The sequence below is a fragment of the Copadichromis virginalis genome, linkage group LG12 (genome assembly GCF_057382275.1).
Source record: "Copadichromis virginalis isolate Kocher_CV1m ecotype Utaka linkage group LG12, C_Virginalis_male_GT1.1, whole genome shotgun sequence".
NCBI lineage: Eukaryota > Metazoa > Chordata > Actinopteri > Cichliformes > Cichlidae > Copadichromis > Copadichromis virginalis.
This window is the reverse complement of record NC_140629.1, coordinates 22311963-22600320: the sequence shown is the minus strand read 5'-3', so window position 1 is coordinate 22600320 and position 288358 is coordinate 22311963. Positions and strand designations below refer to the sequence as shown.

The 288358-nt window shown below is 41.9% G+C and overlaps 11 protein-coding genes and 2 long non-coding RNA genes across 36 annotated transcripts; 7 read left to right on the top strand and 6 right to left on the bottom strand.

The window, feature by feature from the left end:
* The first annotated feature begins 27542 nt into the window (after positions 1-27542).
* On the top strand, positions 27543-28721 carry LOC146697021 (uncharacterized). The gene is made up of 2 exons (XR_014923125.1): positions 27543-27876; positions 28464-28721. It is a non-coding gene; the product is annotated as an uncharacterized LOC146697021 (long non-coding RNA).
* Positions 28722-31633: 2912 nt separating this feature from the next.
* LOC146697020 (eosinophil peroxidase-like) lies at positions 31634-37145 on the top strand. The gene is made up of 15 exons (XM_085475452.1): positions 31634-31661; positions 31775-31843; positions 32109-32193; positions 32326-32498; positions 32597-32729; positions 32874-33003; positions 33115-33321; positions 33411-33774; positions 33869-34029; positions 34114-34372; positions 34450-34620; positions 35134-35371; positions 35475-35674; positions 35836-35871; positions 36002-37145. Exons 2-15 carry the CDS (start codon positions 31777-31779, stop codon positions 36418-36420), a joined length of 2643 nt encoding a protein of 880 aa, XP_085331578.1. The 5' UTR covers positions 31634-31661; positions 31775-31776; the 3' UTR covers positions 36421-37145.
* Positions 37146-42169: 5024 nt separating this feature from the next.
* Positions 42170-70521, top strand: ebf2 (EBF transcription factor 2). 3 transcript variants are annotated; one of them, XM_085475451.1, is made up of 16 exons: positions 42170-42744; positions 44503-44659; positions 46334-46391; positions 47639-47694; positions 47819-47892; positions 49255-49323; positions 63197-63278; positions 64746-64887; positions 65918-66048; positions 67042-67168; positions 67265-67353; positions 67472-67537; positions 68062-68236; positions 68328-68510; positions 68623-68793; positions 68968-70521. In XM_085475451.1, the coding sequence occupies exons 1-16, from the start codon at positions 42611-42613 to the stop codon at positions 68997-68999; spliced, it is 1746 nt and encodes a 581-aa protein (XP_085331577.1). In that variant the 5' UTR covers positions 42170-42610; the 3' UTR covers positions 69000-70521. The 3 variants fall into 3 exon arrangements, with proteins under 3 accessions (XP_085331577.1, XP_085331576.1, XP_085331575.1); XM_085475450.1 differs by having other exon boundaries at positions 46328-46391; XM_085475449.1 differs by having other exon boundaries at positions 46328-46391; positions 68623-70521.
* Positions 70522-90531: 20010 nt separating this feature from the next.
* ank1a (ankyrin 1, erythrocytic a) lies at positions 90532-176840 on the top strand. 11 transcript variants are annotated; one of them, XM_085475442.1, is made up of 46 exons: positions 90537-90685; positions 90931-91431; positions 123555-123647; positions 140981-141082; positions 143389-143487; positions 144277-144375; positions 144641-144739; positions 144923-145108; positions 145226-145324; positions 145420-145518; positions 145625-145723; positions 146165-146362; positions 146467-146565; positions 146668-146766; positions 146863-146961; positions 147077-147274; positions 147383-147481; positions 147582-147680; positions 147788-147985; positions 148095-148193; positions 148477-148575; positions 149338-149436; positions 149513-149605; positions 149720-149792; positions 149912-149932; positions 154332-154362; positions 154640-154718; positions 155978-156093; positions 156180-156404; positions 156501-156655; positions 156750-156961; positions 158547-158751; positions 158950-159046; positions 159221-159449; positions 159553-159681; positions 159794-159913; positions 159994-160078; positions 160245-160319; positions 160582-160713; positions 160847-161002; positions 166098-166737; positions 166860-167208; positions 169146-169229; positions 169518-169670; positions 170877-170975; positions 173124-173187. In XM_085475442.1, the coding sequence occupies exons 2-45, from the start codon at positions 91306-91308 to the stop codon at positions 170946-170948; spliced, it is 6018 nt and encodes a 2005-aa protein (XP_085331568.1). In that variant the 5' UTR covers positions 90537-90685; positions 90931-91305; the 3' UTR covers positions 170949-170975; positions 173124-173187. The 11 variants fall into 11 exon arrangements, with proteins under 11 accessions (XP_085331571.1, XP_085331572.1, XP_085331568.1 ...); XM_085475441.1 differs by having other exon boundaries at positions 154332-154428; XM_085475439.1 differs by having other exon boundaries at positions 154332-154452; positions 160847-160990.
* Positions 176841-177862: 1022 nt separating this feature from the next.
* On the top strand, positions 177863-180957 carry LOC146697017 (eukaryotic translation initiation factor 4E-binding protein 1-like). The gene is made up of 4 exons (XM_085475436.1): positions 177863-178051; positions 178169-178338; positions 180429-180617; positions 180788-180957. Exons 2-4 carry the CDS (start codon positions 178203-178205, stop codon positions 180817-180819), a joined length of 357 nt encoding a protein of 118 aa, XP_085331562.1. The 5' UTR covers positions 177863-178051; positions 178169-178202; the 3' UTR covers positions 180820-180957.
* Positions 180958-184160: 3203 nt separating this feature from the next.
* On the bottom strand, positions 184161-186258 carry spaw (southpaw). The gene is made up of 3 exons (XM_085474163.1): positions 185792-186258; positions 184592-185409; positions 184161-184494 (listed from the first exon to the last, which is right to left on the bottom strand). Exons 1-3 carry the CDS (start codon positions 186057-186059, stop codon positions 184342-184344), a joined length of 1239 nt encoding a protein of 412 aa, XP_085330289.1. The 5' UTR covers positions 186060-186258; the 3' UTR covers positions 184161-184341.
* Positions 186259-186450: 192 nt separating this feature from the next.
* dguok (deoxyguanosine kinase) lies at positions 186451-190198 on the bottom strand. The gene is made up of 7 exons (XM_085475435.1): positions 189604-190198; positions 189405-189514; positions 189112-189311; positions 188865-189012; positions 188667-188782; positions 187147-187246; positions 186451-186928 (listed from the first exon to the last, which is right to left on the bottom strand). The coding sequence occupies exons 1-7, from the start codon at positions 189851-189853 to the stop codon at positions 186902-186904; spliced, it is 951 nt and encodes a 316-aa protein (XP_085331561.1). The 5' UTR covers positions 189854-190198; the 3' UTR covers positions 186451-186901.
* A 1687-nt stretch (positions 190199-191885) lies between these two features.
* On the bottom strand, positions 191886-195428 carry tcn2 (transcobalamin II). Of its 2 annotated transcripts, none has more exons than XM_085475426.1 (10): positions 195344-195428; positions 194985-195055; positions 194363-194552; positions 194092-194261; positions 193653-193805; positions 193043-193215; positions 192776-192950; positions 192506-192686; positions 192311-192429; positions 191886-192216 (listed from the first exon to the last, which is right to left on the bottom strand). In XM_085475426.1, exons 2-10 carry the CDS (start codon positions 195040-195042, stop codon positions 192155-192157), a joined length of 1281 nt encoding a protein of 426 aa, XP_085331552.1. In that variant the 5' UTR covers positions 195043-195055; positions 195344-195428; the 3' UTR covers positions 191886-192154. The 2 variants fall into 2 exon arrangements, with proteins under 2 accessions (XP_085331552.1, XP_085331553.1); XM_085475427.1 differs by having other exon boundaries at positions 194985-195052; positions 195344-195425.
* A 205-nt stretch (positions 195429-195633) lies between these two features.
* ccdc117 (coiled-coil domain containing 117) lies at positions 195634-199029 on the top strand. Of its 5 annotated transcripts, none has more exons than XM_085475429.1 (6): positions 195634-195820; positions 196236-196443; positions 196549-196635; positions 196738-197007; positions 197688-197831; positions 198182-199029. In XM_085475429.1, exons 2-6 carry the CDS (start codon positions 196301-196303, stop codon positions 198414-198416), a joined length of 879 nt encoding a protein of 292 aa, XP_085331555.1. In that variant the 5' UTR covers positions 195634-195820; positions 196236-196300; the 3' UTR covers positions 198417-199029. The 5 variants fall into 5 exon arrangements, with proteins under 5 accessions (XP_085331555.1, XP_085331554.1, XP_085331558.1 ...); XM_085475432.1 differs by having other exon boundaries at positions 195637-195767; positions 196365-196443; XM_085475431.1 differs by having other exon boundaries at positions 195637-195820; positions 196365-196443.
* Positions 199030-199297: 268 nt separating this feature from the next.
* LOC146697012 (uncharacterized) lies at positions 199298-209747 on the bottom strand. Its single transcript, XM_085475423.1, has 29 exons — positions 209683-209747; positions 209305-209381; positions 209086-209155; positions 208915-209000; positions 208757-208796; positions 208544-208666; positions 207370-207924; positions 206558-206635; positions 206344-206439; positions 206077-206178; positions 205929-205989; positions 205032-205164; positions 204831-204923; positions 204633-204745; positions 204371-204506; positions 204154-204273; positions 203653-203766; positions 203314-203544; positions 202879-202980; positions 202612-202794; positions 202440-202535; positions 202126-202355; positions 201926-202052; positions 201771-201854; positions 201479-201693; positions 201287-201313; positions 201044-201104; positions 200759-200944; positions 199298-199734 (listed from the first exon to the last, which is right to left on the bottom strand). The coding sequence occupies exons 3-29, from the start codon at positions 209150-209152 to the stop codon at positions 199702-199704; spliced, it is 3492 nt and encodes a 1163-aa protein (XP_085331549.1). The 5' UTR covers positions 209153-209155; positions 209305-209381; positions 209683-209747; the 3' UTR covers positions 199298-199701.
* A 56-nt stretch (positions 209748-209803) lies between these two features.
* LOC146697010 (uncharacterized) lies at positions 209804-279659 on the top strand. 6 transcript variants are annotated; one of them, XR_014923354.1, is made up of 5 exons: positions 209804-209868; positions 219060-219242; positions 219336-219566; positions 219743-220062; positions 230956-231005. It is a non-coding gene; the product is annotated as an uncharacterized LOC146697010 (long non-coding RNA). The 6 variants fall into 6 exon arrangements; XR_014923353.1 differs by having other exon boundaries at positions 219740-220062; XR_014923355.1 differs by lacking the exons at positions 219743-220062; positions 230956-231005 and adding an exon at positions 279354-279659.
* osbp2b (oxysterol binding protein 2b) lies at positions 212498-265560 on the bottom strand. 2 transcript variants are annotated; one of them, XM_085475424.1, is made up of 14 exons: positions 265000-265560; positions 258924-259132; positions 230876-231126; positions 224827-225025; positions 223687-223807; positions 223140-223206; positions 222551-222703; positions 222213-222458; positions 221963-222083; positions 221614-221717; positions 219828-219923; positions 219313-219497; positions 218993-219213; positions 212498-217707 (listed from the first exon to the last, which is right to left on the bottom strand). In XM_085475424.1, the coding sequence occupies exons 1-14, from the start codon at positions 265155-265157 to the stop codon at positions 217565-217567; spliced, it is 2274 nt and encodes a 757-aa protein (XP_085331550.1). In that variant the 5' UTR covers positions 265158-265560; the 3' UTR covers positions 212498-217564. The 2 variants fall into 2 exon arrangements, with proteins under 2 accessions (XP_085331550.1, XP_085331551.1); XM_085475425.1 differs by lacking the exon at positions 265000-265560 and adding an exon at positions 261271-261404.
* rasl10a (RAS-like, family 10, member A) lies at positions 268497-286147 on the bottom strand. The gene is made up of 3 exons (XM_085475434.1): positions 285118-286147; positions 274369-274493; positions 268497-270404 (listed from the first exon to the last, which is right to left on the bottom strand). The coding sequence occupies exons 1-3, from the start codon at positions 285331-285333 to the stop codon at positions 270134-270136; spliced, it is 612 nt and encodes a 203-aa protein (XP_085331560.1). The 5' UTR covers positions 285334-286147; the 3' UTR covers positions 268497-270133.
* Positions 286148-288358: the final 2211 nt, after the last annotated feature.

Sequence of the window (288358 nt, the reverse complement as noted above, 5' to 3'; positions counted from 1 at the left end):
TGAGGTGGACAGAGAGCGGCCAAATTACCAGCGATGGCAAGACAATCTTGTTCTCGTGTCATGAAGATCGACATGAACATGCAGTGTGGCTCGTTTTGAGCAAAGAAGCCGCGAGAGCACTCACGGTTGGAAACCTGTTAACAACCACATCATCACAGCTCGTTTCGGATTTGTACACGCCAAGACGACTATTGTGCAAGTCTATGCGCCGACGGACAATACGGAAGATGCTTTCAAGGACTATTTCTAAGATCAGCTGCAAGACGTGTCAAGTGTTCTCTGTCTGTGAGGTGCCCACACTTGAAAAAGACCAGACTTTGAATTTCACTCAATTTATTTTGACCAGTTTCAAGTTCATTCAGTCAATCAGGTAGTTAGCTAGTTAGATAGCTGATAGGTAGATAGGTGAAAAACCTTTAAACACAAAAAAAATAAAGAACATTTCGTTAATCATTCAGATAAATTAAATGCATTATACAGTAAAGCCATTTAACATAGACAAAAGTATTTAGTTTTAGCTAAACTATCATTTAACCCAGTTTAAGTTAGTTTTACATTCATTGGTTTTTTTAATCACAGAGCTGGGTAATGTCAAACAAACGAAGATGAAATAAACTGTGGTTCTTAAATACACAAAATGTGTCTACCTTGCTTTTTAAACTTTTTATAAACAATTACATTTTTAAAGTATACATTTTAAAGTTTTGCAAATATTTTAATAGAGACTTTAACCAAGGATTTGGGGTAGCTATTTTTAGTATTAATTAACATAAATATGTGGGAAACACTATCTACATATTCATATTCAAACTTAAACATTCGTTTTAATATCAATATAATTTTTTAAGCTTAAATGCAGTAACTATTTCCCAAAGCATAAATACATTTCCACAATTGAGCTTCCATAGTTCCCAAGCATATAAGCAGCAAATATGAGTCCAAGAGCTTACCGATAGCCCGTCTAGCTCAAAGTCTTCCTCACAGTGGAAAGTGGATTGTGCTTTGTTTGCTGTCCTCTCAGTATGTCGCACCCGGGTCAAATGACTGCTGCATGCATTTTACGGTCTACTAGGCACGCCAGCCCTTGATTGTTTTAATTCAGCTCACCTGGCGGAGCGGTGCGCACCAGGCCGCGCTTAGTTGTAGATGGCACAAGTTCTAATCAGCGGCCACGTGCAAGCAGCAGCACAGAGCAGGTAGTGGGCAAGAGGAGGAAGAGAAGAATAACAGCCACACCTACCGTATTTTCACGACCATAAGGCGCACTTAAAAGTCTTAGATTTTCTTCAAAAAGTGCGGCGCGCCCTATAGCGCGGTGCGCCCTATGTGTTGTAAGGAGGACGTAGTAGAGAACACCATGAGAACGTTAAAGGGTGAAGTGTGGGCGTTGATCGTATATACCGGGACAATCGCACATACCTGTATAAAAGAACAGGTATGTGCATTATGCAGGACATCGTTGTTTTAACAACCCTGAAAATGGCAAAGAGACACGCTTACGAAGCACAGTTTAAACTGAAGGCCATCAGCTACGCGGAGGAACATGGAAATCGAGCAGCGGCGAGAGAATTTAAGATTAACGAATCGATGGTTCGCAAATGGAGGAAGCCGGAAAACAAGCTCCGGCAGGTCAAGAAAACGCAGCTGAGTTTCCGCGGACATAAGGCGAGGTGGCTCGAGTTGGAGGAAAGACTCGAGCGGCGGATCATCGAGCAAAGAGCGAGCGGGAGAAGCGTTTCGACGGTCACCATTCGGCTAAAAGCAGTTTCACTAGCTGAAGAGATGAACATTGAACATTTCCAAGGAGGTCCGTCTTGGTGCTTTCGTTTTATGAAACGGTGCCATTTTTCCATCCGGACCAGGACTACGGTAGCGCAGCAACTTCCAGCGGATTATAAGGAAAAGCTGGCCATCTTCCGCTCCTACTGCAGCAAACACATCGGCGACAAAAACATCCAGCCCAGCCACATCACAAACATGGACGAGGTCCCGCTCACTTTTGACATCCCGGTGAGTCACACTGTGGAGAAGAAGGGGACCAGCACGGTAGCGATACGCACAACGGGGTATGAAAAGTCTTCTTTTACTGTTGTGCTTGGCTGCCATGCTAATGGACAGAAACTGCCGCCTATGGTGATTTTTAAGCGAAAGACTTTGCCTAAAGAGAAGTTTCCAGCAGAAATCATCATTAAGGCAAATGAAAAGGGCTGGATGGATGAGGAAATGATGAAAGACTGGCTGAGGGAGGTGTATGTAAGGAGACCAGGTGGTTTTTTCCACGCATCACCATCGCTGTTGATCTGTGACTCTATGCGTGCCCATCTCACAGCCGATGTGAAAAAACTTGTGAAGCAAATGAACTGTGAGCTTGCTGTCATTCCGGGAGGCCTGACAAAGGAACTCCAACCGCTGGACATCGGTGTGAACCGCCCGTTCAAAGTAAGGCTGCGAGCGGCCTGGGAGCGATGGATGACCGGTGGAGACCACAGTTTCACTAAGAGTGGAAGGCAGCGCCGGGCGAGTTACGCCACAATTTGCCAATGGATTGTAGATGCTTGGGCTAACATGTCTGCTGGCACTGTTGTTCGAGCTTTCGCAAAAGCCGGCATCGTTTCCGAGGAGCCGCACGGCACGGAAAGTGACTCTGACGGTGAAGACAGTGAACCTGGCATGTTTGATGGAGATTTAGCGCAGCTGTTCAATTCAGACACAGAGGATGAGGACTTCGATGGGTTTGATTGATGATAAAAATGTGAGTACCAAACTTTGTTTTGCTCCTGCTTTATTTTTAAATACGCACACTTGTATGCTTGTGTGTTGTTGATGATGACGATTATTGGTAATAAAAATGTGAGTACCAAACTCAGTTTTGCTCCTGCTTTATTTTTAAATATGCACACTTGTATGCTTGTGTGTTGTTGATGATGACGATTACCGGCAATAGAAATGTGAGTAAGGTACCGAATTCAGGTTTGCTCCCGCTTTATTTTTAAATACGCATACAGTACTTGTATGCGCCCTATGGTCCAGTGCGCCTTATGTGTGTGTTAAATACAGTAAGGGCACACATAACTGAGACTGCGCCTTTTAGCACAGTGCGCCTTATGGTCGTGAAAATACGGTACTAGGTCAGCGCGACACCTCCCCCTCGATCTTTGCTCAGCACTGCCTGGAAAGATCGCACTCAGGTGGGCTGGTCCCTGGCTTGATCTTCCACCGGTAAAAGGACCACAAGACGCCGGATGTCCCGATGTAAAATGGTGCCCAGCTCAGGACTTCTGGTAGCAGATTTTGGACTCTTGACTGCAATGCTGGAACTTGGAGAGACCCTCACATGCACATCTCAAATGATCCCTCTGGAATCAGGATTCACGCTGATGACTTTTGCGAGTCTGAACTGCCCCCTAAGGGCATTTTGGTCGCAGAGCCAAACTATGTCTCCAACAGCAATGTTTCTCTCTGCAGTATGCCACTTACTGCGGATGAACAGGTTTGGTCCAGCGAGTTGGCTCCAGGACCTCCAGAAGTTTTTGACCATGGTTTGTACTTCTTTCAGCCTTTTGAAAGGATAATTTGTGAAGTCGATAGTTTTGAAGTCCCAACTTTGTGTGGCTCGACCAAGCAACAGATTATTCGGCGTGATGTCGTCAATGCGATCTTCTCGGCTCTGAATTCTGGCATCAACGGGTCTCTCATTTGCAAGGTTGGTAGCTAGCTGGAGTGCTGTCAGAAACTCACTGAAGGTAAGAGCCTCTGCATTGCCAAGAGTATGAAGGGCTCTCTTGGTAACTCTGACAGCAGCTTTGGCGGCCCCATTTTGGTGAGGTGAGTCAGCGGGAAGAATCTTCTGGTCTCATTTTTGGCAGAGTATTCTTCAAGCGACTCCTTGTTTTGTTGTCTCAGGTAAGCATACATTTCTTCTATTACAGGTTTGGCGCCGACAAAGTTTGTGCCAGGATCTGACAAGATTTTTCGGGGATGGCCTCGGACAGAAGTGAACCTCTGGTAGGCAAGCAGGAAGCTCTCTGTTGATAGTGTGCTCGCTAGTTCGACATGAATGGCTCGGCTTGCCATACAGCAAAACACAACTCCCCAAACTTTCATGGTCACTCTTGACATCTTGACATCATCCCTCACGTGATAGGGTCCAAACAGGTCGACAGATGTGAATTCGAATGGTGCAGCAGGATTTGACCTCTCTTCAGGTAAGTCTCCCATTACTTGCTTACAGGTTCTTGCCTTTGCCTTCTTGCAGATGATGCACTGGTCAGCGACCTTTTGGGCAATAATTCTTCCTCTGACAACCCAAGCCTTCATTCTCATCCGCAGTAAGGTTCCTGCCACTCCGCCATGTCCCTCGCTGTGTGCTTCTCTGGCAAGGAGGGTGGATAACCAGGCTTGGTATGGTAGAAGGGGAACGGCTTTGCGGTCTTTTTTGAAGGTCTGGATTCTGCCACCACAAACTAGAAGTCCACTTGTTTGGTCTCTGTAAACGACTAGTCTGTCTGTTGTGGTGCTTGGTAAGTTGACGCCCTCTTGTGTTGCTAGACAAAGGTCTCGAAAAGCATCTCGTCTCTTGCTGACTGTGAGGACACCCGAAGATGGTACTACCTCCCACTTTTCTTGGTCTCTGGTCTTGGATCTCATGAACTTTTTGGCAACCCTCCAGACCCACGCCATGGTCCCAATCAGCCTTCTCAGGTTGCTGAATCGCCTTTTGTCGATTAGCTGTTGGGTTGCTACTCCTGCCAGAGGTCTTCTCGACTCTACGTGTGCTGAGTCCTGAGCTGCCTTGATGTGGATTCTGGTAAGGACCGCAACAAAAGTCTTTTTCTGTAGCTTTGTGACCTTTTCTCAAGCTTGGGCAGCGACTTCTCCGGCAGATTTCTTCAGCCACTCATCTTCAGGAAGTTGGAGAAACTATGGACCCGACTGCCACTCGGGGCATTTGGACTGGCCCCTCTGGTGAGAATGTCTGCAATGTTTGCTGACCCGGGAATCCACCACCAATCTTGGACATCAGTGCTACTCTGGACTTCACCAACGCGGTTTGCGAAGAAGGTCTGGAAACCGTAGCTCTCACGCTGGATTGCACCCAAGACGGTCTGGCTGTCGACGAGGTGGTACCATTTTTTGACCTGGATTCTGCAGTGTCTCTGGAAGTAGGTCTTCAGACGGGCAGCAACGACGGCGCCGCACATCTCTGCTTTAACAGGATCGCCTCTGTGGTTGAGAGGCGTCAGTTTGGCTTTGGACTGTACTAGTCACGATGTAGTACTCACGATACTCACGATGACACTATGGCTGCAGCTCCAGCAAAGGTACATCACTGCGCCATATGCATGTTCACTGCCATCAGAGAACGTGATGGCACTGGGCTCTGCACAGTGATCTGGTGGAGTCAGGGCTCTAGTGAAATGCAGTTTCTTCAGGTCAGCATACTCTTCCAGAAGCTTTATGGCATCTTCTCTGAGACCTTCAGACAAGGCTGCGTCCCATGTGTCTTCGAGGCAGTACTTTACTTTTGCTTCTTGGAAAGCTCTCCTTACCAGGATGGCACCCTTTTGTTTGACGGGAGTCACAAGACCGAGTGGGTCATATAGGCCGGAGACTTGGCTTAGCAGTTCTCGCCTGGTGAGTGGATCAGTTGTTTGCTCTCTGACTTCTTCTCTGAGCACGTCTTGACCAAGGCGCATTTTCCTCCTTTTCTTTGAGAAGTTCACTGCAACCATGACATGAAGCTTGTCATCATTGATGGTGTAGCCAAGGCCAAGGGCTTTGTTGTCATCTTCCGTCAGCTGGTTCGGCAGGATTATAGTCTTTGGCTCTGATCGAGGCAACTCTTTCTTTGACTCCTCCCTCCCACTTTGACTGGAGTAGACCCAAGGCTTCATATAGAATCCTCCAGCTCTCAGGATGTGCTCGATGTTGGCTGTTAGGCGTCTCAGATGGTCGAGGTCATTGTGTGATGTCAGGATGTCATTGACATAAGCATCTTTTTCCAGCACACGTTTCTCTTCTTTGAAGTGACTGAATGAAGGTAGGTTTGCGGTTTCTCTCATGGCGACTTGGGCTACGCAACCAGCAGGTTTGTCTCCAATGTTGACTCTTGTTATGGCATAGTCTTCTATGCCTGCATCTTCTGTGTCACGCCACAAGAATCTGTGCAAGTGGACCTCTCGATCTTCCAGCCAGACGGAGTTGTACATCTTGCAGATGTCACCAAGGGCGGCGTAGACACCAGCTCGGAACCTCAGCAGGACAGCTCTTATTGGGTTCATGACATCAGGACCTTTGATGAGGATGTCATTCAGGCTGAGGCCTCTGTACTTCTGGCTGCTGTTCCACACCAACCTCACTGGGGTAGAGACCGAGTGTGGATTTGGCGCGATGAGGTGGCTTATATACCATGCTGGCCCAGTCCAACGCTGCAGGACTTCTTTGGACAGCTTCACTGCATCTCTGCAGTTTACCATCTCATGAACTTGTGCAGCATAGGCCATCTTCCATTCAGGTTCTTTAGATAGCTTCATCTCGGTTCTGATGAATGTTGCTTCTACCGCTTTCCTGTTATTTGGCAAGGTTGCTGGATCTTCTACCCATGGGTAGTTGGCATGCCAATGTGGTTCACTGCTGTGGTCATCTCCAGTTGAACAAGTCAGGCCATTCCTCACGATCTCCATCTCCCTCTCCCTCTCTTCTGTGAACGTCATTTCTTTACCCCCTGGCTGGCAGTTCCCACAACGACACCCTCCACATCTCGGCTGGCAAGCGGCTCCGATGCTTTCCCACCTCCACCACTTCAGAAAGTCTCTGCTGCTGGTAGCTGTGGTGGATAGAGTCTCGGGGTGACCAGGATGCTGACAGGAAGCTAGGTCTTTAGTGAACTCTTGGTACTTGAATGCAGCAGCTCTCATTGATCTTGCGAAGTGAGTCTTGGAGGTGTGGGCCATCAAAGTGACTTCCTCAAAGAGGTCTGGATGCGTGCCCCCAATTGTCTTGCCAAGTGGACCGTCCCAGAGCACCAGGTCACCGATGGAGCGGATCTTTTGGGGCACCAGCTGGCCTTCTCTATGGCTGATTAGAAGCTGGATATCTCTGGGTCTGATGAGGTCTTGGAGAGACTTCAGCAATCTTGTCAAGACCATAGCAGACTAACTGGTGAGGCTTTAAGGTTCCTCTCGAGGAGTTGACACGGATCTTGAGAAGGTAGCGCTTGGTTACCACAGACACCTTCATACCTCCGACACCCTGGATGACAAGCATGATGTCTTCACTGCGAAGTTTGAGCTTACTTGCAGATTTATGGGTTATGTAGTTTGTGTCAGATGCTAGATCAATTAGTGTCCCAATTCTCTGCCCATCATTGGTGATGACATCAAGGAGCATCAGGATCACAGGGTACTCTTTTAGACCAGTCTCCTCCAGTAGACCTCTCTTTGCTGCCATGGAGTTGAAGGCTCGTGATGAGACGTTGCAGAAAGCTTCCCGACACTGCTGCGCTAGCTCTTGCGATAGTTTAGAGATGAACTCTTTATTAAATATTTTAAAAAGGAATGGACTTCATATTTAGACTTTAATGACACTCCCGGAATATCTGCTTCTGTTCTATGGGAAGCAGGGAAAGCTGTGATGAGAGGTAAAATTATTTCTTTCTCATCACACAAAAAGAAAGAAGAAAACAAAAATATTCAGGAATTAGAAAAAACCATCAAATCACTAGAAGAAGCCTACGCGTGCGACCAAGATCAGGAAACATTGAACAAAATACGCAAAACAAAACTAGAATTAAATGAAATTATTAATAAAAAAAACACAATTCCTTGTACAAAGACTTCGCTTGCAGAATTTTGAACACAGTAACAAATCAGGTCAATTTCTAGCTAACCAGTTAAAAATAAAGAAAGAAAAAACAACTATATGTGCTGCTAAAGATTTATCGGGGAACACAATGTATGACCCTGGAAGAATAAACAACATTTTTAGGGATTTCTACAAAACTTTATATTCACCACAAATAAACCCATCTAAAAATGAAATTGATTTGTTTCTTGACAACGTAACTCTTCCAAAATTAGACAGTCAAGCAATGGCACTGGATTCGCCACTGACGCTAGGTGAACTCCAGGAAGCCCTGATAAGTATGCGCAATAATAAGGCTCCAGGTCCAGACGGCTTCCCTGCAGAATTCTACAAAGAATTCTGGACAATTTTGGCACCAGTATTCCACGGAATGTAGCAGGAAATTGAGGAAAATGGCAAACTACCACCAAATATGAATTCTGCCAACATTAGTCTCCTGCTAAAACCAGGCAAAGACCCTTTATGTAGCTTGCCATCACCAGTGTGTGAATGTGTGTGTGAATGGGTGAATGACTGAATGTAGTGTGAAGCGCTTTGGGGTCTTTAAGGACTGAGTAAAGCGCTATACAAATGCAGGCCATTTACCATTTTTTACCATTTATTTCCTTCAAGCTATCGTCCAATTTCTCTTTTAAATGTAGACCTTAAAATAATCTGCAAAGCTCTCTCACAGAGATTAGAGAAAATAACCCCCCTCTTAATTCATCCTGACCAAACTGGTTTGATAAAAGGTCGGCACTCCTCAACAAACACTCGTAGATTACTTAATTTAATAGACTACTCATACAATAAAAACATCGAAACCATAATATTATCTCTAGATGCAGAAAAAGCATTTGACAGAGTTAACTGGAAATTTTTATTCGCAACTCTACACAAATTTGGTTTTGGAAACTCTTTCATAAACTGGATAAGAATATTATACAATTCCCCAACAGCTTGTATCAGAACAAATGACCAGACATCCTCCAGCTTCTGTCTCCTGAGGGGCACCAGACAGGGATGCCCACTCTCCCCTTCACTTTTTGCAATTTTTATCGAACCTCTAGCAGCAGCATTTAGACAGGCTACAACAATTAAGGGCATAAAATGTAAGAACATAGAACATAAAATCAGTCTCTATGCGGATGATGTGTTGCTTTTTCTGCAAAACACACAAACCAACCTCTCTGAGGTAATTACTCTAATAAACTGGTTTTCAAGAGTTTCAGATTATTCAATTAACTGGCCAAAATCTACAGTTCTTCCCATTAACTGCTCCTTCCATAATTCTTCCTCTGCCCCACTACAATCTGGAAATATTAAATATTTAGGTATTAGTGTTTCTCCTAAGCTTTCAGACTTAACTAAATTAAACCACATCCCACTTCTAAAGAAAGTAGAAGGCGATCTGACTAGATGGAAATCTTTACCCATATCGCTCATGGGAAGGGTCGCCACTATAAAAATGATGATCTTGCCAAAAATAAATTACTTATTTTTGATGATCCCTAACAAACCATCACAAGATTGGTTCAGATCTCTGGATTCATATATTTCCAAATTCCTTTGGAAAGATAAACCCCCACGTATCAGCCTAAAAACGCTACAAAGAACCAAGGATAGAGGAGGATTAGATCTGCCTAATTTTCACCAATACTTCTTAGCCAACAGGCTTCAGTTAATCTCAGAATGGTTAAAACATACCTTCTTAGATGAGCCCTGGCTAGATGTTGAACAGGCACTATGCAAGGATCTAGAGATTTCAGACCTACCATTTATTAGCTCAAACATCAAAAGGCATGAATGCTTTAAAAGTATCAACATCAGCTTTTCTCTGACAGCATGGTGGGAGTTTCTAAAAATAACGGAGTCTTCATTAATCCCATGCAAACGTACACCTATCTGGAATAACCCTGACATATTACAAAACAATAATATGATTAATTTCCCAGAATGGAGTTGTAAAGGAATTAAATACTTAGAACATATATTAGAGGGAACAGAATTTATTCCATTTGGCAGACTAGTTGCACAATATGGGATCAACAAGAAAAGATTTTTAGAATATCAACAAATTAAATCCATAGTAAAAAAGAAATTTAACCTCAGTCAAGTTGAATTACAAACACCACCAAGTGCGGCACATTTCCTTACTCTTAAATCCCCCAAATTATTATCTAAAATATACAGAACACTTTCTAAATTAGATGAATCAATATCCCTTCTTATTGCAAAGTGGGAAGCAGATTTATCAGTCAGCTTAGACCAAAACTTCTGGTCTCAGGTATGCTTAAAAACCTTTAAATTGATTAAAAATCCCAGTCTGCAATTAATACAATACAAAATACTACTATCCCCACTAAGTGCATGTCTTTGGAAGGTGGGAGGAAGCCGGAGTACCCGGAGGGAACCCACGCAAACACGGGGAGAACATGCAAACTCCACACAGAAAGACCCCGGCCTGATGGTGGAATTGAACTCAGGACCTTCTTGCTGTGCGGCAACAGTGCTAACCACCATGCCACCGTGCCGCCCACTTAGTGGGGATAGGTTAATTGGATAATCAAAATTGCCACTAGGTGTGAATGTGCGAGTGAATGTGAGTGTGAATGGTTGTATGTCCCTGTGTGTTGGCCCTGCGACAGACTGGCGACCTGTCCAGGGTGTACCCCGCCTCTCGCCCTATGACAGCTGGGATAGGCTCCAGCGCCCCCCGCGACCCTGAAAAGGATAAGCGGAAGCGTATGGATGGATGGATGGATGGATGGACAAAATACTACATAGAGTGCACTATACAGGTCATCGGATGTTCAAGATGGGCTTTATATCTTCCAACAACTGCTCACACTGTCAAGGCAATACACCAGACAATTACATTCACGCTCTTTGGTTCTGTCCACCAGTGCAGAAGTTTTGGCACGAGATATGTGAAGACTCGGGTGTGGGAGGAGTTCGGAGAGGCCATGGAAAAAGACTTTCGGACTGCCTCGAAGAGATTCTGGCAAACCGTCAGACATCTCAGGAGGGGAAAGCGGTGCTCTACCTGCACTGTGTATAGTGCTGGCGGAGCGCTGCTGACGTCGACTGAGAAAATTGTCAGGCGGTGGAAGGAATACTTCGAGGACCTCCTTAATCCCACTGACACGTCTTCCGAGGAGGAAGCAGAGTCTGGGGATGAGGGGAATGACCCGCCAATTTCTGGGGGCGAGGTCACTGAGGCAGTTAAACAACTCCTTGGTGGCAGAGCCCCTGGTGTTGATGAGGTCCGCCCCGAGTTCCTGAAGGCTCTGGACGTTGTAGGGGTGTCCTGGTTGACACGCCTCTGCAATGTTGCGTGGAGATCAGGGGCAGTACCTGTGGACTGGCAGACCGGGGTGGTGGTCCCCATCTTTAAGAAGGGGGACCGGAGGGTGTGTTCCAACTACAGGGGGATCACACTCCTCAGCCTCCCTGGGAAAGTCTATGCCAGGGTGCTGGAAAGGAGAGTTCGTCCGTTAGTCGAACCTCGGATACAGGAGGAACAATGCGGTTTTCGTCCTGGTCGCGGAACACTGGACCAGCTCTTTATCCTCTCCAGGATACTTGAGGGTGCATGGGAGTTTGCCCAACCAGTCTACATGTGTTTTGTGGACTTGGAGAAGGCATTCGACCGTGTCCCTCGGGGTGTCCTGTGGGAGGTGTTGCGGGAATATGGGGTGTCTGGCCCATTGCTACGGGCCATTCGATCCCTATACAACCGTTGCAAGAGCTTGGTTCGCATTGCCGGCAATAAGTCGGACTCGTTCCCGGTGGGTGATGGGCTCCGCCAGGGCTGCCCTTTGTCTCCGGTTCTGTTCATAATTTTTATGGACAGAATTTCTAGGCGCAGCCAAGTGGCGGAGGGCTTTCGCTTTGGTGGCCTCAGAATCTCATCTCTGATTTTTGCAGATGATGTGGTTCTGTTGGCTTCATCGGGTGAGGGCCTCCAGCTCGCACTGGAACGGTTCGCAGCCGAGTGTGAAGCAGCGGGAATGAGGATCAGCACCTCCAAATCTGAGGCCATGGTTCCCAGCCGGAAAAGGGTGGAGTGCCCACTCCGGGTCGGGGATGAGTTCCTGCCCCAAGTGGAGGAGTTCAAGTATCTCGGGGTCTTGTTCGCGAGTGATGGGAGAAGGGAGCCGGAGATCGACAGACGGATTGGGGCTGCAGCTGCAGTAATGCGGACGCTGCACCGGTCCGTCGTGGTGAAGAGGGAGCTGAGTGTAAAAGCGAAGCTCTCAATTTACCGGTCGATCTACGTCCCTACCCTCACCTATGGCCACGAGCTGTGGGTAGTGACCGAAAGAACGAGATCGCGGATACAAGCGGCAGAAATGAGCTTCCTCCGAAGGGTGGCTGGCCTCTCCCTTAGAGATAGGGTGAGAAGTTCGGCCATCCGGGAGGGGCTCAGAGTAGAGCAGCTGCTGCTCCACATCGAAAGGAGCCAGCTGAGGTGGTTCGGGCATCTGACAAGGATGCCCCCTGGGCGCCTCCTGGGTGAGGTGTTCCAGTCATGTCCCACCGGGAGGAGGCCCCGGGGCAGACCCAGGACACGCTGGAGAGATTATATCTCTCGGCTGGCCTGGGAACGCCTTGGTATTCCCCCGGATAAGCTGGAGGAGGTGGCTGGGGAGAGGGAGGACTGGGCCTCTTTGCTTAGGCTGCTGCCCCCGCGACCCGGCCCCGGATAAAGCGGATGAAGATGGATGGATGGATGGATATGTGAAGACTTATCAAAGTGTCTGAAATGTAAAATTCCAACCTCCCCTTTAGTATGCTTGTTGGGAAAACTGGATGAGGTCACTACAGAAACTAATACAGTCCACATGGTTTTTACTGCTCTATGCATCGCCAAGAAAACGGTCCTCATGAACTGGAAAAATAAAAATAATCTTAATTCTAGCCAATATAGAAACCTTCTAATAGATCACATTAGTCTCGATATAGCCTCTGTCACCACATTAGATCAATCCCTCTGGGCTCCTTTGATCGGCTCCATCACCTAGCGGGGGTAGGGGGTCGTGGTTTGGTCCCGCCTTAGCTACTGTGGTTGATATGGAGTTGGGACGGGCTTAGGGCGCCTGGAGGGACCCCTAGAGACGTTATCCCTGGAGGGCTTAACCCGGGGGTTGTGTTCATAAACTGGTTAGTGGCTCTGGTCGCTCTTAGAGGTTGTTCTCCTCGTGGCTGCGTGCAGCGGGGCTGGAGGATGGTCTGTACTGGTGGACGTAGGTTACTGGCCTGGTGGCCTGGCTGCCCCTGAGTGGATCCGGGGCAGGTGTGGGGGTTTGGGGTTCGGGGGTGCTTCACCTCCGTGCTGGGGCTCTGGCTGGGCCTTGGGGGCTTCGGTCCTTGTCGGTGTGTCACCGAGGTTGTGAGCGGGTGGGTGCACGGGGGCTCAGCCCTGGCGCAGGGGGCCTCTTGTGCATCGGGCTAACTGGGGGGCTCTTCAACTGGCGGGGAGGTTTTTCCATCCTTGCAGGAGTCCACTCTGCAGGTGGGAGAGAATAAACTTAACCTGGGTGTCTGTTGTCTTGTGTAGTCTGGGAGACGATTGAATGTTGGGGTGGGTACAGTTTCCTCTGCGGTGGGGTAGGGTGGGCTGCCCCGGGTCCTGTGGGGCTTGGGCCCCGGTCTGGATGGACCTGGGCTCCCTTGCCTTGGTGGGTGCCAGAGGACGGGGGTGCCTACTGGGGTCAGCAGGGGAGCTGGCCCTAGGGAGGGGCATCCTCCCCTCCCTCCTTTTCCTCCCCATCCCCGGCTACCTCCCTCTTCCCGCTCCACCACACTCACCCACACAGGTAGGGCCTTGGGGTGCGGGTGTGTCACAAGGGTGCAGGGGAGACATCCCCCCCCCGTCCCCTTCTGGCCACCTGTGCCTCAATTTTATCTCACAACTTAGACATCCGTATTACTTACACTCTCATAACACACACATATATATAGGGCCTTGAGGGTGGGCACGTTAACGGCATCCAGTGGACGGTCTGTGTACTCAAACCTACCTCTGGCGCTGGTGCCCACCTCTCAATTTTAAATCCATGTAGACATCGAGGGTTCCCGGGAGGGGCCGTGCTAACACCTGCTGCTCTCTGGCAGCAGCACCATCCTCTCCCTTGTTTTAAATGCACTTTAGAACAACACGCAGCAACACTACACATGAGCGGGAGGAGGGAGGTATGGGGTCTTCACACACCCCCGTTTTCTCTGCTAGCCATCGGGGCGGGGGGGCTGGGAGGAGATGTTAGCTGTCCGATTGGCCTCCCTGCTGCTGCGGAGCCTGGGACGGTCTGCTTGCCTCCACCCCGGGGGGAAGGGTAACATCTCTTGGGTCTGGGCTCTGTTTCCCCCTCTGGGGGCGAGGGTACCTGGACCCGGGGTATAGAGTATGTTTGGGGAGTGTGATTGTGTGTACATGTCCATTTATGTCAATCCTTACGTTGGGTGAGTGCTGAGTATGCTGCCCTCACGACACGTGACCATGTGAAGCTAGACAGCTAGCGAACAAAATAGAGGAGATCTTCCACATAAGGCTTGCTTTTCTTGCTTTTAATGAAGATCCTTTAAAGCCTTATCTCTCTCAAGGCTTCTCCTTGCTATTTCTTATTTGTAACTGAAATATACAGAAAATGAAAATAAATTGCTAGCTAATACACATCTTAATGACAAACTTACTGATTAGCCTAGCTTAACACGTGCATTACATTAGCATCGCAGTTCACTCCATGTAAACACATATAAAAGCTATCTCTGAACATATTAATACTCACAAAGACGAACGTTTCCCAAGGTACAAGCGTGTAGGGCACTCTTAGCGTGTACATGAACTCGTTCACTCTTTTAATACTGCCGAAGCACTTTTCACGGCATTAACGGAGAAAATACGTCAAAGATAGGTTAATGATTAGAGCGCTCCCTCGCTCCCATTTCCGCACATACAATTGTAGCTCTCTTCACGACAACACAGACACAGGTCGGTTCTTTGAAACGGGCGTTTAATACTTGGGCCTTCTCTCCTCAGCTTCACCATCACCAGTACGCCGATACGCCATTACGCCGTGAGAACTGGTCACGAGCGAACAGTACAAACCAATTAGCAACTTTACAGTACACATATTAAGTCCAAACACAAATAAAAAACATTTCTCAAATGACAAATACCTCGTTGGCTGCGTGTCCTGAAAAGAGGTCCTTAAGTCCTTGTATTGCCCTTTCTTTTAGTAAACTTTTAGCTTAAAATCGCTTCATGAGAGACATCTGCTCCCTCGCAGTCCATGAAAAGTCTCGTGTACTCTCGTTAAGGGTATTCTCACGAGACACTAGCTCTTACACCTTACACATGTACATTTCAAATAAAGACATTTCAACACAAACTATATATATTCATGAAATTATGTAACTTATTATAAATCAGTCATCTACACCATGAAATCCACACAGAACATTTTAACAGCATTTACAACAATACAAAGATCGCTTGTGATAACGATGTCTCACTCTGAGCAAATTACGAACCCATACATTTTAACTGTTTTAGCATGAATCACTTATAATATTTCTTAACTTTGAACTTATCTATCACTTTGCTTATGTAACTTAATCAGACTATGCACTAACTACTGACTTTTGACCAAAAGGCATAACACTGAGTGTTTGTATATGTGTGCATGAGGGTGGGAATGCATGTTTGTGTCTGTGTGTGCCTGTTTGTCTGTGTCTATATGTCAGGTCGGGCATTAGACTCCACCTCTCTGGGAACTCCCAGGTCCTCCAATGCCTATCTCCCCTCACCACACTCCCTGCCGGTGACTGATGCCCTCAGGGGTCGGTGCATTGGTGGTTCTTGGTGTCTGGGGCTGGGCACTCAGGTATGTACCGGCTCACTCCCGGTGGCTACCTGGCAGGGCCTGGCGCCTGTTGCTCGGTCAGGCCTTCCCTGGGGTGCGGGGGGCCCTTGGGCCTCTGGGCCTGCGGCTCGGTTCACTCTGGCACAGCTGGCTGCCGGCAGAGCCGGCGGGCACGCCGGTGCAGCCCCCTCTAGCTTCTGCTCGGTGGCTACTGGGTGACGCCTCGTCTGGGGATCCTCAGCCCTTCCCATGAGGGTGGCACGGATGCCCCTCCGGTGGTCCTCCTTGGGCTCTCACACTCTGGGGCCTCTGGATGCCTGGGGCCTGGATCTCCTCCATGCCTGCTTCATGCCCTGGGGGACGGGGCTATGGCTCTCTACACCCTCTAGCAGACCATTACATGGGGAAACCTTTTGAATACAAGCGCGCTGATCCACACAGGTGTGCACACGGATGTTCACTGCTCGTAGACTTAAATTACACCTCTCTTGGCTGCTACTTCAAAGCACATTGTGCGCTGTCTGTCCTGCGTGCTGCACAACAACATTGAATATTTAGTATTTACTGCTGTTTACACTTAGCTAGATTAATGCGATGGTGTTGTGTTTAGTATGTTGCTTTGGTTTTTTTTTGCTTGTTTTCTATTCTTCTTCTCTCAACAGGTGATCCAGGAGATTTTTTTTCTCCCCCCCTTTTTCACTGTCCCTCTCCCCTTCTGTTTTTCTTTTCCTTCCTCTTTCTCTCTCCTTTTCCTATCCCTCACTCATGTCTGTCCCGTCTGTAACATCTGAAAATAAAATATAATAAATAATAAAAACAAAGGTTGATCAAATGGACCAATACGGCAATGCCACAATGATCCATTTGGCCAAGTAAATCCATTGGGTATCCTTGTTGGTCTTCAGACAACAATTCTGATGGCTAAAGAACCAAATGGGACAGGCAAAAAAAAAAAAAAAGACATGAACTCTTCTTGAACCTCTGTGTACCTCCTCCCCACAGCTCTCACCAGACCAGACTTGGGCCTTTGTGATAAGGGTCGTAGCAAGGGACAAAGAAGGTAATGATGCTGGTCTTTGCACTCTGGATTTCCACACAGGTAAGTTGTCTTTCTGCAGGGTTCGTCGTGGATCTCGAGGCACCTCTTGCAGGCTCCAAGTTGCTGCTCTGCATCTTTTTTCTCCTGTAACTTTGTGTTGGTTCTAAACCGTCTGCAGATGTAGAGCTTTCTCTTGTGCTTCGGGTCCCCACAGATGATGCAGCCTGCTGGATCAGTACTGGATTTAACTGACTTGGTACGGGCGTACTTTATTGGGAACTTTGTTCTCTCCTTGGCAGGGTCGATATCTCTCAGCTGGTCTAACTGCTCGTAGATGGACTCTTGAGATTGGAGGTATGCGAGCAGCTTGTCAAACCGGTTCTGATGAGTCACAGCATTCTTTGGATCAGCAGCGTGGGTAAACCAGTCTTTCTTTAGGGACTCAGGCAGCTTGCTTTCAATAGACTTTATTACTAATAGGTTCTTTATGGCATTAGCTTTATCCAGCTCATTCAAATCATAGAGGGCCTTTTCAACTGCGTGGATAAGCTCTATAATTCTTCTAGGCTGGTTGCTACGGACAGGAGGGATAGCTTGAAGCTCCTCAATGATTTCAATGGCGATGGAGGCTTGATTTCCATAGCGGTTCTCAAGGACACTGAAGATCTCATCAGCCGAGGTGTATGTGGACAGGCGCAGATCTTTGGTCACTTTATCATCGAGGCTATCGAGAAGTTGGAATTTCTTTACTTCCATGGACCTGGTTGGTTCACCTTGCTTTTGCAGAGCCTCCCATTCCTTCTGCCATCTGTAGAACTCACGTTGGCTGCCAGTGAACTTTGGTAAAGCTGTGGCTTTCAGTTTTATGGCTGCGACCGAGGCTGCGTTGTGGACTGTGACAACTGCTTGGTCGGCATCTCTTTTAATCCTCTCTGCTTTGCTCAGGGCTGCCTTCCCTAACACCAGCTTTGGAAGGCAGGTTTCGAGCTCCATTAGTCAACGATCACAATCTCGCCTCTCAGCAGATGGAGCCCAGCGGTTCCATGTCTGGTGTACCTGCTTAGCTTTCTTCACCAGTTCTTCTAGATGGTGGAGCATAAATTCATATGCCTCCAGGGGTGTATCAGGCTGAGTGGATATGACGTTCTCACACACCATTTCTGCTGCTTTTAGAGCAAGGGTCAGTTCTTTTTCACCATATGATCTCCACAGTGTCTCTCTGATCAGGTGCTTCGCCTCCTTCAACTTCTGCTTACATTCTTTCTCCGTTTTCTCGACGTCTGCTCTCTGTTGGCCCATCAGCTCCGGTGTGCCCTCTGCTTCACACTGCGTGATGTAGGTGGCCTCAAGCTCCTCATTCACGCCAATCACTTTGGAGCCCTCTGCTGTGAGTCTCTTGAAGGAATCCTGCAGCTCCTCTACAGACATATCCATGTGGGTCCTTATTATATGGTTGGTGAGTCTGGAAAACAGTCTTTTTGCAGTGGTTCGCTCTATTTTCAGCTCTTCTAGTGACTTGGACTCAGCCATGCTGCTTTCTTGGTTATTGGTTGGACAGGCAAACGGCAAGTTGCGATTTCCTCCAGGCCCCCAGGTGGAGTCTTCTCCGTCTTTGTGGTGAGCTTTTGTGGATAGGTAGATAGGTGAAAAACCTTTAAACACAAAAAAATAAAGAACATTTCATTAATCATTCAGATAAATTAAATGCATTATACAGTAAAGCCATTTAACATAGACAAAAGTATTTAGTTTTAGCTAAACTATCATTTAACCCAGTTTAAGTTAGTTTTACATTCATTGGTTTTTTAATCACAGAGGGTAATGTCAAACAAACGAAGATGAAATAAACTGTGGTTCTTAAATACACAAAATGTGTCTGCCTTGCCTTTTATACTTTTTATAAACAATTACATTTTTAAAGTATACATTTTAAAGTTTTGCAAATATTTTAATAGAGACTTTAACCAAGGATTTGGGGTAGCTATTTTTAGTATTAATTAACATAAATATGTGGGAAACACTATCTACATATTCATATTCAAACTTAAACATTCGTTTAAATATCAATATAATTTTTTAAGCTTAAATGCAGTAACTATTTCCCAAAGCATAAATACATTTCCACAATTGAGCTTCCATAGTTCCCAAGCATATAAGCAGAAAATATGAGTCCAAGAGCTTACCGATAGCCCGTCTAGCTCAAAGTCTTCCTCACAGTGGAAAGTGGATTGTCCTTTGTTTGCTGTCCTCTCAGTATGTCGCACCCGGGTCAAATGACTGCTGCATGCATTTTAAGGTCTACTAGGCATGCCAGTCCTTGATTGCTTTAATTCAGCTCACCTGGTGGAGCGGCGCGCACCAGGCCGCGCTTAGTTGTAGATGGCACAAGGTCTAATCAGCGGCCACGCGCAAGCAGCAGCACAGAGCAGGTAGTGGGCAAGAGGAGGAAGAGAAGAGTAACAGCCACACCTACTAGGTCAGTGCGACAAGACGTCTTTAATGACATCCCGAATAGCGAACTTAAGATCTTCATCTGAGATTTCAATGCCCAGATGGGCAGTGACCGATTGGAGACAGTGGTTGGACCGCATACATCTTCAATGGGTCTCAGCGATAACGGCGAACGATTAGTATCCTTCTGCGAGCACAATGGGCTGAGCATTGGAAATACATATTTCCAGCACCGAGAGATCCACAAGAAGACATGGCGATCACCGGATGGGCGTATATTCAATGAAATTGATCTTATCTGCATCAGCCAAAAATGGAGGTCGAATTGAAAAGCGGATGTTGGATCTGACCACCACCTACTCGGAGCAGAAGTCAAACTCAAATTTTGGAACCAAAGACAGCCAAATCACAATTCACAATAGAGAAGCTCAAGGACCTGACCGTCGTCAACGCCTTCACTTTAGAGCTGCAAAATCATTTCACCCTCCTTGGAGAAATGAAAAATGTTGAAGACCTCTGTACTGGCCTAAGCGATGCCACTGTGGAGTCCGCCCAAAAGTGCCCTCGACCAATGTCTACGAGAGGAGCAAGCTGGGTTCCGAAGCGGACGATTGTGCACAGAAAAGATTTTCGGCTTAAGAAACATTATCGAACAGTGCGTTGAGCACCAGCAACAACTCACCATCAATTTCGTCGATTTGCCTTCCATAGCACCCACCACAATTCAGAGTGGCGCCGTCAAACTTCACAACATCGTCGCATGCCAAAGACTCCGACTGGCCGGTCATATGGATGACACACTGATCCTAAGAACAGCGATGCGCTGGCAACTCTTGGGTGTTAAAAGACCATGAGGATGTCCACACAACACCTGGCGAAGGTCATTCCATCAAGACCTAAAGACATCGAACATATCGTTGGAAGAAGCTGAAGCCCGGGCACAAGATCGAACCTGGTGGTGTTCGTTTGCTGCCCGATATGCCCCATAAGGCATGGGAGGATCTAAGTCTAAGTAATGGGTTTGGATTGACATTATGAATGAAATGTGTGCTGTTGGACTCAGGCCGTATTATTTACCCAGGGAATTCTCTCACGTCATCTTGGTGGCTGTTTATGTTCCCCCCTCTGCTAACCCCACAGCTGCATGTGACACTATCCACTCTGCCATAGCTCGGCTACAGACTCAGCACCCGAGTGCCTTTATTGTGATCTCGGGTGACTTCAACCATGTATCACTGGACAATACACTACCAACATTCAAACAATATGTGGACTGTCCCACCAGGGGAGAGAAAACTTTAGACTTACTGTATGCTAACGTCAAGGATGCATACAGCTCCTCCTCCCTCCCCCCACTTGGTAGGTCAGATCATAACCTGATTCACCTCACCCCCCGCTATGTGCCAATTGTGAGGAGGGAACCTGTGACCACCAGGACTGTTAGGAGGTGGTCAGAGGAGGCAATAGCGGAACTACAGGGCTGTTTCGAGGTGACCGACTGGGAAACACTCTGTGAGCCTCACGCCGAGGACATCAATGGGCTTACTGAGTGTATCACAGACTACATAACTTTCTGCACCGACTCCATTGTTCCAGCTCAGACTGTTCATTGTTACCCAAATAACAAGCCGTGGGTGACTAAGGACATCAAAGCCCTCCTCAACAACAAGAAGAGGGCTTTCAGAGGGGGCAACAAAGAGGAGGTGAGGAAGGTCCAGGTGTTACTAAAGGACAAGATCAGAGAGGCTAAGGACAATTACAGGAGGAAGCTGGAGTGGAAACTCCAGCAGAACAGCATGAGAGAGGTGTGGAGGGGCATGAAGACCATCACTGGATTCAGGCCAACCAACAGCAGGGGAGCTGAGGGAGGTGAGAATAGAGCCGACGAGTTGAATCTGTTTTTCAATAGATTCGACACCACAGTGTCTGCTCCTACCCCCACAACCTCACCTGCAGTCAGCCTGGAATCCAGAGCCACACCACTGTGCCAGCCTCTCTCTTCACATGTTGCCTCCTGTGAGATTCCTGACACCCCTCCCCCACCCATCACCTTCACTCAATACCAGGTTGAGATGCAAATGAGGAGACTTCACTCAGGCAAGTCTGCTGGACCAGACGGAGTGAGTCCCCTTGTCCTCAAGGCCTGTGCCCCCCAGCTGTGTGGAGTCTTTCATAAACTGTTTATGCTGAGTCTGAGTCTGCAGAGGGTCCCGGTGATGTGGAAGACATCATGCCTCATCCCTGTACCAAAGACGCCTCGTCCCAGTGGCCCCCAGGATTATAGGCCCGTGGCACTGACCTCCCACATCATGAAGACCCTGGAAAGGCTCATCCTGGACCAGCTGCGACCCATAGTAAGACCACATCTGGATCCCCTTCAGTTCGCTTATCAGCCTCGTCTCGGAACTGAGGACGCCATCATCTACCTGCTCAATCGTGTCTACACCCATCTGGACCAGCCGGCGAGCACTGTGAGGGTCATGTTTTTTGACTTTTCCCGTGCTTTCAACACCATCAGGCCGACCCTCCTGGGTGATAAGTTAGCAGTGATGCAGGTGGATGCTTCTCTGGTGTCCTGGATTGTTGATTACCTGACAGGAAGACCACAATATGTACGTCTCCCACAGTGTGTGTCTGACAAGGTGATTAACAACACAGGGGCACCACAGGGGACTGTCCTCTCCCCCTTCCTCTTCACCCTCTACACCACAGACTTCAGCCACTGCACAGAGACCTGCCATCTTCAGAAGTTTTCTGATGACTCTGCGGTGGTTGGATGCATCAGCAGGGATGATGAGACAGAGTACCGGGCTGTGGTCGACTCCTTTGTCTCGTGGTGTGAGCAGAATCATCTGCAGCTCAACGTGGCAAAGACCAAGGAACTGATCGTGGACTTCAGGAAGACCAGGAAACACTTGACCCCTGTTTCAATCCAGGGGGTCAGTGTTGACATTGTGGAGGACTATAAATACCTTGGAGTACACATTGACAATAAACTGGACTGGGCTAAAAACACCACAGCACTTTACAGGAAGGGCCAGAGTCGTCTCTATTTTTTGAGGCGACTGAGGTCCTTCAACATCTGCCAGAAAATGCTGAGGATATTCTATGAGTCTGTGGTGGCCAGTGCGATCCTCTATGCTGTTGCATGCTGGGGGAGCAGGCTGAGGGTCGCAGATGCCAACAGACTTAATAAACTGATCCGTAAGGCCAGCAATGTTGTGGGGATGGAGCTGGACTCCCTCAAGGTGGTGTCGGAGAGGCGGATGCTGTCCAAGATAAAGACAATGTTGGATAACACCTCCCACCCACTCCATGACATGTTGGTCAGTCACAGGAGCTCGTTCAGTGAGAGACTGAGATTACCGAAAAGCACCACTGAACGACACAGGAAATCATTCCTGCCTGTGGCCATCTCCCTGTACAATGCATCCACTTAACACACTGTTTGCTGCTACAACTACACATGTTTCTTTTCCAAATATTTATTTATAAGTGACTTATGTATGTATGTATGTATATATATGTATATATTGTACTATTCTTAGTTAGCGTATTGTCTGTCTTGTCTTAATGTTGGTTTAAAATGGAGCACTGTAACAAAAAATAATTTCCCCCAGGGATCAATAAAGTATTCTGATTCTGATTCTGATTCTGATGTGCAGTATCTGGAAGCAACCTGCCCCCTCCCCTTTCAACAGGTTGTGTGTGAGACTTCAGCAGGTTGGCGAGAGGAGGATGTTAGTAAAGCTGACATCCATTACGAACAACCCACATCACCCACTGCACGAGTATGTGAGTGGGCTGAGCAGCTCCTTTAATCAGAGACTGAAACACCCTCACTGCAGGAAGGAGCGCTTTCGCAGATCATTCATCCCAACAGCAGTTAGACTCTATAACTCCTCAATCATGATGTCATAAGTCACTGGACACTGTGAACATCCACGGTCACCACTTCATGCATAATGGACCTTCCATGTGTATGGAAATGTGCAGGTATATATGGTGCAATGATACACAAAATTCACGGTTCAGTTCGATACTTTGGTGTCACGGTTCGATATTTTTTCGATACAAAAAAAAATGTTCATGCCTTTTTAATTTGTCATTTATTAAATTTTCACGGCACATTCCGGACCACATCTTTGTGTGTTTATCATTTGTTTGAAGCCAGCTCACCTCCTGCAACCACTTTTCCGAGAATACGCGCTTCTTTTGTGGTTCGGACTTCTGACATTTCTTTGGAGGTGGAGGAACATCACAGTAATTTCTTAAAGGAGCTTCTTCGACATCTTTAAGAGTTCTAAACAAATCTCTGTCCTCCTCCTGAAAATCTTATGTACGCAAACACACGTTGCAACTTCTTATCTTGTGCGCATTTTTTATTTTGACAGCGAATGCGCACCTGCGGACCACTTATTTGCAGCCCTGGTTATTTAGCTTGTCATATTGCAGCCACAGAAATTCTTTTGTCCATGAAACCATAAAGCTGCACTTTCTTTTTGCCTTATAGTCTGATTTGTCATAACTTTTCCGTTTTGTGGTAAGCTTTTCTTTGGCTGTCACTTCTTCACCCTGACCTGTCTTATTTGGCTCAGCAGAACTAAAATATATATCCTGCTGCTTTTGCACACGCACTCACATAACGCTCAGCGATTCTCTGCGCGATCAACCTCTCACATGTTTAAGCTTGCTGCGGGAGATTTCACTTGTCATGTTTGCATAGTAAGCTAACGATTGATAAGATGATGTCAGAGGAATTGGTGCGCAAATTATCATCACTCACCAATCAGTGCTGTCGCTCTCTATACACAGTTCACGCGATTGCAAAGTGAAAGCAAAAATCAAGCGCAAATTCAAACGCGATGTCACATATTGACAGTGGCTCACCGATGCCAATAACATAATTACCCAGCTACATTTCCGAAAGAATGCAAAAGCATTGACATATATTTTTCCTTCCTACGATAGGCCGACGGGCAGGGCAGAGATATATTTTGGTAGCCCGACTGGAAAAATCGCTAGCCCCGGGACGTCGGGCTAGCAATTTTGCAAGCCCTGTATCTGATTGAGGAATCACTCATCTTTGGAAAAGAGAGTTTATTACAGAGAAATGGCTCTTTCCAAAATAAAAGCTATACTATATGCTTCTTCTGGGCTATATTCTCAGCAGCATATTAAACATATAAGGAGAATCATGTGCTAACGGCTGTCTAAATGACTCGGGTAAAGTTTGTAGCATGCGTGCTTATTGTTTTTGTCTGCTTCCACTTGTCTTTGCACTAGGATGATGTCGGCGTAAATGTGCAGTCATATTCGTTGTGTTCCCACTAATGCTGTCAGCGTAAATCTCGTTGAAATGACGTTAACGCCACAACACGGCAAATCTCTGTTAACGAGCTAGCGCGGATCGCCCCGTGCATGGGGCTGGACGGCCAACATGTTAATGAGCTAACTGCGCTAACATACTAGTTCCCACCCATGTAATTGAGCATTGCATGGCACATCCAACATACTGTTTTACTTTAGTCCATGACGCGCTTACCTTCAGGGTCATACGTCACATGAAAACCAAAATTGTTCCAAACACCAGATCTGAATGAGGGTGGGGGAGGTTCAATTTGCCATGTTGCAAGGAGAGCTTAACTTCTGTCTCGCTAGCTTGCCCTGCGCTCAGTGAATCTGCGTTCGACTACTCCTCCTAGGCTGCACTGTCGAACGCAGATCCACTGAGAGCTCAACACAGACAGCATCGTCAGAAGGAAAGTTGATAAAATAAATCAAAAATTTTGTATTGTTCGATACATATGCGTACCGAACCGAAAGCACTGTATCGAACGTTTCAATATCGATACGAGTATCGTTGCACCCCTAATGTATACATATGTATATTTAGTGTGTACATGTGTGTGTGTACATGTCTATAAAAAGGAATAGTAGTGGTACAATAGCTATATCAAGCTATATATTTTATGTCTTCCATATTTCCAACCATATTCCTAATCACATACTGTGTATGCTACCATTGTATATAGTGTATTATCTTACTTTTTTCATTGATTGTACTTATTTGTATTTTTGCATTTCCTTCTGATATCTGTACCTGAGCTGAGGTGACGCAAAAATTTCCCCTTTGTGGGATCAATAAAGTCTTATCTTATCTTATCTTATCTTATCTTATCTTATCTTATCTTATCCTTCAGAATAGAGCAGTACATTGTTGAGTTCATACCATCAATGAAATGCAGCTCCCCAACACCAGCAGCACTCATGCAGCCCCACATAAGGACACTACCACCACCATGTTTCACTGTAGACACCATACATTTCCCCTTGAAATCCTCACCTTTATGACACCATACCGTTTTGAAACCATTTGTTCCAAAAACAGTGATCTTTGTCTCATCACTCCAGAGTATAGAGTCCCAGTAGTCTTCATCTTTTTCAGCATGGGCCCTAGCAAATTCTAGGTGTGCTTTTTTGTGTATGGACTTTAGGAGAGGCTTCCTTCATGGACGATACCCATGCATGCCATTCCTCTGCAATGTGCGCCGGATGGTGTCACGGGAAACGGTCACTCCAGTTTGGCTTTCTACTGCTTTAGCTAACTGCAGTGAACTTCCATGGTGATTTTCTTCAACCCTTTTCATTAGGAGACGCTCCTGTTGAGATGTTAACTTCTGTGGACGGCCTGGACGTCTCTGTAATATGGTTGCACTTCCATCTTTCCTAAATTTTTGGATCACTTTGACTGATATGTAATGTTTTGCTGATCTTCTTGTAGCACTCACCTTTTTTGTGTAAAGAAATTATTTCCTTTCTCAGATTTTGTGATATTTCTCTTCCATGTGGAGCTATTGCTGGCAGCATGAAATGGGAAGAGCTTTTCTTTGTTAAGTAATGCCCTTTTATCGTCACCTGTCTGCTGGACACCTCTTAAATAAATCATTAGACTCACCTGTGGTTGAATGCCTGTTAATTCAAATTTTGCAGTCTTGTGTGGATTTTCTCCTACGACTATAATTGGGGTGTACTCATTTTTACAACATGGGCTTGAATGAGTTTTTAGGAAAATCATTTTTTGTGTGTGTGCAAATTAACAAATCTTTTTTTTGCAATCAGTGGCCCACATTTATGGCAGTATTTTGTATTATAGCATCTCATAGAAAATGTTGATTCTGAAAGAAAACTAAAGGTTTTCTGACAAATGTAAAGGGGTGTACTCATTTATGCTGCTGAGCACTGTATATTCCAGCTTGCTACCACACTTGAGTCTAAATAAGAACAAACTTTCACACATTAAGCAAACATAATTCTTATTCAGCAGCACGGTGGCACGGTGGTTAGCACTGTTGCCGCACAGCAAGAAGGTCCTGAGTTCAATTCCAACATCAGGCTGGGGTCTTTCTGTGTGGAGTTTGCATGTTCTCCCCGTGTTTGCGTGGGTTCTCTCCGGGTACTCCGGCTTCCTCCCACCGTCCAAAGACATGCAGCTTGTGGGGATAGGTTAATTGGATAATCCAAATTGTCACTAGGTGTGAATGTGAGTGCGAATGATTGTCTGTCCCTGTGTGTTGGCCCTGCGACAGACTGGCGACCTGTCCAGGGTGTACCCCGCCTCTCGCCCTATGACAGCTGGGATAGGCTCCAGCGCCCCCCGCGACCCTGAAAAGGACAAGCGGAAGCGAATGGATGGATGAATTCTTATTCATTTGTCTTATTTGTCACACACACACACGCCCATGTAACAATACCAAAGCGGTTACATGCCTGTGGAAGGACCAGTCAGTTCTCTATGTTGGAATGAATTCATGTTATTTTTAGCTTGAGGAAACAGAGTGCAGAAAACCCCAGTGACTCAATTTAAGTACCTAAAACTGAATGTTTTGTAAGCTTACAATAGACTAGGCAGATTGATAATGTGAGTGCCATGTATGTTTTTTTGTGGTCACAAACATCTATTTTATCCCAGTAAAAATCCAGACACAGCCAATGTAATTATTAAATGATATAATCAAACCAAGTGCACTACTTCAACCCCTTTGTTCTCCAATGTGTGCCTTTTCATTTGTGTGCCTTTCTCTTGATAGTACTATATATATCTCTTCCAGCTTTCATGAGTGGAGAGAAATGGTAATTTCACAAGTTAACCTAACTGGCACATTTTTGGACTGAGGGAAGCTGCACCTGAAGAGAACCCAAGCAAGTCATGGGTGGGTGGGTTGGGGGCCGACACAAACTCCACACAGAAAGGCACCAGACTAAATTTGATAACTAGATAACCCTAATCCCAGGACCTTCTACTGTGAAGCAATGGTGTTACCACACTTCCACACAGCAAATTCAAAAGTGTTAAATTTTTTGGTGTTAATAGTCTCCTTGCAAAAGTAGAGTTAATTTTACTCTAAGCAGAGTCACATTCTTTTAATGTAACTCTGAGGTGTAAAATGATAGTAGTTAAAATCGAGTGTTAAAAATGAGTGTTTCTCTGTCAAATCTGGAGGTGTTACAATGGAAACATTAACTCTTGACCTCTTAACTCTGAACTCCTACAGGGGCTATGACACCAACAGAGTAAATTCGCAGACTCCGCCCCCAGCACGGCTCCAATCGAAGCTGAAGTGAAGCCGTTTCAGAACATTTTGCTCTACATATTTGAGTTGTTTGCCATGCTTGGTAAGTCATGTTTTCAAAGATTGTTTCAATTGTTATTAGCTTTTACTTCTGTGGCTCTTTGGAGTTGAGACAAAGCTGTGTGAAAGGCATTAGCCACGTTGCTCACTGATAGCATAATATTCTGTTTTAGCTAGCTGAAAGGTATTGTTTGCGGGCAAATACCACAGCCTTGAAAAAAGCTTGCATGTGAATTTTCAGTCAAACGTTTGGTCAAATACACCTAAAACAATGTCTAGAATGTGAAATGTTGGTATAATGGTGCTACTTGAAGCCTGAAAACGATCGCCCATAAAAAAAAACAAAAAACGAGCAAACAGCAGTAGCTGACGTCCTGACTGGATTCTACGGTAGCATAGATCCCTCCAGAGTTTTGTGCACACGGTTTAGGTAAAAATGAAAAAGGTTGAGGTTTTACATTTAGTTCAGTATTACCTGTTGCCTGTGTCTTTGTCTTTTGGGAAAATACTTTACACAAGTAATGGCTCAAAGAGGATTCCTTTTTTTTTTTTTTACTGTGCTGCAATTGTTTACTGGATTATTTGTGCCATTAATTAGTGTCAACTAATTTTTATTCAATCTCCGCACAGGATATGCTTGTGAAGATGGAATATGGGGGAGAGCAGAAGTGCGTTGAAGTTCCACAAAGGGATGAATGAAGGACATGCATATTGTATTGAAGAAATAAGTGATGAGAATGCTGTTATTTGCATTTACCAGCTCACCTATGTCAGACCTTTTGATAAACAAAATTCTAATAAAAGTGAGAACATGTATACTGTTACATCTTTCAGAAAATGTTTTGAAATTGTGGTGCACAGTTCAGAATAAATGTTTTTCAAAAACCATTGCATCTTTTTAGTAAATGTTTATTTCCAAAAGAAATTTCTAGAAGTTCAGAACAGTAAAATTCCCGCTTTTTAGAATGAATTAGAAGATAACTCTTACGTAGTTAAACTAAAATACTCTTTGAGAGTTAATATATAAACTCTTAACACCAAGTGTTAAATTATCAACTCCAGACAGATTTGGTGTTTAACACTAAATCAGAGTTAACGTACCAACTCTCCAAAAAGAGTTAAATTAACACTCTCTGGTGTGGACCCATATAGACACTTTAATAGTGTTGAAATCAAATCCGACAGTGTTAATTTGGACATGCTGGATTTGCTGTGCACCATGCAGTGTTGGGGTCAGATGCGTAGAGCAAGCTGTTCCAGAGTTTACTTGTAGCTACAGCAAAGTTCTTTTTGTTTTAATCTGCTTCTGTATACAACCACAAGCATCTGGTCAGCTGACCTCAATGATTTTTTGAAAGCAAAAAGTTAAACGGAAAGGTAACAACTTCAAGCCAGTACAAATAAACCAGGAGGGGTAAAATGTGGTCCTGCTTGCATGTGTGGTTCAAGATACCAGCTTCAACATTTTGCAGCTATCCGAGACAGCCTAATGGTCAAATAAAAGCTGTCAAAAATAAAAAGCCTGGATGAAATTAAGGCATGGATCACTTTCTCAAAACAGCACCTGAGGATGACTAAAAGGGAAACATATCTGCTAGCAAAGAGACTTCTGACAGCAGTCGAAAGTTCAACATGGATGGATTTGTTTTGTTTTTCATGTTTGCGTGAAAGCAGTTTGCAAAGAAGCACAGGTCAAAGCAGCTTTTTCCATTAATGTGTTACATTAATAATTGTACAATACTGCCTTGCCGTTTTTGCTAATATTATTTGTCGAATATGTATGTCAAATATATAAAAAGGGATTTTTTGTGACATAAAAGTGACACAAAAAGTGACAATGATCTTTGGGAAACAAGTCATTTCTCTGCTTTCGACATAATTCTTTCGTAAATCATATTTTCTACATCCTGTTTATGAATCAAGAGAAACTTTCTTTAAACAAATTGTGAAAAGTTTTAATCGCCCGTGTTCATGCTTTGCTGTCGCCAGTGAATATTTGGACAGGTAAATTGTTGAGCAAATAAAATCAAGCAAGGCTACTGCGCACCGCACCCCAACAGCAAGGATGCAGCTATGGGTTTAAAATGAGAGCTCGGCTTGACCTTCAAAGTGCCAGCAGGGAGACTTAGTTTAAAACGATTATTAAATTCTTTACTTTATCAGGCTGTTTATCTTAATCTGTCTTAATAACCACTGGAACCAAGGCAGAACATTCGTTTTGCTTTATTTAACCATAAGTATGAAATTACTTAAGTATGAAAGTACTTAAATAAAAATGTAACCCACGTAGTTATTAAATTGTAGTTAAACAGACATATTGCTGTTTAAGACTAGGAGTTATTATTAGCCTATTAGATTTTAATCCCGTTCACTCTCACGTCGTTGTCCACGTAAACTGGAAAGTTTTAATTGCGAATGATGAATGGCGACATCTTCCTTCCCCGAGACTGAACAATAGGAGATGGCCTTACCTTGATTAGTTACAGGAATTGTTCCGAGCTGACTCAATGACACGATCTACCTGTCTGAGATGTAACCTCACCTGCAGGCAGTGGAGGAATTTCAGTACACTAAGATTAGCACAGATTCTCAAAGATGGGCGGCTTTTTTCTTTTTCTTTTTCTTTTCTTTTCTTTTCTTTTCTTTTCTTTTCTTTTCTTTTCTTTAAGATCCTGGTCGCCACATAGACAGGCGCACATTCATTTTCGAAAATTATATACTTTCCTCTATTTACAATCGCCAATTTAACTTGATAATACATGAGTTTTGCAGAAATTGTGCATCTTACTTTAGCTTATGTGGTTGCGTGGCCACGAGAAAAGTTAGTATAGGCCGATGTGTAGCAACATCAATGTACATGATGGTTTTTATTCACCGTGCACGTGTTGGATAATTACAGAATGAACATAAAAACACACAAACGCAAATTTTGCAACATGACACAATTTTCTTTTTGTTGGACATTGACTAGTAGGATAAACAATACGAATGTAAATGGAAATAAGAATATCCAATATCCTTTTAAATTCGCAAAGTAACTTAACGTATATACGGTCACTGCTTGTGTTGACTGGGAGATGTTTTAGTTTATTGCAATTCTTAGTATGCAGGAAGTTGTTTTCTTAGTTCATTGTTTGTGCGCATTGTCATTAAATCTGGAGAATGTTTGTCTGGCATCGCTTATTGCTTATCTGACACCATCGTTTGACGAGCATTGTGCAAAAAATTATCGTTGACTGAAATAAAATAAAAAGCAGACAAAATGGTTTCAAGTTTATACTTTACCTAAAGCAACATTTGGATGCTACGTGTTACACAACAGAAATCGTGCATTTTGTGCAGCGGTATGCAAATGTGATCAGCTTTTTTGGTTTGGTAAAAACAACCTGACCCAAGTGTAAGGACCGATGTGAGAGAATAAATGGTGTACACTACAATCTGTATATCCATGATAATACAACACTTATGGTGAAATGTTGTGTTCTCTCAAAAATTATTTAATGGAGACACAAACAAATGTATGAATTAAAAAAGTAAAGACACTTATTTGTGAGGTTTTTCTCCCTCGTTTTAATCAAAACGCTTTAAATTTTTGGTATTATTTTGAAAATGTTGTTCTTATTCTTTAATACCATGACTAAACAAAGGAGGAAGACCCGCCTGTAAAGGTGACGGTCAGGAAGTAAGAACGAGAAAATTCCGAGCAAAATTCCTGCCTGCAGATGTTGCATGGGATGACGCACTTGTCCACTGGCCCTATAAAACACCTGAGCAGCGCAGACTTCTGACAGCTGCTGGTGGATGCCACAGGACATCAGAATACAGAAGGTATATGTCTTGTACACACACACACATGTAACAATAGAAAAAAGGTTACATGCCTGAAGAAGAACCAGTTATATATATATATATATTACATTTTATTCTACTTTTTTCCTCAGAGATGAATCGGTTTCTCTGCCTTCTGGCTGTGGGCCTGTACCTGTGCTTGCAATGCCAGGTCAATGAAGGTGAGTACTAACTCTGTCTTCTGACAGCAGCATATAACGTTTGATGCATTCCTCACTCAAGTGAAATGATCACATGGTTCTAGCATTTGCCTTAGATATTTTCGAATTAATTTATGAGATGACAAAGAAATGTAAAAGTTTTATGCTTCTTCTTCTCTTCTGCATTTATATCTGTGTGTAACAAACATTTTCATGCAATAAGCAAAGTATCTTGCAGTCAGTGAAGCAAGGAGTGAATAAAAGCAAACATTTTCTCTTTTATCAGCACATTTGAGTCAGAGCTTCATTGAAAACACTGTGATGGCAGCAAAGGCAAAGGTGGATGCAGCCTATCGTTATTCAAGGCAACAGTGAGTCTCCAGACCTCTTAAACTACAGCTAAATCTTCAGACCCTGAACCAATGGGCACAGCAAAAATCAAAGTATTTTTCAAGGTATCCTACTTGAAACTTTAACAAATATGAATTCCTCACACATCACAGGAGCTTGGATCGCGTGAGAAGAAACGCACATTACGCTGATGTTGTGCGGCTAATGAAGCAGCCCAGAGGAGCATCCCGCATTGCTGTGCGCTCTGCTGATTACCTGGCTAATTCCTTGCAAATGATCACCGAAAGTCTTGAAAAGCGTCACAAGCGCTCCATCAATGCCACAGGTGTGTATTTAAAAATGTTCATTTAAATTTCAATTGGTAAATTTTCCATTTTACTTAAATGTTGAAGTTAATTAATTTTCATCGTCTGTCTTATTCAGATTTGATCTCTAAGGAAAATCTACAGGCCCTCATTGAACTGACAGGCTGCTCTCCACGTCGCCGCATCCCTTCTTGTAGGACAACTCAAAACTTGCACACATATCGCACTGCAAGCGGTGTGTGCAACAACATGTGAGACAATCATTTATCATTTCCAGAATAATTATTTCCCATTTTGTCCTGACAGTGATGCCTATAATTTGGGACTTGGGTGAGGTCTTTTGTTGGATGTTGTTTATCTTTATACAATATAGTGTATCTGCTTCTCTCATGTAGGAAAAACACCCGCTGGGGAGCCTCCAACACACCTTTTCTCCGCTTTCTCCCTGCTGAGTATGAGGATGGCACTTCTACACCTAAAGGCTGGACCCGTGATCAAGAAGTGAACAATCACATTCTTCCCCTGGTAAGACACTTTAGAATTTCATCTTTACTGGGCACACTGCAAAATGCTCTAAAGAAATATGTTCATGAAGCCTCTCTACACAGAATTCATTTTCTACACCCTCATACACAGGTGAGAGAAGTGTCCAACCGCATTTTGCCAACACCTACCGCTGACGTGCAGAGCGATCCACTCTACACTTTCCTGGTGACAATCTTTGCCCAGTTCACTGATCATGACCTGACCTTCACTCCTACTTCTCCTTCCATTGCTTCATTCAGTGACGGCATTGACTGTGGAAAGACTTGCACGCGCAGAGAGCCCTGCTTCCCCATTGATGTCAGTGCCACTGCATTACTCAGGGAAATACATATTTGCATTCAAATGCATGCAGAGTGAATGCTGAGTGTGTCTTGTCTTCCAAATAGATTCCTGAAAATGACCCCCGGTTCGGCAGTAATTCAGAGGATGAGTGCATTCCTTTCACCCGCTCAGCACCAGCTTGTGGCTCTGGAAACACTGGCTTCAACTTCGGTGCAAGCACAGTCCGCGAACAGATGAACACTCTCACGTCCTTCCTCGATGCAGGTGAAGTCTACGGCTCAGACGACGCCAAAGCTCACTCCCTCCGGGACCTCACCTCAGATAAGGGTCTTTTGAGGGTCAATGACATTTTTAATGATACCGGCCGTGAGTTTTTACCCTTCAGCTCTATGAGTATCAACATGTGTGCCACTCGAGCTCGCATTACGAATAACTCAAATGCGGAGGAGGTGCCTTGCTTTTTCGCTGGTGAGTACCATCAAATACACTGACTTTCAAATATCTCAAGTGCACACAGCCAACAAGACTTGTTTTTTCCGCTCTAATATCATGTAATTTTAAGGTGACGATCGCGCCACTGAGAACAACGCACTGGCCGCTCTGCACACTGTCATGTTACGTGAACACAACCGACTCGCACGTGCTCTGGCCTGTCTCAATCCACAGTGGGATGGAGAGAGACTCTATCAGGAGGCTCGCAAGATTGTGGGCGCCTATTTCCAGGTTAGTGAGGAGCTAGACTTCCTGAAGTATTTTAATTACACTCATTATTCAATTACACTGCTGAGTTTCTCTTTGGTCTTTTAGGTGATGACATTCAGAGACTTCTTACATCACATTGTTGGTCCAGACGTCATTGCAGAGCTGCTGTCCACCTACCCTGGCTACGATGAAGACGTGAATCCCGGGATCGCCAATGTATTTGGCGTAGCTGCCTTCCGTTTTGCTCACCTGATGATTCAGCCAATCATTTCCCGTCTTGATGAGCAGTACGAGCAGCACCCTGAATACCCCAGCGATCTGCTGCACAGAGACTTCTTCACACCATGGAGAATGATCTTTCAAGGTAGAGACGAAATCTTTAACTTTTTAGTTCTATCGTCGAGGATTTTCAAAACTGAAATGATTTTGTGTGTTTCTCAGGTGGTGTGGACCCTGTCATGAGAGGGCTAGTGGGTCGCCCAGCCAAACTGAACACTCAGCAGCACATGATGTCTGAGGAACTGACGGACAGGCTGTTTAAGTTCTCCTCTAGGGTGGCACTGGATCTGGGTTCACTGAACATGCAGAGAGGAAGAGACCACGGAGTCCCTGGTATTTGTTTAATCTTTATAAATATAAGTATATTCAATCTGACAAGAGAGAACTGCAGTCCTTAAATATAAACCATAAACCTACTTTTTTGATTCATTTGATTGAGTATGTTTGATAGAAATTACTTGCTACAATAATCTTTATTTTCTTTCTTTATGTTATTTTAAGGTATTTTTTTTACTTAGTTATTTAGCTAATTATATATTATTCATATTATTTGTACTTGTATTGTTAATGAAACTTTGCAATTTCATTTTTTTCTTTAAAAAATTCCCATCATTGCATGTCAGTAATCAGTGAAGGACTTTAAGCTACTCTACCTTGCATGGAAAGTACTATACAAACAGTCAAAGGAGCTTGCAAAGAAAAGCGTCTGGACTTCTTTAAGTTACAAACACATTTTGATAGATTTTTTTGACTGATTAATATAATTAAGTTTGCTTAATCATTCGAGGCCTCTGATGAACATGCATAGAAGATGAACTGTCCTAAACTGTGCTTAATCCTTTTCAGGCTACAACAAGTGGCGCAAGTTCTGTGGACTGTCGCAGCCACAAACTCTTGAGGACCTGGCTGCAGTGCTGAACAATACAGATCTGGCACAGAGGCTGCTGAATCTCTATGGCACCCCTGACAACATTGATGTGTGGCTTGGAGGAGTGTCAGAGCCATTTGTCCATGGAGGACGAGTGGGACCTCTGTTTGCCTGCTTGATCGCAACTCAGTTCCAAAAGATCCGTCAGGGAGACCGGTAAGCAGAAGGAAAACAAAGCGAACACTGTTGAGGCTCAGGGGGCTGTGTTAGCCTTACTGTTGGATTTGGTCTTTAAACTTTAAACGTTGTCCCATTTCAGACTTTGGTGGGAGAATGATGGAGTCTTCACTGAGGCTCAGAAACGGTCACTGAGGCAAACATCAATGGCTCGTATAATCTGCGACAATACCGGTATCACTGAAGTCCCTGAAAACCCCTTCCTGTTCCGGCCTCGAGGGAATGGCTACACCCAGTGCGAGAACATCCCTAAGTTCGACCTCAATCCATGGAAGGAGGGTGGTGAGTCCTTGATGTGAAATTAGACTCCAGACAGTCAGTGACATTGGATTATTTAGGAAATAATTATTTTTGCTTATCTTGCATGTCACTAATCAGTGAAGCACTTTAAGCTACTCTTAAAGGATTTTGGACATACTGATTTTTACCTTTTTTTTTTTAAGATTCAGATGAATCTTCAAGTTCAGAAGAAGATCCAGGTAAACCTCTCACTTATTGTTCTATATTATAATGTCCATGCATGTTCAAATTTATATTAAAGTATTACATGTAGCTTATATTCAAGTTTACAGGTTATTTCGTTATAATAGCACTTATGTTATTTTTCAGAAACAGAACCACCTTTTACCCCTAGACCCCCTGAAAACCAACGGAACATTGCTTTCTCAATGCGACTTGGCAGCAACTCCCCCAACGCTGGCAATCCAATCATTTTCCGTGAAGTGATCTACAATGGACAGAACGGCTACAACACTCAGAATGGGATCTTTACATGTGAGACCCCGGGTGTTTATGAGTTTGAGTTCAGCCTTACGATTTTCCAGAGGTCTGCCAATGTGGATCTGGTGCGCAACGGGAACCGGATTCTTCACTCATTCACCACAAAGCATACCGGTTACCTGATGGCCAGTGGAAGCATTTATGTTCAGCTTGAGCGTGGTGACAGGGTCTGGCTGGTTGCTCGTAACAGTGCCAATGGCATCACTAGTAACAGCTACTTCAACGGGCATCTGCTATTTGAAGTGTAGGATGTTTACTAATAGACAGCATCCTCACAACAATGCCCAGTTTTTTTTGCATGTCTTTTGTTTAACTTGCACCTTTTAAAAGGCTGCCTTTAGGTTATGATAATTCTAACTAACTATTATAATCATTTTGTAGGTTACTAAGATTAAAGTGACCCCAATCTAAATCCCTTAACCTCCTTGACCTGGCGTCCACATATGGGGACATCACATTTCGGGTTGTCTAGACCACAACACTAAATTTTGCTCTTTCAAATGAGCCATATTGCTCAAACAGGCACCATTGTTGTTTCTCATTTTGATTTTGTACTGAGGAAAAATGCTGCTGTGTTCAGACACCAAATAAAGAGTTCAATTATGACACTACAAATCTCAAATAGCAAAGAGAAATTTAAAATGAAAGAGTTGGGGTATTAGGAGGTTAAAGATAAAACAACTGAAACATGCTGTGGTTAATATGTTGCACTCTTTAAATGTTTTAAAGATTTTCATTTAATGAAGAAATATGTACAATCCATTGATACCTGTGCTTGCAAAAAGGGATGAAGAAGTTTGTTGTGAAGATTCATTTTAATCGTGAATGATTTGTTCAATCTTGTCTTTTAAATTCCTGAAGATTTATTGTTTTTCATCCTTTTCCTAAACCACATAAGAGATATTTCAAAGATCATGCATTTATTCATAAACATTTATGACTTTCAGTTCCTAATAAATGAAAATTAAAATGAGCAACTAGATGTTTTCTTTTGATCCGTCCAACTCTGAAAGTCAGAGCTGAATGCTCCATGCAGACCAGGAGATGGCGTTGTCGTAGAGGCTTTTAAATTACAGGAAACTAGGCAGACGCGCAACCACGTGGATCAAATTCACTGACTTTACTAGAATGTTGTGATTATGCTGATTCTTGAGTTATTTTAACTCAATCTGTATGAAAATAGATGATTCTTTAAAAACATAACACTTAATTTCGTTTAATGTTTCCTTTAAACAGTTTGAAAGTTTGTGATAGTTTCATTAGAACAAAGAAACAAAGCAGATTGATCTTTCAAAGATGACTAAAGCAAAAGAAAATATAATATATTCTGGCGGTATTTATCCCCGTGTTTCTGAAGAGATGAACCCAATTCAGTAGTTGGTAAATCCTTTTCAAAGCCAAGTTTCTCTTATTGTAAAAATAAATTATCTAAACTATTACAGATCATAAACGCACGCTACCATGAAGTGGTCCGCATTCAAAAAGGGGTTTTCTATTATAAGTTCATGTCAGAATTTGCAGCCTGACAACAAGTACAAAATTTCTCAAATAAAGAACTCAAATCAAATTTTAAATAGGAGGTACGTTATCGACTTAATTTACATAAAGCACTTCACCACTTTGAGACTGAGAGTTTAAAAGCATTCTTTAATCATTTGTTTTACATTTACTTATCGCAAAGGTTTGGAATAGTTCTTTTGTTTTGTTTTGTTTTGTTTTTTTGTTTGTTTTTGTTTTTTACTTTCAAAGGATGCACATTTTACACTTTAATGAGCGAAAGTAAAATAGCGTTAATGCAACACCCGTGCATTTTACACTATTAAAAATTTTCATCTCAACTGCAGATGTTTGGACACATCTGCAGTTGAGATGAAAATTTTGCAGTAATGTGTTGGGCAGATGTTAACTGCACTGATATCATGAAGCCAATTTGCAGTGAAAACCCATTTTGATCAAACAGCCTATAACAGTCATGTGGGGGGATTTATTCAGATCTTCGCGCACAAACAGACGGTCTTCTCTCTGTGTTATTGAAACTAGCTATGGACCAATCCCTGTTTTCCATTTGGCTTGCAATATTTTATTCTATATAGGGGAGACCGGGGATAGTTGTAACATTTTTGACATTTCTGTCTGTAAATTGGAGCTCGTTTAAGGTAGTGGATTCAAAATGTAATGCAAAGTATTTACATGTCTCTGCTATTAAATAGTGCAGCTATTTTCTCTGCAGCACAATTACCCATTGCATGGTATGGTCTCAAACACGAAGAGTGAAATGTTACAATTAACCCCATAGTCTGGGTTAGTTGTAACATATCCTGGGGTAAAATGTAACACAATGAAATAAGGGTACTAACAAAAGATTAACGTGTAATCTTTGTTTATTCAACACATGAATGCACTTAGAGCCATTTATGTAATTATGTGTGTGTGTGACAGAATGCAGAAATCTAGCTTTTGAACATATTCCAACCCCCCAAAAAGACAAGTTATGGAATTTTCTGCAACTGAATATTTCATTAATTTTGGTTGGTCTTCCTTGAGTTTGGCCTCATTGGCTCAGTGGGCATTATAACCTACAGCTCTTGCACCAATTTTGAACATAACAATGAAGCTGAAAAAATGTAGTTGTTCACCAGCATCGCAATTCCATTACTTTTTATCATGGCTTACCTTGGTGTGGTTTGCAAAGTGCCTCAGAAAGATGAGGAAATCTGTTTCTTGCCCCCATCCTGATTTATTTCCACTACCAGTACTTCCTACTGGTCCATCTCTGACACAGTGGTCTGCATAATGTATGTGTGGGAACACAAACAGTGGAGGAATTGTGTTGCCAATGGTATTAACCGCATATACAAATGCGACCAGTGAACCTCTCTCTGCTGATGTCGTTGCCCCAACTTGTTTAATATAAGTTAAAGTAATAGTGTGGTAAGTTGCAACATCTGCATTATTGTTACAACTAACCCAGACTGTTGCTGTTACAACTGACCCAGACTCCTATAGCCATGAACTAGCTAACATTACAGCCAACGGCTAAAACATTAGCACTAAAGACCTACACAGAATACATCCCCATAGACATACAAATAACATAATTTAAGTTTGATGAGTTTAACTGCAAAGCAGATAATGCTATTACAAATTGAAATAAAGTAGAAAAACTTACTTTTTGGCATACAAATCACTTTTTTTCATGTTAAATTGTCTGTGTTTGACAAAATGTGCTGATTTTTCACATGTGATAGCAGAACTGAATTGGGCATGCACAGGATGAGTCACATCATTTGAAACTTAGCCCTGATTGGAGAAATTGGAAGTGTTACAACTGACCCACGTTACAACTATCCCCGGTCTCCCCTACAAACATTAAACAGAACTTAATCCGAATGTTTGGGGAAACTTTAGCTGGGTGATGTGCTTAAGGAAAGAAAAGTGGCCTCAATTGCAGATGCCGACACTTCTCCCGGGGATCTGCGTCCTTTCCTAAATAAATAAACAAACATATAGCGATCGATTAGGGACGTGGAGGGTCGCATTAGCTCTGTTGTTTTCTGCACAGTGGAGAGGAGGGACAGAAACCAGCTGCAGCGTCTGCGACTCCCCCTTACGCACAAGCCACGCCCCTCCTGCCCTCCCAGGACACGGTGCCATCCGTGCAGAGTGGATTTGGTTGTCCCATGGGAGCAGGGGAATTCTGGGGAGGACGAACGGCACACGATACCCCATTGTTTGGTTTAGCAGTCACCAACCCCCCCTCTCCACACCTCTCCCCAGCTCCTCCCTAAAACGCACGGCCTGACCGTCTCAGTGGGTTAAATTGATTAGAAAGACGTTTGCGGTCTGACTAATCCCCCATTCTCGCTCCGGCTCCCTGCTTCACCGAATTACAAAAGCCACACATTTAGAAAGTCTTGCGGGTTGCGATAATCGCGGCCGAGCCTCTCACACCTGCGGGGCTGAAGAGTCGGGGCAGGCCGGACAAGTCAATACTAGACGAACTCCCAAACACACAGGTTACAGCAGGAAGATTTCGGTTAATGATCTGCATGGTCTTTTTCTTCTGTTCAATTCTCAAGGTGCACAAAAGCCTAAAACCATGAACATTAAATTATAATCGACAATACTCCTGTACAGTAATTTAAGTTATTTTCCATTTATTTGGAGGAACTTTTTTTTCTCAATTATAGTTAAAATCGGTTTTCTTAAAAGAGTCAATGATACAATACTTTTTTAAAAGTATTTTTGAGGATTCTTTATTGACTCCATGCACATGTAGAGGATTTTCACAGAAGAGCTTTGTGTCATCCTCTTATCATTTTTTTTGCCTGCATTTAAAAATTTCGAGATCCTCCCCTGCTTAACATTACACGTGGCCCATCACGATGACAAATTCTGTAGCACTTACACCAGAGGAACTATTAAAAACTTGTCATTTAAATAGTAAACAAATAGATCGTTACACGCACACACACAAGCATACAACAAAACGTCAATTCCATACAATCTACATCTTAACATTTAAAGAGCACATCCTTGTCGTTTCCTTGAGATCTACAGGAATTTTATCTTTCGCCTCTGTGTCATCATGTATAGATTTTGTCATGGTTTTAGGGTTAAGTAGAGCTGTCAGTCATTTTAGGAAAAGTGTGTGAGGGAGACGGCGACAGGGCGGAGACTCGGCAGCAGGATTCCCCAAGACTGCTTTCATAATTGGGGGAACATCTGACTTTGTCCCGCGCTGGCAGATGGTGAGCTGAGGCGCGATCCAAGGGGGGAGATTTACATTCATTGTCCAGGCGCACAAACTCCACATAGAGACAATAGTCTCGGTAAGGGGCAGAGAGCCCGCGTTGGGGGGGTAACTTTCCCTTTCATAGCCAGACGAATGGAAGCGGAAATTAATTTTATTCCCCCCCAAATGTAACCCAAAAGCATTGGACATACAACCCAAATTTGACTTTAATGAAAGTAATAACAGATCAGAAAGCACGAATGGTAAAATGAACCCATCAGCACTGTGCTTGGTTTCTTTAATATGAGCCAGTAACGAAATCATCAGATGGAGCAGCAAAGGAAACTTTGTCAGACTCTCAAAACTCGTAAGTTCATGTATTCCATTTTTTCTGCGGACTACAGAGGATGGTAATCATGTTTGTTAACAGCATTATTTGTAACGGGTCTCATGACTAGGTTGGATTTGTAGAGACAGTCTGTCGTATTGATTAAGAGAACTCATTTCGGGCACTGTCAGGCAGCGCTTCAAACGCCAATCAGAGTGCAGCGTCGTCGGCTGCTGGCGGAGATTGATGGACCAACCAGACGGCCATTGTTGCTGCTGACACTGATGCGATGCGTCCTCAGCGGAATCACCGCGTTCAAAGGAGCAGACGGTCGAGCTGCTGAATGCGTGCCTGTCGAGAGCGCACTTGTGTTAAATGTTGACTTGAATGAATAGACCAAACAGAACTGGCTGTACGGGCTTTTAAGGGCAGTATAGCTGCGCAGCATGTACAAGACAATCTGAAACCAAACGCCAGTAATTGTTTTTTAAATACACAAAAGCGCCCAGAAATTCTTAAAGTGAGCAAAGTTTTTTTCTTTTCCCCCCTAACGTAACCTTTCACGTACCTTTTAATAAAAGATTTCGATGACTACACTCCTACTTCTGCCACACACACAAAGAAAAAAAAAGTGAAATATAGTATACACACTAAATTCTTAAATTAACACCGGTTCTTCATTATAAATGTTTTATTGTGGTTTTATGTGATTTTTATCTAGGGAAACTTCTCTGTGTTTAAAAAAGTTTGCTGCTGGAGTCACAGGTTGGATGCTGAATCTGGCAGCAGACCAAACAAGGGATGCACTTTGCACCAATGAGAGCACCCATTTCAACAATCCCATATGGCATCGAGGCCCCGCCTCCACGCCCCATCCCAGCTGAGGGTCTCATTCATGCTTCAACACAGTCGTTCGCTACAAGCTTCCTGGCCCTCGGATCAACTGGTTTGATTCGATTTGGCCCTGTGACAAAGGAAGACTTTCTGCACACTCATACTTTAAAGAATATTTCGAGACTCGCTCCCGGATATCTGCGGAGCTGAACGCACAGAGCCCGTTCGGACTGACGGTGGAGATGTGCGCTTGGAGAATGCTTCACATCAGTGGAAGGATATATTTACTTTCATCATTTGAACCATAAAAGAAAGTCCTTTCGGATTTTTAATGAGACGCCCCTGAAACATCACACAGCGTCGGTTACTTCTTTCCCCCTACAAAGCTCTGTAAATGCTCAGTTCGTTTGTGGCGCTTTGGAGGAGCGCAGCGCGTTGAAGTGGACCTTTTCTTGTGTGCCAAAGTGCTTTAGCTGCCTAGCTCAGTGTTTTTTTCAACTGCTTCAAGAAAGTGTTACCAGCCGATCGGAGCAGGGTGTAAATGTTTGGAATCCAGGAACATCTGATTCGTGAAGTGAGCGGATTAAAAGAAAGAGGTCTTGGAGAGGAGATGGATCCAGTCCGGTCGTGGGTGCGCAATGTTGGGGTTGTGGATGCGAACGTCGCAGCGCAAAGGTACAGAACAAACTCAGCTGATCTGCTGACTTTAGGTTCTCACCATCCTCTCATCTGATACGCCCATGCTTGTTTGACTGCTCATGATGGAGACATTATTATTATTATTATTATTATTATTATTATTATTATTATTTTAAGGTCGAACATTAGAAGAGGCAACCTTTGAGAAAAGAGCTGCAAACTACTTGTTGCAAAATATGACACCAGTCCCCTATAAAACTCACTGCCCCCAAACTCGTAAAAACTTCCTTAAAAGTGACGAAAAAAATAACAACAAACATTTTTCATAATGCTTGAAATGATAATGAAACTTGCCCCAAATGCAAAACAGCTAACAATTATTTATTTGTACATAAAGGCAAGAGGCATTTAATAACGTCATTAGTTTTCGTTCACAGGAGCGGAGATCACTGTTAAAGCTGTTTGTGACTAAAACGAAATACATATTTTTCCCAGAGCAGCTTTAGCTTCAGCTTAAAGGCAACTTCATCGTCACCTGCCACAAACTTTACAGCTCTGATTTTTTTAAAAACAGAAATGACAGATTTTCCAGTGTTGGCTCTTTCTTCTACTTACCGTAGATGTTCAGTCAGCTTCTGCACACATGTATATATATATAAATATATTTACAACACACAAACCGTATTGTACTTCAATGTTGAAGAAACAGTCATGAAGAAAGCAGAATCATTTTCAAGATGAAAAGTTGGCAACATGCTAAACAGCGCAGCGCGCATATTTTAATAGAGCAAATAGAAAACAGTTATCAGGATTATTTATTCATTTTTTAAAGTATTTTAGTGATTTTTTAAGCAGATGGCTGTTTGTTTTTTAATCGACACTTATTTTGTTCAACTAGAAACAAAAACTGAAGTTGTCAAGACAAAATCTAAAGTGCACTCGAGTGTGATTTGAGGTCTTTTTCAGACAAAAGTAAAATTACAGAAAAATTTAACAAACAGTCAAACCTGCTCTGAACCAGCCCGCAGATTCATAACAGTCTCTTTTTTTTATTAAGATGAATTCAAACAAGCGTTTCACGTGTCCAAATCTTTAATCCGCGTTAATTAAACACTCAGTGTCCTAATGTATATTTTAACTATGATGCTCCGCCATCGACACAATTTTCACTTAAACAAGACGTCGACACTTTTCAATTTTCAAGTTAAAAGAAAAGAAAAAAAGTTTGAGTAAGTTTGGCTCATAATGACGTTTTTTCTGTATTTTTTTCTAGTCCATATTTGGTTCTCCTTGAAGGGTCAAATGTATGCAAAATTATCCATCAGTTTAGTTATTTTATTTGTTTGGCTTATGCTAATAATCTACAATTAATGTATGGATCAAAGAAAGACTTTGAAGAAAAAAAATGCACGATGATAAATATGCTTTTAATATTTTAATGTTTTAATTAATTAAAGCTATAGTAAATGTAATCTATTTTAATTTAACTTTCAAGATTTATTGCAAATAGAGAAAAGTGTTTTAGTTTAGTTTGTTAGCATGCTTGCTGTGTTTCTTTGTCCATATTATTATTATTATTATTATTATTATTATTATTATTATTACTGTTGTTGTTGTTAATAATAATAATAATAATAATAATAATAATAATAATAGAAAGCTTGTTAATTGTCATTTAATAAAAGGAAAACAAGTATTTCTATTTGATGCTATAAATGTGTTTAATTAAATAAAGTATGATAATATTCAGTGTGATAAGCGTGAGCTGACTGTCTCTTCCGGTTGTGTCCTAAGTGGAGTGGCCCTGTCGAGAGCTCATTTCGAGAAGCAGCCGCCCTCAAATCTCCGCAAGTCCAACTTCTTCCACTTTGTCCTGGCGCTCTACGACAGACACGGCCAACCTGTGGAAGTGGAGAGGACTGCGTTTGTGGACTTTGTGGAGCACGAAAAGGTGTGTGACTGTTACCGAACGCTTAGAGATGTTAATTCTACATCGAGTTTTAATATTTAACGTGTTTAATCAAAATCGCACGACATTAGAGATTATCCACATGTATTTGTAATATACAGTATTTCAGCCAGGTGCTCAGCTTAATTTCCCCCATCCTTGGTAAAGCCAAGCATATCGAACAGCTGACGGCTACATGTTTACACAAGCTTTACCCCCAATGAGCTGATGATGTAGGATTGAAAAAGAATATCTAATGACTAATTAGCAGCTTGCCTCATTAGGAGGACATCACTACTTTTTTAAAATGCAAATTATGCTCGCTCCTGTTAAGTTATACAGTGAACTAATCATCAAAGTCTCCTTTTCCTTCATGCCTCTCTCCCATACTCTAAATACTGCTGTATGGGGTGGGGGGATTCCTCAAGTTGGACAACACCAAAATAAAGAAGGGTGCAGCATGGAGAGAAAGACAGAAAGAGTTTGAGATATGCCTGGAGTAAAGCCTTATGCCCAGTGTTAATGGATGTTTTTGCCTTGTGGTGAGGGGGCACAAATCTCCTGAACTTCTGGCAACCACTGCACTCTGTGGAAAAGACAAGGGGAGTCTATCCTAACAACTAAAGTTCTAGCATACTTTTGGGTTTTTGGAGCTTCGAAGTGAGGCAGGCAGCAATCCTGATGCCGGGGCCGAAGCTGTTGGCGTGCTCCCCTTTGTGCCACACAGACCATAGACTAATATGACGGCAGTGGAGAGGTTCATTTTCTGCATGGTTACCCTGGCATCTGTTTTTGCTTTGTAATTGCGCAGAGGTAGAGTGATGCTATGGTGAAGTAAACGTCCCTCTGTGTATATTTACAAAAGTTATGAAGCTGGGCATCCATCTATCTCCAGGTGTGTTCTCATATTAAGTTTGGAGCTTTTTCATCTTATCTTCATGCATCTTAATTTCCACCCCGTTTCCTCTCCTCTCCTTGCAACTGTCTCCATTTCCCAGTTTCTCCACTCCCCCAACCTTCTTGTTCTCTCGCCTCCTTTCTCGCGCTCATCTCTGCGATGCCAGCCTCCTGGGTTATTGGACCAGAGAGCATTCCTCTGAGACCACTTAGAAAGACCAGTGGAGGTAGAGAAAGAGAAAGGAAGAGGGAGAACACAGAAGAGGGGGGGGGAAGAAGGAAGAAGTGAGAGGCTAGCGGAGAGTGTAGGGCAGGGGGGTGTAAGGAGGGATAGCAGAAAGGAAGTTTTTCTGTCAAGGTCGACTGCTGCTCAGTCTCACACGCAGTACTTTCCACTCGCTGGAACACACTTTGCCCTCACACACACAAGTGCATATAGCCATGCCTGCTACCTCACTGCAGCGAGGACCACTGCATTTGATCCGAGGGGTTTTTTAGGCATTTGTATCAGAGATGACAGTTCAACCTCTACAAAGAATATCCGACTCAAGGTTAAGTGCTCAGCTTATGAGCACAACACAGGGTCCCAAATGAGCTTTGAGCCTACAACTCTCTGATCTCGATGCTGCTCCATGGGAAGGGCGAGGTGCAGGATTAGGCAAGACTCACTGTGCTTAACCCTGTTTACTGATGCCCAGCTGTGCTTATCTGTACCCCAGCGAGCCTAACTGTATTCTCTGCGTTTGTCTGTACGCCTGCCTCTCTATTTGCAAGGAGCAGACGGGAGAAAAGACCAACAACGGTACTCACTACAAGCTGCAGCTTCTCTACAGCAATGGTGAGTAGGTTCAAAGATGAGCAAAAATTGGACAAACCTGACACAGCTCTGCTCTTGACTTACCCATTAATTTCCCCTCTAGCTCTTATCACTAGATTTATACAATTTACTGTTCAGCTTTTCAAGCTGTTACTTATGGACCCATGTATAGGGAAATGAGGTGCACGCTGCCTCCCCATCCCAACACCTCCTCAGCTCCTCGATTCCTCTTTCCACTTCCCCCATGGTGCTTCCACAGCAGATCAGGGGGGATACACAGAAATTTGGTTCCCATGAGCCACTGCTGCCCCAAGTCTGTCGCAGTGGCACCCATGGGAGAGAAGATAAAAGACGCGTTCCAGAGCAACCCGCTGATACACACGCATACATACAAGTACACTAAAAGCACTTCCTCTCATCCCCTTCCCCCAAGCGTTATCAAAGGCATCTCAATCGAGACTTTGATGAAAGGAGCACATTTTAAAGGCAATACTTTCCAAACACTCCATGAAAAAATTCACAGGCAGCGTGGTCTCCTCTGAGGGAGTAGTTCAGTGCGTGTTGTCTCCTTCTCCTGAGGCAAAGTTTTAAAGAGACACACCTGATTACATGCAAGTAAGAAGAAATGTTTTAAAAAAGAAACAACCCGTTTGTTTCTTCATTTAAACTCTTTAATAAGCCGATCAGCTCCCGTTCGAACGCAGCAGAATGTCTCCTGCCAGTCATAGCTTCACACAGGAACAACCATAAAAGGAACAGCTTGACAAGCCGTGAGATTCTGGTTATAAATTGTGGCCTTAGAGTCGAATATGAGTAATAATCATCAAACATCAAATAACTCAATCCTCTCAGAAACCATCAGAGAGGAAATTTGAACTGCATGCCAATCTTGTTCCTCCATGTTGGCTGGACAGAGTTCAATGCTTTTTTTTCTTAGAGCCTATCCAGATACTGTGGAAAAAAAATTCTATCATAAATCTTTCCATCTTATTTTGAGAATCCACAGAGATTTATCGCTGAGTGGTTAGGAGAGGTAAGAGAGTTTAAGCGCTTAATGTGACAGATCGGTTATGTTTTGCAATTAATTTAAAATGAGCATCTCTTCTTTGGAGGTTTCCAGCACAATAGAAATGTCTCTTTCAAGCTTCAGTAGCCTCTACCCGCAGCTTACATCCAACTAAAGAATGACAATTATTTCAGTGTAACAGAATTGTTCTCATGCTTGAAACACTTTATAAAAAGTGACATCTTCTTTTTTTTTCCTGCAGGGGTTCGCACTGAGCAGGATCTTTATGCACGACTTATCGACTCCGTCACTAAACAGGTTGTTAAACTTTCCTAAAGTTTTCCCTTGAATGGGATTCCTCTTAGAGTTTTAAGAAACAGCAGTTAATTTACTTTTACATGAAACTCAGTCTGACCCTTTGCCCCTTGCTTCTTCCTCTCAGCCCATATCGTATGAGGGACAAAACAAGAATCCAGAAATGTGTCGAGTTCTGCTCACACACGAGGTTATGTGCAGGTGAGTGTCACACACACACACACACACACACACACACACACACACACACACACACACACACACACACACACACACACACACACACACACTAACCTGCACCTACAAATGTCAAGTACTTGTATCCATTACACTCTTTCACTTTGTTTTGTCTCAGTCAGCTTTAAATGGGTTTTGTGGTGATGCTTGGGGCTGTACTTTTTAAAAAATTACCCTGTTATTGAACTGTAAGTCTAGGTTGTCCATCATCATCCTTGTTACAGTTGTAACACACCGCTGCTGTCTGCTGTGAGGCAGCATGTCCCTGGTTAAGCTCCCGTTCCGTCTTGGAGCGCTCCACTCTCTCGGGCCTGTGGTTTTTGCAGTCAGAAATCAACTGACAGCAGCAAACACTTTAGGGGATCAATCTGCTTTTGGCTCATGGAAATAAAAATTATGTTTAGACATGCATGAACTTCATCGGCACTGGATGACAAGTGCGGTGGTGCAGCCAGTGCCAAAGAGCAACTTCGGAAGCAGAGCGAGTTTAAGAAGGCTGGTCGTGGCTTAGGTAGCTGTTTTTTTTTGTGGATGTAGAAGAACTTTAAGAGTGTCTGGAAGTGGGCCTTGACCTATAGGATGTGAGGGCCACAGGAAGAAGGCTAGGGGGACTGGAATATCAGGAGGAGGGCTGAAGCAGAGTGAGCTTTGCCATTGTGTAGCCAGCAGATGCCCGAATGTGACTCACAGCTGGCTAATAACAGAGCCGAAGAGGCAGAGGGCAAGCGTCACAGCTGGGGAGTGAGGCCGTCTGACAGGGGGGCGGAGGGGGGGGCAGGGCAGGGCCAAGCTGGGACACGAGAGGGGTAAGGCGAGGTGTAGGGGTGGCAGATGGTTAGGGGTGGGGGCACTTTTGTTATGCAGTGAAGGGGAGTTGGGGGCTTTGGGAGGGGTTGTTGAGGGGGACTGGTCGGCCAGCAGGCTCCTCGGACAAGACCGCTGACGAATGGTAGGATGTTATGGGACGGTGTGCGTGCGCAGTAAAGCTGCGTGGGGGTTGAGTTTGATTTCAAAATCAATGTGACAGATTGCCTAGCTGGCTTTTCACTTTTTCAATGGTCCCTCACTGTTTGTAGGGTGTGTTGTTGTACCTTTTCTTCCTCTTTTCTTCTTTTGTCCATTCTTCCCCACCCCTCCCATGCTGCTTTTGTGTGTTCCTGGATCACGGCCCACTGTGGGGCAGAGCAGCCGGGGTCTATGGATGTGGATGGGTCAGAGAAAAATGGTGGCTCCTCCTGTTTAATTTGTTGTTGTTGATGGGTTTTTTTTTTTTTTCCCACTACGCTAACTTTTTCCACTTTCCTGTTTCTTTAACCGCCCACTCAGTCGCTGCTGTGAGAAGAAAAGTTGTGGCAATCGAAATGAGACGCCGTCCGATCCAGTCATCATTGACAGGTAATAAAATCCAAGCATGTCCCACACAGTGTCCATCACCTCAAACCATCACCTATCTATACTATCTAAACTCTCACAACAGTCCCCTCTGCACCAACTGTAGAAGAAGCTTACACATGCTCTCTGTTCATTTAAGACATAATACCTAACTGTGCGTGTATGCATCACATGTCAATCTTGTTCTTCTTCTCCATGGGAAGTATGTTCATTGTTTCTCCGGGGCAATTTACACCACATCACTGCAAACAGGCGGTAACATCCAGTGAAAAGCGCCCGTGTCTGTCTCCCATGTGTCTTTCTGTCTGCGGCTTTCTGTTTATCGGCTGATCTATCTTCCAGCTTGCTGGGATCTGTTTCACTTTGGTCACTCATTTGCACCTGAGACCTGACAAAAGCACAGATTTACTTTTATCAGAAGCATGTGGATCATTCACACCACCAGACGGGCTCACATATGTACTTAATGTTCACCCCGAGGGCCAGTTATCAGGCTTAAAGGGAGATGACCACCCCTGTAATCAGCGTGTGTGAGAGTCTTCACGTCTAAAGGGCTTTTGGAGGTCCCACACTGTCTGCCTGGCATTAACCAGCGTGATTGATACTCATAAGCAGACCGTATGTGAAATACCTACTGTGTGATGTCATGGGGCAACCTTCATCACCTCTCTCTCCCTCACTCCCTCCGTTGCCCTCTCCTTCCTTCTCTCCTTCCCTGCAATTGTCTGTCTAGAAAGCACTCACTTCACATATATCAAGGACCCTTTTCTTTCCCCTCCTCAGTTCAAGCCGGCTGGCTGTTGACAGTGTGTCTCAGAGGATCTCAGATGAAGATAGTTTTCATATAACGGAAAAATCGGGTTGTTGTTGTATGAATTTTCCCAGAATACCTTGGAGCAGCTGCTTTTCCCATTTACTCTAGAACATTATTCTCACAATCGCTCCCTCCGCACCCTTTTTATACTTCCTCCTAACATGGCTAAACTGCTTTGAAATTTGCTTTTTAAGTAGATTGGTGATTTTCTGGTGAGGAAAAACAACACAAAAACAGTCTATATTTCTTTGTGGCTTTCTGTGTGTGTGTGTGTGCAGGCTGATGTGCAGCTCTGAGGATTGATTTAAATTAAATCATTGACCTACTGTACTCTCTAATCACACTGGCCATATCCTGTCCTGATGGGGGCTTCTCCCTCTCGACTAGCCTACAAAATCCCCTCCTCAGGGACCCACCTATTAGAAGCCAGTTAATTTCTGCTAAGCTGGTGGAATACTGCTTTGCCCAATCAGAGGTGTCCTTACTTTTCTCCATATGCTCAATGTATGTATGCTCAACTAGGAGGAAGTTTATAACACATATGCATCGTTTGCATGCACGCAAACGAATGTATATTTTCATGCTTGTGGGGATGTTTATTTATGTATGTATATGGATCTATGTACGATTGTCTGTGTGTCTCTTTGACCCCTACACTGACCTTTTCCCCTAGTCCTTGCTTGGGTCTTAAATTATTCATGTGTGTGTGTGTGTCTGAAGCCTATGCGCATTTGTGTATGTGTGTGCACTTCTGTGTGTGTGTGTGGAGGAGACAGTCAGTTTCTGTGGCTCCAGTAATCAGCCTCCTGCTCCCAGCCCTAACACCTGTTCTCCAATTAACATGCAGCGTGCTGGGGCCCACTCCCTTCCACCACCACTGCTTTCTACCCTTTTCCTTCCTTCTTTTCTCCTTCTCCTCGCACCCTCAGTGCATTGCTCCCTTTCCACCTGCCCCAGTTTGTATCTGTGCTTCTGCACACCCCTCTCGCCCTTTTGCTCTCACATGCTTACTATTTTAACTCCCTATTGCTTAATTCCCGTGCTCCTCTTTCTTTTCTCCGTCACATTACCATCTCCTTCACCAACACCCCCCTCCACCCTCCCTTTAGCCTGTCTAATTTTGCCATAATTAGGCAGTGTCATTAGGACACCTACCCAAGCACAAGGGAGTTTGCAATTCCCCAAACGGCCCAAACCCCCTCTTTTCTAATCTCCTTTCCATATTGTTTCAGTTTTCTCTCCCCCTTCTCCTGCTGCTGCTGCTACTGCTGCTACTGCTGCAGCTCCCTCCACCTTCCCTTCTTTCTAATCCTGATCTGAGTGAAAGGGGAGAGAGAGGAGATCACAGCTGATCCACTGGGAGGGGTGAAAGGACAGAGGGTGGAGGGATGAAGAGGGCAAGGGCAGGAGTTGACAAAGAGATGACTCGAGTTGCTTTTGGGGGCGAATTATCTAACGCCCCAGTGCCTGCTGTGTCTGCTAGTTTTGCAGCTGCATAGGTGAACTGTTATACTCGCAGTCCTAATGTGACATCTCTGTTTGCAGGATGTCACTTATCCTTGACTGATGGCCTGACTTGTTTTCTGATTGGTTAGATGAGTGGATTGTTCAATAGGAAGTTGGATCAATGCCTCTGGGCTCATTACTATAAATGTAATTCTTCAAGCTCATGCAATCAATGTATTTATTACATTACATTTCTTTTCTTTCATTTCGCTTGTTTTAATAAACATGCGAGAATGAATCTTTTTTCAGAAACTGGTGGTTGATTATTTTGACAGGTCATTTTTAAGGTCATTTATTAAGCAAAACAGAAAATTATTGAGTGCTTTCAGGTCAAAATTCAAATACTGGTATTTCTTTTATTTTTATTTCTTTATTTTTGGATGATTGCTTTCACTGTTTGAAATTTAGCTCATTCTCAATCTCAACCCAGGCAGATCTGTTAATGGTGGTATTATTGCAAAACTGATCTCTGACCTCAGAGAAACTATATTGGTTCTGGGCCTCAGTCTTTATGAGCGAGCTGTGGGGTTTACAATGGAGACAAGCAGATGTCAGTATTAGTATTAGGCTGTGTGGGTTGAATGGGATTTGTTGGGGGGGCAGCTCTGGGTGTGTGCTTTTATATTTGGCTAAGAAGCTGAGATCAATAGTTGGTCATATAGAGTGTGTAGAGGGATCCATTGTAAGGCAGGAGTCTTGTGAGGGGCACTGGGGTGATCAATGGTAAGCACTATCTCACTAATTGATCGTGTTTCCAAGAGGGCCCTTTTTTAACAAGCCGGTGCTCAGAGAAAAGACGAATAATCAATAGGAATTTTCCAATGTTGTCAATATGCCTGTTCCCTCCCCCACACTGAAAATGAGCTCACAAGGACTGTTACATACTTGTGCACACTTTCATCAGCAGCAGCTTAAACCCAGATTTTTTGTTTTTCAGAAGGATGCATTTAGAGTTTATTTTATTCTTTTATTTATTAAAACTATAGTATATGAGTCTCGAGAAATGACTTTATTTGAGCTTAGCTCCGAGAACGATCCATTATTCTTAATCTTAGGTTGTGGGTTGTATTGATCTGTTTGTAGTCTTGGTTCTAGTTGTGTGCATGTACCACAGGTTTGTTTTCATTGAGTGCGTGCAGGGTTTCCTTTCTGATCAATATACAGAAAATTGGTTTAGTTTCATCTCAATTACAAATTTCCTCAGGTCAATGTGCATTATTGCAGTTATTAGTGAGCAGTTCTTAATGCTGGTATAAATCTTATGTCACATTTCTCTATATATCTCGCTTCTGCGGTGCTTGTGAGCTGTTAAACTCTGTCATTTTTATTGTTTTTTATGGCTCGACGCTGTCTGGAAAGTTTGACAATAAACTATTCAAATATCTGTTGCTGTATGTAAATACCTGCTCCCTGCCATTGTGGTGTATTAGACAGACAGTGTGACCATCTGTTTTGATGTTAGTCTTTCCACCTGCGTGTGCCTGCCTGTCATATTTTCTTTAAAAACCCATGATGATGCAGACTACTTCCCTCTGTGCTTCCTGCAGGGCTTTGCTGCCTACCTGATTTCACAGCAGGTCACATAAAGTTACTCCTTGTCCTACTAATGATGGGGAATATTGGCCTCCTCATTCTTCAACCGAAAAGAAAATAGAAACTACAAGTCTTTGGGAAAAGAACATTAAACTATCAGCCAAAGAATAAATGCAGCAACATTTTTTGGACTGTGTCAGAGGTCGAATTCCTTCCCTTTCCCAGATGCATACTCAAATTCTACCGCCAACTCGCCCCGTTAGGTCGTCATATACACGCTTGAGAGTTTTATGTGTGAGACAACAATGTCATTTTAGGAAACCGTTTCTCATGCATCCAGTATTAGATTTGCCTTTTACTGTACTTAATTAAAACTCATAATTCACTCTGTGTACACTTGTATGCTGTCTTTACCTTTTTCCTCTCATATTATTTTAGGATGAGTTTTTTGAGGTTTGGTCCAAAGCTGGAAATGGTGCACGTAGTGTCTGAACCCACACGCTTTGGAAAGCACAACTCAGTTTCACATTTTTATTGTGAAGTCACAGATCTTTTTGCCAAGAAATTATTGAAGTCCAGTCAAATATCTCAAAGTGTGTTCATACGCGCCATCCTGAACCCGAGCAATCAGCGCTAAGATCATAATATCATAGCTACATGGCTTCAAAGTTGGATCTCTCAGTTACTTTTATTTGATCCTTTGACTGGAAAAGAGTTGAAGATGATGGTGGTGAAGTTGTTGCAAACTGAGACAAATACACCTTCACATACTCTGAGTGCAGCTGTAGCTGGCTGAGGTGTTTAAGCTGTCAGTTTCTATGACAGTAAGTGGCAGTCCAGCTACAGGTGAGCCTCAAAATCTAACATTTTCAATGTGTGCAGACTTGGCTTTAAAGCTGCTGTTGAATACACTAAAGAAACTGAACATGTCATAGAGAAGCATGTGTGCGCTCTTAGTTACGGATACAGCAGCCATTATTATCTTTGCATAAATTACCTGTCTGTCACACATGCATGTTCAGAGACAAAGTCTGCCCCCCTCAGTCCGCTGTCACAGGACTCTCCCTGGTGAGCTGGTACTGTCCAGTCCCTCCAGACCCTCTGTCAGCAAGCCCCTCATGCAGGGGTCCAGGCAGCGTGGCGACAGAGCCCTGAGGCTCTAGTGCACAACGCCTCACACAGCAGAGCGGCACGCAGGCTGGACCACTGAGCAGCTGGCACAGGACTGTGGGGATGGCTCCTCCCTTGGGGCAATGCAAGCAGGAGAATGACACAAAGACAGACAGGGAGAGACGATGCAATGTCTAGAATATCAAATTCTCTGACAGGCACCGCATCAAACAGTAAGAGCCACACTCAGAGTTAAGACCGCTGAAAATGAGTTCAGGGACCTTTGGTAAGTCTCAAGCTCTCTACATTTTGGTGTCATGTGACCTGGAAATACCCGGGACTCCAGCATGCACAGGAAGTGTATAATGAGTGGAAGGTTATGGGCCGAGTTTGTGTTTGGTCACCTTTGCTCTGATACGGCCAGCATTTGGCTGTTGTGGCTTGAACTCTGCCACAAGAAGTAGGCCTGGTTTGTTTTCTTTGAGAGCCTACACAGGGGGCAGTAGGAAACAGACAGCAACGGAGAGATGTTGTGACAGGAAATGGGATCGGACTACCAATGGATGAACTGTGGGGGGGGGGGATATTTATGAATGTGAATTTCGAGGAGGGGTGGGATGCTGGGGAAAACCCTCCCATTTGTCTAGCCACTAATAAGGTTCACCTTTGGTTGAGCAGTGAAGGGATTAAGCAGGGACGCTTAAAGGATCACAAGTGGGCAAATTACAGTGATTTAGCAGCACTTCAGATCATGAGCAAGCGAACAAGCATTCCTGCACTGGACTTTCATAAGAATCTAGAATCTTTTGTGTGTGTTTGTGTGTGTGTTGGGGGGGTTGCTGGAGTCAAAGGCCAGTTAGCAGTGGTATTTAGTAACAGGGGCTGTTTTCTTTGGCTGGACACTGCTGCTGGGGGTGACTGGGTTTGGTTGTGGTTAAAGGCTTAAATTTCACTAATGACTTAACAATGCCCCCTGGTGCTAAGCCGGCCCCACAGGCCACCTTGTTTTTTTGTTTGTCTATTTATCTGGGATCTGGAAAGACTCTTATTTTTCTTAGGAGTTAGATTTCTCTGAAATCCCTGACGCTCACTTTTTGAAAGCATTTCCAAACACTAATATTTACACTTCTGCAGAATTTTAAAAAAAAAATAAAACATTTGATTAAGTATCACAGGCAAAAGTTATACTTCCTGCGGTCCATGAAGGAAACAGACAGGCAAAGACGCTGTGTATAGACACAGTTCTTATACAATAGCTTTTCATTCGTAAGAACTTCAGTACATTTATCAAAGCTGCTTGAAAAAAATCAAGCATGGAGTAGCATGGAGCATATGAGTGCAGGATTGCTGCAGAGAACCTTCCCACTGAAGGCAAGTCCATGGTGTGTTTCCATCTTAATAAGAAAATCTTTGGTGTGACCGTTATTAGCCATTCTCAAGCAAATTTAATGTGTAGAGCACAATGTAGATACTGCACATTATCTTTAATAATAATCTTTAATAATTTGTTAACTGTCACAATTTGCTGTCTTTGTGCTATTTCAGATGTTACATCATATCCGATAGTCATGGCTATACCCAGGTTATGTTCCCCTTGAGATTTAGTTTGATTTAGTTAAGTTTTTTCTTATGTTTTTTTTTGCTGACCTCATGATTGATTTTAGTTACAAATAAGAAAATAACCCACACTTTCTATTGACCGTGTGCAATACACAATTTTTTTTAACTGTCTTGCAACAAACAGCGAGCAAAGAACCAAAATGGGCTTAAAAGTATAGAGAGTGAGCTAAAAGCCTGAAGTTTCTGAAGCGTTTTCACGAGATCTCATGAGAACTCGGTGGCTTGTCTGATGTGGGGATGATTGCTGGATCGAACATAACATTAACAAATAAAAGTCTGACAGGAAATGTGAATTAAAAATGGAAAAAGCAGTTTAACAATTGTCACTGCAATCTTTTGGATACATGCAGCAGGGTGTGGGATGGTCCTGATGAATCTGTCAGGGCTGAGGGCAAGGGGTGATGTGACTGCTGACAGGCTCCCAGCAGGCATGCTGAGAGCCCCAACAGTCTGCATGCCCTCCCTAAAGCCTCCACCCTCCTGGCCCCCCAACCACTCTGCTCCCCTTCTCCTCTCGCAGTCCACGGCTCCCACACATTTGTTGTGTATTAGCCATGGACAGTAAATTACAGCACCTTGAAACCTCTGAGTGATTCCATTCCCATCTCTTCGCACGTTCCTCCTCTCTCCCTTCAGCACCATTATCCAGCTCACTTTCTCTGCGTCTGTCTATCTTCCTCATTTTCTCTCCTTTTGATCTGTTTTCCTTCTCCTGTCTGTCATAGTCGTCCTGGCTTTTCGACTCCCTCAACCCTGTCAGATTTCTCTCCCCTGTCTGTCTTTCTCTCACTTCTGCTATACTTCTCATCCTCCTTTCTCCATTGTGTCACGCTACACAGCGTTCCCTCCCAAACACATCCCCTCCGCTCCCCCTTTACTTTCTTACAAACAGGTCCCTGTTGTCTAGGCTTCACAGGTTTCTCAGCAGTTTCTCTCTCTCTCGTGCTGCTTCCCATCCCGCTCTCTCGCCCTCTTCTTCCCTCTCCCTCTTTACACCCCCCCCCCCCCACCCTCCCTTCTCTCTCTTTCTGGAAACAGATGTTGTTTGTCAGATCTTATCATTACTGGCTAATTAAGAAGACATCTCTTCTCCTTCTGTTGTTGCTTCTCTTTCCTCTCCTCGCCCTCTCAGTGGCATCCATCCCAGCTTCATTGTTCTTTTGGGCCAAGCTTTATACACGTTATTGGTAAATCTTATTAGCTGCTGATTGATTGAAAGGGTATTGAAAAGGTAAGATTAGATTTTGGTGCGTCGTGGATGACCTTCTGGCATATTTGAAATCTATTCAGTTGAAGAAGGTGCTACGTGTCTCCATCTGACAGTTGTGAGAGTATATTTTGAATCCTCGTCCCTCAGGACACGCCAAGCATGCTGGGAGAGGTCAGGCCACTGATGGGACTTCTATTCCCTGTCCTGGTTGTGAATTCATGCTCTCTAGACTCTGAATATCTATCCATATCTATCTATTTGGCAGGCTGACCGCAGTCCCATGTGGATGGTCTCTATGCTATGCTTTTGGCTAAGCTCGAGAGACTAACACATTAATTCATTTTAAATTGTTGAAATGCACATTTAGCAGCTGGTGAGAGGTTATGCAGTAAAACACTTTTTACACCCAAGAGAAACCTCTCAAGTGCCTCTTGAGTACCCTTCCCATCATTCCACTTTCCTCCTCGCAGCCCTCTTAAGCTCCCAGCTCCAGAATGCCACAGTCACTTTTTCAGTGGCAAGCCTAAAGGTTTTACAGCGCTACCCAGCTCTATAAATCAGCACCAGTGGTTAAAATGTTTGGCTTTGTCACAGTTCTCAAGTTTAGAGGCGGGGTAGGTCTGGGCTGGGGTTGCAGGGGTGAAGCCAGCCCGGGAGGCAACGGAGAGGAGGCCAAAAGGGACACAGCCAATCCACCAGTCAAATTTATAAAGAGCTGAGTTCATCCATGTGCTCGCTGTCTGCTTTAAGGTGTATCTGATGAAAGTTAGCATGTTCCTTTTTGAAGCCCAACTTCTTAGTCCTGCATTTTGTCTTCACACAAACAGCCAAAAGAAGAAGCCTGAATAAAATCTGTGTTTTATAGCAGCAAAATAATTCTAGTGATGTGTAATTACCTGAGGTAGGGATAAGAACGGATAAATAAAACACACAGCATTAAGTTGATGTGTGGTATATTCACACTGTTTTATTTTACATGAGTAAGTTGGCCAATGGAGGATAATCTTCCCAGCTCACACAGGATAAATACTGCTGTCAAATGAGATCAGGGTCCTACAGTGACAATCCATTTAGTAGATAAAGCCTTCAGCTGTATTTAACTTGTGGAAACAGATGAGGGTCAAGCTTTATTTTTTTTTAATGATGATGATGACGACTGCATATATGTTTAAAAAGCATCCCGAAAAAAAGAAAATGAAAGAGATGCTCAAGCTGTAGGGAATTTGTGTGGCATTTGCTGGTGAAAGGGCAGTGAAGGTGATGCCACAGATATCCCTGTATGTTTTTAGGAGGAGGAGGGGAGCGGACTGGGGACGACTGGTGTGAAAGGTCCTGTGGTGGTATGCGACAGAGGGGGTATCAGTTCGTGGAGGGTTTTCTGTGCCCCATTAGCAATGTCAGAGGTCAGGTGCCCCGGGTGTTAACCCTGGTGACCAGTCTAGCTCCCAGTCTGCCAGGGGACCCTGGTCCAGGGGTATTTATTACTCTTCCCCACTGACACATACACATCTACTATGCTCATGAAGGAAAACAAAGCTCCCCCAGCCATTTCTCAGCCAAAATATATGTCCTAATTGGATGCATGTCCATACAGTGATGCATGATGACCCATCCGTAGATTTTTGTCTTACAGTGAAAAATTGTTACATCCTCCCTAATTTATCCAAATCTTCATTCCTAGCCATGAGCTGCAGCGTGTTTTGGCCCATTTCACGCGTGTTTTATTAAAAATCAGCTAGCATGCTTAAATTTTTTGGCATTTGTTTTTTAGGCATCACTTTTTCTAATGTGGATAATTCTGCATGATTGATTGTGCACACATGGCTGCTTTCAAGTCAGTATTTGTCTTTGTGTGTGCATGTGTACGTGTGTGTTGTTTTATGGCCTGTGTGTGTGTGAGACATACACATGCATGCGTGCATGTATCTTAGCCTGCTGTACGAGTTAGTGTTCTCAGTGTGTGAGTGTGGCAGAGGAAGGCCCTCAGCATGTCAGTATGTTTTAATGCTTCACATCTGGTTTCCTAATTTTCCTCCCCTCCTCCCCACCCGCCTTTCAGCTCCCCTCCACCACGATGTCAGGACACTGTTTTGTTTTTTCAGGGTGGCGGTGGGGAGGTGATGGAGGGGATGTCTGATGAGTGATGGCCCTGCATACAGGACGTCGACATTCTTCCTCTCTTCCTCCGCGTCCGCCTCTTCATCTTTTTTGCATTTTGCAGCCTTTTTTAGTTTGAATATTAGGGATTACAGACTGGGTCAAAAATTACATTTATTAAGATGATGAAGAAGAGCGTCTCTTTTTCCGTCTCCACTTTTCGCCTCTCACCAAGCAGCAGGGATCCCACTTTTGCTGAGCAAAAATGATGACAGTCACCCCCTCCCCATAGTTTGCTTTAAGTTTTCTCCTCTCGTATATTTGGATTAAAGCATAAATTTGTCACTTTTGCTGCACTGACCCAAAATTAGAAAACTAAAGCCAACCCCAGGAAAGTGAGAGTCGGAGTGTTTTCTGTGCTCCTGGCTAATTTGAACTCTTCATTAAAGCCACCCTTGAATCAGATTGCTTGAAGAGCCACTGCAACCAGTAAAAGTTCATTTACAGCGAGCATAGTGGGTGATGTGTTTTACGACTATGTGAAAAGGCAGTTTATGTCAACAGTGATTAGTGCTGATGAATGCCTATGAAAATTTTTGTTAAGTCCTTTGGTGCTTAGGTGCTCACTGGATGATTAAGGCCATGTGTAAAGCAGGGCAATGCTTACATGTGTAACAGATGCTAAAATCGACTGAGGAATGTGAAACCAAGCATAGTAAAGAATGAAACGTGTTAAAAAAAACTGTTACTCTTTTATTGTTTTTAGTGTCACGACTTGGAGTTTGGTCACTGATCTAGTTTTAGCAAAGCAAGTTGTCACTCCTGGGATGCCCACCTCATGCTGCGAGGTCTGTGTTTAGTCTTGGGAACTGACGCAGATGTAGACAAAGGGACTGGAGGCCTTGACAGAGATTTAGAAGTGAAGACAGAAAAGAAAAAAACACACTCCCTGTGGCGCTCTAGTGTAAAATGATCCCAAAGTTTAAGACTTGGTTCTATGTTTTGTTTGTGTTTCCTGTTTTAAGCGTGTCTGTGGAGGGAAGACGCTGCAGAAGATAAAACTTGATTCTCATAGCTGACTGCAGCATGCTGTAGGGTGAAATTTGCCACTAATGTGGAACAGCAATCTTAATCTAAGAAGTTTTATTTTTAAAATACATTTTTACAAGATTACCAATAATGCTTTATCTTATAGTCTGCAGTTCTTCTTCAATTGTCAGTCGTTAAAACAAATATTTATTGAGGCAGACAGTTTAAAAATTGTTTCATACCTCCCATTAGTTTTATTTGCACTGTGTTACCCACTTGACAGTGTTTTAATAAAAACAGGATCTCTCTTTTCCACCTGCTTTATGGAGCAGTATAATCTGTGGATGTGTAACAAGGCAGCTATTAAATATAAACACGATAACTCTGGTGGAGTTCTTTGAAAATAGCCTTTCTCTGCAATTTCCCTGTGACATGAGGATCACCTCCAATTCTTAGCGTGTTCTCTTCGTCTCTTCTGTGTGCACGGGGAGGTGTGTGGGTGTATTACATTACCAAAACAAAAACAAACAACAGCAATATTAAACTTTTGCAACCACAATAGAGGAGGGGATAAAAACAGAGGGTCCTCGACTTCTTATTAATTATGCAAGATTAGTCTAATTATAATTCAGCAAATGAATGTGTGGCAGAAGGTGCGAGGCGACGGGGCTGGGAGATTTGCATGTTAAGTGGGCAGGGGGAAGCGGCTAATGCATGCTAATATATGCGTCAATGTCTCGCTTTAATTTCAGCATTTGCAGCTGTGTGCGTCCGAACTGGGGGGGGTGAAAAGTTGACTCAATGGGTTTTTGGGAGGGGAGCAGAGGGGTGTGTGTCAGTGTATTAGAGTGTGCATGTATGCATGCATGCGGATGTGTGGTTGTGAGCGTGCATGTGTGAGGCATCCGGTGTCATACAAACAAGGAATGATGAGAAGAAGTCAACAAACAAGGTCAAGAACCCTCAGAAAGTGCACAAAGCCTGAGATCGGTGTAGACAGCCTTTGAATTAGGTTGTGATTTTGGTATCTGATGCATCACTACAGCAGAAATTTATCATGTCAGTCAGTCAAGTGAGTGATTACGACTGGATTGTGTGAGGAAACCAGTGTTATCAAACCACAGGCATACAATGGACCTGCTTACTGAACCAGAAATGTGATTCCTGTGATGTAATGGTTAATGCATAAGGCTTCTATATTCCTTTAAATGAGTCACAGTGTAAGAAGCATTGGCCCGGACATAATCAATATGTGTTCTGTATCACCTTCAGTAGACACAGTAAAATGAAACGGGACACTTTTGATTATTGTCCACTTGTAGAGTCCAGAACCAGACTTTAAAACTCTGCCTGTGCAGGATTTTAACATACATGTACTGCTGCATGTATGTTAAAATCCTGCAGATGTGCCCTTTTACATGTTTCCACCCCAAACTGAGCGTAGCTTTGAGTTTGGAGGCCTAAGATCTAAGTGATAAATTGCAATCGCCCTCTGCCAACAACAATATTGATTGTCCTCTGACGAAATAGCTCAAATCAAGAAATATTGGACACACTGTTGGAACGGAGTTAGAAGCCAGGTCCTGTTCGCAAGGGAGGAAGTTGGAGCGAGTGATGGAAGAATAGCGAGTAAAAACTGACAGAATGAGGGAGAGATTAGTATTCGATGGGAGGATTCAGGGCCATGGGGCCAATATGAAGTTCCTCTCCAAACAACCGCTCTACATTAAGATGACTTATACTTGCAGAAAACACAGTGTGGGTGGGATTGGAGCTACCCATGAAGCCCCCCCCCCAAACTAAACCCCCCCCCAAAAGAAATACGTTGCATCCTTGTGCAACATTTTTCTCTGCTTTGCTATTCTTTGTTTTATTGGAGTGCTAATGGGTGTGTTTCTCACAGACACGGCAGAGATGTGGCAGATGTGTTTACTGTGAAGTGAAGAAGCGTAATTACATCACAATCCTGCATCAGCGCAAAGCTCATTCCTATTTTATTGTATTTTAACACATGTCCTCTCTTTAAGTCCTCCACCTCCTGAGCCCTGTCTGCACCTGTCCTCTTTATATACTTTCCTGCCTCTCACCTCGCCAAGTCTCTCTCCTGGCTCCGCGCTGGGTTTCAGTGATGGAATGTGTTCTTGTTGTTTCCTTTTCTTTCCCACCGCTGTCTTTGCCTCAGCATGGGGACTTTGGGATTGCGGCAGAGCTGCGTTGCCATGGCAGCGGGCTATGTTGCCGAACTGCGTACACCTGGGATTTGGAGTCTCTCTCCACAGTCTCCCTCTCTCCTATTTATTCCACCTTTCTCTCAGGTTTCCTTTGGTGCAGCAGAGGCTATCAGCACCTCTTTCTCTCTCTCTCTCTCACCTACTCTGTGTCTGCACAGTCTATCACACCCAGAAGTAGACTCACATACGTAATGAGACACATATACTTGAAAACAAAATTCATGTCCATACTAGTGCCTGTGCCTCTATCGCTACCTTCCATCTTCCCACCTCCTCGTTTCACTTTCTCTATAGTTGTCTGTACTTCATTTCCCTCTCCATTCCCATGTGGGGGTTCAAATACGGCATTGTGGGATACCACGGTCCCTTGAGTCTCCTGGCATACATCACTGTCTCCAGTGTACTTTGAAACACCGTGGCTGTTTCACTGGACTGTGCTTCAAAATCTCATTACTTGATTTAAAGTGTAATAACATTGACTTTATTATTAAACTAAACAGCTGGGATTGAAGACAGAACAGTAATCAGATGTGTACAGAGCAGAGACGCACACATCCGCACAACCTTACACACACAAGACCTGTCTCGGAAAAATAATTAGCGTCTTCTTAGACTGCCAGTTTGTTACAGGGTAGCAAATAATCACAAACGTGATCAAGATTCTTTTGTGTGATGCTTTTTTTGTTGCTAATATACAAACATGTGTCCTTGTATTTACCTTTGCAGGTTTTTCTTGAAGTTTTTCCTGAAATGTAACCAGAATTGTCTGAAGACAGCAGGAAACCCAAGGGATATGAGGAGATTTCAGGTACAAGTACACGGAGGGAAACCAGCAAGTGTGTGAGTGTGTGCTTGCATGGAAGTGGGGAACGTGGCACTAAAAAACAAAAGGTTTTGGATTAATGAGAATGTCACCTCGTGTCTTCTAATTTAGATAGAGGATTTTGTTTTTGAATTTTCTTGTCACACTTTTACCTTAAACTCCTCCTTTGGAGAGGTTATGCAGAGAAAAACACAAAGGTGGGAGTTAAAGGTGAAAGTTAAAAATCAATAAGAAGACAGCAAGACAGAAAGACAAGTGAAAGGAGTTGGATATGTGGAGGGGGGCTTGGTCGTGGGGGTGCTGGAGTGCAGGAAATAGGTTGAGGTGTTTCAGGAAGTTGTCAAGAATTGAGTGATTGGCTCCAGATGGAGGAGGTCATGCTCCGTGACCCAGGAAGTGGTCACTTGGGACGCTCCCGCCTCACTTCCTCTGCCGTCTTTCAGCAGCAGCGGCCTCTGTCTGGCATTCTCCTCCTCCCAGCAAACCCCCTGTCCCTTCCCTGTCTTCGTCCTGCTGTCTTGCACCATTTTTGCTTTATCCCCTGCGAGGTGACACACGCTGAGAAGTTATGAGCACGCAGGCACTTGGAGACTGTCATCTCCGGGTTAAAAGGTGATCGGAGCTGGACAGGAGTCTGACGCTAGATCGATAATTTACAGTTATTTTCCTATAGCTGCCCCTCTTTTTCCACCACCTATGGATCATATGCCTTTTCTCCTTTTTTTCCCTCCTCGTGTTCCCTCACCTGTAAAATTACTGCCATGTGTTTATTTCAAAGGGAGTAAAAAGATTGATCTTTTCTGACATATCTAAAAAAAAATAAACAAAAAAATAAAAATAAAAACATTATGGTTTATTCAAATTCTTTTCTCATTGATCTTCTCCCTTTAACTGTCAAAAAATGTTCATAAACATGCGGAAACTCAGTTTTGCGCTCAGGATTAGCATCAACACTCATAATTTTTCCAAAGAGAAAAGTGTCTTCTCATTAATTATTTGTATGTCATCCTCATGATGTGGGAAGGGACACACACATGCTGAGACCAGAAAATCAAATTAGGGTCACAATATATCATCCACTACCTTAACTGCTGGCTAAAATGGGAGATTTGGTCCATATGTTTGCTGTCATTGAAGGATCACGAGGAGACAACGATGAGCCTGCTGCATGCTCTATGAATCAAAAAGTTAGTGCAGGAGAGGCCATATGGAGACCTGATGGGGGAGTGGAGGCTTGCGGGAACAGTGTCATCCCCAGAATGCAGACATATTATGGAGATCCTGGGGATGTCACATTACCTATTAAGAAATATGACTATCACCTGTACACTAAAACAAATCGTTGCTCAGGGATTTTACTGTCGTAACCTGAGATTGTGACTCGCAGCATGCTGTCTAAGTGGGTCATAGACGCTCATGTATCTTCCTCATGGCTCTTTTCCTCTCTTTCAGGTGGTCCTGTGCAGCACTGTGAGTGTAGACGGTCACGTCCTAGCCGTGTCTGACAACATGTTTGTCCACAACAACTCAAAACATGGCAGAAGAGCTCGAAGACTGGAGCCAGGCGAGTCTGTCGAGAATACGATGGAATATGGTAAGACAATTACGCCATCGCGTCACACTTCATTTACCGTACCTTTTTTTTCTGTGTTACATGTCTGCTGCATCACTCACAAGAAGCATAAGACACACTCATCCACAGAACATAAGGGAACAGCAGGTACTCGAGTTGCATAACGTCCGATCATAATCACCGTGGTATATCAAACATAACTGCTGAGGTCATTAACTGAACTAATTAAAGCATTTATTCCATACTTGTCAATGTGTCCTAAAATATTCAACTCAAGATAATGCTGTCATCTCTAATAAACAATGTGCTATGTGGGTGACCAAGGCTTAGGTGATTAAGTGAAATTACTCCTCCCAGAGCTGGTGGTTTGATATCTTACTGCTCCATATGCGAGACTATCAAAACCCAGTCTGTTTCACAGGGCAGGCAAGCACCTTGTGTTGCAGCTACGGTGCTGTTAGTCTCTAAACAGTGAAGGAGAAACACACTTCAAAATGCTTTGTAGAACCACAAAGTGAAAATGCGTATATAAGTGGAGACCATCTTATTGTAAGCCTGAGAACAAAGTTTACAGTTGTAGACCTGGAAACGGATCTCCATCTTCAACATCACATCTCAACTAAGAACAACTTATTTATCTGAACAGTGGTCAAAGGTAACCAAGAACATTTACTCCGGTTCTGTGCATAAATACATTTCATAACGTATTTATTTTTTAATAGAGATTTGTTTTTATCTCTTTCATTTAACGTCCATTGCTTGAGCTGCTGTGTCTGCTGACCTACACTGTATATCTTTCCAATGTGCTCTTCGAGTTCATTGTGGATAAAAATCACATCGTAAACAAAATTAAGTTGAAATATTCAGGCACTAATGCTTTTAGCTTTTGTAACTTTATCTTAGAACTTGTTTTGCACAATCCTGAACTACAGAGCATCTTTAAAACAGTCTTCATCAGATCTCCACTTCCGTTGCACATCTTCTTTTCTCAACTGCTGAACATCCTGTATTGAAACCGCTGAAGTGAATCTTGCTTTGCTCTTCTGTTTAGCTACCCCATGTATCAAAGCCATCAGTCCGAGTGAGGGCTGGACCACCGGTGGTGCAATGGTCATAGTCATTGGGGAGAACTTTTTTGACGGGCTACAAGTGGTGTTTGGAAGCATGCTCGTATGGAGCGAGGTAAGAGCATCTTCATAACATCACACTAATGGTGGTAGATATTTAAAAATGAAAACTTATGCTTTATCACATTATTTCAGTTACTCAGGTGCAGCCTACACAAAATTAGATTGTGTACTGAAAATTAGACTGTGCACTGTAGAAGTAGCCTGAACATTTACAGGACACGGTGGTGAGGATATTTCTTTAAATGCCAGTGGCAGCTGTCATAGCATGACAAATGTCACCAGGGTGTCACAGAGTTAACCTCTTAAGCCCCAAGCCTAACTGATCTCCTGCCTTTTGCCCCCGTATCAGGGGGCGTTGGGGCTTAAGAGGTTAAGCTAATGATAGTAGTCCACTTTTTGATGGCTTGAAATTTGCCACTTGTGTGTCTTTTCCTGGCCAAATGCCAGTTTCACTTTGAAAACTGAACTAAAAAATAGTCCAGCTACACTTGACTTGAGCTCCAGACCATGAGTAAAAGTCATGTGCATGGCTCGTGACCAGGACTTCTGGCCTTGTATGTAGTTTCAAACAAGCTTATGCAGGTTGTTTCCAACCTTGAACTGATTTTTTTTACACACCATGGTCTGGGTCTACAGCTCTGGAGCCTTTAGTTGGGTTTTTTGGCTGTTACCATGCTCTTGATTTTTGAAATCCAGATATCACAAGCAAGTGAGTAGTCATTCCCTAAAGCATACTCTGAAACTAGCAATAGTGACCACAGATGCACAAGGAACCTTATTATTGACCTCATCAATGAAGGAAGAATTAAAGTTGCTTCCTAGGCCTCTGTTCAGCTGGATCGTTCTCCTGAACATCCCCCGCTGGTCATTACAAAGAAGAACGATTCAAATTCTTCTTCACTGACATAATATGTCTCTGTCAATCTTTATATATAGTCTTTTTTTTTTTTTACAAGGAGCAGAAATAAATAACCAATGTTTAGCTGGAGTCCTCATGTTGAATTTCTTATCATTTTGTGACACAGTTTCTGTGTTTGTTCCCCAGCTGATCACACCACACGCTATCCGTGTCCAGACACCTCCGAGACACATTCCCGGGGTTGTGGAAGTCACACTGTCTTATAAATCTAAGCAATTCTGCAAAGGAGCACCCGGGCGCTTTATCTACACAGGTATGTAGACACATCATTGTGCTCTATTTGTCCATGTTATCCACAAGAATTTTAAACTGAGACTGATTTTGACTTACTTTGTCCTTCCTTTTTTAGCTCTTAATGAACCAACCATAGATTATGGCTTTCAGCGTCTTCAGAAGGTTATTCCTCGGCACCCTGGTGACCCAGAGAAACTAGCTAAGGTGAGAGAAAGCTACATATATGACCTTACTATATTACGATTATCTTTCAAACCACAGTGCACATGTCATAAAGAGGTTATTGTATTCAATTTGGTTTTTGTTCTTTTGTTTTTTGCAGGAGATCCTCCTGAAAAGAGCAGCAGATCTTGTGGAAGCTTTGTATGGAAATCCACACAGTAATCAGGTTTGGTGGAAATTTTCTTTACATATTGTATTGAAGCCCAGAATAATGTACACATGTGACTGTGATTTTGTATTTTTTACATATTAACAATTAGCATTGATTTATAGACTGAATTTCTAATGTAAATGACTGATGGTTTCCAACATTTCATTATAACGACTGCATCTTCCAAAGCTAAAAGATTAAAAAACATTGCAAAAAAGTACAATTTTAGATTGTGGATGTCAAGTGGCTGTTCAGCTGCTGATTCTCAGTTTGCACATGAAATGAAAACTCATGAAGGCACCAGTATGAGTCAGAAAACTGTCAGCTGCACGGTTGGTACACCGTATGAAACTTGTAGCTAATGGGCTAATTGGGTGTAGCGGAGACATTCACAGTTTTAGACATTAATTAGATATTAGATATTGTGTTTACTGCCAAGCTAAAGATATATTAATTAACAGCAATAACATGTTGGCCAAACTGCATTATATGTCTGTGAGCCTGACCCATTGCTCTCTATTTTATTTGCCCTCCTGTAGGACATGCTACTGAAACGAGCGGCTGACATTGCCGAGGCGCTCTACAGTGTTCCCCGTCCTCACAGTCAGCTGCAGGCACTGCCCAGCTCACCAGCCCACGGCAGTGTCATGGGCCTGGGCTCCTATCCCTCTCAGTTGGGTGTGAGCATCGGAGAGCCAGGACAGAGCAGCCAGGGTGAGCAAACTGAGCCTTAAGTCATCCTTCACGTTTGATTTTGAAGCTAATAAAGCTCAAATGTAACCCAACTTTTCCACGGCCCCTCCAGGTTACATTCGCAACTCGAGCAGTTTGTCTCCAAGGGGTTACCCGTCAGCCTCAACTCCCCAGCAGTCAACCTATGGCACTAGTGGAGGGATGACTGGAGGCTATGGGACAGTTCCCATGACTAGTCTAGGTGTTCCTGGATCTCCTGGTTTTAACAGTGCCTCCCCCACTGGCTCTCCCTACAGTAAGATCTTAAAAACTTTCTAAATATCTTCAAGTGTTCATTAATGAACTTAACAAAGCAGATGTGTTATGACTTTCAGGCTTAAAGTTGACTGTTGCTCTCTGTTCCACAGTAATGCCCTCTAGCCCCACTATACCAGGAAGCTCCAGCTCCTCATCTTCTCTCTTGCCTTTCTCCTCCTTCCCGTCTGCTGCTAAACAGAAGAGTGCTTTTGCTCCCGTCCTCAGGCCCCAAGGCTCTCCCTCCCCTGCCTGCCCCGCCTCAGGGGGGAACAGCTTCAGAGGTAGTCATCCAACTCACTATCTGACCCCCCTGTCTGAACTTATGAATGCAGTCTAACCCCTTGTACTAACTCGAAAGCTTTGACTGAACAAGACAGAAAACAGTTGCTGGATGTAGAATAATGCAAGAGCTGACTGAGTCGAATCATAGATTTTGTATATTTTTTTCTCTCCAGCAATGACGGGCCTGGTTGTTCCCCCGATGTAGCAAAGCACCCCCAATCTACCCCAGACCACTGCTTCACTTAGCCCCTCTTTTGGCACTACGAGGGCAGGGAGAATGGAAAATTGATCACTAGCGACCATGTACTGTATATCTTCCCTCCCCAACCCCGTATGCTCGCCTTTTCTTAGTCCCTTTTTCATCCGTCTGGATGAACAGCACGGGGTATGAAAATGTCCAAAGACCAGCTATCCACTGCAGACACGGAGGAGAATAATCCACCCACAACCACAGAGACCATCCTTAGCAAGCAGCACTAGACTGGACCACATTCGGCTGTGTACGTGTGTGTGTGTAATGAAGCCTCGGAAAAGAAACAGATGAAGACTGCTTTGAATTTCACCTCAAGCTTCAAAAGCATCTGTGTTGACTTCTGACCAACCATCACATGCAGTATTCACCTTTTTTCCTCAACACCTGCGCAAAACCATGGCCAGAGTTTTACAGGACGCACAACGAGAGCACTGAACACTGATGGACGACAGACAACTCAGATAAAAAGTTGCAGCTCTAAAAAGCAGGGTGCTATTCTGTCTGCGTATGGACACGTTAAACGGCATGTGTGTAAACCGTCTGTGAGTTAGTGAGAGGTTTTTTTGTAGTAGACTTTTTGAAGACAATTTACATTCCAGAAAAACAAACCCTTTATTTTTTGTTCTGATCGTTACGGTTTTTCAAGGGAGAGCTCTTTGTCTCAAGGGTTATTACTAAAGGAATTCATATATTGATTTATTTAAAAACAAGCAATTTAACTTATTATTGTTAGTTTAGGTAATAATATAAACGTGTTTTTATACAGTGATACTTTTTCCAGCTGTTACTGACATGAATTTATCTCAGCGGTTACTAATGAATTTGATGAATGATCAGCATAGAAGATGAATTCGTTTTTTGTTTTTTTTAAGTAAACATCCCCAGTTTGCAGGATCTTGCATAATGATATATATGTTGCAGAAGGTGATTCTCCTTGTGTAAAGGAAATGTTAGTTAGCCTTATCCCTTTTTAATTTCACTTTAAATGCATGCTCTCTTACACCGATGCCCTGGTACTTTTTCACTTCACATTACAAATTTAAATATATACGACTGTGACTTTTACATTTTACACATCCATGTTAAATGTCTCAGCCCTGTACAGGTCTCTAGTCACTATGCAGTACGGTAAATAAAAGCACAAATGCTCAAAAAGAAAGAAAAGAAGCGGGCGTATTAGATGTTCACTGACCCTCATCATTCTGTTTTTACTTGTACTTCCTTACTTACATTTTTTTCAGTATGACACAAACTGCATTCTCAGGACTCGAAAAACAAAGAACACAAAGAACAGATGACTCTTGCAAAATTGTTTTTAGAGTTTGGTTAATTTTATTTATTTAAAAATTATTAGCAATTTAATATTATGTTTTTGAAGCCATCTTTCTTTGAAATGATACAAAAAATAGTTGCAAATGTGATTTGTATATCTCAAGGTGTAATTATATTTTGTGCTCCAAATAAAATGGATACTGAAAAAAAAAAAAGGTGTGATGTTGATACAAGCTGCTTTGTTTCTTGCCCTGCGTTAAATTGTAAACTGTCTTGGCATTCATTTTCACACACACTGGATTATCAGACAGTTTACTGGACATTAAGATTTTACCACAGTGCTCCACAACTCAAGGTTGTGCTGAATCTATTTTTGACTGCGCCCGTCACCTGTGTGCCCGTGCAGCTTGTTACACTGTTTTGTATACATAGCTGATGAGCCGCAGCATCTTAATTGTGATGCGAGCGTTAAAGACTGAGTAGAGCATGTCAAGATAAACAACACCCCCCTCTCTCCATCTCTCTTCTCTCCAATAAGCCTGCTTTTCTCTGAGGACCAAGCCTCTGGGGGCCCAAGTGAGAACCACATGAGTCTCCCTCCAATGAGGCCTCCTCCTCTCTGTCTCTTTCTCTCTCTTAAAACATACATACAAGCGTTTGCCTCACTGTCTTGTTTTTCAGCCTCTGCGTGGTACCGCTGTATTTCTACTTTCCTTCTCCCCTTTCTTTTGCTCCCTCAAATGGCCCTTCTCTGTTAATGTAATTAGCACTGGTAAAGAAGGGCAGTTAATTACCCACTCTATTTTGATCGGGTAATTAATGTTATGCCAGGAAACAGCAACTGTTTCATTAACATAGCCCTCAAAGCAGTGAGGGGGTAGGGTAGCACCCGGCGCATGCATGTCTGCATGTGCCGTGTGTGTTTGTACTGAGCACATATGGTCGAACTGCGTTTCAAAAACTCTGTTCGGTGACAGTGAGCGACACGCCGACTTCAAACATCTGACACTGACCTCAGCAGCGAGTCGATGTTTCTGCAAGTCACCATGCAGTCTTTGTCACCATCAAGTAGCACTTGCAGCTGCCTCTTCCTCATCATCGCTCCCTGTTGCTGTCTCTCCTTTGATATGCTGTTAATTTGACAAGTTAAAGTCAGCTTTGTTGCCAGCACCTCAGCATTCATCTTGCTGAGTGCTCCTTCTGTCCAGTGGTGCAGGAGCCATATGCTGCTCTTCCACGAGACTGTTATGTTGTTGCTGCTGCTGATGCGAGTGCGGCAGCACCATTTACTGTTTCCTGATCACAATTTGGATAAAGACAGGATGAGATGCCACCTGCCACCAAGTCATTCCACATTACACTCAGAGCACAGCTGCAAATGAGCATAACTGCTAGAGGGCAACTGCGTCATCTTTTATTATAGATACTGCTGTTTTAGTTAAAGTACTGTCACCCTCACAAAAGAGTGAGCACAAAATGCACCCTTGCCTTCTTCCCTCTCAAGGGATGTGTTTGTGTTTATATACCCAATTAGCCCTCTGGCCACAGCGTGGCCATGCATTAGGGCTGACATTAGCCCCAGGTCTATGTGTGCATGTGTGTAAAATATACACCCCTTTCTCATATAAGGCATAATTTCATGGGTGTGCGTGCCTTATTAGGCAGGCTGAGGCAGCGCTTGACAGGGGTGGCCCACTGTTTTGTCAAATAGATGGGTAGATTGGCTTCCACACACCCAGTCAGTGTCCTTTGCCTTTGGCCCATCAGTAAAACCAGCATTGTTGCCCATTAGACCACTGGACCCCGATTCCTTTTTCCAAAATGAATCCCCCACCCCTTCTGCCATTCCCTTGGGTGTCAGTAGAGTGGGGTGGCAGATGGGACCGACACAGAGCTGCCCCATGAGACCAACCCCCCCCCCCCCCCCCAACAAAATACACACACGTGTGCATTCACATATAGGTACACACATAAATGCATGCACACACACACACACACACACACACACACACACACACACACACACACACACACACACACACACGCTCAGACGTACACACATGCACAAATTCATAAGAACAACACACACACTGTGCACAGACACACACAGAGCACAGCAGTGCTACACTGCTCCCCTGCCCCCAGACACAAACCTCATCTGCCAGCCTGCTGCTTTTGTCCAGACCACAGGAGTTTATGCTGTGAACACAGAGTGACGTCTCTGTCCCTGCCTCTCAATCTGTGCTCTGTCTACCTGTGTGTGTGTTTGTGAGGGAGAGAGAAAGAGAAACAGCTTTTTGGGATGAGAGCTGTAGCTAAAATGACATTTCCAAGACAATTTTCAATTCAAAAGTGATTACATGTCCCTCCTGTCATGCTGACACTGAGCTCCTGGTCCTGATTTAAGAAAATATTCAGTTTTGAATACATTTTAAAGGTCATCGGTCATTTTCATCTCATTGCTTTTGAGTCCATGTAGAACTTCTGTATGTGCTGCTTTTAATCAAACCCTGACTAATGGAAACATTTACATCAAACACACCAACAACGCTGTTGTTGGTGTGTTTGATGTTCTGTTATTGAATTTTGATACCAGTGTCCCAACCTGGTTGTCCCACAGACTGTATCTTCAGGTAATTAAAGCAGGGAAGTTTTACTGCAGACTGTTGAGCAAATATAAACTAACTAAAGCAGCTATTGCTACAATAAAACGTGGTTTCTTTCTTTTTTTCTTACTGTACATTGTTCCGTGTTGTTGGGGATGGTCCGCGTTTGATGGTCGGACTCTGTTTTATGTAACGATCCCTCGTCTCCTCTGGGTGCGTTATTGACAATTAGCCAGATTAGAAGAGTGGGGATGTAATTTGGACCAAACGTATGTATTGGCTGCTTTTGCGCGCCTGTGTGAGGTGAGAAGGCCCCACGCTGGTGATTAATTACCGCCAGGCCCGTGTGACAGAGCTGGGAGCTCTCCCGGTGCTGTCTACAGCCGACATGCAGGGAAATCCAGCCTGGCTAATTGACCCGGCTTCTGTAAGGCCATCCATCAACCGTGGCCCGAGTGGCCCCGTAAGAAACACATTATTCAGAGGTAAGTTAGTTAACCAACTAGCGCTCCACCGTTCATTAATGGTATTAGGTCCTCTCCTGTCTGTCTCAGCAAACCAGCGCGTCGTGCGCTACAACACTGGAGGCATGCGCAATCAAAGCTAAGCTAGTGTAAAATGTTATTTTGTGTGGTCGTTGTTGTTTTAATAGATTGTCCCCCGAAAACTTATACAAGTACAGAAGCTGAGGTTTGTAGACCCAAAGGAAACAGCAGAACACGCCAGTTTTTAGCATTTGTTCCAGTGTTTTATCATCTAAGTTGCTAATTTGATGAAAAAACCCAAAGCAGCTTCACCGCACTTTTATGATTTATTTAGTTTACTTATATTCTAGTACTTCTAACTTCTTAGAAAAAAAATGAATGCAATCAAACAGTACTATATGAATGAATATTATTATTATTGTTGTATAATAATATAAAAAACACACACAGGTGTAATAGCGTCCAGAGGAGTGTCTGGGTTGTGTGGTTATACCTTATACACAAAAATGGAGAACCACGAGGTCTCCGTTCTTCAGACCTGGCCTGGGCCCACATGTGCTTTCACTTGACCTCTTCCTGCCTCCCACCCCATGCAGCAGACCCCCAGATATCTCACATGAAGAGAAGATATATGGAGACATATTTTAAAGTCAGCGAGCAGTGCGGGCGTTTGGATGTAAGCGGGAGAGATGATTTCTCATCCCCAGAAGGTGACTTTTCATACTGGAATCTTTCCCCAAATATCCGGTCTCCTCCCTCCCTGTGAGGTTTGCTGCTAAAGCAGAGAGTAAATGCAGCTGGGTCACATCTAGATGTCACGGTGAAGTTATAGTTGAGTATGTATACGTCTACGAAAGGGTGAAGGCATCAGAGTCTGTGAGCTTTGGGATTTATTGGAGCAGCGTGTAGACTTTGAATAAAAAATATGTACATATATTTGGTGATTTGAAGACTGGAGAGTGCTCATCAGCACCATTCATGATCATCTTCATTTATGCAAACTGTGGCTCATAAACTGTGAGTGTGAGGTAGCCCCATAGCACCACCTACCTGTGAGAGAACAGGGCTGGAGTTCCTCTTCCTTTGCCTCCTTTGCTCTTCTTTTTGCTAGTTAGTCTACAGCTACAGCTGCTTTGAGCTACAGTTCAAAGCAGCAAATGTATTTAGTTAAAGTTTTACTCTTTTTTTCTTTTTTTAGTAGTTTCATTTGTGCTCAAATTTCTACCTGTGTAAATTCTATCAGTGTTGTAGCAGTGGCTTCTCATCAGTAGCAACACTATCACAACCGCCCCACAACCATTTTCTGTATTTTGGTGTCCTCTGTTTACCAGCATGCATAAATATGCAGAAGGATATCTAATCAAATAAATCCATTCATTAGGTGAGCTGCTGGTATTTCTGCTTTTGCATTAATTACATAGTCATTACCATATCAATTAGAGAAATCAGAGATCATGTAATTAAGGTTTAACCAAAAGCACCTGCTGCCTCTGAGCTGTGGTGTGTGTGTGTGTGTGTGTGTGTTTCCTTCACTCCTAATCTAATCTCTGGCCTTTGACAGGACTCCCCCTCATCAATCCTGAGCTGTCGGAATCCAGCTTCTGTTTTTTTTATTTATTTTGTTTTGTTTTTGTTTATAGGGGTGTGCGGTGGCTGTGGCGGCGGTGTTTGGAGGGGGCGTCATGCAAAATGTTTTCATGGCGATAAAATTGATTGGCATGGACGCCTGATTAGAAAAGAATAATGGGAGACAGGTGGGAGGAGGCGGGCTGTACATCGAAAAGAACAGATTGGGACAAAGTGAGGACTAGCTGGGTGTCACGAGCATTGTCTATTTTGGCTCTAGTTACATCTTGTAAAAGATATCCAGTAATTACTCTCTAACGTTCCACAGAGGCTCTTCCTGTATTCTGAGGTGTTGGGGGTTTTAAATAGTAGCAGCAGATGTTGTTTTGTTTGGCTTTAATGTGACTCAAACTAGAAGGATATGTCCACTATTTGTTACAGCAACAGATTCATTTCAACAAGTTCAAGAGGCAAGCGAGCTCCGACTACAGAGAGAGCATGCAAGCAGGGACTGTTTTTATAGTGTTAGTTCACCACCTGTGAGCAATAAGATGGATGGAGCTGTGAAGAGGATGGAGTGGGTCCACAGAAGGCATGTGTAGAAGGCATGTGTAAGGAAAACAAAAATACACATAGGTAAAGCGATAGGGTACACGATGAGATGAGAAATGACAGGAGTGGAAAAATAAGAGGAAGGGAATTGGACTCCGGGGGACCGGTCTCTACTGCTGGGGCAACACCAGCCTCCGGCCCTCCTCCTTCTTTGCATTTCCTGTTCTATTTCCTTCCTTCTGTTAATACTCCCTCTTTACCCCTCCAGCGTCTCCAGTCCGGTCAGTCAAACTCTGTTAACTGAACCAGTGAGAGGGAAAAGCCAGTTCAATAAATATGTTCAAGTTGATGATCAAATGAGCCGATGAAATATTCATTGTAGCTAGATTTCTTCTTCTCCTTCTAGAAATATCTGTGGTTAGATTATTTTTTTTATTGCTGATGTTGTTTTGATGACACATTTGTAATAAAAATCTATGGGCACAAACATAAAGTTACAGTTATGTTCATAGGTTTTTGGAGAGCAACTGATTTAAAATCTGGTGTGGCGATGTACAGGCAAAAATACAAAAATATGTCATATTGTAAAATCTTATGGACCTGTCAGTGGCAGGCATAGGCAGTTATAAAACATTTCTGTGGTTTAGTTTTATTTTGTACAATATCACTAGTAAACGATACAGGACGTTATCACAGATATGATAAAGATTAGTGTAGATAAAATGTAAATAATTGATCTTAAGCTGGTTTAAAGTAGGGGTGGGCGATATAGTTATAAAAATATCTCACAATAGTTCAGAGATGTTTCTGAACACTATTTTTTTTAGTTACTTCATCTTGCAAGGAGCAAAATTTAATAGTGCAAACAAAATGAATGGTGTTTTCCATCCTTCTCCTCCAATGAGTTCCTGTCATTGATGAGAGATTGTCTAATTCTAAATGTGAGACTGTTGAAACAAGGTACTGTAACTTCTGCATGTTTGTCTGTTTCATGCTTTGTCTCTCCAAAGCGTGAAATGGACACACATGCAGAAACAGTGGACCGGCGTGTGCATTACACGCTTTGCCGTGACATCAGGTTGCAAATATTCTCTCTTAACCTTTAAGTAAAAATAGAACTTATTAACTCTCAAAATAACAATAACTAATCTTGTAACTCCTCAGAAGTCTGCACAATATTTTTCATAATAACACTGAAAATTATTCTCTACATGTATCTTAAACCAGGCTTTTTAACCAGCTGCTTAAAGCCCTCATTTACCACCATGTAACCACATCAGTAATTTCCATCCACCGTTTGCTCCTCATGTCGTATGGAGTGCAGCTAGCAAGTGTTCCAGCAATGTTTGGTTGCGTCATTTATTTACTTTTGGTATACAATCACCAGCTGCTAGTATCTCCTCCTTTTTAGCCCAGTTGTACTCAATGCAGCAAACTGCAATGAGTAAGTTTGCAGTTTTTTCTAGCTTTAATGGAAACAATTTTCCTGTGTATTTTGCAAATTGTTGTGTTTTGTTTGAGTTTGTTGATGTAGTGCCCTTGTTACTAAATTGTCAGAGGCTGAAATGCAGCTCTTGCTGTCAAACATGTCTGGGTTTGTTTCGTTGTTGTGCAGGCAAGGAAATATAATTGCGTGCTGTAGCTATATCATTGATATTATCTTACTGGCACTTTCATGTCATGTAAAAAATTATGGTGGTGGTATTGTGAATGATATGATAGTGTGGGCAAGCTGATTGCCACCCCATGCTAGCAGAAACTAAAACAGTGGCTGATCTTGTGGCCAAGATTTGAAGGCAAGAAATCAAAATTTCATCCTCTGAACTAAAGAGGAGAGGGACCACCTGGATTGTTATTACTGCTCAGTTCAAAAGCCTGCATGTCTGATCACATGGGGGTGCATTAATACCTATGCAATTGACAGGTAGCACATCTCAAAATCCTGAAAGGTACATCGTTTTTACAACAACATATACTCCCATTCAGATGTGTTTTTGAGGGAAGAACTTGTATATTTCAGCAAAGCAATGCGAAATTGCATACTGCATCAATTACAACAGCAGGGATTTAGACAAGAGTGCTGAACTGATCTGCCTGCCAACAGGTTCAATCTGATCGATCATGAAATGAAAAATACAGCAAAGCTGACAAAAGACTGTTGAGAAGTTAGAATCCATATCAGACAAGAATGGGACAACATTCCTCTCACAACAGTCCAGCAGCTGGTCTCTGCAATTCCCAGATGTTTACAGACTTGTTAAAGGCAGAGTGGTAAACATGACCCTGTGCAAACTTTTTTGGAATTGGTGTTGCGTTACATAAATTGTAGATCCTAATACTAGCAGAAGGCTTTTGTTCGATTACACAGCTGATAGCCTGCCCCTGATCATAACATTGGTGTTTCAGTCAGAAGTTCAGACAGCATCACTCAACAATCTTAACCATAGCTTTGTTATATATACTGCTCATCTGCCACTAGATGGCAGAAGTAAGCCATTCAGCAGTTGTAACTGTGATTTAAAGTATCACACAAGCCTGCCAACTGTCTTTTATGTTCCCAGTGTTTATTCAGTAGACAAGACCTATGTGAAAAATGCTCCAATCAGTCTTTTGAAAAATACACAGTGGTACAATTCTTTAGTCTTTCTGTAGAGCTGTTCTTCTGATGTTTTAAAGACAGAGAGCCTAATTCCTAAGAAAGTTTGTTTGTTCAGTGTTCTTCTGAAGTCTTTTCCTCAAATTCTGTGTCAGGCAGTGCCAGGGAAGTCACATTAATCACTGCACTAGCTTGTTAAATGATGTGAAAGTGGATGTCTCTGTACATAAACATAATGACGATAGAGGAAGACTCTGAAAATGCTACAAAACAGTGAAAACAGGGGCAGAAATCCCAAAGCTACCAGCTCCTGTGGTTGGTGCATAGTGCACTACAGAGGCCCGTGGATTGGTTTTTGCGTGTAAGGAAGAAACAGAGCATGGTTGTGCTAAAAAACGTCTTTTTGCTGGAAACTAGAAGGAAAGAAGTTCCTGCAGAAGTTCCTGCAGCCTTTAACGTCTGCTCAGAAGCTCAAGTGTCTGCCAAACAAACACCAAACAAAATAGAGACATAAAAGACTATTTTAAGTGTCTTTTAAAACAAGTATTAAAAAAAAATCTTCTGAATTTATCCACATGGACCATGTGTATTGATATAGTGCGCTTTCCTGTGCACGAGCGCCCCCTGTTGCTGATTGTTGCATTTCAGGGCGCTGAATACAGAACAGTCAGAGAGTAACTTTGACAAAAAGTTTATTGGAAAAGTTTGTTATTAGACTTGAATCCCTTATTAAATATACCATGGAAGACAAAACAGTGTCACTCTTCTTCTGTTGTACCACTTTTCCCACAGCTGCTGTTGTTTGTTCAGTCAGACCTTCACTAAAATAACCCACAAAAACTAAGAAAGTCTCTGTAAGCTATTTTTCGCAATACAATTCTAAATTTCCCCCCTGCATAATAAAATGCTAGCGAACATAATGTAATTGTTTTAATCACCAGACGAGGCCAAACAGCTGGGAACAGCACAGTATTGTGTTGCCTGCACGCTGCTGAGCTCACAGCACACAACAGTGGTGGTTCTCAGTCAGCACAAGCTGTGTATTCCCATTCGGTGAGACTGTGATATTCACTTCCCAGTGTGAAACTCTACGACTGCTCTGAACTGCTGTTCTCACCACCGAGCTGGTGACACGGCTATGTCAGTGTCACTCGTGGCGTATTTACACTGATCCCTGGTCTGCATACTTCCCTCAAATGCTGAGCCAAGTCCGATGAGCCCTTTAGATGAGGTGGCAGGATGCCCGAGCAACAGCACAGTGTGGACATGAAGCCTACCCTCGCTTTGTTGCCTGCCATATGGCTCTCCAAATCAGTGCTGTTTCTGCTGGTACAGATCCAGTAGAGAGGAGAGAAAAGGAGAGACACATTGTGTGTGTTTGTGTGTGTGAGAGAGAGATTTTTCAAAGCAAAGTTTCAGATTTCTGAATTAACTGGATGAAACTACAACGTGCAGAAGATGGACTACAAATCACACATCTTACTTCGCCACACTATACTGGCCTTACCTTATATGTATTTGCAGGACTTCCCTTTCAAGAGAAGGACATTCAAATGAATCACACAAATGCAATTTATCAGCACAATTTACTAAGTTTCATACTGAAAAAAAAGAGGCTGTTGCAGTTGTGATAGTTGCTTTTAGGGGTGTTTATTTGCAATCAGATGAGGAGATGTTGTCAGAATGAGTGCAACTGACTTGGATTCCTCATGTTGAGTGTTCCCAGACTCACTTGTTTCTGTTCCTCAGCAATTTGGAGATTATGTATCGGAATTTCAGGAGCAGGACCACGCCTCCAAACACGCTCCTTCCGGTTGTCATCTATATAGGTTCCTCCAGTTCTGCAAGCTGGTCATTCTCGTTTACGTGCCCCACCCTCCATCCCTCCCTCCTTGTTCTCAATTCTTTAACTTCTTCATTTGTATTTAGTACATGGGGATCTGCCAGGCTCGGGAGCCATTGCCAATCCCTTCCCCTTCCCCAAACCACAGCTCAATTCATGTCAAAGCGTTCACTTTTACCTTCTGAAACGCTGTCAAACCTAAAATGAGGATGTGGGCCCAGCTATTGAAACTGGGATTTTGATGAAACAGAGCAGATATGAACTTAGCTAGATGTCTTTTTTTCAGCAGTGTGCACAAAGCAAGCGACTTCTCTCTATTGAATCTAAGACTCTAGTGTTACCCATCAGACCAGGCGACATTTTTTCAGTCTTCTGTGGTCCAGTTTTAGTGAGCTTTAGTGAACTGTAGCCTCAGTTTCCTGGTCTTAGCTGACAGGAGTTACACCTGGTGTGGTCTTCTGCTGCTGTAGTCCATCTGCTTCAATGTTTACAGTTTTTTCTGAATGCTTAAACCCTAACTGTGATTTCTGTAGCACAATCTCTAAAACTATTCAGACTTATAGCAAAACCACTCACTGAGTTTGCAAAACTAAAAGCACAAAAACTGCTTTGCACTCAGTTTGCAATTTTGTAACACACACTTTGCAAAACTGTAGGCACAATTCACTGCACAACACTCAATTACCAAATTTCCAACACACTCCTAGCAAAAGTATACACATGTATGGCTATCATTAACACTAATTTGCCAACTGTCTGGCACACTTTCACATGTGACAACTTTTTTAGATAATTCGTTCACTTTGCAATCTGCCTAAGCACTATAATACAGGTAAGCTGTGTGTGCGGAGTACAATGGAGGGAGCAGAAAGAGTGAGAAGAAGAGGAGGCCGAGGAAGAGGACGTGGAGGTGAAGAAGTAGGATGAAGAGGACGACAAGGACAAGGAGGAGCAAGAGGAAGACGAGGAGGGGGGAGAGGAAAATGAGGAGGGGGGAGAGGAAGGGTAGGAAGAGTAAGAAATAGAATTGCTGATGACATCAGAGCTACAATAGTGGACCATGTAATCAACCGTGGAATGACCCTGAGGGTAGCTGGCCAACGGGTCCAGCCTAACTCGAGCCGCTACACTGTAGCAAGTACCATAAGGACATCTTGAAATGAGAATCGGTTAGCACAGTCACTTCGCACAAAGATTTGTAGCACTGCCATATGCCAATGAGAAACACACCAATACCATTGATGTAAAAATACTGAAATTGTTACTTTACAGAATTGCTAGATGACCAGATGCTGGGGCAGAGGAAGCATGTTCACTGCAGACCAAGTAACCCATATAGTCATTATGGCGATTGCAAATAATCCTATACTTGGAAATAAACACTTGTGTTTGTTTTGATGTGTTTGAATAAACACCAGTACTTGAAGTTTGGATCCCTCTATGCTTATGGATCTATGACAGAAGTATGAGCTCAAACTGACATAGCCTACCTTGTGCACAGAGAAAGCAAAAGCCAGATGTGTTTTGTATTCAGTGTGCAGTTGGCGCATTGTGTGCTTAGTAGATGATGGCTTGTGTGTACTGTTTGATACGGAAACACCACTTTTACGAAGGTGTGAAGAGTTAGTCTAGCTGTGTTTGCTTTTGCAAGAGAACTACAATGTTTTGATTATTGGGTGACAGGTTTTCTTATTTGTGTGAAGAGTTTTGCAAAATTAGCCAATAGTTACAAAAAATGTGCTTAAGCAATCAGAAAAAACTGTAATGTGTTGTGATCTCAGAGATGTTCTGATACTGTTACTGTTTCCTTTCTATCAGCTCAAAGCAATTTCTCCTCTGACCTCTAGCATCAACAAGCCATTTTTACTCAAAGATCTGCCACTCACAGGATATTTGTTTTTACTGAGAATGAGCCAAGATTGTTGTATTGGAGAATCTCTTAAACCACCTTTCTTCCCCATTTGACCTTCAGCAGCTCGTCTTGACTGTGTCTACATGCCGACATGTATTGAGCTACTGTCTTGTGATTGGCTGATTAGATATTTGCTCTTACAAGCAGTTGATAAGGTGTACCTAACAGCATGAGTGTATATCAGTTCAATGAACAAATTTTCTGATTCATTTCAGTCTTTCTTTGACACCTTAGGCTGTGCTGGTGTCGCACATCACTTGATTTATTGTATGTTGTAACCCTGCTCACCTCACTTGAAAATGTAGACTTGCTTATAAAGACACGCAGAACTTCAGTGTTTAAACAGCAATACCTGAATTTTGTTTTACTCATACAGTTAGAGGGACAAGGTGTTCTTCGTTATGTGCTGCATTTCAGGAGAATATGATGGAAATGACAACAAAGCAACTTCAATAAAGAAAGGAAAACATTTAATAACCGAGTGAGGCAGATGAAAGGTTTTCTTCATGTTTTCAGTTATTTGAAACTCACAAAAACATCGAGATGTGCCCGTTGATGAATGCCTCTCCACTGAAACCCAAATGATTACTAGTCAAAAGAGCAACTGAAATAAAAGTTAATAAGTTGCTATTTAAAGGTTATTGAGATAAAAAGGAGAATACTTAAGAGGAAGAAGACTCCCATAAGAATGCACTTTGGCTTCCTTTCATTTTCATTACTCACATTCACACAAACAGACGAAAAAAGAAAAATGTTTTATATTGTAGAGAATATTTACCAGTCAAAAGCAACGTGTGCTCATGCATTTGAAATCAGTTGAAAGTGTTACTTCAGTGAAATTGTCAGCGTGATGTTAACCAATATTCTAGTTTGGATCTATCTGCATGCATGGAAGTGTATATGTTGGAATGAGTGTGTGACTGTTGCTTATGTGTCTGTATGCTGGAAGGCGTGTACTTATCTTTAAAGCTAGAACAAAAACAAGGAGGAGAGAGAAAATATCACTCCAGTTCTCAGCTCCAAGTAAAATGCTGAGCTGAATTTAAAGTATTAGTGACGGTTTATGCATCGTTACATGACCTGAGTTCTAAAAATATATTTGGGATGTTTAATGGATACAGACCCAGTAGGACGTTAAGGTCATGTAGTAGTGCACAGATCTGAAACTAAACAGGGTAATAAGGCATTTAGCTGCTATGCTGCCCACAGCTGGAACCACCTCTACAACAACTCAACTACTTTTTTAAAAAAGAAGCTAAAAACAGCTTGATTCACAAGTGGTTTAAACTAAACAGATAGCTGTACCGGGAAATATAAGAATATTTTCATTTTTGTTCTTTTTATTGTTGTTGCTGTTACTACTACTCGTATTATTTCTGCCTTTATTACCTCATTTATTTTTGGTTTTAATTTTATCTTGTAAAGCAAGTGTTTGAAAGGTGCTATATAAATAAACTGGCTTTGCTTTAATGTGTTCCTTTTATTCAAACTGTAAAGCATTTTTTATCATTGTTATTACATTTAGATAGAATTCAACCTGCTCATTTGGTCTTGTGATTATATCTGAAAGATGTCTTCTCCCATCAGTGCAGTGCTGACCCGTGCAGTCCCATGTTGTGGCTCTGACTTGTCTGTGTACTGCAGTGCAGTGTTGAGCTTCCTCACACTATTGTAAAAGTCTCCTACGGGGGGCACTATGAGCCGTGGTGTAGTTTTATGGATTACTCCCATTTCTGCCATACTTGATATCTCTGCCTCAGCAGTGGTTCCACTGTTGTTTCTTTAAAATTTCAGTCAAATTCATTCTTTTCAATATTATTATATTAAAGTATGTTGTTTTTAAATCCCCCTCATGATAAAAAAAATGCACAGCAGGTTTGTAACAGGGTCTTACATCTTTGTCTACTGCAGTGCTACTTACTCATCAATAGAGGGTGCTGTTTAACTTCTATATATGTTGCCTTTTCAATTCACTACCAGCCGTAAGCTGTTTCACGTGGCTAAAAGGACAGCATTATGATCCTTTGATCTGCTTGAAATCACAAAATGGTCCTCAGTATTCACCCATATTGTTTTAGCACAAGCACAGCAGCTGTTTGGTTCATCTCCTCATCTTATTTTGGCTGAAAGTGACTAACGCTGCTGCTAAAATAACTCCACAGTCGATGGTGCAGAGGATGGCACAGGCTCGCAGAATACTGTTTCTCACTGTAGGCTGTGGACCGCTGCCAGCAAACACACTGGAGACTCTCCGTATTAGAACTGTTGAGGTGGATTCAACACGAGCAGCATATTGAAAACCAGCAGCACAGTTAGCTGTATCTGTACATGAGCTGCTGTTGCTATCAATGACCCTGAATATGACTGATGCAAAGCAATAAACAACATTATTAGCTTCCCTGTCATTGCTGCCATGTTTGATCTGATGAAGCCTTTGTTTGAAAAACGGCTCTGTGACTTGTCCCAGTTGAGAGAGACTAAATTAGAGCAGGAAATTAGAATTTTGTCCCAAGAGTTTCACCTGTAGCATGACTGTAGAAATTAGTGTAGCGCTGTGTCTCTGAAGCATGAGTGGGAAGAAAGCTCAGTCTGAGGACTGTCTTCTCACTTTTTAATTGTACCTTTTGACCTGCCATATAGTTTCACCTGCTTCCAGCAAATAATTAGGGGTCAAGTTTTAAGTTCAGAAATGTCACATGTCCAAAATACTTGACTGACTTCCTGCGTTGCATAGCAAGGTTATATACAGTATGCTTCCATGTGTTGAATAGGCTCTCTCTTCTGTCTCTTTTCACTGTAGTGAGTTTGTGTGTATGTGCCTCTGCCGGGTCCCGTACACTGTTTTTAGAGGAGCAGTGGAGCGGGTAATGTGCTGGCGGGTGCTGGCCGTCACACTGAAGGGAGCTTGGGCAGTAGCTGTGTGTTTCTTTCTATCCCTAGGTCCACACAACCTGTCCCTTTGTGTCTTAGGCAGGACCACCCCCGGGGGCAGTCCTTATTCACTGGGTGCACTCAGAAGCACAAAAAATGCCTTTTCAAAAAAAAGCCTTATTCTTGTGTTTTTACACTCTTCAGGCATATTAATACAGAGCATATTAACGAAAAAATATGACTTACATTCGTGCACGTTTGGAAGTGGTCCATCATGTTTGTAGAGCATGGCATTACAGCTGGTATACTAAAGTTTGATTGTTTTTGTGAAACAGTTGCTTGGTGTCAAATTCCCATGTTCCTCAGTTATTTTAACCACCTTTTCCTGCCTTCTATATACACTCAGGAAAAATGGTTCGAGCATGTCAAAATTCCATGGCTATGTGGCAAAGATCATAAAATATGACTTGCCGTAGAAGGAAGGTTCTATGAATCCCATTCCCCGATCCTCTGAGTCTCCCGAACAGAATCTCCTAACCGTTAGGAGATTCTGTTCTAAAGGTTCCTTCTAAAGGTTCCTTTAGATGTGTCCTCGAACCAACACAGCTGATTTAAATTGCTAAATTAGCTCCTCAACATGTCCTGAAGTTCTCCAGAGGCCTGGTAACGAACTAATCATGTGATTCAGGTGTGTTGACCCAAGGTGAGATCTAAAACCTGCAGGGACACCGGCCCTCGTGGACTGAGATTGCCCACCCCTGTCCTAACGCCACCAAGCAACAAATACTCAGAAATCTGCTGGGCCGTCCTAGTCACAGGAAGAAACACAGAAATCTTCAGTGACCAAACTGAAACAGACTTATGGAGAGGTGAGGTGAAGACTACCGCAGTTAGATAACGCTCAGATAAAGGCTGAAGGTCAGACCCCAGCTTAAATGGCAGACAGCTGATTGCCAGACAATCTGCAGGTTCGTCCAGGAGGACCATGACAGTGACAGGCTCCGAGCGAACAGCAGAACTCCTTCCACATGTGAGAAGTAAACTATGGACCCCGATCAGAAACTATCACCAGGATCCCATGAAGCCGAAACATGTGGTCTGTGATGAGTTGGGCTGTCTCCAAACAGAAGCTTGGGAAGGGTAATGAAGTGTGCTGCTTTAGAGAATCGTTCTACAGTGTTTAAAATGACTGTGTTACCTGCAGCTGGTGGAAGGCCAATGATGAAGATCAGGGAGCCATGAGGCCAGAGACATCCAGGTGTGGGTAGTGGTTGAAAGAGTCTAACAGGAGAGCTAACAACTTTTCAGCCAAAGGAATGAGCAGCTAGTTAGCAGGACCGCTGCCAGGGTTCATCCTGCTGGGTGTTCTGGAACAGGGACTCACTCTGCCAGGTAAGTTAACCAACTATACAGGAATGCCCTAAGTGGGTGTTAGACCGAATTTTCCACTCATCGCCTTCTTGGATCCGTACCAGATGATAGACATTCTGAAGATCCAACTTGTTGAACACAGTAGCTCCCTGTAATAACACAAAGGGAGAGTTGAGAAATGGCAAAGGGCATTTATTTTTTTAGCAGTGATGTCATCAAGTCCTCAAAAATCAATGTACATAGAGTTTTGTCCTTTACTTCAAAGGAAGGCCCTGCCCCAAAAGAGAGGATGATGGACGGATAATGCCAGTGAGCTAGTGATGGGAAGCTTCAGGTTTGAAAAGACTAACCTACTTGTTAGAAGTGGTGTTCCTGGGAAAAAAATCTATGGCGTAGTTGTACAACTGATGAGGTGAAGAGATGGTCTTTGCGGAATACCTTTGCAAGATATGGTAAGCAAAGGCACCACAGAAAGGTCAGGCGGCTCGGGTAGTTTTCTGGCGGGGCCGTAGAAGGAAAAGCAGACTTGAAACAAAACTGGTGACAAGACAGACACTATCCCATGATGGCATTATTTTCCCAGTCAATTTGGGGGTTATGTTTGCTGAGCCATGGGTGTCCAAGGATGAGTGGATTATTAGGTGCTTCAGAAATGTATAGCTGAATGTGTTCGTTATGGTTACCAGACAAGATGATTTACAGGGAGTATGCGATGACTGATATCTGGGCGACAGGTGCCATCAAGGGAGGAAACATGAAGAGGTTCAGGTAATGCTTAAGGGGGAGGCTGAGTTCTGCAGCCAGAGCCCCATCCTGGAAGCTTTGCTCAAGCATGGAGTTAATAAGAGCCTGCAGGGGGCGTGAAAGAGACTGGAAGGAGAGCTTAGCAAAGACAAGCAAATCAAGTAGGGATGAATTATTTTCAGTTTTGCCCACCAGTATCCATACTGTCACTGCCGGGGGCTCTTTTTTGGCCGACAAAGATGCATGTTAATTAAATGGGTCACTAGGGGCACTCACCTGCATCTCAGGCATTCTAGCAAGGAGAGATCGGTACAACAGAGCTGCATCGGTTATTCTCCATGGTCAATCCAAGTTTGGGGTCCCAGGCTCTTCCGGGGCAGGTCCTTTGGAGCCGGAAGCACTGCATCATAGGGATGCACAGGCGCGTCCAGAAGAGGATCCCACCCCTGTAAAGTAGGTCAACGCACCTACACACAGAGCAGAAATCACAAATACAGAGAGAGAGACAAGGAAAACAAAGGGTAAAGAGAGAAATGGCGGAGATGCATAGGAGGACTCGAGGACCATGACAAATACTGCATAACTAATCAGGAATTATAGTAAATTTTTCTACACAGTTCCCTATTTTTTTTTTAAATCTAACTGGACACTATATAACAGTGTTTATTTAAAGTTGTAGATTTAACCCTTAAGAATCCTGCCTGTCTTCAGTTATTTGTTTTTTTTGGTGTTTCTGTATTGAGTTTTTGATGCACGAAGTGAAACAAGTAGGGTCATACCAGCTAATAGACCCCGAGCATTGTTAATAATTCACTTCTTTACCTTTAAAACTCACAGCGTGCTGTCGCAGTATGCTTCAGGCCGTTGTCCATCTGCACTGTGAGGTGCCATGCAATTACTTTACTGCATATGGCTGAATCCGAGGAATGTACATTTCACAATCCATCTGACTGCTTTTGTCTTGTGTCACATAATCAATAAACACCAGTGACCCAGCGCCATTGGAAACAATACATACCCATACATCACACTGCCTCCTAAAGGTGATGTAGTATTAGTAGTTCAAATAATAAAGAGATCCAAGCCTTTTCTTTATTTTTCTCTACCTAACATTCCAGTACAGGTTCAACCGTTTGGATAGATGTTGTGAAGAGGTTCCTTCAATCTTCCGCCAAAATGTACAGAACTGTTGATGCAGCCCCTCATAATGCCCCACCTATCTGACAGTTTTCTTTGTGTTTGTGTGGCCAAGAAATCTCCTGTTTGAGCTCTTTTGCTGCATATTTGTGGGTTCAACAGCTTCCAAATGGAAATGCCACACTTTGAAACAACTACAGACCTTTCTAAATTTATGAAGAAATATTTAAGAAACGGCTCCCATTTGGCCATGAAACAGCTTTCGAAAGAATTGTGCAATTATCCAAAAATAGGAAAATGTGGATAAATGGTTACGATTAATTAGTGATTATTGTAATATTTTTCATAGAATCCTTAAAGTCTGCACCTTATACCCATATTCATCATATTTGTCAACTCGAAAGTGTGTTTGTATACAGCTGAAACCACAAAATCATTTGTGTTGAAAAATGCAATTCCCAGCCAAAAAAAAAAGTCTCACACTCTCATATTTCACTGGGTCGCCTTTAGCTTTGATGACAGCAAGCATTCACTTTGGCATTGTTTCAGTGAGCTTATTCTATGTCACTGCATTTATTTCCATCCAGAGTTGCATTAATTTGTCACCAAGATCTTGTGTTGATGATGTAGAGTTGGACCACTGCGTGAACTCTTCCAAAGGCTCTCAGTGGGTTTAAGGTCTGGAGACTGTTGATAAACGATGTCTTACACTCCCTGCACCGCTCTTTCACAATTTGAGTCAAGTGAATTCTGACATCATCATCTTTGAACATGCCCATGCAATCAGGGAACAAAGCGTGATCATTCTGATTAGTCAGGTAGTCAGGTGACCCCATTTTTTGGCACATAACGTTGCTGTACCTTTGACTAGCTGAAGCAACCTCAGATCATAAACCTGCCGTGATTGGTTGATTATCTTATAACCATAAGTACCTATATTACTTTCTAAAGCAGGCCGTGTTTATTTAGATTGATCTGTTTGCTGTCGGTTTCTACTGATTTAAGCATAAAGCAGTTACATGTGTCCTGTGAAACTGCACTCTGTCAGAACCTTTTGTCTAATATGAAACACTGTTTGTTAATCAGGAAGATTTTCCATATTTCATGGGTATGGGATGCCCTCTTGTACACAGGTTTTGACTAGGCACTGCATTGAATGGTAATACAACTATAACTGGTCACAGTAGGTGTGTTGAAGTCCAATGTAAAACTGCCCATCCATTCACTCGACAAGTGATTAACAATACCAGTCTGGCTGCCCAAGCAAAAAAAACCCCCTCCTTATTATCAGGGCAGTCAGTCCTGCTGGTGACTCATTCAGACACATTCCCCAGGGGTTCAGTATTGTGATGGATCTCTTGTCACAAAGCTGTCAGCCTGTCTGTGTTTGTGTTTGTTTCATAGCTAGGGCACACGAGCAAGTGATTTGTTTAGTAGCATTGCAGACAGAGGAGAATATCACCACTCCTATTCATTAGCATGCTGCAGTGTGGAGAGAGAGCAAGCTGCTATCAGATCAGGGAAAGCCATGGCTGGAGAGCAGAGAAAAACATAGTTATGGATAAATCTTAGCAAGTGCAGAGATGTGGACTGGGGGCAGCCAAAATGCCTCACAAATTGGTGTTATTTTCAAAGATAATCAGTGTATACAAGTCACTCCTTAAATAAGAAGCTGATAAGAAATGTAAAAATAGGAAATATGATTAAAGAAGTGTGCAATCATATCTTGGCTGTTTTATGTGTTTTGTAATGACTTGTTTTGAAATAACTAATGACGGATAATAAAATAAGCCAAAAATTAAGAGCTGGCTGCAAAAAAACAAACAAAAAAACACCATTCACCAGCTGTCCCTCTCCTGTGTGTGTGTGTGTGTGTGTGTGTGTGTGGGGGGGGGGGGGCACTGAAGCACATGTGGTGGCATGTGTGTGCTGTGTTTGTGTGTCTACAATGTCAGTGTGAACTGTATGTGTGATGTATAGCAAGCTGGGCAAAGAGAGATGTTAAATGATCGTTTCTGCCTGCGTCAGCAGTTTTGTGGGGTGGAGGAAAGATGAGGGGGAGAGAGAGAGAGAGGGAGAGGAGAAACCAAGAGAGGAAGAGGGAGAGAGCAATATCAGTAAACAGGTGCCAGCTCCATGCTCGCTCTCACAGTGTACATGAGAAGCTGTTTTTACTACAGTAAATATAGTGCCCTTTGTCTTTTATTGTATGCAAAACTGTGAGAGGAGATTCAAGGAGAGGGAATCAGGAACTCACAATAGCCAGTCAAGCAATGATGGGGAATTTAGACATTTAATGCTCCCAGCATCATTCTTACATACAAAAGCATACTGCACCAACATCCTTGCTTGGGTACCAATTCTGTCTGCTGCAGCGCCTGAACAGTGGAGAGGGAGGAGGGAGCAGAGAGAGAGAGAGAGAGAGAGAGAGAGGGAGAGAGAGAAAGGGAGAGAGAGGTAAACAAGTAAGAGGCAGCTTTTCCCTCATGCATGTTTTAGTTTTTTTGTTTTTTCTTTTCTCTGGTTTCGTGGACTGTGTGTATGTTTATGAGTGATGGTGTGATTGGCTGTGGGGACGACGGGTTCGCTGTGCAACCTGGTGATCCTACACAGATGGATACGCAGCAGGACCAGGAGATACTGAGAAATTAAATGCTGGAAAAGGAAACGAAATCAATGCAATGTGAGGAGGAAGAGCTGACTTTGATTTAAAGCAGCTCAAGCTATTTCTTAACTGACTGTCAGTTCATCCCTTTTTAATCTTTGTTGACGCGCACATGTTAGTGTGTGTGTGTGTGTCAGGGTGGGTGGGTCGAAGCAGTTTCACAATGCATTAAAGCAGTGAACAGAAGAGAGATGTAGGGAAGGAAAACAACTGAAAAAGAAGGAAAAGCTGTTTGTTTGCTGTTATCCTTTTCTTCTCCACAGAAACGAATGGAGACCAGAAAGGAGGAGAGCAGAGGAATTGAACGGAAGAAGTGAGAGAGCAGGAGAGTGCAAGCATCAAAGCAGGAGGGAGAGAGAGAGAGGGAGGGAGAGCGAAAGAGAGCTGCGCTGCAGTAGCATCCCACAGCAGACGGATGAGGACTGCCGGTGTGTTTGTGTGTGTGTGACTGCACTGCTGAAGAGGAGGAGGAGGCAGAGGGTGAGCACGCTCGCACACTTTGCAGGGCCATAGAGGAGCACACAGCGGCAGCGCTAGTGTTGGCCCACGCCAGGTAAAGTGCCAGTGCCGTCGACCCGCAAACCACTGCTGTAAGATCTGGACACGCCAACGCCACCGAGACCCCGACTACCAACGCCATGGCACAAGCGGCCAAACATCTTCGTAAGAACAAGGATTTAGAAGCTCTAGCAGAGCAGGAGCGCAAAGAGAAGGAGGAGGAGAGGGCCAAAAAGAGGAGTCGGTCACGGGATAAAAAGCGCAAGGTACTGGGATATTCACAGGTGGGGTAGTCAGGGGTGGGGTGGGGCGATGGGGTTGGCGTGAGGAGGGGAGGTGTAGCCTGGAGAAGGGGGCAGGAAGGTTGAGACGCCCCCCTCACTTCTTCTTGTTCTTCTGTCATGCTATGGTCAGGGGTGCTGGGGCACACATGGAAACCTGGTGATGAGCGTGTTTCTACTGTGTGTACACAGTCTCCCTGCACACATGTATGTCCTGTGCATACAGACACGGGGAAACGTTATAACACACTGCATGCTTTCCTACTCCTCTGGACTGCTTTATACCTGCTTTATTGACTGTCCTGTCTGAGCCGTCTGATAAGGCAGAGTAGTACTCTATCTCTCACTGTGTGACAGTCCCTCTTCACATTTCTGTCTTGTGCTCCGTCTCTTCTTTTTTCTTTCGTTTTTTTTACACTGCAGTAAGGTATTAGTGAGCAAAAATCTGACTAAAGTGCTGATCTTCCATGAGGACCATAACCTGCCTGTTTTTCCAAAAGCATGTTCTTGTTTTCTGTCCATTATTTTCTCTGTGTGGCACTGTAATTACTGCAGAGCAGTACTTGCAGGCTTCTGACTGAGAAGTACCAGGCAGAGCTGGCAAGGTTCGTTGTAAACAATAAATCTTTGCTCCGCCAGTCACCGACTGCAGAGAAATATCATCCAGTCTACTTTATGCCTCTGGTTGCTTGTCGCCTTTTGCTCAAACTCATTAATGCAAATGAGTCATCCGCAGATTGTGTATTGATGGCAAATTGGTCCTCGGTAACCGAGTCCAGCCGCCCTGTGAGCCAGCTCTGTGCCAGGCTGGCTGTAAACCAATCTGATGCTGATGCAGTAGAGACAGGAACACAGTACAGCTTCCACTCTCCCACAGAAGGAAGACAGGACTGTAAGGCTGATATACGGATCCGATTTTTCTTTCTTTTTTTTGTGTGTTCTATACAGGTAGGGTGACAAGGTTATTAGGTGTATTTGAGAAAAAGACACAGAGGAAAACAGAGAGAGCTTTAGGTGAATGGAAGGTGGTATGACTCAGATACACCTGGGTGGTTTTCTGTCAGCAGGGGCTCGCTATTTAACTGTTTTTGTTGGAGAGTCAGACTCGTTGCACAGACACACACGGCACCGCGTAGCCTGCAGTGACTGATGCAAAGGAATGACTCTGGAGTTAAAGTTTCATCACATTCTTCACCTGTTTAACTCATCAAGACCCGATACAGCACAGGGCTACATGTGTATATTTACACAGCCTTTGTACTTAATAGCTACACACGGACATTACAACCAGAGGGTGAATGCCAGTGCACAGATGCCTTTGTGCATGTTTAGTATGTGTATGTGTGTGAGTGAGTGCAGCGTATGCATGTCTGGAAGGATGAGGTTTAAGAAGAGAGAGCCTGCAGCTCTAACCGTTGGACGAAACATGGACGAGATGTCTGACGGTGCTAATGCAGAATAACTTTGACTGAAAGAGTGTAGTTTCAGAGGATCCCATATCACTTACGTAACCATGCAGCTTAAGTCTTTCAAATAAGCTTCCTCACTCCTTTCCACCTCCCCTCTCAATCTCTCTTCCTTTTTTAAACACCGGCTTATAGCATTCCTGGTTTCTGGAACAGATGTTAACACTGGGGAAATTCTCTTCTCCCTTCATCTTCCTTTGTTTCCTTTCTGATGCGTGTAGCTACCTCTTCAGTTTCTGCACTCTGTAATACAGTGAGTGTTATTCCTTATCCCACTTTGTAGCTAACAAAGAAACCAGCCAACACCTGTTCTTTTTTTGGTGGCTCAGGAGTGCTTCTATCCTTGCTTTGTACAGAAGGTCAACTCTTTGTGGCAGGACTGCATTTTTTATTTCTGAACATTTAACACTCATGAATGATCATCATATTTTTCCGGCTGCCTTTAAGCAAGAGTTTGGGGGCAATTTAATCAAACATTTGTTTGTATGAAAACTCACTCTTAGCTTCTTTGATTAAGGAGTGATTCAGTTTATGGTGTAAAGGATCATTTATTGTTCCTTGGGTATTTTTACTTTAATAGACGGAGTACAAAGCTCTGAAAGGGAGGCAATGTTCACTGCTCTTTGGGTACATTTTGAGTCTACTGAGTATAATTGCATCAGTTTTTAGCAACATTTATTTATTTGTCTTTAAAAACATAACTGTTATATTTATCTTCCGTGTTGGTTCAATTTTTAGATGTTTTGGGTGGTTTGACGTACGTTGACCTTAATGATTGTTCCCACTGTGTCCCAGTGAGGACACAATGATCTGTCCTCGTCATTAAAGGGTGAAAGTGCATTTTTAACTGGCTTCTCAGTGTAGTGGCATTATGCAGAACTGGTCAGTTGCTGAGCAGTTTATAATGTTGTCCTCAAATTACTTTTATTGATGAGTTTGCTCCTCTTGAAAAATGAGCATTGTCAGGATGTGAACAAAGCCCCATTGTCCCAGTCAGCACCTCTTTTCACCTCATTCAATGTGTGCGTTTGTATCTACATTTATACCTGCTTTAATGTGAAGTGGCTGAACTGGTGACAGTGGCCCTGAAGTATGAAATAGTGGTTTGTTGCATTGCTTGGACACCAGACAGTGCATTTAGTGTGGGCTGTTTACATTTCTAGAGTTTAAGGACTGCTCCAAGTTCACTGAAAAAAAAACATTGGAAATTTAGTGTATATCTAAATGGGTATTAAAGATAAAACGTCCTTTTATTTATTCATTTATAGTTATTAGCCTTATTTTCCCTTGCATGGAAAATATATTTTCAGCTTAATTGTAGTAGCAGATGAGTAAAAGCTTTTTCCTGTAAATGCAATTTTTGTTTTTATCTTTTCATTTTAGTATCTCTGCTTTAACAGCATCCTGATCAAAAACAGTCTTAAGTGCTCAAAGATTGAATCAGTTTTGATATTGCACTTTTGATATTAATTATCATAAAGTATTCTTGCATTTATGAGAAGATTAAAAATGTAACATCTACTGTAATTGTAGTTTCCTAACAAAAAGATCAACTAAGCGAATTGAAGTTGGACTTTTTCTGATAATTTGTTGATTTACTTAGTAATTTTCGACGTTATGGGATCACTTATTAATTCTCAAATGGTTAATGTACCCACTGGATCCATTCAGGATGATTTTTAGAGCTGTAACCCTGTGCATTGAAATCCATTTTCCTTGTTCCTCGTTGCCTTTAAGCACTGTTAGTTATTATGAGTCACTTCACTTATTTAGTTTATTGTCATAGAAGTCAAATCAAAACTTCAAAATTTACCTTTGCATACCAGGAACGGAAAGAAAAATTACAACAGAAGTCAGCTTCTTAATGTCTGAATCAACATTTACTGGGAGTAACTGTTTATCACATCACTGATTGTAAATCTCTATAAATTAGAGAAATATCTAAGCTATCATTGCTTAACTGGACATTTATAGATCAAGTAAGGTGCCAAGCGTATGCGCTGGCTATCAGATGTCTTTGTTTAAACCAACAGTTCAAAACCCCAAGTTGTATTTATTTCTGACATAAAACAAGAAAAAACACTTTCTATTGTAGCAGCTCATCAGCCGTCCTAGGACTAAAATTCTGCAGCGTAGAGTTCTTCAAAATGCAGCACTTGTGCAGCTGATATGGCTGCCTGGGAGTATTGCAGTGTTGAAAGTGCTACCTCGGTGCCCCATGTTCATGCTACAATTTTTGTGTAAAACAGAAAAGGCAGCAGTAGATCAGCATTCCAGCCCTGTCTCTGTCTGCCCTCCAAAATCCCTTACCCTCCCCACCTGAAGAGAAAGCAGAGCCCTTGATGGGGTTTATGTGTGGCAGACGTGCAGAGGCAGAGGTGCTGCAGAAGCAACTAAGCCCATCAGTACCAGGTCTAGCACCTGTTTGCTGATCATCCCTGTGTGCCTTTACCACAGCTGCTGTGATCAAAGTGAAGTTATTGTGATAAACCGAAATGTACTTATTCTGAAGCAGACAACTTATTGCTTTCATGTCAGATGTTTGAAGCTAGAAAATCAAAGTCAGAGTAAAAGAACCTGATTGTGTGACTGTCATAGCCTGGTACACCTATTGGTGAACGTATCCCAAATGGTCCACTTTAAAATCTTAAACTTTGTGTATCTTTTTTCCTACCTGACAGTCAAAGTGTTGGACAACCAGAGTTGGTGTTTAATAACCACCTGAAGTCTCTGGTTACCACCTCAAGGCAAAGACAAGAGTTAAACACTAAGGATAGCACAAAAACTGTTATTTATTGACTAATTTCTGCAAGGCACTTTGTAAACTTTTGTTGTGTTTTCCTGTAGATGTAATTCTGTCACTTTTCTTCCACCTGCAATTAGTATGGCCATCCTCCTCTGACCTCTCTAATCAACAAGCCATTTTAGCCCAGTGTTTGAGAAGGCTAAGGAGATGAGCAGTTTAAAAAATACTCCAATATTTTAAATCCAGAAACTAATTTAAAATCCTACTCCTCAGATATAAGATCTTGAATAATCAGGCCCATTCTTACCTTAAAGACCTCCTAGTACTACCCCAATAGAGCTCTTCTCTGCTGGTTTTATTCCAAAACAGAATGGGAGGGAGAGCCTTCAGCCTTAAAGCCCCTCTTCTGTGGAACCAGCTCCCAGTTTGGAGTCTAAATACTTCAAGATTAGGTTTAAAACCTTCCTTTTTGGCAAAGCTGAAAGTTACGGCTGGATCAGGTGACCCTTAATCCTTCCTTAGTTGCAATAATAACACTGCAATAAGTGTAAAAGGCTGGAGGATTCCCATAATGCACTGAGTGTGTCTTCTTCACTCACCTTTTTCACTCACCATGTGTTTACATACCTATAATCTGCATTTAATCATTAGTTTTTATTAATCTCTGGCTCTCTTCAATAGCGAGTCTTATGTCCTTTCTTCCTCCTGTCATACCCAACCGGTCGCGACAGGGAACTGCTTTATGGTATCATTGTATTAGACCATGAAACTCAAATTTCAGGCATGTCTGTATGTGTGTTAATCCAGTATAATACGTGTGTGTGTGTGTGTGTGTGTGTGTGTGTGTGTGTGTGTGTGCGGGTCTGCGGCCCGGGTGGCCCTGTGGAACCCCTCAGACAGATGACTCAGCAGGCCGAGTCTGAGGCACTCAGTCATGTTGATGGAGCCTTGGAATGAGCCTGACTGAGTCCAGCTCTCAGCTATACAGCAAGTACTGCTGGGGCAGGGTGGCCAGGAGCCGCAACCTACTTTCCTTTAATTAAAGCAGGAATGGGGCACGTGATGCCAATTCACCAAGTAATGCCTTCTGCTTCCCCCTTTCTCCCCCTTTAACATGATGAAATTTATTTATGACCTAGCAGAGACTAAGTGACTCTTAAAGCAAATACCCAAGCACACTCTTTCAGGTTCATTAGAGAGGAAAGCTCCCCTACACAAAAAAGATGGCATCCATTCTTTGTTAAAATAGAAAAAAATAATTGAGTGAACACGAGTAAAATAGCATCAAGCATCCAGCAGGCACTCATCCCTGCAGGAGTTCGGCTTCCCTCAAACTCCAAAGCCCGTGGATATTTTTAAATTGTTGATGAGGGATCAAGATTTCTCACCGTGTTGCCAGCTTCAACCTCACTGCCGTGATTCATTCTTTCATTTGGGTAAAAAAAAAAAAAGGATGACACAATCATCTGCACCTGCTGTAAGAAACAAAAGCTTGATGCATGTTTTTGATAATCACCATAAGCCTGGGAGGCAGAGACCATTTATTGGTGTGTTGCCTGGCTGATGATTGTAAATGAAGCTGAGCTGACACGTAGGACTGCAGTGCTTTCAGAAAAGCATTTGTCTCCAACAGAGGTGTGTGTAAACCTCCAAAATTACGAGCAGCAGCATCTCTGTGTGCTTATGCTCCCTCTGCACATGAAGTGATGTGTCATATTGAGAGGGGCTTCCTTAGATTTTCCTCTCAGCCCCCCCCCCCCATCTTCTCTCTATCACCCTCCTTGGCCGATTGCGCTAATCTCTTCTCTCAATTGTTATTCTGATAGTGCAGCCGTTACGTAACTGCCTGAAACAGGAATTGAGAGATCGGGGTTATTGAAATGGATCCTCATCATTCCCAAATAAGAGCGAGAGAGAGAAAGAATGAGGTGATACCCTCGGAGAGGAATGTGATAGTCATTGCTGGACAGCTTGTTGTGGAAAAGGGAAAGGCTCTTTCCCTTTAAGCTCCTTCTTGCTGATGAGGGAGAGGAGAGAGGAAAGGACAGGGGGTGGGATAGGGAGCTTAGTGCGGTTTCATGTCCAGGTACTCGGATTCCTGCCTTTATATCCTCAGACTCTGCAGCATCTCATACAGTGAGATGTATGAGAGCCTCTGCAATGTGCAGCCTATCATTTACAATATTGATTTGTTTTACTTTGTCGAGTAGAAAAAGATTTTATTCGTCCTGCATGTTTGAGTTTTACAAAACTAGCCATGTGTAATTTAATTTAATGCAGTTTAATGCATCTTCATCTGTTTTGTAAATGAAGTTTGCAGTTCATGTTCACATGAGGACAGTAATTACTGACTTTTTCTCTAGTGGCAATCTGATGTTTATAGTTTTTATTTAAGAGTAGGCCTATATATACTGATGGAATTTATTTTGGTGTAAACTTCAGTTAAGTATGCAACTTACTCTTGTTAGCAGTGCTAGCATGCTTTAATACCAAACTAACATGGCCAATGTTGTAAACATCATACAGCGTTAGCATCAGCATCTTAGATTGTCATTGTAAGCATGCAGTTTTTAGACTTTAGCTAAAAGATGTGTGTTTGTCTGTTTATGGTAAACATGTCAAATTGCTTTGTGTGTGTGGGAAGCACCATATGTGTCTGTGACTGTTTGTGAATGTTTGGTGTGAAGATGAGTGATAAAACTGAAGGAATATAGCCAAGGGTTAGAGCTGGAGAAAAGGATAGTGAAAGCAAAAAAGGAGTGAAATATCAGAGGACTGTGGGTGACCCCAGGGTGACTCTGCACCTTTTTCCTCTGGATTGGATGGCTGGTGTCTTATTTACCCAATTGATATGATGATTCTTGTTTTTTTTTCTGTCGACCGGAGGGAAGAGAAATAATTCAATTCAAAACACAGAGGTACACTAGGTCATTACAGCGGCATAGCTTCCCAGCTATAATTCTCTGTTCCCGTTCTCTGAGTGCGGACAATAGAGAATGTCTGGTTCATTTAATAAGATGAGCAGGAGAAGATTGAGTTCTGAACTTTGGGTTCTGAATTTTCTGACTGGATTAAACCTGCAGGTGGTATAAAATGTAGTATGGTAAAAAAAGCCCAACAAGGGCTCAAGGTTTTCTTTTAGTAAGTGTTCTTTTGGAGTTAGATATGAAGATGGTACAAGACCAGGCCTTGGCTGGTGTCTCAGAGTATCGCCATATGCTCCCTTATGACAAATCTTACTGAGTGGAGTGCAGATTTCTTGAGTCATCTGATCCTCGTGTGTCATTGTAGCATCATGGACCTGTTATTAAAAGCTTAGCCATTCGTAACCCTCTTCATCTGAATCCCCTGGAGGGAAAGTGGTGTCACTTTGATTTGTTGCTCTTTAATTCTCACCCCACCCAGCATGCACAGTTTTGCTCTCCTCTCCAGGAGAATGGACACTGATCAATCTGAGAGCAAAACGTGACACACGGCACAGCCATAATAACCTTCATTCAGACTTACTTAGGTACTGTACTTTTTTTCTTTGCTGAGTCTGTAACAGTTCTTTTATAATTCTTATGTTTATATGGATGATCTCATATGTAGAGTGAGAGACAAATGCAGACACTCAGGAGGGATGACGGGATGAACAGAAAGCAAGTTGTTTGTTTGGCTGATGTAATAGTCAAACAAACAAAGGTAAATTCTCAGAAATGCTGGAGTAATGCAGGAAAACACAGAGGAGGGGGAAACAGACTCTGTGACGAGACTGAGAGGAAAGACGGGACGATTTATACACAAGGGTAATCAGGGAAGTGGAACTATCCAGGGGAATGAGACACAGATGAGGGTAATCACACAGGTGACTGCAATCCATTACAAGGAGACAAGATGGGAAATAAAGGGGAATGCAAGAAACAAATAACTTCAAACTAAAAGAGGAAGTAAATAAGGAAACACAGACTCGTGAGTAACGTAAATTAAGCAGAAAGACACAGGAGGAAGACACAGAGGGAAACACACAAAGCACTAAAAATCTCCACACATGGAAACAGTAACTAGGACTCAAGTATAACCTATCAGTAAATACAACTACAGACAAACAAAACCTAAAGAAACCAGAGAGTACCGAAAAGAAAAGAAACTTCTTCAAATACTCAAAAACTCAGTGTTAAAGCACAGACAATCCATTTGGCCATGGTGTTATTTCTTTTCACTAATCAGTCTCACACTTGTGTACAAGGTACAAATGTGTTGATGCTAAAATGCTAGCGCCACAGTTTTACACTGAAAGGGAAGTGTTTTTGTTTGATCAGACACGAGCATTTGGATCGCAAAGCAAACTCCGTTTTGGATTTAGCTCCACGTTTCTTGTATCCAAAACTGGTATTAAAAGCTCTTATTATTATAGCCCACATTTTCCTGATATTCATAAACTGACTGGTAAAAGTTTGAGAATAAGAATATTTTTGACCTTTGAAACAGCAAATATTTTTACTTCCATTCGAGTACAGTGATTACTCTGGGTAATTTACAAGCCTGTAAAATATTGATCGGAGCTACCAAAGAAACAAATTTTTAAAAAATTCTAACATAAGGTCAATTTAACACCCTGGAGTTTTTTTGGTTTATAACACAATCATCCTTGGATGATAAAAAATTGAAAACATCTGTTTACATTTAAGCATTGTAAACAGATGTTTACACTTCCACTTAAGCATCTCAATCTACTAGGGAAGATTATTTCATGTGATTAAAAGCTCTAAAAGAACTAAGTTAACGTTTGTGATGAAATATTTATGCATTTTTCTCTAAGGGAATATTTCTTTGGTAAGCACTAGCTCTAATCATCGCCACTCACAGTAGAGTTACGGTGTCAGTACAACACATGTTAATGGTGTGAAATGGTGCAGAAACCGCCGACGTTTACATACCTAAATGCTGGCAAACACAAACAAATGTATCCAATTAGATATCCACACTGCATTCAGTCATTTTAACATCCCCCCCCTTTTTTTAAACTTATTTTAAAACAGACAAAGCTAAAATACCTTCTTGATGTGTTTAGATATATTCATTGAAAATAATCCTCATATAATCATAATCCTATTTTTATTAATGGTCTTTATGATACTTCTGTAACTTACAGACACCTGTAACTAAATGATTTTAATGCACATAGTTAAGAAAGAAAGAAATCTCTCACAATCACACTTGATTGTCTGTGACAGATTGAAGACAGGATTGTATTGAAAGGTAGTCCTCTGTTATTTGCAAATAAGAGATAAATAGGAATCATCGGTCTTTCTATTGCTGCCCAGCCAAACTGATTAATCAGGCAAGACAGGAAACCAAAACCAAGGGTCATGATCTGCGCATACCCTTTGTGGAGATGGGAGACCCTTATAGAATCATCAGGGCACGTAGAGTGGACAAAAGGACGCTATTGCTAACAAAATGGCACATGACACGCTGGTGGGAGCCTGCAGACATCTGTGTGTTGAGGAAACCTGGCACCAAACATCACTTCATCAATACGATCCCTGCTTCCAAGCACAGCAGTGGCAGCATCGCGTTGTGGGGATGCTTTTCTGCGACAGGGGTCAGGAGACTAGTGAGGACAGAAGGAAAAATATACATAAATCCTTATTGGCGATCTTTTTGTGAAGAGGTAGGTATGTCAGACAGCTGTGAAGGTTTATATTCAACAAGACAATGACCACAAGTAAAACACATATGGAGTGGTTTACGCCCGGCATCACTTCCTGAGAGACTGAAAAATGTCTGTACACCGACACCAGTGCTCAACCCCTACAAGCATGAGCAGTTCAAGGTGAATGACGCAAACTTGAAACAGAAGAGTGCAAGCTTGTATGATCATTCCCAAGAAAAACAGTCATAGCTGCCAAGGCTACTTTAGCAATGACTTTAGTGAAGAGTCTGATTAGTAGAAAAAATGTGATATTATTTTATTATTTTCCTATAAATGTGCAAAATATTCTTAAAATAACTTTTGCTTGTCATTGTCTAGTTTTCAAATGCACTATTTTCATGTAAACACACGTCACAGTCATATTACAGTCACCCATAGTACCGTGGCAGGTTTGGGCAGCTATGGTAGTGATCCTATTAAATGTTGACTTGAATTCATATTTGGCCATATTTGTGTGATTTCATTATTTACTTAGAACTGATTTTTTATTTTTTATTTTTTAATGTCTATGTGTTTAATTGTTTTCTTGCTCGTGTGTCTCTTTACGAGGCCATGTGTTCATTGAACAGAGGCACGTGGGTTGTCTTGTGGAGCAGGATTTACAGGCTAGCTGGGAGGATAGCGGTGTCACCCGGCCTCTAATTGGCTGACCCCAGAGATTTTTCTTGAGTAAATGCAGAGCAAGGTGTCCACCCCCTTTCTCTTCTTCGTCCCTGCTAGAGTAAATTCCTCCATCCATCCCATTACCATTTCCCCCTTTTTAGTGCAGACCACTACCCCTACCCTCTTCCCCGCTCTCTGCCACAGTTGCTTGCAGCATTTTGCAACACTGCAAGATCATGGATTCGATTCCTAACAGCTCCCTCTCTTCTCTCTCAGTTTCTGAGATTGCGCTAAACTCTATAGATCCACATTAAGAGAAAGAGAGAGAGAGTGAAGCGAGGGAGATTAAGTGAGCAACAGTGAGAGGAAGGAGGGAGGGATGGAGTCACTTTTACTGTAACGACAGCCTGGTGTTTTCTGTCAGCAGGAAAACGGAAGTGTGGTGTGTGTAGACGGGGAATAATCGACTCCCACAACACACATTTGTAAAACTTTAGATCTTATATGTTATATTGTTTAAGCTGCCTTTAACCCATCCTCAAAAGTACACTGTTAATTACGGCTTGGGCTGAGGAGGAGGGCGGTGAGTCCTTGGACACTTTACTGGTATCAGCTCAGGGTGAAGGAGAATCTGCATGTGTGCAGCATCCTTACAAGGTCAGCAGCACCTCGTACTTGATCACATGTAAGCACACATGTTTGTAGACTCGAGACACACACACACACACACACACACACACACACACACACACACACACACACACACACACGTCTACTGTCAGCCAGCCCTTAGTCAGCACAGTGCTCTGTAATGGAGTTGGACGTCGCCACCTAGTGTTAATGTAGAGACTTTCTAATCATGATAGAAAAGATGATATCTCATTCACTTTGTGTTCCTCAGATAATTTCTGGATTCCCACTTCTACAGCTCACTTCTTCTTAATAAATCATGATTTTAAAAATGCCCGTATCCATAAGAGTCTTTTTCAAGAATCCTTTTCAAGCTATTTGTGAATAAAGTCCTTAAAATGAAAGTAAAGCTAAACTTCTGCTCTCAGTGATAGTTTGATCTGCCTTCTCTTGATCGCTCTGCTACTCTGGGTGTGTGTGTGTGTGTGTGTGTGTGTGTGTGGGGGGGGGGGGGGGGGGCATGATCCTGACCCTGCTGAACGGCAACAGCTGGCCCAGTGACGGATCTAATTATGTCTGTCAGAAACACAGAAACGCAGTCCTCTAAATGTTGCCTGCACAGTAACATTACATGCTCTTAGCCACACATCCATAGCAGAGTGCCATTACAACTACATGCAGCACTGAAAATCTGGTTTGTTCACCGGCATGCAAAGAGCCTGACAGATCCATAAAGAACTCTTGCTCATTTTTATTGATGGCTGGAGTTAGATACAGACGACGCTACATTCATCGTGTCCCCATCTCCTTTTCTGCTCTTTTTTTAGTCTACTCATAGACTGCCTCACTTCTGCAGCCACTATTCTTTTCATCCTTTCCTCCCTTACAGAGTCTTAACCAATATAGTGTAGCCTTAAGCAGTGCAGGACAGTTAGTGTGGTGGTAATGGAGAAAATGTTTGTCAGAGCATAGAGCACTTTGAATTTGGCTTCAGCACTTCCTTAGGCACAGACCTTTAATTGCTACATATTGGTGAAAGGCTTGAGAAAGTATGAGAGTGAGCATGTTGTATATTCTTTCCAATTGTAGAGCGTGTGGCAGATAGTCATGGAATAAAAAGCTCACGGAGCTCATGTCTGTATCTACTGAACACATATGACTGACATCTTTGGTAAATGTTTGTAATGGTTAAGATGGGTATACAAAGTCTGGTGTTACTGCTGTAAGCGCTTTAACTCGTGAGCTTTAGATAAACAATATAAAAACTTTGTATAGAGCTGCCTTTCCATGGGAGCAGTTCTCCTCAGAGATCAAATGATTCACTCATAAGCTGATGGACAAAATGAATCTAAGACAATTTCATGACTTAATCGAATGAGCCAGCTGTACAGTTCAGTCTTCTACTATAAACCTAATATATAAAGTTTATTCAGAATATTTAAAAGAACAAAATGTAATTCATATTTGTTAGGGAAAAGGGTGATATTGTATATGTAATCAAATTTTATACTTGAAAGGGAAGAGCTATAAACTTGTATAGGTCTACGTCTTCCTCTCTATTAGTAAATGACAACAGTCATTTACTGAGTCGTTCCTTTCAAACAACCTGTCCCACATGTGCATTCATACCTGTGTACATGCTTAGAATTTATATATGCAAACATGCATTCACTTACACAGATACATATTTACCTAGAGTTGCTCAAACATGCACTCACTTACATAGTGCAAAACCCCATGTTCAACAGACAGATACATACAGAGACAGTACTGTGCAAAAGTCTTGAGCCACTACAGTTCCAAGAAGCCAGACTTTCTTGTGATCTGTCGAAGCCGTACTGAACAATAATTCTCCAGGCTTTCCGAACGTCCCTCAAAGGGCATTCAGGGGAATGGTTTTTTTGTTCATTTGTTAAACCAATTAAGACTCTCCTATGAATCATTCAAGCATTAAAAAACCCCCACCTAACTCAAGGGGATAAACTGGTGTTGTGTCTGCACATAGCAGACAGCTTGGCAAAGAACCAAAGGTTACTTAGTGCCAGTGTTACTACCAGCTTGTCACAAAACACATCAATTGTTCTCTTTAATCAAATGTTTGAATCTACAATAAATGCCAAAATAAGTTCTACATTAGAGTATTTTTGATTCCCAAATAGAGTTATTAGTGGTAAATTTGGCATGGTGTAAAAAAACTGATATTACTGAGGCTAAGCCAGCTGGTTGAATAAACCAGATATCTGACTTCACTTTAGTGTCTGAGATTGTGTAGGTAGTGTTTAGTACATTAAACGAGACTCAGCATTTATTATTTTTATTTATTGACTGTGAAATTTTTTAAACTGTCAGTTTAAAATGCAAAATGCATCGATGTCCCTCTCATGTTATCCTTCATCTCTCGTGTTTGTCCTTGCTCAGGAAGCTGAAGGTTATCATAAAAAAACTTCCCTCACAGACTTGCTGTTCTCCCATCATTCACCAGTTTTCCTGCCCCACATCCCGCACCGTCACTTCATCCCAGTCAGTTCTGCATTTTGCTGAGTCGATGAAACTGAATCTATCGCAACACTTACTCCCTTGTTTTCACTGCTCCATTTCCCCCATCACCCTTTTCTCCGATCTTTCATTTTTCTCAGTATTCTTCAAACCTTTTCTATCTCGATAACTTATTTATATTTAACAGGATTCCTGTTTTCTCTCATGCGTCACATCGAGCTGAATATTAATGTGCCAGACTGCACGATATAGTAAACCTCACAGCATGCAGCTGGGCTAAACCAGTTAAATTCTCAACTTGAGCTTTAAGTGTGTACTTTCACTTATTTGAACCAAATGTCCAAATATGAACTAGATTCAGTATTTCCTCTGTGTGCTTATTTTCGGGATTCGCATGCTAGTTTTTTTTACACGCTTGTAACATCCTTGAACTTCAGCCCTGCTGTTGTGTAATGTGCTCAGAATACCTCACTACTTAGCAGAGGTGTATGCGTGAGTGTGAAAATCTCCTCGGTGTGCAGCAAGCAGTTCTGCTGAGTGAAAATCCTTTCTGTGTGGCTTAAACTGTTTTAATCCCAAATAACTCTGTAATGTTAGGCACAGTTTGGGATTTTTTGTTTGTTTGTTTGTTGTGGGCTGACAGCACTGGTGTCATATTTATCTGTTTTAAGTTTTGTTTTTCTAAACTTTAGTAAACCTGATGAAAATATATATTGTCCACAGCAAAGTTATTTATTGTAAAACTGAAGCGTATTGAACCACTGGAAGATTAAAACTGTCAACCAAATTCAGCTTCTTTACCTATATACACTAGAACTGATGTGGGTGCAACAATAACCGACTGTATGGCTGCAAGTAAGGATGAATATATGCGCTGCCACCAAAGATGCGGCTCAGCACAGCAATTTAGACATCTGTAGTAAGATTAATGAGAAATATTCTTAGTTGCATTTTCAGATGGTGCTGCATGGATGAGTCTGAGAACAATAGAAGTTGGAGGGAGATGTGTACTGAAATGAATGTGGTGTCACAACTGAGATGCGGCGCTATAAATCTGGCGAGCCATCCAGATGTTTGTCCTTGATTGCCTGAAGAAACTGCATCTAATGCGCGTGTGTGATTTGGATTATCAGGATTGACGTATTTCATTCCTTGAGGATGGATTAATAGCGGGGATGAGCTGGTCTTAGCTCCCTCTGCTGGTCAGAGCGAGGTCAGAGCTCGTTTACATTCAGCTTCACTATGACTTGGTCGGGATCTAAAGCAGTCTGACAGCACAGCGTGATGCAGTCACTCGCTCTCAGCCGGGTCAGAGATCATCTTCGAAATGCGGCGAGAGGACAGGAAGTGTGAAGGACTCGCACTTCCTTCACAAGGAATCGATTGCATTGTGTTGTGTTGCGTAGGATGCCTGGAGGACTCCATCTTTATCCGACACACACGGTGTCACACATTGCCCCAGATACCAGCAGAGCGTGCAGTACACACACAAGCTGTGTTCACACCCGCCTCTCCCTCTGATCCAGTGCAGCAATTCAACGCTGTTCTGCAATACTGTTACGCAGAGTCATCAATTATTCATTAAAGATTTCTGCACTCGTTCAGTCATGGGCTTGATAGACAGGAAGATGGAAGGGTAAAGAAGTTAAAAATTCATATAATTTCCCCAAAACCTCAGCAAAATGGAATATTTAGTGAGTTGTTCTGTAAAACTTTTTAAATGGAATGAAGACTGATTCTAATACGTATAAATGACTTTAAATCAGTGGCTATTTTGACAGTATATGATCTAAATGATGTGACTTATTTGTCATATGGTGCAAAAGTTGCCTCACTGTTAGTAAATCATCGCTATTTCTCTGCAACTCAACCCATGGCTTAATCTTTTCTGCATATACAACTTGGGTGCATCCTATAAATAACCACAGTATATTATTTAGGACAGAGTGGTGATGGCTTTTTGTAAGTAAAGGTTCTCCTCTGGGTTGTTTCTTGTTTTAAATACAGAATTAAAAAATGTCTTTGAGCACATAGTTAAGGACAGCAGGGCTTTGAAGGTTCATTTGCTCTTAGGACAACCTAACAGAAATAGAAGGACGGTATTTAAGGGAACATCCATGGATTGGTACCCAGTGTGCCCTTCTAGATGTTCTGCAGACCTCATGAATATGGACATGTGTGACTGATTGATAGTGAGGGAAGTGCCAGGCAGTGAAAGAGACTATCAGAGCAAGGAGCAGATTTAGACATTTTGTTGAGGGATACTGCCAGGGAGGTGAGCGGAGGATACAGGTGTATGGAGCCGGAGCAGGAAGACACAAATAAGCACTGACGGCCTGAGAGTTTTTTGAATGTCTACCTGCTTGGATGAGCATTTGTAATTGCTGTCCAAGAAGCCGTATTTCACTGCAGAGCTTAAAACAGTGAGTCTAATGGTGTGTGCGCTTACTGTCAAAGTGGAGACAGATTAGTGGAGGCAGGTCTGGCACTGTGTGGTCCACAGCACTGCGGGGTCATGAATGATTTAATGGGAGGAGAGGTAAGTTTCGTCCTTTGCCTCTGCAGATGCATACAGGCATTTATGATCCGGAGAGATGCTGACGGATATATAGACCTCCTTATTTAATCTGTTGATATTGGCATGCGCCTGCTGCGGCATTTAAATGATGTTCAGTTGCTACTAAGAAGCTTTACATCATCACCATCAATTGTCTGACGCTTGCTGACCCATGCTTTCATGTCGATCACTCCAAATTCTCGTGCTGCCATCTGTAAATCGAAACTGAAATCGTTGACCAATTTTGGTGAGCCTGTGTGAATTTTAGCTTCACTTTCACTTTGTTCTTAATGGACGGAAATTGCACCTGTTATTTTGGTGCTTGGTTTGAACTTCAGCAGGTGTCGTCGACCACGTATGCATGTAGCTGCCATGTGATTGTCTGATTGTGTATTTGTGCAAACAGCCATTTGAATAAAGTGTCCGCCGAGTGTTTAATATAATTCAGTAAAGGATGCTTGTTTTGATTGCCACAGATTTATCTGCACTGAAGCAAGTAAGAAGGAATAATACCAACTCATCACAGTTGGTATTAGTTTTTGGTGATGAATCAGTTTATTGTTGTTATAACTGGTTTAAGTTTCATAAATTTTTGTTCAATGATAATTTGATAATTCAAAGACATATCAGTTATCTGAGCAAAAAACAAAAACACAGAGTGAATGTACCCATTTTCTCAAATCGTGCGTTATGAGGCGTCATTACATAGTTTGACCAGCAGAGCGCTGACAGTACGCTACTCCTATTTACACCTTATTCAAATAATCTGTATGTATACAGTATACAGATCAGTGTTATCAAAATCATATTAATTCATGGCCAACACAGAACTCAAAGTGATCTCAAGTCTCTACATTTTTAGCTCATTTGGCTGAAGGAGTGATGAAGACTAAGAATCACCATTTCTTCCAGGGTATTGGTCAGATTTGAGTGAAACTTGCGCACAGGTCGAGGTCAGTGACAGGTCTGTGAAGTCTGATGGATTGTAAACCAGACGAGCTACTACAGAAGTCTAGTTCTGGTTTGATTTCTCTTAGTGTAAAGAAGTCCATCCTGGATATGTTCACAATGACGTTTCAATTTATAAATTGGATCAAGAACACATATTTTTCAATTAGTTAATGTACGAGGGGTTTTTCTTTTCTATGTCTTAGTATTTTAAGTTTTGATTCTATTTAAGGTTGATTTGTTTTTATTTTACTTCACTGATTTGATTATTGTTATTTTTATTACTCTTGTTTTTATGACACTATATTTTGGTTTTTGCCTTCAGGTTATTATCATTATTGCCTCCTCAGTGCTTTTATTTGGGTTCTCTTGTTATTTCCTGTTTTACTTCATAATTAGTGGCTTCGTGTGTCTTACTTTGAGCTTCCCTCCTTGTGATTGTCTTGATTATGTTAACCTGCTGCTTCCAGCATTATCCTCTACTAATTCACACAAACACCAAACTGTGACACTTCAACCTGAACGCTCTATTTATTTACATTTTCATCCTGTCTAAGGTTATCACTATTTAAAGGTATTGTGTTTGAGCCTGCTAAGAAGAGTGCAGTCAAAGTTGTTGCACAGTGTTGGGAGCTTTTGTTATTCTACCCAGTTTAAAAGCTCTGCAATAAAAGAACAGTTTGATATTTTAAATCTCGATATTTCCTGTGAATTTTAATCTGTTAGCACTGCTGTGTGTTATCTTCACTGAGCGGGACACTCCTGTGATGTTGCTCTGTCGTACCATGTCTTAGATATTTCCAACAGAAGCTCGCAGCTTTTTTCAGAGCACGCTGTTTCCTTTCTCATTTTGAATTACAGAACTAATTGCTGATTTGCCAGTTCACTTACTTTGATCCAAAATATTTGTACCTGGTATCCCACCTCTCACTGATGATAATTTTTTTTCAGAGTATTTTCCCACACATTGTGTTTCCCAGTGAAAACACGCCGCCTCTGTAGGGCCAACAGTATATCACCTTTTCGCTGTTTTTCTCCCTCTTGACCCCTCTTATCGTGTACAGCTTCACTTACAATGTGCACTCTCATCACATCCAAAAACCTACTGCTCTCTCCCCTCTCCTTTGTACTTTTCCCCCTGTTTCTTCGCAGCTCTCCAGTTTCTAAGATGCTCAAATCTTTTTTTACTCTCTGCTGCTTTTCTTTCTCTTTAGCCCTTGAACTGACCCCAGCCTTTCCATGTGCGCCTCTTTATACGTCTTCAGTGTGGACAACCCCCTTAAGCCACACTTACCCAAAAAATCCCAACTCAAGTGCTCTCTTCCTGTTTCAGTGGGTCCTGCTGAGGGTTAGGGACTTCTTTGTGGTCGGTATGTGTCTCCTTTAAAAGGGGAAAACATGTTTTGTGAGAACAGAAATGTATTTTTCTTCTCAGGCCACAGGTGTGCATTAGTGGAGAGAGCTTATTGTATGTGTGTTTTCATCTTCAAATAGTGTGAGGGGGAAGTTAATTTAGATACTGAGTGACAGGGGTTTGTGAGTTCACTGTCGGTGTGACACAAAGGGATCTGTAGAAACGGTGATATTCATTTAGATGAACTATTTGATCCCCCAAAAAGGATCGTCACGGGTTTGTTGAAGTCATTTTTTACTTTGAGGTCCATATTGGCCTGTTTCATTTCTCAAGGCCACCATGTAAAGGATCTGCACGTAGATGATGTCCAAAAACCGAGAAGACGGTACTGCAGAGAAAAAAAAAAGGCTCATAAGATGCAGAGTTTGCTGGAACTTCAGACTCTTCAGACTGCTAATCTGACAGCTTAAAATGGATGCGCCTCATTTTAGTGGAAGTATAAACTTCTTCAAAAGAGCTCTGTCAGCCAATTAGTTTATTGTCACCTCGTTTTTCACCATTAGGTTTATTAAACTACTTTTGGAGCCGATTCACACCTGCAGCCAACATCATGCATCATTTCTGGCTGTTATAAAATGATTCAGACTTGTTTTTTTCTTTTCTTTTCCTTTTTCCAGTTTCTTTTCTTCCAGGTGCAACTGCGGTATCATCATTGCTCTATTTTATAAGCATCAATCATGTGTAACAAGTAAATTGTATTTTGAAATCATATTTGCATTTTGTAGGCAACCCACCAAATCAAGTGATATATTAGTCTTATAACTATTCGATTCTGCATAACTTTAAAGCAAAGACTATTTTTTTATAACCCGCTGTTACTCCGATGAGGTATTTTTCATTTTCCGGTTATTTCTGTTTTGTTTGCGCTTGTCAGCCAGGAAGAACATTTTTCCCGCCGCATTTTGTGAAACATGTTGTGGAGCTGAACAATGTGCGATGAATAATCTTTGAAGTCTGGGTGTGGAATTGGATTTGTTTTGGATTATTTTTTTTTAGATAACACTTTTGCAGAGGACTTGTATCTTGTCAGAGTAGTGAACTGACAAAAGAAATCCCAAAATGAAGGTTTTCCCAGACATGCTTGTTAGATGTTCTAGCAAGAAAAAAAAGGGAAAAATTGTCAATCGTCAGTCCAATAACCAACGATAGGCGATACATTCGAGCAGGTGACTTTTGATGGGCGGAGCAATGTAATTGTGCACGGACTGCTTTGCGCATTTAGACTCTATACGTTTTGTTTGGAGGGAATATTTTATCTTCTTTGTTTGTTTCAGGATTAATTACTTTTTGGATTATTCATTTATTCATTTATTTATTTATTTACTTATTTATATACTTATTTGAGATTGCACAAAAGACCTAACTTTACGTCTGAGATTTTTTTATGTTCGCTGGAAGAGACATTTGGATTTTTAACTTGCTTTTTGTTTTATTTTGTATTTGTTGTGTGGTCAAGTGTGTAAGACAGACAAACACTGGATCGGCCTGTAAGCACAGTTCTCTTTGATTCCCTCCCCACCATTATGGTTTTTTTTTAAAAATTTAAATACATTTTTTTTCTGAACATGGGCGACTACCTTTCTTTCCGTCTGTCATGAGTTTGAGCAAATGAATCGCTACATTTGGGCGCCATCTGGGGAGGGTGCATTTGCTCACAGCTGGAAGAGCGCTATTATTTTTTCCGTTGGCTGCTTCTCTGAGCTTCACCCAACATTTTTAGCAAACGTACTCATGGGCAAATAAATACATCCATACATTCGCTTCCACTTATCCTTTTCAGGTTTGCAGGGGATGCTGGAGCCTATGACAGCTGTCATTGGGCGAGAGGCGGGGTACACCCTGGGCAGGTTGTCAGTCTGTCGCAGGGCCAACACACAGTGACCGACAACCATTCGTGCTCACATTCACTCCCGCATTCACACCTATACAATTTAGATTGATCAATTAGCCTATCCCCACTAACTGCATGTCTTTGGACATGTAATAGAAATGCATGTATTATAAATACATAATTAAATAAATTGCCCTTGTGAAAATGATCAGTGAAAGCCTATCATCAATAGTCAATATATTCGTCCAATCGCCCGACCTTACATAGCATCCCTGAGTTTATGATGCTGCTATTACAGCCAGAAAGTGGCAGTGTGTTAACGTCACTGTACAACAAATGAAAAAGAACAAACACAAATGCATATAACCTTTTCTTTGCATGAATCTGAACCATGTTTCTCACTTTGTAAGAGTCATTTTTACTACATGTTTATTCTCAGATGAAACAACATCATCATTCGTCCGTCTATGGTTCAGTTTTGGGAATCATAGCACGACCATTTTGACCAGGAGATGATGTTCTTGGGTATTGAGTATAATAATTTATTAAAGGCACTCTGAAGGTAAATTGTCAGAAGTAACTCAGTGTTACTGCTGACCTTTAGGGGGTGTACCCTGCCTTTCGCCCTGTGACAGATGGAACAGCCTCCAGTCCCCCTGCCCGCAACCTGGAACTGGGAAAGTGGATGAAAAATGCTTCTCAATACTGAGCATTTGATACATGTTGTGTCAGTATACCTAACACTTTTCAGTTGTAGCTGTTCATCAAACAATACCAAAATGTCATCTCAGTCCTTTTTTTTTTTTTTTTTTTTTTTTTTTTTAGCGTTTCCTGATAATTCAGACTTACTGTAAAGATTAATCACTTGATATAAGCAGATTACTCCATTACAGAAACCAGCTGTTCTTCTCAGGGTTGGTTCTCCAAAAAAAAGGACTCCCTTATTCATCTCTTTGATGCATCTGCTTTTATCTGTTATGTTAGTAGTAGTTATGACATCTTCTGTCTCTATAGGTCTACTCATCCAAGGTAAAAGTTGTCCTCTGGGATGTCACCTCCTGTTCTCCCTCATCTTTCTTTCTGCACTTTAGTGAATGTCATTCCCACTAAGAATCCAGAGAGAGAAAAAGAGAGGATGAGGGGAAAGAAAAGGGAAGGGGCTTAGGGATACAAGACGGAAATATCAGAGAGAAGAGATGGAGGACAAGAATTGAAAAGAGGGTATGGTGATATCACTGTCTGTGCCAATGGAGAGACTAGGAAAGCTCCATGAAAGCGGTTTGACTGTCCAACAACTGAGCCCCACACTGCTGATAAGGGATGATGAATAGAATAGTGATGATGGTGGGGGTGCCAGTGGGTTGCTATTTTTAGATGCATTCAGCTTGCTCGCTGTGTGTGACTGCATGTGAGCAATTAGACGTTTCTTTACGAGGACGCTGATTTACACGCAGGTAATCTGTGCAGGCTCGTGCGTGGCTGCAGCACTGTTAAGTTGAATGTGAAGGTATGAGAGTGTGCCTGTGTTTCTCACATGGGTGTGGATTTAAGCCACGTGCCGTTTGTGCTGACTACAGAGTCAGGGAAGAACTGCAGTGAGGAGCTCAACGTGCCCTCTTCATGAACGGCTTTGCAACAGCTCATCGGTGTGTGTGTGTGTGTGTGTGTCAATACTGCAGATAGATATGTGAAAAAAGACTGCAGAAAGAGTGTAAGAGTGATGCACCGTAAAAGGCAAGAAATCAAAGAGAGGTGTACATGCAGTACAATTGTGGTCCTTATACAGTGAGTCAGAGTACATTTTATTTAAAAAAAAAATACAGACTTGCGGTACATGGACTTGTACAACTGCTTAAATTACTTAAATGACAGTTGACTTGATATTTGTGATGCTGAAACTACCACTAAAATGAACCAGTCACTCCCCAAAGTACCGACTGTTTGTTGTGTTACTTGCTATGTTCAGTTTTACATGTTTTGAATGTAAAACTCTTTTTATTCTCTTTGCCACAGAAAACAAACAAAATAGTCATGATTTATTCAAATTAGTTTCAAAAACAGATTGCCACCCTTTGATCTGTTTTTCATCTTCACCAGCTGATCAGTAAAGCAATCCAATGACGTCTTTCAAACACATACCTCCTGCCGATTCAGTTACGAGCTGCTCTTTTGCATACCTTTGTTGTTATCTTCTATTAATCTGTCTCGATTTCCTCTAAAGAATTTGGCTGCATGCGAATCCCCAAAAATCTTTATTGCCCATCATTTCAAACCCATCATATATCGCCTAATATTGTGCACTTAGACTCTTTCACATGGGCAGAGGTCTACTAGAAGTAATAAACGCACTAGCTTTCTGTGGCTGTCACAGCTGTGGCATCGCCCTGAGCTGCAGAAATGTGGGCCATTTTTTGGGTGATTTTGTTGTGTCCTCCTCTCAGACTCTTTTACAGCTTGATGATATTTCTAATGTAACATTGTGCGTTTTCATCATGACTCCCTGTGTGTTCATATCCTTGCTCTCACACATGCAGAGAAGCACAGAAACCTTTACCAGTGGCAGCAGTACTGCAGCCTCACAGACATAAAGCAGGAGTTGGCACATGGAGGAGTCTCTCTAAAGTCAGACTGGTAACAGCAGGAGGGACAACTTTTGTCTCACCTCAGTACGTCTACAGAATATTTCTCTCCTTTCCTTTTCAAAATAGTGTTTCTACACTCAATAGACACTTTATTAGGTACGCCTTTCAAGTACCTTTTATATCAATATTATTGTGCACGATATGATATGGTACAGCCCTAATGGACACGGGCAGCAGTTATACTCAGGTAGGCTGAGTATAAAAATCTGAAAAATCCCAGTAAATCAGTAGCTTGTGAAATACTCAGACCAGCTTATCTGTCACCAACAACCATCGCCACATTCAGAGTCACTTCAATCACTTTTCTTCCCCATTCTGATGCTTATTTTTGACTTTGATTTTCATCTTGAACAGGTAATTATATGTCTTTTTAAATCTATATTAAATTGTTAACAAGAAAGCTAGTTACCAGCTTTGTGGGAATCCAATCAGTGAGTAAAAGTACACAGTTGATGATAAAGCTGTCAGGAAGAGTATTTGTGATAATTCACTGCTATATTTTTTATCTTATGAATGAACCATACAGACAAACACAACAATGCAAATGGCGAAAGCTTTCCGTCAAACTTGTAGGTGTCACATTAAAGCTTTCTGAATGTAATTTTCTTTCCCTGTCACAGTTTCTGATGTGAGAGCTCGGTTTGTATGCTTTTCTTTCTTAGAAAGTTTGGAAGACAAATCAGTTTTTCTGTGGGGTTTGACAGACTTAATGCTTTGTCTCTCACCCTCATAGCTCACTGGCTGCAGTTTTTGTCCGTTTTCCCTCCTGAGAATATTACCCTTCAGATTCAATTTCCCCAGTGTGAATCTAATCAAGGATGCTCACAATAAAGTTTCATCTTAAGAGCACTGCGGCGGCCATCTATGTCAGCTTTTTGCCTGCACTCGTATTATATGAACAGTCTCAGGAGTGTTGAAAATTCCAGATGCCAGGATTTACTTTAGGTGCATTTAAGTTGTGTTTGGTAAAAGACAGAGCTACAGCATGTCTGCATGAAACCTTTGTGGCTCCTGAGGGAGATGTGTGATATCTGGTCATTTACCTCAAGTGATGATTTCCTGGAGTCAGGCTTAGATGTGCAGAGCAAAACAGGTGCAGTTCTCTTTAATAATGATGAGTCTGAATGTTTGGAACACTTAAAAAAGTTCCTCAAAACTGTGGGTTCAAAACATATTAAATATTCTATTTGTGCAGTGACCATATGTGTGTTTACATGCATGGATTTACTTTGTCTGTGTAGTCTATGCGTGCGTGCTGAAACAAAAAAATACAGTCGTGAGATGGAGAAAGGGCGACTTGCTACAGCTAAGGGGTTTAACAAGCGTTACATGTAGCAGCGATAGAGAGAGCATCCGTCTCTCTGTCCCAGGAGGAAGCCACAGAAGGTGATAGTGCAGGTGTGACAAATGAGCGCCAAATCCTCCTGCTCTGTTTGGATAACTGCTGAGCACAGGTGTACACACGTAAAATATATGCACACATGAATAAGAACATGCACACATACTCTTAGAAAATGCAGCCTAGTATTTCTTCCTGTACCAGCGTGTGAGAGCAAAATGTGTCATTTTTGCATATTAAACTTTCATTAAGTTAGTTTTTCCTCTGTTTTGCTTCAAGCATATTATAGAGCTCTTTTGCCGCTAAATGAATCTCTGCATTCACCAGCTAGTTGGTAATATTTTCTCTTTGTTAGCATGCCACTGGTTTTACAGCTTCTCCTTTGCACAGGGATATACAGCTTTATGCGGGGATATCTTTGCCTGAAAGCACCTCATAATGTGAGTAGCTGCTCTTGTAACCACGTGAAAAATTGCTGACACAGATAAATCCAGAGTTATGCGTCTCAGTGCTGAAAAACGTAGCAGGATTTTTTTTTGTCTTTTTCTTTGCTTTTTACAGCAATTTTTAACTTTACACCGACCACCTGTATTTATCATATTTCTTTTTTATCGTCTATCATTTCTTTTGCTTTGCGTTGCCTCCAGACTTTTCTATTAAAATGCATCATTTGACCACGTTTGATGAATAATGTTTGATTATAAGCTGAAAGCTTCAAAGCAGACAATGACCTCAGGCTTTTCAGTAACGAAAAAAAAAATCCAATCTTATTGGCATTCAGTTAGAGACTGTTAGATGCTCCATGTGACTAGACCATCGCTGAACTGTGATGCATTCTGTCCGGCATTGTGACGGCTGTGCCCTGGACCTAGATCTATTGTCCATGCTGATGTCTGTGGTACAGCTGCAGCTCCCGTTGGTTTAGTCTTGGCATCGCTTTTTGGCTACACTTATTAAAGCATATAACATTCATGGTACACTTGGCAGCGGCGTTCGCTGGAGTGGTAGGTGGTTCTGTTGAAGTGTTGACGTGAGCCTGGGTAATCCACCGGCTGCTCCGCTATGCATGTGCATGGCTCTGGGCTGGCCCCATACAAAAGAGCAGACCTGAAAAGCATCATAATGAGGCACAGGCTGGAAGAAAAGGCATGTCTCTTTCCATTTCTGTGAGCGAAAAGAAAAGAGCAACATAAAAGAATAGAAGACAAGAAAGAAAGATGAAAATAAGCCCCTCAAATCCAGGATTTTGGCTGCGCTGTCTCTTTGAATTTATCTTTTTTTTCCATGCATGTTTTCTATTATGGTAATGAAATGTTGGATATAAAGAATATGTGATGGACGAGCAACGGCTTTCAGTGAGAAGAGGAAGGGGAGGGGTATGTCATGTCATTGATAAAACCCATAATCTCATTTAAAATAGCTTCCCTTACCCTCCCATTATTCAATTTTGTGTCTTCTTTGTTTTTATACCTTCTTACTTTAACAGAACTTAAAATATTACAGTATTCATTACCACTGCTGCACCATTATAATTATTTACATTAGAAATGGCGCTGTCACACGTACGAGTGCTCAAAAGGTTGTTTCTTGTTACAACAGAAGCTTCTACTAACCGCCTCAACAATCCCCAGAGAAAAAAGAAAATTAGGAAATAAAACAGAAGATCAGAAGATGGTGCACTTTGTTTCTTCTGCAGAGGACATCAAAGCAGTCTGGAGTCTGTGTGCTGTGATCTTTCTTTCTTAATCTTTTGTAATCTTTTTGCTTTGATGACCTCTGACCTCCATAGGGACAGAAGCAGACGGGAGGAGAGGAGGATTTGAGAAGGTGTGGACAGAAAGGGAGACCTTCTTAGTGTGTAATGCAATCCAGTGCAATTAAATGTGACAGTGAAGGCTAGGTCAAACCAGGAAAACACAGCTACAGCACATGGGTAGCTGGGGACCTTTGCTTAAACATGCAATAAAGCCTTTTTTTAACACTTGGGTTGCACACAACACTGATATAATTTCACCTTATGAGGTCGATAATCAGTCACAATCATAAACCTCTGCTTTTTTAAAAATCCAACAGCATTACTGATTCCTGAGCTGTGTTTGTGTCTGTCTTACTCTCCAGTATTTGCGCTTCTTTCATCTTTGTGAAATCTGAATGTGTGAGTTAAAAGTTGAAATGGGGGCTAAAGGATTTAGAGAGTGACTTTGATCATGCTCACACACCAGTGCGCACCAAACACAGACAGAATATGAACCCAGATGGAGCGCTAGATAGAAAGTGAGGATAGAGGTGAGAGGTGGAGGGGACTGCACCAACCTTTCCTTTCATCCCACCTGGCAGTTCCACCTGTGTCCCTCCAGAAAGTGCCTCTCTTCTGCTGATGGAGCTCAGGCTAGTTGCTGCTGGGCACAGAGCTGGCAGTTCCCTGCGATGCATTATTAATCAGGCTGAGATCTGCAGCACTCTCCTGTTCCTCCTCTCTCGCTCTTTCTCGATGGACTTTTTACTCTCTTACTCTGGAAGACTCCTCTTCTATATCTGCACTCATTTATGCTTGCTAACATGTAAAACCTCTTGCCCGGCTCTTTCAAGCAGCAATGTTTTATTTATTTGTTTGGAGGGGATTATAAGATTGTCCTTTTTTATATAGAGCAGCAAAAAAAATCTGTAATGACAGCATTGCATCACTTGAGGATTAAGTTGTTTTGTAAGGACAGCGCAACATATATATGTAGTCAAGTTAAAGTTTATTTGTATAGCACATTTTAAACAGCTTCAGGTGACCAAACTGGTGTCCATGCGATATAAAATATACTATATGTATTACAGCCACTAACAACATTAATTATACATGAAACCTGGATCTGGGAATATTCAAGAGCAGCTGGTTCTAGATAACAAGGGATTTGCGAGTGTGAGCTCTGAGACCATAAGTAAAATAATAATTGGATCATTTTATGACATTGTTAAGCATGCCTTTCCCTCTTTAATAGGAACACAGACAAATTGGTGATATGGCTGATTGATTTTAAAGGAGCATATTTGCATTGATTCATGTGGCCACTGTATGTAAAATTTTTGTATTTTATCAGCCAGCCTTACTGGAAATAGCTGCAGAAAAAAAGTGATTCTAAATCTGCTTAACCTTTTCAGTGCATTTTCTAAGGTTTCCTGTTTGTTTGTTCCCACTTCTCTACTCTCCGTTGAGCTCCACACACCAATTTCTCCTCTTTAATCACCTGTGTTGTTTATCACATCTCATGTCCCCTATGCTTTCCTGCTGTGGTCGTTTAGATCGTGTTGAAACCAGAATCGGAGACCAGATAAATCAGGTGTCTTACGGTATTCCTAGTAGCGCTCTGCCATCCGCCACCTCAATGAAAATGTGCTCTTGTTATAACTTTGCTTGATTGTTTGAATTATTTAGTAGAGATCCATTTAGTTTAGATACTGTGTCAGCCTTTCACAAGGAACTCTTGGCCTACTTTGACCTGTGACATTAAGAGCTTGATTACTTGACATTTATTCTGTACTCGGGGATAATGGGCAGGAAGGTGGACGATCAAGAGAGAAGCCGCTGCACTTCAGGACCAAAACAAACGGGAACAATGAGTAGCTCTTTTGAGAAAGGTACTTGCTTCCTAATGAGTCGGTAATTTTCTCATATGGACTATTTTCACAAAGAGATACTGAAGCTGTGCAGATTCACTGAGCACCAGAGAGCAGCTCTTTATGTGTAGCATGCTTATTAAATTGGAGCAAAGCTTTGTGCACACCACTTCTCTGCTGAGTGAACACAAGCTCAGTCAGTTATATAGCATTTCAAATATGCTAATAATGAGACTGGCTGCTTATGTTTGACCTTGACTTGATTTTGATTTCATTATTTTTTTTAAATCGGGGAATCTGAGAAAATGCCGTTATAGTACAAGCAACCTGTTTTTTTTCTTTACGAGTATAATGATTAATTTGCTTCTGTTTTTGTTTCCAAGCTTTAGTACACAAGCCATTGAGATCATGAAGTTAAAGAAAAGTTCATCTTTGAACTTTGAGTTAAATGTTTCTTCGGTTTTCTTTATTTTGAGACTTTCATCATTAAGACTCATTGTGAAGTCACAGTTACCAAGATGTGAGTGAAAAAAAATTGAACATGGGCAATAAACAGCACGTTTTTGTATCGTCTTGTACTAAAAAGTGCAAGAAGAATTCATGCTTTATTATCACTGTGACTTCACAATTCAGGTTTTTGGGCTAAACTCAAGAATTTATCTGCAGATTGTGAGAAAATTTAAGTGATTTCATTTGATTCAAAGGTTTAAATCTCAACCTCCTGTCGCTAGGGAAAACCTGAGATGGAGAACGTTTACCTTCAGAGTGATAGTTGTTCTTAAAATGTTTCAGAACACACAGCTTTTACCGTGAAGGTAAGCTGTCTCAGTTTCCAATCTGTGCTGTGCTCTTCACAGTTTTCACTACCAGTTAGCAAGTGGTATGCAAATGTTTGCAGACAAGTTGGCGTCTTTCATAGAAACTACAGCCAATGAAAGCAAACAGCCAAAGCAATCACAAGGAGGTTTTAGGTGCAGCGCCACATACCACTTTTCCACTGGTTTCACCTAACAACTGGTCAGCGGATATTAACTTTCCCCTAGCAACCGGTGGTTACCATGGTGTCTCTGATCGGTCACCAGTAGGCTTGCGTGACTGATGCCTTAACTGGTTGGTGAAGCAAAAAACAGTGACAGTGCAGTTCACTTAAGCAGTCATCCGACTGCATAAACAGTTGACATTTTTTTATGAATTGTTGTATATTTAAAACCTCTTCCAGCCTGTGTGGGAAAGTAACTGGAAGTGCAGTGGACCAATCTGTGATTGATTGTAATCATCTGCATCATGTAAGTCCATGAACAGCTGACTAGCCATCGTTTAGCAGATGTAGTCTATATCTTTGTCTTGTTCATTTAATGGTGTCATTTTGTCATCTGACTGTAAGACGTTGTACCTCAGTAACCTACAGTTACAAATCACCTTTGGTAACAAACAAAACAATCATAAAGGGAATTTTGAATTATGTTTGCGGTGTCTGTGGATTTAACGAGTAGATTCACGGTTTCCATACTTATCTTCTCTTTAATACAACGCTTTCTTGGACTCACAGTCCTTTTCCTTTGGCTGTGGTCATAAATTGTATGATCAGTGCTGCCTCGCCAGCTGACACTGTGGAGGACAATCTGCAAATGTGGAAGGGTAACAGTCTCCAGAACGACTCTGCTCCGGTACTCTTTATCATATAGAAAGCAAATAAATATCTACTTTCTCTTTCATGACTCAAATCGGTTGTCTTCTTTTGGTCTTGGAGTTTGATGTAAAGCATGCTAAATCCCGAGAGGCTGCTAGTTAGTTGTTCAGAGACTATGAGTGTTGTTCCTTTATTGCTCTAATCTTCAGCGTAACGGTTTGAGCTCCCTCTGCGTGTCTGTTCACTGTCCCGTGGCTCCCAGAGGCTCCACAGCAAGTGGCCTGTTATACTTACTTATCAGTACCTCTCTCCCCCCTCTGCCTCAGTCTGTCTACCCTACTCCTCCTCTTCTTCCCCCTCAACTCCTTCAACTCCCCTCTCGCTGTCATCACTAGCCGTCTGCTACTTAATCCAATTATTCTTCTAAGCTGACACGCTCAGTAACTCACCACAAACTCTTGACGCCCCTGTGCATCAAATCCACACATGCACACTCACACAGACATTAACACATATGCAAGCAATCTCCTCCACACCTGCTTTCCCATGTACGGCCTGAGACCAAGCCCCGATACGGCAGTTATATTTTATAGCTGGCTCCCGCAAAGCGAAAATTACAGTGCCTTCTGGCTGCCTTTTTCTGCTAGTTTTTGTCTATTTTCAGGTGTCCTAACAGAGGCTTTGGCCTCTGCTGTCACCGTTTGATTCACTATACCCTTGAGCTGGCTCTGTCTATTCCTGTGTGGTGCCCTCCTCTTCCCTGCTATGTGTTTAACAGTATCTGTCATTGCAGTCACAAAACCTGATGGAGAAGGTCCTGACCCCTCTGTGTCTGTTTGCTTCTCGTGTCAAATATTCCTTACAAATATGACGCATGAGGAAAAACAAACAGGTTTTATCCTTTAAAGGGATTTTTTCGCATGCTAGAATATGGGTTTAAATTATAATCATGGTTAACACCAAGTTACAGTATAAAATACATTTGGACTGTGTTTTGATTTTGTATTTAAAGTCAAGTTTGCACTGGGGCGAGATTTGCAGGAGCCAGTCTACGTGGTTAGGCTACAGATCTCTTGGAAGTCAAATGGGTTTGTTGAAGGCTTAAACAAGACAGCCGCCCGGGAGTGTGTTTTATGATGTGTGTACCCTCGTATGTGGTTATGTAACGCCCTCACTCTCCCTCTCTGCATTCAGTATTAAAGTAGCCGGGCAGTTTATGCCGACAGCCGACAGTTTATGTGCTAAATGCCCATTGGTATGACAGCCTGCATCACTGCATCTTAAAAACTGTAAAGTTGCTTGCGTAAAGTAAATAGTAAATGTGCAGTAGCAGCTATGACAGGGTAATTAATCCCTGCATTCTGCGATTTCACCCCATTGCATATTTTGACAAGTATTTCTGCCACATGGGGCAGCAAGCCTCGCGAAAGGAGCTGTGTTCGGTTGTTTTTGGTGCTGACACGACAACAGTCGAGGGTAACAGATGGGGTTTGGTGCATGCGTATGAGATCCTGTATGTGTGTTTCAGGGTGACCGGGACTAGACCGGCTGCAGTATGTGCTTGATTTAAATGTTAGCTGAAGGAGTCTGAGCAGACGTCTCGCTATCTGTCTGTCTGGAGAAGTTTGGGACACTGTCTCTTTTATTGTACTTTGATTCTCTGAGAGGAGCAGACAGTTGTCCTGGAAAAAAAACCCAAATGTTATCTGGTTATCTGGTCAAGAGTTCATGCAGTTTTGTTGGCTGTTTTCCTAAATTACTTTTGGCTGAGCCACTCTTGCTGTTTCACACCTTTGTGGATTTACTGATGTATCTGTGTTAATGTGGAGGCACTCACACTGTCATTGGTGTCTTTATGTTATTTTTCTTTCTGTGCTTAAGATTGCTCGGTGTCTTTTCCTGTGGTGTTGTGTTGTACGGCACATACTCTGTGTGGTTACGCATTTCTATATGAACATTCAGGGTAAGTACACTGCAGTTTTGTCCCGGTGCCACTCGCACAAGTGTGATATGAAGGAATCCCGACTCACTCCGGTGTGTAAGTTGCAGCTCTCCCACAGTGACGCACTCGATCCATCTGTGAGCCAAAAACCACCAACACCAGACCCACCTCCATCGCCATCATAGCGGTGTTGCCTACCTCCCACCTCGTGTCGTGCTACATCTCGCTCATACCACTCATTGTAACCTGGCCTGTTTCCCACAGGGGAGTTCTTTCCTGGGGTTGGGGTGGGGTTTGACAAGCAAGGTGGGATGGGATAGGTTGGGGCAGGGTGGGGTTGGTTTCCTCGTCCTCCTCTCGCTCCACCTAGTTTTCTCTCCGTGTCTCAATTTGATGTTCACCTGTTCCTCCTCCTGAATCTTTTGATCATTTCCTTGTCATTGTTTTCTGTCCGTGCTGCTTCTCCTCCTCTACCCTCCCTCTTCCTTTCTGTCTCTCCATCTCTGCTTCTCACTGCTGCGATTAACCGGGCTCTGTCTTTATGTCGTATGTCCTTTTAGGCCCACGCCGTGCATCGCTGGCTAATCGATCAGGACAGTAGTGTGAGCTCTGAGATGCCGGATGGCCAAGGAGTATGGCACTATGATGATGAAGTAAATATCTGCAACACGTATATCTGGCTTTTCCTCTTTCTTTATATCTATATGTATATATTATGTATTTATGACAAATGTTGTATCTGTCACTTAAAGTTTGTGTCACTGTTGTTGCTCTGCTGTTGTTGTTGTTTTTTATCTTTATCTCTCTTGTTTCTTTTTGTGATGTGTTGCTTTATGGTACTGTAGTTCTGATTCCTTTGACTTTCTAGTGTTGCCGTTGTGATGTGAGCTGATTCGGTCAGGTGTCGTGGGATCAGGCTGGAGCTTTTTCTTTGTTCCTGTCTTTGCTTGACGTATCGTACTAACGTGCTGTTCCTAATTTATTTGATTTGGTTTGTTATTGTTTTTGCGTTCCTTCTTTTCAGTTAAACGTAATACATATAACCTTAGTGTGTATTTGTGTGGATATTAATCTGGATATCGTCTCTGTGATTTCTCTGAAATTAATGTTCTCAAGCAGCATATTACAAGACAAGAGTCCACGGGGAAAATATAGCTTTGATGTACTTCTAAAATGCTTCATACGAGTTACAAATAGGTATGCGCTTCCTGCTATGGAAAAAAAAGTACTTTGCACAACAGTTCACAGTAGAGATAACAGACAACAGTCCAAGTATTTTTCCTGTGGGTTCTTCTGATTTCTAAAATATGCTTGTGTCATTCTGTGTTCGTGTTTAGGGTTAGTTTAAAGTTCGTGTGGGTGTGTGTGAGAGCGAGAGTGCGGGGATGTGCTTTGGAGTTGATCTCTTTGTCCTGTGAGTTTGTGTGCATGCTTTTCCGTCCTTGCATGGCTTCGATCTGTGTATTAGAAGAAAGTCTGAATGTCTGTCCTGTGATGTTCCTGTTAAGTGCTGTCAGTGTTGTGGTCTTGCCTGGTTGCCTGCCTTTGCCCGTGCCTTTGATGTGTCAGTGTTGTGTATTGTGTCTGTGCGTATTTTATGTGTCACTATGTTTGTCATGTGCTGTTCCTGTGTTTTGTCTGTTTTTATCTGTTTAAACAGTCTGGGATAGGTTTGCCCAAGGTGTTATTGCACCACATCTAGTAGATGATCTTGAATCCGTTGTCCCTTGTTGGAGGAAAGATCATCTAAGTGCAATAAGGCTGCTGGGAAACTTGCTCCAGACGACTCTTGCCCCTGATGATTTCCCCTCAGATCCTAGCTCCCCCTTGCTCCCGTGTGAAATTCCTAAAGCTATTCTCCTTACCTCCATATTGCTCCCAAACACTTTGGAGCACTATTGGGTTACCCTTCACAGAAACCCAGTTAAACTTTTCTCATCTTACACAGTTAAGTACGTAAACCATTTGGAAGTGCAGCGACTTAAGAACAAATATATTTAAAAAAACAAGGTGAGCTGAGCACATTGAACACCGTCAAGAAAACACACCATCATGAAAAGCAGCCCAGCATACAACAATATGGAGTCCTTCCCTTGGTTATGCTCTTGAATGCGTGTGCACTGGCCAGTTGTATTTTTCCTTTATTGTTTTGAATGTTCTTTTATCTTTTGTTTGAATGTGTGAAAGCTGATATTTTATTTATTTATTTCTCTCTGTCACAGCTAGAAATATATTGTTAGGTTTGTAGTCATTGTCCATATAGCGTTGCGTTTATCTGGTTATAAATATTACCACTTTGGAAAAACCCTGATGGCTTACGTAAACATAATAATCATCAAGTGGGTTGTACAATAAAGAGTTCCTAAGTCTTTTTGGGAAGGGTTAGTGTGATTGCTGGCTGTAAGCATGAACATTTAAGCACCTGTTACCTGAGTAAAAGTCTTCTCACGTGCCCTTAGCTATTGCAGCAGAGGAAAGCAGTAGTGGCATAAACCAAGCTCCTGCAAAAAGATGTCTGCTTCCCACTTATCAGTCTCTAACACTGTAGGTCTGAAAATGTAATAAAACTGACAAAATCTAACAAAGCAACAAATGTGAGGATTTTGATTATTCAGGTTCTAAACAATTAGTTTGTTTTAATCATAGACAATATACATAAAAGTCCAATAGAAAAAACTCATTTTTGCATCTTGGCCACTGCTATGATGATTTTTAGGAGTCAGGAATTCTGGCAAGCTAACACATAAAGCTTTATTAGCGATTTGCATCCATATAGATCTTGTAACTGCATGTGATGATCATCACACAGACAAAAATATATACAAATAAACATCCAAATATAATAATAAAATTTCACTAGCCAAAAGTGGAGCACTCATGTGCAATTAAAGATATAGCAAACAATAAATCTGGCCAGGTCATTGCATCAAAAGGCACTAAAAGACACCAAAACCTTGAAAAGGTCCAGTTCAGCGATTCCATAGTTAGTGAAGAAGCCTATCAGAAGCCTCACAGCTTCAGTCATCTTTGCTAGCATCTGCGTGTTTGTCAGAACAGCCACTCATCTATTATTGCACACTTTAAGAACGAATTTTAAGCCTGTAAAAAAAGGCCAAACTGTAAACACATTTCTGCTGTTATGTTGGGCCTTATAACATCGGTCTGAGTCTCGTTTGGAGGACATTTGAAAAACTGTCTTAAACATAAATGCAAAGAAGAGAAATCAGAATTCAGAATCAGACTCACAGCTACAATAGGTTAACTTGTTTAGTGCTAAACATGACATAAAGTCTTTCTCACAGTTTGGCTACAAGCAGCTTCTTTTTTCCCCCCAGTTTTGTTTTTGTAAAGCTTTGCTGGTGTGTAAAAATAATTCTTGCAACTGAACAACCAGCCAATGAAATGTAAAGACTTTTTACATTCTGGGTGAACCTGAATAACTGCTTCTTTTATGCAAATACTTCACAATTAGCAGTGAACTGGACGTGTGTCATATATTGAAATCATGGTAACTTTGTTTTATGACCTGGTCAGACCTAGTTTTAGCACATGTTTAATCAGTAGAACCAAAGCTACAAAAATGAATGAACCTACATTGTATATTGCTGCAAGCTCACTCCAGCTAGTTTTGTTCATAGCTGTCACCCCAAATAAGTCCAAAAGCATTAAGCAGCATCATGCAGATTGGCTTGGTGATATAAAACTCAGACAGGTCCCACAAACCATGACTCTTACCCTGAGCTGATGTAATTTACAAAAAATCCAGCCCTTCATCCAGTGCTCCACCCTACCCTGCCCCCTCCTGTACACAGATTTGTGTAAAGCCCCAACCCTTGTGCCACCATTGATAGGGCTGGGCTGGGCCGGGCTGGAGAATATCCCTTATCATCCCACAGCTCTAATTACCCCTCAGTGAGTCCTTGGAGACAGATGCTCAGAGAGCCAAGCCCCATTCGTCACAGTACGGCTGCATTGTAGATTTAATATGAAATAAAGCAAACTATCACACCCTGCTCTGTCACATAAATTCTCCTCCGTCTCAGTTTCTTTTTTCCAGCTGCTCCCTGGCCCACTGTAGATGTAGACTACATTAGGAAGCCCATTCATATCCAGCCACCAGCAGTTGGCTGTAATTTGTTTCGGCTAGGGGGGCAGAGTGTAATTTACATGTGAAAGGCCATGGCGCATTCAAATATTGTAACTCTGGTTTTTGTCCCAGGGTTACTGATACCAGCTTCACAGAATTCAGATTAAAGGTTTACTGCTTTTGTGCCAGACTGCAGAAGTCGTGTAATGTCTCAGTTGGCCTCAGCCCAACGTTAAAGAGGAGACAGGAGAGCAGGACTCTCCTCGTCTTGCTGACCCATTAGGAACTGATCATTTCTGGCTTTTTGCTATAGTGAGATCCCTCACGGGAACAATCTGGCCTGTAAAGAATGATTTCAGTGGAGCCATACTAAGCTAGGTCACTGAATATGTATGTCCCTCATCCAATCTTTTATAAATCAAAATGTTGTTTCCATTCTACGTAAGTGTAAACATACATTTCTGACATGATAACCTTAAGGCTGAACTTTTAAAGATTTAATGAAGCCAGGACCAGATGTCTCTTTCTGCTCACACGTTTTTTAAAACTTCTTTTTTTAGCTTAACCCCACAATATTACACTCCTCTGTTTATGGGATTATTTGCCTTCAAATGATGACTTCCATAACTCAAATACCTTTACCCACTACTTCTTTTATATACTTTTTTTTTTTTTACATTGGTTGGACTTTCCAACTGCACTATTTGTTTTTGTTTGTGTCCATTTAAACCCAAAGGCATCTTAGATATCATCACCACTATTTATATGTATCCTTACCTGACAAAAAGACAGTGAGAAAGAGAATGTGAGCAACAATTAATGTGCATGCATGCGTGCATGTGCATGTGTTTAAGATGAATGTGCAGAGTGCATGGTTAAAGGTGGAAGTATACTCCAAAAAGAAAATGCCCGCTGAAAGCCCTCTGAATTCAACAGTTTGTTAGATACTTTATGCTTTTATACACAGGAGGTGTAATGGTGGGCTTCCCCGTCCTCAACATGTACCCATATTCTTACTTCCACACTGTCTGCATTATCAGTGATGAAGACCTGGTGACCTGCCTAAAAATAGTTCCAGCAGAGAAAGACTGAAATAAAAAGTGAAAAAGTGAAATACATATATATACGTTAACAATGGCCAGGATACATCGCCTCAGTGTTTCACAGACAGAATCTCCCTGTTTGACATTTTCATGTGAACCCCGTGAATGTTCAGCGCAGACCAGGGGAGGAAATCCAGTCTCTCTGCTCTCTACACCAGTGATATTCAGTCATTTTCATATGGTTTCATTTGAATTTACAAACAGGTAAAACAGGCTATAGCTATACCTCGACAGCTTTTAATCACAAGGAAGTAAATAAGATGCTCAAACAAATTCAGACACTCTAAGTGCATTTTGTTATGCAGCATTTTATTTTCATTCATTCATCACCATAAAAATATCTTAATAAACACAGTAGATTGTGTCATTAAATCAGTTCCCGTTATTGTAAAACAGTCTCTTCCTGTATTTTAGTTTAGGCCAACTCTACCAGAAGTTCAAATTAAAGAGCCAAAAAAAAGTGATTTGACTTACAGATATCTGGTTTAAATTTCAGAATAAAGTTGTTTATAAGTACAAGTTCTGAAGTTCTGATTTCTGACTCATTTCTGATGTTTATGGCCACCTCAACCTGGTTCTTCAGAAAAAGGCAAAACGAGCTTGATGGAAATTTGTGTCTGCCTTGGGCCCCTAATGGTTTGGGCAGAGTTGCATATCTGCCACATTTGATTGTACATCCAGGTTTAAATGCACTCACCCTACTTTAATTACCAGCATCTCTCAACACCCCCAAATGTTGTAAGAAAATATATAAACATCTAAACTTCCCTACAAACATTGTTTGATGATACGTTGCACGACATTGTTCAGTTTGAGTATACCGCTGCCCGAATTGAATGCTTGCATTATGGAAGGTTGCTGTGAGCTACGTACACCCCTCAGCCACAACATTAAAGCTACTGACAGGAGAAAGAAATATCAATACTTCAGTTTCGGGAAAATGCGTCTCCTTTTGCTTTTATGCAGATCTTACTTAAATATATGCCACCAACTGTCCACTTGTACCAAGCAGAGCCCATATGGCAATGGCAGCAGCATTTCCCAGCAGAACGCTGACCTCTGCCGCAGCCTAAAAATGAACAGGAATTAAAGTTAGGACCGAGAACCCCAAGTATTGACCTAGCTTCAAGCTTCCGAGATCCTAATCCAACTAATTATCCCCAGGAACGTCAGAACAAGCCGAATACAAAAAGGCCACAACCCATAACCCACAGGATCCAAATGATCAGCTGCCAACATCCCAGTGCCTGGCACAGCAGACACCCCCAGAGGTCCTGTGGACCCGTTTTGGCAGTATGATGGGGGCTGACACAATATTAGGCAGGTGGTGGTTTTAATGTTGTGGTTGATTGGGGTATGTGTGTGTGCTGAATGAAAAGGGTGTGTGCACCTGCATGTAATGCGCTGTGGGTGAAAGTGTGTGTGTGTGTGTGTGTGTGTGTGTGTGTGTGTGTGTGTGTGTGTGTGTGTGTGTGTGTGTGTGTGTGTGTGTGTGTGTGTGGTGTTAATTGATGCAGGTATTTCTATGAGTGTGTGAGTGTTTGGATCTGTAAATTTAAGGCAGTGCTAAAGTTGTTGAGTAGAGGCAGCTGAGTGATTGACTCCAGCTTTAAAAGACTTCTTTGGACTCCACTTGCACTGATTGATAAGAGCGTCTCCCTTAATTGCAACATCTGTCCCCAGAGGCAAGATATTAAATGCTGAAGTGGAAAACGACATGATAGACACATCAAATATGTATTCATTTTTTAATCAAGAGCAGCCTGTGTATTTGGGTATGAATGGGTCATTTACTGCTGTTGGCAGTCGCTCCACCAGTTTAGTTTCAATAACACAGGAAGTTTATGCATATAGAGTTGTGGGTGTCTGACTCAGCAAAGCAATGCAGATTATGCTGTCATACTGTCAACAAGACTGTGCAACAAATGAAGATGTTGTGCACAAATCCACTGCAGCACAGACTCACTGACGCTCCCAAGGCGTGTTTATTTATCACCGGACCCCTTTGTTTCCGCTTTGTTGCGCACCTCTTGCTCTTTCCACTCGTCTCCTCTTTCATCTTTGGATTCTTTGCTGCTTCCTCTCTCTGGGGTGAGGAATGGGACTGATGGTGCAAGGCAAACCGAAAATGAATGTTTGGAAATGTCACTGTCCCTGTACAAATGTTAATGACATGCTACAAGACCTAGACCGGTTTAAAACATACCCCAGTGCAGAAAGACACGGGCAGTCACTGTGTGCCTCCATTTGCATATAATCCTTTTTAAAGTGTATTAATAAATTATTTTGTAATTCTACTTTTTTCAGTCATACATTAACTGAACTCATTTGGCTGAGTTTGGTCCTTTTGTTATGTAACCATCTGACATACCAGGAAATTAAATGGAAAACAGAAGAAGATATTGCAGTAACAATCTAGCTAGGTAGCTGTCACAACAGTGTAGTAACTATGCAGTTACCACATAAACAATATACAAAGTTTGTTAAAGATAAATTTCCGAAAAGTAACCTGCTGATTTGAACGGTATTTATGTCTTTGTATGAGTTAGCTGATTAATAACAAGAAATTGCCCTCTTATTATTGTTTTTATTATTTTAAAAATGGCTTTAGTTTAGTTTGCCTACATAAAAGAAAAATGAAACTCTTATTGTCACATTGTAACCTTCATCAAGAAAGCTCTAAAATAATTAGACATTAAAGACAGAAGCTAAGTAACAATAAAATGTTATGTAGTGTTTTACTTCTTGCTCTGCTTCTCTTTCTCAGAGGAACAATGGAGTTTATATTCTTCAGGGTCTTACAATCTTATTGCATTATGCCCAACTTAAATTGAGTTAAATCAGCATTGGAAGGTGAACTCGTCGTCCTGGTGGGGTTCATATCTTGTAGTTTCAGGACAGTACATTAGTTCTGAATAGAGTTTAAAAACTCAGGCCACTTCACCTCTATGTCTATTAATCAGACTGATTGAATTATGGTCTGGCTGCTCGGATTCTGTCTGAGGCTGACTCAAACCCAGTAGTGAGTGATGGTCAAGATGCTTTATTTTCTCAGCAAGAGCTCCGGCACTGCGTACATACAAAACAAGAGAGGGAGACATGGAGAGTTGTGAAGACATATATTCTCTCCACAGTGATTCTCTTTCTCTCGCCTCGTGCACATCCTCCCTCTGTATTTCCCTGACTCTACTTGTCCACTTATGAAGATTAATAGGAGCCCGGTCCTGTGCTGACATATTGCGGCTGTCATTCTTCTCTATTGCTTTCATCTTTTCTGCTATCCTTCCTCGAGTATTTCTAACTTCCTGTTTTTTGTCTTCCACAGGTCAGTCTGGCTTTGTCACATTGAGGCGCATGTGCGTTTGTTCAGGTGACCGTACGCCTGACTATGTATGTATATGAGCGTGAGCTACCTATGCTGAATTAAATAGCTCTTTTCTCAGTTCAGAAGCCAGGCAAGCTTAATGTGTGGAAGTGCTGAAGTACAGGATAAGCCACTGAATGTGTGTGTTTTGTGTGTGTACTTGTGGGTGTGTATGAGAGAGAGAGACTGTAAGGTTTTTGCCAAGGCTGCAGTATCAGCCCAACCCACCCCATCCCTGATATGAAGCTGCTACTGGCCAAAGCTGCAGAGCATTGTGCTGCCACTAGAGGGGCATTACAGCATTCTGAACCTGTGCAACCTTACATAGAAATAGCATTATGTTGGAATTCAAAGAGAATATGGTATAGAGTTTTGTCATTATGACTGATAATGCACGTGTTTTCTGCTTTGAAAATGTTGCCTTCAGAGAATGCATTTTGTTATTTTTACTTAAAGATTTTTTTTTCTTCTTTTTTTCCAAATGAATCCTCTCCGGTTTCCACCAGTATAGTTCCTACTGCTATTGCTACTTCATATGTTTGATCCTAAAATGCTAACTTTAGGTCTGTGATGTGAAATAGTGAGAATAGGTACAGACTACAGTGTGTGGCTTTTTTTCTTTACAGTTTTTTTTCTCTCTGATCACTGTTCTCTGAAGCATCAGGACACGGGCAATAAACCACCACAAGCACCACACGTGGACAGTCGCAACCCTTTATCCTGCAAACAAGAGGAGCGTGACACAGGGTGCAGAGGGCATGTCTGTCTCCAACTTAAATCAACCCTGTTACAAAACAGCAGTGTGGCCTGAGCTCGACAATGACCTGAAATCACTCTCAGTTAGATCTCTGTCTCTTTAAGAGAATAAATAAGAATACATCTTTGTGCAAGGGTGTAAGAGTTACAGCCTAGATGGGGACTAAATGATTGATAACACAGCTTTAAAAACTCTCACCTGCATTAGAAATAAAGCACAGCAATGCTTTACATATATTTATCCTTGTTGAATCCTTCATGTGTTATTAGCTTTTAAAGGTTGAGGTCTATGTGACGAATCAAATGGGATCATTTTGTCTAAAATAAGGAAGTCCTAGAAAATGCCAGCGTAGAGGACATAAAGATCAAATTGTTTGGAAATCACCTATATTGGATGGGCCATGTTTGCCGCATGGATGATGACTGGCCAATCAAACCCTGATAAATGGGCAGCTGGCTGAAGGGACAAGAAAAGTTGGTCGGCCACTAGTTCGCTATGAGGCCACCTGCAAGAGTGCTCTTACAGATTTAAGCTGTATGGTTAGTACCGGTAAGCAGAACAGGTGAGTTCTGACCCACAACATCTGTCACACAGTTGACTTAAAAAGGAAGAAAAGTCTTGCAGGAAAGCCTGCAAAGCACCATAATCAAAAATCCTACTATAATACCTCATAAACTATTGACTACTTGATTGTCTTACTGTGTCATGAGTAACAATGACACTTTTAAGCTGACTGCACCTGCTGAGAAAAACTCAGGTGGGTCTCATCACTCACTTAATTCTGCCACACCTTTGGGGAAAAAGTCTTATCAACAAGGATCTGAGAGGTTATCATTCTTCCCTTCATATAATTTGCGTTACTCTCTGCTGGCTTGGCAAGAGTAGGCTGATGTTAGTACGCTTCTTGGAGAAGCATGGGATAATTTGTCATGTCTTCATGGGCATTAGTACTCGTTGTCCACTGCCTCAACATTCTTTTTCACTGGAGCTCTCGTCACTGTCCAAACTCAATTCTGTGGACAGCACAGACGTCCCACGTGATGTTTTTGCCCAGGTCACGGTCCAGTGGTACTGAGTAGTGTATAGCCTCCTTTCTGCCATGCCCCCTCCTTCATCTCTCCTACTAGCATTTATCTCTCTGCATGGTTTTGGCAGCGATGTGCTTTTCCCAGCATTTAGCCAGGAGAGGGAGAGAGGAGGGGAGAGGGAGAGAAAAGGAGGTCCTTTCAAGCGAGGAATGACGGACGCTTTATTAAAAGAGGCAGGGCCTTTTGAGAGCCTGGCCCCTCCGTGCTCCCCCCCACCCCTCCACCCCATGTGTCTGGCCCCATTGTCACTGGGCGGTGGCAGCAACCCCCCCACCGGGCGCTTTGTCACTGTAAGTCACCTCGCAGACTGAAACGGACCCACTCGGAAAAAACACACCCATTCGCCACAGTAACTCTGCACTATTCTGGTATTCTGCCTGGTCTTAGAAAAAAATTGATTGTCTGGCTGTCACAAAACATACAGGAGACACAGCGATGGGCGTGACATGCGGGCAAGCAGGGACAGGAGAAAGGAGGGATAAAGTTGGGGTGACACAGAGTGTCGGGGTGCAACAAATGTGAAAGGTGGAGGGGACAGAAGAGGTGGACAGCAGAGCAGAGTGTGATGGAAGACCGAAAAAGGGCACGAAACGGGTGGGGTACATGAGAAAAGTAAGGATAGTTCAAACTATGAGTGGAAATGGAGCCGAGAAGGAACACGGATGGAGGCAGGAAATCCACGGGCAGAGTGTGGGGGTGCCCATTTGTTTTCGGCTGCGTGTGAAATGTGTGTCCTTAGATACAGGCAGCATTCCTCCAGAGATAAACCCCTGGGCCCCCCATCCCCTCAACCCCCACCCTACCCAATATCTCCACCCACCATGCTTACTCAAGTGTGTGTGTCTGGGCGTGTGTATATGTGTGTGTGAGTGGTTTTCGTGTTTACGTTGGATGGGGGTCTACGTGCCCTGTACCGCAGCACTTGCAGGGGGCAACAGAAAAGACAGCTGTGTGTTTGAGAGAAACAGAAAACGTAAGAAAGAGAGAGTGGAGGGCCAACAGGCATGCCAGTCAAGAGCGTCACTTTTGGAGTGAGTACACAGACTCTGCTGTTCTCTGTCTCACCTTCTTCTTGCTGCACTCGTACTGTATCTCTTGTCCTGTAACTATTCCTGTCTCTTCATATGACTGTATGTCTCTCTAATACTCGTTCTGCTGTCTTTTTTAATAGCATTTTGCTCCACTGTAAAATCATTGCATTTTCTCAGCTGTAATGCACCTGCCAGCGTTCCCTCTCTTAACCTTTCTACATCACACTGTGATGGTCCAGTACCTTTTTCTCGCTGGCTTTGCTCCCTGTTTTAAATCCTTTCCTTTCATATTTTCTTTATCTCACACATGAATATTGATGTATTGGTATTTGTTTCAGCTCATTTTATTCAGCACACGGCTCTTTCTGTTGGCTGTCTGTTTGCAAAGTGCCATTCTTATTCTCTGTCTGTCCACATTAACTGTTTGGGAGCGTTGTCTTCAGCGCTGCTTTCACTGCCTCTCCTTTTCAGTCCTGAACAGGGCCTTGTTTTTAAGAAGAGAAAAAGTAACACAAGTCCTGGAGGAGTAAACATTGATTCTGCTCATTGAGAATCTGATCTGTTCTTTATGGACTACACACCAGCTTCATGCGGTTTTAATCAAACATCTATAGAGGTGATTGAGTGCTAGAAAAACAGCCTATTTAGACGTGGGAGTGAGTTTGGTTGCTTGGGAGTATCTTTGAAAATTGTCATGCATGTGCACCCAAGATTAGTGTAAGTGCGTATACATGTGGGTGTGTGTCATGTTCTGTTTCCAACCTTAATCTTGTTTTTGACTTAATTTGTCTGTTTGATGTTCAGATTGTACCAGGATTAGCTGCGGTAAGTAAACCAGAGGTCGGTAAAACTGATTAGAGGGTCGGTTAATGAGAGCTTTAAGTGTGGCTTTCATGTGCTCACCCAGTGCAGGTAATGGCAACACAGGGCACAGACTCACAAGGCCTTACTACTTGAGTTCGTGTGCTTTTTTTGTGTTTCCTGGAGTTTATCTGCAGTAAAAGAAGAAGTGATTGTAAGAGTTTACTCTTGACGATGCAGCTTCTATGTGTAGTTTATTGGCGTGAGGATGAACTACAGATATAGTCACCATGCAATCAGTGAAGGTTAAACTTCTCAGAACCATCCACTGTCTGGAGGTTTTTTTTTTCCACTTCTATTAGTGTCTGTACAATTAGACCTTGCCAAAGTGAATTGCCAAATAGAAAAAGTAACTAATAAAGGGTAAATATATAAAGTAAAGTTGGGCTTTTATCCTCTCTGAGATCCAAGTCTTCATCAATGATGAAAAGAGACCCTGATCTGAATATAAAATTTGTGGAGTCTTGGCAATAAGGGAGCAAACATAGATGAATTTTAACTGACGTGTTTTAGTTAGAAAACTATTTGATTATATTCCAAAAGTCACTTTATTTTTCTTTATAATATAATATAATATAATATAATATAATATAATATATCATTAGGGGTAAGGCTATGTTTACTTACAAGTTTGATATTTTACTTAGCTAAAAGTACTCTATATTTTTAAAAATGAATTATGAAGAAGACCCATTTCTTGCTATCTCTAACTGCTACTTTTAACATCTAGAAAGCATTTTAATGCAGCAGCTGGTTAAGATGTAAAAAATGTGTGGTTTTGCGCATCAGTAGTTTAATTTATGAGAAAAACATGAAGTCCATATAAAATTATTGCATATTTTATAGGTAAATTCAGGGAAAAGGCAGTAGTTACTATTACAGTCATATAAATGTGGTCAAGAAAGAAAAATACAATGTTTCCAGTTAAAAAAAATTAGGAGTTGTAATGTAAATGTAATAAAAAAAAAAGTGTAAAAGCCCAGCAAAAAAAACAAAACAAAAAACCTACAACATGAGGTTTACTGGGTTTCTGTAGCGATTGATTAAGCTGCAATACTGAAGCAATACTCAGTGTACAACAAAGATTTATACAAAGGCAGTTCTACAGTGGTAGATTTAAAAATAAATAAATATAGATATAGATATAATATATGTGTGTGTGTGTGTGTGTGTGTGTGTGTGTGTGTGTGTGTGTGTGTGTGTGTGTGTGTGTGTGTGTGTGAGAGTGTGTGTTTGCAATCAGTTGCAAAACCTATCGTCATCCTATGGCTTTCACTCCCTTTGTCCTCTGTCAAAAACATCACAATAACCATGGCAATAATAACCATGACAATCTCATCTACAAATGCAGAGGCTTCAGCAGGCCCAAATATAAAGAGACAATCATCGAGTTTGGCAGGGACAAACAGTGGGCTGTGGAGTGGGAGGGGGGGCTCGGAGTGTGAGAAAGTAAATAGTAAAAATGGGACAATACGCTTTGTCACATACAAGGAATATCCGCAGAGAGACAAATGATTGGACAGGGGGGCACATTTACATGCAGACTGACAGAGCTGAGTTGGGGAATGTAACAGCTTCATCCCAGTTGTGCCCCTCTCATTCGTTTCCTGTTAATGTGTCCAGAACCCAGCAGTCCTGAGGGTCTCCATCTGACAGACTCTGCACTTGCTACATCTCTTCAGACAGAAACAACCTGCTGCCTGCTCAAGCACTCCAGGCAGCCTGAGATCTAAAAGCAAAGAGGGAGAGCACAGAAAAAGGGACAGGGGGGGAAAAAAAGATTTTCTGAGCAAATGCAAGTCAGCAGAAAATACTGTTGAAATTGCTGTTTAAGCATTTTGCTTGGAATTTCCATATGTTTTTCAGTGTCCCCTGAAAATGTACAGAAACTCCCAGATTCCAGTGTTAGCCCAAACACATCGAGGCACTGAGTTTAGGAAGGGAAAAACACTAGACATCATCTAGAGTTTGGTGTGCTTACACAGTTCATGTTGTTTAAAGTTCAGGAAATTATTATTGCAAGAAAAGCAGTACTTGTGACACACTGAACATACGCAGGCACCTTTCTGCTGGTAGCACAAATAGCTGTGGTGGCACTTAAAATATTTATGATTTGCACCTGGTGCTGTGTCTGCAGATTCATACTGTGCTGTTTGCATACCTGTGTGTAAGTGTGTGTATGCGTGTGTTAGCGTGTTTGAGAGGAAGGGGACTGTGTCTGTTTTGTAGATTTTGTGCTAATTTTGATAGAAATATTGAGATTTTCTGAAACTGGTTATAAGTCTGATTATTTTGTTGACATCCTGTGGAAGAGATTCAGGATTCGTCTGTTGATTGTACTCGTAAAATATTTTGAGTTCTTTCCTTTTTTTTGCGCAGCATTGAGACTAGGCCAGACTCGGGCTAACCAGTCTAGAATCAGTGATTCCTAAAATAAATAAGATCCACCACTAAAGGCATCAAAAAGAAAAAAAGGGTGCAATAAAAGTTTTTGGCAGATACAGACTAACCTTTAAGGGGTCACAATGGCTGTTTTCCTGAATTATGCTGTTAGATTTCTATTAGAAGTATCTGGTACTCTCCAGCAGGCAGACTTCCCATTCATGCCTTGCATTGTTTTTACTTCCCCATTCAGTCTGACTTCATCCAGACTGGTCATAAAAACCCTTTAATGTGAAATAGCTGCAAAAAGAAAATAATGAATGTTCAGGTGAGTTTTAGGGCCTCAGTCAATGGGATAAGAAATTAATATCCGACACGTGCATACAAGCACATATGCACACTTTGAGTCTTTGAACACTGCAGTCCACTGGCGAGGGGATGATGTCATCCTGTCTGCTGCAAAACCAGCAGAGGAGGCAAGCGAAGGTGGGGGGGGGATAGACGGGTAAGGAGCAGGGGGTAGAGGAGGGAAAGAAAGCAACAGGAAAGAAAAGCTGAGATAGGGGCAGGGCGAATAGGGGAGCTCAGGGTAGAGGATTTTCTGTGATGAGTGATGATAGGGGAATAATTTTACTTGGTAATTTTGAGCTTCATTATAACGAGCCTTGCACTGTCTCAGCCCGAGGACAGCTGCATGCACACTGCATGACACCGTGCGTTGATACTGCTAATGTTAACCGTGGAGCTTCTGAACAGGTTATTGTCTGCGTCGTTTGCTTCAAGCAGAATGATTAATGTGTCTGCTCATTTCTGCGCAGCCCAGGAGTCGTAAGCTCGTCCATTCTCTTTGGGAATAATCGTGGAGGGATTCATTCATCTAACTCGTAACACGATCCAGCAGAGTGCAACACGAGAAAAACCACACAGCAGCTTTTAGACTGCCTGTGTTTTCTCTGCTCTGTGTATGAGCTCTGTACCTGCTTGTCTCTGAGTTTGGCAGATGGGTGCGGTTACCCTGCATCTTTATCTTAGCACACCACACACTCACTTCTTGACGCAAGCAGATAGTTAGAGAAACATACAGACACATGTGAGCCTGCAGGACTAGGAAAGCCTCACCTTAAAGAGAAGCAATGGGGTGGGTGGCAGATGGGTTGGACAACTGTAGAGGGGCCTCAGCCGGGGTCACTATGGTGTTACCATTTGCTGTGAGACCATGTATATTGTGTTGGGTGTGTGTTTGCATCAGCTGTATTTGCCTTTACTTTGATGAGAGTGTCTCTGTGTGTCACCATGGTCTGCAAACCTCGCATGCAACAGAAACCTCACATGCACTCTGTTACATTATGTAAATTTTGTGCCGTCTGATATTTATATTTAGCTGTTGCATAGACATGTGCAAGTTTAACTAAATGAGATATGGGCAATTATTAAACGTACAACCTCTATTTGAATTACATTAATGAAATGAATAAAGGGAGGTATGCACGTGTGTTTAGAGTGTGGTGATCAGAACTCCAGTGACAGGTGTTTGTATGTGGAGGTCAGTCTGATCGCAGCTGTGTAGAGGGAGGGGTTTGTGGGTTGTTATCTTCTTCAAAGTGAAAGAGGATGAGAAAGTCTTGGAGTAACTCAGCAGGAAGATGGTGAACCAAGTTAACTTAGGATCTGTGAGTATTAAAGCTGTCACGTATAACTAATGATTTATTCCTAATTATTAGTGTATTATGTTTATTTTTATTGCTTTTTGATGTCATTTTGATATTTTTTCAGTAAATATAACTGCCATGAATTAAGATCTAGATATGATATCATGTATTTATAAGTCAGTTTGCTTTCTGGTACATCCATGATTTGTTTTCTTTTATTGTGGGACTATCTAACTAGCACGTTCCCTTTTAAAACACACATGTATATGAGAAGTTGTACTGCAACTCCAGAGCAAATGGCTCTGGAGGAGTGGGTGTACTCAGAAGCCCAGTGTTTAATACTTCACGCTCAGGGTGCTGCTTGCTGCACGAGGTTCATCTGATAAGTGGAAACTTTGCCACTGAGTAGATTCAATCTCTGATACTCGGGACTGTTGTTTTGCTGCCACAGTCAGCTGGAAGCAGCTTTTCCTTTAAAGGTTTTCTGTTTCCCTTCCATTGTCGTTTCTCCTCTTTTTTCTTTTTTGTTTTAAAGTGACCTCTCTCTTTGCGCAGCGCTGTGCCATTGGTGTCATGCTGAGGGTGTGTGGTGTCATTTGTTGCTATGCCTCTACTTCAGGCATGTGGATCCTTTCTCTTTTATACCCCGGCCTGCTCTCTCTCTGTCAAAAGAGGACCAACAACCCTGTCACTACAATAGTCAACACAGCATAAAGCACTGAGGAAACCATCTTTTGTAGTGCGCAGCAGAATTTGGTGTTTTTCTTTTGGAACAAAAAACGAGGGATTTGTACAGTCAATAACTTTATTATTTGTGCTTATGCAAATGCATACAGTGAACAGCTGTTTATTCTTCCTGACCAGCATGTTGAGATGTCCATTCAGATGGGAAGAGGATGTAAGGAAGGGATAGCCAAGAGAGGAGATTATGTAAATGAAATAAAAAGGTGTGGGGCTTTGCTGCAGTCGACTTTCTCCCTGTGGTTCTCCCTCGGTCGCTCATGCTCCTGCTTCTGTTCCTCTCCCTTGCTTCCCCCCCGTGCCACATGAGTGATCCTGTTTCAGCGGCACCCCTGCCTGGCTTCCTGCCTGGAAGAGGCATGAAGCCCTCAGACACAGAAAAAAACAACACAGACAAAAACAGAGAACATGCCATGTGCCGGCCTGTGAGCCAGAGCTCACCAAAGCCTCACACACTCTCTGTCCTTTCTCCTTTTACCTTTGTCTCTTTCATTCACACACACACACACACACACACACACACACACACACACACACACACACACACACACACACACACACACACACACACACACACACACTCCCAACAGAGAGCCAACAATCTGCCAATATTTTCTAATACATTTGCCTACATGCCCAACAAACCCTCTAACACACCCATATGTGTAGATTCACGATGTAGATTTTCAAACTGCACTGTCCAAAATACCCAAGGGAGGAGTGAAATGAGAGGAAAACTGATGGACGACTGCCATCACGCTATCGCTCTCAGTCCTTATAATGCATTTTCCCCAAAAATAACCAAACACTGTCTCTCTCTCTCTCCATTTTCCCTCTCTTGTCCTCTACTTTTATGCGTCTCTCACTTTCTCTTGTACCCCTTTATCCCCCTCTTTCCTCCTCTCTCCCTGTTTCTGTTGCAGGCAGATGCTGGCAACAGTTTTCTCCGAGCAGCCCGTTCTGGCAACCTGGACAAGGCCTTGGAACACATCAAAAATGGCATTGATATAAATACAGCCAATCAGGTGAGAGAACTCATTCACCAGATTAAATATCTAGACTGGCGTGCATATCTAACTACCTGCCAGTCACTTTTATTCAGACTGCACGTGGTTTTCTTGGTTCTTAATTCACGTTATGTAATTTTGCTTATCAGCAAACCTGGTCTTTAAACATATTGTGCTGTAGTGCACAAAAGTAGAAACCGAACTTTATTTATTACTCTTCATGTGCCCACAGTCAAATCCTGCCAGGGTTTTAGTCTCCTGGCTCACTATCTGCTTTCTAACTCATTAAATTAAATTTTTAGGATATTGGTGGACTGCTCACTATAAAAAAGTGTGAATGGATGGTGTAGTAGCAGTGTCTCCAAAAATGAAATAAAATCAGGTATTTTTGTAGCTCTGCACTGAGTAGTACCTGCAGTACTTTTAAGTTTCTCCTATAGGTTACAGTGGGATAGATACAACGAGTAGGTGGCGCCTTTTAAAATAAAATCCCTAACCCAATTATGTTCTCCTCAGATTTTCTCTGTGTTACCAATGTTTACTGCATATGTGTGTTGTGTTCAGTGTGCATGAAGTCTCTAAACTGACTACTAAATTTGTGTGCCATCCAGTGCACTGTATGTGTACGCTCGGTTAGACTGTTAATCAGTGGCTGAAGGTGACAGGTCAGGTTTTAAAGGGTCTCCAGAGGAGGTAATAAATGGGGCAGGGGCTTTTCCTTCGCCCCATTTCCATCCTCCTTTATGCTGACAGCGTCCAGGAAGAGATAGTGTTAGTGGGCTAGGAGTGAGGCCCGCAGGCTACAGAAACTTGGCCAAAACCTGTATGTGCGCACGAGAGAATACTATGGCTCATTAATCTAACTTAGTCATGGTTTCCCTTCCATTCGCTTACTGTATGGTGCCCTCAGCACTTTCTAATTATTTGGCGGTAATGCTCCTGTCAGGATTTCTGTGAGCCCTATTCACCATCACCGCAACAGACCCCACATAATGACAGGTTTATTTGTATAAAATGGCACTGTCCCGACCATTACTGGAAAACGGCTCTACAATGACAAAGGGATACACCCCACTGATTAAAAATGTGACTATGTACATGCAGAAAAACTACGATACCTTGGTAGATGTGTTTTCCTGAATGACACACTTTCATTTCATTGTGTTGTAGATACTCAACATGAAGTTGTTTTGTCTTTTTACTGTTTGGCATCAAATGTTTTTGACCTACAGAGATAATCTACAGCATTCGTGTTTCACTTACAGTTACGGTCCCTCTAAATGTGGAATTTATTCATGACATATTGGAATAACTGGTGTCTGCTTTGTGTCTTATTTTAAACCGTTTTACATTGTTTTTTGGATAAAAACCAAGCAAACCTAGTCTTTTACTTCACATGGCTTACACCAATAGCTTCGACCAAATGTAAGCTATTATTATTATTATGTGTATTGCCATTGCTGTCATTGCTGGAACACGCACAGAGCGACAAGCTATCTGGCAAAAGCTGTAGATTGTCCCTTAAACCTCAGTGGTTGTGTGACAGTTTGAGTCAGTATGGTGGGAATTTGGCCAGGTGGAGGCTTAACTGTTCCTTCTTTGTGTGGATACCTCTGCCATGGCTCACTCGCCAGCACGCTGCCTCACTCCAGCCCCTCCCTCACTATATTTTCTTCCCTCCCTGTCCCTCTCAGTCTAACTGATCCTCCACTGCCATCTCTCTTTGCCTGTTTATCTACTGTTTTCTAACTCGCCTCCTTTTTGTCTTGATTTTTATTTTTACCTTTTTTACCTACCTCCCCCCTTTTCTTCCCTCCTTTGTCTGCAGTAGAGTGATGGTGTGCTGTGGTCTCTCCACTCAGAGGAATAATATCAGTGGTGTGGGAAAGGTCCAACCTCACATGTCCTGTGCGGCTGAAGGAAGGCTGTGTGAGGTCAGACCTATCCCACACGGCTCGTATTCTTCCCGGCCACGAGACCAGCGGCCTGCCATCTCCCTCCCGTCACCCTCCTCCTTTCATGATCATTAATCAAATGAAAGATTTTTCATCTTGATTTTCATCCCTGTAGACAGTGTTTTTGCTAATGGCCACTCTGATTCTGAGAGTACCGCATGCATGGTGTCCAGTGTAAGTATGTGCATGCTATGGTTTGTGAGTGATTCAGTCACTGTGATAACAGTGTCAGTTGGCATGGTCTTCAAGTGTTTGTGTGTATATATATATACTGTCTGTTTGGTTTATTTTTTTCCATTAGAGGAAACTGCTCTTAGTGTGTGTAGGACCCTTCAGTGTGAGGTCTACTCTTCTCTCCCTTTCATTCAGAATGGGCTCAATGGGCTTCATCTGGCCTCAAAAGAAGGCCACGTCAAAATGGTGCTGGAGCTACTCCATAATGGGATCGTACTGGAAACCACCACGAAGGTAAAAATAAGTGTTGCAACCTTAACCCCTCAAAAATCACTTGTGGGGAAAAAAGAAAAAAATCATAGATGCTTTAATATCAGATACATTTCTCGGAAACATGCCTAATGTTTTGAGACAAGAAGACTCTTCCTTGAGTCATTTGCTGCTGTGAGGTTGGTGATGAACCAGCTAGGACTGCAGGAACATGCTGCCCCTGTCAAAAAATGTTTTAATGTCTGATCTTTTATAGTCGTAATGAGCACAAGCTGACATCCATGCGTTTGTGTTATTCCTGCATCATCATCATAACGTTGGCCCAGGATCAACACTGCAACCAAACCAACCAATAACGCTGTCTGATTAGTTTAGTTAGCATTAGCCAAGAAGTTAGCTAATGCTATGAAATACTATCACGAGCAAACCAAACTTAGTAACCAAAATTTGGTAAACAGCAAACCTGACTTGATAATACTTCTTTTTATGTTGTACAACGTAATAAAGATAACACTTGAAATGCTTACCATTTGTTCTGGAAGAGAATTTTATAAAAAAATTAAAGAAATGTTTTTCTTCGCTTTTTTTTTTAACACACTGCGAAGCTATGACATCACAACAGCGTGACTGGTCAGTTGCAATGCTGATGCAACATTATTGTGATGATGCAGGAACAACACCAATACAGATAACTTAACACCTTGTAATGCTGCCAGTTCTCAAAAAAACAAAAAAACACTTTGCACTTTGAATTCACCTGTAATATTTCATGTAAATGTTTGCTTGTGTTCTCATGTTTCTGTGTTTTACCAGAAAGGGAACACGGCCCTGCACATCGCAGCCCTGGCAGGGCAGGAGCAGGTGGTCCAAGAGCTGGTTAACTATGGGGCCAATGTCAACGCTCAGTCGCAGGTGAGACAGAGCTGCCTTTCAAAGCAGTCGTCACTGAATCCACAGAGGCTTCTCTTCAGGCTAACTATTGTGAAACCACTGTAGTAACTATTGCAATTCCATCTGTTAACATGTGTCTCTGTTCCAATATTTCTGTGTGTTGCTGTTCCCTCTCTGTCTACATCTCTGTGTGTGCATCTGTGACTGTCTCTCTGGTGCTGTGCTTGTGTGTCTGCTCTGCTGCTGTTGTGGGTGTGTGCGTGCCTGTTGTGTCTTTCTGAGACAGAAGGGTTTCACTCCACTCTACATGGCTGCACAAGAAAACCATCTAGAGGTTGTGAAGTTTCTTCTGGAGAATGGAGCCAATCAGAGCATTCCAACTGAGGTACCACTAAGCTGAGAGACATTTTTGAAGAGTTATCTCCCAAATTGCTCAGTCCTATCTCTGCTGATCCACACCCGCTGTGTTTTCATTCCGTTTTTGTTCTCATTAGCCTCTCTCCTTACATCGCTCTCATTTTCCTTCCATGAGTCAACCTCTCTTCTGGTTCTCTCCGGTGTGTTGCAGGATGGATTCACTCCTCTCGCCGTGGCTCTTCAGCAGGGGCATGAAAATGTTGTAGCCCTGCTCATCAACTATGGCACCAAAGGAAAGGTCCGCCTCCCTGCGCTGCACATTGCAGCACGTAACGATGATACACGCACAGCCGCAGTGCTTCTGCAGAACGACCCCAATCCTGATGTGCTAAGCAAGGTGTGTGTGTGTACAGAATGGAACAGGAATGTCTGTAATTGGTGTGTTTTAGCTGTTTGTTTCTTAAGTGCAAAGGGAATGAAAGTAGCATGGTGTTAACCTTATGTGTCCCTGCAGACTGGATTCACACCCCTCCACATTGCTGCGCACTATGAAAACTTGAACGTAGCTCAACTGCTGCTCAATAGAGGAGCCAATGTCAACTTCACCCCAAAGGTAGGGGAAAACTAATTGTCACTGAAGGTCAGTCACATGACTTGCTCTCTGTTCTTTTAGTTTTTTGTCTAAACTCATCTGTGTCTGTTCTACAGAACGGTATCACCCCTCTGCACATTGCATCCAGACGGGGTAACGTGATCATGGTCCGACTCCTCCTGGACAGAGGGGCTCAGATTGATGCCAAGACCAAGGTTTCCAAAGCTCTCATCTCAAAGCTTTAGTGTTTCCAAAGCTCTGACTGTATTGTCCTACTTAGATGGTTCATTAACTAAATCACTAACAATCACTCCCCTCTAGGATGAGCTGACTCCTCTGCACTGTGCAGCAAGAAATGGCCATGTTAGGATTATAGAAATCCTGCTGGACCATGGAGCCCCCATTAATGCAAAGACTAAGGTAAACCCCTACAGGCGTCAAGAAAATTCTTTAAGTCTCTTAAAGGTTTTATTTTTAACAGTAAGACGGGAAAGAATTCAAAAACCGTCATCTTTTCAACTGATTGTGAAAGACTCAATCCTTTGGCTTACTGTGGCATACTATCTAAATTGATGTATTTTGATGAGTGGGGTAATGGTTGTGGTCTTGCCTTTTATATTTGTAAATGAAATGTGAAGAGAGAGGACATGTGTGCCCAACATACCTGCTTTGGTTTGAGAAGCTGTTGCTTCAGCATGACTTACAGTGTTTCTGAATTTCACTCTTTCGTTTGGTCATAAGTACAAATCTGGGAGCTTTTTTTTTTAATTTTCTGTTTTTAATCTGAAAAATTTCTTCCTGCCATTGGAGATAATAAAGAATCAACATATTTATTTATCTATCTATTTATTTATTTTGCAGAATGGCCTGTCTCCAATCCACATGGCAGCGCAGGGCGACCACATGGACTGCGTCAAACAGCTTCTACAGTACAACGCAGAGATTGATGACATCACACTGGACCACCTCACCCCTCTGCATGTGGCGGCACACTGCGGTCACCACCGTATGGCCAAAGTATTGCTGGACAAAGGGGCCAAACCCAACTCTCGGGCTCTGGTTAGTGACAAACATACTCTAATAAGGCCAGATCAGCTTATTAAGTCATACGAGTCAAAGTTGCTCTTTACCTTGGTAGTAATGATAACTGTTTGCTTTCACAGAACGGCTTTACCCCTTTGCATATTGCTTGTAAAAAGAACCACATGCGTGTGATGGATCTCCTGCTCAAACACTCGGCGTCATTAGAGGCTGTGACTGAGGTAAGAACAGTTCAAATAGATAGATGTGAAGTTATATAGATGATTTAATAAATCCCCAAGATCATTTCTAATTCTTGTAATCCTGTGCTCCCTTTTTTATAGTCCGGCTTAACCCCTTTGCACGTAGCATCATTTATGGGTCATCTCAACATTGTGAAGATCCTGCTGCAGAAAGGTGCTTCTCCCAGTGCTTCTAATGTGGTGGGTACCTAACTGAAATTTCAAGTCCAACTCAAATAACCAATTCATATTCCTGAGAGCATTATTGATTTGACTCTTTGGTTTGTGTGTGAACAGAAAGTGGAAACACCTCTCCATATGGCATCCCGGGCAGGACACTATGAGGTGGCAGAGTTTTTATTGCAGAATGGAGCCCCAGTGGACGCCAAAGCCAAGGTAGAGATGTTACACACCGAAGCATAAACGTCCTGTAAATAAATGTGATACACGAATACCGGCAGATGAAGCTGACCGAGTTTTGCATCCACGTGCTAATTTCCCTCCTGTACAGGATGACCAGACACCCCTGCACTGTGCAGCTCGGATGGGCCACAAGGAGCTAGTGAAGCTTCTGCTGGAGCAAAAGGCCAACCCCAACTCCACCACCACAGCAGGACACACACCTCTGCATATCGCGGCCCGGGAAGGTCATGTGCAAACTGTACGGATCCTCCTGGACATGGAGGCTCAACAGACTAAGATGACCAAGGTAAAGACTTCCTGCTCAACCTTCTTCTGTGAAATTTTAAACTGTCTGCCCAAATGCTAAAAACCCCTACCTGATGTTTTATACACTTTCCTGTTGGTGCGTCTGCAGAAAGGCTTCACTCCACTCCATGTGGCCTCCAAGTATGGGAAGGTGGACGTAGCAGAGCTGCTTCTGGAAAGAGGAGCCAACCCAAATGCTGCCGGAAAAGTGAGGAAATCATAATGGGCTTGCGTGTTTGGAAGAAGAACTAAATAAATCCTTGTTTGAACTACCACAGTCTGATTAATGTTTGAATCCCTTTCTACAGAATGGTCTCACTCCGCTGCACGTTGCTGTACATCACAACAACCTGGATGTTGTTAACCTTCTTGTTAGCAAAGGAGGATCACCACACAGTGCAGCCAGGGTAAATCAAATTAAAAATACACGTATATAGACACAAGGTCAGGCAGATGGTTTAGTATTGTGTGTGAATTCATGTCATTCTAAAAGAAAACCACATCTGTTTTCTAGAATGGCTACACTGCCCTACATATAGCATCCAAGCAGAACCAGGTGGAGGTGGCCAACAGCCTGCTGCAGTATGGAGCATCAGCCAATGCTGAGTCACTACAGGGTGTCACACCTCTCCACCTGGCCTCACAGGAAGGAAGGCCTGACATGGTGTCCCTGCTCATCTCCAAACAGGCCAACGTCAACCTCGGCAACAAGGCAAAGACAGATAAAATTAAAAAAATGAAAGAAATGTTACTGTAAAATAAACTATAGTCTATGTTGTTTTTGCTGTTTTTGACCTTTGTCTTTTCACCCTGACAAACAGAGTGGGTTAACACCCCTCCACCTGGTGGCACAGGAAGGACACGTTGGGATCGCTGATATCTTGGTGAAGCAGGGCGCGTCAGTCTATGCCGCAACACGGGTAAGACCTTTTCATCACGCGGTGTTTTGTCTTTGAGCTGAAAGAGAAAATGTCTGAGTAGCTTTGATGTGTCTGGTTATATTTTGGTCCAATTGCTGTTTGTTAATTCCTAAAATAATTTTTTTTGTATCAATTTTTGAATCAATCTTCTTTTCTTGAAACACTTTAACCATTTCAAAAACATAGTATGCAGTTCTAAAACGTTTTTCATAAAACACTCAACCTCTATGTGGGATCATTACGATCCCGGTTACGACCTTCACTGTGTTTTCTCCACTTTCAGATGGGCTACACCCCACTCCATGTAGCTTGTCACTATGGCAACATCAAGATGGTGAAGTTCCTCCTGCAGCAACAGGCCAACGTGAACAGCAAAACAAGGGTGAGTGCCTCCCTCTGGCTCTGGACGAAAACTACAGCTAAAGTCGGATGGGAATGAGTCATAGAGCTTCAGTACAGTCTGTCAGTAACCACGGTTACAGTGTGTTAACACACAGCTCGTGATGGCTGGGTTTCCCCGCTGTTAGTGTAAAATGATTTAATAGGACATAGAGGAGTTTTTTGCTCATAAGGGAATAAATGTTTGAAAACATGGTTTGCTGTAATACATAGAGTAACTGTTTCAAGCTGGTGTGTGTTTATCCATATTCATATGAAGATGCTAGAGGAAAAAAGCAACTATAAGAAAAGGTGGGATGTACTGTAGGGCTGCAATGAACCGACTAATCAGCTTTTTCACATATGACATTCTTTGTTTTTTTTTCTCAGTTGGCTGCTCGTTGCAGTCTATTTTTGCTTAAAATGTTAAGCTTTTCCTTTATTTTTTAATATAATGTAGTGGGTATTTTTCTTTTACATCACTTACAGTAATGTCTCAGTCTCAGTAAACTCAGGCATCAAGGCTCATCACAAATTTAAGCAAACTGACAAAACATTCCTACAATATTTTCATTTTATTTTTATTAGTTTTGTATGTACGTATGTAAGTTTTATTTTATTTCCGTTTGGTTCATAAGTCTGTGTTTTTTCACATCTGGCTTAGTTTAGCTTTTGTTGACTACCGTGAACGTGGTCTTTAGAAATCTCACAGAAATTCTAGTGTTTACAGCGACTTTTACACTTTTGTGTATTTTTTCTCTCACAGCTTGGTTACACTCCTCTGCATCAGGCAGCCCAACAGGGACACACGGATATTGTGACACTGTTGCTGAAGCATGGCGCCCAGCCCAATGAGACCACTACAGTGAGTGCGATTATCTCTTCGTCATCCTCATTCGTAAAGTTTGGTGTTCATCGATGTCCCACTCTCTCTCTTTTAGCATGGCACGTCAGCTCTGGCTATCGCGAAGAGGTTAGGCTACATCTCGGTGATTGACGTCCTAAAACTTGTCACTGAGGAGACAGTTTCCATGGTGAGATGTTCAGAAAAGGGGTGGTGATAATCACATGGGAACATATTGTATGAAAAGTTGAACCTTCCCTTTTGCTGTTGTCGGTAACTGTTTTCTTTTCTCCATGCCCAAAAGACGACCACAGAGAAACATCGCATGAGTTTCCCAGAGACAGTGGATGAAATACTGGATGTGTCTGAAGATGAAGGTATTATCATTATTATCACTGAAATAAAACAGCAGGAACACTGTAACTGTTTGATGATGTAAACATTTTTCCCCTCACGACTCATTTTTTTGCCTTTTGCTCTTTTTTTTTTTTTTTAGGAATTGCACAGCTAACATTAGGTATGAATGTCTGTTTCTTACGTGTGTGGCTCCATTTCAGACTCACGCCATCTTTGTGCCACTGCTTTTCTCTCTCTCCTTCGTTCCCCTCTGTGGTGGTGGCTCTGGTTTCTCACTGGCATGCACCCATAGCACCCATGTCTGTAACCTCGATATGTCCCAGTGCTAACACGCTCATTCTCTGACTCTCCAGGTGCCTTTGACATAAGCCCTTCATTGTTAATAATATTAAATCAAATATAAATCTTTAGTTAGGAAAACACAAAAGAAAACCTTCTTTGTGAGTTTTAATAACTTAGATTTTAGTGTCATATATACATATTTTTAATATTCATTTGAAACATGTGTGACTGTAACCGTATCGCCATGTGAATCTGTCTCTATGTATTGCATCGTTTATTACTGTCTTGTGTTTCTGTCATGTGACCTGTGTTTGCTGGCTGATTGGTTGTTGGGTTGGGGGCTTAGAGATTCTTAGAAATGCTCAAAGGTCTATTAGCATTAATAATATGTCACATGACCAGGTTCTAATAGGAGTTGCTTATGATTATCACACCACTGTTGCCCTCATGGTTAGAGTCACTTTCAGCTAATGGTTTGCTTTGCCAGCTTGTTGTATGTGTAATATACGGTATATAAGGCAAAAACAGAGTTTGATTTTCAAGCTTGTTACAATTGCTCAGTATTTGGTATTACCACCTTTATTCTTTGACACAGCCTGAACTCTCATAGGCAGCTCCCTTGTCATATCTCTAACTAGGACATTCAAAACTCTTATTTGGATGTTGGCTGCCTTTTTTTCACTTCTGTGTTTTAGATCATTGTCATGCTGAAAATCAGGTGTTTTCAGAGAGTACTGCATGGTGGATCAAAATTTGATAGTACTTTTCTGTTGACTAACACTACTACCTGAAATGCAGCCCCAAACCATGACAGAGCCTCCACCGTGTTTTACGGATGGATCCAGACACTCAGGATCATATCTCCTGTCTTCCGTACATACATAGAGCCCAAAAATTTCATCACTCCATACGACGTGTTGTTCAGGTGAACAGTAGATGAATCACCTGAAGGGTCAGATGCTCTCAGGTCTTGTGTCAGCTCTTTGCTGGATCTTTTCATGTCACTTAAGGACTTGACTTTCAGCTACTCTTCACTCCTATAGGTAGTTTTTTAGGCTTGTCCTCCACTTCTTCCACCCCACATCAGTGGCTTAAAAAAATAGAATCAAATAAAGTTCCTACTCCTAACTACTGTTCAAGACCACTTTAGAAACTTGGAAGCAGAATATAAGGAAATGAGAGATAGCTTGAGACTTTTGCAGAATACTGTTAGCTACGGAGCTATTAAACAAAAAGACATTTACGCGCATGATTAAGCAGAGGACGTAGAATTATGAGTAAAAAGAAAAGCAGGATAAAAAAAATGCTATGGTTGTGTCGTGTCACAGATGAACCGTTGGTCAGGTCACAGCTATTTTCTGCTGCCCCCGTGTGGCCCAAAAAAAATCACTTATGACAGGTTTAAGGTTTCTCAGGTTTAACGCCTGAAGTTTACAATACCGCTGACAATAATGTCATGGGATATCATGTCTTGATATTTTTAGGCCCCTGATAATTCAACCAACAGTTTGTCAGTGTGGCTCTAAATATAGAAAGTAGCTGAGTCGCCGTCTTAAAGACACATCTCACATCCGGATTGGTAAACTGATATTAGCAGACTGCTTCGCCTACTCAACACATGCATGGCACACAAGACAGAGGATACGCAGGACATGAGCTAACTTGTGAACCTGTGGGTAGCGCACTCATGGAGTCAAATGTGGTGTAATGATAACTACGACATCACTGTGGCTCTGGGACCTCATGCAGACACACAGGCTGCTGCAGTCACTAATTCACGCACACGGAGAAGATTTCCATTTGATGCTGATTAACACTTTAACATTATCGCCTGTTTTGGGGGGTAAGTAACTGAAGAGCACCTCAATTCACTTCTAGATATGTGCTTTGTTCTAAGGACAGCAGAGAGCAACTTGCACTGTTGGTGTTATACGTGGAGTGAAATTCTGTTGTTCTGCTTGTCTCTGTGTTTGTGTTCATCTCTTTTAGAGCAAATCGCCTCCAGCATCACTCTCTGAAGCAGCGGCTGTCTAAAATGTTAGAAATTAAATTATGCTGCTCCGTGCTCTGATGCACCCTCTGCTCATCAGTAACAGTGTTGTCTCTAGCTGGATTTTATGAACTTTTCCAAAGTCAAGAGCACATTTTTATCTTTTTATTCAGATGTAGTAAAGATCAGTTAATCTGAATCAGCTGCCCACAGTGTCCTGCTGTATTGTTGATGTCCTCAGATCGGCTCTCTGTAGCAGTGACTCCACCCATATTTCCCATATTATAGTATAAGATGGTTTATTATTATTGTCCTCACCAGCAATTTGATCAGCTATAGGAGCAGAAGTGTTCTGTTAGAGCAAGGATGTGAGACTCATTTTACATTGGAGGCCACATGCAGCCCGCTCTGATCTTTCGTGGGTCAGAGGAGTGAAGAAGTTTAACCACACCCTGAGATATTTTAATATAAGAATACATCTCAGTTTTTCCACATGATAACGAAATGCTGTTTGGGGCTTAAATTGTAAGGAAGCTCATTAGCTCATTGCGCAGTCTCTCTTATAATTATAAAAAAGTTTTTGTTAATTGACAGAATGTCAATTTTATTTTTAATTCCTACATTGAACCCACTGTAAAAATCACAATTCTTTATAGTAGGTAGTAAAAACAACTGAAACTTTCTTCCATTTAATTCAGGCCACTTCACTGTTTATTCCAGTAATACGTTTTTTTCTCCTTTCATCCTACGTCACATCTTTTGTCCAACAATTAGCCATAAACACAACCCCATCAAGGAATTATGTTGCTCATTTCCCCCTCTTTGCCTTGTCCCCATTCTTGTGACACCTTAAATTAACACCTTAAAACCCAGATGCTGAATCTTGTATCAGGCCCCTGAGCTTGAATATTAAAGGTATGAACAATCCAGCTAGACTGTCAAAGGTATTCTCTCATCTGAAACACTTAAATGCTGACATCTCGTTCCCATTAGAGATCCCATTAGTCTCCGGTGTCGATGAGTGGGTGATGTCTTTCACTCAGCTTTTAATTCCAAAGCCAGAGGGGTGGCAATTTTGTTTAATAGAAGTCGAATTTACTGCTTACTGGTTTTTATTTGATAATAACAGCAGATTGTTGATTACTGCAGGCATTTTATAGCCTAACCCTTTATTATAAGTGAATATATGCTTGTAGTTTTAACAACCCGTTTTTAACAGTTTGTTGTCCATTTATTACGTCCATAGATGTTTTTTGGTTTCTGCATATCGTATTATTCTTGTACTGGTCAATTATTTATCTATTTGATAACAGTACTTTTACCCACATAGTGACCTCTCCTGAATATCACTTAAGTGCTCTCCCCAAACTGGTACAAAAAGGTTTTACTGATGGTCTCAATTCTTAACAGGCTGCTGTTGTCAGGCGATGCATTCAATCTCTTTGTCATGTCCTAAATCCAGGACTTGTACTTAATAATAAAAGATTATTTCTCCTCTCCGTTATTGTTGGGAGTAGCTTAAAGGATTCTGACATGGAAAACACTTCCTTCAACTTAGAGTTAGTTCTTGTCTTTCCCTCTATGATAACAAGGCATGGGAAGATCATCTCATACAATCAGTTCATGACTCTCAGTGATGATTTCAAAATTAGAGTTCACTTAACAAAACCTTTTTTTGCTTTTTAGTCAAAAACATATAAAAATGAATCAGGTCAGAATAATGGATGCCTTTTTTCCTATTCCGGAACAAATTTCCAAAAGCTTGATCCATTTCTCTGTTGCTACAGTTAGCAGTGTTTCTCCAAGTTAGAAAAGAGAAGATTCTCAGTGAAAGGCAACTTTTTTGGGTCCTTTAAAAAATTCCCACTCAAACCATGTTCTCACATCCCTTTGTGTTTAGTTTTTTCCACCAGTGTGTCATATATTTCATCTTTTTCACAATTTCCCTTAAATTCCAGTTTTGTGTGGAGAAAATGTTTCATCTACTCCTTTCTATTCAAAAAGTGGGAACAACTGTGCAGCTTTAATTCTACTATTGTATCCTGGATAAAAATATGTTTGTGTTTGTGCTGCTGACTCGCTATAATAAGGCCAGATCATTTTCACCGATGTTTCATTTCACCAGTCTAACCACCACATAGCAGAGCCATCAGCTGGGATATCATGTTGTCTAACACTTCTCACAGCTGGTTAACAACCCTGTTCTCTTCTTTCTCTCTTTCTCTGATGCTGTTTCACCAACCTGACCACGGTCTGTTCGCTCTCTTTGGCATGTTGTTCTCTGAAGGAGAGGAGCTCTTGGGGACAGAAGGGGCCAGGTACATGAAGATGGATGACATGAAAGACCATGATGACGATTTCCTCTCCCCCAAGAAATCACTGGAGTACGAGAGAGGGCTGGGCACAGCGTAAGGGGGGCTGGTCGGGGAAGCAGGGGAGAGAGCCAAGCTAGTAACCTTAAGCTAATAGGTGGATGGATCGTAGGGGTTGCACCATAGACACACACACATTAAACACCAGGATGAACACTTGGGAGGAGATGCAAAGAAATGTCTTAAATCTGACTTTTTTTTTTTTCCTTTTTTCCTACAACAGAAATTATTCGCCAGCCATTCCACGGATCCCTCGTGTCTCTCCAGAGCCTGTTATCCTGAGAGAACATGAGATAGATCAGGTACTACAGAGCAGTATCACTGAGATACAGAAAACCTAAAATAGTAAATGCTTTTATTGCACTTTCATAAAATCATCAGATGACAAAATCGGAGCAGCAGAGAAAGCCAGACTCTTTAGTATTAGTCTACCTCTTTCTGCTCCTGCATAAAAAAGGGGAAAAAAACAGGGGGGAAAAGGTTTTATAGCTATTTTATGTGTTATACTGTTATTTACTCTTCAAAAATGGCCCCATTCAAAGCCAACATAATTATTAAAATCAAGTATGAATCAACCTATAGTTGCATTGTACAGCTATATGAAAAAGCAAGTTTAAGGGTATACAACAAGAAAACCCTTACATATATTTTCCATAGGAATTAAGAGCATAAGTAGCAGCCAGGTGCTTTCAATTAAATGCACTTGATTAATTGATCATCAGTAAGTGTGAGCACCTCTATAAAAACATAGGTTTTGGCAGTTTTCTGGTCTAGCATTCAGGAGTAAAGTCATTAAACATAAATCTGGGAAGGGTTATGAGGCTATTTCCAAACAATTTGGAGTTGGTCATTCTGTGGAAAACATTCAACACACTCATCAGTCTTCCCAGGAATAGACGTCCCAGCAAATTCAACTCAAGGTCAAACTATCCACCTGTCATGCGGGCGGTGGAGCGGCGATGATTTGGGCTTGCTTTGTGGCCACCGGCCTTGGGCAACTTACAGTCATTGAAATCATCATCGATTCATGTGTATACCAACGTATTCTACAGTTAAATGTGAGGCCATCTGACCAACAGCTGAAGCTTGGCCCAAACTGGGTCATGCAACAAAACAATGATCCCAAGCACAGCAGCAAATCTACAACAGAAAAGAACAAAGTGCTGCAATGGCAGAGTCAAAGTTTCCTCTTTAAAAATTATTCCCACGCATAATTTTAAGAAGGCAGTGAATATTATTTAGTATAAGAAATGTAAGTGACTTTCAGAGTTATTATAAGACATATTTCATATACACGAAAAAATATGTTGTTTTAAAATGTGTAAACACACAGTTTTGATTTCTGGTTCATTTGTTTCAGCATTTCTGTAACATGACATAAAACCCTCCTTTTAGTCATTGCCAAAATGTCTTCTCAACATTCCCTGTAAAACTAGAATTTTAGTGACTATAAACACAGGTTTTCAGTACCCATCATATCGCTTCTCATACCTTTTTTTTTTAAATAAGTAATAAAAGTTTTTAGTTATTTAAATCATTTATTTGTTTATGTCTGTTGTAGCAACACACTCCACTTCCACTGCCCAAAGAATACGACGAGGACTCACTGATTCCCAGCAGCCCTGCGACTGAGACGTCAGACAATGTCAGCCCAGTCGCCAGTCCCATACACACGGGGTCAGCACTGCAAGCATAAGAATCACTTCATCTCTGCTTACAATCTGATCGGAAAACTAACCGTCACAATCGCTGTCCGATAACAGGTTCCTGGTCAGTTTTATGGTGGATGCGCGTGGCGGTTCAATGCGAGGCAGCAGGCATAATGGTCTGCGTGTCATCATACCTCCGCGGACGTGTGCTGCACCCACCCGCATTACCTGCCGCCTGGTGAAGCCGCAGAAGCTGACCAGCCCCCCTCCACTGGTGGAGGGAGAGGGGCTGGCCAGCAGAATCATTTCCCTGGGTCCTGCAGGGATGCAGTTTCTGGGGTGAGGAAGCTTCTTTTTTTTCTTTTTTTTAAAAGTGTTTTATGTATTGTTAGAAAAGGGTTTCTCTACTCATGTGTAATTCTGTATGTGTGGCAGACCGGTGATTGTGGAGATCCCCCACTTTGCTGCTCTCAGTCATGGTGACCGGGAGCTCGTAGTGCTGAGGAGTGAGAATGGCTCGGTCTGGAAAGAACACCGCAACCGTTACGGGGACGAGGTGCTAGAAACAATCCTCAACGGGATGGATGAGGGTAAGAGTTTAAAGGCTGATCTCAGGCTGACACTCAGTTAAGCCACGGCCTAGTGTCATTGTTAAACAAATGCAACCACTTCTTCTCCCTTCAGATTTAGAAAGCCAAGAAGAACTTGGGAAGAAGCGAATCCGCCGCATCATCTCTACCGACTTCCCCCTTTATTTTGCGGTTGTGTCACGAGTGCAACAAGAAAGTGACCTGATTGGCCCAGAAGGAGGCTCCCTGACAAGTAAACTAGTGCCGATGGTCCAGGCCACGTTTCCCGAGACAGCAGTCACCAAACGAGTCCGTCTGGGGCTGCAGGTGAGATGGAACGAAGTGGAGAAGGAAGGAGAGGAGAAACAGAATCGTTAATGCCTGTGTTGCATGTTGGATTTACTTTGATTGTGTAATGATGTATTCTTATGAGCATTTGTGCCAAGTTTCTTTGATTTACTTTACTGTTTTTGTCTGTTTGTCCATTTTTTCTTTTCTTTTTTTTTTTGGGAGGACCTTTTTGCCTTACATTTCACACATTGCATGCACTTGGCACCTTTGTATAACACTGGACTGATTTCAGTGACGTCTTTCTCGCTAATGTATTCTTGACCATATTCTCTGTACTTAGCATTTTACACACTAAATTAAGATATCTAAAAAATAAGCCCATATAAGTTTATATCTATTTTTGAGCCTTTTGAGTCTTTTAGTGTCTTTGCTGTCTAAACAAAAAAAATATAAATAATTATTAGCTCAACTTTAGCACCACATTCTGTAAAGCAGTAATTTTTTTAAGAGGACATATAAGACATAGGACTGCATGTCCCCAACACATCAAGGAGTCACATATCATGGCACTGGGCTGTTAACTGTAAGACTAAAATACATTCAGTAATGTGATTTTACTTTTAAAAATACAGTTAAACTGTACATTAATTCTCTAAAAACAACAATCCAGTCATCAGACATAAAACTATATTGATTTCATTCGAGTTTCTGCCTTCCTAATTCTTCACCGTATGCATCTATTTGTTTCTCAGACGTGCATATTTGGGATTTCAAGGTTTCGTTTGCATGTGATTTTTATTTTGGTTGCTTAAACAATACCGACTGTTTTGCCATTTGTTTTGCTGCATGTTCTTTTGTTCCAGTTCAAGATTCTGATTGCATTAATTCCTCATTCAAAATCTTCTTTCCATACATAGATCGGCAGCTTAAGCAGCTTGTGTGACTCCAAATCATGTTTCAGTAAATCAAAATGAAAAGTGGACCTTCTACTACTGTTTTGATGAAATTGTTTTTCTTTTAGGCACACGAGTGAATTCAAACTGAGCTCGATAGGTTTTGCAAACTAACAACGCTGATAGTGAATGTAACTGAATATTAGTGAAATATAATGTTCAGTATTTTCTTACATGGCTATATTTTAGGAACATATCTGTTTAACTAAAATGCTGTTGTAGTAATTGCGTCATCAATGGCCTTGTGAAAAGCCACAGTGCCTTTTTACTTGATATCTCTCCTGTATTAATGATTGTAAAAGCTTCTTGTTAACATACTTTGTTACATTTTACAATAAAAAATATACTTGTAAAGTCATGCAACCAGTTTGTGTTACTATTTGGTTTTCAGATGTATTGTTTCTGTGTTGAAGTAGTTTGTTCACTGCGGCCTTATTTCTCTTTCTCTCTCTTTCTCATCATCTTTAATTTTCCCCACTTGGTTGTCCTTTCTGTTATCCACTTCTGTTGTCTCATCATCCACCTACAATCAACTCATTACACATGGCATCCTGATCTTTTTTTAAAATCCTCCTTCATATTTATTTATTTTCATTTAATCTCCCTTTCATCAAAACCGTGCCCCCTGTTGCGTGCTCCCTTTTGCCATCATCGACTCCCAACCTCAGGCTCAGCCAGTTCCAGATGAGCTGGTTGCAAAGCTTCTTGGTAACCAAGCAAACTTTAGCCCCGTAGTCACGGTGGAGCCTCGGAGGCGCAAGTTTCACCGACCAATCGGCCTACGTATTCCCCTGCCTCCATCTTGGAGGGAGAGCCCTCGAGACTCTGGGGAGGGTGATACTACCAGTCTGCGTCTTCTCTGCTCTGTCATAGGTACTCCATGCCACAGCTGTCACGTGGGTGTTTGTGTCAATGTCAGCAGTTTACTTCCAAAGCAAAGAAAGATTTGTGTATGCAGCTGATAGTCAGGCTTGGTTAAAATACTTGGTTTAAAATGCTGCCATCACTAGACTTACTCTTTATGACTGCTGATCACTCGGTGTGCTCTCTCTCATTCTCTGTGACTCCCAGGTGGTACAGCCCCAGCTCAATGGGAGGACATTACTGGCACTACTAAGCTTATCTATGCTAGTGAATGTGCCAGTTTCACAACCAATGTTTCTGCACGGTAAGTTCAGATAGCAGCATGTGCAGTGAAATTATATTTGTCATCATAACACAGAAAAAAGAAAGATTATTCAAATTCTTTGCCATCTACAACCACTGCAGTAAGCAGCTTGGCTGTGATTATAAAGAGACAAAGAACAGATGCATGTGACTGAACGTGATCGTTTTCTCCCAGATTCTGGCTCGCAGACTGTCCTCGGACAGCCGAGGCTGTGTCCTTTGCCAACCTGCTGTACAGGGAGCTGTCGGCCGTACCTTACATGGCCAAGTTTGTGGTGTTTGCAAAAATGAATGAGCTACGCGAGGGCCGTTTGCGCTGCTACTGCATGACTGATGACAAGATGGATAAAACTCTGGAGCAGCATGAGAACTTCACAGAGGTGGCTCGCAGCAGGGACATAGAGGTCAGTTCAGAGACCTTCTTACACAGGACAATCGAGTTCTTGGGCCATGTTGTGCTTATTGGATTACTTCTTTGTACATGTGTTAATGCCTCTGTGATTACAGGTTATGGAAGGAATGCCACTTCACCTGGAGTGTTCAGGGAATCTTGTTCCGGTGAGGAAGGCCACCCAACAGCCTCGCTGCTTTAGCTTCCAGGCCTTCAGAGATAATCGACTTCCTGTCTCTGTTAAGGTGTTGCCTTTTGACTTGTCTTCAGTTTTATTTTCTTTGTTACTCCATTAGGTCTTTCTCTACTCATGCATCTGTCATATTTTTTTTTTAACCTTTAACCTCTGCGTCTAAGGTGAGGGACAGTAGTAAAGAGCCCACTGGATTTTTGTCTTTCCTTCGCAAATCCACCAAGTATGAAGACAGCCAGCATGTGCTCTGCAACCTCAACATCGCTATGCCTCCATGTATCAAGGTAAAGCTTTAAAAGACAACTTCAATGTATTTGTTCACATTTCTTCCGAGATTTCCGACTGCATTGATGTTTTCTTTCAGATTGTTGGGAGTGAAGACCGAAGGCGAACTCTCACCCCGCTGGCTTTAAGAGAAAGATACAGTGCTCTAAATGAGCCTGCAATGGGTACGAGTCTCTCACTCTCACTTCTTTATGTAACTAGATCTGTCTACCTTCTAGGGAATAATGTATAATACATGATGATGGCTTCATTATGTCTTATCATAGCACTTAATTTCCAGCCTGCCTAGAATCATTAAGCATCTCAGCTTTATATTTATGTTTTCTGCAGCATCAATGAGTGCTATGGAAAGGACAGAGCTGAAGATGGCTGTAATTGCAGAACAGTTGGGACTGAGCTGGGCTGGTGAGTGGATCTATTTTATGTGCGGTAAACCATCCGTGTTTATCTTATGTCTGACAAGTTTGCTAGCATGCTGCTGATTAAACAAAGTTAACACATGGTGCCCAGCCAATGAAACTAATTATTTTCTCTGCCAAGAGCCGTGGCTATTTTACAGAGACTGTTCCTTCTCTTCTGTGTACGCCTCATCGGCGTGACTCATACGCCAAATTATATAAATATTTCTCCTGCTTTCTTGATCTTCCTTCTGTCACTTTCTAAACAGAGTTGGCACGTGAGCTTCAGCTGAGTGTGGATGACATTAACAAGATTCGTGTGGAGAATCCAAACTCACTGCTGGAGCAGAGCTCCGCACTGCTCAACCTGTGGGCCACTCTCGAGGGCAAGAGGGCAAAGAGTCAGTAAATCTAAATTTGCTGTAGACATTTGCCATTTCACTTCACTCAAAGCTACACTTTTATGATTTCTAGAAACCCACCCCTCTTCTTCTTTCTTCCATGCATGCCGGTGACTCCTTTTTTTCACTGCAGTGGAGAGTTTGTACACAGCTCTGAAGAGCATCGACCGCATGGACATCATCAACATGTTGGAGGGCCAGCCACCTCAGCCTGTGAGACAAGGATCCCGTGATGTCAACAGACGTCGACACAGCGAGAGAGACCATCTGTCCCCTGGTATGACCAATGGTAAGCGCCCTCCCCAGATCCCATGGCCTGGTCTCATTTCTGTCCCATTTCCTTGATCTCCAGCCACTTTTCCAATAAACATGCACATCTTTCCCCAAACTCCCCAGAAGATGAAGTCAAGTTTGTTTCCCTCTAAATGACTCTGTTGTCCCAATGTCCTTCTTATTTAATCTCTGTGATGCTCTTGTGTTTTAAAGCTGCCTCAAACCTTTGCAGGATTTTACCTCAGCAACACACAGAGGGACTCAGGACACTCCTACTGTAAAAAGGGTAATATAGAAATGCAGTGAAGTACCTAGGAAACCTTAATTAAATGGTATACTTCAGGGGGTTAATGGTGTATTGGTTCAGTTATTCCATTCTCCTATCCTCAGAGTTTAGTCTTTTTCTTGCTTGTTTGGTAGTTAAGATGTTCTGAGCTTAATTCCAATTCTAATTCACAATAATTTTATGCATCATAAAAAAAAATTCTATAAAATGTGTTGTCATTTAGCATGACATATTCTCTATAAAAACACCTTGTCATACATGATGAGTCCATGTAGATCACAAGTAAAGCCTCGCACATTTGGCCTTCTTACCAACTGTCAGACCTCAGTCTTTTCCTCATGGTTTCCTTCACACGTGCATACCCTACATCTTATTGATTCCATTTTCACATCTGGCCTGCTGTGAGCTCCCCGTCTTCCTGGACTGGCTCCTCCTCTCTGCCTCGAGTGCAGATGATGAGTTAGTCGGACAGGTGATAGGTCCTCTCCGTGAAAACTGGAGCAATAAAGAGAGATGTAACAATGCATACGGATGTGACCATGATGGCTAAAGCGTGAAAAGGGAGACGCTCAGATCACAGCTGCAGTGAATCTGATAACTTTGTATCTGTCTCTTCTGTCTGTCTGTCTGTCTTTTTGGCTATTTGCCTCCCAAAGGTCGTTCCTGCTTTGACTTGGCGGATTTCAAAAACTGGATATTGTTTACTTGACTTATTTTACAGTGGAAAAAAAAGAATCAAGAGGTTTATGATTTACGATCTAGTTCAGTACTTACTAAAGTCACATCAATAGAGTGAGGCACCCAGCATGACTTTTCAGTGAATAAGAGTGAAACTAGCAAAAGTAAAAACTAGCAACAAAAAAAAAAGAAAAGAGTATTTAAAAATATTGTGGTGAAAAATAAAGAACAATGCGCACATAATTATTTTCAGTTTTTACTTTATTCACAGAAGTTAGATGAGAAGATAATGTCTCATTGCATGTTAGCTTAGCTTAGCATGAAGGGAGAAGAGACTGGAAGAAGCAGCTAGCAACCCTGGCTTTATTTTTAACCAGGTAACCTCAGTAAAACCACAGCGTAGACCTATAAACTTTGGACAAAGTTAAAAAAAAAAAAAGACACTAATGAACTGCTTTCACATCTGGACAGAAGCTAACTATACCTCACTTTTTTCTCCACGTTTATGCTAAGCTGAGCTAACCAGCTGCTTTTTAACTGCAGAAATGTGTGGCATCAATCTTCTCATCTGACACTTTGGACAGAAAGGGAAGGAAATTCATGGATATTGAAACATGTCAGTGATTATTTAAAATCAGGTCCGCTATAGACTCCCCATCACCACAAAAACAAACGCGATTTCTATTTTTTAAAGTACTGTGTTTGCAGAAAATATTCCTTCAAACTTGAAATAAAAAGCAAGCAAAGGTTTATTCAAAAGCGACTCCAGGTTACTAAACAAAGCATACACTTGATCATACTAGAGTAACCCCTTTTCCTTTAGACCTCTGTCTGCCTGTGTCTGCATGGGACTTAGTTTGAGTCTTTAGAGGTAGCGTTGGTGCACCGAATGTGCTTTTGGGAGCCCTGATTCATTCCCTGTGACTCTGTCCCTCTCTTTGTTTTTCTCTGGTCATCTGCAGCCTAGCCGCCCCACTCTTCCTCCTTCTCACTTCCTCTCCGAACTCTGACCTCATGTTGACCTCTGACCCACATCTTAAGCTTTTATTTTTTGCGACAAATGCATTTTTCTTTTTTTTCTTTTTTTCCTGACTCTTGAAAACCCCACCTTTCTTAAGTGTCCACTCTGTGACAGATACCCCTCACACAGACTGTGTACTCAGCACCCACTGGGAGGGGGGAGGTGACCCTCACTCTCTCTCACTGTTTCTGTCTGTGTTCATCACCCTGTTTTATATTCCTCTTCCTCTCTTGCTGCTCTTCTCTGTTTCCCACTCCTTCCTTTCCCTCCTTTCCCATCCCTTTTTTCCCTGCTCTCCTGCATGTCGGCATGTGAACAAGACTTCGCTCATTGCTCATCTCCCTCGTGTTTGCATGGAGGGCCCGCTCTGAGACTGGACTGTTGGAGATAAAGCTTCAAATGCTGCATCAGTGCCTAACGTTGCCTGACAAACAGACATGTGTCTTTGCATGGCATGTATACTGAGAATGACTACAGTCTGTCTCTGTTACTCCTCAATGATCTGTCTTAAAAGGGGATACAGAAAGGCCACAGACCTTTTTTTGTGAACTGTGTCTGCTGTTCATGTATGAATGCTGTGATCGTTTTGTGTGTCGCTAATTCTACGTAAACCGTGTCCATCTTATGTTGTGCAACTATCTATCTTTGATGTCTCTGTGAGTTTTGAGATGTTCAGTTTGAATTTGTTCTCCAACTGTTTCTAAATGTGCTCATTGATTACTGTGAAGTCTATATGTCTCTATGTGTGTATGTGTGCGTGTATCGGTGTGAGCATCTCTACGTGTTTTTTAAATGTTTTGTGGCTTCCACATACATATATGTGCCCGTTTACTGGGCAAAAATTGTATCGTTTATTTATATATATATATATATATATATATATATATATATATATATATATATATATATATATATATATATATATATATATATATATATATGTATATATATATATATATATATATATATATATATATATGTTTCTGTACATACATCTGTCAGACACATTTTCCATATTTCACACTTTTTATTATTTCAAATTTTCTCCCCAGATCTCTTTCTTTTCTCGTTATTTACAAATCTACTGCCACAAAGTGAGAGGGATGACAAACTCAGTTAGTTACAAATTCACATTCTTATTTCCTCCTTTTTGGTCTTACCACAAAGCACAAACACAAAATATCCTGATAGATAGATAGATAGATAGATAGATAGATAGATAGATAGATAGATAGATAGATAGATAGATAGATAGATAGATAGATAGATAGATAGATAGATAGATAGATAGTCATGTTTATTTGGTTGATTTGGTTTTGAGTTCTTTGTCATTAGATCTTAATTCTAATAATCATATATTCAGGCATCAGGCAATCATATATGCATTTGAAGACTAAAAGTGAATATAATTGAAGCCTCTAAACTTTAAACCTCTTAAAGCAGATGCCCTGGTATCTTGTGGGACCTAAATAAACACCAAATGATTGTTTGAATCTTGTACAGTAGCACTGAAGTACTATAAATTTGATTGCAAGTGAAAATCAAACGCCTGCAGTGTATAGATGTTCTGTATCTGGTTTAGACTAAATCTTCATAAGTCAAAGAACTACATCACAAACTAGAAGTCAGAGTTTATCATCAACTGTACATAACTGAAAGCAGTTGGGATGTGAAAAAGAAAGTAGGACAAGGGTCTTTTCGATGGCTTGGTGTCTCAAATATCGCCTGCACTCTCAGCAGTACTCTACTGCTGGCCATGAATCAAGTTACAGCAGCCTGCACTCTGCAGCTTTCTTACCACTGTACAGTACATACGCATGGTCTCTCTCTCTCTCTCTCTCTCTCTCTCTCTCTCTCGCTCTCTCTGAGTCAAACATTAAGGAGAATCATTTCCTCTGCTTCCTGTAATCTATGTACTGCATATGGATAGTATGTCCTTTAGTGGTCAGTCATACTGATACTCATGTTTTGCTTTACCTGCATTACCATTTTTTTCAATTTGTTCACATATTTATGTTGTAAAGGTTTATCACTCTTTACAAATTTAGTATAATCAGGTTAGAAAATATAAATGTTAATATTCGCAAAATAGCCTTAGGTGTAGTCTTCATCTAGATTTTCTTTCATTTTTAGCATGTTACATGAAGTTACTACTGCAATATTTTTTAATGCTTTCTGGGACATTGTACTCAGTTGTGCCAGGTCTGGTTTCATAAGAAAGAAAGAAAAAGAAAAAAAAAACATATTTTATCGAAGGTTGTTCAGAAGACGGCTGTAGGAGTGACCTGAGTCCGCAGCTCATTGCTAACACAAAGTTTTACTAAATTATATATTTGCACTTGAAATTTGTTTGAGGCAGCAACATTGTGGCTTTCCTAGCAGAAGAAAATTGAAGTCTGTTGTAATTTGTTTGCATAAATTTGAATACTACTATGTTTTATCTTTACATAGTTGTGTTATATTGAATGCACTGTAAAAACAGTATGAGTCAGTGAGAGAGCAGCTGTGTGAAGAATGCGTGCGTGTATGCGAGAAAATGCGATTGCCTGCGAGCATGCCATCCAGCCTGACACCGGTATTAACCTGCCTGTTTCTGAGTGGGTTTGAGTGCATGCATATACGAGTGTGAGCGTATGTGAGTGCTGGTGTGGGTGTGAGACAGAGTGGGTGTGTGTTTGTGTGTCCCTGCTGGACAGGTGTCAATAATCCCTCTCCGTCTCCCTGCAGGTGGCAGCCAGCAGAGCAGCATCAGCCACTGCCGGCCTCGAACCCCAGTCTCAGCCTACTGGTTCAGCTGGCTGTGTCTGCTGCTGCTACCGCTGCTGCTCTGCTACTGTCAGCGCTGGCTGATTGAGCTTGACAGCCTCTCTTCTAAAAGCTGCCCTTGCTCTCATGACCTTAGCTCCTTGCACCTTTATTCTAGCTCTTATTGTCTTGGCCCTCCACTCCCTCCATCCCCACTCCTTTCCCATTTGTCCCTTCAGCCTCCTCTACTCCTCCCCTAAATGCCCAGCTACTGGCCAGGGGAACTTACCCCCCCTCCCAGGGTCCTGATGCTGTGGGGGGTGAGGTGGGGAGCGAGGCGGGGGGCCGGGTGTCAGTGTGCCTCTCTCTGTCTCGCTCCAGGTTATGGGCTGCCGCAGGAAGAGCTTCTCTCACCAGCTTCCATGCAGTACAGCCTGCCCTCCCCGCTGGGTGCTGAGCCTTACTGGCAGGAGGTCTCCAGCCTGGACTGTGCACCTATTGCCACCACAGAAGAAGACACCCTGATGGAGATGTCTGATGTACAGGTGTGGCCCTCAGGCAACAGCCCTTCCTTGGTGGCTGTGGAGGACTCCTCGCTGGAATGCAGCAATGCTGACGATTCGGAGGGTCTGCTGGGGCTGCCGTATGGAAGTCTAGGTCGGCCGGCCAGTCAGGCCAGCGCAGCCAGCGGAGGGGGTGGGGTGCTGAGTGGCTCCATTGAGCTGCCCGAAGACGATTCAGAGATGGGCGTTGACTCGCTCAGCACCACCACACCAGCTTCGCTCGGGGGTACCATCGCTGGGATCAATCTTAACGGGCTGAACAATGGTCAGGGGTCAGAGGCGAGTTCAGAGGCATCAGCCGTCACAAGCACGACTGGTGGTGATGGAACTGGAGGAGGAGGAGGAGGCGGGATGGGCTCAGAGGAAGGGCTTTCTCTTGTTGCAGGACAGCAAAGGGTGTATGCTCGGTTGAGTGAGTCAACTGGTCTGAGCAGTGCTGCAGATCGGAATGGAGACAGGTGAGTACGAGCTCTGTATGCCTCTCAGTTGGTGTGACGTCATATAACCTGGGGCTATAAAACACTATCAGTAAATATTTATGATGTACCACCTCCTAATGAATTCATTGATCTCCTTTCAGGTCAGGCAATGGGGGAAACGGTGGTGGTGGAGGATCTTTCCTTTCTTACCTGCAGGAGCAGACAGGCCCGGGATGGATCCCTGTCACTGACCCTACTCAGGCTTGGGTGGGCAATCAGTCTAAACCCAGGCAAACCATGGAAACCATGATGTCATCAGTGCGTAACGCTGTGGATGGAGACCCTTCCCGAATGTCCCAGGAGGCCTTGCTTCAGCCTGTGAGGGACATGGGGCACTCTGAGATCTTAAGGGGGCACTTCAGAGGTACCCAACCATTTGAGAAGGGTTTGGGCTTTCCACACAGGGTACCAGAGCTGAGGGCCTGGGATGATGTCCGCCTGAAGGGCCAGGTGAGCACGTTAAACCACCCGTGCAAATTTAAAGTGGTCACAGTGAGTAGGATTACTCCTTTTACCATGTCTGGCAAACATTTTAGTCTGAACCAAATTAATGAACAACCGTATTTATAGTTAAACTGCATTTAGCAAATTCTTGTGGTGTAAACAAAAAAGGCGAACTGCTCCAGCAGAGGTAAACCTGGGAGAAACAGTGTGATACAGCAAAATCATTACAGTGTTATACACACAAGCGGTTGCTTTCATACTTCCTCTTCTAGAAGTCACCATTTAAAACCTCACTAATCAGAATTATGTTATGTCGATCCTGGAATCATACAGCAAACGTAAACACACAGCCAAGAACACACACAGTGGTCTTAGGCCCAATTTGGGCACAAACAGCGTGTCCAGCCAAATATAGAAAGCGCTCTCACTCGTCAACCCGCGTTACACGATCCCAACCCCAGTCATTCCCACATGTTAACTTTCTGGCACAACACAGACACATCACACTGTATGGGACAATCTCAGCTGTGAGACTGTGAGAGAACAAAAATAGAGCCTTTCAGAGCCTTTGTGGGCTTCATGCCTCTTGTGGGTCATAATGATACCCAAAAAGCACATTTAGCGTAATTTGGAGGCGGTGGCAGCTGCATAATAGATTCTATGATTGTTTTAGGAGAAATTTGTTGTGTAGGCTGTAGTTAGAGCATGTGTGAGAAGTTTCTTAGTGTTCTTACCACAGCGCACAGAGCCGTTCTGATGGAGGTATTTAAAGCTCACAGATCACATGGTCAAAAAGTGAGGGAGGTGGGAATAGAAGCCTCCCAAGATTGCTTTTGGTTGGATCTGGTGTCTTTGACTGGATAGTTGTGACTCGACGCTAGGAAGGAGAAAGAGACGTGGGGAGAAAAGGGCCCACGGCCCCAGCAAACGGAGGGCAGAAATGAAATGAAAACACCAGTTTGGCTGAACCAGTGACAAAAGAGGGCTGCAGCTGTTACCTTCTCCCTTAGCTAAGAGAAGTGTGAGAAGCAGGAGTCACCACCAGCTACGGGACTGAGGCTGCAGTCGTGCGTTGCTCTGTGCCAACCGTGTTGATTTACTGGGGATCAAAGTGGGGCAATGTGGGCCCTAGTTACCGAACTCCTCTTTAGCTTCGTGCTGCTGGCGTTCCTGGTGATCAGCTGTCAGAATGTCCTCCACATAGCCAGTGGCTCGGTGCGGTCGGTGCTCACCTACATACACACTCAGCTGGACCACGAGCTTGGTGAAATCGAGGGAGTACCCGACGAAGAGGAGAACGTCACCACCAGAATCGTCCGCCGTAGAGTCATTCTTAAGGTACAACAAAACTGAGATCCACGAATTTGAAGAAAGGATCTTAGTGGCAGAAGAGAGAAAAAAGAAATGAAAGAGCAGGGGGGAATCACTGCTGCTGAACTCTTGGATGATGCAGTGTATTTAAGAAAAGTTGAAAGTGATACAGGATAGGTTTGTGGTGAGTTATTTGACTGGTTTTACTGAGAGGAGTGGGAAGGTGCAGCATTATGGACACAAGTAATCGTGGCATACAATGATGGGATTTCATCAATGTTTGTTTGTTTCTATGACAATATCAAATGACTGAGGATGCAACTAAATATATCTTCTGCTTTTATAGATATACTGTCCGGCTTCAGGAATTTCTTTGAACTTATAAATAGCTCTAAAGACATGCTGCTATTATAGGGGGCTGTAACACTGTTGTGTAGTAATGAACCTCATCAATTGTAACTATAAGTGATAAGATCCCCACTGTTAGATTTACTTTCTCTCTCACAAGCAACCTCACCCGCTCCTCACCTATCTGCCATGCAAACAGCGCTGCAGCAACGGCTGTTTTAACTGCCTTTATTGCCACAGTTCAAAACGTTTATGGTTACAAAAAAGCTTTTCTCTGTCCTCAGGGTGATGAGGTTGAAGATCTTCCTGGGGAGCAAGTGAGCGAGGAACATTTCACGGATGAACATGGAAACATTGTCACAAAAAAGGTCAGCCATTTAAATTGCGTCCATGAACACGAATGTCTCCGTTTTCACTTTTTTATCGTGTTTTATCATCACAACACTTTCACGGATCTTTTTACGGAACGATTATTAAACTAATAATCATGACAAAGTTGTTCATCGCACATGACACTGCAAAATCCACACTTTGTTTTCCCCCAGCATATTTCACCGATCCAGTCTTTTTCACTGCCTTTTCCACACTCTCTGCTCTCGCCCATCACTCTCTCCCACCCTTCTGTGTGCGATTGTGTGCGCGTGTGTCTGCGATAGATCGTGCGCAAGGTGGTGCGCAGAGGGAAGGGATCAGGTGAGGAGGGGTTTCAGGAGGTGAGCGTGGAAGGCTCGCTGCAGGACGCCAACGAGCTGGACGCCGATGCTGAGCAGTTCATGAGCTACGCCGTCTTGGGTCGGGACAGCAGCAAGGTGGGCTTCTGATCTGCAGACGAAGCTCTCTGTCTCGCCTGGAGCTTCCGTGATGACCTCGGGTGTGCGGCCAGCCTGCAAAGCCTAAATGCTCTGAATTAGATCAGATGATACATACCCTGTTTCATTTAAATCCATGTAGTATCTGGGGTCTGTGCTGCAGTAAGTTTTAACGTTTCATCTCACTGTGGATTCCCAGGCATCCCCCAACGGTCCTTGTGCAACTTAACCTGCATAAGCACAAGTTTGTTTGTGATCTTGGAAAATAAAGGTTAGGCATTTTCCACTATATTGCAACAGAAGACAGAGGGACGTGTATTTGATTAATTGCCTGATTGCTGACTTCCCATAACATTAATCTCCACCCATATACTTCGCTCTCATGCTCATTATCTGCATGTAAGAGAACAACTGGATCCACTCTGCTCAGGTGCTCTGATTTTTTAAGAGGCTCACAGTAGATCAGTTCATGAGCGTTTCACTGTTTTGGTCATCACTAAACCACAAATGCAGTTCATCTGGGGGGGGGGGGGGGGTTCTTGCACATTAATGAGTGAATGAACTTATAGTGGTTCCTTGCAGTGTTTCTTTCTCCCTGTCAGTTATCTCACTGAGCAACTGAATAAGGTTCATAGTCCTTTAACTGTGAAAGTGTGCCTTAATCAGTCAAAAACCAAGTTGAGGTCAAATATTAATTGCATTGAGTAAGTTGAGGTTCAATACACCAGACGCAGAGATTAACAGGGTTGTTGTGATTGTGTGAAATTTCCTGAAACTGCTGTGTTATGTGGCCTAGCCCATCCATTTGAAGCTTAAGAACGCTTTTCAAAAAGTTCTTTGCAAATTTTATCTGACATTACTCTGAACCACCACCTGGCTTTCCATCTGCCACCCACCACTTCTGTCCTTGCTTGACTGTTTATACATTATTACTTCCTTTTTTTCCTCTTTTTATTTCCTCTTTTGTCCCTCACATTTCTGTTTCACTTCCTGTCTTGTGCTCCCTGTTTGTATGCCCTCGTTTTTTTCGTGTGACACTGTCTGCCTCCTCTGTGGGTTTGTTTCTCTCTCTCTCTCTCTCTCTCCTTTGTTTTACCCTCCCTTACTAATATTACCTCAACCTCTTGTTCTGCTCCTGTCATCCAACTTATTCTAAATCCTCGCACCTCTTCTGCGGTCAACCCCCTCCCCCACCCTCTGATGTAGCCCGATACTGTGGATGTGAAGAAAGGTGCTCAGATAGTGAAATGTGCCAGTCTGCGGAGAGTTAAGCAGTGAGGCAGACTGAGTGCTGCGTCCCCGCAGGTAGGGGACTGACCCACAGTGCTTCCTCTGACCTGTGAACAACACCATTTAATCCAGTCTGTCTGGATTAAATGCATCTGAATGTACATTTAATTCAATAATTACTAATGTTATGACATATGGTGTGACGCTGGCGCAGCTAAATGACACCTAAATCTTTAATAGTTCAAATATAAATGACACACATGAACGCATATAAAAAGGAAAAAGATACAGATGTAATTTTTGTGTGTGTGTGCATTAGGGGAAAAAAAGTGCTGTCAGGAAAACTCTAAATGCTTGAAAAATGATTTGGTAGCTCTTGCAAATGTCTGCTGTGTCTAATACAAACTGCAATCGATTTAGATTTGGAGTTTTAGTTAGTACAAATCCAGGTGATGTACACTCACCGGATACTTTGGTAGGTACACCTTGCTAATACTGGCTCGGGCCCCCTTTTGCCTTCTGAACTGCCTTAATTCTTTGGGGCACAGATTCAACAAGATCCTGGAAACATTTCTCAGAGATTTTGGTCCATATTGACATGACAGCATCTCACAGTTGCTGCAGATTTGTTAATTGCTCAGCCATGATGTGAATCTCCTGCTCCACTGAGCTTTGTTATTATCAGCCTTTAGAAGATGGATACCTTGTGATCATAAAGGGATGGAAATGGTCAGAAACAATACTGTGGTAGGATGTGGCATTTAATTAATGCATTTGATACTATGGGGCCCAATGCGTGCCAAGAAAATGTCCCCCATCATTACACCACCAGCATCAACTGTGATCCATTGATACAAGGCAAGATGTATCTATGTTTTCATGGAGTTTACACCAAATTTTTACCCTGCCATTCAAATCCTGCTGCAGAAATCAAGAAATTTTTCCAAACTTCTATTGTTAGACTCTAGAGAGCCAATGCGATTCACTTTTCTGTTTTTAACTGACAGTAACTAAAAACTACAGCACCCAGAGGGGTCTTCTGCTGCTGTAGTCCACCCGCTTTGAGGTTTGACATGTTGTGTGTTCAGAGATGCTCTTCTGTGTATCTCGGTTGTAACGAGTGGTTATTTGAGACACTGTAGACAACTGATGAACTTGAAACAGTCTGGCCATTCTCCTCTGACCTCTGGCATCAACAAAACATTTTCACACAGAGAACCTAACATTTTTTCAAGCATACTTTGTAAACGTTGCACATGTTTGAATGGGAAGATCAGCAGTTGCTGAAGAACTCAGTCCAGCACATCTGGCATGAATAACCATGCTACGTTCAAAGTCACTTAAATCAACTTTCTTCCTCATTCTAATCCTCAGTTTGAAATTCATTAGGTTTTAGCAACCTTGCCTACATGAATTCCTGCCATGTGATTGGTTCATTAGATATTTGTGCTAACACTATCTAATAAAGTGGCCGGTGAGTGTATGCACTATCTAGAAACAGTTAGTGTTTGGAATTAATCGATATATTAATGACTGATGATCCAATAATGCTTTTTAATGTCATCTTTTTTCTATTTGTTTTTTACCTCTTGAGTTTAGCTTAAATAAACCATAGGAATGATCTCCTGACAAACACTTTGCCGTATTTACATCAGAGTATGAAGTAAAATGTATGAATAATAAAAAATTTCCTATCAAGTCTGTTCTTTCTATGATATATATATATAAAATTGTCCATAAGAAACACCGTAAAAAGGCTGGTGCAATGTGCACTCAGCGAAGAGAGATCGTAAAATGACAGCGCCCAAGGTCAAAGCTGTAAGGCATCTTGTGTGGAGAAATGGAGCCACTATAATGTGTGTGCGTGTGCGTGCGTACGCGCGTGTGTGTGTCTTGCCCTCACTAACGTAAATGCCATGACATTCCTGAGCTTGTTGATATTTCCAGTGACTCGCTGCTGAATGTTAAACCACTGCTGGCCCCCATTTGCGTGTAAATCTTTGGCAGAACTAACGTGTCGTTGAGTCTTTGAACGTTACGAGGATCAGCTGAAGGGAACTGAAAAACGTTCAGTCACTATAAAGCAGTATAGTAGCATAACCAGGATTCAAAGGCACTCACATTAGCACTGGCTTGTTGCTGTTTGCATGCCACCTGTGTTGCACGGTAGCAGGACGATCGAGAGGCTTGTAAATCACTGCAGTTCTCTCTCTCTCTCCTCAGAGTTCTCCGCAGGATTCAACCCCTTCACCAAAACCATCCTACATGAACACATGACCAGCAGCAGCTGACGGGAGGAAGACCACACATCAGAAGGCAAACGGATGGAAATGAAGAGAAACCAACTCAAAGACAACCACGGTGGCTATGGCAACTATCAGCACGCACCAGAAGAAAAAGGATACAGATTTTCTTGTAGTTTTTATTACTTTTTTTTTTTTTTAAGAAATGGTGGGAAAAAAATATCTACTACTAGGCTAGAAGCATGATTTCGTATAAAACAAAAACCAGACAGACAAAAAAAATCAAAAACAACAAAAAAAAAAAGAAACTAGCAACCAAAACGTGCTTCCTGTTATCTGTATCAGCATGAGTGACTGCTGCCGCATGGCCTGTGTTTAACTACAAATACCGAGGGAATGCAGGGGCGGGTTAAAAGGGTGGGGCGGGATGGGGAGGAGACACCGCTTAATGGGACGGGCATGCAATGTAGGCTACCACCGGCCCATTTTCTAACCCAGTGGTGAAGAGTTTAACTTAAGAAAAAGAGACACTAAAATACTGAGAATTACGTCATCTCTAGGCAACTGTTACCCCCTCCTCCTCCATGCTGCACTCAATCAGCACCACAAACTAGTTTCACACCTGGCCGAGTGGTCTCTAAGTCCAGTAAAGCTACAATTATCGCCCCAGGATATCAGTGTTGTGTACATAATATTGTATGCACTAAAATGCTCTTACGTGACTGTGTGTTACGCGTGTTGTTTCTGTTACTAGATCCCTATGCGATGCAACTGATGCTGCTGTTTCAGGTACATGAGAAATTCCTCCCTGTTTTTTTTTTCTTGTTTGGTTTCATTTGCTCAGAATCTATATATTATTATTCTATATCTTGAGATCTTTGTGGGTAAAAGAACATACCGTTGTGTCGCTCTGCCTGTTTTAAATCGTTGGATTTGCGTGTGTATGTGCGTGTGTGTGTGTCCGGATGTTTCGTTGTGATTTTCACGCGCTTTCATTGTTTCCGTTCCACATGTCCGACTGTAGAGGAAGATGTTCTTTAAGTCATTTCCTGTACCGTGGGGATTTTTCAGCTTTGGGAGGCGGGTTTACAGCAGGAACCTGCCTCGCCAAACTTTGATCAAAGTGGCTTGCCTTGTGGAGAGGAAGGTAAAGAGATATATATGTACAAGTGAAAGATTATCACAAGAGATTAACCTGCTCTTTCATCCTACTCCTCTGCCTTTTTCTTGTCCCCACTGTGCTGTATCCTCATGAGGTTTGTGTTAATGTCTGAGCTAAAATCCCGATACCTCTGCTTATCACCCAACCTCCATCTCTCATCCCCTAGCCTCTACAGTCAGCCTCTCAGAGTAGATGTAGCAGTCCCGTCCACCTTCCACTGGGATGCGGGATCCCACCTTCAGCTCGTACAGTAGCTGCGTCTGTTTGACCTCATCGCACAGTATATGACACCACCCCACGAGGTGCGCTTACAGACCATCTCACAGCCACCAGAAGATGTCACTCGATGAGGGTAAAGTAGCTGAAACGGAATCATGTAGCACTAGTTTTACTGGATGAAGCGATGTGCGTTGCGTTTAGGGTCGAGGACGTGTTGAGCTTCGATGTTTGTCTCCTTGGCGGTTCTTCAGTGTGTAGCAAAGACAGTCACCAATCACTGTGATGAGAAACTGTAATACTGACCCGTAACTGTGAGCCTGACCCGTCCAGAAGCATGTCTCTTGTTCCGCTCCTTTCTTTAGTCTTCTTGTCACGATTTGCTGTCTTAACTGTACTCCAGAAGTAGAAGCAATAACTGCTTTAAATGGAAAGGATTATTCATGTGTGTGTGTATGTGTGTGTGTGTGTGTGTGTGAGCGAGAGAGTGACAGAGGAGGGAGGATTTTAGGATCACAGCTTGCGTTCTTCCTGAACTTTCAGCTTTATTCTACTTCTCACTTTACTCAGAAATGATGTCAGTACATTAGCGTCCTGCATTTTATCCTTTTGCCTCTCTAGAAAAGAAAACTTTAAGTATACTGGTGTGGCTCCATGCCAGCCATTGCATCTGCAAAGTGCCCGCTGTTTGTTTTTGTTACTCATCTGGGAATGTAGGTGTGTTCAGCCTGTTTTTAAACCTTAATAACATTCATATGCACCTTGAAAGAAATCCTGAGTGTGTTTTGCGTGTGTGCGAGTGTGTGAGCGCGTGGTGTGATTTAAATATCACATACTCAGTCCTGGATATTGGGACAAGTTAAAGTTGTGATAATATCACAGGAAGTAATATTGCAAATGGACAAAGACTATATGTGTAATTCTAAATCACATATTTTTAAAGGTTTATTTACCTCAATAAGTGTGCCATCTCACATTATATCAATAACCAATACATGCATTTCTTTCAAATGTTGCGTCAGACATTGAATGCTTTTATTATAGACAAATATGTAAGTCACAAAAATGTTGCAATAAGCACCCATAAATAAGTGTTTAGTATGGCTTCTCACAGCCATGAGATGATGAATGTAAAGTCTTGGTATACTGTGAGTCTTGTTATGACGTAGTCATCCGTGTTGGCTCTATACTTCAGTAGATAATAGGGTATTCACTCTGTTGTTTCAGCTCAATGTCTGCTGTTGATTATCATAAATATGACTTCATTCTCATTTCATCACAAACATGCACAGATGGTGGTAGATTTTAAAGAGCAAAGCCTCGAATTTTTAAAAAAAATCTTTTTTGACATGTTAACAAATATCCCTTCATGAGGTATTATTGTTATTTTATTAGCTTAATAAAGGTCAGATGTAAAAAAAAAAAAAAAAAGTTGTGCCCCCTTATATCAATCACAGCATATGATTTGCTCTTTAAGGGCTCATATGTTTAGATTGTTTTCTGCTGATGTCAGGCTCAGAGCCAGATGGGAACTGGTTAAAGAAGATAGACGGAGTTATGGGGGAGGCTTGGTGGCTTCGAAGGCTAGTCTTCAAGAGGACATGCATTTTCCCTCAACACAGCCCACCCCCTGACATTTTTATGCCCTTTTACCAAATATGAGACTGAGCCAATCTTAAGACTTCCACGTGGTGACCGTTTGGACGTGGTCAGACGGGAGTCCGACTAAGTGAGAGCGAGAGAGAGTCGAGGTTACATCAGAAAAAAAGCACTGCACTGAGGGACTACTGAGATGATGCCATGCACCAAGTTCATGCAAAAATATTAACTGTTGCAAAAACTAGAGAACACATGTATATTCCTTTAGAATGGATTGAAGACATTATTAATGCAATAGCATATTACTCAATACTAAGGAATGCAACTGCGCACATGCACAGAAAATGTTTTTAACATAAAAGGCTATATATATGAGATATATGAAAATATATATATAAATATATATATTTATTTAGAATGCTATGCACCCTTACTTGTCAACTGGGATTCTAGTTATGTTATGGATGTACTTTTAGCATCATACAGCTGTAGCTACCAAGAGACTGTTGAGTTCTGGGTAATGCCTGCAAAATGGGGATAAATAGGGTTCTTGTGGGTATTTTAACTTGTTTTGTCTGCTTTTTTATTGTTATGGAGAGTCAATCATGGATTTAAAATATGTAAAAGCCTTTTAATCCAATCAAATCCGAAGACATCTACTGACAATTTACTCTGTACACCAGCTCAACATTTACAAAATTAATAAAGAAATGAAATGTCTTTGTGTATATTGTGTGTGATTTTCTGTGTGGCACGTCATCCATGACAGTCATCACAAGTCAGTTTTATAAACATGCTGAAATTTCAGGTGTGTAGCTGTGCATGCTGTATGAAGATGATCTTGACTTGCTGGACCTTTACAAAGAACAAAAAAAAGGGAGGAAGGGAAGATGCTCATTTGAAACGCCACAGAGGAAGTAAAGTAAACGAACAAATGGAAGCAATTTTATAAATCTTTTTTTTTTCTCTTTTTGTGACACATCACATATGTTTTAAAATCTCCCAGTATGTATTAGAGTTGATTTTGACATTTGATGGTCACGTTTGAGGCTTGTAGAGGATCGGTTCTGCAACTTCCTGATCTTAGGTTCCTCAAACCTTTAAGCTAAAGGTTTAAATTTTAAGGCTTCTCAGTTGTGGAATCATCTGCTAACACCTTTTCTTCTCATTAAAAAATAAGAAAAAATGCATTTACTTCGGAATTGTCCTTCAATCCCGCAATTTAGCAAAGAAACAATTTTGCAGGAATAATAGTATTTTTTCACAAACAAGGTGACTCCCATTATTATTATTTACTTTGGGCATCTATTCCTGAAGACCGCTTTATTGATTTTCACGCTCATTAGCTCATCAGAACTGCGCAACATCTATTTTAGTCTCATATAAAACATTTCCATGCATGTTTGCACGTGTTTCAATAAATCAGTACACGTATTTCCATTTTTTCAAGCAAAATATAGAAGAGAAGCGAAAAAGAAACGAGTGCTGACCCAGGAATTGCACAGGACAGTATGTATGTTATCATCTTATTAATGTGTCTATTGTCTGTAAATAATGCTGTTCGACTTGTTTTGAAAAAACACCTTTTAAAAAAAAAAAAAAAAAAAAAAAAAAAAAAAACAACGTCTTATTATGTTGTTTTTATTATGACAGTTACAGCCGGTGAAGTTTTGAACATCGCAGAGTGCGCAGTCCTTTAGTGCCAGCAGGGGGCGCAGTTGGCTGTTTTTTGTGCACCTCTGGAGCCTTCTCTCCTGCAGCCTGCTGTGTTGTTTTGTGTGCATGTTGAGGCAGGCAGAGTGAGAGCGGAGGAACGTGTGCTCAGGTCCTTTTAAACAAAGATCCTGGACACTAGTTCGTGTGTGTGAGTGCTTGATGTAATGTGACTGTTTTAGGTCCAGCCTTCCACTGTTTGCACTTATGAAAACGAGGTATTTATTTTTATTTATCCGACAGTAGTCATTTAGTTGAGTCAAAGCCATACCCGAAACCCCGGCTCGGCGTGGCTTTATAAAACCAAGACTTTGTGCTTGTTTGATGTTAATTAGTTAGTTAGTATTAGTTTATTGTAGTTGGGAGAAGATGTCCACCGATTGCCAGAAGACCACTGCTAAGGCCATCCCGTCGATCAGGAGGGTGACGATCAACGACGCGGAGCACATGCCCCACGACTACTCCACCACCCCGGGAGGGACTCTGTTCAGCACGACCCCCGGCGGTACGCAGTGTTGCTATTTGTCATATTCATTCAAGAGTGCCGAGGAGATCTGCTCTGACTCCCGGACACACATGACTTGTACTCTTATCCACTTTGGAGCCGTTCTCTCTGTCTGCAGCTTAGGCTAACTCCATGAGGTCTGCTGTAGCTCTGCTAAGCTAACCGCTAAAGCTAGCGAGCAAGTGTTTACTTGAAAAGAGGAAATGCAAAGAAATGCGGACTCTGAAGTAATGAAGGAACAGGTTGTTTAGACATGACGGTCTTAATTAAGATAGTGAGAGTCTGTCTGTAGCTTAGCTGCAGTCTAAAGTTTGGTTTCTACGCACTGCTGTCACACGGTCAGCCAGCAGAGCTGCTCCACCTTTGGTTTACTGTAGAGATCATTTAAATTCCTCTAGAGGTCCCTGCTTCTGAGGGCTGTCCACCTAAACCTGCTGCAGACACGAGGTTTAACTCAGTAAAGGTAATCTAAAGGTTAGAGTAACACTGTGTAATTACACTAAAAGGTGTCACTTCATCCTTTTTCCAGGGTTTTGTGCGTCACAGTGTTAATAACTACCTTATAAAAGTAACACTGGGTCATTATTAAACGGATATAACTATTTTTAAAAACCAGTATCAAACTGCTGCGATGATTTATTTTCATATTGTGATGTATTCCCTTAATTGGTCAGGACACATTTCTTTTAAGGGAGATTATAAAGAATAGTATAGTAGAAATATATTTATATCAATGCAGGTAGCATATTTAGCAAAAACGTTTTTTTTAATATAGCACATTTCATTACATGTAACCTCAATGTGGTTAACAAAGATATTATTATATATATATTTCTACACTTCATATAAAATAAGGTATTAGCACTAATGTTTCTGGCATATTACAGGTATTGTAAGCACACAGGTGGTGTGCAAGCATACGTTGTGGTGTACAAAAAGTGACAGCGTGCAGTGAGCTATGTTTAGTCTGGTTCAGTACATGTGGATCTGACTCAAGTGGATGAGTTAAAGAGTCTGATAGCAGCAGACAGCAAGATTAAATAAATCATTTGCTGAAAAAAAGAAGACACAATCATACCTGTGCAGGTTTATGAGGCTTTATGGCAGTGAAAACAGCATAAACAAAACAACAGCACCTGTTAAGTGTAAGCCCAGGTAAATAAAGAGGATTCTGAATATGTGCACAGTTGTAGTTGATCTCAGATCAGCAGGCAACTTGTTCCAAAGAGCAGGACCCCAGTAATGAGAGCAACCTCAGACTGAGGTCTGACTCTGGGAATAGTTACAAGATCTGCACCAGATGAGCAGGGCATGAACCGGTGAGAGATTTGTGAGATAACAGAAGGATTTAAAAAGCAATTCTATATTGTACTGGAAGCCAATGAAGGGTTTTCAGTACTGGGTAATGTGGTCAGATTTCTGTGTAGCTGTAAGGAATCTGGTTGAATGACCTGAAGCTGCCATGTTGATGATTTGGGCAGTCCTGAAAATAGAGAACTTGTTAGGCGAATGTGCAAATATAACATACTGCCTTAAAAAGGGCACATGTTCCTTTTGCACCAAATGTTAAAACTGTGTTTATTAACTGTACACTTTGCTGTTCACAAAGCTTTTCGTCACGAAGCTTTTCTTCAAGTTTAGTTGCGTTAAATCAGAAAGTAAGTCAGTTGGTTCGTTATCACAACTGGAAGCCATCACATCACTGCCAAGGAGTGTGTGTGTGTTGTGTTCATTCAGACTGGCTCATTGTGCGACAGTATACATAATATACAACAGCTGAAGCGTTACAGATCATAACAACAGCCGTAAGAGAGCAGCAGCATAATTAGTAATAACATTGCCACATATATGCTGCAACGTCCTTCTAGTTACTGCGTGAAGATCAGGTACAGACAGCAAGATTTTGAAGAAATGCCTGTTTTCATATTGTAATCACGTCTATCGTGGCACACAGGTCAAGTTAAAATACAGGAATTTGATGAAGCAGCTGATCCCAGTCAGTGCGAGTGTGGCCTCAGTGCTCTGTTTGATCTCTCAATGCTGCGCATCTGATAATCATCCTTCATTTTTCCCACCTACGAACACAAAAGGTACCAGGATCATCTACGAACGCAAGTTCCTGCTGGACTGTCGCAGTTCTCCGTTGGCCAGGACCCCTCCTGCCAACCTGCCAGTCATTCCAGGAGTGACCAGCCCTGCCTCCAAGGACACCAGCAAGAAGACTCAAAATGGAGAACTACTGAACAACAACACCGCTGCTCCGAACAGTAGCGCTGCTGGTATGTTCACACCTATACACACATCACAGGATGGATGTTGCACTTAAAGTCCATCCATCTATTTTCTGCATTATGATGTAGAACCCATGCAAGCAATACAGCAATGAAGCCTACAAATCATCATCCATCTCCACCCTACATTTATTGTTTACTTATTTTTCTTTTCAAAGGTGATGACGCACAGTTTGAAATGGACATCTAGGTGAAGCCCAACAAAGTGCTGTGAAGACAGGGGTACCGTCTCCTCCCCTACCACCACCTACTCCATGTAGACAGAGGATCTTATCTCTGACGGCCTCATTTTTTGGCTCTGTAATTACACTTTCACTGTCTGCCTCAAGGTTTCGGCCTGGTTTGTGTGTAACAAAAAGTGTGCCTTCAGGTAGTGGCTGCGAGTTTAAAACGAACACTGAGAAGTGCTTAACACCAACAATGCCTCAAACAAGTCAGTGAAAATGAGAATCGAATTGTCCGAATTTCTAACCATTCCAGAACGGTTTTCACTCGATGTGCTTTTATTTCAGTGCATTTCGCACAACCTCTCTTTAGATACGGTCTTCCAGTATTGCTCTCATAAACGAGCGCTTCACCTGAAGTGTAAAGAATGTAAAACAGAAATTTGTTGATGACATTTTGAATCAGATATTTCGCTATTTTAGGGTGATTTTAAAAAAGAAATTAAAGCAAACACCATTCAGACTTTATCTCTGCGTCATGTGTTCACTGAGTCTTTCTGTCAAATCCGTTGTTTGTTTTTTTAACTTGAATGGCGCCATCTGAACTTAAATAATGCTTTTGTTTCGTGTCAGCGGTTTAGATGTTTAAGTGAAAAGCTAATGTACATTTCAAAGTGACAAGTCTTGCAGCCTGCTGCACCTCCTGCGTCGCTCTGGTTCAGAGGAATTCCACGTGGAGCTCGCAGGAGGCTGATAACCTCAGTCAGTGGGCTGTTTACAGAGAGGTCAATATGCAACTGTACAACACATCAGGCAGGAACTCCTTCCTTCCAGTCAACATTTACGATTCCACTTCTGTCACTGGCTCACTTCACTGTGAAGTGCTTATGAATAAAAGTGCCGGAATAGATGGTGTTTCACTGAACTTATTGTTTGATCTAAAAGATGTTTCACATTTTTAAATTCTTGCATTCAGTAATGTGCGAAGTTTAAAGCCAACACTCATTTCTTTAAGTTTTGATTCCAGACTTTCTTATAACGTTTTAAAATGCTCTTGAACAAAGAACCAGTTTTAATTTGTGTCTTTTGGCACTTTGTTAAAAGCTTTTGTTACTAAAACAGATTTCAGTTGTCTCGATGAAAAATCCCAAAGATAACACAGTTTAACAGCCTGTGTTAACATTGTATTTTTTGCACCAACAAAGTTATTCCAAAAGAGCTGAAAATTTAGTATTTCTCTGCGTGGTGTCCAGAGCTTTAAAGAAATTTGATAAAACTGAACACGTAAAGGACAAAACAAGAAGTGTCAGCCCTAAAAAAAATATTTTTTACAACAAATAAACAGTATCTGAAAGTAATGTTCCCAAGAAATAGATAATCTAGCAAAAACCTGACGCAGAGATGTATCTGACCCTGCAGTTAATCCATCTACCGTCCACTGAAGCCTCATCGGGAATGATCTCAGCGGAAGGCGGCTGTGAAGAAGCCATTATTTAAGAAGGGAAGTGGAGGAAAGGCTGTGGTACAAGAAGTGGACTGAAGATCAGTGTCAACAGGGGTGACAGAGTGATAAATACAGATTTCTTGGTTCAAATCGTCATCACTGTGTACGAAGGAGGACAGGAGAGTCCAACACTGAGTGTCTACAGCCATCTGTGAAACAGGGTGGAGGCTCTGTCATGGGTTTTGGAGTTATGTGTGGTGTTGGAAATCTCATCAAAACAAATCATTCTGAACACAGAAAAGTCCTGTCAGATTTTTTTGATACATTATGGAGTAAAATCAATGCCATATAGAGAAACACACTGTGATACACAATCAGTCACTGACTGACCACAGAGCCCAGACCTCAATAAAACTGAAGCAGTGTGGGATCTCGACAGAGAATATATAAGAAGAGCTTTGAATGTCTTTCAAGAAGCCTGGAGAGATATTCCTGAAGACTAAAGAAATAACAAGAAAGCTGCCAAAAAGGGTTCGGGCTGTGTCAAAGAATAAAGGTGCTCATAACAAATATTGACTTTCAAATTCGTTAGAATTCAGTTTTTTGCTGCTGGATTTGTATGTGTGTTTGCATGTAGCCTTAATGCAAAAATCACTGCAACTGTTTCCCACTGTCCTCGCCAAATATGAAGAAATAAGGGGTGGTGCAAGACTTTTGCACAGTGCTGTAGCAATGAAACACTCTTTCGTTATGAATACTCTTGCATGTGCGGAACTGCACAAATGCGTTTCTACTTTCAGCCTGTGGTGTAAGCGGCTCTGTAGAGAATCATCATTAGAATAAATATAAATAAAGCTCAAATCATTGAGTGGATTAAAAAATGGATGCGCTCCGGGTTCATTTGTAGTGAGTACAAACAAAAGGTCCTGATTGCAAAACTTACCTCTGCAAAAAAAAAAAAAAAAAAAAAAAAAAAAAAAAAAACAGGAAAGAAAAGAAAAACACGTGGACAAATCCTGAAATACTACTCGGTCTGGTCTTGGGTGGATGTGTGGTTGAATAGTTTCAGCTGATCACTTCCAGTCCGGCCTGTCTTTCCTCCACAGTAGCGTCACCCTTCAGGTGCAGTCTTTCCACTCCCTCCCATGAATGATCTCCTTGTCACCTTAGCTTCCTGGCTGTCCAACCCCCTCCTCACCAGGATAAACAAGTAGTACTACTGCCTTTTCTCACCCACCGGTCCATCCTTCAGTGTGGTTTGTGTTGTTCCACCCAGCGTGCCCGGCCAGGGAGGACGACGCTAATGACCTCTGATGATGTGTGCACTTTAACAGGACCAAGATGTGGATTGCGGAGGTGAGAAAGGCCAATATACTAAGTTGCTGGCTGCTAGCAACGGATTAAGAGGTGGATGCACATTCTGCCTTTTATTTGTTAACCCAAACAGATCTGTCATCCGAGGAACATTAAGAACAAAGTGTGCCCGTTTAGCTGTGTAGCTACTGCTGGTAGATTTAATGGAAGTGGCAACAAATGAAATGCTATTTAAAGCTTACACCAGATAAACTGGTGGTGCTGATATATATTTGTTTAATTTTTACAAATAAATTAGGCGTGATTTATTTTTTAACTAAATAAATACATTTTCATTTAACTTTGAATTAGGAAAAAAACCTTTGTGACTGTGTATGAGCCTTTTTTAATGTTTAATAAAGGGTTTGTTAAAAATGTTCACCTTATAAATAAAAATATATAAGAACGGGTGAAGAAAAATATTTTAAAACAACATAAAACAGCACACTTCCGTCAAAATAAAAAAAATTTAATATACGTTTCATATTTTATGTACAGAATTTACATGATAATGCATAAATAACACAAAAGATAGAAAAACATTAGTTTATCACCCAGTATGGATGCAATATATATACTTTGAGTCATTTCATCTCAATAACATTGATATTTTAGTATTCATTTATACATCAAAGCAATTAAAAAAACATCTGAGTTAAAGTTTATGGTCGGTTAATGTTCAGTTAATAGACCACAAACAAAGCAGGTTTGTGTGTTTAGGTGTAAGCTGGGGTGGTGATGGGTTGGGGCTTCAGTGGCACCCGCAATCCTCAACAATCATGTCCTCGTGATGCCGCAGAGTCAAATCATCGCTCTCAAAGTACAGCATGGAGAGGGGGCTGAGGCGCGTTGGCACGCAGGACGGGCAGGTCACTCTTTCTGGGTGGTGATGTTTCAAGAGGCTCTGAAAATGAAATAATTTACATGAATAAATGAGCAACTATAGGATTTTTTATTTTGAGGTTTAGAAATAGTTCAGTGAAACTCTTTAATCTGCTTACCTGCATGTATGCATGGTTGGTGGGACTGAAAGACTCGTCCAGGGGTGTAGGGCACTCTCCCTCACAGCGATATGCGTTGTAGCGCTTCGGATGCACAATCCACTCATCCCAGCCGATGTGGTCAAAGTCCACCCACATGTCTACCTTTCGGCACAGCGGTCTCTGGACCTGCTCTGCTGCTGCTGATGGTGCTGGAGCCACAGTAGGTGCAAGTACACCAGCTACTCGCATCCTTTCCATTCTGTTCCTTTTGTGGCGCCGACTTTGAATGTCGCTGCCCTCTTTGTCCATGGACACATACTTGGAGTTCTCCACAGTGTGAATGAGACTGTACGCTGCATGGCCCTCCTTATGTTTGGAGAAGATCACCATCATGACCTGGTTTGTGGTTGGATGGCGGATTTTTCTCTGCCTCAGTCCTAAAGTTGTGAACAGAGACTTTCTGGTTTTTTCCACTCCATCCCCAGCACCACTCCCATACTGAGTCTCAGGCTCTCCCAAAGCCTCTCGGCTCTGCACTTCGTCTCCCTGGTATAGCCAGTATTTTAAAAGACTGGTCACATTGAACACCTTCCAGGAGGACTTTGTGCTGCTGGGCGATGTGCCAAAGCTCCCTAAGAAAAGACGCTCCTCCTGGCACGATGTGTCATCCAGGTCACAGCTCTGCTTCCGGGAGTGATATAAATCCACAGTGGCACGCTCAGAGGCAGAGAAAGCTGGTAGTCTGATCTGCAGCTCTGCCAGCTGGACAAGCTCACTGGTAGAGATGGATGACATGTCAAATGTGACGGTCCACTTTTCGCCCTCTTGATGGCAGCCTGAAAATGAGACACGCAAGTGAGACTTCAGATTGACACACTGCAGTCTGGGATGAATCTGGACAAACCAGATCTGTGGACAAATGTCAAAACACTGGAGTGAGAGGGTGAACAGGACAGGATGTGTATTGGACCCCCCTGTGCAAGGACGTCTGAGGGCTAATATACAACCTCCCCACATAAAACAGGGCAAGCCTTTAAAGTTCGAATAAGCACTTTGACACTTGCTGGGTCGTAAAAGGGAGGGTCTGATAGCACAGACAATCGACCAGTCAATGAGCTCCTGGAGGATTCAGTGCACAGAGAAACCAACTCATACATTAAATAGCAAATTTAACAACCAATGAGCAACATGAAAAACATAATTCAGCTGTTTACTCACCTCTGGCCATCAGGCTTTTGACAGAATCAAAACTGTGCACTGACAGGCTGTCGCTTTGTGCAGTAACATCGCTGACAGCTACAGATGAGGAGGAATCAGCACTTCTGAAGGAGCGATACAGCTGGATCATGTACAGAGGGTATCCTCTGCGATGATCGGTTGACAGATTTCTGAATGCCAAACTGCTCTCGAGTCCCGTGTGATATCTGTGGCCCCGGGCAGAAGAAACCACTCCAAAAGCACAGATGAAGACTATGAGGACTTCCATTTCAGCTGAAACTCACAAAGTGAACACCGGAATGAGAAGAGAGAGAAGCAGAGATCTCCTCCTTTACTCCAGCTGCTCTCAGGCTCAAATGATGCTCTGAGCAGACGGAGCTCCAGGCAGGCCTTTTATAGCCGCCAGCTGCCCTTTGATGACCCCTGGCCACTCCAGGCATCCGAACAGCCCCTCTGATCATCAGAGCACATCAGAGGGCCAGAAAAAACAGAAGAAGAAAGCATTTATCCAAGGTCATTGTCCCATCAAATGAACTGTTCTTTCAGAAATCAATTTAAAAACAATTAAAATCTTGCACAGCAACTCGCACCTTTCTATTTCCTTAATGCAAATAAAGTTTATAAGAATAAAATGACTAATATAAAATGACAACTCAATGTTGAAATGTAAAAACATGTTTTATTTATTAACAAGCTGCAAGAAACATTTGTCTTAATTGCTTCCAACGAGTTAGGATTATAAATATGTTTATAAAATAGTACACAGACACACACTGTGTGATTTCAGTTCTAGTACGGATTAGTTTATAATTTATAGAAGCTGTAAAAATGTGCTGACTCAGAGAGACAGCTCCAAAGACATAAACAGTAAACTACAGTTTAAGAGGTAACGTTCATAACTGCAAAGTGTGTTTCAAAAGTAACCAATAGTACAAGGTTTTAAAGTAACACATTCATATCCAAAAAAAATGTCAGGGTTTCACATTATATGGTCCGGAAGCTCATCAAAAAGAGGTCTGTGTATTAATTTATATAAAGACTTTATATGGAGGTCTGACTGGTCTGACTGGTTTCATCTGTTTCCCACTGTGCTGCTGCTGATGGCTCCTCTCATAAAGCATCAAAGAAGTTCTTCACCTGTGGACAAACAGGCATACTAGGATCACAGCATATCAGAAACACATTAAACATCATCCATACAAAAACATGTCAGCTGACTGGCTCAAACACCCTCACATGCCCCACCCCAGGGTGGAAGATTGTGATTCGCAACATCAGAGCAGTGCCCTCGTGTGGTTAACTCTGGCACAGCACCTTTTAGGAATAAATGCCATTCAGTAGGTATTCAAGCACACCTTTGTGATAAACTGTTCCTGCACCTCTGGGTCACTCTTAAATTCCACGCTGGCATCAAGTTTTAAGACGGGTATCTGCTTCAGCTTCTCAAAATGGATTCTGAAAGGAGAGAACAAAGCTGTATTATTATGACATTAACAGCAGACCACACACTGCTGCACCGTCAGCTGTTCACAGCAAACAGCTGCAAGGAACCTGAACACAAGCACTGTGCCACCACCAGAAAGTTTAGACCAGCTAGATATCACTACTTTGTGTAGCTTCTCTTTTTTACTTGTAAGCATAATGGAGAGGGAGACTAACGGGATAGCGGGCTATCTCCAGCTTAAAGTCAGAGTTCTCAGTATCACAAAGGCGAGTCTCTTTTTACCTGGCTACATCGCCATGCTAACCTACACTGAGCACATACCACATTCAGAGTTTCTCATTAAAATCACCTGGAAGTGCCACAATTTTCACTTATTTGTTTCTTTACAGCTTTGAGTGCAATGCAGAGTGCTGGGGGAACATGTTTTACCTTAGTAACAAGGTGGAGCTAACTGTGCATGACAACTGGTAACTGGATGCAAGTATTCTGTTGGTCATGCAGAAAATGTATAAAGGTCTTTACGCTTGACTCTAATTTACTTTTGCAGCTAATAGAACGCAGGACATGTTTATTTAATAGACCAAATTAACTTCACCTTATGTTCCAGAGCTCTAATGTGTCTTTTGTTCCATTTTTCTCCCCTCACCTCTTGTGGGAGATGACCGTGCTTCCCTGAGCCTGGTTGTGCCAGAGATTTCTTCCTGTTAAAAGGAAGTTTTTTCTTTCCACCATCACCAAGTGCCTGCTCATAGTCTGATTGTTGAAATTTTCTCTCTATTATTGTAGGGTCTTTACCTTACAATACAAAGTGCCTCAAGACGACTGTTGTGATTTGGCATTATATTATAATTATTATTATATTTAAAAAACTGAATGATCACCTTAAAAACAAGAGTGCCCTCAGCATTAAAATATATCTATTAACTCATATTAAAAAATAAAAAATTCTTAACACTGTGTTAATTCACCAGATTAACGATTTTCTGCAGCATTAAAGTCTTGTCTTATTTGTCACATTTTACTGTTATTTTTGTAACACTATTTTATGAATATCATCTGATAACATCCGTGATTGGAGTAAGTGCCACTTATAGGGCTCTTTCTGTGTGGAAGAGGAATCACATGATGCCTGAAACAGCCTGGCTTTGTTGAACTTCTTTCGTAGTACACCCCTCTGGTTAGGCGTGCGCCATAAATTACAATGGCAATAAATCACATAATCCAGAAAATCTGGGGTTAAACCTTAAATTATGTCACCAAGCCCCAGGCCCTTCTTCATTGTACAGTTGACCCCCGGTATTTGCAGGGTTGAGACCCCCTGTAAAAAGGCTTATAAGACCAAATATACCTTAAAGTATCACCCCAAAACAGCCAACAGCACTGGAAAAAGTCAAAAGATAATCAGAGCTGTGTAATCTTATTCTCACTCACTCGGTCGTTTTCTCAACCAGCCACCTCTCATGTTGAGAGTGCAACTTATCCAGATAATCCAGCTTCACGCCCTCCTCTTCTGCTCTTCCCCGACGCTGCAGGCGCTCCATGCATTTCTAAAAGACATGCAAAACTGTTTGTGTGACACTAAATTACCTTCCACTCAGAGCACAAAATACTGAATTTCATGTGCCATACCTCTGGTGGGGCGCTGAGGTAAATTATGCCCTCTAGCTCCACCTGGTGTCCAAACTGCTCCACCAGGAGGGAATGCCAGTCCTGGTAGACAGCCCATTCTGTAGTGTTGATACATCCCAGCTCAAACATGTTCAGAGCAAAGATATATCTGAGAAAACATAATACAGGAGAATTAATTTTCATTATATCCTTGTCAAAATTTTGCTTATTTTGTTGAAAATACTTCTGGTAAATGTGACTCACTCACCTATCGCTGTAGACTGAACGCTCATACACCTGGACAGGTGTTCCCTTTGACTGGAGGAGGCGTGCAGGTGGAGGCTGCAGCTGTGTTCTGAGCCGGCTCATGCAGGAATACGTCTGGAACGTGTATGACCAGCGCTGAGGGTCCTGGTACATCATCTGCAGCAGGTTGCTGACTGTGGTCTGTGGGGGCACACCTTGGCCCTGTCAAAGACACGAGCAGACAAATGTAAGCTGCATTATCCTGCCTTCCTTTAATTTGTGTAACAAAAAAGATGAAGATGTGAATATACCCACCTTTGAGGTCTCACTTTCAATGTTCTGCCACTTGCTGACAGGTTCTGCCACCACCTCCCAGTCTGCACAAGCTGACTGCAGGAGTTTCGCAAAGGTCGATTTTCCAACAGCTGTTATTAAAAAGCAGGTAATGCAGGAGATCAGCACAGAGACATACAACAGGAGATTCGTCTAACTGGGACAATCTGTAAACTCTTACCGATGTTGCCCTCGATAGAAACTCTCCTCACCCGAGCTTTTGCATCCGCAGCTGAACCTGACAGACACCTCGAAGAAAATAAAGTGAGGCTTCCTCTCTTATTTGCCATAGCTCTCAGTACGGCTGTGTATCCACCTCTCATCAGGGAGTCAGAGCTCTTCCACTGGATGCATGTCAATCTTCTGACCTGTGTGAAACCTGCTCGCTGATTATATATGCTGAACAGAGCGTACCGACAAGGCGCAGACATCCCGACAGGTAGTACAACTATACCGGAAAATCACATTAACCCGCAGGTCATTCGGTGGGTAAATGAGTTACAGAACCTGTTATGAAAGTTTGCATCAAGTTAAGACAGACGTTAGCTGAAAGCCCCACGTGAGGTAAGCTCGAGGAGCGTTCATCAGTAACCACAGGAGAGCTAATGTTATAGCGGTGTGGATGCTAACACCGCTATAATGTTGAATTAATGGTCAACGTCCGTTTAATTCGGGTCAGGGAAAAAACCAAAAACGACTATTACCGGCTCAAAACACATGCTACAAACAGTAGCGTTAGCAACGAAAACCACTTCCGGCTCACGTTGTGTACTTTCGCAATAAAAGCATTTCAATATTTTGCTTAGCATAAACAACGAGGTTTGTGTAAACTGACAGCACAGTTTGAGGTGGTGACTACTTATAAATGCATATGTGTGATATATATATATAATATATATATATATATATATATATATATATATATATATATATATATATATATATATATATATAGTAATACAGTTATATTTAATTATTACAAATATTTTTTAAAAATATTAAATGAGTATATAAATGTACATTCTCATGTGACAACGCGAGTGTTTGTTTATTTATTTATTTATTCTTTATTTATTTTTCACACAGTGAAATTTTCATACGCATTTCAACCTCGGTGCTTAGCGTTTTTTGGGGGATTTGGGGTTTTTTTGGGCGGTGGGGGTACTTACATTCGTCATGTTCGTGAGGTTTGTTTTTATTTTAAATATGTATATTGTAGGTTTTCTTAGTTTTCTGTTTACATGTACTGAGAGATTTGCACTGGTGTAATCTCGCTAAATGGCCAAGAAATTCCCAGTTTACGAGATTTAAGTTTAAGTTTCCTGTCCAGTTAGCGTAATCCGGTAGTTTGTATTCAGTGTGTCTACAATAAAGTAAAACAAACAAACAATCAAAAAAAAATCAAAATTAAAGATAATTATAAAATAAATAAACTATCCTGTGTTCGTGTGCCTTTGTAGAAAAACTTGTTTGATTTCATCAGCACAGGGTATGAGGGCGCCAGCATTAAACTCAAACTAAACAAAGATGGTTACATAGGTCTCGATGCATGTATAGGCTATTAAAAGGGAGAGTGTTTCACTAAACCTGATAATGCATTTTTAAATGGACTCCATCAAAACACATCACTTGCTGACAAACAGCATGCTGATTGCTGCGGAAATCAAAGATAACCTGAAACACCAACAAAAGTCACTTCTTTAATTTTCTTGAACGCCTGTCAGAAATTCTTACCGTCCCATAGTGTTGCAAAGCACCATTTCTTTACGCAAAAACGCCTTAAACATATTAAACACTCAACGTAATGGCATTGATTTTTCACGTTGTTGTCACGTTTCAGGACCACGGACAGCACGTGCTTCTGCGTTCGAAAATTAGCTCGTTGCCTGTAATCAGCAGATATTAGTGAGCGTCACACCTTCCCATCACACGCAGACGACTCCACTAGCTTTCTTAGTAAATTTGGCCCATACCCTACAATATATGATGTGCATATGGCCGTAAACTGTAATATAATGATGTTTATATGCAGCCAATGCATGTGGCAAAGGGTCCTCAACCAATCTTTAATAAATAGATACAAACTTTCCTATAAATTATTTTTGCCAGATGAATATGAAAGATGCCATTTTCAACCTTAGTGCACTGACACATCTACTCCAGCCATGTTAACAAAGATTCATGGCACCTGTTTATTAGTGCAAACAACCTAGCCTGTAAGACAATGATTTACCTCAGCAGTCAGCGTGCAGTAACGCAGTGTGAAAGCTAAACAGGCACTACATTTTTTTTTATTCTGCATTTTTATTATTTTATTTTTATTCAAACTACATACTTTTGAAAAGCCATCCAAAAAAATAGAAAATAAATAAATTCAGATGAACTGTCACTGGTTTATACTGTTTGTAACAATATAAAAAGCATACAAATAGATTGTCCTCAAAAAAAGTCTTCAAAAGAGCATAATCACAAAAGTCATTTTATTTGACATTTCATACTAATTATATTATAATCATAAAAACGTTTTCCAAAGTAAAAATATTCCACACAAACTTTGTTGAAATGGCTCTTAATTACACTTTTGTTCAATCTTCATATCTACTTAAAATGCAAACATTCTGTTAAGTAATTGTGGGATTTATTGATATATGATGCCAAGAGACAATTTAGGTGTAATCATTAGTTCATAAAGATTAAAGTGCTGATCATCTAATCACTGATTGGCTGGAACATCAGTAGCTCGTGTTTCTGATGGTGATCCTTTGAGCCGCCTCGATCTTGAAATCACCGACACCTGACAGAGAGACACAGTGAAAGCAGATCAACGAAATCCTCGTTTGTGCGTCATAGTCTAAAGTGTGTTTGCATGCATGTGTGTGTCTACTCACCCTCAGTGAGTGCAGTGTCATTTGAGGAGAGGTGCCAGTATCTGCGGTCACTTTGCCTGGCCTGCTCTCCATTCACCACACTTAAGAAAGGTCCCCACAGGCTGGACTCCTTCTCAAACCTGCCACACAGCATCGTCAGAGACTACTCACTGCAGCCAATCACGCGCAAGGTAAAATACAATTGCATGAACTCACGTGAAGCCAACATTTTCCTCCTTGAGCAGTTCAAGAGCCTCTAGCAGGGAGCTGCCCTTTGGCACATGCACCGAGTAAAGTGCTGCTGCTCCGCTGGATGTCACCACTTCCACCATCACATTCACCTTGACCTGGTTTGGTGAAACCACTACAGGATCTAAGGGCTCAAGCACCAGAGTGTCTGCAGGAAGGTACACATATAACAATGTTAGAATGGCAACAGACACAACCTAAAGTGGCCAAAGAGGGTAGAAATGATGCTGCACATACTATCCTCAGTGAGGCACTCCTTGCTTTTAACTGCCATGTAGGATGTTTGCTGGAGAGCAGGCAGAGTCTGAGAGATGGCCATGGGGTTGTGGTATGCGTTGCTTCTAGCAGCTGTCCTCATGGCCTCCATTGAGGCGGCACACTCTGCAACCTCACTGCCCATTGCTAACAGGGCCTTGAACACATCAAATAAACACACTTCAGCTGCAAAGATATTGCTCTGTAGAAGTCTCTGAAGAGAGAGAGAGAGAGAGAGAGTATCCTTACTTGAACTGCAAGGCCTGTGCTGAATTCATTACCAATATGACCATCAGCCCTGCGGGAGGCTAGAAGCTTCTGCTTGATCTTGCTAAGAGCGGTGTCTAGCCCAGCAGCGTTTTGCATGTGAGAACCAGAGTCCTTCACACACTGGAGTGCCATTCCAGCCATGGCATACGTATCTGAGGAGAAAAATTGGATAAAATATTAGCACAACTGCATCATTACAGCTGTATTCAAAGCTAAAATACAAAGTGAAAAGCTTTTAGCATTTTCACAGCATACTAATGTAGATGTTTAGTGAAAGCTAAGCTAGCACTACAAGAGGTAACCGCTTTGCCAGAGCAAGCTGTGGCATAGACAAACAACTGAAAGCTAAACTGTATGTAGAGCTTCCTGTTAAATATCCATCAGGTGGCCTCAGCTTCAAACTCAGTGGATTTTGATCTGAAATATAACACGGCAGTGAATATATGTTTACTCCATCATGTGTCATCAGCGGTAAACTAAATTATCCTAAAACCATGATTGTTAGTAGGTAATAGCAGGGTGACTCCTGCATCATTATTTCACCTTTATGTTAACAGCTAAAGACACCATTAAGGCATGTTTCACCCACCCACACTCTCAGACTCTCCATGTTTGAACTGCTCATGTTCTGCTGCTTTGATGAGCTTGTTGGTCACATGGTTGTTGACCCTGATGCCGCTCACACAGAGAGCGAGCACACCCAGGGAGTACTGGTAATAGTTGGTCAAAGGGCGGTGGCTGACTGAATGCAGGAGAGAAGAAGCAAATTAAACCAAATTACACTGAACCACAACTTCACAGCAATGTTTGAGAAATTATGAGGCATTTCAGTCTGGATGAAATTAGACAGAAAGTTACTCTATCCCTGCTAAATTCACAAACTATGAAATATGACACCCGTCCTCTACATTAGGTAAACTCTGGTCAGATACTGTAGCACATCAAAGAGGAGAGGATTGCTGAAAAAAATTTATGACAATGATTGCCCTTCAGAAACTAAAAATCAAACAAACAAACAAAAACCTTACAGGCAATGTGCTCTTTCTCCAGCTCCATCTGGTTCTTCAGGTGTGTCAGCAGTGCTTCACTCCTCTCGTTTACAGTGAAGCTGACCGTGTTGAGATCATAGCAGGAGGACTTTAAAGCCAGGTTGTAGAGCGCCAGCACACCAGTCACAGGCTGACTGTTAGAGAGAGAGCTGAGAGGAGGAAAAAAGGCTCAGTAGAGAACATTGGGGAGAAAGAGGACTTCATAGAAAGTGTTTAAGTGTGCATAAATGTGTGTTGTGTGTGTGTGTACCTTTGAATGTCATTGTGCAATTCATTTTTTAGTCTGTTGAGGTGTTCGCTCTCCTTGGCCAGGTTGTGGTTATTGGAAAGGCGTAATGCCAAGTGGACACTGGGGTTAGGAAGTCCCTCCTGGCTCTCCAGAGAGCGAAGGAGATTCTTGTTGAGTGAAAGCAGCAGCTCAGTGTTGGAGCCTTCTGTATCTGGAATTTAACTTTATAGGTTTAAAAAAAAAAGTCACCTGACACAAACAAAACCTATAAGTATCTCTGCTCTGCTGCTGTTGACATTTACATGAACTTTTGAAAGTGTTGCAAAACCATAGCTGCTGCATCAGCAGGACTAATTTACAGAATCATCACTACTGCATTCAACACTCTCAGCAGATCAAGGCCAAAGAGGAGCCACATTCACTGTTAATCCTACACAACTAAGTAAACAAGCAACACAATGTATCACTCACATTCATTAAATACGCAATTGCAACATCTGTGAATGTCCAGACTCGTCAGTAAGTGTATTTGCAAACTGGGTTGCCTCAGAGTTAGTGCAGCTTTAGGAAGTTTAGTATAGTTACGTTTTTTCTTTTTTTTAATTAATTTGTAAAGAGGTCTTTTTAAAGTCGGCCTACTTACCACATGGTTTGGTAGAGGCAAAACCAATCAGTGCTGAGATTATCACCAAAGTTATCATTCTGGATAACCTGCTGGTTAAAACATACAAAAATCAGGCACACAGAAAATGAATCAACTCGGCTAAACAGTTAAAGTTAAAAACAAAAACAGTAAAAGTAAAACAGATATACAGTCACTGCGGGTGATAAAAATGCAAGGATCTTTGAGGAAGGCATGTACAAGTAATAGAAAATAAATATAAAAATAACTCATTTATAGTGACATGGATTGTGTGCCAGCATCACAGCAGACAATAAGTATCACATGATTATAAAATCAAAGCGTTGTTTTGACATATCCTGTAAACAGTAGCGTGTTACCTCCACGGATCGTCCAAAGTGAAAAATCACAGCCGAGTGACGAGACGAGCTGGGACAACAGCTTCTAGTATTTCACTGTCACATGACTGGTCATTTGCAATCATAACGCGAGAGGGTCCCTTTAAACGTCAGCTGACCGGAAATTAAGAAAAAATCTCTAATATTAAAAAATAAAATGCCAACACCGTCTTATTGTCACTAGAGATCACTTTTACATTTCCACGACGGTTTTTTTTTTGTCGTTTTTTTTTCTTTTTCGGAAACTACAGTTTGTAGTACATCCACTGGAACTACATTTCCCACAATCCCACTAAACGTAACATGCGCACTTTGTAGAACCTTGACGACTGTTCTGCCGCGACTCAGAGTAAGGAGCTAACGTCAGTTTGACCCAGCCTATCATAGAAGAAGTCCACAGAGCACGGTGACAGTTAATTTTGGATCTTTTTCTATTCGACGGGGGTATCATGCGATTAGGTTAGTACGACTTTAGCTTGTAAAAACTATTTTTGTGTGAAAATGGGAACTCTCTAAAGGAGAATAAATAAGCTCTGAACGGAGGCGAGCTAACTAAACACATTTGTCAACAACAAAAACGGCAATGGGGCAGGGCAGCTGCACAACTCGCTCTTTAACGCCAAATATTTTTGCTTAACTTGTGCAGAGTGGCTGTTCAGTGCAGGGATGAGGCTGTCGTGTGTTTACCTCTCATCTATTAATAACACACAGTTTTATCATTAACATGCTAACGCCAGTAGCGTTATAGCTAGCTAAATAGGAGGCAGCTAGCGCGATGTAAACAAATAACATGTGCGTCATGTAGTTTGTAAAAAAATAAAAATAAAAAAACCTTTATCGGCTTAACTGACTGGTATCAATACTGATCTTCCAGATCAGAGTCGTTAATAGCTGCTTACTCGCGTAGCTCTTCAAAAACATTTCATCGATTGGGCCAGCATGCATCACCCTGCGCCCCCAAGCAGTGAGCTGAGCTGCCTGCCAGCCATGTATTCCTTTTCAGGCCCCACAAGCCTTCCCGACTTCGACCTCGGACCTTCAAGTATGATTGAGGATGTACAGACAGCGACAGTCTCTAACAGGTATGTAACTGATGCACAGTGCACTATTTGTTTGTTTGTTTGTTTGTTTTCACCACATTTGTCAGACAGCTTTGGCTTAATTTGAAATATACTTTTATTTCTGAGCCCGACACAGGCATTTTCTGTGCCTCTATTCCACAGCAACTGGGAGACTAGATGCCTCAGGAAGCACAGGAGGAGAGCAGATGATGAGTAAGTGAGAGATGAATTATTAAAAAAAGAAAAGAATAAAAGCATTTGGTAATGCTTGTCTTAGCCCTACACAAGTGTTAAACTATATGATTGTTTTATCAGGGGTTGCAGTGCCAAAAAGAGGAGGTTAATGTTTGAGGCAGAAGTTGCTCCTTCAAATTTGAGCACTAGCACAGAGTGTGACTGGTCTGGTGCAAACAGCTGCTCTTCTCAGTCTGCACAGCAAGCCTGTCCTGCGCCTCCACAGTCCTGCACAACATCTAATAACACCACTTTGCCGCAGACCTCTTCTTCCCTGTTCCGACTTGAGACGGAGAGCTCCTGCATGGAGATCGAGGCCGCACAGAGAAAACTTCAGGAGATAGAAGACAGGTATGCAATGTATAACATTTGGGAGAAAAAAAATGAACAAAACACAACTTGTCATTTGTTCACAGCAGCTGTATTATGGTGTGTATTGTGTCTTTAACCTCTGCATGATAGTTGTATCTTCCTTTGTAAAACGAGTTGATTCTATTGCCAGTTCACCAACCCATATTTGTGATTGGTCAGATGTTGCCAAGCCCTTTCATGTAAACATGCAGGGGAAACATTGGGTTGGCTTAGAGATTTAGCTTCATATGCTTGATTATCCTGATTGCGAATGATGGGTTAAGTGAAACCAGATAATGGAAACATAATCCTGGGTATGTTGTACATGCCCCGAAGCAGGTTTTGGTATGTAGAATAAGTAACCATAGTGATGTAACCCAGTAAAAAGTTCTGATGTCTGAGTATTTGAGGTCAATCCTGAACGTACCTCTGTAAGCACAGGTCTCTGTTTATAATGTGCATACAATGTATATGTCAGGCCCACAGACCACCCTTCAGACTGTTTTGTATTTTCACGTATGTATTTACATTGTCAAGAACAATGTAAATACATAACATTTACATTTATATAATTCAAAGTGGGTTTTTTCTTAAATCTGGCATTCAGTGTTGGTGAAGAGTTTGGGGGTTACATCACAAGAAAGAGTGACAACCCACAATGTACTATTGATGTATCACAGAATAACACTGGAGGACGATGAGGATGAAGATCTGGATGTAGAGCCAGCTCCGAGACGCCCGGTGCTGGTGATGTCTGACAGTTTGAAGAAGGGCCTGCGGCAGGGCATCAGTGACATCCTCCCCCACACAGTAGCCCAGTCTGTGTATGTTTATTTTGTTATTGGAACATTTAATGGTGATTTTTAAGTAATAAATAGAAATGGATATATCCTTTATTGTCCCTCATTGGGGAAATTCAGGTGTTCTAGCAGCAAAGCGACAGGCAGATGGAGCATGCAGATTCACACAAAAGTTAAGAATATAAAAAGCAAGAAATAGACTGTACAGGCAAATTTACAACATAAGGAAAAAAACAAAAATATGAGTAATGATGTGAGATGGACTCCAAATATTGTTTTCAACTGGCAAGAGTTTCTTGATTAAGAAGTCTGCGCAGTTGCACTCCTTTAGGGATGCTAATATTTGTGTCACCTTCGTCTTTCTCACACTTTAGGAGCCGTTCCTGTATGGAGCTGGTGCTATGGCGGCCACCAGAAGATCCCTTCAGTCAGAGACTTAAGGACTCATTACAAAAACAGCGCAAACAACAGACTGTGTGTCGGCAGACTCCAACTCCATGTCCATCTCCCAGTCCCCTTAACACCTCAAGTCCACCAGCAGACACACACTCTCCTCTGTACAGTTTCTCTGTGGCCCACAACTCTGGAGAGGAGGAGATGGAAATGTAATAGTGTTTCTCCACAAAGTGATGCCAAAGTGAAAGACTGGAGACTCGTAGCAAAGTAAAAAGATTTAAAAAGATGTGGAACAACTTCAGGCTGGTCAGTTTGTCTTTATAAGGATATTGTGAAGTTTTGAACAGTTTGTGAAGCGCATCATTTTCTTGGCAGTAATTTATGTTTTCTGACTTTAATCCCATTTGATCTTGTAACATAATAACTGACATAATCTCCAAGGTCTGTCAGCAAGTAGCCTTACATAATACTTCGCAGTATTGATGTTTCCCGTAAGAAGTGAAACGACTTTTACGTTGCCAAAGCCTGGCCAGCACTACGCTGATGTGTTGTAAATATGATTATATTTCTTAAACATCAGCGTGGAGCATCACATTTGCTTGTGGCATGCCTTCCTGCTTGTAGTAATACTTCTGGCGGAGAGATCATCTCTATTGCTTAGCAAGTATGCCATTAGGGGAGCTTGGAGGAATTTATAAAGTCATGGAAATGCAGATTTTTATGGTTTGACTGTATTTTCATATGCACATGACCAGAACTTCAGCTAGCCATTGGGTGCTATAAACTTTATATTTGTTTTTTAATAAATGTACAGTTTTCATGTGTATATTCTGCCCAGTTTTCATTGGATGAAAGTGCTTGAATCAGGCAAGTTTGTGTGTGTGAACATGGCTTATAGTAAAATGCGCTATAATACTGTAAGTACCAATTCATTTACCATGCATGCATACTGTAAATGGAGCTCTACCCAAATATTTGGATAGTTGTTTGTATTTGGTTTGACTCTTACAATAGTGATCATCATACTTCACACCCTTTCCAAATTCAGCCATATTTTTGAACCCTTCAGATTAATGGACAGCGAGTACAAGTAGACAGGTTCAAAAGCCTTTAATACGTTACATTTTGCTTCAGCCTTGCAGAAACTGTAAATGTATTTTTAAGCATTTTCTAAGGACTTTGTTAAAGCCCTGCCAGCTTTATGAGGTTATTTAATGTACGGTAACTCACATGATCGTTAGTCTTCAGAGAAATGTCAGCTCCTGTCGTTTACAGCTCACTGCAAGCTATAAAAACCTTACTGCCTTAGCACAGAGGAATGTGATGACCACATCTCCAGTTGTTCCATATGTCACTGTGACCTGCTTGTTAACCTCCTATCTTAGAACAGTGAATGATTTATATTTGTTGCCATGGGACAACTTTAAATAAGGCTGATTTGAAGAGCATTCTATTACTGGTGTGCAGTCGCTCACACAGTGTAAGGTTTTGTGTTGCTTTAACTCCCATCTGTGTCTGTACTCTGAGGGATCTGTGAATGAAACAATAATAGCAGTTAATATCAATATTTGGAAAACAATTAGTGCTTTTAATATTCCCATCAGACATGGGTAGCATGGCTGTATGCATGACTGATACTAGTCTGAGATTCTTCTAAAGAAACATGCTATTTGTGTTAAAAGTAGAATGGGAGGCAGAGCCTTCAGTTTTCAGGCCCCTCTTCTGTGGAACCAGCTTCCAGTTTGGATTCGGGAGACAGACACTATCTCTACTTTTAAGATTAGGCTTAAAACTTTCCTTTTTGCTAAAGCATATAGTTAGGGCTGGACCATGTGACCCTGAATCCTCCCTTAGTTATGCTGCAATAGACATAGGCTGCCGGGGGATTCCCATGATGTATTGAGTTTTTCCTTTCCAGTCACCTTTCTCACTCACTATGTGTTAACAGATCTCTCTGCATTGAATCATATCTGTTATTAACCTCTGTCTCTCTTCCACAGCATGTCTTTTACCCTGTCTTCCTTCTCTCACCCCAACCGGTCGCAGCAGATGGCCCCGCCCCTCCCTGAGCCTGGTTCTGCCGGAGGTTTCTTCCTGTTAAAACTGAGTTTTTCCTTCCCACTGTCACCAAAGTGCTTGCTCATAGGGGGTCATATGATTGTTGGGTTTTTCTCTGTATCTATGAAGCGCCTTGAGGCGACTTTTATTGTGATTTGGCGCTATATAAATAAAATTGAATTGAATTAATGTTTTATCAGTTTATTTTATAATCTGTGGAAATGTGAGTGCAGAGAACCACCATCAATAGCCTTAAACTGCTGTAAAGCTTTGTATTTTTTCATTGTGCATTTTTTTGGTCAGACTAAATATGAATGAAGACATAATTTTGTGGGTTAGAAAATTAAGAAAAAAAATTACAAAACCTTCACAAAAATACTTGACTTTAAATTACAAGTAGTACTTGGAGTATTGAAATTTATAACTACTGTAAACTTCATCAAGTGGAAACATTAAAAGTCACTTCACAATAACCAGATACTGAAGAATTTACTCACTGTTCCAAGATAGGATCCTGATAAATCGGGAGGAGGTGAGCTCCACCCGTAGGCCTGATTTTCAGCACGGAGCTGCTTCACTTTGCTATGGAGGTAACGTATAAGCTTAAAGGAAGCCATGTCTGAGGAGCTGTGATGGGAGTTCAGAGCTTGGAGGGAGGGAGAGCTGAGCGATTTCTGGTATTCCTTAAAAGAAAAATGATACCAGGATTTTTCTTAATAGCATAAACAATGAGTAAGGACACAAACGTTTTGGGTTTCACACAGGAAGCGCAAACCATTTACCATTTCTTCCTCAGGTCTTTCAGGCTCCCTCTGCCTAACATCTTGTGGTCTTGGTGCCTTCCTAGAAAAAGCAAACCTGAATTTGGTTGGTTGTTGGGTAAATAACATAACTGCATGAACATCTGTTGTATATGTATAATGTTAGATCTATGGTCTAAGCATCGCATCACATTGAGTTGAGGTGAGATCATGCTCTTGTACAGCTGGTTAGTATAACATTGATTTACCAAGACACAAAATTACCTGCCCCTTAACAACTTTGCCTGGCACCTGTGGGATGACAAAAGTTAGCACAAAAACTGTATACATGTCACAGTATTGTTTGATTCAAGATCAGCAGCTTTGGGAAATTATTGCAACACAAAAAGAAAAATATGACCTGGCTGCATTCTGGGTTTAGTTTGGAGGATGCCATTTTTGTTTTGAGCACGTTACCGTTCCAGTTCAGCCGTCAACTCTTCTTCAAACTTGAGTGCCAGGCGAGCTGCGGTCTGTCCCTTCCACTCAGCCATGCTCCTCTGAACCTGCCTGAGCTCAGAGTCTTTGGCCTTTAACTGCTTGCGGAGACATGCTGCCACTCCTCCTCCGCCTTGAACTCCTCCATCACTCATGTGAACCCATTTTAAGCTGCTCAACTCCTCAATGTGTTCCTGCAAAAATGTCACAGGGAGTTAAATTTCCTCTAATGCTATGCGTGTGTGTTTTGTCTAAGCATGTGGGTTCAGACCTGAATGAGTCGTTCCTTTAAAAAATTCAAAGCTTGATCTCTCTCCAGCCTCAGCTGTTGCCTCTGGATGCTCAGTTCTTGCTCCTGAAAAATGGGAGATTTTTACTGAATATGTCCATATAAACATTTAGCGTGCTGTAAAGTTCAAATGATACCTTTTCTTTTCTCAGCTGCTCGTTGGTTTGTTTCCGTGAGTCTAGCTTTTGGTGCAGTTGGCTAATAAAAGCCTTCAGCTGCTCTCGTAGTGTTTTTAGGTTCATAAAAGCCTCGGCTACTGTGAAACTGCAAATGACAAAGATATGTGCATTACAAGCCAATTACAAACAAGCTGTGAAGACTGGGCATAAAATTATACCTGGGAGGTAGTTTTCCAGCACTTTGTTTGGCTTGACTTTGCTCCACTAACAGGCTGAGATGCTGGCACTCTGCTGCTAGCTGCTCGGTCCAGTGTTGGTGTTGCTGCTCCATCTCAGATGTGATTTGGTTATGGCTGCTCTCCCTTTCTTCTAGCATCACCCGGAGCCTGTCTGCCTCTTTAACTGCCAGCTGGACATCCTTCTCGAGCTGCAGAACTGTCCTATGACTCTGCCATGATTACAGAGCACACCAGGTCAACTTTTCTAAGATGTCACATCACATCTAGAGTTTGAACATGTGGTTTCACTGCACCTGCGCCATCTGTAGCTCCGCCTGGTGCTCCTCTTTCAGTGACTTGCAAATTGCAGCCAACTGTGTACAGTTTTCCTTTTCCAGCTCCTGCAGTTTCTTAGAGATAAAAGCAAAATCATACAAACATGGAAAGAAAATGTATTTAGATTTATCTAAGTGGAAGATCCCTTACTGTTTTTAGTTCCATGACCTGATGTTGAAGAGCTAATGCTTTACTCTTCTCTTTCTGCATTTCGCTCCTCAAACTTTCCAGGAGCTTTTCATTCTGCTCTTCCAGTATCCCACGCTGCACCTCCAGAGCTTCCATTTTTTCTGCCTCCCACTTCCTCCTCTCCTCCTTCACTGCTTTGTACACCTAAATGGGAAAAGAGAGCATTCTGTTCATACCATCCAATTATGTTAGAAAGGTTGCATATGTTAGTCAAAGGATTATCAGTACCTTTTCCGATGCTTCTACATGCAACTCCTCTTCATGTTTCTTTACCTCTTCCTTCTGCTGTTGCAGAGATTTCTGTAGCTTAATTAATTCTTCTTCTTTTAGCTACAAAATTAAGAGAGGATGACCTCTTAGAAGTAACCTTACAAAGTATTTTACTAGTAGTATAATATGTAGTGCAATAACGTTAATGATGGCACGCCACCCAACATAAAATGTATGCATTTATGACACTACAGAATACCTGAGATACAACCCCTCACCAAACAGTTCTCTAGTCTGTACTTTCAAAGGAATACTTTTTTTTTTTTAGCCTGAATATGAACTGAGGAGAAATCAGTAACCTGTCACAATAAACCTTTTGGGCTTGCTGTTAATAATATAAACATATTAGTAAAGTTACTTATAGAACAAGAAAAAAGGATTTGTAGCACTTACCATTATACTGTGGGCGTGCTCTTCAACTTCCTTCAGGGTTTTGTGGTGCTGCATTCTCAAGTGCTGTTGCTCCACCTTCAGTCCATCTCGTTCTGCTTGTAAGGCACTGCATTGCTCCTGGAAATCTAGGAGCTGCAGCTCTTTGTGGGCCAACATTTTCTCCAGAGTTACCACCCTGATCTTATGTTCTCCCACCTCACCCTGCAGCCCACTCACTCGAGCCTCCAGTGCCTAACAGGAAAAGAGACAGCAACAGCAACAGTAACACACACACACACACACACACACACACACACACAGTATATTTATGTTAAAAAAAAAAAAAAAAAAAAAAGCTACCTCAATCTGCCCCTTTTTCTGCATCTGTTTTTCTTCCAAACAAGCACATCTGTTTCTCAGTGACGTCTCTGCTTCTGTGGCCCTTTGGAGCTCTTCACAAGTCTCTTCCAATTTCTGCTCCAAAAGGAAAATATATTCAGAGACATTTTAAAACAGACACTAAATCTGCCTTTACTCAAACAAAAATGGATTCTGTCTGTTAAATTTCATTCAGCACCCTCACTGAAATTGAGATCCCAATGATAAAGAAGCCCAAAATAAAATTGTAAAATGATAAATCCACAACTTTATGATTAAAGTTTAGATTCTCCATTTGGATTGTTGAAGATCATAAATATTTCTGTTCGTAAAGTGAATGCAGACTATAAAAAGAAAAGCACAATTTAATGTAATTTCATGTTTACATGTATAAAAAATGAGTCCCATTAAACCAAAAAATATTTTTAGTTATAACTTTGTATTTTTGGAGTTACTACATAGTCTATAAACAGCCTATGATACCTCTTGCATGGACTCCAGCTTTTCTCTGGCACGTCGCTGCTCAGCAAACAGTTCTGTTTTGGCATTATCCAGCTGTCTTTCCATTTCTTCCTGCTCCAGCACCGACATTATGACATTGTTCTGTTTATTGAACAATAAAAAGAGAAAGTGATGACATAAGAACAAAATTAAACCAAGGACTGAACCACTAACTACAGGATTAGGTTTGTTTTTTTACTGCTTTGAAGCAGGATCCATCCTTTGGAGTCTGTTTACACAGACGCTGAACTGTAAAATCTTCCTGGGTGTCTCTGTGCTGGAGAAGACATGATTCTTTCTGCCTCAGCATCTTCTGTAGCTGCCAGCTACCATGGCTGCAGCAAAATGATGTTTTATCAATAAAGAAAACTCTCCTTTATGCAGACAAATATTATGTTGATGTTGGCCGTGTTAATGCACATGGCTCTGAATGAGACAGTTAGTAGGAGGAGATTTTATACCCAACAGACTTCCTCTCTGCTCTGCTGTCTCTCTGAACAGACTGCAAAGTCCTCTTCTCCTCCTCCATCTGTGCCGTCTCTGTAGTCAGTCGCTCTAACTCCTGCAAGGCATGCTGCAGCACGAACCATTACTTGTACACGTTAGTGAGTCTTCAGCAAACATTCTCCTGAAAAACATTTGAAAATGCTGGACTTTACCTTCCTTTGTTGTCTAAGTTCAGAGAGGCAGACCTCAACATCTTTTATCTGAGCCCTCTTCAACCACAGCGTCTCCTCCTCTTCCTCACATTTCTAAACCACACACAAACAAGCTAAGCACCATCTCATACATATGCATGCAAGTGAATTTATACAACTGACACAGAATAGAATAAATTTCCCCCGGAGGTTTAGTCTTACTTGTCGGAGGTCAGAGAGTCGGCCAATCACCTTGACCCATTCAGACTGCATCTTGTCCAGTGTCCTCTCAGGCCTGGACTTGCTGCTCCAGCAGCTCATTTCTTCATCTGTGTCACTAAAATAACTCGCAGGTCTGAATACACATGAGAGCAGAAGAATACACAAATCTGAAAAAGTATTTAAAAAACAAGGAGAACTTGCCCTAGGAGTATTTTTAATTTTGAGATTAAGTTTAGGTGACTGACATCTGGAATTATAGAACTTAATTTGTTAAAGTAAGTGTTCCTTCCTATTCTGCTAATTCTTAATCTATGTTTAAGGTCAGATGACATTCTTGTCTACTGTAGCTTTTAAGTTTCTTCTTTCCAGTGTTTTACATAGATTTCTTTGCACTGTTTTACTCTGATTGATATTTGGAAAGCAGTGTTGTTGCAGAACTGGGTTTTGACAGGAAGCACTTCAGAATCATCACCAGCTGACATGAAAGGTTCTTCTTCTGGGTTCATCTCTTACGCTTAAGGGCTGATATTAGGGTAATTAAAAATTTTGTGTGCTTGACGGACATTTTTTGGCATTTTTCTGTGTGCATAGAAAATATATTTGCAGAATTTTATGTGTTAGAGATACTGTTGGGTGTTTGTCCCAATGGGTAGAGCTCTAAACCCAAACTTCCCCACCATACAACCAACTATCCTACAGCACAATTGGCAGAAAGACACAACCAAATATTTAAAGGCAGATTTTAATTGGATTTTGGAAGTTATTAAAATTTTCTCTTTATTGTATTAAGAGCTTTCAGACCTTGTGCTCTTAGTGCATTACCTGTCATATTGAAGTTTCCTGAGGCTATTGTGTGTGCACTAACATAGATGCAGCTGATACTTTGATTTATTTTACCTATATGCTGTTCTCCTGTTACGTTGACAGTTACAAACAGGTCCATATGGGGATCTCTGTACTTTGGGAATAAAGACAAGAAAATTATTTTGACACTTTACTACTTTGTGTATTTTATAGTAATAAAATAGTAGTAGTCAGCTCTTACCTGATGTAGACCGAGATTCACTTTCTTCTTGTGTTGTTATGTCAGTCTGGTTGCTACACTGGCCATTAATTTCTGTGACAGACCGAATGAGAGAGTGCCATCCTAACAAGAGTGGATACTTTTTGTAGATATTATCCTTCATATTTAAAGATTTTGTAATTATCATTCATTACCCTTTAAATTTTTCAGTTTCACTTTTCAAACTCTGATATTTTGTGTCTAAACATATTTATAAACTAGTTCACTTCCATATCTTCTGTTTCTTACCGGGCCACTTGTGAATGTGCTGCCTGACTTGCTCCGTGCAGACTGTATCAAGGTCGCTGTCAATGGACACCGTGTCAAAGCTCAGCACAGGTACTCCTGGAAAAGAACCAAGCAGCCCACAATCACTATTTCAAATAAACAGAATCCCAAAAGCATCAGTGTGGTAGGCTGTGCTTGTAAATGCAAGTGTAATACAGTGTAACGTGTGTGGTACCTGCCAAGCACCTGGTCTTAGGAGAACAGCTGCTGTTGACATTTTCAGGGTCTTTTAAAAACTCTGTGCTGTGGAAGCCTGAAATGAAAAGGGAAGAAAACAGACTTATATATTAAAAAAAAAAAAAAAAACAAACAAACTACAGCTGACAGTACACGTAAGGCGTAAAGGTGTCCTGTATTACATCTATCAATGGTTATAAAACGTTTTCATTCATACTTCTATTTGAAAAGTTAGCAATCCAGCCAAGCTAACATCAGAGGCCTCTACTAGCACTTATGTTCATTCATTCGCGCAACTTTAAATCCATTCAACATTATTCTCCATGGTCGCACATGACTTCATGCAGTGACTCCCTGAAGCCATTGAATTCCCTGCCCCCGTTTTAGGAACCACTGCATTAGGTTATGTGCATGCTGAGTTGAAAGTTTGGCCTCAAGTCCAAAAGCTCAAATCCAGAGTTCTGGTATTTGAGTGGAGGGAGAGCATGTGATATATTTAATGCTTTGGGTATGAATTATAACCATTCATAGATGTGAGCCCATTTTTTGACTTACTACTTTAGACGAGAAGTAATAACACTCCTCAACCTATAATGGTATTCAGGCACCATTTTTGTTTTGCCAAAATGATTTTCATACAGTCAAACATCTGTAGAGAACGTGCCTTCGATCACATGTCGAACACACAGATGGACAGACATATGGCCAAAGAACAGATGGATCATTTTTCTCTCAATCCTCACCCCTTTGACTAAGCAAAGTTAAAACATGCCTGAAAGCTTATCTTTCAAAGATTCTATAGATACAGACTTGTACCACTGCTGTCATCCTCAGGCTGTGGTAATCTGCATGTCTCTGAAGCTCCTGCTTTCACACCAGCATGTGATATATTTGCTCCAGCGCTATGAGAAACACAGCTCTTCTTGTTTGGACGTGGTTGGTTTGTCAGGGAATGCTGAGGAGTGAGTGTGTCATCGCTGCTTTCCCCAGTCGTTTCTGAACCTCTTCTTTCAACATCATAAACATGTCGTTCATGTTGTTTACTTTGGTAAGCGCCGCTGTCAGAGATGTTTGTACTCTCAGTCACTTCTGCTTTATCCGACATTTGCATACTGACATCTATAAAAGTCAGTTCTACCATCTCCTCTCTGAAGCGTGTAGCAAAGTCCTCGGTGCAGATACTGTCTGAAGGAGGGCCAATTTCTTCGGCCAGCCCTCCTTCCTTGCAGGTGCCTCCAAGTAGCCTCTCCAGCCTCCAGATGACCTGCTCTCTACAAGACTCGATTTCCTCTTTGTCCCTCCTGTCTAACCTCTTTTCAGTTTTGTCACCAGTTACAGGATCTTTCGAGCAGCCCTCAGTGTTTTCTGAGGTAGAGCAGAGGAGAAGTGGTGTAAGGAAAAGTCCACTCTATTAACATTATGGTGATCAACATAGACCACACAGTCCTGTGCAAGAGTGTTAAGCCACCTCTAATTTCTTCATATTTTGCTTCAGTGATTTACTGAAAACATACATACAGTATTTAAGGCAGAAGATATAAAGAACTATTACCCAAGACCATTTTAAAACAATTCCAAGAAAGTCTGGAAGTATAATCTAAAGAAATGAGTGTTGGATTGAGATTTTTTGCACAATACTTTACATATATATCATTTAATTATAGGCCACCTATGAAGACAACACAGGGGCCTGACCAACTCTCATATTAAGCAGCTTCATATTAAGTATGTATACATTTAGCAACATAATTTCCAAGAAAGTTGGGTTGTTGTATATTTCAATTTTAAACTTAGTTACAACTTTTTTGGAAATCAGGGTTGCATTTCTGTCGCTTGTGCTGAAAGAAAAATTATGTCACCACTAGTACTAATCCTTTTCACTGTTGTAAGATATTTACCTCAGACTATAAATAAGGCCTTTTCAGTTAAAAACATTGTTAATTTAAAACTTTTCCTGTGAATAGCCCTAATATTAAAATATTACCATATCTTTGCTGCACTGCTGGGGCGCTCATCAAATCTAGACCAGACATGGGGGTACCATTTTGTTCACTTGTACTTTCCAGGCCCGTATCTTTGCCCAGAGACTGACTCCAACCAAGAGGAGCTAGAAAAATACCACACACAGAAAAAAAAGATTACATAATATTACATGGAAAACACAAACTTATAGAGCTGTTATTGTGATATAAATTACCTGCACTGCTGCAATTAAGCTCACATTTCTGGGGCAGGACCTGGATAAATTAATCATACTTGCTTATGTTATTATCATTTTTATTATCATTTTAAATTTGCCTACATGTGCACAGAGACAAACATACAAAGAAAAGTGACAATCACAGAGTCACAAACCTGCAATTGCTCAAGCTGAGCATCCATTGCATCCAGGAGGCGATCGCAGTGGTCAAATCCAAACACACTGCTATTGTCGTTAAGATCTATGAGGGCAGAGAAAAGGGGGTATATGAATGGCTGCACACATAAGAGTGAGGAATACATAATAATGCTTTTAAACCTTCAGACCAGTGTAAAGAAGTTTCTGGGGATGTTCTGCATGTCTGTCTGCTCCGTTATTGTTCCTCTCAGCCATGTCCTGCACGTGAAGACAAAAGTGCAGGCATTGAGAGACAACATAGGAGACTACACCCCCTTAGCAGTCAGGGCTAACAGGAAAGTTATAAGGAGTGTGTGGCAGTACGGTGATGGGAGGCGCGGGGGGGGGGGGGGGGGGGGGTATGTTACCCAGTTGTCCAGGAAACCAAGACCACTTAGCAAGCCAAACTGACTTGAGTTGACGATAAATCCCCGGATCTCCCCGTCTGAAAATCAAGTCCAAGAGCTGTGAAAGTTACTTACAAATATCTTGAGTATTAAAGTGTCACATCTAGCTGTGACTTGTGGGACTATTTTTTCAGCCGCAGCCAAGACTCAATCGAGCCTTTCCTATAAGCAGAGTGATATTTTCATAGTGCGAATGAGCCCACAAATCAGATGTATTGAACACAAAAGCGTCTGGCCAATCTGTCTGAAGCTCCCTGGTTAAACGTTCATGTTTCTGAGTTATCAAATGAAAACAAAAAACATCACACTGACCGCGACAAACACTCAGAACTAACTTACTTTAAGAAGACGGGCGTTTTAAGTCGATGGCGAACATGTCTCAGCGGTTCTGACTGGCACAGCTGTTGCTGTTGCCGGGAGAGTTGATTGACGGGAAATTGAGGCCGCCATGGAAACGGTCAAACAACTCGAGATACAGCAAGCTAACAGCCCTGAGGAGCCGCGCGAGCTACGGCAGTAAAAGCGGTAAACGAAGTTATTATAGTTAACAAAAACTAAATTAAAAACAGGATATTAAAAATAGTTCACTCGCATAAAAAATATTTTCTGAATTTGTAAAACCAACAAACAAAAACAAATATAGAGGTCGTGTGTTTAGCTCTAGTACGTTAGTTTGGTTAAAAATAAATTGATAGACATCCTAGACTGAGTCTACCGTTTTCATTTAAAAAAAAAAAAATCTGATACCAGATTTTCCTAAGTCTTGCCTTTGACATATAACGATAATAGTTAAGAGTTAATAAAGACTAACAATGAAACTAATAAAAACTAAACAAGTACGAAAATCAACTCTACTAACAAACTAAACGGAATTAAAAACAGAAAGTCAAAATTATACTTATTCCATAATTATTTGAACAAAGACAATTACTTAAATATCTAAATACTAATATTTCTTGTAGTTTTACCTCTGTAAACCACTGCAGTGGTTTTAAAATCAATCAGTGTCTTGTTTTGTTTTTTCAAAAGTTTTGCATGAACTGTTTAGGAATTACAGACAATTTTGTGCACTGTCCCACCTTTTCAGAGGCTGGAAAATAATTGGAAAATGTATAAAGTTTTATGGCCAGAGGAAGTCTGTTCCCTCATATATATGTACAGTGGGGCAAAAAAGTATTTAGTCAGCCACCGATTGTGCAAGTTCCCCCACCTAAAATGATGACAGAGGTCAGTAATTTGCACCAGAGGTACACTTCAACTGTGAGAGACAGAATGTGAAAAAATAAAAAATAAAATCCATGAATCCACATGGTAGGATTTGTAAAGAATTTATTCGTAAATTAGGGTGGAAAATAAGTATTTGGTCAATAACAAAAATACAACTCAATACTTTGTAACATAACCTTTGTTGGCAATAACAGAGGTCAAACGTTTACTATAGGTCTTTACCAGGTTTGCACACACAGTAGCTGGTATTTTGGCCCAGTCCTCCATGCAGATCTTCTCGAGAGCAGTGATGTTTTGGGGCTGTCGCCGAGCAACACGGAGCCACTCCTTTGTTGCCCGGGCGGTGTGTTTTGGATCATTGTCATGTTGGAAGACCCAGCCTCGTTTCATCTTCAAAGGTCTCACTGATGGAAGGAGGTTTTGGCTCAAAATCTCACGATACATGGCCCCATTCATTCTGTCCTTAACACGGATCAGTCGTCCTGTCCCCTTGGCAGAAAAACAGCCCCATAGCATGATGTTTCCACCCCGATGCTTCACAGTAGGTATGGTGTTCTTGGGATGCAACTCAGTATTCTTCTTCCTCCAAACACGACGAGTTGAGTTTATACCAAAAGTTCTACTTTGGTTTCATCTGACCACATGACATTCTCCCAATCCTCTGCTGTATCATCCATGTGCTCTCTGGCAAACTTCAGACGGGCCTGGACATGCACTGGCTTCAGCAACGGAACACGTCTGGCGCTGCGGGATTTGATTCCCTGCCGTTGTAGTGTGTTACTGATGGTGACCTTTGTTACTTTAGTCCCAGCTCTCTGCAGGTCATTCACCAGGTCCCCCCGTGTGGTTCTGGGATCTTTGCTCACTGTTCTCATGATCATTTTGACCCCACAGGATGAGATCTTGCGTGGAGCCCCAGATCGAGGGAGATTATCAGTGGTCTTGTATGTCTTCCATTTTCTGATGATTGCTCCCACAGAGTTCAAACAGGTGCCATTCATACAGGTAACAAGTGGGGGACAGAAAAGCTTCTTACAGAAGACGTTACAGGTCTGTGAGAGCCAGAGATTTTCCTTGTTTGAGGTGACCAAATACTTATTTTCCACCCTAATTTAGGAATAAATTCTTTACAAATCCTACCATGTGAATTCATGGATTTTTTTTTTCACATTCTGTCTCTCACAGTTGAAGTGTACCTCTGGTGCAAATTACTGACCTCTGTCATCATTTTAAGTGGGGGAACTTGCACAATCGGTGGCTGACTAAATACTTTTTTGCCCCACTGTATGTATATGGCATGGGCATAAGGCTGCAAGTGGAACCAGGTCACTAGTGTTTATTGATGTGGTTGCTAATAGACGCAGCAGGATGAACTGTGATGTGCACAGGGCTTTACTCTCTGCTTAGACTCACTCCAATTCTGCAGAACTGATCTGATGATGCTACGCTGTGAAAATGGATAATGACCCAAAACATACAGTAAAAACAGCCCAAGAGTTTCTCAAAGCAAAGAAATGGGATATTAATAGATGGTCGAGTCACCTGATAACCCAATAGAGGAGCTTTTCAGTCACTGAAGACAAAAATGAAGGCAGAGAAACCCACAAACAAGGCCTGGCAGAGCATCACAAGGGAGTCCATGGATGTCCATGTTCATGGGTTCTAAACTTCAGGGAGTCATTGACTCCAAAGAACTCTCACCTTTCTCATTTTAAAGAAAGCTTCTGTTGTCTACCCAAGAAAACAGTACATTGAATATGCACTTCATAAGCAATGATACAAATAATGTTTTATTCACTTTCATAAAAACTGTTTAGAGTGTCATGTTTCATTAGTGGGACATCGACTTTAAACTCAAACATTTCTCTGTTCTGCCAGTTCAACTCATCCTTTGGTCAGAGAAGAAACAAATGAGAAGAGACTGGTATCCAGTGTCAACAATAACAACTTTATTATCTTCTTTTTTCACCGTTTTGTCTTTGCTGTTTAAAGACAGTGTTATACGAGTATAAATTAAGGGAGAAAATACACAATTTTATTTTATTTTTTTTAAAAAGGGGGAGGAAAAAAGAAAAACCTCAGCTGAATACGCAGTAACACCTGAATACACCTTTGTGTATTTGGGAGTAAGAGTTATCAAGGCAGGTCAGTCACCTCAATCCTGTGCCAGGTCGCTATTGTGAAACATCTCATAATTTCTACCAATCGTATGGATTGTTAATATCACCATAATCTCACCACAAAGCTGCGAGTCACTGTCGAATAAGAAGCAAGGTTTAGTTTAGACAAGGCAAGAAAAATCTCCCCATCTTCGTCGTCATCATCAGCATCAGCCTATTTCTGCCTCAAAACTGAGCAGCACTGAAAAGCAGGATATGTAATGCTGCACGTGCACACAAATCAAACTCGCTATGCACACAAATAGTATGAAAACACCAATATAGGAATAATGGCACCCATTGAGAAGGAAGAAATCAGATCAGAAAATAAAAACAAGAAAATTAAAGCCAAGAATCACATCGTAGTGAATTAAGCATCAGGTTCAGATGAGATGAGATAAACAGCGACGGGGAGGGTTTACATTTGAACCCTCTGAGATCGGGAAGGCAGATGAAGAGGATTATTTAGTCTACAACACACTCTTCTCTTACACTTTGGTTGTGTTTTTTCCCCTTTCTAAACGAGGCAGACAACGAGTCTTTGAACGAACAACAGCCACAAACTAACAAATCTACACCTCCACCGCTTTATTGCTACAGCTGTCCGATACTGTACAGGCCCTTAAAAGGGACAACTTCAGTAGGCAAGTCACCATCAAGTACTGAGGTCATCTTTTTGTTTGGAAATATATTGATTTAAACCTAAGATGAGCTCTCCATTATCATTCAAAATATAATATGTATTCTCAAATATAAAATAATCTCAAACACAATTTATTAAAGTAAATCTGCAGGGAACCTCCACATTTTCATCATGTTCAAGTGGCGATGTACAATGACAAGTCTTTGATACACATTTATGAAATAGAAAAGAAGGATAGCAGAAAGAAAATGTAAAGAAAAGGCTCAACACTTTGGGAAATGTGCTTATGTGCCTCCTTCTCTCCAACAGGACACATTGTAAGGCTACAGGCAGCAGTCACTTTTTAGGATTAAGAGGACTGGAAACAGGATATAAGCTACCAGCAGCTGGAGATCTGATAAACTAACATGGATCTTATTTGTTTCATTTTTCAAGACCGATTTTGGTACCAAATTTTGGGTACGTTAGGTTTAACTTCCATCTTTAGTTATGTGCAAGACTTCCTCCTGGCACCAAAGTGGCAAACTTCCAGCAAAGATGGAGGTGAAATTTAGAGGGACTGATGGGTGGTCAGAGCCGAGCTACCCCGTTTCCAGTGTTTTTACAGCTAAGCTAAACTGCCGTCTGTAGCTTCATATTTACAACAAGAGAAGGCTTCATCTTCTCATCCAACTCCAGCAAATTTCAAAACAAAATTAATTTCCAAACACTAAATTATTCCTTTTAACAAGTGACCATGCTCATGACAACCACAACTCCAAACTGTAAGAAAACCTTTTGTGTAAATGAGTAAAATTGCCAGAATTCACTTCTCACTATCATTAGTTCACTGCTAAAGAATCAGACAGGTAAACATTAAGAGCTCATATTATCACACTTAAAATTCACTCTATCGGCTAAATCCTAGCATTTCTTCCTTGTGTGAAGGAATTTCTTTTCCAGTGTGTGTGTGTGTGTGTGTGTGTGTGTGTGTGTGTGTGTGTGTGTGTGTGTGTGTGTGTGTGTGTGTGTGTGCTTTACATTTGCATGACCCACACATCAGAGGAAATAACTGAACCACAGCTAACAACATGTTAGTATTAAGAACTATATAAAAAAAACAACTTTATTTTCAGTGTGTTAACACAGTTTTTGGCCAAATTGAGGACACCTCTGAGTTAGTGTCTATCTTCAGGCTCATTTAGTCCCCCCTCTACCCCCTCCTTAACCTCTGCTGTACAGAGAACTCAATAGTCACATTAGTATAATTCTTCTTTTACAATATCATTGTTTTATCACAAAATATTCACACAAATAGGCTGGATGGTAGATACAATACCTCCAAATTCTACATTCCTAACAATAATTACAAAAAAATATCGACTGTTTTTTTTTTTTTTCTTCAAAACTCTTGTCACTGTAGACTTGTAGTGCACAGGTCAGGGGACTCGTTCCCTTATTCAGTCAGTTAAAGGCAAAAGACTCAGTGTACCTCTGTGAGCTGATCCCAGATCAGCAAGTCCACAAATGGCAAATGAGCTGCAGAGAGCCTGGAGTGGCCGCTCTGGCTTGTCCTCTGTGGCTACAGCTGACTGCAAAGAGGAGCGCTACAGGAACCAGCCCTGTCTGCTTCTATAACCTTTGACCTCCTATCAACTAAAGCCACTGTGGGTTCCTTGGAGTACCTGCTCCAGTCTCAAATTCAGTAATTCCACTGGAAACATCTGGACTACAAACTAGTGAGGGATGGATGCTGTGGAACTAGTGAGAAGAAACCGGTGTGTTCCCGGGTTAATGTTTACTTGTTAATGCCTCAGTGATCGGGCGCAGACTTAATACTTTGTACGATCACTGAAGATGATACTAGTTAAATCGATCACTGATGATATGGTAAGTGTTGCCACGGGAGAGCACCAGAGGACAAGATAGTGTTCATGTACAGAGTGAGATTTTCTCAACATCAACACAGAGATATGTACTAACCTCTAGTCAACCACAGTGAAAAGTGCTTATTCAGGTCTTTGATGGAAATTACCGTGACAGTGATACAAGTGTTTTAATGTCACCACTGCAGTTGCACTAATGTGTTATAATCAAACTACTACTATATAATTTTTCCTAATCAGAGTCACAAATGGAAAATGTTAAGATGACTGAGATCCAATGAAGCATAGAGACAGCTCATATTTCTAATATAACTAACATGAACAGACTAATTGCACGTCCCTAAAGGGAAAACTTAATATCCAGTCCAAATGGAAAAAGGATTACTGCCTTGATGCATATTTCATTAGTTGACATAAACCAATCTCTAGTGGATCAAACAGCTGTAGATTATGGAGACTCAATGTGTTGAAAATGAAATACAAATATATTTAGAATGAATCCGTCTGACGAACCAATACAGAAAATGTATAACAGAACCATAAAAATTTAAAACACACATGAATTTAGAAAAAAAAAGATAATACATCATAAAACCTAATATCTGGTTTTATTTCATTCTAGCAGCTTTTAAGACAAAAACCACTTTAACCAAACCTTTAATTTTTTTTTTAACTTTTCCCCCCAGAATATCATCTTCTTCCATAACAACACCGAGTCTGTCAGCTAATTCTGACTTCTAGAGCCCGTTATATCACAAATCAATCACATGGGCTCTGCCCCACTTGTCCTCAGACTTCTTGATGAAAATAAACCTATTTATAAATAAAATATTTAACACTGAATAAAGTAAAACCTGTAAGCCGAGATACAGAGGTTAGTCTGATTCTTTTTCTCACTTTATGGTTATATTAGATACATTTTCTGTAGTTAATTATGTGATTATTTGTACGTTCATTTCTCTGTATTTAATTATGGTTTTTTTTATATTTACTGAACACGTTGACTCTCCATAGTTTATAACACATGCAATCAAAGCTGTGACTATTTCAGAGTCTTCATCCATTACTTTCTATACCTCAGTCACAGACATAGTTTGGCAACCCCCTGACAACTGCCGGTTGCTACGGAAAAATGTGTATCCCTCAACCAGCTTGCTTGCTATCGTCGGGTAAAAATCAGAGAATGCTATACCCACAGGCTCCTTGTGCCTGCTTTGGCTGTTAGCGAAACCCTCTCAGAGTTGTACTGAAAAGGGCAAAACAGACCAGAGAAGTGAAAGTAAAAATTGCATCTGGCGGTTGCAACCAATACAAGGTGCAACTTTTACTTTATGGTTTCAGTGAATTTTCACTCGCTACCACTTGGCAAGTAGTTGGCAAAAAAGTCAACACCCCCCCTTGCAAACTGCTGGTGACTGAGGCAAAGTGCTAGCACATGCTAGCAGCAATCACAAAGAGGTTTTCAATGCAGCACCGAAAACCTCTTGCATGAACCAATTTCATGCAAGCGTCTGCAACCTCCTGCAACCACTTGCCAACCGATCTCGTAATATACACGCTTCCTTAGTAACCAGTGGTTCCTGGAGGAGGGGTGACCGACTGGTCTCTAGGCCTGTGAATGGAGTTTTAGCAGTCGATCTCACAGCAACTGTCAGCGATCACTCATCAGCCGGTTGGGAAATAAACACACGTTTTCCCTGTGACCGGTGGTTGCTCTAAGCCCGGCTTTAACATATCAAAAGAGGCAAATAATGAGCACTTAAAATGTTTACCATAAAGAAAATGAGGAGGCTAATTAATAAAGTAGGCCCAGGTTAATCTCTGTTGTACTGAATAAAACTGAGGGTGAAGACATTTTTCTTACAAATATTGAAATACTGTTGTGTGTTCTGTTTTTATGTCCCTCTTTATTCTTTTTAATCAGTTTATAATCATGAGCAGCTTTGATGTGGGTTTCTATCCAATTTGGGAAACTCTGTAGTGGAGTGAACACAGAAAAGTGCATTGTGGGTAGCATTTCCGGCACACCAGAGCATCAGGACTGAGCGGGTTAGCTTTACTGTGTGGTGTTACAACTCTGTTACAACTCTGTCACGGCTGTTTGAGTATAGTGTCAAATAGGACTACTCGGGGAACGCCCATAGAGTGTACATTTGGAGGTACAGTGTAATCTGAGAGTGTGCGAAACATACACATTCTCATGTTCACACACAAAAAAAGAAAAAAAAGGTCCACATGGTGCTCGTTCGCTCCGATGCTTAAGGACCAGAGGTGGAGCGGTTCACTGTCTCATGAGGTTAGGTGTGATCCCAGAGGAGGTTCCTGGGTTAGAAGATGTCAGGACACAGGCTCCAGTCCTGTCTCTCCTTTGCCTCCCAGTAACCCCCCTTGTACACAAAGCTTGTCTCTCCAGTAACTGAGTCCCTCCTCTGGTAAAACCACAATGGCTGGTAGCCTTCATATTCTCTACCTGTGAGGGAGGAAAAAAAAAAAAAAAATCACAGGTATTAATCCATTGGTTTGATCCGATTATCCTCTAATGGAGAAGCCACACTCGCAGGCTATTCACACTCAGATCATTTCACCTTCATACAATGCATATAGTAGTGATAAAGAAACAAATGAGCACACATTGTGCAAATATGTCAAAACCTGAAAGGCTCATGGTGAAGGAGCTATACTCAAACTTTTGGAAGTCCCTGAACTAAAAAAATGAATCTGTTTCATAAAAAGAGCAGTCAAAACGAAAAACAAGCATATAAAAAAAAAAAAACTAGAAAAGTGCACCAGAAAAGTGTCCAATCGAAAAAAAAGAAAAAGCATAATGGCAATGCAGGAAGAAATCCAATCTAATCACTTGCTAATGTGGCTTCACCAGAGCACACTGAGAATACTTGTAATGTTAAATCATTTTCTTAAATGCAACATGTTACCGAGGCCAGTTCTGAATGAAAATGTTGCATGTGTGCAGGAAAAAGTGTTTTTTTTTTTCCTGAGTCATTATTTGGAGAAATTGACATGAGAAGGGTTTCATGCAGTTCCCAACACTGAGGCAGACCACACAGAGTAACACAGAGGATGGCGTTTGTGTGTTTGTGTGTGTGTGTGTGTATGTGGGAGTGATGCACAACGGAGGGGTACAGGGCAACCCCCACTCACCAGAGTCATAATCACACTCTGACCATCAATAGAGGGAGGAAAAGAAAGACAAGTCATGGGTACATCAAAAACAATCTAGCCTACGCACAACACACAGACAGGAATGCCACGAGGATGAAAAGTGTCTGCTGAGGTCCCTGTAAGATTTAAACTCTTTATTTATTTATTATAACCATCTCTTCTTAGTTTTCTTAATGAGCCCTGCTTTCTTAACGTGAACTCTTAAAACTCTTACATCTAAATTATAGAGCTCAAGAAGCTTAGGTAAATTATTCAGTTACTGCTTATTAATCATTTGATCTAATACTTGGGTATGAGCTCAGCCTTGATTATGTAGCACAGCATGCCACAGATCCCTTTTAATCAAATATTTCTATTGAGGGATTTTCTAATTCAGTGATTTATCTGTTGTAATGATATTTGTAGTAAAATAATGCTCCAGCTCCCACCTGACATTGTCTAATCTAATAATGATTGGGACTTTTACTACCATACATGCATAAAATAACTTTATGCCCTGACTCTTGCTTTCTTTCTCCTTTCTCATCACTAGACGCAGACAGACACACTCACTCTCACTGTTCTCAGTCTCATACCTTCATCCAGAGCGTCTGAGGCCTCTGCTTCCCTCCTCCTTCTCACTGCTCTTTGTTTCTCCTCTAGCCTCTGTTTTTCGGAGTTTGCTTCATCCCATCGCCCGTCCTCCATCAGCCTCTGGTCTGGTCTCAGACGGCTGTCGGTCGTTGCCACCCCATCCTCCAGCTCATTTAAGGTCAGTGCCAGAGCTGAGAAGTAGTACATGTTCTCAGCGTTCTCCCTGACAAGGCAAGAAGGAATTGGCATAAGGTACACTGTGGAGTTCCATGACATTTATCACACATCGCAGCTGTTTACTCAGCTATGGCTGTTGGCTTACGGGAGCGGGTATTTCTTCCACAGCAGTTTGGGGGACAGAGTCTGGTAGACCATCTTCTGCTTGCCCTCTGACCCGCTGCCTCCTCGGCTGCTCTGAACGATCTTGGCACTTTCCATTTTCTCATCCCACGTACCAGAGAGGATGTAGTGAGCCTGGCCCCCGCTGTCTGCCACCACACCTGTCACCTGGAAAAAAACAGAGAAAACAGAAGCTAGAAACACAAGCACAGAGCTGCTCTCTCCAAGTAATGTTAGGTATGTAAATACCCAGTCCCATCAGTAGAACATGACTACATTTAAATTTGCTCCAAACAAATAAATGTGCTCTTTATTTAAGTAAGTGTTACAACACAAAAGGGTGTTATTGAGATCTGACTTCATACACTAAGCTTATTACACAAAGCAATACATTTGTTGGTATTGTCCAGCAGGAGGCAGCATCACACAAATGAACCCCACACCGCAACGTCACACCCAGGCTGGGTGTCAGCAGAGTGTGGAAAACAAAGAGTTTACCTTGCGTGGAACATCCCTGGAGAAATAACTGTAGGGAGAGAACTTGAGCTGGCAGGTCTCCTTGGTCCTGTGATTCACAATCTCAATGTCTCCCGACTGCACAAACACAGACACGCAAAAAATACAGAATGAGATCAAGAAAGAGAGAACAATGACATTTGAGCCAGTGAACATATCACAGCGAGTTTCACAGTGAGTCAGGACTTAGAAGATTCAATTTGGAATGACAGTTAAGGTAAATCCACCACTATTTCATTCTACCTGTCCATCTGTCACACACACTAAACAAACTAAAACAATGTGCTTATGTGTAGAATTACTACTCTTGTTACTGCAAACAAGACATGTGGTAAGCAGGTCCTTGCATTGTCCTGCAAGGATGTGCATGCACAGTGCTGGACACTGCAGTGGGATGTACCTTTAAGGTCTCATGCTTAACCCTGTAAAGCCCAAACCATGAAAATGTTTCAGAAAATCCTATTTATTTGTGGTTTAAAAAAAAAAAAAAAAAAAATTATATATATATATATATATATATATATATATATATATATATATATATATATATATATATATATATATATATATATATATATATATATATATATATATATATATATATATATATATATATATATATATATATAAAAAATATTAAAAATAGCCACCATGCGGAGAAAATGAAGGTTTATGCTGGTGTGATTGTGATGTAAAAATACATTCTTTGTCAGTGCCTCGCTTGTTTCAGCTGTTTTATTACTGACAATTGTGCTCCGCTATAGCCAACCACAGAGAGTGTAGCTGTAGGTTAATATGAAGCTGTTTGGGTGACCCCGTTCTGCAAAGGAGGACAGCCGAGTGGCAGAACAATGCAAAGAGAATGAAGGTGAATATACTGAAGAGAATAATACAATACAGAGATGACAAAACTACATTTATCTCAACACAGAGCTGGTGATTTTGTTACACTCAAAAGGACAAAAAACTGATAGCATTTGTACATTTGATCAGAAAACAGACACTAATGTGAGTAATTTATTTTTAGATCGTTTCCTTTCCTTGCTTCCAATTTTCACTAAATGCTTGCTCATAGAGGGACATGGGGTTGGTTATGTCTCTATCATGGTAGCATCTTTAGCTTACAATGTAAAGCACATTAAGGTGAGTGCTGTGATTTGGTGCCATATAAAAAAAAAAAAAAACTGAATTGAAATTGAATGTATTTCAAGTCTGTAGAGTACCTTTAAGAAACAAATACTACAAATATTCAGTAATTTAGGATATTTGTACTTTTACTTTTTCATGTTAGGAACAGGTTGACGCTTTGTTATTATACACAAGAGCTTATATTCCAGTGGATATAATCTGTGTTTTTCTTCTTCATGGATTCTTTAAAATGAGCATTCAAACACAAATGCACACTGACAGATGGATGTGACACACGAAAGCAGGACAGGGAAAAAAATGTAGGTGGAGGAGGTGGATGGGGTTTTATAGTTCCAAATAGACACATGTGAAGCCTGCCCCTCAAACCTCCCTCCACACTATAACTGGGGCATCTCAAAGAAACAAGAGGTTGTTATTTAGATCAAAGCTAAAGACAAATCCCCGGATACTGTGGAGCTACTTGTTGAATTGTTAAAAAGCTTTACGTTGATTCCCCTCTTCAGTCCTACTCTGCTGGTCTGTGCCACACACTTCTGCTAGAAGAAAATATCTACGGGCTTTTCAGGAAGCTCAGTGGTATTAAGGCATGATGTCGATAAACTAAACATAATAAACAGACCTGGTCAATCCACAGCTTGCCCACAATGATGTTGTGCACTGTGGAGGTGACCTTTCTCCACACATAGTGGTTCCCGCTGGCGTGGAACTGCAGGTGAATGGCACCTGGGGACACACGGCGACAAAAGACAGATTCTCACATCTGCTTTATTGCTAATTTGCAGTTGCGCATTATTGTTTGGTTTTGTGCTTCTGAATCTGTCATCCAGCACATTAATGCTCAGAGCACAGGCAATGCATTTCCACCTCAGAAGATTTATATTTCACTACTTACATGATTTTCTATTACATAGCACAACACAGCAGGCATATAATTATTATTTACGCATGAAGTTTGTTAGCGGTCTTACCCAGAGGCATTATGGAGAGGTATTTGCCTCGGAACTTGCTGGCGATGGTGATCTCCTGCCATAAGGTCCAGCCTCTTTGGGAAATCACATGATGTGCAGCTGCAGGTGGGTGATGGCTCACCTGAGAGGACACAGAAACACAAAGGCTCTGTTTAACCTTGTGTACCGTCGTGTGTGTGTGTGTGTTGAATAACTGTGCGTGCACATCAGGAAGCATGCAAACAAAATCTCTCTGTAGCTGTGCCATTACCTGCTCACACAGCGAGCGGTAGCCAAATTCCTCCAAGCGATCAAGCTCGTACGTTTCGCCCAGGAGGGGGTTGAAGGGCTTGGCTGTCCGGTGGACCGTTGTTGAGTAGGAAGAGACAGAGAAGGCAGCGACCAGGCACATCTGTTCTAGTGAGGAGTCGCAGCGGGCTGCCTTGTCTAGAAGCTCGTGATACTCCAGGTCCTCGGTGAGGCGCTGCAGCATCGACAGAGGCTCATTAAAGTTTACCTGAAAGGAAGATAACGGAGAGAAACTCATAAGATGCAATCCTTACAGATTTACCTGCCAGCAAGAAGAACCGGGAGCACGCCTACACTTACAGGCATGGGGATTTTAGAAAGCTCCTTGCCGATGCAGTTCTTCATGATGCTCCACAAATTGAGGGAGTAGTTGGGTTTGTCTGGGATATGACTCCGCCTTTGTCTGCGCGGCTGAAGCTCCTTTCCTGACACATCGTTACAGCTTGGAGACATCTGGGATTAGGTGAGGAGAAGAGGGTGGATATAAAAGTTTGAGACAATACTTTCAATTTTGTGGACAGCTTGGCAGCATATCTCCAGATGTAGCGACAGAGCAAGAGAAAGACAGGAGAAAAAGAGAGAAGACACAGATGTGTAAGAGAGAGAGAGAGAAAAATATTAGAAAGAGCTGAGGGAGAAGAAGAACAGATGTTTGAGTACTAAATGATTCAAACCACTGGCAAAGTTTGTGTGCGTATCCTTGCATCCTTCTTTAAGCACGGCAGGGAAGGATACTTGTGAAAGCAGCAAGTGAAGATGTTACATAAATAAATCAATGAGGTGTGAGCTTTGCAGCAGCAGCAGAAATGAATCTATTTTGAGATTACAAATATTTGCTCCTTTAACAAATGTCAGTGCCATTATTTAGGCATGTTGGGAAGACACTTACATGGTCGTCCTGGTTCCAGTCACCGGGATGGCCTCCGCTCGCTCCGCTCAAATTACTCTGAGATCGCCTGGAACAAAATGAAAGTATTTTCTACAGCGACGCAGGACACAATCTCGCCAAAATCCCCTCACGCTCTTGTTTCCCCTTTACACATGCAAACACAATATACACAAGGGAGGGGAGAGATTGCTGAGTATTGCAGATGAATACTGTGAAACTGGAGTTGACGGATATGTCACATGACACAAAAATTGGGTAACTTGTCTGCAGGAAAACCGACCGCTGTGAGAGTCTAAGGCTGGTTTTTATTTGTACAACCGAAAGTGAACACATGACAGAAAAGGACACGCCGCTCTTCGATTTCTCATGCCATCAGCTATCGTCAGAGCCCCGCTCAGACGTCACCCAGCGTCAAACTCGCAGTTTTTACAATTTGGAGCGTGCATGGTTAAACTATATTTCTCATATCCATTTTTTCTTACAGTGCATTTTTAATGAATACATAAAAAGAGAGCAGAGACTGCACGGATTCCTGTGTGAGACTGACCTGTGCTGCGTGCTCTCACTGGCAGTCACTGTGATAAACGCAGGGGAATCCTCCATGGCATCAAAGTACTCAGTATCCTCATCTTCATCACTTGCCTCCTCTTTCCGTGACCTCTCACTCCCTTCAAGTGGACATATACATTTATGAGTCCACACAGACATCCCAGTGAAAAACAGTGAGTTTGTATTCTGCAGTGTTCAGGAGAGACAGGCATATAATCACATACCAGTGGTGATTAATCGGGGAATAATTAGCTTAATCGTAAAATTGGCAGTGTTCCTGTTGGGTAACTAGCCTGAATGATGCAAGTACCTCAGGGCATGCTTCTTATATTTAGTACTGACTATTTAGCACTCAGTACGTTCACTGTGTTCAGTGATCCATTATGGGTTTTAACCAGCTTCCAAGTGAGAAGCACAAATGTTTATATAAAGTACAATTAATGGGTAAAAGAGGGAAAGGGGAGGGAGTATGTTTGCTGTGTAGAAGCTCTGTATAATGTATAAATAATAAAAACTCTAAACTAACCATTTACTGTGTTAAAGGTTCAAATTTCATATCTGCCATTATGATAGCAAGTAGTGACAAATGGCAAAAATAGTATAAAAGGTAATGAAAGTTTGAAGAAACTGTGGTTCCCACAGGACCTGGTGTTTCTGATGTTCTGCCTAAGTGGTTAAAATATAATTATCCTCTGTATGAATTAACAATTGCGTTTAAGGTTAAAGGAAGGAAGAGGGACTCAACTATGTTTTAAACCCTCATTATAAACAGCAGAGACAGAGATCACAGGAGGGCTGGAAATGGGTCCCCAGGTTAAGTTCATGGGTGCTCAATTTGTTTTTACAAAATATAAACTGTGGCTTTTTCTGTGTAACTTTTTTAGAGCATAGCTAAAAGTTAGATCACTTCCAGCCAAAAACTCATGAGAATATAAACTAACCAAAGAGACTCTTAAGATAAGTACTATTTACATCTTAACTGCTGTCTAATTAAAATCTTCTGACACAGCTCAAAACTTCTGTCCTCCACATGAGGAGAGTCTATAATACTAAACCCAAGGCTACGTGTGACCTTTAGCTATTGGTATGAGTCCCGTGCTAAGGTCCACAGGAGCGACTAACAGACAGCCAGTCTCACCCTTGTTGGTGGTAGGGGCACTGGGTGCGCTGGAAACAAGCGTGGGTGCTTCCCTCCACGCTCGCTCCAGGCTGTTATGCTGCTTGGCTAGCTGCTCAATGGTCTCCTCTAGATGGGTACGCTGCTCTCGCTCATACTGCAGAGCCCGCTGCCATCTCCTACTGTGAGTCTCGGCTAGGTCCAAAAAGTCTCGACACGCCTTGGGTAACAGAAACACACGAGCAGATAATCAGAAGACAGGAGTGAAAAATAAATCAATGTAAAACACATCCTGAGGGGGGAATTGTTAAAAACAACTTTTTTAACAAAATGGAAACAATCAGTTGGGATAAAAATCCTGTATCACTTTTCCTCACAGTTGGCAACAATACAAGAGAAAGAAGATTTGGATGGAAAGGGCCGTAAATGCATTTGTGTCATGTGTTGTAATCAAGGCTGCTTATCATAAGGTTTTCGAGCAATCATAAATATGTTAATTAGCTGTCTGTCGAGATTTACTCCGTCTCCCCGCTGTGGCAAATGCGCCTTGGAGCAAACTGTAAACATAGAAAACATCAGTGACTGATGAGCTGCGTTTAACACTCTGATTGCATAAGGCTCTATATCTGCGTCAAGAGGGGGTATCATTGTTTCTCTTCTGCTTTTGCTGCTCAGACAGAGAGGTTACTTCAGATCACCACATATTACATGTCAGCACATGCTGCCACTGACGCTCACTGAGCACAGAGGTCAATGAACCCAAGTAACACCTCTCAGCTGACTCCATACATGTTAAAAATGTCATGTGATGCTCCCTGATCTCTCAGCGTGGGGTTATCCAGCTGTTTTTCAAACATGGCTTTAAAAGCAACCACAAATCAAATGTTATGGAAGTCTTGACTTGACTTTATTCTGTGGTACACTGTCATCACAAGAAGAGATTGAGAGGAACTGCTGAGAGGTAGCTTAAGCCACTTAAATAAAATAGTGGCTGAAGGTTAAAAACCTTCGGGGCAAAAGTGTCACACAGTTCAATTCATCTGGGCTCTTAGTATGATGGAACTGCAGTCTGGATTTTGTTTTGTTGGGGAAAAAAAGTTATGACTATATAGCCCTCAACAGAAGTATTATACCACCTGTCATAAAAACAAAAAAACAGCTATTTGAAACTAAAAATTTATGGTGTTATTTTTTAGGTAAATTTACGCTTTTAATACCCAATTTAAGCCGGAACGCTGGATTTCTCTGAGAAGTTAGATTTAACTAAATTTGACAAATTTTTCTCTTCAGAAATGGATACAAACAACTGCGACTTTGTATCTTTGTTTTTGTTTTTTTAAACCCAACATGCTTTATTATTTATTTCAGCTTTTCTGTAAAACAGTACATTTGGAAATTATGGATAACAACAATTATATCTTAGCATTAATAAATACAATTTCAATTAAAGTGCTTGAGCTTACTGGTGGATTAATCATTACAGAAACACAAAGAATGGTAATTACCAACACTATTAACTTAGGGCAGCTGTGGTATTAACCGTATACCGGGTGGTGGTATAGGTACTGTAAATAGTTTCAAACAACAGATTTTTGTTTTGTATTTTATTTATCAAGTATACCCAGTAAAGCTAAGGGGAGCTGTAACTACCAACTATTACTTTCTCACTGCTCCAATTCATATTTGGACAACAAAGTCTTATAATAGCCAAAGATGTTCATAACTTACATCTTCGGATGTCTGGTTTTGTCAGAGTAACAGGCCGGGACATTAAGACATTTAGCCTAATATTTTAATTCCTTACAAATACACATTTTTAAAATAATTTTTGCTACAAAAAAAGTCAAGTTAATTGTGTTGCAGTTGACTGTGATGCACAATCATTATCATATCATAGAGCCTTTCACATTCCTACTGACCAGAGCAATGTATGCTTTCATGCATTTCATCCTGGTCATATTACTGATTTATGCCCACCTGTGTAAGGATACTCGGTACTCTTGAATAAGGCTAATAACCCCCCCCCAAAACAAAATTATGATTATTTCTTGAGCTTCATTTTAAAAATACTGAAAAACCAGATATTGCCCAAAATTATTAAGACACACTTGTAAATTAAAAAAAAAAAAAATCCACGCTATTATTAACAGGCTTACAACAAACTATCTTAACAAACTATAGAGCAAGGAAAAACACTTACATTTTTAAAGCTAAATTAAAATAAGTTAAACTAGAAATTGATCATTAAAGACGATCAAATTTCCTAATTACACAGTCATTAATCCAAAATGTTAGTAGAGCAGTATGATCATAACACAAGAAGTGAAATATCAGATCACCTTACCATGCCTGGTTAGTCTCTTACCCTAAACAGCCCTGCACAAATGTTTCAATATTAATGTCTTAGAGTCAGTTAAATGTCCCAAATGCATGTGACGATGTGGGCCACTTCCCCAGACAATAACCATCATATGAAACTCAAACACCCCCTGAAGAAAATATGACAGTTCCACTTTTTTAAACGCTGACTCTCCACTATAAGCATAGACTGCATGTGACTTCTGGTGTTTTAAGTACGGGGTTGATAAAGGCTAAAAAAACTGAATGAACAAGCAGGAGTACATATGTATGTAAGTGAGGGTTGACATTAAACACCAAGAGTCACACAGTCCCGGTGAACTCTGCAGAAGGAACTATGTAGCGCAGATTAAAGTAAACTTGGTTAAAGTTGATGTTCATGTGTAAATTGTATAACCCTGAAAGAGTACGTGTGTAAATGCATGTAAATGTGCCATTAGAGTCAGGCTACTGCTGAACGAACTAGAGTTAAACCCTCTCCCAAGGCCAGATTAATAAGAGCGTGCAGTTGTACCTTTACATCATGGCCTCCAGCTTTCCTCAATCCACCTTCTCTCTCCTCTGTTCCTTATTCACACTTTACATGTCAACACCATTTTAACATGGGTAAAATAAAGTTTTAGGATGCCTCTTTGTAGGCGCCAAAAATGTGGCAGTAGAAATCCTTGCACTAAAGGGAGTTTGGACCAACATTGATTTCTCATTAAAAGCACATTCCTGGCAAGCCAAATGGCATTTTAATGAGTTTGGCAATCCAAGAAGATCTTTTTTTTTTTTTGCTTGTCCAGTCAATTAATAAAAAAAAAAAAAAAAAAAACAATAACGGGCTCATCATTTTGAGCACTGGCCTTTTACACAATGTTAAGTGCGATCCTCGTTACAACTTTTTATTTTTAAATTATAAAACATTAGTTGATAAGTTCAAACTAATTGCAACCAAAAATGCAACTAATCTTAGTAAATTATTTTAACCCCAAACAAACCAAAACGAAACAAAAAAAAAGCTTCAACTGAAAGTCATGCATTAGAAGTCAAATAGCAATCAAAACCAAAGCCACTCGTAGAAGCGGAAAGAAAGACCAACCTTGTATGATTTGTCTTTAGTCAGACCAGGTCTGTCAGTCTAACTGTAGTCCAGAAGGCTCTAACATTCCTCACCAAGCAGGGAGGGTCAGGGTTTTGAGAAGAGTGGGGAGCTGGGGCTATTCCTGTCACCCCCACCCACTATCATATCCAGTATCACGTTTGCATGACCTCAATTCTATATGAACTGTCATCCATTACTAACAGACAGCTAAAACCACAATATTCACTGTAAAGGAAATGGAAACTGGGCCAGATTACAGTAGAGCATACACGTAATCAGAAAAAACATTTGGCAGTAATGACCAACTTGGTCATATTGGAGCCTGCGTTTTGCTACATGTGATTTTGAACGTTAAATAGCAGCGAACAACAATTTGCTACATAAAGATGCTGTGGTTTCACTGCACAAAAGAGAAAAATTGTGAAACAGAGAACAGAAGAGAACAAAAAAACAAAAACATGCAAACAAACAAAAAAGCAGTTACAGGGAGTGCAGAATTATTAGGCAAGTTGTATTTTGGAGGAATAATTTTATTATTGAACAACAACCATGTTCTCAATGAACCCAAAAAAACTCATTAATATCAAAGCTGAATGTTTTTGGAAGTAGTTTTTAGTTTGTTTTTAGTTTTAGCTATTTTAGGGGGATATCTGTGTGTGCAGGTGACTATTACTGTGCATAATTATTAGGCAACTTAACAAAAAACAAATATATACCCATTTCAATTATTAATTTTTACCAGTGAAACCAATATAACATCTCCACATTCACAAATATACATTTCTGACATTCAAAAACAAAACAAAAACAAATCAGCGACCAATATAGCCACCTTTCTTTGCAAGGACACTCAAAAGCCTGCCATCCATGGATTCTGTCAGTGTTTTGATCTGTTCACCATCAACATTGCGTGCAGCAGCAACCACAGCCTCCCAGACACTGTTCAGAGAGGTGTACTGTTTTCCCTCCTTGTAAATCTCACATTTGATGATGGACCACAGGTTCTCAATGGGGTTCAGATCAGGTGAACAAGGTGGCCATGTCATTAGTTTTTCTTCTTTTATACCCTTTCTTGCCAGCCACGCTGTGGAGTACTTGGACGCGTGTGATGGAGCATTGTCCTGCATGAAAATCATGTTTTTCTTGAAGGATGCAGACTTCTTCCTGTACCACTGCTTGAAGAAGGTGTCTTCCAGAAACTGGCAGTAGGACTGGGAGTTGAGCTTGACTTCATCCTCAACCCGAAAAGGCCCCACAAGCTCATCTTTGATGATACCAGCCCAAACCAGTACTCCACCTCCACCTTGCTGGCGTCTGAGTCGGACTGGAGCTCTCTGCCCTTTACCAATCCAGCCACGGGCCCATCCATCTGGCCCATCAAGACTCACTCTCATTTCATCAGTCCATAAAACCTTAGAAAAACCAGTCTTGAGATATTTCTTGGCCCAGTCTTGACGTTTCAGCTTGTGTGTCTTGTTCAGTGGTGGTCGTCTTTCAGCCTTTCTTACCTTGGCCATGTCTCTGAGTATTGCACACCTTGTGCTTTTGGGCACTCCAGTGATGTTGCAGCTCTGAAATATGGCCAAACTGGTGGCAAGTGGCATCTTGGCAGCTGCACGCTTGACTTTTCTCAGTTCATGGGCAGTTATTTTGCGCCTTGGTTTTTCCACACGCTTCTTGCGACCCTGTTGACTATTTTGAATGAAACGCTTGATTGTTCGATGATCACGCTTCAGAAGCTTTGCAATTTTGAGACTGCTGCATCCCTCTGCAAGATATCTCACTATTTTTGACTTTTCTGACCCTGTCAAGTCCTTCTTTTGACCCATTTTGCCAGAGGAAAAGACGTTGCCTAATAATTATGCACACCTGATATAGGGTGTTGATGTCATTAGACCACACCCCTTCTCATTACAGAGATGCACATCACCTAATATGCTTAATTGGTAGTAGGCTTTCGAGCCTATACAGCTTGGAGTAAGACAACATGCATGAAGAGGATGATGTGGACAAAATACTCATTTGCCTAATAATTCTGCACTCCCTGTAGAGACTCATCAATGGTTGTGGCTAGCTTCTGTTTGCCTCTGTACACAATATTTCTATCTGTTTATGGAGGGAGGAAAGTATGCCAGAGGCACCCATTTGGTTTGAGGTGCTAGTGTTTAAATGATGTATACAACAAATCATCTACCTCAATCTCTCCTTATCTTAACATCCTCTTCTTTCAACAACCCTCTCCTTGTTCTCCTTCCCCTTCATCCATGTCCAGCAGCAACGGAGGCGATGATTTTAAATCCGACCAATCTGGTATGGAAATCTTATTCTTGATGATTTGGCCCTGGATGCTCTTCCTGACATAACCCTCCCCATTTAGGCAGGATTGGAACTGCCACTAGGACTACCCTGACTTGTGTCCCCCACAAGTCAGGGTATTTTGTATCAGGATCTGGTCGACCTCCATGCCTGCAGCCTTGGTCTCTTTAAACACACTACACTGTGAACTGATCTCATCTCTCATTGCTCACAAACCAGGACTGGCACTCCTGTCATACTGATCATACCAAAGCATGTGGGACACAGATCACTCACTGCTAACCCCTGCCGTGTCTTGCAGCTACTTACATTGATCATAGCATTGGAAGTGATGCGGAAGAGGGTGGCTCGCTCGTTGACTGCCTTGATTTTTTCTCCTCCCTCCACAGGGACTTTCAGGCCTTCGAGTTCACTCAGGGAGCGCTGCAGGGCCGCCCCGTGCTTGGCGATCAGGTCATTACACGTGCTGAGGTCATCGAGCTTGCTGATAAGTATCTTCAGGGTGCCCTGGATCTCGCTGCGGTCTGACTGGGACGTGGGCTCCTCGTCCCCTGAGTCATCTAAATGGCATGGGTCACATAAAAATAAAGAACAATTAATACCTAATTGAAAATACATTTCTTAAGTTTTCCTAAATATCTAATGAACTTGTGCAATCAAAGAAATATCTGATTTCTCAACTGTTCTGTGAATGTCACTGTCCAACCTATGACACAGTTAACTTTTTATAGACACTGTAGTGTTAACCGAGAAAAGATGTGAGGTTACTGGGCCACAGTTCTTACAGTTATTTTGTTTTCTTAAGGGACAGTCTGAAAACAACTGTCCCTTAAACAGTTAAAGAAATTCTTGCCAGTCTCTTTAAAAAAAAAAAAAAAAAAAGTGTAGTGTAAGTTTTATAATGCCATTTAATGTGGACAGCTTATCTGTAACCATGAGCTCTGTGAACCTTTGAAGCAGCAGCAGCCTTACCCTGTGATATGTCTAAACAGAGGTTACTCAAGGTTAAAGAAAACATATGAGAACAGTATTGCAGTGTCAGCTGTGTGACACGCATATACACATGCACCGCAAGCAGAAGGACACGCACAGAAAGACGGAAATATACCAAGGGGCAAAAACACGAGTCCACAAACAGCCTAGCAACATCGTTAAAGAAGCAAATCCAAAAAAGGAAGTAGAACCATAAAGCTTTAGGAACAAATATGATTTATACACAAGCTTCATGAAGAACAAACTCTATTATGAAGGATTTTATTGGAGGATTTTAAGCCTACAATCGATTCTGGACAGAGAACTTGATGTATGTCACAGCCAACGTTCCTATTTTTTTTTTTTCTGTGTGGTACTTTATCTATCAAATAGTTCATCTTGTAGTTTATGCGTTATGTCCCCATAACTTTCTGATCACCAGGACACTCTGCTATAGAGCATTTTTTAAAAACCACCAGGGAACTTTTTAAATCAAGATATATTCACTTCCAAATCTGATTTCACACGAATACTTCCCCACATCTGTGCTGGGCGTTTCTATCATCATAAATCAAAAACAAGCCCATATGGTGGGGATAAATCAAAAAGCACCAGCTTAGGTGGAAGCGTCCTTGTTCTCGACACATTATGGCATGTTGAAAAGCTGTAACATCCCAACAAGCACACCAGAGGAGAGGCATCTAAAATTACTGCTGCCACTGGAGCAAAGAAAACAGATGACAAAATGGAAGGAGGAGGAATGGGAGGGGAAGACAGGCTGAAAAGCAACGAAAATGAGGACGAGAGGGACACTGCTTATCTCGACATAGAAAATATATTCCTGTATTAGTGAGGTTAAAAGTTCGAGTGTGGAGAGAAATTCTTTTCACCCTCTAATCCACCCTGCTGACCCTCTAATGCTCTAATGTCTGTAGAATGCTGTTCTGCGGGCTTCTACACCTGAGCCTGCAGAGTATGCTTTGTCACGTTGAAAAGGTTCATTATGCAGCTGACGGGAAGACTGTCATAGTAGTGGTGAGTGGAAAGAGAAACACTTTCTCATAAGAACATGGCAGCTGGCTGTGACTTCAAAGGAAAGACACTATCACCTCTTTCAAGACCATTTACACTACACAGATGGAACATGGATCTCTGCCTGGGGGCTTTGTTGTAATAGCCTGGTAGACCCAGACATACAGTGGGGCAAAAAAGTATTTAGTCAGCCACCGATTGTGCAAGTTCCCCCACCTAAAATGATGACAGAGGTCAGTAATTTGCACCACAGGTACACTTCAACTGTGAGAGACAGAATGTGAAAAAGAAAATCCATGAATCCACATGGTAGGATTTGTAAAGAATTTATTCGTAAATCAGGGTGGAAAATAAGTATTTGGTCAATAACAAAAATACAACTCAATACTTTGTAACATAACCTTTGTTGGCAATAACAGAGGTCAAACGTTTACTATAGGTCTTTACCAGGTTTGCACACACAGTAGCTGGTATTTTGGCCCATTCCTCCATGCAGATCTTCTCGAGAGCAGTGATGTTTTGGGGCTGTCGCCGAGCAACACGGACTTTCAACTCCCGCCACAGATTTTCTATGGAGTTGAGGTCTGGAGACTGGCTAGGCCACTCCAGGACTTTCAAATGCTTCTTACGGAGCCACTCCTTTGTTGCCCGGGCGGTGTGTTTTGGATCATTGTCATGTTGGAAGACCCAGCCTCGTTTCATCTTCAAAGTTCTCACTGATGGAAGGAGGTTTTGGCTCAAAATCTCACGATACATGGCCCCATTCATTCTGTCCTTAACACGGATCAGTCGTCCTGTCCCCTTGGCAGAAAAACAGCCCCATAGCATGATGTTTCCACCCCCATGCTTCACAGTAGGTATGGTGTTCTTGGGATGCAACTCAGTATTCTTCTTCCTCCAAACACAACGAGTTGAGTTTATACCAAAAAGTTCTACTTTGGTTTCATCTGACCACATGACATTGTCCCAATCCTCTGCTGTATCATCCATGTGCTCTCTGGCAAACTTCAGACGGGCCTGGACATGCACTGGCTTCAGCAGCGGAACACGTCTGGCACTGCGGGATTTGATTCCCTGCCGTTGTAGTGTGTTACTGATGGTGACCTTTGTTACTTTGGTCCCAGCTCTCTGCAGGTCATTCACCAGGTCCCCCCGTGTGGTTCTGGGATCTTTGCTCACCGTTCTCATGATCATTTTGGCCCCACGGGATGAGATCTTGCGTGGAGCCCCAGATCGAGGGAGATTATCAGTGGTCTTGTATGTCTTCCATTTTCTGATGATTGCTCCCACAGTTGATTTTTTCACACCAAGCTGCTTGCCTATTGTAGATTCACTCTTCCCAGTCTGGTGCAGGTCTACAATACTTTTCCTGGTGTCCTTCGAAAGCTCTTTGGTCTTGGCCATGGCGGAGTTTGGAGTCTGACTGTTTGAGGCTGTGGACAGGTGTCTTTTATACAGATGATGAGTTCAAACAGGTGCCATTCATACAGGTAACGAGTGGGGGACAGAAAAGCTTCTTACAGAAGACGTTACAGGTCTGTGAGAGCCAGAGATTTTCCATGTTTGAGGTGACCAAATACTTATTTTCCACCCTAATTTACGAATAAATTCTTTACAAATCCTACCATGTGAATTCATGGATTTTCTTTTCACATTCTGTCTCTCACAGTTGAAGTGTACCTCTGGTGCAAATTATTGACCTCTGTCATCATTTTAAGTGGGGGAACTTGCACAATCGGTGGCTGACTAAATACTTTTTTGCCCCACTGTACATCATTTACTTCAAAAGTTCAAATTTGACTAGCAGCATTGTCCAGAGATTTAAAAAAAAAAAAAAAGTAAAAAAAAAAGTAGTACAGATGCATATTCAGTGCCTGAAAACTATGCTCCATTTACTGTACTACTGGACTCATTTTTGTGAAATACAGCACTGAGTACTAATAACAATAACTTGTTATATAACAGCAACATTTTTCAGACCTAATAACTTAATGTTATTTTTAATAGAGATTCACCAGTTGACTGGGATCTGTGAATTTTTTTCCTGATAAGCTAGTTAGTTGTGCTAACATGCTAACAGTCACATGCTAACATTTGCGTAGAAACTCATCACTGTGAGCAAAACATTAAGTTCACCAAAGTAGCCAATGAACCACCACAAAAACACTTAAATCACTTTCATCTAGCAGAATATGAGTATTTTAAGGAAGCTAACAAAGACCAAGTGGCTAAAGCTAAAGCTATCCACTAAGCAGAGCGAACCACAACCCAGCAGTCTGGAGCAACGGATTAAAGTAGACGAGTTTAAAAAAAAAAAAAAAAAAAAAAAAAAAGAAGAGTTGTTGAAGTTCATGTTCCTCAGATGAAGTTATCAACATATTTTGTAATAAACATGTTTTCTAGGTTGTATTGTTACTAAAAAACAAAAAACAAAAAACAAAAACAAAGAAGTCTTGATGCATGCTCAATCATCCAGGTAAAGAAATCCCCAAAAGTTGAATTTGTTCATCTGGACGTAGCATTTTCAGTGGGAGAAATGTTTCGTTACTCATCCAAGTAACTTCTTCAGTCTCAGCTGACTGCAGGAGGGAGGGACAAGCAATTAATTAGCAGTTGACTGCAGATTTCCTCAACCTTATAAACAGTACCTTTGATCATATTAATGACCAAGAAACTGTTTCCATCATTGTGCAAAGGTACTGTTTATAAGGTTGGGGAAATCTGCAGTCAACTGCTAATTAATTGCTTGTCCCTCCCGTGACTGCAGTGGTTAAGGTTATTAGTAGGGGTGCAACGATACTCGTATCGATATTGATCCGTTCGATACAGTGCTTTCGGTTCGGTACGCATATGTATCGAACAATACAAAATAATTTTTTTATTTATTTTATCAACTTTCCTTCTGACGATGCTGTCTGTGTTGAGCGCTCAGTGGATCTGCGCTCGACAGTGCAGCCTAGGCGGAGTAGTCGAACGCAGATTCACTGAGCGCAGGGCAAGCTAGCGAGACAGAAGTTAAGCTCTCCTTGCAACATGGCAAATTGAACCTCCCCCACCCTCATTCAGATCTGGCGTTTGGAACTATTTTGGTTTTCATGTGACGTATGACCCTGAAGGTAAGCGCGTCATGGACTAAAGTAAAAACAGTATGTTGGATGTGCCACGCAATGCTCAATTACATGGGTGGGAGCTAGTGTGTTAGCGCAGTTAGCTCGTTAACGTGTTGGCCGTCCAGCCCCATGCACGGGCGATCCGTGGTAGCTTGTTAACGGAGATTTGCCGTGTTGTGGCGTTAACGTCATTTCAACGAGATTTATGCTGACAGCATTAGTGGGAACACAACAAATATGACTGCACATTTACACCGACATCATCCTAGTGCAAAGACAAGTGGAAGCAGACAAAAACAACAAGCACGCATGCTACAAACTTTACCTGAGTCATTTAGACAGCCGTTAGCACATGATTCTCCTTATGGTGACCTGATATGTTTAATATGCTGCTGAGAATATAGCCCAGAAGAAGCGGATAGTATAGCTTTTATTTTGGAAAGAGCCATTTCTCTGTAATAAACTCTCTTTTCCAAAGATGAGTGATTCCTCAATCAGATACAGGGCTTGCAAAATCGCCTGCCCGACGTCCCGGGGCTAGCGATTTTTCCAGTCGGGCTACCAAAATCTATCTCTGCCCTGCCCGTCGGCCTATTGTAGGAAGGAAAAATATATGTCAATGCTTTTGCATTCTTTCGGAAATGTAGCTGGGTAATTATGTCATTGGCATCGGTGAGCCACTGTCAATATGTGACATATTGAAATTGCGTTTGAATTTGCGCTTGTTTTTTGCTTTCACTTTGCAATCGCGTGAACTGTGTATAGAGAGCGACAGCACTGATCTGTGAGTGATGATAATTTGCGCACCAATTCCTCTGACATCGTCTTATCAATCGTTAGCTTACTATGCAAACATGACAAGTGAAATCTCCCGCAGCAAGCTTAAACATGTGAGAGGTTGATCGCGCAGAGAATCGCTGAGCTTATGTGAGTCCGTGTGTAAAAGCAGCAGGATATATATTGTAGCGGGTCAGGGCTGTTCGGGGTTCTGTTTGTACAGTTATGTTTTGTTTATGTTGCCATAGTGACGGGTGACGCCCTCTCGCTGCGACGGTGTGTCCTTCCGGGGTCAGAGGGCGCCTTGTGTGTTGTTGTTGTTGTTGCTGCGCTGAGCAGTTAGCTAGCGGCAGTGTTCTTCTGCAGATGTCAATAAACGGCTGTGCTCCCTGGCTAGCTCACGGGAAGCAAGACCAAATGATACCTCCGTCTCCTCCTTGTCTGAGCTCGCCACAATATTTCAGTTCTGCTGAGCCAAATAAGACAGGTCAGGGTGAAGAAGTGACAGCCAAAGAAAAGCTTACCACAAAACGGAGAAGTTATGACAAATCAGACTATAAGGCAAAAAGAAAGTGCAGCTTTATGGTTTCATGGACAAAAGAATTTCTGTTGCTGCGATATGACGAGCTAAATAACCAGGGCTGCACATAAGTGGTCCGCAGGTGCGCATTCGCTGTCAAAATAAAAAACGGGCACAAGATAAGAAGTTGCAACGCGTGTTTGCATACATAAGATTTTCAGGAGGAGGACAGACATTTGTTTAGAAAGATGTCGAAGAAGCAAGCTCCTTTAAACAATTACTGTGATGTTCCTCCACCTCCAAAGAAATGTCAGAAGGAGTCCGAACCACAAAAGAAGCATGTATTCTCGGAAAAGTAGTTGCAGGAGGTGAGCTGGCTTCAAACAAATGATGAACGCACAGAGATGTGGTGCGGAATGTGCCGTGAAAATTTAATAAATGACAAATTAAAAAGGCATGAACATTTTTTTGTATCGAAAAAAATATCGAACCGTGACACCAAAGTATCGAACCGAACCGTGAATTTTGTGTATTGTTGCACCCCTAGTTATTAGTGCTATCATTTTTTTTAACTACTACTGCAGTAGTTAAATAGACAAAATGAAAAATTTCTGTTCTGTTCTAGTTGTAGTACATTACTGTACTACAACTAGAAAAGATGAATACAGAATAAAATAAAAATCTCACCATGTTGGAATTCCTGGGTGTCCATTTTAATCCAAAGGTAACCAAAGTACATCCAGTAAGATGCAGCACACACACACACACACAGGCCACTGATCTCTACCGCGTGTGGGACTTTGTAAACATGTTCAGGAGGATTTCAGAAATTCAGCTGCCTGGTCATTAGAAAGAAAAGAGATAAAACCTAAGCAGTCCTGTCAAAGACCAGCCCAGCACCCCTGCAGCGATAACAAATCCCAATAGAAACCTAGGTTGGAAAATGAAATCAGCATCCTCCCATTACCAGTACAGTAGGTCTCCAATTACACAAAATTTCAGCAAAGTCACTGCAGAGAAACTCAAGAAAAGAAAAGGAAAAGGCTGACGATGTAAAGTCACAAAATCGACTGGACTGTGTGTTAAAACTGCAGAGCAAACAAAACTAGGACAAAGTGAAAAAGGTGAACTGAAAGACCCAAAGAGCAACTTCAGAGAGATATGGACAGGCTAATGAAATTAGCCCTAAATTGATAAAGCATGACTATGTCAGTGCAGCTCTAAACTGATTTAAAAAGTTAGTGGCTGAGTTGGTATGGCGTTGAACTCGATCCCACAAGGCAGCAATTCGCCATTTTCAAATATTATGGAATTGGATAATTAAGTTGCTGCATGTTCAAAACTTTTGTTTTTGATTATATAGTTTGAGAGGTTTTTTATTTAACAAAAAAAAAAAAAAAAAAAACTATATTTCTTAACAGCAATGTTACATTTATGATTTCACTGAACAGAGAATAGTTTGTGGACCGACAGCAACATTCAAGAACGTCTGTTAAAAGCATAGCATGATGAATCTGGGCCTCAAGTTTCTTAATAAATCATTGAGGTTATGCACAAAACATTGGAGACTTTGCCTCAATGAAATCAAATAAAATCATGAAACTTCCTTTCTCATTGAAAATCAGGTTTGCTGGGATGGTAAAGTCTAGGGCAGTGGTTCTTAACCTGGGTTCGCTCGAACCCTAGGGGCTCCGTGAGTCGGTCTCAGGGGTTTGGCAGAACCTCCGCCGTGACATGCACGGCTCATTTTGTGCATCAGTAAAAAAACATATGTCTTGAATTTGAGAAAGAAAAAAAAAAATCATATTTTTCACTAAAGAGGGGTTCAGTGAATGCACATATGAAACTGGTGGGGTTTGGTACCTCCAACAAGGTTAAGAACCACTGGTGACCAACCGTCCTCTTTTCCCCGGACATGTCCACTTTTCACGTTCTGTCCAGGGCGTCCGGGGGGATTTTCGAGATGGATGAAAATGTCCGGGTTTTCCTATAATCCTACAGAGGACCGATATGTGCAACGTCATCCCTGAACTGCTGTGTTAAGTGTTGTTCCGCGCTTACAGACGGGACAGAGCACGCAGCGGCGCGCTCAAAAGACGCCAAAGCACAAGTGCATCTTTTCAGACAAACTGCAAAAGAAATTTCCCTCGTACCATTCCGGTCGGAATAAATGGGAGGCGTAGTGCACTGTGTGCAGAGCTGGCACAGACGTTTGTGTGTCTTAATCAGAATCATCAGAATCAGAATACTTTATTGATCCCTGGGGGAAATTATTTTTTGTTACAGTGCTCCATTTTAAACCAACATTAAGACAAGACAGACAATACGCTAACTAAGAATAGTACAATAGGTTACAAAGGTTACTTAGACACATAAAAACATAAAAAGGCTGTGCGAGAAATTTCATCTGGTAACTTGATTGAGTTCTTTGTTACACCTGGGAAAAACAAGGATGCTGTTGTATGTATGCTGTTTTTGCAGCAGAGGGTGCACTGGCATTTCATACTATGAAGCATCCCAATAGCTATAGATCCATGGATTGCACTAGTGTGTTACTAAAAATAATAATAATAAAAAAATTTTTTTTAAAAATCCATAAAAAAATCAGAAGCATTTCCAAACTAAAAAGTTCAGCAGTGCCCGCACTAAGACTGAAGCTATTGTCAATGGTGTGATAGTGTTACACTCAGTGGAAGTCACTCCTGAAGCTCTTTATGAAATCCAGTACGGTGGCATTTCTCAGACTTAAGTAACCATGGAACAGAGAAAATATTCCCAATCATACTTTGACTGGAAGAATGGTGGCGTGCAAACAAAATTAATTGAGGTTAGAAACGCCAAATGAGACAGCAGAAACCATTGCACAATACCTCACTGGTAATTTTTCTTATACAGATGAGGCATTATTTCTGTAACATTTTTTCATTCCAGAGGTTTTTAAGGGTTTTTTTTGTTTGTTTGTTTGTTTTTGCACTTGTTGACTTAAAAAAATGTCATAAGCTTTTACATTTCACCATTCATTAACCGCACAGATAATGCATGTTTTAAATATGTTTTTAAAAAAAATTAAGCAAACAGTATTATTAAAATTCTTCATGACTGGGCCAAGTGTCCTCTCTTTTGGAAATCAAAATATGGTCACCCTAGTAAAGTCACCACTAACTAAGCCAAACACTAATGCTCACGTCCACGTTTAAGAGTGTGAAATTACATAGACTCTGGATAATATCAGGATAACTTGAGAGCTGCTGTGACAAGAAAAAAAAAAAGAAAAAGAAAAAAAAGAAGCCCATGACCATGGAGAGCACTGAGCAAATTTTAAATAACGGGGGATTTCACTAACTGGTGGTGATCCCATTCCACTGGTAAATTAGATGTACAGCTGGGACCATTTGATATTAAATTCAAATACGTGGCTGGAAAAAGAAACATCCAAAATTGCAGTGATGCCTGGCTCATATTATTTACCCCCATTCTGCCAAAGAGTTCAACAGCTCTCAGTGATGCCACTTAAAAATAAACTGTCACATGTACCAAAGCATATTTGTGCAGAAGAGACTGCTTACAGTACACCGCCTGCAAAATAAATTCTCCAACCAAAAATCATTCTAATTCAGATTTTGGATTTGGGTTCTACTCTGTTGACACCCTGCACCTTTAAGCAGAAACCAGAAAACAAAGTTTGTGTCCCCCAAGTAGTAGAAATGTCCTTTCTGTAATATCCTTTCAGATCTATGCAGCAAAAACAAAACGTTAAGCACAACTTGACAAGACTGAATACTGTAGAAGAAAATCCTTTGGGTTGGCACCAAGTGGGTATCACTTGGACTTCAATTAACAAATTAGTAATGGCTTTTACAATAAACCCACGTCACTAAAATGCTGATCTATGTTGTTTATGTATTGGCGCCACTGCCTAGCCCACCTATTTACATCTCCAACCACTTCCCTTACAACACCAGATGTTGATAGATGGTTTCTCAGAACAAAGTCATTACCATGCCAGTCATGCTTCAAGGGTGAACTACCTTCAGTACCTCCCCCACAGCCTACTACCTCGAACAACCTTGCATTAACACAAATGTAAGTCTACCTCCAAGTCTACCTACTTCATCCTCCTTCTCAGACCAAATTTAAATAATTATTTGTGTCTAGCATAAACTAAGCTACACACATGTCTGCTGTATAGGTCATAGCTTGTCCAATCACAACATTTCATTACATGGACACAAAGCAGCTAGCTTCTGCATATGTATACGGTTCCTCTGTCCTTCACTCATTCCCCACTGTCAATCTTTGTAGTGAGCACCCAAGTTTTGAGTGATGGAAGAAGTGGAAGGTGGAGAATAGGCAGCAGAAGTATGTAATTGGATGAGCAGTAGTTTGCCATCTCACTGTCAGGGCTCGTCTCTCTGCGAGTCCCTGAGGGTAGGCTGTCAGATCAGTGGAGCCAGGCCTGTGGCTGTCAAGAAGTTACCCTGTGGCATAATATGCAGACGTATATTTAAAAAAAAAAAAAAAAAAAAAAAAAAAAAGAAAGAAAGAAAGAAAATGTGAAAAATGCACTGTCCCTCTGGATTAATGATGGTAACATGCTGCTAATTCAACTAGTTTTTTTGTTTTTGTTTTTAAAATAGCTTTATCGAGGAGAAAAAACAACTTTTTCCCCCATTTTTTTTGGGGGGGGGGGGGGGGGGGGGGTTACGAGTCACAATGACAACTGAGCAGCTGACTGTGGAGGCCGGTTTGAAACCTGCAGCATGTATCGAATTTATTATGACGATAAAAAAGAATGAATTCATCATTTCAACATTAGGAAGTGAAAACTGTTTAATTCCAAAACAGAGTCATGCTGACACATACATGCTCAACAAATGTATTAGATCACCTGTTATGAACACAAGAAAACACAGGAGATTCAGTAAATTCATGATTTTTCTACAAAATTTTACACCAGACTTCTCTGATTAGACAGAAATGAATGAAGTGCAACATTTAACCACCAAGACAATTATTTTCTGTTCAATAATGCAAGCTAATAGCTGTAAACTGGCATTTTGATCAAAAATAATAATGTGCTTTACCATTTTTTCAACTTTTTTATTAAAACAGTAAATTTGAAAATTCACATAGGAGATGACAAATGGAAATTTTCATTAAAAATATACTTTGGAATATGAAGCTTGCACAAACTGGAGGATTAACTATTGCAGAAACATGAAAAATGATTTAGGTCATTACCAGTACTGTTAATTTAGGGCAGCTGTGGCATTACCTTACATTCAAATAATCATAGCACTTAAAGAATTTGTTGTGTGCTTTAAATGTCAAGTTATATTTCAGGACTCTTTTTCTATTATTCATACTGATCTAATGAAGGTCCAGTCAAAATAGCCATATTTGCTGAAAGAGGGTAATTTCCTGATATCTAATCAGTTGTGTGAGACAATACATTTGGACAACGGGTTATTGTCGGGCCCTGACACAGTCTCTTATTTCAACATAAATGCCCTTTATGTTTCCTGATGTTTCAGATATCCACATAGAGGGAAGATACATTTATTTTTATTTTATTAAAGCTAAACCTGTCACTTTGCAGAAAACATTAGCAAATTGGGATACGAGTCTCTTTTAGAAACATGAACACTCCTTCTTTAGGAACATAGGGAAAAGCACTGAAAGTATGCCTCTTTTACAGATGGTGACTTAAATGAAGAAAAAAAAAAAAACCATAGTAACAAACATATAGTGATTTTCTGGGGTTTTTTTTAGATTGAGTGTTTTTTGTGGGGTAAGTTGATAGTGCTTTCAAATGATATAAAGCACTTATATTTTTTTTAAGACCTTCTCAGGGTTTAAAGGTGAACCAACTAACTGGGCCAACTGAAAAATGAATTAAAGTCCCTGGCAGTGCATCCTTTCTACAAAAAGATATTCCCTCATTTGGAATTTTGATGAAGGTGGTAGAGGTTGTTGCCTAAAAGCTCACATGGGTGTTCAACATCTGCATTAGCATTTGCTTCACATCGTTTTCATACTTGTCACAATATTCAGTGACTCCTTATATCCTATGGATTAGGGCGTTGTCATCCTGGAAGAGTCCACTTCCTTAAGGTTAATGTTTCATCATGGGGCAAAGGTGATCCCTCAGAACAACTTTGTATCGATTTGCAGTCATCCTCTCCTGTACGAGCACGAGAGGACACGAATGATGTCAGCTAGTGGTCATGTTTTTCCCATAATCAGTTACTTGTCTCTATGTACAGTATGCAGTAATGCAATTACATGTTATAAGGTTCGTGTTTGTAAATTATTTGTTTTAAATGAAAAGTCCAGATTTTTGTATTATATGTATTGAAAACACGCCCTTTCTTATCACAAGACGTGTAAACTTGAGACCACTCAATTTCCATCATAAAGAGTTTGTTTCAGAACAGACAGCAGAGAAAGGAGGGATGACAGTTTTGCTGTTGGGTATTTTGATGGAGTGTGCATGAGTAAAGAAAGAAATGAGAAACAGTGGAGGGAACAAGCTAGACAAAGAGCCAGGATGAGTCCCAGGGGAGATAACTGTAATCCTGGCCAGTAATTGCCAACTGGCTCCATACCTCCCCTGAGATACATCACAAGGAGATAAACTGAGGAGACAGCAGGTTAAAACCAGTAGCATGGCACTCCACAAGCAAATGAGAAACTGTGCAGTGTAACCCATCACTGTCCCCAGAGCTCTGCAGTACAGCCCTGGCGGTGCATCCGATCGAACCCTCTCAGAAAGCAGCAAACAAAAGAAACGATTAACGCCAAACTGCAGCAACTGTGCACGAGTTTGAAGTTACAAACATAATCTGCTAGGACAAAGAAAGAAAGAAAGAAAGAAAGAAAGAAAGAAAGAAAGAAAGAAAGAAAACAATCAGTCTGCTGACTACTAAACTATAGGTTTATATTGTGGTATGCTGAGTAAATTCAATTGACAAATTCCCAGTTGGTGCATCAGAGCTGCGAGAGTTAAATAGCTCCAGCTTTACTGCATGCACAGTCTGAAGGTTGAGGTCATTAATTATCCTACAACCTCAGAATACAAACTGAGCTCTACTACGCAGGTCTAGTCACACATGACATGGATATCAGGGTACTGCAGCAGTTAAAAAAAAAAAAAAAAAAAAATGGCACTCAACAGCAAAATGCAAAGCCTGTGTTTGTCATTTGAAACAGTCTGCAGTGATTTATTTGGAGGCTAATGTGTGCTATATTTGCAAAATTGAAAGGATGTATTCGTGAATAGATGTTCCCACACATAAGGCCTTCATTTATGACAATGCAAAATGCTGCTCAGGCCACTACATGAAGAGAAGGAGGGCGGTCTATGAAAGCTCTTCAGTTTGACCCACAGCTAGTATATATACTTTAAACATAACAGCAACAAACTCACTAGTTGAGATTTTCATGAAATCCAGCATGTTTTCATGTAATGGTCTCGCTAATTAGTCGTGAAGCATCTTCAGATACAAGTGTGATTCACAGGAAATGGTCCACTCAAAATGTAGCCACAATGACATCATGCATTGATTAGTGGAGTTTCTACTACATCTTCGTGTTTTTAAAATATGAAGAGGAAATACTTACTGGGAAACAAAGATGACAGTGTGAGGCAGCCATGCTCTAAAGCTTCATAATCTTATTGGACGACAATCTCTCCTAAATACTGACTGAGTCATTAGACATCTTACAGTCAGGCACTAATGTTACAATTAAAAGGTAAAATAGTTCATGAATATATGGCTCACAAGTGTCGTTACTTTTTTGGAAATGATATGGGCATAAAAGGCATTCTCTGTTATTTCCAATCATCTTCGTGAACATTTAAATTAGATGTATAAGGAGGTCGCTAGATTACACTCAGCATTGTTGGCATTAAAATTCATCCTTACAATAAGGAATACATTTCCTTTCACAACTAAAACCAAAACTGTCCTACAAACAGTGACACTGGCATAGCAGTCAACAAAATATGATTGTCACATGTGGTGTGTTTACAGTGGGTCATGTGGTATATTGGTAAAATACGATCTTATTACTCGGGCTGCCGCATTTGTTGCTTGTTTCAGCAATGCCCTGTTACAGTGAACTGAGTGGTTTCCACAACTATGGCTTAATAATTTTTAGAAAACTTCTAAAAACATGTCTTTATATTGCTCGACTCCAATGGAGGCCAACTTTCTTAATCTTATAATTTCTTGACAACAAAAAACAGACAATTCAGATTATTTTATTTTATATGTTTATTTATATCTATGTGTGTTTTTATATATACTCACTGGCTACTTTATTGCATACACCTGTTATATTCCTCATTACTGTATCAGCTAATCACATGGCATTGGGGCATGGTTAAGATACCCTCAGGGAAGAAGCATGATTTATGTCACTTTAAATGTGGTATGGCTGTTGGAGCCAGATGGAGTGATCTATTTCAGAAACTGTTGATCTGCTGGGATTTTCCCTCAGAACCACCTCTAGACAGTAACTCGATGGACCAACACATCGAATTCACCAGGGATGATATGAAAAATGACAAGCTTCTTAGGTGTGAGATTTCCATCAGTAGTGGTGCACATTTAAAAGTCGAAGTGTACCGTAAATACTGATCCACACGCGTAGGTTTAAGGTTTGACTCTCATCGTCTACTGCAGCACAAACTGGGTGTCATCAGGACACTACAATACAGACCGAACACAGATACAGCGACCAGGGAAGCAGAAGAACATCATATCAAGAAGGCCCTGAGTAAATGTGGTTATCCCAGCTGGACATTTGTCAAAGCTTGGAAAACATCTAAAGAAAGCTCCAGCTGTTCCAGGAAAGAAGAAGAACAACTATTGCCTAAGCGAAAACCCTTAGTGATTCCTTATGTGTCAGGAATATCGGAACAGTTGCGATGCATTTTCTCCAAACACTGCATATCTGTGGCTTTTAAACACCAAAACACGCTGCGCCAAAAATTGGTCCACCTCAAAGATCTGGTCCCCCAACACAAACAGAGTATTATATTGCGTACACTGTTAAGTGCCAGGAGGCACAACACAGAAGAGCTAACTCGTCAGGCCAGGACTCTGCAGTCTATTTACACCTACAGGCCAGTTGACACTCTTTCAATGATAAGGATGTACACATCCTGAACAGGGAGGAAGGCTGGTTTGAGCGGGGAGTCAAAGAGGCCATTTATGTGAAAAGGGAAAGACCATCTCTGAATCGAGGAGGGGGCCTAAGGGTACATCTTTCACCATCTTACAATGCTGTGATTGCGGCCATTCCCCAAATCTCTGTGAATGGTACTCGTGGTCATTGATCAATGATCATGACAATTTGTATATTAATGATCAAGAAACTCGCCTCACAGCCCATTGTTCATTCAATGGTGCTAGTTTCAGTCTTTATGTAAATGTACTGTTTATAAGGTTGGGGAAACCTGCAGTCAGCTGAGAATGAAGAAGTCACTTGGATGTGTAATGAAACATCCAACATTTCTCCCACTGAAAACACCATGTCCCGATGAACAGAATCGACTTTTTGGGATTTCCTTACCTGGATGATTAAGCATGCATCAAGACAACCGCCTCTATAGTTTATAGGTGAATGGTCCGAAAAAGAGAAAACATCCACTGAGCAGCAGCTCTCTGGATTAAAATGCCTTGTTGATGTCAGAGGTCAGACAAATATGACTGGACTGATTCCAACTTATAGAAAGACAACAGTAACTAAAATAATCACAAGTTACAACACATGTGTGCAGAAAAGCATCTCTGAATGCACAACAGGTAGAACCTTGAAGCAGATGGGCTATAGCAGCAGATGACCACACCTGTTCGTGAGCTAAGAACAGGAAACTGAGGCTACCATTTGCATAGGGACACTAAAATTGTACAAAGAAGATTGGGAAAATATTGCGGTCTGCTGAGTTTGAATTTCTGCTACAACTTTTAGATAGTTAGGTCAGAATATGACAAAAACAACCTAAAACCAAGGATCCACCCTGCCTTGCATCAAGAGTTCAGGCTGCTGTTGCTGGTGTAATTGTTTGGAGGATATTTTTTGGCACCCTTTGGGCATCTTCGTACTGACTGAGCATCATTTAAACCCCACTGTCCGAGTATTCTTGTTGACCATGTCCATCACTTGACCACAGTGTACCTATCCTATCTTCTAATGGCCGCTTCAAGCACAGTGTCACGAATAATCTCAAACTGGGTTCTTCAACATAAAGAGGAGTCCATTGGGCTCAAAGGGTCTCCATAGTCACTGGATACCAATCCAAAAGAGCACCTTTGGGATGTAGTGGAACAGCAGGTTCACATCATGGATGGTCAGCCAACAAATCTGCAGCAACTGTGCAATGCGATCATGTTAATATGGATCAAAATCTCAGAGGAATGTTTCCAGCACTGTATTGAATCTGTACCCTGAAGAATTAAAACAGTTCTGAAGGCAAAAAGGAATCCAACCTGGTACCAGCAACATGTACCTAATAAAGAGTCATGAGTGCATGTGCTGGTAAGCTCACTGGCATAATTAAGAAGTGCATCTAGAAAAAAAAAAGGAGGGATGAACATGTCTTTGCAACACAAATGAATAAATATCAGAGTCTCTGTGATGCTCAGATTTCAGGACAGTTTCAGCTTTATGGTTTCTCTTTCTGTCAACATGGGTCAAATAAGTTTACTGAAGTACAGTACATTGTTTTTAGTGTCCAACACTTTGTCATCTCAGAGGTAATTTCACAAAAAAAAAAAGAAAGAAAAAAAAAAAAAAAAGGTGGGTGTATATTAGTAACTACATTTAATTAAATATTACATCAAAACAGACAATCCCAGACATTACATTACATCAACCTTCATTTCTTTAATATCCCCGTTTCAAATTTCAAAATATCAGTGAACACCGTCTCTTCTGAGGCTTTGGGAGATATGACACTAATAGTACACACCCATATATTTAAAGTACAATGCAACAAGCATGTAGGGTTTTGATTTATTCCATTAAACACTTTTCAGTACTGTTAGCACTATTAGTTTGTCCTTGAAGGAATCCAATTTATTGCTTTTGGACCAGATATTTGTGATGCATTGATCCAGACTCTTGTTCTTTATGCAGTTTCATCACTTGCATTCACATTACAGAAAATGTGTGGAAGTCTAGTATGAAAAGGACTGCACTGTATTAGATCATAAAACACCAGGAGCTACACTACTTATGCCAACCTCATTTGAGTGAACAAACAGACAAAGCGCGGGGACTGGGAGCCCAGGGCTTAAGAGCACAGCTGTTCAACTCCACACTGTCCAACTCTGCCGTGGGCAGGAAAGCAATAGATGAAGTGAGAGACCTGGAAGAGACAGTATAAAATGGATAGACACATTTTATACTGAGGGGAGATGCGATGGCTGAGAAATTTAGCATTGTTGCTCCAAAGATAACCATGTAGTCATTTACACATGCATTTGTTCTGCAAGAAATCTGTTACCAGTATATTATAGCTATAATTTCCTATAAGTGTTAAATGGGGGAAACAAAGTTATACTGATCTGTAGACATAACAGAGACTTATTATCCACCATCCTACTACAATATGTAAATAACAGGTTCTAGGACCCTGGGATACACAGGACCTCCCAGTTTACAGTTTGTGATGGTGCAGTGAACTCTACACACATAATATGTGTACACAGACACACACTGCCAATACGCAGGCCTGGCATGCTCTGTCTCATCCATATGCAAATGTAAGGTGGAGCAGGCGCAAAGAAGAGAGAGGAAATGAATGTGAGTAAGAGCAGCACAGGAGAAAGAAGGGTAAGAGAAGAAAGGACTGCATGCAGCTAAGAGGGCAAGAAAGATGACACACCGCTCTTTCTACAGCATGAGGTGCTGCATTGTTAAAGTAGGCTGCGGGAGCGTAGGGAGCCGAGACAGCAGATAGGAGACACAGAGAGAGGGAGAGATGGATGGAGGAATGACAGCTATCTTTCAAACGTAAGATGACGAGCAGATGGCGGAATGAGGAAGCTTTCGCTGTTGGACCGCGAGGAGTGTGACGGCTCTATGTTGCCGTGCTGTAGTTTTAGCCAAAACTGTACTGACCCTGGTTGAGTGAACTCAGGCAGCCTGAGTTGCAGAGGGAGCGGATGGTCCCCGGCTCCCAGCAGCGCCGGCCCTTCATCCCACTCTGCGGGCCCGATCCCACGCCACGCTTCCCGAGACGCAGTGTTGCCCTCAGATGCTACATAATCCCAGAGAAGGGTGGGCTGAAGCAGCAACTTTTCCTGTTCAGCATTGCAGCGTGCACACAGTTACATGCATACTCACGCACATGCAGCACACAATTACAATAATGCCAGGAGCGAAGCGGGCACCCCGCTTGTAATTCCTCTTTCTTATACCTTGTCCCTGTCTCTCAGAAACACTCGTGCACTCTGCATACACACTTTCCCATAGCTCGGCACATTTACAATTCCCCTCCACATGCTTCTCTCTGTGCAGTGCAGACTGAAGATGGAGGGAGGGAGAGAGGGAGTGAGTGAAGCAGAGAGGAGATAGGACTCGGCAGCCAGCAGTCATCTACACAACTGAGCCCAATATACACCGTTTCCTCTCTGTTACTGCCTGCCTGATGCTTTGGCAGCTTGATGACAGAAGGCAACAATTATTCACAAATTGTAATGGCAGAGATTGCAAAACACAGTGTTGGGTTTGTAAATAAAAAGCATATGATCAGACACAAGGACGTGTCATAGTTGTGGAAACCACTCAAGGGCATAAAGGTCAAAAGCAATAACCCCAATAAAATGTCCATTTCCACTTCTACTGATTGATGTATCCCTCCAGTGTTAATGTCATAATCCTTTATCAGAATCATTAAAGTGCTCATCTTGCAGCTGACTATGAAGTCACTCTAAAATCTAACCTCCTATCAGTGTCACTATACAACACAGAGGAATTCATGCTGTAGGATGATTTCGGCTACTATAACTGTCCTCAGTCCATGACTTTTCAAAATAAAGTGAAGGTTGCAATATTACTGCCAGTGTGAGCGTCACAGTGTGCTGTACATCAAAGTCACCTACATGAAGCAGTTTCGACATCCTGCTTCTGCATTCATCAATTTACTTTTACCATAATTACATCATGACATTGTTGATCCTAGATTGCGGCTCACTGGACAATAGAATCAAACAGATTTCAAACGTTTCTTTATTCAGATATCTTTATAATATAATTTAGCAATATTAATAGTCATTTAGAACAAAAGGGAAATTACACCCCAACACCATCTGACTTCCAAAACAACAGACATTTTTAACACCAAACTATACAGGTAAAGATTCAATAAGGAAAACTCAGGATTAAGAGCCTCTTTACCAGTGACATACACGTACCCAGTGCTCTTTTTGCATGCCTACTTGTTCTCAGTACTGCTTGTCTTTTTAATTTAATTCCAGTTTAATTATCAAGCCATTCTATTAACAACGGCTCCAGACTGTAGTGGTTAACATATTTATCTAACAGGCAAATGATCCCAATAAAACTCTGAGAGGGTTGGGTCAGGAAACACAAAAAAAAGCTGTCCCAATCAAATATTCAGAGCCCTGTGTTGTGGCGAGCCCTCAGTGAAACTTCAGATGTTGCATCAATAATCCCATTAAAGCCATGCACTTGGGTCCAAATTTATCATTTTGATACATACAGGATACATTCATTAATTATAGTGTAATTGTTTCAAAGATTATTTGCATAAAACCACTCCCAAATAAAGTATTTATATCATATTTTATGCAATTTTACGATCAGCTGAAACTCCAGTCCACAATTTCAAAATCTTTTACAGCCCAAACTGTTATTAATGACTCACAAAGAGTTTACTTTTCCAGGCTAGTATTGGAAAAATGTGCATTGTTTCTATAGAATAGCATAGGTCCATTTCAGGGCCTAAGTTATTCCTTTGATTAAAACCACTACTAGTCCCTACTGTAAAACCTTTGTTGTAGATGTTCTGCAGAAATATCTGGTAACAGCACAAACAGTGAACAGGAGAGAGGCTGTAAGTGAGGTGAGAGAAGTGCTGACGAGGAAAGACTGTTGGACTGTAAATAAAAAATGTCATCTAAGTGTCTTGGGGCATGTTCAGGGGGGAATGAAGCATGAAACTACAATTAATTTCACACTTAACCTTCATCATTTCTTTACTTCACTGCAGTTCAGTTTAGCCATGCAAAAAGAGCACAACCCTCTGCTGGCTTGGAGTGATATGCATCAGCTTCATAAACGCATTTTTTCCTTAGTATTAAGCTTTCTGACATCACCCTTGATGTAAATCAATCTAAGATCCAATTTATCCACGATAATAAATACATATTTTAATATAGGCACCTGAATCGAACTAATAGCTGCTAAATATTACAATTATTAACAGATTTTTTACATTCAGAAATTCAGTGCAAATATCAAATGATCTTCTTTTGAGAAAGTTTATTTTCTCCTGGAGGACACACAGATGAAGGGCAAGGCATCTGAGAGACAAACTAAAGCGAACGATGGTGTTTAAAGAGCATAAGTAACAGTCTCATTAGTCTAATTGCTGCATTAGGAAGCAGTAACCCAAACACACACAGCCTCCACGGCCTGGACGCGCAGAGCTCATTAAAACCAGTAAAACATTTCAAGAGCGAGAGTCGTGGGAAAAATGTAAGATGGCATTTTAAAAGTCTCATGCTGAATATGAGATTATTTGAAGCACTAGAAGCCACATAAATGTTATTGAGCCACATAAAGGACCACATTGTGCGATACACTGTACCTCCTCGCCATCGCCGGGGAAACAAGACCACTTACATTTAAGAACCGGAAATACAAAATTTGACTTTAGTGAAATATAAGCCAAAAGAAGACCTCTTAATGCACCGAGGCTCCTGTAGCGATGATAACGCACTCATCCGAAGGAGGTGGAAGATCTTTAATTAACCACAAATGTAAGAGTTAAGACTAATTGCTTCCTGTCTCAGCCTGCACTGCCTTATAGTAAGACGGCCAAACGTCACTTTAACGATTTAACGGTTGCAAACAGACGCTATGAATGGCCCACGCAGAAGAGTGAAATTAAAGCAGATTCTCGGTACGCTGGGGCAATGAATCATCCAGCCCCACTGACAATAAACTCCAGGTATGATCTCTGCATGGCAGATGCTAGTGTTGACACTGCAAGTACATCTATGGTGTGCCTTTAAACTTTTAGGCACGGTTTATTTCAAGAATATCTTGACACGTGTCTTGAAATGCATTCAAAATTTTGAAGAGATAATCTTATCCAAAGAGGACTAACCTTCTGTCAGAGGCTACGTAATTATCTCAGTGTGTCTATCACACACACACGCGATAGTCTCTGTGTGTAAAGTCTGAAATACTCTGGAGTTTTAGGATCTTATTTTAGACTTAAGTGTTTGATTTAATCTATATGTAAATATTTTTTATACTCCTGCCCAGGATCTTCCTCCAGCACAGACACAGAGAATAAATAATGAACCATCTTAATAAGCATAGCGCTCAGTCAAACGGCTATTGACCAGGGCTACTGACAGGTCAGGTTTTTGAAACCACAGCTCATTAGAAGCCAAGTTTCAGTTCAGCGTTATCCGTGGGTTGTCTTGTGTGTACACTTTAATCAGCTTAAGGTCAGGACTCTTTCTAAACCGGCAACATTTCAGCAATCAAAAGATTCTTTGAATGGTTGATTTCAGAGCTTGAGTGACTTATTATCACATTGAATGACCTGACATCTCTTTAAACAGATACCTTTATTTCCCAGTAGAACAGAAAAAATGAAAGAAGAGAAATCAGAGGTCGCAAGCTGTCAAAACACTGAGTCAGCGTGTGTGCAATGAATAATACACTTGTGCTAAAATTCCTCTTTTTGTTTCGTGACTGCAAATTGCTGAAGGTCTATGTTGTTGTCATGGTGTCCTGTGGTGCTACAACATGTTGCTGCAATACATAACTCATTATAGCGCTTGCTGTAATGGGAGTTCATGTCGAATGCAGAGATGTCTTTCCATTCAGATCGCTTACCTTCACATTCATAAAAACGATAATCATGTAGGTTTAGGATTGAAGCTTGAAAATGAAACTCCAAATCAATAAATAAAGAAATCAAAGACTTAAAAAAATTTATTTACCGTTCTGCTTTATGTCACCCCTGCTCAGCTGTAATCTGTAAGTGGCCACAAAGAACAAGGTTTTTATTACTGGGTTAGATTAAACTGATGGTTGACAGCGCATAATCGTACTCTAGCAACTGGAATGATTAGGTATTAGTTTTGGATATATCAGCTTCAGTTTAATAGTAAAAATAATGTGTCATGGCACTGAAGAGTCAAATTTGGGAAGAAAGGTCAATTAAGTCACTGTGAATGTGCCGTGGTTATTGGTGCCAGATAGGTTGGTCTAAGGATTTCATAAAGTGCTGATTTCCTGCGACTTTCCCACATGACAGAGAATGATAAGAAAAAAATAGAAACCAGTGAGCGGAAGTTCTCTGGGCAAAAATGCTTGGAAGGCAACATTAACTCAAGTAACCACTTGTTACAACCAAGGTATACAGATGTGTCAAATTAACACTTACAAGACTTAGGTTGCTTCAGTTTAACAGCAGCAATTTCAAACACCAAGCGTGCTGATTTAGCATCAGGACCCAAAGCAACGTGTTTGCCCAGTAAAAGTTATCTTTACTGCTGACTAAGAGAAGAGTAAATTGCCATCTCTGTTCTTTCCAGACAGCAGTCACCTACAGGCAGGGTGATTCAGAGTTCGTTCAGCATGATTATCCTAAAAAGGAGACTGTTTACCACAAACTGTTTCAAAATACAGTGGCAGAGGAAGACGGGAAGGAAAAAGAGACAATGCCATGCATTTTTAAGTCAACGCATGACAATGGATTCGTTCAGTTTAGGTTGTTTACAGTGAAAAAAAACAAACAAAAACATCACAAAGTGGGGGCTTAAAGAGAATGTCACATCAGTGGGAGAAAAGACAGGTGGCGTCTAACTCCAAAATCAATGTGTCAGCATGGCTGGCATTATGTAGGCCATGCTGGAAAGGAAGCCAGAGTGCAGAAAGGTTAAATCCACCGTGAGGCAGTAAAAGATTTGATTTCATACGGTTTCCTTTTCTGTCTGTAATCATTTGTAAAGGTAACAGGAAGTTAAATATGGCAGAAAACACAGAGGAGAAAAGAAAAAGACTATCAGACTCGTATCATTTCTGCCTGGTTGACTGTTTGGACAACCACAGCTTTTAGGCTCGCTGTGAAGCCTGGCTTCAGTTGTGTTTGTTATGTCACACGCCTGAAAGTAGCTCTGATCTCTCCGTCTCCATCTCCCTTGTCTTTGGGGACTGAGCTGATCTTGCAAATCAACCTCAGCCAGCACACCCGTCTACATCCAAGGCAAACAAGGGGAAGCAATTCAGTGCACAGCCACAGGAGAACTTAATTGATGAAGATAATAGGCACACCATCTGTCATTTCATAACATCCTTCACAGGCTCAGAAAGTAGCATTTCATGGCTAGAGCTCATTGCAGATGAAGCAGCTGCAGCATAATTGGGAAATTGTTTTGTTGTTTTTGTGTTTTGTTCACCAAATATGTCAAGGTGTAGTTTTTGGCTCTATGGTGATAACAGCAAATGTGAATGTTTAACATAAGAGCTAAAAGAAAAAAAGAAAAAAAAAAGAAAAACACTTTTTCCCAATAAAAAAATAATAGTAAAAATCATATACTAGACAAAATCATCAAGTTATTGATGCAAAGACACATTACTAGTTCAGATTTACTGCCATGTAGGCTGATGTTGCACACATTATGACTGTCCTCTAATCAGTCTCCTTCCCTGCCCTAAAAGGTTCATTTACCCTAAACGTCAAATGATGCACAGCTTTCTATTCAATTTCTATATATTATATATTAATCATTTCCCCATTCTGCTTAAACACCTTCAATGTCACCTACTAAGCACAGAAATAACACTTAAACCACCACTAGTTCCACACTGATGAGTTATCACTTCAAATGATCAAAAAACAAACAAAAACACAAATACAATAGCTGACACATGATAAATACACAGCAAGATCTAAATCATCCTAACCAGATATCCAAGTCTGAGTGTGCACACACACAGATTCCTGAGGACAACACAAATGGAAGAAAAGCCATTTACTTACAGGAGGGAGACCTTATGCTGCTTGTATCATCACCCACTACTTGGCAGGACAATCACAATTATTTAAGCAACAGAGAGCAGGTGGAGAGGGGAGAGTTGAAGAAAGATGATGATGGTTATTCCATTCCGACCTAAACCCTGGATGCAAAGCAGCACAACCTGCTCAGTGAGAGAGCCGGGAAAGACGGAGAGAGGGAGAGAGAGGGAGAGGGGGTGGGGCGGGAAAATCAGACAGCGCGAGGGATGGTGAGAATATAAGAGGGTTAAAAAATTTTAAAAAAAAAAACAATGTAGTCAGTTCACACCAAGAGGTGGGGAGCAGGGAGAGGTGATCTTGATGAAAATAAATAACTGAGAGAAGCATGTTTAAAAGGCAATACTTGATCAGTGCTCTCTTCACCTTTGAAAATATGCTGAAGGCTTCAGGACCTTGGACAGAGCTCTCTCTTTGCAACTAAAGATAATGCAACAGGGGACAGAAAGAAAAATAACTGATCCACTTCCAGTTTATGTGTCACCAGAGTCAGTAAGTTGTACTGCTTATAGATTAGACACCCAGTGCAGATCAATGCACTGCTTTTTGAAAACTCCAGACTCACATCTTCTTGCACGCCTGATGGATTGGTGTCTGATACCGATGCCAACCTGATCTGCATCTGTCTGAGTTCACTCAGAGAAACACCCGAGTAGATGACTACTACAAGAGTGAATTCCTCTTCTTCTTTTTAAACTTCCAGTAAACCATTTTACTATCCACTAAAATTTATCAAGAAAAAAAATAATAGCTTGTGCTAAATTTACAGGCTCGGCAGTGTCAGGCTGTGATCCCACTTTCACAAGCCGTGAAGACAAGGCAGAGCAACCCAGGAGAGAGGTCACAGTGAAGTGAGGGAAACACTGCCACCTGCTGAGCTCATATGCCTTAGATTTCAGCAAGTAGTCTCAGTTAGAAAGCCAATCTCAGCCTAAATTAAGACAATACGCACACGAGAAAAGTCAGCCAAATGGAAAAGCAGCAGAAGTGACACCAGCATTCATTAAGGCAACTGACTGAAAGATCAGGTCAGGTCTACACAAGATCAATCTTATTGCCGGCTGACAGCGAGAGACTTGAAATCCAGTAAATTATACAGAAGACCTAAAGAATAAGGGCCTAAAAATTACACTGCACTGCATGTCTAAGCAAAGTAACAGTAGGCAACGTCAAGGATTTCACTTTGTCAGTTCTGCTCTGTATTGACACGCAAGTCATGTTGTGCTCGTGGCTCCCCCGAGGAGACAGAGAGGGAAGAGCGAGTTAGTAAATGCAGGCGCCTGGTCACTGATCCATGTTTGCTCATGGATAAAGAACAATATGCTCTGCATTACGCTGGAAACAAAACTCACCACAAATATAATGTTGACACTTTTTCCTGACTGACATGCAGCAAGTTAAGACGATATGAATACACTCAGCAGAAGTTGACAGATATTTAAATTCAAACAAACTCACTGCATCATCGAGTTACAAAGTCTAATGTTTGGCAGGTAATAACAGCATTTATGCAGCAAATATTGATTTCAGGCTCTACGATTGTATATGAACCATTTAACAAAGTCTCAGACTGACAGTTTCACTCTCTATCATGTGCTATGAAAGCAACAGCATACCCTGAGTGACTACTGCAGCGCACACAGGTGCTTTTTTTTTTCCTGTGACTTCCTGTTTTAAAACGAGCATACATTCTGAATTATTACACAGCCTATTTAAACACCTTCTATGGGCCTTGACTTAAAGTATAACCGCTAACGGGATCTTTGTGGTGATGTCAGCTTGGACCTGAGACTTTTAAAGCCTGCCTGTGAAAACAAGACGTGTTGTTAAAGTGGTGGTTAAAACGTTTCTACAGTAGGAAACAAACTTCTTTAAAAACTTCTTTGGGGCAAAGTCAGCAAACTTTTTAAGTGGACTATATGCAGTTTTTGTATCCTAATGTGCGTTGAAATTAAAGTTAATTCAAAAATAACTGGCCAAATAAATGACCAGAGCTGTTTGGCTGCTTGAATTTAAAAGGACTTTGCTGAAGAGGCACAAAAAGAATGCTGTGTTGCACTATGGGAGCTGTAGGATGCAGCATTTTAGGAGTTTGGGACACACTATGGATTAAAAAGTCGCAGTGTGTGCCTCTTTGATTTTGTGCGTGTGTATATAAATGGACTGGCAATATATGGCACTTTCTTAGTCTTAGACTACTCAAAACATTTTACAACACTGTAAGCCACTCATGGCATTTATGCACATAATCATACAGTGAGTGCTTCATCGCTCACACACTGATGGATGCATGGGGGCAGTTTGGGGTTCAGGATCTTGATCTTGTGAGAACCAGTCCATGTGCCATCACTGTCATTTTGATTGCCTCCATTTTAAATGAGAAAATCTACTATTTGTATAATTACATTAGAGTAAAATATGTAGTAAAATGCTTCAGGGTTACATGGATGTTTTTATAATACCTTTCATATTCCTCTATAAATAAAAACGTTGCTAGTGTTTTACAAATATCTCTTTAAAACAGCCTTTACACTGCAATTGTAAATGTGTCACACCTATCGAAGCTTGTCTCAACTTCATATATAAAAAAATAAAAATCACATTGTGTCTTACAAACCTTTCCTGCATAGTATTTTTTCAAAAATCCCCATTAAATGGAAACTGCTTTGTGTCTATGTCACCCGCTCTGGATTATGAACTACCAATGAGACACCAGGGAAACCAAGCTGAGCAAAACTGGTTAAATACACAAAGAAGGTCATGTTCTGTGAAGAAAATAAAGGACATCAAACTGCAGTGGCACAAAAGCTTTAGCTGGACATCAGCATAATGGAACTGGTCACCAAAAATGCACGCACACGCAAACACACACAGCCAAGCTGTTCAATAGCCTAACCTTTTCAAAATACAAATATACAAGCATTCCTGTCCTGCTTACTGGAAGTGATGAGCTGAAAAGCTCTCACATCCCCCTCCTGCCCAAGTCTATATTTAGTGATCTGACTTTCAAATGGAGGCCAGAGCAATATATAGCCTGTCTCAGTCTCTCTAGGCCCTGTCTGCAAAACAAAACATCCAGGCAGAGAGGCTCTGGGACGATGCCAGGGTGAAACGTGAAGAAAAACGGCTCTCCTCGACTTTTCCCACAGCCTTTGACCAGAAACCTTTAATACAAGCACACAAGAATAAGTCCCCTTGGAAAGGAGAGTGTTCTGCTGACAGGAGGTTGAATGGAAGCTTGGTTCTCACAGTCTTATTAGCATACTCCAGTTTGTTGAGTGAGCAGACAGCGCTGCCCTCTCCTGGCTCATAACGGAATGTGAATGACATTAAAGAAGCAGGACAGCTGTGATGAATATCAAATAGCACTGGACACCGGGGACCAGGAACAAAAACAGATATATCCATATTTCTAGACTGGCCTAAAAACTGTGCAGAACTCTGCTTAACCAGTAGTGAAATCACCTGAGATAAACAAGACAAAGGCACACTGTTCTTTTTGCTCAAACTGACTCAGTCCAGCTTGTTATTTATCGGATTCTGACCAGTAACACCTTGCACCACCAGCTCACAGCCATCTTGCCCACAATTTATGTGTTGCAGAGCTATTTTTCTATTTAGGCAGCCGGTTACTACATCTGTCCTTACCAGACTGATCGTTCATCATCCGGATTGCTTTAGCTTTGGCCAACTCCAGTGCCGTGACCCATCTCTGCCGCTCCACTTCTGTGCTGGCCTTCAGATGGTAAGTGCGGCCGCCGCTGCTCAGCACAATATTGCAGGCGTCCTCTGTGTCGATGTGTGCAGTTGCAAGGTTTATAGTTCCTCGGCACGTGTGGGCCATCTCTGCCTGTGTCCTGCAAACAAAACGCCAAGTAGAAAAAGCTGAAAACTTGTTTTGTTTTATTTTTCCCCTGTCTTACAATCACATCATTCAATCCTAACACTGTAAATTCATGTTCATATCCATTACAGCAGGGGTGCAAGTAGGAGAGTGGAAGAGGCATGTGGCCACTAAGAACAAGCAGGGAGGTATCCACGGTGATCGTGTCAGTCAGTTTTCAGGACTGTTCACATTATTTCACTCAATAAACACAACCTTATACATGAAATTACACCTGCATACAAATGGAGCTCCTGATTCACTCAGCGTGACCTGACTGCCCCTGCTGCGAGTGTGTTGAATTGTGGGTATCTGAGTAGCCTGTAAGTCCAACTGTTGCGCATAACAAGGCCTTTGTCTGAGCGAACACAGGCAAACAATGAAGAACAGTGTGAACAAAGAGAGAACAGAGTGTGAGAGGAGGTAAAAATGACAGAGCGATAGTAGGGAGACAGAACCAAAGCAGCAGGACGAGAGATTAGAACAAAGGGTAAAGGGAACAGTGGGTTGTATGAGTTGATGACTATATGTATTGTGTAAATCTTTGACAAAAGTGTACTCCAGGGCTGTTTCTAGCTCAAAATGGGCCTTTGCAGGTGGGAGGGGCACATCAACGCAATTGCTCTGCATATAAGTAAAGCAAAAACAAACAAAAAAAAAAACAAAAAAAAAACTGTACTTAATAGAAATCTATGCAAACATTAGTTATTTCAGTAGTTTTATGCTGAAAAACATACATCCTTTACATGTTTTGATACTTTCCTTTAGTGTGGCTGAATGAAAATATGTAACAGGCAAATACAGAAAATACCCCCAGCTGACCACAGCAGATGTCTGCCCCTCCCTGAGTCTGGTTCTGCCAGAGGTTTCTTCCTGTTAAAGGGAGTTTTTCCTTCCCACTGTTGCCAAGTGTTTGCTAATAGGGGGGTCATCTGATTGTTGGTGTTTTCTCTGGGGTCTTTACCTTACAATATAAAGTGTCTTCAGATGACTGTTGTTGTGATTTGGTGCTATATAAATGAAATCAAATTGAACTGAATTAAAAGGAAAATCCATTTCAATGAGGTTCGTTTAAATACAACTAGTTTTTTTTAATAACTGAAAAGAAAAAAACTCTACAAAAACTATGCACTTAACATTCTGCATTTGAAAACTGTCTGCCTGACATTTTGTCACAGTTAAGTGAACTGAACTGCAGGGCATGGGTAGACCCTCGTGGCCTTTTGAAGCAGGTTTTCAGCCCGACCACAGACTGCTGATTTTGCCGATTAACAGCCTCAACCGGGGAGCAGCAACTAATCAGCAAAATCATATGCTCCACTCGCTCTTGTGAAGTGCAGAGGTTGTGTCAAATGAAACAAAGAGATGCTCAGCCCTCCATGTCACATGTCTGCCTGCTCATACCCTTGGAAACGGCCCCTTTGACGCACCCGTGCAATCATGTGAATTTGTCTGTGGGTCCTAACATCCTTTCATCCATCCTCAGTGAGCTCTCCCTGCCACAAGCAGCTGCCTCTCAGCAGCACTAAGCTCCCCAACAGTTCCGGCCTCAGCTGACACTAACAAGGTGGTTGCCGCCTTGTTGAGTGAGAGTTTGAAGTGTATTTAAAAGTTCTGCCAGGCAGTGGCTTCCCCTATACAGCTTCTCCAGGCTGAAGTCAAGTCTTGTTATAATGCCAGTCCAGAACAAGCGGTTCAGTGTACCCTTCCTCTGGCACTCGGTGCACATCAGTTGCGCAGACAACACCGCACTGTGGCCATGCGAAGCAGCGCGGAGGGGCAGCCGGCAATCCTGAACAGCCCAGATTTCAGCCGAGCTCAGCTGCAGAGTGCCGGATTTAAGTGGGTCAACAAAGGGAATGTGCTGCTGATGAGTAAGATGAGAAGCCACACTGATCGCTTCTGCCCTATGGGGAGGTGAGGCCATGCAAAGGCCATGAAATCATACAGTCAAGGAAACTAAAAAAGAAGCTGGGAAAGAGCGAAAAGAACCACGGAGGCATTAAGGCACTAGCAGAGGGGATAGGGGGAAGGTGAATGTGGGCTGCTGCTGCGGGTAAGCGAGGGGTCCTGCATGTTGCGCTCAGCCAGGAGAGAAATGCAGTGCTTTACCTGTCGGTCCCCTGCGCACAAATCCTCATAAAACACAAATCCACCGATCTGGAGCATGTAATGACAAAACAACAACCAGTGAAGAACACAGAACAGACGGCCGTAAGCATGAAGAGGCACACAGAAGAAGGCAAGGGAGTACCCTGAGCATGAGAACGCACAGTACACAAGTTTGTTATTCTGGCTGCGGGCCCATCACAAGACAGGGAAGAAGCCGGCGACTATGTCATGCTAATGAAAGAAAAGAAAGATAAGGAAACCAAAAGCAATGACACTGCAGCACGGATGGTGTGACATGACCTGCTGAAAAACCAAAACAATGAGATAATGAAAATGTGGCCAGAGCCCCTGATCTCTTCAACATCGCTGTGCTGCCCTCAGCTTGACATAAACACACAAACAAACACACACACTAAGAGATGTACACTCTTTAGCCTGGTGCAAATACCAGAAAACGAGCCCATTAACAAGATTAGATCAGCGCAGCAACATCTCTTGTTCCAGCCACTCTGCTGATGTGTCGGAATAGTAAACAGGATTCAGGCCAGGCTTTACCCTCCAGCTGGGCCGAAGGTTGGCCAGTTTCCCCGCTCCCTCCCCGCCTCCCAGGAGCTGAGAGGTGTGAGCTGTAACGCCAAAACCTGACTTTCCAAAGGGACGCAAGAGGTGCCGCCCCCCCACCGAGCATTTAAATTGATACTATCTAGTTACTCTCCCGCAGCTGAGAAGGAAACATGGAAGGCCTGGTCTAGTATGAAGAGCAAGGCTGGATTTACTGATACAGCAGCTCCAATAGCACTCAAAGCTTTAATACCCTGTAATCTTCCCTAACACACCAAGCTGGATATACTATAAGAGGTGAGAGTATTAAAACTGTGAGGAATAGTCAATTATGCATCTTTTTTTTTTTAAAGAAGTTCATTGAGAAAAGAAGGGAAATATCTCCTGATATTTCTGAGGCTGAAATAAAAGCCAGACAGAGCCGCAGTGTCACAGCCTTAACCAATCAATAACTACCGCCCTGTTGAATCTCTATAAAACTCATTGTAATTTACCAGGAGCAAGTACTGAGTGCGTCAGTCAGCCCACGAACCGTTTCTTATAACCCAGCAGTTGTGTCGCAGCACCAGCTCAAAGAACCAACCCGCTGCTTTATCAACAGCAGGCCTGAATGAAAGGAAACCTTTGGGGGCATTGACTAGTCTTAATTGCCACGTCTGTCAGTACTGATTTATCACAAATACAAAGTACCCTTTTTAAAGGGGGCGGGTGGACCCTGCGAATTATTAAACAAAGCAAAAATGATTAAATGCAGGACAGGCTACATGAGGTTTGATGAAAGTTGTCTTTGCTTTAAAGTGTGTGACACGGTTTAATGTGTTGTGAATTGTATTTCCATTAAATCAGATAACACGCTGATGCAAAGTGACATCGTCTTTCTTCTGATGCTTCAACCTAAAGACAAAAAACAGTCAGAAAACACTTTAACCTAACACGTTGTCACATTTGACTGACTGTTTCCCCTTTACTTCACTCACAAAAGAAGCGCAGACAGTCAGCCAGAGAAGGCGCAACACAAAGCCTGAAGTCAGACACGCACAGTGTGGTCTGCCAGGAAGACAGCAGTGGAGGGGACAGCTCGTTCGCTTCGCTGCCTCTGTGCTCAGATGTCGACGGGCTACCTTTACTCCGGGGACAGCAGTCACCTTACAACATAATGGACTATTAATAGAGGGTAGAGGCAACAGGCATCTTTCCTTTCACCACAAGCACGGGCAGGTGTGGGGCCGCATCTACCACACCTCTGTCAAATAACCCCGCTGGCACGAAAAGACAAAGAGTCTGTTTCAGAAAGTGTGGCATGAAATGGTCTGAAAAGAGATTTGATTGTGTTTCTGCCAGCACACAGAGTAGAGAAAGCTCCCTATTCAATCTCCATTTTTAGTTTTGGAGCTGCAGGAAAACATCGTGAGTCAGAAGTTTGCTTCACAGCCCGGGGAGGCAAAATCGTACTGATGAGCATTCGCCGCGTTATTTGATGTACACAGACGGTTCGCAGGGGACCCTTTAAACAAGCACTCTAACCTCCCAATTAAAGATGACATTTGAAAAAGACATTAACCCAGAGGGATCAACTTATGATTTGCATTATTTTATGGCTGCAAGCAATTACAGAGTGCATTAACACATCATGCTAGAGCCATCTAAACTGTGAAAACATTTAAACTTCACAGTCAAGGCTTTGACTCGCAGCATGGTGAGCAGAGGAAGGTTAATGCCATTAGGTGCACCTTCACTCTTTAATTAGGGAAACTGGGTCAGAGACAGGGCGAACATCTGTTGCTGGAAAAGATCCCACTGATATAAATGCTTTGGTAACATGACAGGCCTCAGTATGACGTACAAACTGCTGAAACCGTCTGTGTACATCAAATAATGCAGGGTGTTTCAGTGTTGACAAAAGCAGCAGCAATAGCAAACAAACAGGTTAAACATGCAACAGCCAAGCAGTGAAAGTGAAAATCAACTAATTTTGCATGACCAAACAGCAGCTCAAGATCTGGCTTTCTGCCTCTGTCCCACCATCTTTGTCAGTATATCAAAGAGGTTTAGGGGGAAAGCTGTGAAGATTATGTCACACAAAGCAGGTACAGCTTTGTTCCAGAGTCTGGTTCTGCCTGATGTTCCTTCCTGCCAAAAGGAGGTTTTTCCTTCTCGCTGTCACCAAGTGTTTGCTCATAAAAGGTCATATGATTGGGGCGTTTCTCTATTATTGTAGGGTCTTTAGCTTATGATATAAAGTGATTTGAGGCGACTGTTCTTTTGATTTGGCTTTATATAAAATAACATAAACTTAATTGAAGCAAGTCTGTAATTCTCATTGCTGTTGCCAAGGAGATTTGTTGATTCTGACTGGCTTTAAATTGAAGTGCTATAGTATAAATCCACGTTACTAACTGAAATAAGCCTAGGAGCTGGCGTGCTTTACGATCCATTCAGAGAGCTCATGTATGAGCTTGAACACCTGCACCTGCGGAAACATGACTCCCGCGGAGAAAGCACCTGATCCACAGGTGCTACTACAGCTAACACTAGCTCGCAGCTACCTGGCTGTGCGATAGGAGCGAGGACAGACGGATAAACGATAGCGACCTTCTCTCGCACAGTATCCCGTTACGGCGATCATACTAAGTGGCTGGGCTCAGTAACGTGACCGTGATGCAATGAATGAATGCACTCTGAAAAGTAACGTGGCGGTCATGTGGCGAAGGTATTTGAGACGGTGAAAGTCACATAAAAAGAAGTATTCAGGGCGAAGGGTTATTAAATGTGTGTTAAAAGCGGCCGGGCACCCTGTCGTGTCGGTCTCCCCGGGCGGACAGCTGGATCTGCAGCCGCCTGACAGCTGATGACAGGAGGCTATCGTGCTAGCTTGGTGTGCTGGCTAACGTCTGCGCCTGCCGTGACATGATTTCCCACTTATTTAAAGGACTAGCTGCCCTATATGTCCCCGTCTGTGTCACTGTCTCTCCGCGCCCAGCTGTCTTTTAAAGAAAATCCTGACTTTCTCCTCCGTCACAGCTCCGGTAGCTAGCTCTAGCCTGCTGCTAAACAGCTGAGGCAGCCAGCTGTAGTGATGCGCCTACACAGAAATGTGAGCACAAGTGGCGTTTACATTTTCCAGGGGGAGGGAGGAGGAAACATACACGCCATGCGTGCGATATTTACCTGTAATATGACAGCAGGCCATTGCTGAGGACAAACCACCGCCGCTGGTAGCCTTTCAGATAATTGGTCCATTTAAAAAGCCAGCCTTTGTAAGTATCCGACCCAGGTGCCGGGGCCGCGGCAGAGGCGGATGCCGAGCCCTTCCCTTGCTCGCTCATCCTCGGCTCCGCCGCACGCCACAGAGTGCTGGATAAACCGGGAGCAGCGGAGACAGGGACACTAGCCCCAGATGGTCCACCAGGGCGAGGACCTTGTCACTGACAAATGAGATCGACGGAAGAGGGTCCGGTGTAGGACGAGAGAAACCACCGTAAACCCCCTTCACATGACGCCGGAATGGACACCGGAGGAAGAACGAGAAGTGATGCCAAGACACTTTGCTGATGCAGACTGCAGAGGATTCAGAGCACAGAGCTGGGCTGGATAGAAGGGAGAGCCCTTACATGGTCTCAGCGTAACCTGACAAGGCTGCCATCAAACTAAATTACTTACATTACGACAGCGATAAACAGTTTGTGGCACCAATTTTAGGGAGAGAGCGGCCGCTACCCCGGCCACTCATTGAGGGGGTTGCACTGAGGGGGAGTGTCCGCTCTATCAATTCAAGTCTATAATTCAGCCCCGCACCACGTGACGTTGTTATCTAAACATTCCTAAACATTTGACATGCGGTTTTGGCTCCTGAATTCTGATCTGATGCTGTCAGATTGAGTAGGGCAGACAAACCAAGTTAATCATCAGTGTTATTAATCCAGCCTGTGCCTTTGCTTATAATCCAGGTCCTAATAAATCAGTGGTACCGGTGCACATCAGGGTGAGACACTTTTGGCACCCTTTTACACATTGAGTGTAGGGCAATCTGCATTTGAAGTAACAAATAAACCACATGACTAAGAAAGCCTGCCCCAGAGCTACTGCCTGCTCTTTGGGGGTTTGCTGTGTTATTACTTAATCTTAAATCCCCGGACTGCCCAGGGTAACCTGTGTCATTTTATTCTTTTAGTTTGTATTATGCTGTCACCTAAATGGGATCGTGATATATATGCACAATAAACAGGGCCACAGATAGAACCAAATAATCATTTTTTCCACCCACCATCACCAGTACAACGAGCATAAGTCTACGCTTTCACAATGTTATACAAATGTTTGTCCCCAGAGTCCGAATGGAATAAAGGGGAAAGGCTTGTAAAGCTGTGGCCTCTGTTTCCTGGAATAATATCCTACAGAAGGAGATGACAATGTCCACTTTAAAGGAGCGAGAGAATAGCTCTTTTGGTCAGTGTGACTGCTTTTGTAATGATCTGTTATTTATCTGTTATATGATTTGCATGTTTGTGTTCAACTGTGTGTACTGAATGTCAGGTGTATGTCTTTCTTTACTTGTCATATTGTTATGTGTTGTATTTAGTCAGGTCCCTCTTGGAAAACGCATGTCTTTCAGTACAGCAGGCCTCCTTTTACAGTACAGAAACATTTATTCAGTTAATTTTCAGTCCATCTAGACTGGATATATCATCACAATGCCACCTTAAATGAACTGAGTTGGTTAAAACTAGTGTGTGTGTGTGTGGGGGGGGGGGGGCGTCAGACACATGTTCGAGCAAAAATCCAGTAACTGGAAGTGTGTTTGATGCTTCTGATGTGGTTCCTGATAACATCGCTTTACCACAAGATGGCAATGTTGTAGAATTGATCCTAATGTGGTGAAGCCATGAAAAACACAAGGAGAAAAAAAAGGGGGACTATGCGCTTACCTGCTGCTCTCTGGCAGGTAGCTCCATGCCCTCCTGGGTTTTAATTGCACCTTAGAACACACATGCATCAACACTACAATGAGCGGGTGGAGGGAGGTTTGGAGTCTTCTCTCACCCCCGTTCTCTGCGGCCTGCTGGAGCGGGGGGGCTAGGAGGAGTTGGCCGTCCAGCTGCGGTCTGGAGTGTGGGGCCTCCCTGCTGCTGCGGAGTCGGGGCGGTCTGCCTCTCCCCACCGCAGGGAAAAGGGTAACACCACCTGGGTCTGGGTGCAGTTCCCCCCTCCAGGGGCAAGGGTACCTAGACCCGGTTCGTAGAGTACGCTTGGGGAGTGTGATCGTGTGTACAGCGTCTCTTTATGTCTGTCTCCATGTTGGTTGAGTGTGGAGTAAGTGCATATGAGAGCATGAGGGTGGGGATGGATGTTTGTGTCTGTGTGTGCCTGTCTGTGTCTATATGTCAGGTTGGGTATCAGACGCCACCTCTCTGGGGACATCTCAGGCCCTCCAAGGTTTGGAGGCCTATCTCCACCCGCCACTTCCCCTGCCAGTGGCGGACTCCCTCAGGTGTCGGTGCGTTGGTGGTTCTTTGTGTCTGGGGGTGGGCGTCCGGGTACACACCGGCTCACTCCTTGGCGGCCGCTTATCGGGGCCTGGAGCCTGGGGCTCGCTCGGGCCACTTCGGAGGTGGGGTGCCCCCGGCCTCTTGGCCTGGGGCTCGGTCACTCAGGCACGGCTGGCTGCCGGCGGAGCTCACGGGCGCGTCACTGCAACCCCCCCTGGCTTCTGCTCGGTGGCTGCTGAGTGAGCCCTCATCTGGGACTCTCCTCAGCTCTTTCTGGGACAGTGGCGCGGCTGCCCCTCTGTTGGTCTTCCTTGGTCTCTTGTGTTCTGGGGGCCTCTGGATGTCTGGATTTTTGATCTCCTCCATACCTGCTTCATACCTTGGAGGACGGGGCTGTGGCCTCCCACACTCCCTAGCAGATCGTTACATGGAGAAGCCTTTGGAATGCAAGCATGCTGATCCACACAGGTATGCACACAGGTGTACACACGGGTATTCACAGACGCGGACTACAGCTTTCTTGGCTGCTGCCTCAAAGCACATTGTGCGCTGTCTATCTTGCGTGCTGCACAATATCGTTTATTATTTAGTATCTACTGATATCTACTGCTAGCTAGTTTATTGTGATGGTGCCGTTTTTTTTATTATGTTGCTCTTTGTTGTTTGCTTTCTCTTCTGTTTTTTTTCTCCATACAGGTGACCCAGGTGTTTTGTTTTTTTTGTTTGTTTTTCTTTCTTTCTTCTCCCCCTTCTCACCGTCTCTTCTCCCCTTTGGTTTTCTTTCTCTCCCTCTCTTTCTTTCATTCTTTCTCCCTGTCCTATCCCCCAGTCATGTCTGTCCCGTTTGTAGCAACTGAAAATAAAATAAATTCATAATTATAATAAAGGTCAATCAAATGGACCAATATGGCAAGGCCATGATGATCCACTTGGTAAAATAAATCCGCTTGGCATCTTTCTTGGCCTCAAGACAACAATTCTGATGGCTAAAGTTCCAAACGGGACACAAAAGGAAAAAAAAAAAAAAAAGGAGAAAAAAAAGGGACCAGAGCAAGGTTGTTGTTCTCAAATGCTTTTAATAATCATGTGTCAGAAAGAACAAACAAAACAAAAAGCAACCAAAAGCCAAACAAAATTACTTACAGTACTGACACTGTAAAAATAACACAACACAAGTGATGTATGTGATAAAAAACAGTAGCCCTTTTTATTTGAAAATGCACACAAACGAAATGATGAGAACTCATGCTACACGCAGTTGCTTTCTAGTTTATCTCTGCTACATATTTCTCTTTTTTTTCCAACTAGAAAAACAAACAAACAAACAAAAAATCTAACACAGACATTTGGCCCGACTGAAGGGTTCAACAATACACCTTGGTAGAGTATCGTGAGCTTGTGCTCTCACATGCCGGTGAAAAACGACCACATTCACTCCACTCAGTTGCTCATTACAGCGTCAAAAAACCATGTATTACAAAAATTAAACACAGTATCACATTTTCACATCAGTGCAATTAAACCCTGAACCGTTGGCTCTACCAACAAAAGCATGCAACTCAATTAGTCTATGAATCAGTCGTGTATATACAATAGATCTGCTTGCTTTCAGTGCTGGCATATTCACATACCTCGGCCTAATGAAATGAAAAGAGTTGCTGTTAATTTCACGATATGACCAATTAGATAGTATTCACATATTGATATGGAAGCCACCGAGTTCTGCGTGTGTATTTCTGCTGGAGCGCAAGTGGATTACATTGACTGTGTGTAGCGAGGCATTTTTAATATAATAATGTGGCACATATAGTCAGTCTGGACATCCCCGTGTGTGTTTATTGCTCCTTTCTAATCCAGTGCTTCAACATCTGTCTGTTATCTTGCCGCGTCTGTCCTTTGCTTGCCTGAATGTCAACTATAAACCTGCCTCTCCCTCTCTCCATCTCTTTCTCTCTCTCACACACACACACACACACACACACACACACACACACACGCACTCCACACACAGGTTCTTGTTTCAGGCTCCGGAGCCTCCTGCTGGGTGAGGGGAGGGAGCAGATTAAAGTCCTTACAGTACATGATAAGGGACTGCAGCATTTTCTGCTGCAAGACAACCTTAAAACAGCCTTTCTGTGAACAAGCAGCTTTTACTGTCGGCCAAGATTCTAATAGAGGATGGGGCAGAGAACAAAAATGCATGGCTACTTCTCAGAATCTAAAATTAAACACCACCTAACCATATCTATCTATGTACTTTTTGAGATAACTGGCGCAGAAAATGAGCGCTCTCACTTTTTATCGTTTCCATCTTTTTGCCTGTCGGTCTCATGCACAAATCCCAATAAATCCAGTGATGTTAGATGTGAGCTTCTGCTTTTGACCTTACAGAGTGTGGCAAATTCAAAAGGAAGACTGGATGATATTGCTGCCTGTCCGCTTTGACTCTCACAAACACAGCTTCTGCCCTGTCAGGCCCAGCGACAGACCTTTCATATTGGGAAGCGCAGCCTGAAATGTTGACCTGTGATGTGAGAAACATATCTGTGCTATGCTTTTTGTATTGTTTGTCACCTGCTTTCTTTTTCCCATTTCCTTCCTTGTTTCTACACAGTTGACTAGGAAGTGGTTGGATGACCATGTGTGTAATTTGAGTGTCTTTTACAGCGCACGAATCTAATAAACCTCATTAAGAAAAATCAGCTCAGTAAAGCAGGAGGCCACGGGGTTATTTTTCCCAGCCATTTTGATAGAAAGTCCTTCTCTCTGCTGCCGCTCCACTCCTGAGTTGGCAGGGGTGGAGGGAGCTCTGAGGGTCACATGATGGTGCAGCGATTCCTCTGTAGCGCCCCCTGCAAACGAATGGAGGTGTGGTTCTGGCGCATCCCCCGTGCCACAGCAATCCCCAGCAGCTCCTTGAAGAGCAGGACTACGTGCCAGTTAAACTTGGCAGAGCACTCCACATAACCGCACTTCCATGTCTTCTTCACCAGAACCGACACGGCCCTGCGAGGCATGAAGCGCTGACGCTGCAGATCTCTCTTGTTACCCACCACCAGGATTGGCACCTCGCTGCTGCTACCTTCCCTGCAGGAGCATGAGAAAAGAAGGTTGTGTTATTTATTTTTATTTTTTTAAACCCAGCAAAGCCATCGTGTTGGTGTTTGTCACAGCTGTTGTCTCGGCATAGTTTTCCCTTCCTTCTGAGGTGTGTGGGGGTGGACTGGAGGATTAAAACTCACAGGCTCAAGGGGCCTCCCACCGCATGCTGCAGTGAGGGCTTTACAGCATTATTGAGTGGGAAAATGTACGGCAAGCCGGAGGGATGTGTTATAAAATTCTAACTCAGAAGCAAAATCAGAATACTTTATTAATCCCAATGGAATTTATGTGGTCACAGTTGCGCGAAGGCAGTAACGAACAAGTTAAAGTACCAATAATAAATAATAAATAATAAAATATATTACAAAACTACTCTAATATATAAATACCCCCAATATGTTACACTAACAACCTAGGCGCCCCTCTTGTCATACTGACAGTTTTCTTCTCTGTAGAGGACGTGCAGATTATTAAAAGTAAGACCTGCAAATATAAAGATTAGTCCTGCAGCACTAATGAAAAACATACAGCACCTCTTCAAGTCGACCACAATTAACCGTGATTAGTGATGGTTTAGAAGTGTTTAAATGAAAAGAAGTTTAGTGCAGCAGTGTGGGAAATTAAGCTGCAGGAGTTTAGAGTAAAATGAAGTGTTGATGATAACAATAATATTCATTTTGCTGCTTATTTAGGAGGCAAGGTCATTGGGTTAATGATTTGTAATAATAATTTAAAAAAGCCTTAGAATATAAACTATTTAGGAAAAGCTGTAACAACCGATGTTGAACTCAGAACATCTAGAAAAGACAAGTGTATAAACTGTTTAAACAGTTTATACACAACTTAGCTCTTTCTCTCAGAACGAATGATGGCTTATTTTGTATGACAAAGACTTTTGCATACTTTTGCATATTTGCACGTCTGCCTCGACAGATGGATAAAATGGCTCGCCGAAGAGAAGGCGATGCAGCCTGAGAGAGATGAGCGGTGCAATTTTCAAGCCCCGAGGCGAAGTTCTCAAAACTTGGGAGCTGAACAACCACACGGCAGCAATCATCTCACTTTTCTCCTTTTCACAGGTTGTGCTCACATAACAGCCTTAAAAATATCTCCTTGCATATCTGCTCGGGCTTGACTACTTGTGCACAATGAGGTGTACTGAATGTGGGAGGCGGTGTGCGTGCATCCCTTCATGAGAATGGGGGGGGCGGGGGGGGGGGGGGTAGGAATGATGGAAGGACAACACTGTCACAAGCCTCACTGAACTGAAGGTAGGCTCCTCGCTAGTGGGAACCAGAATAATAAAAGATTTCTGAGGAACATTTCAACAATAGACTTTTTTTTTTCGACAGCTGACACACAGAGTAAAAAAAACTCCTCCAAAGCTCGATTATTGATGATTCCTCTTACAGTATCTGCCCCCTTCTCCTCCCCTTCCTTTCCTTTCCTTCTCCAGTCTGATGTTAGACTCTCCATGATTGCACATTTTCCCCCTATTGCCTATTCCTCTCACATTCACCATTTCTTCCATAGTTGCTGGGGATAATAGGTTTCTGTCTTAGATCATAAACATTCGTGGTTACACGTTCAGAGCTGCGAGAAAGTGGGCATCAACTGTGGAGAGGCAGTTTGGTGTTGTACAACATGGCAAACAAATGAAGCCACCCAATGCACCTTTCTATATGTAAATATATGCATGCAGCTGACGACTGGAGAGCGAGGGATTTCTGGCCCCATATGCAGCAGGTGCAAAGCAAATCCAGGAAGCATTTACTGTATGTTATCTGTGGGCCTTCTGTACACTAAATGTACGACTGTCCCAAGAATAGCCTTTAAATTACTAGTGTGGATTTAGGCATCACACAAGAATCAAATGTCATCAGACAGTGAACTGTCATCACGACGAGCGCGCACGCTAAATTGAAAGATACCACCACAAGAAGCCTAAAAATCACTGTCACCATCATGTAATTGTACAGCTTTGTGACAGGCTGTGAAATTGTGTGCTGTCTTCAGACGGGTGACGGGATGATTTCATTACAAATCATCAGTGAAGGATAACAAGCTGTGTGTCAGCGGTTTAACAAAAAAAAAGCAGGATTGTTGTATTACATTTAGTTAAAAATGAAATGCAAATCATTCAAACTTATATTCAAATGAAAACAGCACAAAAACAACACATGAATTGTTGAAATAATTTTTTTTATTGAATTTGATTTCAGCAACATATTTTTTAAAAGGTTGAGACATGTTTAATACTTTGTTGCCTCTATCTTTCTATGCAGCCATGTTGCCGTAATACAAGTGGAATTTGGTTTCGCACTCTTTAAGAAATAAACAAGGCCTTTCCTGAGAAACACCCCTCTGGATGGCAGCACACGTTGCTCCAAAACGTGCATACGGAGCCTTCAAAGGTGTAAGTTACTTATGGCATGTGCACTAATGATCTTCTATACGATTACAGTATGGATGTTGGCTTTTTAAGCTGTGCACTGATAACAATCTGAATAGTCCAATCCTATGCATGACTCGACTACACTAGAATTTCTGTGAAAAACTAAACATCATTACTGCTTCCACTGGAAATAAGATGGTAAGAAACAGCCAGGTGCTGCTAGTCAAATGTAGCTGTTTGTTAAGACAATGTCACAGTCTTTCCAGGAGTGTATGTCCGACCAATTTCACTCCAAGGTCAGACTGTGCAATGCTCAGGGAAACCTTGACAAATTCTAGTTAGTACAACCGTCAAGTGTCACCTTGGGCTTGTTTTACCTTGCAATCAATGACTCAGTATTCAGTAGAAAAGTATTCTAGATGCCGTCTTCCAACAGCTAATTGGGAATTGGGCCATGCAACAGGACAACGATCCCAAGCAAAGCAGCAAATTTACAACAGAATGTCTGAAAAAGAACAGAAACAAAGTTCTGCAATGTTCCAGGCAAAGCGTAGACCTCAACCTGCTTGAACTGCTGTGGTGGACTCTTGACAGAGCTAATGCTAACAAACCTCAATGAACTGAAGCAAAGTTGTAAAGAAGAGTGGAGCTAAAGTAAAAAAAAAGTCAAAGTGAGAGCCTGCTGGGCTCTGTATAAAAATCCCACAGAAAACTATTACTTTACGTTATTGCTGCTAAAGGTGGCTCTACAAGCTAAAACTTTCTTTTCCACATTTTCACATGCTGGGCCTTTATTTTTTGGTATTTTGTACTTTGATGATAAAATCCCCCAAACGTGTTGTAATTTTTATGTTCTAAACATTATTCTTATGCATTTATTTGTTTTAAAAAAAAGGGTGGTAAACCCACCGTCCTCTTAATTCTCAGTTCTGAAAGGCTCAGCCTCTGTGGGATGCTCTTTTATGTTACTGACCTGTTGCTAATTAACCTAATTAGCTCTGAGATATTCCAACAGCTTTTTTTTTTTCAGCATTACGTAATATTTCTGGTCTTTTGTTGTCCCTGTCCTAGATTTTTTTTTTTTTTAAATTAGAAAACAGTAATGCCTGTGAGTCTTGACAGCGTCATTGTGGTTCAGTTTTCAATTAAATATAGGGTTTAAAGCACGGGTGTCAAACACAAGGCCCAGGACGAAGAATTTCCAATGGAAAAAAAATACCCCCCTCCTCCCCCCCAATAGATAAATGCTTAATTTACAGGAAAATCTCTGTTTTGTAAATTAACAAAAGCTTAATATTTTAAAATAACACAAAACTTTAATATTTTAAAATAAAAAAAAATCGAAGGAGTGTCTGGTAAATTAACTACCACTAAACATTTTTCTGTAATTTCATATATTTATCATGTAGTTTCACTGGTCTGGCCCACTTAAGATCAAAGCAGGCTGTATGTATGTGATGCATGATGTCCAATGAGTTTGACAGTCCTGGTTTGAAGCTTTTGGACGGTATGTTGAACATCTGCGTTGTCAGCAGAGAGTGTTTGTGACCATACCTGTTCTCTACTATCTGCTGTCGGATCATTTTGACGTATTCAAAGCTCTCCACGCAGCAGATGTCATACACCAGGATGTATGCGTTGGCATTACGAACACCTCTGCAGCGCAAATCCAGCCATTCCTGAAAGGACAGATATGTAGAGAAACACATAAATATGCAAACATATGAGTACGTCCAAGACCCGTTTTAGTCAAGCTTAAGAACTGACATGGTCTCTTGGGTATGCTGACGTATTAGATGGAAGACTTTGCAGATGTGTAAGGTTCCCAGGTAGTGTGTCCTAATGGCTTTGTCAAAGTCTGACATTTCCTCAAATGCCACAATGAGGTTATTTGTGGTTCTGAGTGAAATGGCTCATCGGCTCATGAATACGTTCTTGTGAAATTGGGTGCGGACATTAATTTCCCCTTCAGGACAAACTGATGACTTTGCCACCAGCGTCATCATCAAAGAGAAATTTCAATCCAATACTTTGATTCATGACAGATTAAAAGACTAACGATAATCCCATCAGCCTCGGTTAATTTTTTCCCCCTCTTTATGTAACAGAACTTTGCTCTGTCACAGTTTGCTTCCCTTTGCAGTTACAAAGTGCAGTGTATGAATTCCTCGAGTAGACATGGTTCTGGGAATCTTACAGCTTTGAACAAAGTCATAAAACACGATGACCCCGCAGTAAAACACTGCACGCTGTTCAAGAACAAAGACGGAGGCTGGGGGAAAGAAAACGCACAACCTTCTGTCAGGAGAGGAAAAAAGGGAACGCGGTGCTCTGATGTGGCAAAAAAGCAACATTTTGTTCATGCTAATGGTTTTCAAAGCATAATTCAAAATGTAATCAAAGCACACAGTGCACGTGGGTCTATTTGCACCTTACTGAGGGCCATTCGTTTTAATAGAAACGTGAGGAACCATCCTTCTATCCAAATGTGTATCACTGGGCTCACCACTGCCGACCTGCTGCCTGTAACAGCATGAAATTAATGTATAAACATTTGATCTGATAAAAGAGGGAGAGGCAAATAGAGGAAGTTCAGGGGCTGGGGGAAAAAGATATACTGAGGGAAGGAAATGAGAACACAAACGCAGGCCTGGGAGAATGTTGAAAAGATGAAAAAGGCAACAGCGGATCAAGGGATGAGCAGACATAACCTCTGGTGTTCCCACACACTGCTAATGAAGGGCCAAGACTCTGTGAGACCGCCTCAGTTCAGTTCAGTGAAACATAATTCAATCCAATTTAATATAATTTAACAGACAAACATTGGAAATTAACTTTGCAATAAACAGGGTTGTTCTTATTAGATGCAGACTGCTGTAATGCACAAACGGCATTGCACTTTAGACAACGGTGTGATGAGGATCTTTCAAATGTAGTCTAACATCTGGGGAAATACAGTTTAGTAGCTGGGGATGAGAATGACTAACAATGACTATGAAGCTGGAACTAGAAACTGCTTAGTTTGGCTTAACATGAATGCTGGAAGCGTGGAAAGCTGGGCTCTGTATAAAAACCCAAATCTGTTTTCTGCCACATTTGGAGCTCACCGGTCAACACATTACATTCAGGTTTATTATATTCCTTTAAATGAAATGAAAAGCGGCACAGGTTGTGATCTTAAAAGGGGCTTGTGTGGCCCAAGACCTCTTTTCTTGTGATCACTTTGAAGTTTCTGGTGTTGTGCCAAAAGATGGTCACCCACATTTAAGCTGTTGTAAATGACTTGTCGGCCTATAATCTGTGAAGCACATGTCAAACCAATGTCATCAAATCATTCTGAGCCACAAATAACGTTCCTGTCACAAGGTAGAAAGTGAGTTTTATATATCCTTTATTTATCCAGCTAAAAAGTGTCATTGATGTTAAAAATATATAACTTTTAAAGAGTGATATGAAGTTGGTAAAATAATGTCATAAAGATAATTTTATATATAATCCTTTAATAAATTCTGTTGACTAAAGTCTATTTACCAATATAAGCAAAGATATACATTTGGGAAAATGAATATAAACATCAGAAATCAGTTTTGGCACATTCACCAGCAAAGATTTTCAGGAAGTTGGACTTGTCTCATGCTTGGAAAGTACCGGCATATTTCCCAAAGCTCAAAAGTGTCATCAGGTAGTGCAATGATATCAGCTTCCGGCTATTTGGATTATTGGTGTCATCTTTGAACAACAACTGAATTTTAAAACTCTAAGCTCATCCAACCTTGTTTCCTTCACCTCAGAAATGTGGCAAAAGTCAAACCTTTACGGATGATCTGATATCGTCGTGTTGGTGTCGTTGCAAGTGACCAATCACATTGTTGTGACGTTATTCTTTGGCGCGCCAAGCCATTCGTGCATTTATGAAATTCCAATGTTGCAAGGACAATATCAATTCTGCTTAGCGTTTATTAAAGGGTTAGGGTCAGGGTCTGGGTCCGTTGATCGGCGGACAGAGGCGGTTTCTCGCAGCTTAAGTACAGTTTTTTGTTTTACGGCGTTTTTTCCTGAAGTCGCAAAGGTATGACGCCACAACATTCTGATTGGTCACTTGCAATGTTGATCCTGGAACAACATTTACTATGTTGATCTGGGAACAACATCAACACGACGATATCAGATCGTGCAACCTTTACTGTCATTCAGTCCTCTGGATCTTTTACTACACAGTTTACTTTTCTAACCCACTTTTCACTCTTCACTGCATCTGACCTGCTCTGACCTCTGGCATCGACAAGAGATTTTCACCCAGAGACCTGCAGCTTATTGGGTAGTTTCTCTTTTTTGACCATTCTCTGTAAACCCCAGAGATCCCAGTAGATCAGCATTTTCTGAGATACTCAGACTACCCTGACAGCAACAACCATGCCACATTCAAAGTCACTTCAATCACCTTTCTTCCCCATCCGACGCTCGGTTTGAACATGTTTTCATGCATAGACACACTTCCATGTGATTGGCCGATAGAGATTTGAGAGCGCTTGAAAAGGTATACCTAATGAAATGGCCAGTGAGTTTATATTATGTTGTTAAGATCACTGATTTAACCTTGGAACATTTCCACAGACTCAGTGTAGATTTACTTCACACAGTGGCTGCTGTTCGATTTGCTCCTCCTGAGCTCTTTTTTAAAACAGTTTTTTTTTAATCCCTGTGAACACATTTTTAAAAGAATTTACATACAAATCAATTTCCCCATGTGATCACTGCCTCTCCTGAAGCTGTTTATTATGTTATGCTTCAATGATTTTCAGTGAAATTCCGTTCTGATGTATTTGATGCTTTTTGACTGACGCACCTGAACCTCGGGGCTCTGATGATGATTTGGCTGCTTTGGAGCCGTGCTTGTTGTGCCCATATTGCTTTGAAAGCTCACATATCAAAGTGCTGATTGTCAGGCCCCATTTTAATTTGCATGCTTATAATTAGCATGCAATCTAATGTGACCCCGTAGTGGAGCAGTGCAATGTTGATGGATTTGCTACAGTATTTTGTACAGCGTTAAGTCATTTGTTCCATGTGGTGTTTACTCTACACTTTTTCCAGCACTTACACAGCTTGTGTAACCTAAAATAGAAACGTGAATAGAAAAAAAATTAATTACACTGCTGTCAAGGTTTGGGGGGGGATTTGCATCCAAATTAAACATGCTGTACAGCTAATCTGTACAATGAAGATGAACTGATAATTTGTGACAGGTGAGGCTGAGGGAACAGGCGAGGATCAGCCTAACTTGTAATGATAAAACGCAGTGAGGGACGCTTTGCCTCTATTCATTTTGGAGGGGGTGTTTGTGTCAAGGAGCAGAAACAGCCTCACAGATCAGCAGGAAGATAATGAAGCCAATCAGGCGCAGAGATGGCAATAAGATCACTGCCATCAAAAGTAAAAAGCGTAAGTGGGACGATGTGTTGTGAAAACTGGTGTAAAGTGCAGTTTTCTCTGGTCTTTCACAGTGTTTTCAGCAAGAGTGTTTTTTTTTTCTTTATGATTTCTAATTTCTTCCATCAATTCATTTTCTTACTGGAGTCTATCCTAAAGTGTCCAGTACAGCTCCAGTGCAAGATTTGTTGTGTTTCCCGAACAAACCAGAGATGTTCGCTGTCATCACAGCTCATGATAACTGAGGCAGCTGACGACGCAAGGCGAGCACGGTGGCTTGTGGTTGCAGCCTCACATCCCGCGGGGCTAAAAATAGCAGCTTGTGTTTTCATCTCGTATCTCTTTGTCGTCCAAGTCCTGTTTTTAAATGTGGAGGAGGAGCCGGCACAGAAGCAGCAATACTACTTCTCCAAACCCCAAACACGAGGCCCAGGCCAAAACAGAGCAGTAAAGAAAAGGCAGCGCACTGATACGCGGTAACCAAATGAATGCAAACGGCATGTGTGGGCATGTTTATTTGTGTGTGCTCGCCGGGATGTGAGAATGTGCTTGCGGGAGCGTGACTGTGAAGTGTGGTGCCACTGTCTGTGTCCTCCAGTCGGTCGCCTTACCACAGCGTGGAAAAAGAGCAGCTCGTCCTTTGCTCCTCAAGACCCAAACAGAGCGTGTTTCCCTGACAACTGCAGGGCCGTGGTCAGTTTTCAGCAGGCTATGGCAAAGCCGCCATGACTCCGATATTAGTGGAGGCAGCTTGAACGTAATGAGTGGTTGCGATGGATCAATACTCCATCCAGTGCAGGAGGGCGGCCGGTGTAACCTGGCTGGGGCCAATGCTGAGCTATTACAGATATGTCAAACACAGGTCACGCTGGTTGAGTTGGAATTAAAATCCATTACATCCCTTAGGGATGGAAGTCCCCTTTTCAAAGTAATGACCTGGACCAGCAAAACCATTTATTGCCCTTTGTTGTAAGTCTCCAGTGTTCAGGTGACAAGGAGACTCTGGCTGATGCTGGCGAGGGGTCAAAAATGGATATTCTCAAGAATTAGACTGGATTGGGAAACTGAGAGATATGTAACGTTGCTCTATGTCTTTCTTGTCCCTACAGATATCCTTGCAGATATCCTTGCATGCTGCCAGAGAGTTAGATGAGAAGATTGCCTACTTTGTTAAATACTAATAAGATAAAGCCAGGAGCTGGAAGCTTAACATCAAGACCAATTGCTGGGTCTGACCCGAGGCACAACCTCCATGGCTGAAAAATGAAACCAGTTGAAGTGCACCTTGAAGTGCAGTTACTCGAAGGCCCACTGAGGCGGCCTCGAGAAGCAAGTTAATCTGCTTAGACTCACAATTTAAAGGCCTAACTGTACAATGGAAATATGAATACAATTTTAAATAAAATGGTTTACAGTCTCAGTAGCTGATGTTTCACATCCTTTGGGGTGACTGTGTCTCAGGAGGTGGAGCAGGTTATCTACTAATCAAGAGGTCAGTGGTTGGATTTCCTCACGCATCGGAGAGCAACTCAGCTCCAGTTACTTGCCCAATGATTCTTAGGCATGCAGCCAGGTATGGAGTCACCAACCTTTCCAAATCTTCCAGAGCTACAAACACCACCACCCCTAGTGTGAATGTTTAACTAGCTCTCATTGCACTTGCATGAATGAGGCTTGTAGTAAGAAAGCGCTTTGAGCGAAAAAGTGCTACATTAGTACAGGTTCATAATAAGTGCACCAGAGGTGATTTTTAATATAACTCACCAACTGTGTTGTTATTACCACTTGAACTTTGCATTTTTAAGGGAATAGTTGAATGAGAGGGGGAAACGCCAACTGGTTGTTAGCTAGCTGTCTAGCATGCTAGGCTACTTCTAATTCAAATCACTGATCTAGAACAAATAACATGGCTTGCGAGTACTTAACAATTAATTAAATCTAACTGTACTAAGAGCCCATTCAAGGAATCTTTGCTTCAGCTTTGTTGAGTGAAATGTCAGAATTTTATTCAGATTTGACTTGGCAGTAATTAGCACTGAGGATGAGGGTGTGTTTTGCTGATCACGCTTGTTAGAGTCATCTCTACAAGGCTTGTCTGGTCCATATTTTGTTGGGCACAGTTTTACACTACTGTACACAACCATAATGGATTTAATTTTATTCTTATATAAGTGCAAATACAAGGGTTGCCAGCTTGTTTAATTCTTTGCAGCCTGAAGTCTGGAACCCATAGACATCAGGTAATGCTGTCTTTCTTTGCTTGAGATGCAGGGCCTTTTTTACAGCTGCCTTTGGCTGCTGCTTGTGTGTGAGTATCTCTGCTCTGAGTTTTGTATTTAATACCTGAAAAGCTGCACTATTGAGATCAGGCGAAGACTTGCCATTCAAGGATATCTCATTTCTTTGCTTTGACAAACTCTCGGTTGCTTTTACAGTTTGCTTTGGGTCATTTTCCGTTTGTGCTGTGAAACTCTGCCCGATGGGTTTTGTAGCATCTGTCTGAATCTGAGCAGAGAGTGTAGCCCCGTACACTTCACAGTCAATCCTGCAGCTTCACTCAGCAATCACATCACCAACAAAGTGTCCTGGTTCCCCTGCCAGGCATATGTTTCTACGTGGTATTCTTTGGATCATGACCTTTTCTCTAATGCTCAATACTTTTGTCTTCTATTAGTAAGTAAAGTTACATTTTATTTATATAGCACCTTTTCAGATTAAATCACAAAGTGCTTCACAGAGGCTCAAAATATACATCATCCAATGTCAACCAAAACCAATTTTAAAAAGATAAGTCTTTAACTGCTTCTTAAAAGAAATGACTGAGTCCACAGATCTCAAACTCAATGGCAGAGAGTTCCAGAGTCTGGGAGCCACAGATACAAACGCTCTGTCACCTTTAGTTTTTAACCTTGTATGCTGGACAGCCAGCAGGCCTTGGTCACAAGACCTCAAGACCTTTTTTCTTCTATTATGTTAGTACAGGTTAATCTTGGTTTCATCTTTTATCATCTAGATGTTTTCTGTCAAACTCTAATCCGGCCTTCCTGTTCCTCAGTGTAACTGTGTGAACCTTATTGTAAATTCTCTGTATTTCCATTCATGAAGGTGTTTCTTGATTGTAGTCCTCGATAACAATACTCCTACCTCCTTAAGAGTATCCTTAATTTTGTTAGGTGCTATAAAGTTGTTTCTTTAGCCATGGAAATAATTCTGCAATCATCCTCTGTGTTTTTTCTGAGCATTTATTCTTTTTTAACGGCATAAAAGATTGCTGATTTAACCGATCCTGGCATTTTGCTCTCTCTCTGAGAGGATAATTTTGCTGTTTCAGTGACAATGTCTTTCACTTGCACCGACATCTATTTGAGACTCATATTTAAAATTTCGGTGAAAAGCTACGAAATACAAATTCAACACTTCAGATATTCTATCTGCTTCATTTATTATGAAATAACAAGTGAACGTGCCTCACCCAGCCATGAAACCGCTCGTCAATCAAATGTAGAACTAACTGTGAGCCACTGAAAATGAGGGACTGTGTATAAACCGTAACTGCTGAACTGTTAATGCAACATTTTTGTTAAACCCTTTGAATTAAGGCTAAAAGTCTGCACTTCTATCACCTCTGGATGTTTCATTTAAAATCAACTGTGAAGGTGTGCACAGGGAAAACTACAAAAACTGTGCCTTTGCAGATAGTATAATGATATTTGTGTATATATCAGCAAAAACAGATTAAATGCAATTCAAAATGAATGATCCACTATGATTATTATACATTTGTGCTCAGTTTCACTTCCAGATCCTGTCAGCACTTAACGCTTCACCGATATGTGCACTTCACAGACGCACACATCTTTCTTGCTGCATCTGCAAGCGTGAAATACGATAGTTTCCTCGCTGTTATATATGAAAGTATTGACAGAGATAGCTGAGAAAAATGCCCAAAGAGAGCAGGAGACGGAGCATTTTGTGTGGGAGGAAGTCATGGAGATACATTATGGCAAGAACAAAAAGGGAAAAGAAGAGAAAGTGAAAAGAAAAGAACAAGAAAAAATCATGCTGAATCTTCCGTCACGCTTAAATCCATCTGTCATCACATCGTATTGACACACCAGGACAGATGCTCTCTCAATGCAATACTCTCAGAAACAGACACACACGCCACAAAGCAAACAAATCATTACACCAACCCAGCTTCACGGGAAAAATGATACAAATCTTGCCTCTTTCCAGCATTAAAAAAAGATTTTTTAATGTCTCTGTATGTTGTTGAAATGAGGTCACAAGTCGCCTGCTAGAACGCCACTGCTGTTCTTATAAAATAATCTGAACTGATGAGAAATTGCCGGGCTACATCAGCGCGGAGGCGTACTGACTCACTCTATTCTGCAGCTTATTCATCACAAATTTCATAGGACAATATAAAACCTCATTTGGTCACCCCGGCTTCAACGGTGTCCATTAAACTTTCTAATTGACCAAAACAAATTCCCGCTCTCTCCCTCCCCTCTCTCCTTTCTTCCTCTCTTATTCCCCGACTGTATTCTAACAGTGAAGTGTGCTTTTATTTAATTTGCTGTCTTCAGCAAGTAAAATTCAATCAGGATTCTTTGTGCTGGCTCAACTCACCCCTCATTACATCCAACTGCCCCTGATCCACGTTACATTTCTGTGGTCGCAGGGTTAAACGCAGATGAGGGCAGTGACTCGAAAATGCCCCGTGTCTCTCGCTGTGAATAGAGGATGAAGCACCAGAGGAAGCAAGAACGAGCGAGACAAAGCACAGCGGGCCTTCCAGGTGTTGTTCCTTAGCAAATGAGTAACCGTAAATCTGTCAGATGGAAATGTTGTGGCAACACTCAGCTAATGGATTTCTCTGCTGGTATACCTTCGACAAAGAGCCTGCACCACCACTCTGACATTAGCATGAAATATTTAACCAAAGACAATCAAATGAGGAGGAAACCCCTCAAATGTGACTCAACCTTTGAGACACTTGAACTCATCAGATGCACCTCGTCCCCTGTTCCTGCAGCTGCTCCTGCTTATTGCTTAATGGGAGTTCAAAGCACTTTAGCTGGAAAAAAGGAAACTCAGTGCCTTCCCAGCAGGAATCTGTAGCGTAAGCAGTCTGCAGAACTCTTAACACCTTCCAATAAAATGTTAAATCTAGTAGGGAAGCTTTGTATAACTCCGACAAGATGATTGCTCTGCCCTGTCAGATGTTTTCTGACAGGGCAGAAAACATCCGCCGCAGCTTTGTGAGCGCACAGAAAACCAGCACTTTGGGAGGTCTCTCTTTCTCGTTGTGCTTTTGTTGTCTCCTGCTTGGCTTGATCTCATTTTCTCAGTGGCACTTTCGCCGGCGGTAGATAACCGCAGCTGTTCTTGGGAGGCCTATCTGTGACACCGACAGGGAGGGAAGGAGAGAAACAGTCAGCAGCAGCAAATCAATGGCTTTGCTTTGGTGACCTTGGAGATTTCGGTCTTTCCAATGAGGTCACAGTGGACAAGAGTCAAACACGTGCCTCGCGTCAGCAGAGACTTGCAGTGGGATGCGCCGTTTCAAGCACCGCACACATGCATACGAAGAGAGGGACGCATTATATTCAGCAACTTAATGGGCTGGGAAAAATGACAAAGAGGACTTTAACAAGGGGATCATTTGTCTCGAGGGATAGAGTCACATTTTTAAGGCGATATTAAAGCAGTTCTCACATGCTCATGTGTAGATTGGAAGGATTTAAGCTGCTGTAACAGATCCTACTCTCCACATTTGGCCACTAAGAGGGAAGGGAAAGCGGAGAGCTGATGTCTTTCCAATAAAGAGAGGATTTAATGCGATTTCACTCTAAGTGTCAAGGGCCAAAATACGCACTTCTTATTCCATGTAAAAAAATAACTAAAACAATGCTTAATATGTCTGATTCACACAAGGTAAGCGGAATAATAACACAAAGAGGATTTAAAAGATTATCCCCTAGACTGATTCAGACAGTTGAAGAAGCAGGTGAAGCAGCTCTCCCACATCCTTGGTTCTGGTTTTTTGTTCTTATTTTTTACTGGCTGTGTTTTTGAAAACAGAGGTTCAGAAGTCTGTGGTGTTTTGAAGCCTCTGTGGGTCTCCTCCTTGGTTGTGACTGTTTAACAAAGGATCTGTAAGGCGGGAGGGTGAAAAAAGTTAGAGGATCTAATAATGCTTTCAGTATGGCCACGAGGACTGTTTCAAGCACCTCCAATTCTTGTCAAGAAATAAAGAAAGCCAAAAATCTGCTCCAAAAAAGTGACTGCAAAGCCGCAGCATTCACAGTGCTTTTTCATCTTGCTATGATCCTGCGACCAGATGTGCCTCCATCTAATGAGGGGTGGCATCTGACCTGTGGTCAGGAATAAAAGGGCAGTCTGCTCTATTTTTAAAAAGGGAGTTTTAACCAGGTGCTGTGGCCATGCCTGAAGCACAATGCTGCAGAATCAACACAAATATCAGCAGCAGCACTGCTGTTTCTTAGAAGTGTGTAGAAGACATGTTATGATTAACACATAACAATATGCAAGTTTGCATATTGTCTTCATAAACGGGCTGAAAGACAGAGACAAAGAGAGTTTAAAAACGCCAAAGTGAAGCTCTTAGGCTTTAAGTCAGCCAGGTCTCCATAGCAACTAGTAGACTAGGGACATCTGATACTGAAAGAGAAATAAATAAAATTGGTGTTTTTGCCTTTGAGGGATGTTAGCGGCTGTGAACAGACGGGCACTTGTAAGATTAAGCAGTGATTAAATAAATGAGAATCAATCAGAGAATGGACCCCCTCCTCTCTAAGCTTGTCTAAATCCTCCTCTGATAAAGTTCCCGAGACAGAGACGTGATACCTGACTGGAGCTTGATGGAAAAGAGGAGATCGGCGGGACGTCCAAAATCTTCAGCTCGTACATGTTCCCGTTCAGTATGACGGAGGGTCTGTACACATATCTGGTCCTGGTCGGCGTGTACACCTCCGAGAAGTCGTTATAGATGAACTGGCGGATTATAGAAGTTTTCCCCACTCCGGGAGCACCGATCACTGCGATACTCAGCGTCTCCACCATTCCTGGAGCCCGAGTTCAGCACCATGGACAGCGGCGACAACAACGGCAGATGTGGTAGTCCAGAAACACAGCTGGCCGCCGCTTTTTAAAAAATAAATCTTTATTTTGTCTTTTTTCTTTTCTTTTTTTTTCTTGCTGTTTCTCTGGTGGAATTCAACCCACCCGCCGCCGCTGCCCCTTTAACCAGCACCCACTAAATCACCTTAACTGGCTTCAGCTGCGTTCAATAGAAGAGTCGGTGGGAGAATAGAGCACCCACCCGTCGAGCAGAGCGGGGAAACTTTTATCTCCAAGACACGCAGATAGTCAAAAATACAGCTCAGCCACCAATAGATGGGCTCTTCGCCGCCTCTGTGAGCCAACGCAAGGAGAGAAACTCTTGGTTTTCAGGGGACACCCCAGGCAACCTCGTCCCCGGAGAGGAAGCATAAAAGTCCGCCCTTGCCGCCTCCACATGGACATAATCCTGCCAAGGCTGGGCTCCGATGACCTTGTCCAAACGCACAGCTCTCAGTGTCTTCGTTGATTATCTCCTCCGCACCTCTCACTCATCCCCAGCGATGCACCACCGCGCTCCTCCATCACAATGAGGACGGGCGCGCAGCCGCTCGTCTCATAAGCTTTCCACGTGTTCCCGCATAATACGCGATCCCCATAATCTTCTGGTTTTCGATAACACAACGATCGATTTAAGACAGGAGAGGCAACTCGCACAGAAAACAGCGGCGCGTATTCTGTAAAGGCATCTGGAGTCTTAAGGAGCGCTGCGTGTCTGCCGTTGGAAAGACAGGAGCTCTCCACCTCCTCCCCTCTCTCCCCCCCTCATCATCATTTGCAATATCCACTGCCCCGCTCGTCCAATAGGATCACGTAGTGCACAAGGCGTGCGAAAGCTTTGAGCTCCCATACGCCGCAAACAAATAGCTGTGGAAGAGGCCACACACTATACATCATCTCCGCGCCAGGGTCACGGAGAGGCGGCGCAGGACTGAACATCATACCTGTGAGGTGACTTATGACCGGACAGGGTCCCGGGGCACGCGAGGGGGGGTGTGTTCGAATCAATCACGGCTGACAGCGGAGCACCACAGACAAAGCTGAGCAATAAACGCAATTCAGTTTATGGTTCCTCAGAATAACTGAGATGAGCTCCAGAGAAGTGTGAGACTGTTCTGTGAAAGGTTTGCATGCTTTATGTCTGTGAAGGTTCTCACTCATCCAGGTCATCGTAGTCTAAGGAGCTTGGAAAGAAAAGCGTCTGGACTTCTTTGAGTTGCTTGAAGACGTTTCACCTCTGCACCTCAAGTTTGCATGTTTTAGTTCACACCTCTGCAGATTAGTTCTTATTATTAACAAGTACAGCGTTTTAGATCCAGTTTTCCAAACCTAATGTTGGTGGGGTTTTTTTTTTTTTTTTACTTACACATGTCTGAATGCAAATCAGTTGGAGCAAAATTTCTAGGGTTTTACTGGTGAAATGTGTAAAGGTACTAATAAGACAGACATATGGAAAATAGGCAAAGGCTCTTGAGGAAATGGGAGTAGTTAAAAAGAAATATCAAAAGTTAAAAGAACAGAAGCTTTTTCTGCATACTCACTGGTAATGCCCCCGATGGTGAGAGTTTTAGTGGAAATTTGGAAAGGGTATTTACAAAAAGGACCTTTAAAAATAACAAAGCAAGTGTCACATGCTGAAGTTGGTTAAATATCAGCCAAGGAGATGTTTGACAACTCGGCAGCCTAAAATATGTAGAAAGCATTTGAGTTACTTTATTGAACATAAAATAAAAGCTTTATTGGTCCTGAAAGCTGGAAATTGACCGTGTTACAGCAGCTAAAATATGAAAAACAACTTGGCTGAATAAAATAAATATATCACAGAACAAATGTCTTAAAAAAGGACACTAGGGAAGAACGTTATTTAAACAGAATATTTCAAAGAAAAAGCTCAATAAATCCACATTTAACTGTGTTACAAGAAGGAGATTAAAGCTAAAATAAATGACAGTATGTTGTTACGGTGGTAAAGATATTTTTGTCTTTCCAAACATGTTTTATCAGAAAATCAATGATCAAACATCACAAATGAGGACTATAGACGTGCTGCCACCGAGTGATAAAAAATCTGCCAAATCTGGAAAATGTCAAGATAAAGAGTAAGCCGAATGTATGAGATTACTCTCAGAACACATAAGAGCCGATGATGGGTGGCTGTAGATCAGGAGGTGGAGCAGGTCGCTGGCTACTCCATACCAAATATCCTTGGAAGGATACCAACCAAAGTTGCTGTCTGCTGTATGACTGTGTATGAATGCTAGATAGAAAGGACTTATATGGATGGGTGAGAATGAGATAAGTTGTATGAAGCACTGAGTGCTCAGAGTAGAAAAGCGCTACATAAGAACCAGCTGCCACATTGTTGAGCTCAGCTACATTTTGGAAAATGTGGAAAGTTCTAAAAAGCAGGACATACATTTTATACCTTTAACGGTCTCTTCATCCGTTTCAATCTTCTTACTGACAGATGTAACCCCATATGCCAGAGTAGTAGATAAACCATTAAGTGAATGGAGGTTGTTGGTGTTAGTGTTTAATAACAGAAATGTTCCTTTTCCACCGTCTTTAACACCATTTTCTGGTGGTGACAGTTGTTTTGTTTTTTTAACTTTAGGATAAAGACCTCTATTTCTTACAGTGTAATCCCAGTCAGTCCATACTTGCAAGTTGCTTTGATTTTCCACAGCAAGATTTCTTTATAACATTGAAAAAAATAAATAAAGACCTGCTGCTTTAATTGCACTTCTTTATCTCTTAAGAGAGCTCAGAAATTAAACATGTATTTAAACTTTTTTTTTTTACAATCAAACTAAGGTGAACAGTTTAGAGCAAATAGCTTCACTGAAACTGAGTCCACGACATTAAAATGAGTGTGACACTCCTGGACTGACCATAAATAGTGGAAGTGATCTGGATACATTTAAAAGAAAAAAGAAGAAGAAAAGAACTGAGTTTAAAAGAAGGGATT

Coding starts and splice junctions, on each gene's coding strand:
- LOC146697020 (XM_085475452.1), top strand. CDS start 31,777: ATGAATCGGTTTCTCTGCCTTCTGGCTGTGGGCCTGTACCTGTGCTTG. Junction 32,194..32,325: donor TATCGTTATTCAAGGCAACA/GTGAGTCTCCAG, acceptor CACACATCACAG/GAGCTTGGATCGCGTGAGAA. Junction 34,373..34,449: donor ATGGAGAATGATCTTTCAAG/GTAGAGACGAAA, acceptor TGTGTTTCTCAG/GTGGTGTGGACCCTGTCATG.
- ebf2 (XM_085475449.1), top strand. CDS start 42,611: ATGTTTGGAATCCAGGAACATCTGATTCGTGAAGTGAGCGGATTAAAA. Junction 49,324..63,196: donor GATCCAGTCATCATTGACAG/GTAATAAAATCC, acceptor TTACCTTTGCAG/GTTTTTCTTGAAGTTTTTCC. Junction 67,169..67,264: donor CGGGCGCTTTATCTACACAG/GTATGTAGACAC, acceptor TTCCTTTTTTAG/CTCTTAATGAACCAACCATA.
- ank1a (XM_085475437.1), top strand. CDS start 91,306: ATGGCACAAGCGGCCAAACATCTTCGTAAGAACAAGGATTTAGAAGCT. Junction 148,576..149,337: donor ACGTGAACAGCAAAACAAGG/GTGAGTGCCTCC, acceptor TTTCTCTCACAG/CTTGGTTACACTCCTCTGCA. Junction 156,962..158,546: donor GAGTCCGTCTGGGGCTGCAG/GTGAGATGGAAC, acceptor TCCCAACCTCAG/GCTCAGCCAGTTCCAGATGA.
- LOC146697017 (XM_085475436.1), top strand. CDS start 178,203: ATGTCCACCGATTGCCAGAAGACCACTGCTAAGGCCATCCCGTCGATC. Junction 178,339..180,428: donor GTTCAGCACGACCCCCGGCG/GTACGCAGTGTT, acceptor CGAACACAAAAG/GTACCAGGATCATCTACGAA. Junction 180,618..180,787: donor TCCGAACAGTAGCGCTGCTG/GTATGTTCACAC, acceptor TTCTTTTCAAAG/GTGATGACGCACAGTTTGAA.
- spaw (XM_085474163.1), bottom strand. CDS start 186,059: ATGGAAGTCCTCATAGTCTTCATCTGTGCTTTTGGAGTGGTTTCTTCT. Junction 185,410..185,791: donor CAAAAGCCTGATGGCCAGAG/GTGAGTAAACAG, acceptor TCTCATTTTCAG/GCTGCCATCAAGAGGGCGAA. Junction 184,495..184,591: donor CCAACCATGCATACATGCAG/GTAAGCAGATTA, acceptor TTTCATTTTCAG/AGCCTCTTGAAACATCACCA.
- dguok (XM_085475435.1), bottom strand. CDS start 189,853: ATGTCTGCGCCTTGTCGGTACGCTCTGTTCAGCATATATAATCAGCGA. Junction 189,013..189,111: donor CGTTCAGTCTACAGCGATAG/GTGAGTGAGTCA, acceptor ATGTTTTCTCAG/ATATATCTTTGCTCTGAACA. Junction 187,247..188,666: donor CTGGTTGAGAAAACGACCGA/GTGAGTGAGAAT, acceptor CTCTCCTTTCAG/AATCCATTTTGAGAAGCTGA.
- tcn2 (XM_085475426.1), bottom strand. CDS start 195,042: ATGATAACTTTGGTGATAATCTCAGCACTGATTGGTTTTGCCTCTACC. Junction 193,216..193,652: donor TGGAGAGTCTGAGAGTGTGG/GTGGGTGAAACA, acceptor TTTTCTCCTCAG/ATACGTATGCCATGGCTGGA. Junction 192,430..192,505: donor GAGGAAAATGTTGGCTTCAC/GTGAGTTCATGC, acceptor GCTGTGTGGCAG/GTTTGAGAAGGAGTCCAGCC.
- ccdc117 (XM_085475429.1), top strand. CDS start 196,301: ATGCATCACCCTGCGCCCCCAAGCAGTGAGCTGAGCTGCCTGCCAGCC. Junction 196,444..196,548: donor ACAGCGACAGTCTCTAACAG/GTATGTAACTGA, acceptor TTTATTTCTGAG/CCCGACACAGGCATTTTCTG. Junction 197,832..198,181: donor CACACAGTAGCCCAGTCTGT/GTATGTTTATTT, acceptor CTCACACTTTAG/GAGCCGTTCCTGTATGGAGC.
- LOC146697012 (XM_085475423.1), bottom strand. CDS start 209,152: ATGGCTGAGAGGAACAATAACGGAGCAGACAGACATGCAGAACATCCC. Junction 208,797..208,914: donor CTCAGCTTGAGCAATTGCAG/GTTTGTGACTCT, acceptor TAATTTATCCAG/GTCCTGCCCCAGAAATGTGA. Junction 205,165..205,928: donor AACAGGAGAACAGCATATAG/GTAAAATAAATC, acceptor ATGTGTATTCAG/ACCTGCGAGTTATTTTAGTG.
- osbp2b (XM_085475424.1), bottom strand. CDS start 265,157: ATGAGCGAGCAAGGGAAGGGCTCGGCATCCGCCTCTGCCGCGGCCCCG. Junction 222,459..222,550: donor TTTCTAAAATCCCCATGCCT/GTAAGTGTAGGC, acceptor TCTTCCTTTCAG/GTAAACTTTAATGAGCCTCT. Junction 219,214..219,312: donor TGGAAGAAATACCCGCTCCC/GTAAGCCAACAG, acceptor TTGCCTTGTCAG/GGAGAACGCTGAGAACATGT.
- rasl10a (XM_085475434.1), bottom strand. CDS start 285,333: ATGGTGGAGACGCTGAGTATCGCAGTGATCGGTGCTCCCGGAGTGGGG. Junction 274,494..285,117: donor TTCCATCAAGCTCCAGTCAG/GTATCACGTCTC, acceptor CTGTCCTTTCAG/GAATGGCTGGATTTGCGCTG. Junction 270,405..274,368: donor CAGCAGATAGTAGAGAACAG/GTATGGTCACAA, acceptor ATGCTCCTGCAG/GGAAGGTAGCAGCAGCGAGG.